This window comes from Spermophilus citellus (assembly GCF_964194105.1).
Source record: "Spermophilus citellus genome assembly, chromosome: 3".
NCBI lineage: Eukaryota > Metazoa > Chordata > Mammalia > Rodentia > Sciuridae > Spermophilus > Spermophilus citellus.
The window spans coordinates 75,073,981-75,302,126 of NC_138184.1; the positions used below are offsets into that span (position 1 = coordinate 75,073,981).

Sequence of the window (228,146 nt, forward strand, 5' to 3'; positions counted from 1 at the left end):
GAGCGAGACCTAGACGCGGTCTCCTGGGGGGCTAAGGCGCGGGTCTGAAGTAAACGGTCAGGTCGACTCTCAGATCTTCGCTGGGGCTTGGTCCTGCCTCTACTTTGCTTTTCGTTCCGCAGAATGGTGTAGCAAGCTGGGCGGTCCCACCGCACCGGACTGCCGAGAAAGGTACAGGATTAATTTTAGTGCCCCATGGGTAGGAGGTAGCAACTCTGTCTTATAAAGCCCTTCGTGTCTGAGGATTTCTAACTCCCTAGGCCCAGAGTCTTGGGAGTCCTGGCCGTAACTAACTGGGCATTGCGACTTCGTTCGCGCCAAAGGTCAAGTGATGGGCAATAGAAACCTGCGATCACACATACCTTAGTGGAGTCAGTACTGTAAAATGAGGGGTCCCTGGGCAGGACACCCTCTCTGGACGCTGGATTCCCCTTCAGCTCTACTTTCTGTAGTAGTGTGCCAGTGTGGGTACTTTGCACGGGTGAGGTGCTTTAGACTTAAGCTAAGATGGTAAGCTTGAGCCAGGAAATAGTCCTCTTCTCAGCTCTTTTGATTAGGACATCAAAGCCAACTTCCTTCTGGCAGGCACCATGGTGATGAAACCAGTCTGCTTAAACCCTGGTTTAACCACTTGGAAACCATGTGACCTCAGGAAAGTTTTTCAGTCACTTGAGGCTTCTGCTGGTTTGTCTGTAAAATAGGAAAGCAATGACTACCTTGCAGAATTGTTTAAGATAAGGGTTGGGAGTTTCTAGCAATCAAGGAATGCAAATCAAAACTACATTAAAATTTCATCTCACTCCAGTCAGAATGGTGAGTATCAAAAATACAAATAAGGGCCTGGGGTTGTGGCTCAGCAGTAGAGCACTCGCCTAGCACAGGCAATGTGTTGGGTTCTATCCTTAGCACCACATAAAAATAAAAAAATAAAGGTATTGAGTCCAACTACAACTAAAAAAAAATTTAAGAAATAATACAAATAATAAGTATTTATTATTTGTGAGGATGTAGGGGAAAAGGTACACTCATACATGTTGGTGGGAGTGCAAATTAGTGCAGCCACTCTGGAAAGCAGTATGGAGATTCCTTAAAAAAAAAAAAAAACTGGGAATAAGGGCTGGGGTTGTAGCTCAGTGGTAGAGCACTTGCCTCAAACTCATGAGGCCCTGGGTTCAATCCTCAGCACCACATTAAATAAATAGATAAAAATAACGATATTGTGTCTATCTACAACTAAAAAAATATTTTTAAAAAACTGGAATAAAACTACCACATGACCCAGCTATCCCACTCCTTGGTATATATCTAAGAGATCTAAAATTTGCATGCTATAGAGATATAGCCACATCAATGTTTATAGCAGTACAATTCACCAATAGCCAAGCTATGGAACCAGGCTAGGTGCTCAACAACAGATGAATTAATAAAGAAAATGTGGAGCTGGTGTTGTGGCTCAGTGGTAGAGCGCTTGCCTCTCATGTGTGAGGCACTGGGTTTGATTCTCAGCACCACATAAAAATAAATAATAAATAAGTAAGGTAAAAAAATGTAGATGTGTCCATATACAATTTAAAATATTTTTTTAAATGTAGTATACATAATGGCATTTTACTCAACCATAAAGAAGAATGAAATTATGTCATTTGCTTGTAAATGGATGGAACTAGAGAACATTATACAAGTGAAGTAAGCCAGACTCAAAAAGTCAGGCATTGAATGTTTTCTCTCATATGTAGAAGCTAGACCAAAATAAAGGGGAGAATAGGAGAATCTCATGAAAATAAAAGAGAGGTCAGTGGAATAGAGAAAATGGATTGAGGGGGAGGGATGAGAGATGGGAAAAGAGAAGAACTGTGGAATGAATCTAACTAAATTTTCCTATGTACATATATGAATATATCACAGTGAATTTCACCTTTATTTATATTGATAATGTACTAATATTAAAAAACTATAAATAAATAGAAGAAATATCAGTAGAGGAAAGGGAACAGGGAGGGAGAAGGGGAGGGAAAGAAGTACTGGGGATTGAACTAGAGTAAATTATATTCTATGCTTGTATAATTATGTTAAAATGAACCCTAATATTATATATATCTATAATGAACTAATGAAAAAAGGGTTCGGGTGTACCCCAGTGTTAGAGCTCTTTTTAGTTTGATCTTCAACACCATACACACACACACACACACACACACACACACACAAGAAACAACTCCACAACTTGAGACTTAAGTTTTTTGTTTGTTTGATTGTCCTGGGGAATATAACCCAGGGGCAATTTACCAATTTATCACCAAGATACATCCCCAGCCCTTTTTATTTTTTATATTGCAACAGGGATTTTCTAAGTTGCTTAGAGCCTCACTAAACCGGTGAGGCTGGCCTTGAACTTGAAAGCCTCCTTCCTCAGCCTTCTGAGCTGCTGAGATTATAGGCCCCCACATCAGGCAAGATGAGACTTGATGACTAGACAGGGTCATTGCCCCCTGTTAGCCTGAAGCAGCCATAGAAGATGGATCTTCATCACTCAGCAAGTCTTAATATTAAGGAAGCAAAGTATGGGGGGAGATAAGATAGAGATTTAGGATCAACTTACTGAGTTTTAAAGGAAATACCCATGAGCTATTGAGATACAAAAAGTGTTTGGGAACAATTGTAATTCCTAAACAACATGCCTTGGTTCTACCCTTGTAAAAAAATGAGATGTTTAATTTTGATCATTGTTTTGATGTTAGCTGACAGTTTCCAGTATCTGATGAAGGGAGCTGCCTTTTCAAAATGCAAACTCAGGCTGGGCATCCCAACAACTTGGGGGGAGGCAGGAGGCTCGTAAGTTCAAAGCTAGTCTCAGCAACTTAGTGAGACCCTAAGCAATTTACTGAAACCCTATCTCTAAATAAATAAATAGGACTGGGATGTTGCTCAATGGTTAGGTACCCCCGGGTTAAATACCCAGTACTTAAATTTTTTTTTTTTTAAAAAGCAAACTTGGAGGATTTTTCTGCAAGTAAGGCATTGTCATCAGAGTAATATAAAGATAGTACTTCTTATCCAAGAAGTACCTTTTCTTCAAGATTTAAAGTAGAGACAAACTTGTAAATACAGTTTTCCCTCCATATTTGCAGGTTCTGCAACTGCAGATTCAACCAATCTTGGATCAAAAAAAATTTTTTTAATTATGTCTATCTTCCTGGATGCAGTGGCACATACCTGTAATCCCAGTGGCTCAGGAGGCAGAGGTAGGAGGATCATGAATTCAAATCCAATTTCAGCAATTTATCGAGACCCTAAGCAACTTACTTAGCAAGAGCCTGTCTCAAAATAAACTACAAAAAGGGTTGGGGATGTGGCTCAGTGGGTAAGTAATCCTGGGTTCAGTCCCCAATACCACATACACACACAGACACACACACACACACACATACACACACAAAGAAAAAAAACTGTTCTGAATATGTACATTTTTTTCTTGTTGTTATTCCCTAAACAATAGAGTATAATAATTATTTATATATCATTTCTATTAGATTAGGTATTACAAGTTATCTTGAAATGATTTAAAGTATATTGGAGATATTGTTCTAAGTAAATGAACCTCTGAGGAACTGCCAACATGCTTTCTATTCACTAACCTTGCTCCGGATCTGGAGAGCCATACTTCTTTTCAAGCTAAGTTTTGGAGGTTGTGATTATTTCCTTGTTTGTACATGAATTTGTCTAACCTTTTTATTGTTATTGTTGTTCTTTTGTTTGTGTCAGTGGATTTCCTGGAGAAACCAGCACATACCCATTGTACTTCAATTTTTGCCAGTAGTCCTAAGTAGAATATTTTAAAATATATTGCAAAGTAGATGTTGACTCCCTTATGCTGCATGCTTTAAGCTATTTTGTCCAGTATAGTAACCACTAACCACATATTGCTATTAAGTCCATTTTAAGGACTAGTCCAAATTGACATATGCTGCAACCATAAAATATACACTGCATATCAAAGACTTAAGAAAGAATGTAAAAAGAATTTACAAAAAAAATGTAAACAATCTTGATAATGACTTTTATATTGACAACATATTGGAATGATAATATTTGGGGTACCTTCAGTTAAATAAAATACACCATGAAATTTTTGAAAATTAAAGCATATGGGAGAATATTTTTAGCTGACATGTAAATACTACACCATTGTACTCTTTTTTTTTTTAGTTGTAGATGGACACAATATTTTGTTTATTTAGTTTTTTTTAAATGTGATACTGGGGATTGAACCTAGTACCTCATACATGCATGCTAGGCAAGCACCCTACCATTGAGCCACAACTCCAGCCCAATACTACACCATTTTATATAAGGAACTTGAGCAGCCCAGATTTTGGTATCCTCAGGGATCCTGAGGATACTGATTCCAGGATCAGTCTTCTGAGGATACCTACTGTATTTGTAAACAAAGCAGATTTAAACAATGTGATATAAAAAAATATACAATATACTATGGAACATAAAGGAAGGGTCACTTCCAGCCTAGAAAGGTCTCATGGAAGAGGCTTCATTGCCAAATCAAAATGCCTCAAGCTGAACTTGAAACCCCTTCTCCAGACTTCTTTTATCTTTTGTACTGTATTCCTTCTTTCAGAAATGGCTTCCTCATCCATTCAAGTTCCAAGCCTTTGGGAGTCACCTGAATCTCCTCTATGTTCTTTCTTTCCCCATACAATCAAATTGTATTAAATTTATCTCCTGGATTTTGTTCAAATCCTTCTTCCTCCTACCTCATACCTGCAATTATGTCATCTTTTGCTTTGATCATTGCCAGTCTTCTAACTTGTCTCTCCACCTCCGTGCTTAGTTGTCTAAAGCTAATGTCTTGTCAGCCTTTGTACCCTCTCATTCAGCATCTCCCTCCCTGGAATCACCTCCATCCTCCATTTTTGTAAGCTGTTACTCATTCTCCAAGATACAGTTGAAACATCACCTCCTGTATAAAGTCTTCCCTAACTGACCCAGAAAAATTGGCCCTTTATAGATAACCTCTCTTAATACATTTATCAAACACTATTGTATTTCATTAATTATATTTAATCAAACACTATTGTATGTAATTATCTGGAACTGGATCTGATTATACTTCTGTATCTATAGCACTTTGGCACTAAATAATTGATTGTTGAAGGAATTAATTTTGATGGGATCAAGGACAAATTCATATAAAGTACAAATTAAAATTTTGTAAAAGGACAAATTTATTAAGGTGGTGACATTTGAGCAGGACATTCAAGCAGGAATAGAAACTATTATTACCAGCTAAATTGCTTATTCCATCTTAATTAAATTGCTTAATCCATCAAGGATTGTTCAGTGACATTTCATTCACACTAGGTCATTATAAACCAGTGTTTCACAAATATAAAACATGAGAATAAAAAAAGTTATATTAAAATTTTTTTATTTGCCTATTTTGTTTTTCACTCTGAATGATAACAGAATACCTCACTAGATCCCTATATGATAATCATTTAAAAGGACTTCAGATTCTGCCTACTTGCTTTCTCATATATTCAGGCAAAAACCTAAAGTTATAACTGTATGCAAGTATACTACAGTGAGGGATTCTTCCTTGCTTTGAAGAACAACTTTGTGACAACATTGGTGTAGTTTAATGATGTGTAGTCCATAATTTGGTAAAAATATAAAAATATGTGCAAGAAAGATAGACCATATCCAATCTCAACATGCTGGTTATATCTGGAGAGGGAGGCAAAGGAATGGGATAGCGGTATGAGCGTCATCTGATGTTATACTGTGTTTTTGTTTTGTTTTGTTTTTGAGATGGAGTCTTGTTATGTTGTCAAGGATGATCTCAAACTCATAGGCTCAAATGATCTTTCTGCCTCAATCTCCCAAGCAGCAAGGACTATATATATATATATATATATATATATATATGCCATTATGCCCAACTGATGTACAATGTTTTAATTATTTTTAAAGAGATCTAAATCATGACAATATTAATATTAAAAATCTGGATGTTTGCTTTTTCCTATGCTTTTGTTTATGTTTGAAGTATTTTTAAAACATTTTTTTATAGATTAAAAAAAAGTTTTGTATTAGGAGTCCAGAAACCTGCAGTTCAGTCTGTATTTTACTGTAACCTCAATTTTCCTCAGGTAAGAAAGGCATGGGTGGGGAGAGGACTGGGAAGATAGTAGATACAGATTATCTAAGGCTTTGCCTAATTCTTAGAAAAAAGTAATTCTGACAATCTGATCATATATAAATTCCTCTACTTGTATTTTTTTTTACTTTTTTTATTGTTGGTTGTTCAAAACATTACATAGTTCTTGATATATCATATTTCACACTTTGATTCAAGTGGGTTATGAACTCCCATTTTTACCCCGTATACAGATTGCAGAATCACATCAGTTACACGTCCATTGATTTACATATTGCCATACTAGTGTCTGTTATATTCTGCTGCCTTTCCTATCCTCTACTATCCCCCCTCCCCTCCCCTCCCCTCCCCTCTTCTCTCTCTACCCCCTCTACTGTAATTCATTTCTCCCCCTTGTATTATTTTTCCCTTTCCCCTCACTTCCTCTTGTATGTAATTTTGTATAACCCTGAGGGTCTCCTTCCATTTCCATGCAATTTCCCTTCTCTCTCCCTTTCCCTCCCACCTCTCATCCCTGTTTAATGTTAATCTTCTTCTCATGCTCTTCGTCCCTATTCTGTTCTTAGTTACTCTCCTTATATCAAAGAAGACATTTGGCATTTGATTTTTTTTAAAGAGAATTTTAATATTTATTTTTTAGTTTTCGGCAGACACAGCATCTTTGTTTGTATGTGGTGCTGAGGATCGAACCCGGGCCACACGCATGCCAGGCGAGCGCGCTACCGCTTGAGCCACATCCCCAGCCCCCTTGGCATTTGTTTTTTAGGGATTGGCTAGCTTCACTTACCATAATGCCATCCATTTCCCTCCAAATTCTATGATTTTGTCATTTTTTAATGCAGAGTAATACTCCATTGTGTATAAATGCCACATTTTTTTTATCCATTCGTCTATTGAAGGGCATCTAGGTTGGTTCCACAGTCTTGCTACTGTGAATTGTGCTGCTATGAACATCGATGTAGCAGTGTCCCGGTAGCATGCTCTTTTTAGGTCTTTAGGGAATAGACCGAGAAGGGGAATAGCTGGGTCAAATGGTGGTTCCATTCCCATCTTTCCAAGAAATCTCCATACTGCTTTCCAAATTGGCTGCACCAATTTGCAGTCCCACCAACAATGAACAAGTGTACCCTTTTCCCCACATCCTCGCCAGCACTTGTTGTTGTTTGACTTCCTAATGGCTGCCAATCTTACTGGAGTGAGATGGTATCTTAGGGTGGTTTTGATTTGCATTTCTCTGACTGCTAGAGATGGTGAGCATTTTTTCATGTACTTGTTGATTGATTGTATGTCCTCCTCTGAGAAGTGTCTGTTCAGGTCCTTGGCCCATTTGTTGATTGGGTTATTTGTTATCTTATTGTCTAGTTTTTTGAGTTCTTTGTATACTCTGGATATTAGGGCTCTATCTGAAGTGTGAGGAGTAAAGATTTGTTCCCAGGATGTAGGCTCCCTATTTACCTCTCTTATTGTTTCTTTTGCTGAGAAAAAACTTTTTAGTTTGAGTAAGTCCCATTTGTTGATTCTAGTTATTAACTCTTGTGCTATGGGTGTCCTATTGAGGAATTTGGAGCCCGACCCCACAGTATGTAGATCGTAGCCAACTTTTTTTTTTTCAAACGCCGTGTCTCTGATTTGATATCAAGCTCCTTGATCCATTTTGAGTTAACTTTTGTGCATGGCGAGAGAAAGGGATTCAGTTTCATTTTGTTGCATATGGATTTCCAGTTTTCCCAGCACCATTTGTTGAAGATGCTATCCTTCCTCCATTGCATGCTTTTAGCCCTTTATCAAATATAAGATAGTTGTAGTTTTGTGGATTGGTTTCTGTGTCCTCTATTCTGTACCATTGGTCCACCCGCCTGTTTTGGTACCAATACCATGCTGTTTTTGTTACTATTGCTCTGTAGTATAGTTTGAAGTCTGGTATCACTATACCACCTGATTCGCACTTCCTGCTTAGCATTGTTTTTGCTATTCTGGGTCTTTTATTTTTCCATATGAATTTCATGATTGCTTTCTCTATTTCTACAAGAAATGCCATTGGGATTCTGATTGGCATTGCATTAAACCTATAGAGAACTTTTGGTAATATCACCATTTTGATGATGTTAGTTCTGTCTATCCATGAACAGGGTATATTTTTCCATCTTCTAAGATCTTCTTCTATTTCTCTCTTTAGGGATCTGTAGTTTTCATTGTATAAGTCTTTCACCTCTTTTGTTAGGTTGATTCCCAAGTATTTTATTTTTTTTGAGGATATTGTGAATGGAATGGTTGTCCTCATTTCCATTTCAGAGGATTTGTCGCTGACATACAGGAATACCTTTGATTTATGCGTGTTGATTTTATATCCTGCCACTTTGCTGAATTCATTTATTAGCTCTAATAGTTTCTTTGTAGACCCTTTTGGGTCTGCTAGGTATAGAATCATGTCATCTGTAAATAGTGATAATTTAAGTTCTTCTTTTCCTATTTTTATGCCTTTAATTTCTTTCGTCTGTCTAATTGCTCTGGCCAGTGTTTCGAGAACTATGTTGAACAGAAGTGGTGAGAGAGGGCATCCCTGTCTTGTTCCAGATTTTAGAGGGAATGCCTTCAATTTTTCTCCATTCAGAATGATGCTAGCCTGAGGCTTAGCATAGATTGTTTTTACAATGTTGAGGTATGTTCCTGTTATCCCTAGTTTTTCTAGAGTTTTGAACATAAAGAGATGCTGTACTTTGTCGAATGCTTTTTCCGCATCTATCGAGATGATCATATGGTTCTTATTTTTAAGTCTATTGATGTGGTGAATAACATTTATTGATTTCCGTATATTGAACCAGCCTTGCATCCCAGGGATGAATCCTACTTGATCATGGTGCACAAATTTTTTGATGTTTTTGAATCCGATTCGCCAGAATTTTATTGAGGATTTTTGCATCTATGTTCATTAGAGATATTGGTCTGTAGTTTTCTTTCTTTGAAGTGTCTTTGTCTGGTTTAGGAATCAGGGTGATGTTGGCCTCATAGAATGAATTTGGAAGTTCTCCCTCTTTTTCTATTTCCTGAAATAGCTTGAAAAGTATTGGTATTAGTTCCTCTTTAAAGGTTTTGTAAAACTCTGCTGTATACCCATCCGGTCCTGGGCTTTTCTTAGTTGGTAGTCTTTTGATGGTTTCTTCTATTTCCTCAATTGATATTGGTCTGTTTAGGTTGTCTATATCCTCCTGACTCAATCTGGGCAGATCATATGACTTAAGAAATTTATCAATGCCTTCACTATCTTCTATTTTATTGGAGTATAAGGATTCAAAATAATTTCTGATTATCTTCTGTATTTCTGAAGTGTCTGTTGTGATATTGCCTTTTTCATCCCGTATGCTAGTAATTTGAGTTCTCTCTCTTCTTCTCTTCGTTAGCATGGCTAAGGGTCTGTCGATTTTATTTATTTTTTCAAAGAACCAACTTTTAGTTTTGTCAATTTTTTCAATTGTTTCTTTTGTTTCGATTTCATTAATTTCAGCTCTGATTTTAATTATTTCTTGCCTTCTACTTCTTTTGCTGTTGTTTTGCTCTTCTTTTTCTAAGATTTTGAGATGAAGTATGAGATCATTTATTTGTTGTTTTTTTTCTTTTTTTAAGGAATGAACTCCAAGAAATGAATTTTCCTCTTAGAACTGCTTTCAATGTGTCCCATAGATTCCGATATGTTGTGTCTGTGTTTTCATTTATCTCTAAGAATTTTTTGATTTCCTCCTTGATGTCTTCTATAACCCATTGATCATTCAGTAACCTATTGTTTTTTTTTTAAAGAGAGAGTGAGAGAGTGGAGAGAGAGAGAGAGAGAGAGAGAGAGAGAGAGAGAGAATTTTTAATATTTATTTTTTAGTTCTCGGCGGACACAACATCTTTGTTGGTATGTGGTGCTGAGGATCGAACCCGGGCCGCACGCATGCCAGGCGAGCACGCTACCGCTTGAGCCACATCCCCAGCCCCCTATTGTTCATTCTCTAAGTGATGCATGATTTTTCCTTCCTTCTTTTATCGTTGATTTTCAGTTTCATTCCATTTTGTTTGGAAGATCTGTCCAGTGGTGAGAGAGGTGTGTTAAAGTCTCCCATGATCATTGTATGGTGGTCTATTAGACTCTTGAACTTGAGAAGAGTTTGCTTGATGAACATAGCTGCACCATTGTTTGGGGCATATATATTTATGATTGTTATGTCTTGTTGGTGTATGGTTCCCTTAAGCAGTATGTAGTGTCCCTCTTTATCCCTTTTGATTAACTTTGGCTTGAAATCTATTTTATTTGATATGAGTATGGACACTCCTGCTTGTTTCCGAAGTCCATATGAGTGATATGATTTTTCCCAACCTTTCACCTTCAGTCTATGTATGTCTTTTCCTATCAAATGCGTCTCCTGTAGGCAGCATATTGTTGGGTCTAGTTTTGTGATCCATTCTACTAGCCTGTGTCTCTTAATTGGTGAGTTTAAGCCATTAACATTTAGGGTTATTACTGAGATATGGATTGTTCTTCCAGCCATATTTGTTTATTTATGTTACTAAACATGGATTGTTTTCCTCTTTGATTATTTTCCCCCCTTTACTGTCCTACCTCCCACTGTTGGTTTTCATTGTTATTTTCCATTTCCTCTTCCTGAAATGTTTTGCCAAGGATGTTTTGAAGAGATGGTTTTCTAGCTGCAAATTCTTTTAACTTTTGTTTATCGTGGAAGGTTTTAATTTCATCTTCCATCCTGAAGCTTAATTTCGCTGGATACACGATTCTTGGTTGGAACCCATTTTCTTTCAGTGTTTGAAATATGTTATTCCAGCATCTTCTAGCTTTCAGAGTCTGTGTTGAAAGATCAGCTGTTATCCTGATTGGTTTACCCCTAAATGTAATCTGCTTCCTTTCTCTTGTAGCTTTTAAAATTCTCTCCTTATTCTGTATGCTGGGCATCTTCATTATAATGTGTCTAGGTGTGGATCTCTTATGATTTTGCACATTCGGCGTCCTGTATGCTTCCAGGATTTGGGATTCTGTCTCATTCTTCAAGTCTGGGAAGTTTTCTCATATTATTTCATTGAATAGATTGCTCATTCCTTTGTTTTGGACCTCTATACCTTCCTGTATCCCAATGACTCTTAAGTTTGGTCTCTTTATATTATCCCATATCTCTTGGATGTTCTGCTCATGGTTCCTTAACAGTCTTGCTGAGCTGTCTATGTTCTTTTCAAGTTGAAATACTTTGTCTTCATTGTCTGATGTTCTATCTTCTAAGTGTTCTACTCTGCTGGTAGTATTCTCAATTGAGTTTTTAAGTTGGTTTATTGCTTCCTGCATTTCTAGGATTTCTGTTTGTTTGTTTTTTATAACCTCTATCTCCCTGTATAGTTGATCTTTTGCTTCTTGGATTTGTTTATTTAATACATTGTCGAAGTGATCTTTCATTGTCTGATTTTGCTGTCTAATGTCTTCCTTGAGACTCCAGATCATCTGAAGCATGTATATCTTGAATTCTTTATCTTGACATTCCATCTGCTGCAGCTATTACCTCTTCTAAAGTTGAGTTGACTTGCATTGCTTGTGGTTCTTTCTTTCCTTGTCTTTTCATACTGTTCGTGTTTCTTTCTGCTTGGTGAAACTGTATTTATATTGCTCTTGTATAGTTGAAAAGTCTCCCTTGCAGGGGCGGGCAGCGGCTGTGCTCCTTCTCCAATTGGGGTGATCTGTCTACCACGCTGGCGGGCCGCTGGGTCTGTTCTGCAGGTCGGTCGCAGGTCTGCCTACCTTGCAGGCCTGGGCAGCGGCTCTGCTCTGCCCCTACTCCAATTGGGATGACGTGACTACCACGCTGGCGGGCTGCTGGGCCTGTACAGGGTGCGGGCGGCGGCTCTGCTCTGCCCCTACTTTAATTGGGGTGACGTGTCTACCATGCCAGCAGGCCGCTGGGCTTGTTCCGCCGGTCGGTTACAGGCCTGCCTACCTTGTGGGCGCGGGTGGCGGCTCTGCTCTGCCCCTACTCCAATTGGGGTGATGTGGCTACCATGCCAGTGGGTCATTGGGCCTGTTCCGGATGCAGGTGGCGGCTCTGCTCGGCCCCTACTCCAAATGGGGTGACGTGACTGCCACACTGGCGGGTCGCTGGGCCTGTTCCGGATGCGGGCGGCGGCTCTGCTCGGCCCCTACTCCAGTTGGGGTGATGTGATACCACGCCGGCGGGTCACTGGGCCTGTTCCGGGCGCGGGCGGTGGCTCTGCTCGGCCCCTACTCCAGTTGGGGTGACGTGATACCACGCCTGCGGGTCTCTGGGCCTGTTCCGGGTGCGGGCAGCAGCTCTGCTCCGCCCCTACTCCAATTGGAGTGACGTGTGTTCCACGCTGGCAGGCCGCTGGGCCTGTTCCGCCGGTCGGTCGCAGGTCTGCCTACCTTGCGGGCTTGGGCGGCGGCTCTGCTCTGCCCCTACTCCAATTGGGGTGACGTTGCTACCATGCCGGCGGGTCATTGGGCCTGTTCCGGGGCGCGGGCGGCGGCTCTGCTCGGCCCCTACTCCAGTTGGGGTGACATGATACCACGCCGGTGGGTTGCTGGGCCTGTTCCAGGCGCGGGCGGCGGCTCTGCTCTGCCCCTCTGGCCTCCACAGTATTCAGCAGGACCTGGACCGAGAAGCAGTTTCCGCGGGTTCTTTAGCCCTGGGCCAGAGCAGTTCCTGGCTCGGTGTATGTTCTGATAGGAGCAGGCGCCAAGAAGCAGTTTCCGCCGGTTCTTTAGCACTGAGCCTGAGTAATTTGTCTGCGAGATGCAGGCGAATGGCAGCCTGAAATTACCTGTTCTATAGCTGAATGAGCTGTGATGAGTCGAAAACAGGGATTGTGACGTCAGCTCTCCAAGATGGTGGCCACTGGCTTCCTCTGTGGTCTGACCGGTGTGGAGAAGCGAATTGGACCGCTTCCTTCCCCCGTCTCAAACCCAGAATTCAGCACTGAGTACAGTGATTGCACAGCTGGCAGGAGCCCACAGAATCCGCAGCGCTGTATCTTTGCGTTGCTATCTCGTCATTTCCCAGCGCAGACTCTAGCTGCGGGGCGTTTTGTAGAATAAGCACTGTGACCCTCTGTGCTGACAAATCGCTCGCGTTTGAGCCCCCGTAGCTGATCCTCGTGCGATGAAAATCCTTCCTCTAGGTTTTGGAGCACCCCAATTTTTCTGGAAATTCCTAACAAGATAGCTTTTAGCGATTCTAACTCGTCATTCTCCCGCACAGTGACGCGGTACACGGGAGTGATGCACTCCCTTCGCCGCCATCTTCCCCTTCCCCTACTTATATGTTTATTTGTGACAAAAAGAGTTTCAATATAGAGGCTGATTCTATGGAAAAAGCTAATTTGTTAAAAAGTGTATTAGTGTCTGGCTTTTAGGTGTTACTTTTAAATTTGCAATGTGTTAATTTTAATCCTTGGGAAAGATATTTAAGGTTCTGTGGGTTTTGCTCATTAGCATTTGAAGGACTAAAATTTTGTGATGATTATTGATGAGCAAGCCACCATGACAGAGATGTCACCTATCCTCTTTTCTCCTGTGAGCCAGCTTACAAAGATTTTGCATCTTCTTGTCCTATTTGATCCTCTCAATAATACTGTGAGGGAAGGGTCAGGAGTTCTTAGTATTTGTCAGATTTCCTAGTTAAACATGACAGTTACTGGAAATGAAAATGTAAGAGCCAATATTTCACTTAGAGTCACGGGGAAGAAGAGCTGAGGTGATCCAATTTCTAAGCAACTAAGGCCCAGTTTCTGGGCTAATTTGTTCCTGTGTGGTGTTTCTGAGGTCAGAAACCACCGTTCTTTCACTGCTATGGTCTATTTCATTGTTGTTATTATTATCTTTATGTAGACTTAAGTGTCTCACATGAAAATGTTTTGGAATAGAGCACCCAAGCTTACTGAGAATGCACTTTGTAGCAGAGCAGGCTATATCAGGGATAACTGTGACATGTGAGTTTCTTTGTCTCCCTTTTAGCAGTATGAACTATTTGTTCATTGTTTTTGCGTTGGGTGTCTTGTTTCTTTCCTCATGATAAGCCCCGCAAAACCTTCTTTACTCTCAATAAACTTAGTTTTTCTTTAAAAAAATTATTATTAAGGTTTTATTTTATTTTTTAAAATTTTTAGTTGTAATTGGACACAATACCCTTATTTATTTATTTATTTTTATGTGGTGCTGAGGATCGAACCCAGGACCCTGACACACTAGGCAAGTGCTCTACCGCTGAGTTACAACCCCAGCCCCAAGGTTTTATTTTTAATTGACAAAGAATAAGCATATATTTATGAGGTACAATGAGACGTTTCAATAATATGTATTCTGTAGTGATCGAGTATATCCATCATCTCAAATACTTACCATTTCTTTGTGGTATGAATATTGAAAATCCTCTCTTTTGGTTATTCCGAATTTTGAAATGCACTATTTTTAACTATATCAATACACATCCATAATCTTTCCTAGTGTTAGATGATCTACACTAAAATGCATGGACCAACTCCATTTTATTTAGTAGGAGACTCTTAAAGATCTTACAGGAAGAACCACTGATGTTGAAATGTCAGGCATGAGAAAAGGCCCTGAGAGAAATATTTAAGTCAGGAGACCCTCTCATCCCACAGATAACATCATTCAAAGCCTATTTTCCCCTGGAATTTGGTAGGTCTGATGCATCTTATGCATTCCAGCTGCTACTGTCCTTGTACAGGCTCTCATCATTTCATAGAGTACTTCAATGAACTCAGTCTTCCAGCCTTTCAACTTCGAATTCACCCTTGACCTTAGTTCCCATGATGATCTAATCGTTTAGGCAAAAGTTGAACATGACATGGCATAAGGCCCTCTTGTTTGGCTCATCTTAGGCTGTGCCTCTTCCTCACCCCATACTTCGGGCTCCAGAATTGTCAAATTACTTCTGGTTGCATGAACACTCCAAACCTCTATCTTTACTCAGCTCCTTCTTTACCTAGATATTTCCTAATCAAACCCTAAGATTCCAGTGTCTTTTCTTCAGTAAAGCCTTCCTGGTTCTGTAAGAAATGCTCAGGTTTCCACCTCTGTGTTGCCAAAGCACTCTGTGCGGTTAATATTCAATCTGTCGAGTTTCTTAAGAACAGAAGTACAGCATGTCTTTGAATCTACAGTGCTTTGCATCTCACTGGTGCTCAATATGTGACAGTTGAATCAAATTGAATACCATATCAGTATATGTAAATGTTTATGTAGTCATTTGCCAGATCCTTTTTACATATATTAACTCAGAAGCTTATTTAGCCTGCTTTTAAAAAGACTACTCTTAGATGTGGCAGACTTATAATCCTTTCCTTTCAACAAGACTTTCAGCTGTCTTTGCACTCTGGATATCTATGACACAAGTAATCTTAAGTCCATGAGTGGTTTTAACAATAAGAGATATTGTGGAGCAGGGTCCACGTGCTTGGGCTGCTTCATGTAGTACAACAGTGTTTACTGGGAAGTTGCTGATTCAGTATCTCATAGTTTAACCCTTTTTGATTAGCTTCCTAGTCTTGGATGAGGAGTTTGGTGGGATCTTTAACCATGACATTCCTGAGTTACAGAGAGTATATATCAGACCTGGTTTTCAGAAATGTTCTTGCTATAGAAACAACTACCTGCTTGTATTTTAAGAAATAGTAGTCTAAGAGAAAGAACATTGGACTAGATATATAAATATAGGTTCTAACCCTAGTTTTGCTATTAGATAACTGCATCTTCAAGTAAATTATTTGATATCTCTTTTAATCACTAAATTAAAGGTATTAAATTTTCTCATAAATCTATAATTTTATGAATGGTAGAATGTGAGGCCTTTTTAAAAAATCTGGATAGTAAGGGCAAGAATAGCACATGTTGCCTATCACCTAGAGAAGAACCTTGGATATTAGTATTTAAAGGCCAAGGACTGGCCAAGACTGACTTGTATTAGAATGCCACAGGAACAGTAAGAACTGGACTGGGCTGGATATCCAAGGGCTAGGGATTAGCCTTCATTACACCCATTTTAAGCTGCATAACCATAGACAAATTACAGTTTTTCTGGGTCTCAATTTCTTTATCTAAAAATGAGGATAATAATACCTACCCCTCTTTTTTTTGATTTGAAAGACTCAAACAAGTTGAAAAATCTGAAAATCTTTATAGTCTCTCTGTATTATTTTTAGTTGAGAAAAAGGCATTTGGATATAATTCTTCCATGGAAAATTATACATATGCCATCCTGAATGTACTGGATGCTTGTCTTTGAGTTACTTTTCCCATAGCGATAATGGCTTTGCATTGAATCATTTATAGTCTTTCTACCAGTTCTTCAGGTGATAAATAGCATGTATTTGAAACATGTATTTAAGACCATGAAATAAAGCAAAGCTAACTAAGCTGAAATGTAGTTCACAACTTATCAATAATTTGTCTGTAGTTACTTGGGCTAGCAAACTGCACATAGGCTTGTGTATCATCAGACATGCAAAATCCCAGGTTAAATTTTTGGGCCCCAAATTTCATAAAGTATCAATGTGATAAATAGACCTTTCTTTCTAACTCCTTTGCCCCCTAAAACAATTGCATCTGTGTGAAATGGACTTAATAGCAATGTGTGTGGCATTTAGAAGTATTTTGTTGCCCGTAAGCTCAATGCAAGTCAACAGGTGTTGTGACTGTCTAAAAAAAGCTCATACTGTCTTAAGTGGCATTATGAGACGTATAACATCCAAAACATTAGGGAGATGACTGCCTTTACTCTGCTGTATTTTGACCAGTGCACACCTGAAGTTTATCTAGCTCTGGATTAGATACAGAGCATGCATGTGTATTAACTTGCATATGAAAATAAGAAGGAGAGATGATGCTGGAGAGAACATCTACCAAAACAAGAAGACTTGAAGGTATCAAGACCATTTATCTAGCAAAACGAAGCAAATGAATATCCTAAGGAGGATATTGTCACTTATGAAGAAGGTCATATAAGATTATTTATTCCATGTGACCTGAAGGAGAGGAGCCAGTCAATGGTAAAAACTAAAGGAGGTACATTTCAGTTCAATATAGTTATTTCTAATAGATGATGTCAAAAGATGAACTAGGGGCTAGAATTGTGGCTCAGTGATAGAGCACCTGCCTAGTATGTGTGAGGCCCTGGGTTTGAGTCTCAGCACCATATATAAATAAAATAAAGGTCCATTTACAACTAAAATAAGTGTATATATATATTTTTTTTTAAAAAAAATGAATTAGGCAGTCTGCAGGCAATGAGTTCTTAGTTTTTCAGGGTATTCAAGTCTGGTCCAGATGACCACTTGGTGGGAGTATTGTAGAAAAAAGTCAATTATAAGATGGGTACTTGAACTAGAGAGGCCATGGTTTGTGTGTATTGCTATATCATGAACCAAGAAAAGTACAGAATATCAATTCCAAAGGGTCATAAACAGACCATAGAACAATAAAAAGACAGTTGGTATCTGAAGAAGAGGAAAAATCAAAAGGGTGATCTTACTGAAGAACTAAATAATAGGAAGATGATTATTATTAATAATTTTATTTATATTATTATTTTAAGTATGTCTGGTTCAGTTGGGTTTAATGGAAAAGGATCACTTTATTATAAGAGTGTGTGAACCCTAGATTCTGGGACCAGCTGGTGACAGGAGTTCCAGTTCCAGAATTGGTATAAAACAACTATTTCATGGTTGCAAAAAGCAATTTCAACTTAGAAGTACTTATATTGGGGCTCAGTTATAAGACCAAAACATTGTATGAAGGTCAGGACGCCAAGAAGGTACATAGCCTAGGGGTGAATCAAGTATATAGATAGAATGAGATATTTGTTAAACTAGACCAAATATGCTTATACTTGGTACTTTACATTGGATAATTGGCACCCTGAAATCCTTTACACTGTATTCTGAGAGGCCATACTATGTGCGTATGATCACATAGATGGTTTACATATCGTAATAACTTGCCAGATTCTATGCCCTACTAAAGACCTTATGCCAGCAAGTTCAACCCTACCTTGAGCACTAACCAGTTAGTCCTGCCCGTAGTCCCAGAATCTAAATCCTGCTTCAGATCTCAACTTTGTTGCTGTCCCTGTCTAAATTAATATTCCAAATCTAATAACTAGTCTACCATGTTTGAAACAACAAAACAGTTCAATAATTGAAACTCTATTTTGTTTCTTTAAATCCAAATCTCTTTCTGATATCCCAGCCCCTTTTAAATTTAGCATTGTTAAAGCCTCACCCTGGACACTGAACCCTGCTATCTCTTACTAGACTTTGTAACATAGACTGCTTCCTAGACTGCCACTGCTAAATCCCAGAGCCCCAGAGCCTCACTTTTGGGTCTCCATGAGTGCTGCCGTTGTAGGCTTCAATTCTCTGAGAATCGCACCCCTCCATCACCAGAATGCTCTGTTATCTAAGGAGCAAACTGATTTTGGCCTGTGTCCAGAGTGATCCAATCTAAACTCAGCCTCTATAGTCACTGACCAAAAGGAGCTTCCTCAGTCTGGTACTGTGTAATCTTCTAGATTTGGAGGCCATGTTCTTGGGCAACATAGCTCCATATCTGTTAACTATGAATTTTCTTGTCCAGATTCTGTGGAATTAGTTTTACTAGCTCATAGCAAGCTGCACAATTAGTTTCCTAAGAGTCTTATAGCCTTTCAACAATTGTTCTCTTTCCTGGTTAGTTATTTTTTAAATTTATTTTTAGTTGTAGTTGGACACAATACCTTTATTTTATTATTTATTTATTGTTTTATGTGGTGCTGAGGATCAAACCCAGGGCCTACATGCTAGGTGAATGTTCTACCTTTGAGCCAATACCCCAGCCCTTACTGGTCAGATTTATAAGCACACATTGAATGAACCAACCTTGTGCCAGGTATGGGGTCAAAGGTGAGTAAATCATAAGGTGCTTGTTTTCATATCATAACAATAATGGCTTATAATTCTTGAACACCTGCTACATGCCAGGCACTGTGTTAGGTACTGTGTGATGCCTATAGGGGACAGACTTTATAGGGAATGAGAGGTATGTCACCTAGGCCTATAGGTGACAGGCAGGATTGAGGATGGAAAGTTATAGATACAACACATAGCTGGTGTTTAATAAACATTAGCTGTGCTTACTGTGTTGGGCAGTAACATTACCAAAAGTGCCATGCAGGTCTAGAGGTGAGAGAACAAACAGAGGGATGTATGGACAGTACCAGAAGGTCAATCCAGGAAGAGGAAAAAGCAAGACTGCAAGCAGGAAAAAAAAGACAACCATTAACCGAGTAGCCAACCTTTTGGGAACACAAGAGTAGATAAAGGCTCACAATGGAACAATGTATGGGAAGCAGATCTAGAGAGTTTTAGAGAGGGGTATGCTAAAGGAAGACTCTAGCCATGAAATCATATTCACAGGAGAAAATGATTGCATGATTTTGTAAAAACCGGAAGGATAAGATACAAGACTGAAAGTTATTCAATTAAAGGAAGGAAGATTGCAGACTGCTTAGTCACCTGCAGAGAGAGTGTAGAGCTTACAAAATGAGAGGAGATGATTACATCACTTAAGTGAACATTGATCAACGTACTTGGCAGGACAAGTAGAAATGTTTTTCTTTTAAATAATTCAAACCATTAGACTTCAAACCCAGTTAAGATGGTATAAGAGTCTGATACATATAAATGCTTATAGCACTTCAGGGGTGAATGAGTAGAATTCAAAGGAGGAATAAGTAAAACTTACTGTGTTCAACTAACAGTGCATGAATAAAGTCTCCAGTGGCAAATCACAATAGCCATCATTCAAAGGTATTGTATAAGGGAAAAGAAATACTGTTTGCTGGTTATCCTGTATTATAACATACTTAAGCCACATTATGGTATTGAAAGCAAAGGAAGGCAAGCCTGATGATCCAAAGACATTTCTCTTTCTGATATTCCATTTTTCTAAGGCAGGTTTAACTTAAAATGATAGATTTTCATGATAGGTTGTTCACATTTCCCTCAATATTTTCCTGAGTTAATCAGTACAAAAAATGGCAGGGAAACAAAATTAAAAGAATATTAAAGTTATAGGCATATAGTATGGGATTTCATAGTAATGTTACTATTTAATAACTTTTCCATTCATTGGGAAATAGCATTTTATTTTATCAGAAGTAGCATGGTACAGTAGGAAAATTTTAAGTTTTTAAAGTTCAATTCTGTAATGTGTTGACTTTATAACCCTGATCAAGTTACTTAACTCTTCTGGACCTTCCTTTTATTCTATTTTTTTTTTTTTAATTTGCACGCATGTGTGCATGCATGTGTGTTACTGAAGATAGAACCTAGGGCCTAGTGCATGCTGAGCAGGCACTTATCACTAAGCTGCATCTACAGCCCCTTTCTCTCCTCCTCCTCCTCCTCCTCCTCCCCTCTTCTTCTCTTCTCTCCTCTCCTCTCCTCTCCTCCCCTCTTCTTCTCCTCTCCTCTCCTCCCCTCCCCTCTTCTCCTCCTCCTCCTCCTCCTCCTCCTCTCCTCTCCTCTTCTCCTCTCTTTTCTCTCTCTCTCTCTCTCTCTCTCTCTCTCTCTCTCTCTCTCTCACAGGGCATTGAACCCAGGGCCTTGTGCATGTGAGGAAAGCACTCTATCAACTGAGCTATATCCCCAGCCCTCCCTTTCTCTTTTTTGAGCACAGATGTACTTTTGAAAAAACTTTGTTTTTGAAAAAAACAAAAAGTTAAATCAGAGCTAAGTTAATGTGTGATGGGGTTGGAGATGTTTAAGAAGTATGACTATAAAGTGCTACTGTATTGCTAAGCTATGATGTTTTGATTTAATGAATTCAAGATATATCTGGCCTGCAGTGGGTTTATCAGGGCACAGCCCCACCATAGATCAAAGAGCATCTGAGATTGGCTTTCTTATTTGGATTGTAGATGAACTCTGAAAGCAACTCAACATAAGTTCCAGAAGAGTGTAAATCAACAAGGCATTTTTTGGGATCAGTTGTGGATAGATACATTCTTATATGTTTAAACTTCAGCTTCATTTCTTTATAAATCACATCTCATTTCCGTGAAAAGTCTGATGCAAATAAGAATTAATAATAGATACCAGCAGGGAATGAGGAGAGAATAAAACTATAGAAAATGGCATAGAGCCTAATTAAAGTATTTTAAAATTCTTTATATACAACTCAAGTATTGGATATTAGAAATTTAAAAAGTCTAATTTCTGAATCTTACTATATTATGGATTATTTTTCCAGAAATAGAGTAGTTCATCTTCAACTCAGTATACCTTAAAATGAACTTATTTTCCTCCTACTAAGTTCTTACTTTAAGCCTGTCACTATCCTTCCTCTTGTGAGCCTCTATTCTGCCTCTTCTCACTGCATCCACCATCCTTACCTTCCTCACTGCATCTTGCCTATATTGTTGTATTTGCTATGAAGCTAATTTATCCTATCTCAGTGTTTTTGTCTTCCAGTAGAGACTTTTCAAATTAATTTTCCTCCTATAAGACTCTCATCTTATATATGTTACAGTTCCCGACGTACTGATTTATTTATTTATTGTCATAAACACTTACCAATAAATTTGTGTACCTGTGTATTCATTTGTGTACCTGTCTCTCTTGTCAGCTTTTGAATTATTTAAAAGCAGTGGATATTGTTTTCTGTGCCGGTAGTGCTTAGTGAAAGGCATTACACATAACTGTGTGACTCTAGTAAGTTATTTAATGATTCTATGCCACAATTTTCATATCTGTAAGAATGTATGGGGTTAATAGTACAGATTGAACATCTGTTTTGTTTTGTTTTGTTTTGTTCTTCAGTACTGAAAATCGAACCCAGGGCTTCAAACATGGTAGGCAAGCCATCTACCACTGAGCTACCTCAGATCCAGGTTGAATACTCTTTATCTAGAATTTTGAAATTCAAAATGATATAGTAATGATGCTCAAAAAGTTTTGTATTTTGTAGCATTTTGGATTTCATATTTTTGACTACAAATATTCAAAAAAGAAACCTAAACTCTGAAATACTTCTAGTCCCAAGCATGTTGAAAAAGGGATACTCAATCTGTGTTTATTTCAAAGGCCCACAGAGTTAAGAGAGTACATGTGGGTATCTTAAGTTAGTTTTTGTATAATTATAGTTTTACATATTACAGTTTTTGTATTATATTTTGTATATTTTAGCTTTAAAAAAGTTCTGTTTAAAAGTTATTTCTATATAAGGTATGTTGACACCAAATTCACATCTTCATACGTGTATTTTATATAATGATAATCATGTACGTAAGAAATTTTTTAAAAAGTTATTTCTAAAAGTTACTGCTTTCTTATTTTAAGAAACTATTTTTTTTCTGACTTTCGAGAGTCTCTGTTATCTGACCTCACCTCAACCCTTCTGGGTAAATCCCCTTGTTCTCTAACATAATATCCTATACCCACCAGGCCAGGCTTCCATTCTTCTTAGGCTAATACAAGTGCACTGTATTTTTTACCTTACTATTTCCATCCTGGAGCATCCTGCCTTTTATATTCTGCACCCACAAATTCCACCCATACTTTGGGATCATGATTAGGTCTTCTCCATGGTGTCCTCAACAACAGTTCCATCTTATGCTTACCTCTCTCTTTTCCGAGATACTCTGGCATTTAATCTGGTCTCTGTTTAGGTATGTAACATTTTTGTGTGTGTTTATCTTGTCTCCAACAAGAGTGTAAATTCCCAGAGGACAGGGACTATCCTGTGTTTCTTCCATATTATATTTCTTTCATATTCTCTACTATATATGGCATAGTTATGGATTTTTATTCAATTCTTTAATAATGCATTTCTTTTTTTAAACAATATTTATTTTGTAGTTGTAGTTGGACACAATACCTTTATTTTAATGTGGTGCTGAGGATCGAACCCAGGTCCTCGCACATGCTAGGCGAGTGCTCTAACACTGAGCCACAACTCCAACCCCTAATATGTATTTCTTAATGAATATTTAATTAATGTTTAATAGTAGGCAATTAAATACAATAATTAATAAGACAAGGTCATCTAATTTTGAGGTATGTCCATTCTAATGGAGAACTAAAGCTATAAGCATTCAGAATTCTGTGTAGTCAGTGCTATGGAAGATTTTACAGCAAATGATTAATATACTCAAATTTATTTTATTTTTTTAATATTTGGGTTTTTTAGTTGTAGTTGGACACTTATTTAAATGTAAGGGCACTTATTTATTTTTATGTGTTGCTGAGGATCTAGCCTAGGGTTTCACACATGCGAGGCAAGCACTCTACTGCTGAGCCACATCCCCAGCCCTCAAATTTATTAATTAGATAAATATGAGTTCTGAGTAGAGGATGATCAGGGCAAATGACCTAAAGTAAGGGTTTCTAGCATGTAGCAGTAGCCAAGACAAGATGTGATGAGAGCCTGAACTACAATACTTAGAAACAGAGGAATGGATGAAAGAGCCACTGGGAATAAAAATAAAAGGGATTCTAACCATGGAATATAAAGTATAAGAGACAAAGACTTTCAAGATGATTTGGACTTCTTGTTTGAGCATTGGCTTAATGGTAAGATCAATGAAGAAGGTGGGAAAAAAAGCAAATTTGGATATTGAAATGCCATAGGACTTCCAAAGACAGATTGCTATGTATAGCTGGAAATTCTGGTCTGTGGTTTAAGGATAGGAATTTGGACTAGAAATACAGGGAAAACTGGAAATTTTAGCAACTAGTGGCTGTTTAAGCCATGGGTGTAGAAGCAATTCCCCAGAGACAGGATATGAAAAGAGAGAAAGTATCTGAAACAGAAATGTTCAGAGAAGTTAAAGGAGATACAGGAATGATCAGGTAGGTACCCAAGGCAGCAGTCAATGCTACCGTGAGACCAATAATAATTATGTATTGAATCCAGCATTTTGGAAAGTACTGAAATGGGCTAATGTGGCCCCTAGTAGTTGTACAGTAAATAGTGGTCAAAATTAATTGAATAGGAGACAAAGAAGGGTCAACAGAGAGAGAAACTTTCAGTAAAATTGAAATATCAGAAAGGAGAAAGACAAGATCATTGTTTGAACATGAGATAGGGCTTTTTAAAAAAGCCAGAAAAACTTTTGATTGTTTCTATAAAGGGGGGCAGTGTTTTGTGTGTTAGAGCTATTGTCTATTGTGTGATATACTAACCTCTTTATACATTTTACACTGAATTGTCACAATCCCCAAGGGTCTCCTATCCACTTGACATGAAGCTCAATGTGGTTAACTTGCCCAGAGGATCATTTGTTTGACTTACAAATGTTACCAGGTTTGTCAGCTCTAAGTGTCGCCAGTTAGTGTCACCAGCTCAGCCTTGGATTCTTTTGCTCAATTCAAGATAGAAATCACAAAGAATCAAGAAAGCAACACCATCCCAACAAAGCTTTATTGGGGTCTATAATCAAGCATTAGAGAGAGACAGTACATGGGATAGGTTCTCCATACTGCTCCCTGAGACGAAAAGCGTAGGTGCACACAGGCACACAGTCATTTGTTGTACATGATCCCAAGATTTCTGCACAAGTCTTGTCAGTTCTTTGCTTTTGGCACCAGGGTTTTCACATAACATGGCCATCTGCTCATGTGTGTTGGGTCTGTCTGAGCTTGACTTGCAAAATATGACGGAGGAACTCACTACAACCACCTCAGGAAGGCCATGTATTAGTCAAGTTCAGGCGTATTGCAAGTACAGGAGTGGGGTGGGGTGTTGCAGAAAGACGTAGGTAGGTGAGGAGTCAGCTGCTCCTGAACCTGATCGTTGGTGGAAACTTTTTTTTTTTTAAATCTTCGTTAGACTGGAAACCTTGGTGGGGGAATTAGGGCCCTCCCTGCTATTTCACAGAGCAAACTCTTTCCACCACACATAGCAATTTGCATGCACATACTCATCCCTAATCCATCACCAAAAAAAGGGGGATAATTTTTTGGTCCAGATAATAGATGGGAGCCAGAAATTTAGTGTGTCCAAGTTCACTGTGGAAACACTACCTGGGAAGAATAAGGATGATGTGCCCACAATAGCAAGCAGAATATATGAAGAACCTGCACACAACAAGGCCCAAAGATAGAAACACAGGAGCTAAGAGCCTTAGCTAGTCATCTCCTAAGAGGGAGGGTAGGGCAGGTTATCATGAGGAAATCAGGAAACACTTCTTAGATTATTAACAATTAGAAATCATAGCTGAATGTCAGTTTTAAAAATAGTTGGGTTAAAGAACAGTTTTTAAAAAATTCTACCTTCTTAAAGATTTAAAAAAAAAATTATGAAAGTGGTGGTAAGAAGGAACCAGGTTTTAAAAAAAAAAAACCCTAACAAGAGATAGAGAGCAACCCACTTAAAAAGTGGCAAAGGATCCAAAGAAGAACCTCACCAAAGAAGATATAGAGATGGCAAAGAGGCAAATGAAAACACTTTCAACATCATACATCATTAGGGAATTGCAAATTAGAATGAGAAATGACTACATGCCTAGTAGAATGACCAAAATCCACACCCTGACACCACCTAATGCAGACAAGAATGCGGAAATGACAGAAATTCCCATTCATTGCTGGAGAGAAGGCCAAAGAGGAGATACTTTGGAAAAAAAAATTGGCACTTTTTTATAAAACTAAACTGCTTTTGCCATGTGATCCAACAGTCATGGTACTTGGTATTTACCCAGTTGAAAACTTACGTTTACAGAAACCTGCACATGGATGTTTATGGCAGCATTATTTACAGGTGCCAAATCTTGAAAACATCAAAATGTCCTTCAATAGGTAAATGAATAAACTGGCACACCCATACAATAGCATATTATTCAATGCTAAAACAAATGAGCTGTTCATCCATGAAAAGATGTGGAGGAACCTTAAATCCCTATTACTAAGTAAAAAAAATCCAACATGAGCCAAGTGTGGTGGTGCACGCCTATAATCAGAAGGCTGAGGCAGGAGTATCACAAGTTCAAAGCCAGCCTCAGCAATTTAGTGAGGCTCTAAGCAATTTAATGAGACCCCATTTCAAAATAAAACTTTCAAAAAGGGCTGGAGATGTGTCTCAGAGGTTAACTTCCCTGTTTTTTTTTTTTTTAAGCCCAATGTAAATGCTACATGTTGAATGGTTCCAATTATATGACATTTTGGAAAATGCAAAGTTATGGAGACAATAAAAAGATCAGAGGTTGCCAGAGGCTTGGGAGAAGGGAGGAATAAATAGGTGGAGCAGACAGGATATTTAGGGTCATAAAATTATTCCATATGATACTATAATAGATAGATATATGTCACTTTACATTTGTCAAAACTTATAGAATGTACCTAGAATACCTAGAGTGAACCCATTATCACTTTGAATGATAATGAAGTGTCCATATTGGTTCATTAATTATAACATTCCTGTTCTGCTGGATGTTGGTTGTGGGGGAGGTTGTGCATGTATGAAGGCAGAGGGTATATGGGATGTCTCTGTGCTGTCCACTCAATTTTTCTGTGAACCTAAAATGCTCTAAAAGTCTATAATAAGAAAAGGGGTCAGGGGAGGGGGTGCCTGGGTGTGGTGGCACACGCCTGTAATCCCAGTGGCTTGGGAGGCTAAGGCAGGAGGATCGTGAGTTCAAAGCCAGCCTTAGTAAAAAGCGAGGCGCTAAGCCTCAAAATAAAATACAAAATAAGGCTGGGGATGTGGCTCAGTGGTGCCCCTGATTTCAATCCCTGGTAGCCAACCATACCCCCCCCCAAAAAGAAAACGGGGAAGAATTGGAAAATCAATATATTGTAGGAAAGCTATATGAAAATATTTTATGTTTATATAAATAGGAATTCCGTCCCCTAAAGAATAAGGGATATGGTATTTTTAAAAATACTCCAACTCCATATTCTCAAGACGATGCAGAAACCTGAGGCATTCTGACACAGTAGAGAAAGCACTGAACTGTGGAGTGAGAGTCCTTCTTCAAATCCTGGCTCTGTCACTAGGTAATTCCCATTGTCTCACTAGGTCTGTTTTCTCAGCTGCAAAATCTAGGGGGTGACCTGTGATATCCAAAGTTAACTTTGAGTTTGGAAAATCTGTGTCCACATTTGCATATCGTATGACATAGTGCTTAGGAACACAGGCTCTGGAGCTAGAATTCTTAGGTTAAATCTCAGCACCTCACACCCAAGCTATGAGCAAGTTAATAGTCTCTCTATTAGTCTCCCTGGCCCTTGATTTCCTCATCTGGGATAATAATGTAAATACTCCACTAGGTGATTGTGTCGGTTCAAATAAAAGTGCTGGATACAGTAAATAATGGATAAATATAAACTATTATAATTACAAATGGTAGATGCTATTATTCTGATAGCCTTTTGCCACTATCGAGAACATGCAACTCTATACCTGTACGTGATTGAAAGAAACAGAAGGTAAATGGAATTAACCAATTGGAGTTTGCCAGGTTCCCCTTTTGGGAAAGGAATGAAAGGAATCTTCAAAGATCTGAGTGGTCAGGACCTCTGGGTTGTGATTCAGCTACAGTCAACTGTCAAATTTTCCCACAGCTCAGTGGAAAGTCACTGGAAACTCCATGAAAACAGTGCCAGTCCTCCTTCAGTGTTTCTCTGCCGGGATGCACCACTGACTCTGGAGGTCTGACTTATTGGTGTCCTGGCAGGGGACAGGGATCTAAGCAAGACTGGTAAATTTTTCCAACCAAAATACTTAAGTGTCTACAACTGCTTTTGCTATACAATGATACTGCAAGACTCGAACTTGCAAAGCATCAAAGATGAAAAGTTTGGAGTCCAGATTGTCTGTGATATCTGAAGTACCTTTGAATGGAAAAATCTGTCTGCATTTGTATTTAGTATGACATGGTGGTTTTAGGCAGGAATGATGATACAGTAATGATCGTAGGTTATTTCAGAATTCAGAATCCCAAGTGTCAACCCCATAGGCTGCTCCATGCCTTTCTCTCTGGGTGAAGTTCAAAACATGATGCCAACTGGGGTTATGGCTCAATAGTAGAGCTTTTGCCTAGCATTCTTGAGGCCTAGAGTTTGATTTCTAGTACTGGGGATGGGGGTGGGAGGAGAAGAACAGAGATGCTCCTTGCTAGATAGTGTGTAAGTGACAGTAACTAAGATTTTAAAGTTTTCTCAAATGACTCCAGCAGGCATTTCATCTGTCAATGGTAATTGTCCCCAGTTTAAACAGATATTCTTAGGGAACTTTCTCAAACTTGAATTCAAGATCCCTTTTTATCAATCTGATTCAATGTTCCTAATTTTTCCTCTTACAAATTAAGCAGTTAGCTGTACACCTTGATGTTTAAGTATCTGAGTGGTGATCAGAGCCAAAGCTTCTTCTACTTCTTATGTTCCCCTGTCAAGAGTAGAGATGGCATGGTCTAAAGCTGGTCTGGATTTTCCCTTTCAATGAAGTCTGCTCACTACAAAACTTGGATACTGGATGGCATTCACCAGACATTGGTCATTAGAACACACATTTTTTCTTTTTAAAAGTCGTATACATACATTTGTATATTTTTAATTGACACATCAAACATTTATCATTTCTTTTTTTTAAATTTTTTTAATATTTATTTATTTTTTAGTTTTCGGCGGACACAACATCTTTGTTTGTATGTGGTGCTGAGGATCCAACCCGGGCCGCACGCATGCCAGGCGAGCGAGCTACCGCTTGAGCCACATCCCTAGCCCACATTTATCATTTCTTTGTGGTGAAAATATTTAAATCCTTTCTTTTAGTTTTTTGAAATATACAGTGTGTATATATATATATATATATATATATATATATATATAAAATATAAAATCACTTTACTGTATAATAGAACAACAAATTAATTTCTCCTAACTATAATTTAGGACCCATTCAATAACCTTTCCCCACTCCACTTAACCTCATTTTCCCCTTCCTCTGTTGTTACAGTTTGGATGTGAAGTGTTCCCCAAAAACTCACATGTAAGACAATGCAAGAAGATTCAAACTTGAATTCAAGAGAAAGCCTTAATCCAATCAGTGTAATAATCTCCTGATAGGATTAACCGTGGGTGACTGAAAACAGGTAGGATGTGGCTGGAGGAAGTGAGTCTCTGGAGGTGTGCTTTTGGGATACATATTTTGTATCTGACAAGTAGAGTCCCTCTCTCCCTCTCTGCTTCCTAATCATGATGTGAGCTGCTTCCTTGCGTCACACTCTTCTGCCATATTTTCAGCCTCACCTCGAGCCCTGAGGAATGAAGCCGGCCTTCTGTGGACTAAGACTTCTGAAACCGTGAGCCCTAAGATAAACTTTTCCTCCTTTAAAATGGTTTTGGTCAGATCTTTTAGTCACAGCAGCAAAAAAGTTGAGCAAAATATCTGATAATCATTATTCTATTCTCAACTTCTATGAGATCAATCAATTTAGATTTTAATTATGAGTAAAGAGCATCTGAGTTTTGCTTTTCTGTGCCTGACTTATTTAACTTAACATAATAACCTCCAGTTCCATTCATGTTGTCACAATTGAAAGGATTTCATTTTATTTATGGCTGAATAATATTACCCACACATACATATATACACCATATTTTCTTTATTCATCATTGATAGGTGCTTAGGTTGTTTAAATTTTTTGGTTATTGTGAATAGTGCTGCAATAAACATGGGAGTACAGATGTCTCTTCATACTGAGTATATTTCCTTTGGCTATATACCTAGTAGTGGGCTTACTGGATCATATGGTAATTCTATTTTTAATTTTTTTTTTTTTTTTAAAGAGAGAGTGAGAGAGGAGAGAGTTAGGAGAGAGAGAGAGAGAGAGAGAGAATTTTTAATATTTATTTTTTAGTTCTCGGCGGACACAACATCTTTGTTGGTATGTGGTGCTGAGGATCGAACCCGGGCCGCACGCATGCCAGGCGAGCGCGCTACCGCTTGAGCCACATCCCCAGCCCTATTTTTAATTTTTTTCAAAGAACTTCCGTACTGTTTTCATAGTCACTGAACAAATTTACATTCCCATCGATGGTATGTGTAAAGGTTCCCTTTTCTCTACATCCTCACCAGCACTTTTAAGACTGAAGTCTTTAATCCATTTTGAGTTGATTTTTGTATGTGGTGAGAGCTAAGGGTCTAGTTTCATTCTTTCTCATGTAGATATCCAACATCTACATGAGGAATACACTTTTGTTGAAGATCATTTGGCTATAGATGCACATAATACCTTTCCTCGATAGCATTTTAGTGCATTTAGGTCTTGGTGCATCCATTGAATTTCTGCCATTGGTGGCACGACTTTCCTGAATACTTTTTATTTTAAAGGAAGAAGGCTTCATATTTATTTGTTTGTTCATTGTGGTATTGGAGGTCAAACCCAGGGCCTCTCACATGCTAGGTAAGTGCTCTACAGAATCACATCCGCAGACCTTTTTTATTTTTTATTTTGAAACAGTGAATCTCTAAGTTGCCGAGGCTGTCCTTGAACTTGTGATCCTCCTGCCTCAGCATCCTGAGCAGTTGGGATTATAGGTGTGAGCCACTACTCCCAGCTATTAGTGTATTTTTTTTTTTTTTGTCTTTAGGTTGGGTTTTCTTTTTGCAAAAAAAAATCTATTCCATGGTACTTGAAATGCTGTATGATATTCAGCATTTTTTTTTAGCTAAATTGAGATCCAGAAAAGGTCATTGATTTCCCTCAGTTCATACAGGCACTTATTAACAGAGGTCAAGCCTCAAATGTGTTCCATACTGAACATATTAAGCCAGAAAGTGTCTTCTTTTTAAAAATATCTATTTCCAAAGAAGGGGTTAGGAGAAATAGAGGCTGTGATACTCTCATTGAAGGAAGGATAAGACCAAAGGAAGGGTAGAACCCAGGTCAGGAAAGGGCTCTGTATAGGCAGAAGACCCAAAGATACAGTAGGTATCTCACATTGGACAGGAAAAGGAGGTGCCACGGGGTAAGAAAAAGACAGAGATACCACACCACCACCACTACCACATACTTGGCTTACTTGAAAAATCTCACTCAGCCAAACAGATACAAGTGTCCCTTCAGATCTTATTATTTCTACAGCTGTGACTTAAGTGCTGCTTATCTTTCCTCCAGGGGATTCCTTGGAATGAAACCAATGGGAGTCCAGGCTTTGGGAGAGTCTCATTAGAGCAGATGGGCCAGCAGCAGCCAGAAAGCTTGTTGCCTTTGGCTGAGAGCACCATCCTGGAAGTGAACATCTTGTGAGTAAACCCCAGCAGGCTCAGCCTTCGGCCTGAGTGAAGTGGCCTGCTTTCTCCTTGAAGAAGGACCTTGTGTTCTCCCACTTTTCCCCTCCCTTCTTGCACATGTTGAAAATACCACTTCTGAGAGCACTCTTCAACTGAAAACCATGTTGACCATGAGCAGCCCTGGGAGATGGCTTCTTATTGCTTTAGGTCTCTTGGTATATGGAAGTGCATGGCCTGGAGGGCCAGAAGGCCTGAGTTCTGGTTGCTACACAACTACAAATTTTCTCTGGGACCCTGTTTCCTTGGGACCAAATTGTTCCTCTGTGGGCCACAGCTTCCTCAGCTGTAAGGTTGTTTATAATAAGAATAGCTGCCAATTATGAAATGCTCACTATGTATAAGACATTATCTCATTGAATTCTTTCAACAGTCCTATGACATTTGTCCTATTATTGTCTTACTTTACAAATAAGGAAACTGAGGCTTAGCATTTTCATACCCTAATCACCCTTTTTAAATTGCCAACTGTGTCTAGGCATAGTGGCCTGTGCCTGTAGTCTCAGATACTTGGGAAGCTGAGGCAGGAAGATGGCTTGAGCCCAGGAGTTTGAGATCAACCTGGGCAACATAGGAAGGTCACATCTTAAAAAAATCCCTACCCCTGGCCAACACTCTTTCTCTGCTTTATTTTAGCTATACCATTTAATACCACCTGAAATGCCACATAGTTTATTTTTGTGTTTGTCCTTACCCGTATAAGACTGTAAACTCCATTAGGAAATGGATTTTGTCTTTTTGTTATTGTTATTATTGTTCATTTGCTGTGTCCCCAGGGCCTAGAATTATGCCTGGAACGCTGTAAACATTCAAATATTGGTTGAACGAAAAACTCATCAAATGAATTCTTGATAGGATTGTAAATTGGCATAGACTCTAAGGAAGTCAGTTTAGCAATAATAACATTTAACATACACTAACCTTTTGACCCCACAACACCAGAATTATTTTATTCTATACATAATATGTTCATGAATGTGCCTATGACCATAAGTGCAAGGATGTTTACCGCAACAGTTTCCTACAAAGACTAGAAACAATCAATATGTTCATTAATAAGGGAGCTAATTAAATAAATGGATAAGTTCCTACAGTAGATTCTGTGTAGAGGTAGAAAAGGATGAAGTAATCTGCATGCACTGATACACAACAACCTAAGAAATATTTTAAGTAAAAAGGCAGAGCAAAAAAACAGTATATTACTTCCTTCCATTTGTATTAAAAGGTAGGAGAGATCTTAAGAAACACTTGTTTATGCCTAGACTATTTCCAGAAGACAAAAAAAATTTGCCTTGAAGAAGGGGACCAGAAAATCTAGGCATGGGTAGTGAATAAACTCCTATTAAAATATACTTCACAAGCCAGGCATTGTGGTGCAACACCTGTAATCTCAGCAGCTGGAGAGATTGAGGCAGGAGGATCTCGAGTTCAAAGTCAGCCTCAGCAACCACGAGGTGCTAAGCAACTCAGTGTGACCCTGCCTCTAAATAAAATACAAAATAGTGTTGGGGATGTGGCTCAGTGATTAAGTGTCCCTGAGTTCAATTCCTGGTACAAAACAAACATATATATATATATATTATCATATATATATATATATATATATATATATATATATATATATATATTATCAAAGTTTTCCATTTTAACCCTTTTTAAATGTATACTTAAATGGCATTAATTATATTAATTATATTTACAATATTGTGCAAACAGTCACAAATGTGTATACATGTATTTATTTCACAAACTATGCAATTGACCTTTTTTTTTTTTTTTTTTTTTTTGGTGCTGAGGATTGAAACCAGAGCATTGTGCATGCTAGGCAAGCACTCTACCAACTGAGCTATATCCCCAACCCTGCAATTGACCTTTTTAAAATGTACAATTCAATAGTTTTTGGTATGTCAGATTAACTTTTGAAGATTATGTTAAAAATGTATATGTAATAAAGTTTCCTATTTTAACCCTTTTTAAGTGTGCACTTAAATGGCATTAATTATATTCATAATATTGTGCTAACAGTCATAATTTTCTTTTTTTTAATATTTACTTTTTAGTTGTAGTTGGACACAACACCTTTCTTTCTTTTTTTTTTTTTTAAAGAGAGAGTGAGAGAGGAGAGAGAGAGAGAGAATTTTTAATATTTATTTTTTAGTTCTCGGCGGACACAACATCCCTGTTTGTATGTGGTGCTGAGGATCGAACCCGGGCCGCACGCATGCCAGGCGAGCACGCTACCGCTTGAGCCACATCCCCAGCCCCACAACAACACCTTTATTTCACTTGTTTATTTTTTTATGTGAACCCCAGGGTCTTGCACGTTCGAGGCGAGCACTCTACCGCTGAGCCACAACCCCAGACCCAACAGTCACAATTTTCTAAAACCTATTTACCATCTCAAACAGAAACTTTTATAACCATTATAATGTGGTTTTCTGTGGTCTTTGATTTTTTTAAAGAATATGCATATGTATTACTTTTTATTTTAAAAATTAACTTATAAAATAAAGTATATCAGGTTTAGAAAACTTAATATCCCACAGTCATATTCCACAGTAGCAACCATCAATTTTATGATAAAAAATATTAAAAAGTCTTTCAAATAATTAAGTTTTAGCCATCCTTCTGGGTACTCTAAGAGACCTTGGATATCATCTCACTTGTTCATTCTACAAGTGAGATAACAGATTCATAGGTGAGGTGGCTGCCCCAAGTCAAAGCCCATTAGGAGCAGTCCTCCTAATCCAAGGGACAGTATTCAAACTAGGTCACACAAGAGATCTTCTGCTCTTTGACAGAAAGTGGGGCTTAAATCTTAACTGCCCCAACAGAGTACTTAGGGTCTCTCATTTTGGATATCTCTTATATGTCCCAAATACCAATACTATCTAGTAATAGGGAATGGGGCCATTGCCCCGTTGTTTCGGTTTATCTAAAACTATGCAGCAAACCTTCAGGACCTATCTCAATTTCTGTTTCTTAGAAAATATTTTTAGTTGCCCTACTGCATCCAAATCTCCACTTAATTCTTAACTTAAATTATTATTTGAAACATACAATTAGCAATCAGAGAATGGTGTGAAACATTTTATAGCTATATCAATTTGTGAGTCCCTTCTACCCACTGGTGTAAACTCCAGGAAGACAGGAATTGAGTGGTTGATTTTTGCAGGAGGTTCCCAGTAGATGATTGTGGGTGGATTGGATTAAGCTGTGCCAATCTGAAAAGAAAAGAGAAGAAAATCTGATTTTATTTTATTGGTACCAGGAATTGAACCCAGGGGCACTTCCACATCCCCTGGCCCCTTTTTTAAATTTTTAATTTTATTAGAGATAGCATCTCTTTTATTTAGAGTTGCTTAGGGCCTCACTAAGTTGCTAAGGCTGGCTTTGAATTTGTGATCCTCCTGCTTTAGCCTCCTTATCTGCTGGGATTACAAGCATGCACCACCTCGCCCAACAGAAAACCTGATTTTAGATGGGAGCTCTTCAGAGCGTTTCTCTGTGCCTCCCAGTAGAGCTGTCTGTTGGCTCACGGAGCACTGGAATCGATGGAGATTATGGCTATCTCATGTTTGCTGAGAACTAAGTGTGATCTTTCCCTTATTGAACTTACCGTGGCATTAATTACACCTTCAATTGGGTGATTGTTTGATTATAACTTATCTTTCTTTCTCCCTTCCACCCCTAACAAACTGGAAATTCCATGAGAACATGGACCACATCTGGTTTGACTCACCATTGAGTGAGTCTCTAACACCATGCCTGACACATAGAAAGTGCTCAGGAAATATTTGTTAAAGGACTGGATGAATGACTGTAACCATCTTATTTTATAGATGAGGAAGCAGAGGCCCAAAGAGATCATGCTCACTAGTGGTAGAGCTGGGGTGAGAAGGCAGGTCTCCTTCTTCCCTGGCCGGCCAGCCAGCATCCTACGCCTCTGTGTCCTCTCAGTGTTGGAGTTGGAAAGACCTTGGAGTCTAGTTCACTCCTTTAATTTTATAAACGAGAAACTGAGGCCCAGAGGGAAGAAAGACTAACCCAAGATCACAGAAAGAGGCCCTGGCTGAGCCAAGCCTGGTACCTAGGTCTTCTGACTCCCAAGCCAGTGCTCTTTCTTTGTAAAAGAGAAGAAAAAACAAAGCTGCCTTGGGCTTCTTGCCAGGCCCCTGCAGGAGGTCACATAGCCTAGCAGCTCTCAGAGTTCCTTGTCTATTCTTAGCCTGAACTCTTTGTGACTCTGTTCTTCAGCAGTCTTTTTTTCCTCCTTTTTCCTTTGCATTTGGTTTGTTGTGTATATGTGGTATGTGTTTTAAATAAAGGGTGCTACGTGTAGGAAACCGGCTTCAGCACAGTCCTGCGAGACCAAGGCCCTGAAAAGAAAAAAACTTGAGAGAAAGGGCCCTGAGAAAACAATCAGCTTCCCTTCCTCCAAAGTGACCCCCGTGTCCTAGAGCTGCCCTCTCTGCTGCCTATCACCACTGCCAACCCAAGGCTAAACCCTTCACACAATAAGGAGGAAATCGCCAGAAAGAATTTGCAAAGAGGATTGCTGTTAGTATTGGCCACTGCTGTTTTGATGCAGACTGAAAATCAGCTTTTCCCAAGCTGTCGATCTTGTATCACTCACTTCAGTTGCCCACTTACAAGTCATTCACCAGCTACCCAATATGAATAAAAAGCCCCTTTCTACCATTCTGATCTCTCAAAGCCTGCCTCTTTTTCTGCTTGCTCAGATATCTACCCCTGAACAGGAACACAAAAAAATTTAAGCTGCTACTGAAACACAGAGGATGGAAGGAAACTGATGCTGCCAATGTGCCAAATGACCAACGGGAAGAATGTCTGTTATCAAGTTCAAATGAGGCCTAAGTTGCTCTGGGCAAGGCTCAGTCAAGGAAAATTCAGGGGAGTGGTTTGAACTAAGTTTTGTGTATTGGGTATATATTGCTGTGTAACATATTACCCCATGTTGGGTATTGGTTGTCTATTGCATAATAAATTACTTGGATTAAGTGGCTTAGAGAATAAACATGTATTGTCCAACAGTTTATATGGGTTAAGAATCCAGGTATAGCTTAGCTGAGTGCCTCTGGGTCAAGGTCTCTCATGAGGTTGCAGTCAAACTCTTAGCCTAGTCAGGAGCAGTGGCACACGCCTGTATCTCATTAGCTTGGGTGGCTGAGGCAGGAGGATCATGAGTTCAAAGCCAGCCTAAAAGTTCATCCTGGATTGAGGGGAATCCAATTTCAAGCTCACTGAAGTAGTCTTTGACAGGCCTGCTGCAGGACTCTCCACTGGGCTTCTTTAAGACTTAATGACGGCCTTCCCAGGTGGCAGAAATTTAAGAAAGAGTTAAGAGTGCCCCAGATGGAAACCACAGTCCTTTTGCAACCTAATCTCAGAAGTGACATCCTATCAGTTTCACTATATATGCCATTCCTGATTTACAATTTTTTTTTCAGCTTTATAATGGTGCAAAAACACATCCAAACAACCATTCTGTTTTTCACCTTCAGTATAGTTACTCTATATATTACAGGAGATATTCAATACTTTATTGTGTTACATGATTTTATTGTAGTTACATGATTTTACCCAACTGTGGGCTAATGGAAAACATTTAAGGTAGCCTAGGCTAAGCTACGATGTTAGGTAAGTTAGGTGTTTTAAATGTATTTTATCTTAATGATATTTCCCATTGACAATAGGTTTATTGGTATCTTCATTGTAAGTTGAGGAACATCTGTATGTTTCTCATCAGAAGTAAGTCACTAGGTTCAATCTATCTACAATGATGTGAATACCAAGAGGCAATCATTGAGTGCCATCTTAGAAGCTGCCTACCACACCGTGCAGGATGTTAGGATTTAAATAAGGTACAGGAAGCATTCTGGGTAGGCAATAGAAGTTAGAAAGGTTGGACTGTGTAAGGCAAGTGTATTAGTCTGCTGGGGCCACCATAATGAAATACCACAAAACAGATGGCTTAAATAGCAAAAATGTATTTCTCACAGTTCTGAAGCTGGAAGTCCAAGCAGGTTTGGTTTCTTCTGAGTTCTCTCTCCTTGGTGTGCCAGTGACTGTCTTCTCACTATGTCCTCAAATATCCTTTTCTCAGGGCTGGGATTATGGCTCAGCAGTAGAGCGCTTGCCTAGCATGTGCGGGCCCTGGGTTCCTATCCTCAGCACCACATAAAAATAAATGAATGGAATAAAGGTATTGTGTCCAACTACAACTAAAAAAATAACTATTAAAAAATATATATCCTTTTCTCTGTACATCCCTGGGGTCTCTTCCTCTTCTTATAAGGACATAGTCCTATTGGATCTGGGCCCCACCCTTTTAATCTTTTTTTTTTAGAGAGAGAGAGAATTTTTTAATACTTATTTTTTAGTTTTCGGTGGACACAACATCATTATTTTTTTTTTATGTGGTGCTGAGGATCGAACCCAGCGCCCCGCACATGCCAGGCGAGCAGGTTACCGCTTGAGCCACATCCCCAGCTCCCCTTTTAATCTTATTTAACCTTAATTACCTCTTTAAAGGTCCTATCTTTGAAATACAGTCACTCTGGGAGTTAGGGCTTCAACATAGGAATTTGGGTGGGTGAGGGGTAACTCACAATTCATTCCATAACAATGGCAAGGTTTATTCTAATAAACCTTGAAGTGTGCCTCTTTGTCCCCTCATTTATACTGTTATAAAGGAATGATAATTCCCCATTTGTGGAGATGGTGATTAATGATTCTTAAAAATTCTTCATATCACAGTCTCACATGACATTACAACTGCCTCCACGTTAGCACATGGAATGTTATTAACTCTCCTCTACAGATGAAGAAACAGACCAGGAGGGTTACCATGTTCTCCCAGTCACCTAGTGGAATCTGGCTTCTGGCTCTCAAGCTGTCCCTCTCATGCTTAGCCTTGGTGTTACCTGCCCTTGACTACTTAGGACTGGCCCTGGCAGTATGCCCATCTAGATTCTTCTTCCTTCTGCCTTAATTTATCAAAACTTAACACTCTTCAAGGTATTTCATTTGATTTTCAAAGTGACAACTACCTGGTTGGACCAACTGTTATTAACAAGCTATGTTAATTAAGTAGTGAGCAAGATATCCATACCACATCTAACTTTAATTCTAATAAAACTACATAAAATAGATGCCATTACTATCTGTTTTCTAGAAAAGAAAGTAGAAATTCGGTAGCTAGCCCAGGGTCACACAGGTAGGGAGCAGAGGTGAGACCTGAACCCAGATACTGTGTACACTTTTTACTGTGTCCTGCTCCCCTGCTAAATGTCACTAGTTATTTCAGAATTCTTTGATGCCCTGAAGTTCTTTACATATTCAAAGATGTGGGTCTTTCCTTCCCAGTCTTTGACTTACTATCAATTGATCTCCCACAGTGTTGGAACTTGAGTTTCAGTTCCATTCCTGCTTAGCTCTGATGACTAAAAACACATTCCCCCCCCCCCCAACTCACTATGCTTTTGTTTGTTCACCTGTGAAATTAAAGTATTGACTGGCAAGCCAGACATGGTGGTGCATACCTGTAATCCCAGCAACCTGGGAGGCTGGAGAAGGAGGTTTGCAAAGTTTGGGGCTAGCCTCAGCAACTTAATGAGACCCTAAGCAATTTAGAGAGACTGTCTCAAAATAAAAAGGGCTAAGGTTGTAACTCAGTGGTATAGTGCCTGAGTTCAATCCCTGGTACCACAAAAGAAATAAAGATGCATTGACTCAGCTGATTTTCCAGGATTAAGAGTCTAATAAACTGATGTTACCTCCCAAGCATTCTTTTAAGAAATACTGAACACTTGCTATGTGTTAGGCAAGGTACTGGTGACAGAGCAATGAACAAGACAGACAAGGTCTCTGCCCTCAGGGCTCTTACTTTCTCACATGACAGGAAAGACCTTCCACAGCATCTAGTCAAGTCTTTTTACCAAAGTGAAAAGTGAGCCTTGAGGATGAGTGACTTATCCAGAGTCACAAGCTAGAAGTGGCAGAGAAGGGATCTGGGACACTGGGTGTTTTTATTCCCTGCAGGGTGCCTTTCATTGCTAGTTTGAGGTGTTTTTCTTCCACACTACACCTTGTATCATGAGTTCTCCTGGTATGTGGTTTGTCTCCTCTTGCTAATAAGACTGGTCTCAGAGCAGAGATCTGACATCTGGCACTGCATTCTGTTGCTGCTCCTACTGGCGTTAGCTGACAAAAAAACGCACTCTCAGAAGCCACCCTCATGGAGTTACCACTTTAACCTGCCGAAGCAGGAACTCCAGTCTCCACTGAGATTTTACATACCACAGTACAAAGTCGGACACCCGGGGCACTAGCCAGCCCATTGGCAGCTCTGCTCTGCCCCAGGACCTCCTTCTCATTCTTTTCATGCTGCTGGGGCCACAGTCTGTTGTCCCTATGGGACCCTGTGCTTTTCTGTGCCCCTCACTACAAGTCTACCTTTTACTGTTCTTCAGATTAGAACCTGAAGCCGACGGCTGTAGATTAGGCCTGCTCAGCTTTTCTACTACTTGACAACTTGCCTGTGAAGCCTTCACTCCTTGAATCTGGTTTCTTGAGTTGAGACAACAGACAACTAAGTGACTTCCTGAGACAGTAGTCAGCAGTGTGGAATCAGCCCTGTGCTGCTTCCCAAATGGAAGAGCCTTCATGCATGTATTTGTACGTGACCCACGGCCACTCATAAAACCCAAGCACTAGCAGGTGGGCGCCCACATGGGGAGCACCTGTTTGTGTGCTGGCATTAACTTATTCGTTTCATTGCCCTTCATCACACCCATGTTTTTAATTTTAAATTTTACCAAAGTTATACAGGCAGCTGGTTTAAAAAGTGAACTAGTCCTACAGGGTTGTTAAGACAAAGAGAGGTCCTCAGCCTCTCTCTCTCTCTACCCGCCCCCCCAACCCCATTTCCCTTTCCCTAGAGGAACCACTTTCAACTTGTTTAATTCTTTTGGAATTTACTTATCTCTAAATGACATGTTTATAGCATTACTTCCTGATTTTTTTCAGTTTAGGCGTTATCTGTGGACTTCCCACTATGGGAGATGAGGAATTAGCTCTTTTTTTTTTTTTCTACTAGCCCCCTCTACACATATATACCCTCCTTGTGTCACAATACTCCCAGTAGAGTTATAGTTTAATTTTTGGTCGATCGATATAGTGTTTGTTATTATGACAACGTAAATGTCAGTTGGCAGCTAAGCTGCATAGTCAACTGTGATTGCTTTTCCTTTCTAAACATATCTTTTTGTTTTGATTATCTTGTTTTTCCATGCACTTATGTTTCTAAGGTCTTATCACTAATTGCTCTTATCACCTAAATTCTGCCAGCTATCTAGATCTCCTCTCACTGTGTTCTTGGGATGGTTCCTTAGAGCCTGCTCTGGGAGTCTGCTGCGTGCTGCTGTCCTGGAACCTCCTATTACACTCGTCAGGGGGGACTCCCTTGCCTCTTTCCTGAGTTGAATCGCCTGTTTCCCAGATCCCATGTCTCCATCCCATTTTGTGCTGTATCCCCTTCCTTCTTTTTGATGACACAAGACCTCCTGGAGTTTCCTAGGAGTACATGGAAGATAAATTTGCCAACATCTTACATGTCTGAACTGCATGTGGTGGCACACACCTGTAATCCCAGCTACTTGGGAGATTGAGGTGGGAAGATCACAATTTTGAGGCCAGCCTAGACAACACGGTGAGACCCCATCTCAGGAAAAAAAAAAAGTCTTGCATGTCTGAAAATGCCTACTACTTGATTAAGAGTAAAACTCCAGGGCTATGGATGTAGCTTAGTGGGTAAAGTGCTTGCCTAGCATGTGTGAAGTCCTGGGTTCAATTCTCAGCCCTACAAAAGAAAAAAACAATGTAGAATTCTAGGTAAGAACTCCATTTATACGCCTCAGAATTTTGTTAGTATAGTCCTCTGTTGTCCAGATTCCACTGGTACTATTGAAGAACATGAAGCCAATCGGATTCCTAACCATAAGGGACTTTACAGGATTTCTTTATCTTCAACATTAAGAAATTTCACAATGACATATGCATTGTGCTGGCCACTGAGTGGCTTTTTCATTCTAAAAACTTGTCCTTTGATTCTGGAATGTTCTCTTGAATTATTTCATTTCATTTGCTGTATTTCTAAAATTCCCAGTATTCAGAAGTTGGGATGAATTTCTCCTCCGTTCCTTTCTTATTCTACTTTCTGGAAATTTTCCTCAATCTATCTTCTAATCCTTCCAATAAATATTTTATTTCTGATGTCATATTTTTTCTTCCCAAGAGTTTCCACCGTAGATTTTGCTCTTGGAAAAAAAATTATTTTAGTGGAGTTTTAGATAGAGTGAAATTAGAAGCATATGTTTAGCCTACTATGTTCACCCAGTATCTCTATATGCACTAGTTACTTAATAATTTTGATTGCTACAGTTTGGATTTGGAATGTCCCCCAGAAGCTTATTTGTTAAAGGCTTGGTCCCCAGCCTGTGGCATTACTGGGAGATGGCAAGCCTTTAAGAGGTGGGCCCTACTGTAATCATTGGTGTCATGCCCTTGAAGGGGAGTGTGGGATCCTGGTTTCTTCCATTTTCTCTTTTGCTTCTGAGCCATGTGGTGAACAGGCTTCTTCTGCTATATACATTCATCATGGTGTACTGTGCATCATAGGTCCAAAGCGGTGAGGCCAATCCATCTTTTTGAAACCTTTGAAACTGTGACCTCTTTAGAGGTTGGTTATCTCAGATGATTTGTTACAGTAACAGAAATCTGACTAACACACTGACTTTAAATCAAACCCCTTAAGTTTTCATAATGATTTCCTATCAGTTAACATATTTATTTGGTTCTCCTAGCCTATTTATCTTGGGATCTTCTTGTTCAACCCTATTATCTTACAGAGAGATAAGCTTATTCTCATAAAGGTGAAGTGCCATCTCAAAAAATACTTATTTCTGCCAAAACCTGGCAGAAAGGTTAGGCCTGTGAGATTATTTGACAGACCTGTAGTGTAATAGTTTTCACTCTTTTTAAAACAAACTGTTATTGAGATATAACTGACTGTTATAGTTGAGATTTTAAATGTCCCCTAAAGGTGCATACATTAAAGACTTGGCCACCAGCCTGTGGTACTACTGGGAGGTGGTGGAACTTTTAGGAGAGAAAGCTAGTGGAAGGAAGTTAGGGATCTCTCCTTGAAGGGGATATTGGGATCCTGGTCCCTTCCTCTATTTCCCAGCTGCCGTGAGGTGAGCAGCCTCTTCCATCACTCGCTCCTCTCATGATATACTGCACTGCCACAGGCTCAAAGCAGCATGGCCAAGTGACCATGGACTGAAACTTCTGAAACCAGGAACAAAAATGAACTTTTCCTCCTGATTTATCTTAGGTATTTGTCACTGTGGTAGAAATCTGACACAGTGATATATAGTAAACTGCACATATTTAAAGTGTGTGACTCGAAATGTTTTGACACATATATACTCTTTTTACAACCATCATCTTAATCAAGATTTTGATCATCCCCAAAGTTCCCTCATGTGCCCCTTGATAATTCTACCTTCCTTCCTCCTACCAAACCAGCCCAGGCAACCACTAATTTGCTTTCTGTCACTATAGATTTTATTTGCATTTGCTACCTATAAATAGAATCAGGCAGAATGATCTCTTTTTCTGTTTTTTTTTTTTTTTTTTAACATGTAGCTTCTCTGGGTGCTTTGGAAGCCATACCTGCCTGTCCAGGTAGAAAGGCTATCCCAGTGACACCCTAGTCCTTTTTATTTTTTATTTTGAGACAGGGTCTCACTAAGTTACTGAATCTGGCCTCAAGCCTGGCAATCCTCTTGCCCCAGCCTCTCAAGTTGCGGAGATTATAGGTGTGCATCACCACACCAGCTTCCCATCTTCTTTCTTCAATTTTCTCATCTTCTCCCTATTTGAGCCTCCTCTCAGTAAAGGATCAATTTATGGTATTTGCACTGAGGTGACTGATGATGATTTTATGTGTCACTTTTGCAGTTTTACAGAGATAAAAACCCCACATTTGGCTCAAGTCAAAGAAATAAAGTTCCAGTTATAGATTTCCAAGCATGAGTAGATAAGTTTGGAAGCCTTTTGGACAAGGGCCCCCCTGAACCTCTAGAAGCATACTTTGAATCATAGAGTTAGACTGACGCTGTCTGCAGACAGGCAGAATGAAATGAAATCCCCTTTGGTCCCATTCAGAATTTTGATTTCCTGAAATGTCAGCCATTTGAGAGCTAAGAAAAGAACTTGCTGGCCTTCCTTCCTTTTAGTCTATTTGGCAGAGAAAACAATCCTGTGTAGATAAAAGTTCACTCAGGAAGGCAGGACCTCCTGTGTTTAGTCCTTATGTCCTTGGTCTAGGTGAAAGGAGGCCCTCAGAGGTAGTCCCAGGCTACTGGACTGAAGTTCAAGTTGGCTGTGACCCAAGGGCCACAGGCAGGAGAGCACAGCAGATGAGGCAGGCTCAAGAGGTACCTGGCCTATCTTATTTCTCTTCTTACCCATTTTCACATTCATTCTTCTTAACACCACCTTGAAGCAGGAGAATGGGAAATATTTCTCAGTTTTAAAAATGAGAGGTAGCAGAACCCGCTCAACATCAAAGCCTTTCTCAGCCTTAGCCCTGTCCATGGGGTTTCAGGCCACCAACTTACCCATGTCAAGGAACATGGTGGTATAAAACCTCTGGGCTGCATCTAGGAATCAGGGCAGCAAGGAGCCTCCAGATGCACACATTCCCTTCCATTGTTCCTCCACTACCCCATGTGACCCATCCCCTAGTTTACTATTGTTCTCCAGGGGCCTGCTTGAGAATGGAGAGTCTGGAGGGAGAGGGCAACTGGGTCACAATAGTTTGGAGGAAGGGACCCATCAGACGTTTGTGAGCGAGAGGAGCTGCTTGGCACAGAGCTGCCAGGTAAGAAGGAAGATGAACAGGCAGTCCATTTGGCTAAGTTCAGCACTCATGGAAAGATGGGCCTGGCATAGTATAGCTCTCCACAGTCTTTGTAGGTCCTGAATAACAAGACACCAAACAGTAGGGAGAGGAGGTTGAACAGAAAGCGGGAAAGATGTAGTGAAGGATAAACCAGGGGCAAGGGCATCAGGAAGAGATTTTATTGACAAACTTGGTTAACTTTAGTATTTTGTTAAGGATGGTCAACACCACCTCCAGGAACCCCAGGCTGCTTGCTTGTCCTCTCCTCCTATGCCAGAGAACACAGTGACACCCAAGCAGGAAAGAGAATCAGAGCTTTCAGAGTTCGGCTTCCAGTATGAGGCCAGCACCCCTGCTCCCAACCATCAATCATGCTTCCATATCTTCAACAGCAAAACTCTCAAAATCAAATTTATTTACAAATTGAATATCTTTTAGGAAAAGGTCAGACATTTCCCCATCCTCAGAATACTAAAAAGGTAACAATTTCTCATGTATTTAACACATTACTAGTTTATTACCCTTTATTTTATCAGGTTCATGAGCTCAGGCAGTAGCCAGGCAGACAGGAATTACTGGCATTTTTACAGATAAGGAAACTGAGGCACAGAGGATTTGACTTATTCCAAGCCACCGGGAGATTTAGTGATAAAGCCAGATCTGAGCATTTCACAAGCTAGAAGTCACTGTAAAATCTAAGACCAGAGCTGTTCGGTCTATTTGAGGGATAGCATCCCAAGGCTGGGAGGTAGGATCCATCCTGTGGCCTTGCGTGGTACCAGGGAGTCAGAAGACCAGGGCTCTAGTTCTTACTGCCACACATTTGCTATGTGAACCTAGCAGGACTCAATGTTTCTGGGTCTTGTTTTTCCTCATTTGTGACATCAGAATTAAAAAAGACCCAGGGATGTTTTAGGAGAAAGTGACATTTAAATTATATCATTAAAAATTGTTGGGCTAGTTGAGGACGGGGGTGCATGCCTATAATCCCCACTTCTCTGCAGGCTGAGGCAGGAGGATCACAAGTTTAAGGCCATCCTGGAAAACTTAATAATACCCTGTCTCAAAATAAAAAGGGTTGGGTAGGTGGCCCAATGATAGAGTGCTTGCCTAGCATGCATGAGGCTCTGGGTTCAATCCCCAGTACTGGCAAAAAAGAATAGTTGGGCTAAAAGTGAGGGGAAGGACACGAATACTAGCACAAAAGTAGAAAATCAAGGCATAATCTGAAAATAGAAAAATTTAACTTGACTTGTAGAACAAGTATTGACATATCAAGTTCATTCATTGAAGGAGCAAACCACTCTAAAAAAATTTTAAAAAGTGGGGCCAGAATTATGGCTCAGTGATAAAGTCCTTGCCTGGTAATATGAGGCACTGGGTTTGATCCTCAGCATCACATAAAAATAAAAAAAAAATAAGGGGCTGGGGCTAAAGCTCAGTGGTAGAGCGCTTACACCTCACATGTGAGGCACTGAGTTTGATCCTCAGCACCCATAAAAATATAAAGATATTGTGCTCATCTAAAACTAAAAAATATTTTTTAAAAAATAAATAAAAATAAAACAAAGAATTTGTGTACATCAACAACTAAAAAATATTTTTTAAAATACTAAAATGTTGCTTTAGCTTTTTTAGAATTTCAGTAAGCACAATGAAAATCCTTGTGCCTGGTTTTTAAAATATGTGTATGATTTGATTGAAGTTTGAGGCCTAGAAATGGAAAATGTCAAGTCATAGGTATCAATCTTCAACTTTAGTAGTGTTGTTGGTAACTAGCTGGCTGTAAAATGTATTTTACTTTTTTAGATTTTTTTTTTTTTAGTTGTAGAGGGACACAATACCTTTATTTTGTTTATTTTTATGTGGTATTGAGAATCAAACTCAGTGCTTCACATATACTAGGCAAGCAAGCGCTCTACTGAGCTACAACCCAGCCCCCATGAAATATATTTTAATTTGCATTTCCCTAGTTACAAGTGAGATTGCTTTTATTTTCATATTTTATTGATCATTTTAGTTTTTTTCTTCTAAAGTGTCTGATTGTCTCTTCACCTATTTATTTAATAGGTTGTTTCCTTTCTTGGAATTCTACTTATGGTTGCTAATCCCTTATTTATTATGTACCTTGAAGATAGATTCTCCAGGTCTATGTCTTGTTTTTGCATGTTCTTTATATAGTTTTATGTTGGAAAAAAAATCTGTCTTATTCAGAGATCATATAGATTTTTTTTAAAGAATTCATCTAAGACAGGGTCTCTGAAGTGCTGAGGGTCTTATTAAATTGCTGAGGCTGGCCACAAATTTGCAATCCTTCTTTGGTCTCCCAAAATATTGGGATTGCAATCATGCACCAGTGTGCCTGGTTAATACTTGTTTTTTCAAGTGTTAATTTTTTTTTGTTTCACCTTTACTTTGTTCCCAGTTTTGCTTTTCTGTATAGAAACCCCATTATCTCAGAACCCTTTAATAAACACTCCATCCTTTTTCTGTGGTTTATCACATGGTCTTTACTACATACCAAGTTCCCATACACAGACAGGTTTTCTTCTGACTTTTCTATCTTACTCACTTAGTCTATCTGCCTGTTCCTATACCGCACTGTTGTAATAAAATAGACTTTATACTTTAGAGATCCATTAGGTCAAATCTTCACCTTCTTCAAAAGGAAAAAAAATATTATGGTTCTTTTTGACTTTTTTTCTCTTCAAATGATTTTTAGAATCCAAATTATCAAATTTCATGAAAGATTTCACTTCATTTCCAGATTGATTTGGAGATAATTGCTGGTTTTACAGTATCAGCTCTTTCTATGTATGAACATGCATATCTCTTCATTTATTTGAGTCTTCTGTGTGTGTGTGTAGAACTGGGGTGGGGGGTCAAACTAGGGCCTATCATGCACCTGCTCAACCACTGTGCTGCACCCCCAGTAAAATTGTTGGTGTGCGTGTGTGTGTGTCTATTAGATCTGTTTCTAGATCCCTTCTGGTTTTATTGCTATTATAAATTATATATTTTAAGTTACTTCTTATAATAGTTTTTGCTGATCAGCAGGAATGCTGTTGATTTTTTTATGTTTATCTAATGTTCAACAGCATTTATGAACTCTCATTAGTTCCAATACTTCAAAGCAATATTTTGGATTTTTCTATATAGGCACTTAATTCACCTGCAGGTAATGTCACTTTATTTCCTTTCAGTCTTGTATATTTTGTTTTTCACATCTTATTGTAATCTTAGGACCTTTAGTACTGTATTGAATAGGATTATGAATTTGATCTGGACTAGAAAGAGAAGGTTTCTAATATTTCACCACTGAATGTGATGTTTGCTATGGGTTTTAAAAAAAATATCCTTTATTGGATTAAGAAAATTCCCATATAGGGGCTACGGTTGTGGCTCTGTGGTAGAGTGCTCATCTAGCACATGTGAGGCTCTGGGTTCGATCCTCACTCAACACCACATAAAAATAAAATAAAGGTATTATGTCCACCCACAACTAAAAAATGTTATAAAAATGTCCTTACATTTCTTATTTTAAATATTTTTTTAGTTATAGTTGGACACAACACCTTTATTTTTTATTTGTTTATTTTTATGTGGTGCTGGGGATTGAACCCAGTGCCTCATGCATGCTAGGTAAGCACTCTACCACGGTGCCACAAGCCCAGCCCCAATGCCTTTACATTTCTATTTGCTAAGAGTTTTTATTTTGACTGGGTATTGAATGTTTTATCAAATGCACTTTCTATATCCATTGAACTGTTCCTGTAGTGTGATTTAATTTATTAACATGAATGACATTGATTGATTATCTAATGCCAAGCCATCCTTGCATTTCTGGAATAAACCTTAGCGGGTCATATCTATATTATTTTTTTTCTACATTGCTACATATAGCTTGCTAATACTGAGTATTTTATATATATCTTCATGGATAAACTTGGCTTCTATTTTTCCTTTTTTCTTTTCTTATAGTATATGCAAATGCAAATATAAAAATTTTATAAGAATCAGAGTCATTAGAATTAGAAGAGCATTAAAGAGCATCCAGTCTATCTCGTCATTTTACATTGGAAGAAATTGGAACACACCAAAAGAAACTCACCTTTCTAAAAATCACACAAAGTTAGGCACAGTTAAAGTACTAAAGTACTTTGCAAAGCACTTTTAAACTTTAAGTTACTTTCCCATTCACAATCTTATTTTATCTCTATTAGTAAACAGACCTTACTTATACAGTAAGGAAGGTACTGTATATTGCCTTCATTTTATGGATGCCCTAACTAAGACCCAGAGAGCTTATGTCATGAATTATGTGACCCAGCCAGGGTAGGACTAGAAAGCAGGTTTTTGAATTCTAGACCACCTCCTCCCTGAAAAAACTTATTTTGTTCTCTGCCCAACCTCACTGACAGATTCACATATCAGCCTGAAATAGAAGCCCCTTGAACCATGGATTCAAAATTGTTATTTTATGAGTCCAGCAATATTTTCATAGGCATGTCAGAGTCCCTGGTGGCTGGTACACCCTTAACGCCAGGATAAGTCCATGATCTCTCTCTGGTGCAGAAATGGGTCCAGGGTCCCTAACTATAATCTTTTTGTTAACAGAGTCCAAATGCAAGGTCTGTAATGACCTGTCCTCAACATGCCCACAGAAAGGGGCTCCAGTTTTCTTCCACCCTTCCCCCACTCTCGGGCCTCTTCCACACCTCCCCCATATCTCTCAGCAAGCTGCTTCCTGCACCAGTGCTCTTGTTTTGCTTGTGCTATTTGTGTCTGCTTCTAACAGCTGGCCCCAGCCTGGCAGCCCCTAGCTCTGAGGATTATCCAATTATCCCATTAGCCCAGCATGTCCTTCCTTCCTCCAGAGCTATTAGCTCCCTGATCTCTCTCTCTCTCTCTCTTCCCTTCCAGGGCTTGTCCATAACCTTCCTTGCTCCTTCCCTAGCCAGGCTAGAGGTGGGTCAGTCCTCAGTCATAGACACTCAGAAAGTAGGAGAGCTGGAAGGGACTTATGTGTCTATGCATTAACTTTATTATTTTGCAGAGAAGGAAACACCCACCATACCCTAAATCACATAACAAGTTTGTGACAGCAAAAACTAAAACCCGAGTTTCTCAGCTTCATGGTGAGGCTTTCTCACCACACCCAAACAGCTTGCCTTATCAAGTGTTTACTAGATTTAACCCTGGAAGGAAGAAGATAAAATCCCCAACCCACTCTCTGGGGTTGAAATTAGAATTTATGGTCTAGGTAGGGAAATAAAACACACAGTGATGAAAGTTGTAACTTAGCAGCAGAAGAGATGTTTCTGGAAGCAGGTAACAAACTTCCAGCATAGGTTCAGGCATGAGTGCTAAGAGAAGAGGCTTTCAGCAAAGGGTTCAGAGGGCTCCTCCATGGTTATGGATGCTTCAGTAAGGCTCAGGGAGGTGGGAGGATCAAAGACAAGTTTGCAAGCAAAGCTGTAGCTCCCTGAATGGCTGTACCAAAAAAAAAAAAAAAAAAGTAAACTCGATCTGAAACATATTAGGGTCCACTACACATTCTAAAGCAAAAGAGGGACACAGTCAAAGCTGTTTTTTCGGGACAATTCATCTGACTCGCCAGAGCTGAATAAATGGTGGTAAAATAGAGGTCAGTTTGGAGCTGATAAAGATATAGAGGATGAGGCCTTGACTAAGACTGTGACTTTGGGTTTGGGAGTTACCAAGGAGAAGGGAGGGTGGAAGAGATTCCAAAGATGACTGAAAAGAAAAATTATCAGGATGCAATAGATTGGATTGGGGGGTGATAAGGAAAGGAGAGTTCCCATCAACAGGATGTGGGAAGTGAGGAATGGCGGCGGGCTGTATGGGGCAGGATGGAGGAGGCTGTACTTTCTTTGCCACTCATTGGGCGAGAGCATTTTGAGGATTATCCAATTATCTGTTTAACTCTGTGCTTCATGAGACCTTCTCCCTCCTGTGTCCCAGACGCAGGCTCCTCTGCCAGATCACTGTGCTGCTCCTACCAGCCAGAAAGGGGCTTCACTTGGGGCTGGAACTGCTGACACACACAGGTAGAGTTTCAGGTCTTGGGGTATATTCTTTTTTTTTTTTTTTTTTAAAGAGAGAGTGAGAGAGAGAGAAGGAGAGAGAGATAGAATTTTTTTTTAATATTTATTTTTAGTTTTCGGCGGACACAACATCTTTGTTTGTATGTGGTGCTGAGGATCGAACCAGGGCCGCACGCATGCCAGGCGAGCGTGCTACTGCTTGAGCTACATCCCCAGCCCCTTGGGGTATATTCTATTGATATAGGACTCTGGGCCTTTTCGATTCTTTTCTGTCCACAGAAGTTTATCACCTGCCACCTATACTCATAAACTTGATTCTAGGAGTGACTTTTAAAAAAATATTCTTTGTCATTCCCTCCTTCTAATCCTGTCTTATTATAATCGCATGCCCGCTTTGGGCTTCCAAGAACAGAAAACTGACAATTTTGGCTCCAAAAGATGAGCCATCCTTACTGATCTTGTGCCCTTAAGGTAAAGAGAAGGCTCCTCAAGGGGCCCACAAGGGAGCTGAGTCTCTTCTAGGCCACTGAGCACTTGAATGCCCTTGGAGCACACTAAGGATTCAACCTTGAAGCTCAAATTATTGCATTCTGGTGGCCTCTGATGGAACTAGTAATTCAGCCAGAGTGTCTGTGAGTCCTAGAACTCATATAGATTTGCCCTTACCAAGCTTATGCAATAGCCCATGGCAAGGTGGGTCCATCTTCTGGCGTGTTCACCTGCTGCCATAGTTCTGTCCAAGTCTTCTCCAACCTCTCTTCCTCCAACCATTTTCAGTTTCCAAACTCTCCCTGTCTTGATCACCTTCCTTTGTTAATTTTGTTAGTTATAATTATGAGGTTATCATCTTGTAGCAGGCATGTTTCTGACAATAGTATATTTTGTGTTGCTATAAGAAAATACCTGAAACTGGATACTTTATAAATACAGAGGTTTATTTGGCTCATGAGTCTGGCAGCTGGAAGGTCCAAACAGCATTGTACTAGCATCCTAGCTAGGACCACCCTTGGCTATATCACAATATGGCAGAAAAGCAACAGGGGAAATGACCACATGCAAGAGAGCCAAGCATGTGGGGTAGCCTTGTTTATAACTCTCATAAGAACTAATACAGTCACTTGAGACCTGCAATAATAATTTCCAAAGGTGGTGCCTCCATGACCTAGTTATCGCCCACTATGTCCCAACATACTGGAGATCAAGCAGATGAACCCTTTGGGGAACAAACTCAAACTATATCCAAACCATAGCATTCCTATATGGTGTTTCAGTTTGTTTATGGATTGGGTACGTGAGGTGTTGAGAACTGAGCACAGATCTCCTGTCTTGAGTGGGCACCTGACAGGCCCCTTTTGTCTGGGTGACATTTTGTGGACTGGGACGTGAAGGCAGCTCTCAAGCTGCAGTTGCTTCTTTTCTAGGATGTCCCCTGGAATTAGCCATTGCTGAACTTGGTAACTGAAATGTCTGCCATGTTGTTTTGACATGAACTGCTGGTAGCCAGGTCTCTTTCCTCCTACCTCCCCGCCACATTTGCCTTTTCAGACTCATGCTGGGGTTCTGAGGTCATTTAGAATCCTGATTGTCAGTCTGGACATTTACTATATCTCTTCTCTGTTCACTTTTTCCATAAACCCAAACTTCTCTAATTTCTAGACTTTCATTTACAGATGGAAAAGTATGGAGTCAAACCTAGGAAAATGATCCATAATCACTTGTCGCTGGCCTAAGTCATCTGCCAATTCCACAGCTACTTCCCAGCCCCCAGAGACCACAGGCTTCCAGGTGCTGACTTCAACTCACACTTGCCATGTTCCTTCATTTGGCAGTGGCTGGGCAGTCTCAGTGGGCAGAGTATAGAAAGTAGGTCAGCAGCCTTCCTTTCCCCTGTATTTCTTTCTTTCCAGTTTCCTTTTCACCGTCTGACGTCAAGAACCCTGGCAGTATTGGTTCACTGCTCTCTTGTGTTTCCTGAATTGAGACTGGATTAGTTGTTATAATAAATAATAATAATCTTGGGCATTTCTATTACAATATGCCTTTCAGTGAACTTTCACACTTATTATCCTGTTTCATCTAAAAAGCAGGCATAGAAGCTCGGAAGGACTAGCCCACAGTCAAGAAAAAGTCAATAGTGAGGTGAGGGTTTGAACCCTCTTCAATTCTCCATTCGGATCTTAGTGGTTGGAAGAAGCAGGCAATGGGATTCTTTGGCATTTCTGAACAAGTCAGAAGAGAGAAGCAAGATGAAATCCCAAGAGATGGCCTGGGGAGGTAACAACAGGACACCTGGCCTGGTCTCTCCAGGTCCCTTAAAAATTGAAAGCAACAGCACAGTTGTGACATTTGGTTCTGGGATTAAAGTTTCTTAAGAGAAAACTCAATTTCTGAAGCTGTCATCTACCTTGAACAATTAAAAAAAATCTCTGAATCTATACCAGGTTCTCCCCTCCTCGCTCCCCTTTCCAATCCAACTAAAAAAATGTGAGTGGGTTGAAAAAGAACAGAAAAGAAAGATCAAAACTGTGACAACCCTCTGACAACATTTTAACTTGAAAATTGCCTCCAAATGGATGGCATAATTCTGTGTAGGCAGATGTAAATCAGGCTCAGATTTACTCAAAACCTCCACATTCTTATTTCCTAACCAATAACTTGAAGAGACAGGGCCATAGAGCTGACCGCAGATGGCCTTGGTAAGGCCAACTTAACCTGGTCCCCTTGGTGAAGGCCACCTGAATGTCCAGTGGATGTAACCTTTTCCTTTTCTGAACTTTCAAACTTGTGTCCCCCTCATGTTCCTCACCAAACCACATCTTGCTTATTTTCCTAAGTCAGTTTTTGGCTCCTTCGGCATACCCCTATCCCAAGGCTTAGCATGAATCAGCAGGTGCTCATTAGGTGGTTGGGAAAGGAACCTACAGAAGACAATCAGGGAACCAGGCTCAGGCCTTAATCAGCCCTCTGTAGGGCTTTTCTGATCATTAAGTGTTGGTCCAGATAGCTAATTCTGCAGAATCTCTCCAAAACCTCAAAGACACTTGTTTGGACAAGGCAAAGAAATGTGGATGGTTCCATTCAAGTCCTTCTCTCTGGCAGAAAAAAAAAAAATCCCTTCCTCAGAGGACTTTGGGTCAGATGTACCTGTCACCTGCCCGCCTCAAGCTCACTCCCCTACCTGGCCTCTCTGCACCAGACCCTCTCTAAGACTGATAGTCGGAGGGTAGAGCCGGCTGAGCTGAACTTCCTTCTCTGGAGAAAGAAAGGGGGGAGCCAGAGCATCTAAAAAAGTACTTCCCACACCTAGGCTTTAATTTCTGTGTCCGTCCCTCTCCTTTGAGTCTGTGTGAGTCGTTCAACGTTCTCCTGTACCCTCCCCTGGCTCTGCAGCCTGACAGGGGCTATCTTCAAGAGTGACAGTTATTGCTAATGATGAGTGACAGCAGCAGGGAGGGCCACCTGGACAGAAAAGGGACTGGTGTAGAGAGGAGGAAGAGTTGGTAACCTTACAACTTTATAGAGCAGATCAGGGCTAGGAAGGGGAACCTCTCACCTCACAGCACACGGGGTCTCCCCAAGTTCTGTCACCTCTAAGGTAACCTCCTATCAGCAGAGGGTGGCAGCACTCATCCAGCTGGGAGTTCAGGGACAGGGACCCACTAAGCTAAGAGCTATAGCAGTGGCTTGGCCAGAGGACTCCACAGTATGACAGGACAGGAGTGGCATTCTCTGAAGGTTGCTATCCTGACCTATGTTTCTGTGGCTCCAGGAACAGGGCAGGCTGCAGTCTAATTCTCTGAGCAGTTGCCTTCCAAGAACCTCTGGCTTCTTGTGTCCCCACTATAGTTGAAAAGAAGGCCAGCTTCCCATTTCTGCTTTACCAATCCAGTGGGCATCAGCAGCTCATTCCCTGGAGGCCCCTCATCTCTGTCCTGCTATGGTTGATCATTCCATGGTCATCCAATGTGGCTCAACTCAGCTGCCCAAGAAAGGAGGGACCTTGATTCAAATGGATGAGGAAGGGCTTCAGGAGGTGGTTAATGAAGGAGCTGAAGAGGGGCTCCAGAGAGCCTGTCTCAGTGGGGCCAAGACATAGCCTGATCAGGCCTCTGTTCTCAGGCCTCCCTGTGACCCTGACCACACCTGCCCAAGAGAGGGATTGGGGCCACAAAGGATATGGATCTCTGATAAGGTCTGCATGCTTAGGATGGGCCTGAATGGAGCATTTTGTCCACTTAAAGCTCTTTGGGAACAGCAAGGAGAGGGCCCTTGTAGGCTAGCCCAGTATAGCATGGGTAAGAGCAGACCTGCATCTGTACCCCAAGGGCTGGACATCTGCTTGTGTCCTTTATCCATCTTTATGCTTCTCCCATGCTGCTGCTATGGGCACTCCTGTTGAGCTGTTGGTGTGTATGCACGCCTGTATCCTCTCTAGGATCAAAGGAATGGCGCATGCACTAAAGGTCTGCTCACAGTAGGAGCCCATGCAGCCTCGGTGTGGAGATGGGACACTGAGCTCTTTGGGAACCTGAGGAGGCCTGAGCTTTGGAGTTGAGCTGAGCAGGCCCTGAGAGGACTTGAGGCATACCTATATCAGAAGCCTTTTCTAAGCCCTGACCCTCCTCACCCAAAGCCTGTATCTGTGTAGCCCAGCACCTCAGTTCCCAAGAGACCTCTTTCTTCCCTGCTTTTGTGGTTCTCTTTCTGGCCTGTTGTGGACAGGAGTGGACTCCACATTGATATCAGTGCTTCTTAACCCTAGCTGTCCATAAGATTCCCCCAGGGAAAAACTGTGCTTGCATCCCCCTGGACCCTTCAATCCAGAGTCTCTGGCAATGGGCTTGGGCTTTGGTACTGCTTAGAGCTTCCTACGTGGTTTGTACAGCCACTCAAAGAGGATCTTTGATAGAACAGTGAAAGATAGCTAAAAAACTTGGGCTGGGGTTGTGGCTCAGTGGCAGAGTACTTGCCTAGCATGTGTGAGGCGCTGGGTTCAATTCTCAACACCGTGTATCAATAAATAAAATAAAGATCCATTGACAACTAAAAAATATTTTAAAAAGCTTATGTACGCATTGATGTTGTAAAAGTATACAGACAGACACAGGAAGCAAGGTAATAATATCAGGAAGGGTCAGATCCATCGACTGTAGTTATAACGTTCCATTTCTTAAGCAGAGTGGTGGGGACATATTATTTCAGGCTTTTTGGTTTGATTGAAATAGTTCATCATCAATTAATGAAAAAAAAAAGATCATGGGTTTTAAGTTCAGTTTTGCCACTTACTAGCTATGTGACCTGTGGCAAGAACTGGACCTGAGATTGTTAATCATCTGTAAAATGGGGCTCCTAATATTACCCATGAAGTTCTAACACTTCTTTCCTGAGTCCCAGCCTCAGTGAAGTCAAACTGGCCCTCAGAGCTCTTCAGGAAACAATCACAGCTCCCTGCCAATCACAGACAGACTTGATCATTAGAGGAGGACAGCATTGCCCCTTCAGGCAGGGAGCCCCAGAAGCCAGCCTGGGAGTAAGACCTTAGGGTTTCCTTAGAAGGAGAAGGCAATTTAGTTGTAGCCAGATCTGTTCTATTCAGATACTCTGTGGCCTCTCAGCTGAGGAGTAGAGCAGGGGTTGGGAGTCGGGAACATGGCTCTGAGAAGATAACAGAGATTTTCCTCCCAGGGTGTTAGGAAGTTAACAAGGAAGGGAGAAACCAGGTCCCTCACCATGAATGCCTAGGGCTGGAGGGGTCATTGACCCTAGGAAAGAAGTAGTTGGGCAAAGAGACCCTCCTCCCACACTGCCTGCAGGGAATGAGGAGGACTTTTACAGGAATGCAAGTCTGGGAGCCCCTATGGACATTTAGATTCTGGGGCAATCGGGCACTCTGTCACTTGGGAGGACAGGAGCCTGGGGAGGCCCTGAGGGCAGGCGGTGTATCTTCTGTCTGTCTGCACATACACACACACACACTCTCTCACACATAATCACCACACCCATATGTGTTTACCAGGCCTGGCTATGGAGTGGGGAAAGGAACTCAGACACCATTTTCATTGGACAAGCTTAAAACACAATGTGGCTCATTTTTATTTTATCTCAGGAAAAAAAAAAAACTTCCCTTTAGAAGTAAAGGCAGTTAGACAGGGCCACTAATTGGGCAGCTCTGAGCTGCCCAGGCACAGGTCCTTGGCCTGCAAGCCCTGACCTCTCCCCTGGGGCCTGAGTCTATGCCCTGGCACTGTTCCCGTTACAACTGTCTGTCCTCCAGCCCACCTTTGTCACCTCAAGAGTTGGCCCTGGGACTAAGTGCATGGCAGTTTGTGGCAGCAGGAGAGGGCTGCCCAACTCCCTGGGCAAACTCCTGGTGCCAGGTTAGCAGCAGGATGGACAACAGGCCTAGGAGGGAAAGATAATAAAATAGGATTTCCTTGCACGAGATCTTCTGCGCGGGGGGGGGGGGGGGGGGGGGTGTCAACTTCCACCTCTGGTCCAGCAGCTCCCGGAGCCCTAGAAAGTCTGCCAAGGGTGGTGTGTGGCGAAGGCATTCCCCAGCCTCAGGTCACAGCTTCTCTGCAGACAAATTGGGGCTTTTAGATACTTCATGGAGTGGGGGACTGGGCCCTGCCCAGCCAAGATGCTGTTGGTGCTGTGGCCCTGGCCTCGGACAGGGCCTGACAGCATGAAACATCTGCTTCCTTGGACCCTAACCCCTTTTTGCTGGGACTCATGCTGCTCCAGCTTGGGGCTCCCTCCTCTCAGTCCAAAGTGAATCAGACGCCTGATGGGTCTCCCAGCACACTCATTCTTCTCTTCTCCCAATGTGACTGGTCCAGCCAACCAGAAAGATTAAGATTTCCTTCTCTCAGGAAGGGGCAAACTCCATGCACCATCAGGACACTCCTGCTCCGCCCTGGGCCAGGGGGTCCTCTAGGCCAGGGGACTCTGGGCATGCTCCCTTGTGCTCACGGCTAAGGAGCTCCACGTCTGCGAGGCTGGTATCCCCGTGGAACCCTTTGGCATTCCCTCCACTCACCAGCCCCAAGGCATAACCATTGGGCCGCCGCTCAGGATGGGGTGCGTTGCCATTTGCCCACACCCCTGGGGGGTGGCCATTGAGGCGGAGGCTAACCTGCTCTCCCTCTGTGCTATGAGCTGCCAAGGCCCGGGCACTGGAGCCCCCTGCCTTGAAGGGTTCCCGCTGCCTCAAGACATGGCTGCGAATGATCTTGCGGAAGGTCTGGCGGAACTCGCGGATGCGGTAGGCATAGATGAAAGGATTAACAACAGAATTACTGTGGGAGAGGACAATAGCCAGGTACATAAGCCAGGGAGGGGCATGGCTGCACTGGGGGCAGAAAAAGGTAAAGCAGTTGATAATGTGCAGGGGCAGCCAGCAGAGGGCGAAGAGACCCACAATGATGGCCAGTGACTTGGCAGCATGGACTTCCTTCTGCAGTGTGGACCGAGCCCGCTCCCCTGGCAGGGGCTGACTCTCCATCTGCTTCAGCTGTCGCCGGGCCGCCAGGAAGATTCGCAAGTAGATGCCCAGCATGAGCAGCAGGGGCACCAGCACAAAAGCGAAGAAGTTGTAGTATACCATGTAGTTCATGGGCACCACATCCTCAAAGAGACAGGTCACCTGGCCCTCGCCGCAGTCCTGAGAGTGATTCTTGCCCTCCTTTGGCTGACTGCAGTTGTTCCAGCCCAGCATGGGCGTCAGGCCGATTGCAAATGACAGCACCCAGCAGATTGCAATGATGCCCTTGGCCCTCATGCCAGTCACCAAGCCATTGTACCTGGAGAAAGGAGACCAGGGTCAGAGGTTTGAGAAACCAAGGCTAGATAGGGCTAAGAGTCAAGAAACCCAGAAAGGCACCCTGCTTGGTCTCCCACTCCACTGCTTTCTGGCCAGCTGTAAGGCCTTGGACCAATTGCTTCCTGCCTCCTAGTCTTAGTATCCTCTTCTGTTAAGTGAGATCCATTGGGTCTTGCCTTTTGTGAGCTGCTAGGAGGTCATGAAAGAGCAGACACAGTGGAAACAGAAACCACTGTATAAACGTTCATGATGATTATTAGTCTTAGGCATAATTCTGAGACTTAAATTGAGTTTGGTTTGAGGAAATTAATAAGTGATTTGTGGGGGAGGGGAAGAAGTAGCACTTCTATGTTGGTTGATCTTGGTTCAAGGGACGACACACTTCCCTTTCGAGTGGGATGGGTCTGGAAGGTGGGCTCATTGAGGACAGAACCAGCCAGACGAGGCCTGAAGATGATCTAAGCATCTTGTACTCCATTGTTCTTTCTTTACCATTTGACTTGGGTCTCCAGAGGCCCCCCACATGAGACTGCCCAAGATAGTTAGGAAGAATGGGGGTTTCAAGCCAAATGAGACACCATCTCCCATCCAAATCCACCTACCACCCTCTGGAGAGAAATGAGATAGTGTCTTCACATTTACATGGCAATCTTAATATCCTGGAGGAAATATGTGTAGGAAGTACTGAGGTCCAGAGAAGGACAGTAATCTCTGTAAAGTTACTCAGTGTTCCTAAGAGCCAGACAGATATCCAAGCCTGCTAATTCCCAGTCCCAGAATCGGGGAATGGCTTGATTTACTGCCAGGAAAGAGACCCCTATCCCACAGGAAAGGTAGCAGCAATTTACCTATCAAATGTGTACTCAAAATTTAAAAAATCCTCACTGATTGAGAAAGGCAACCTTAGTGACCTCTGAGGGTTGACCTTCTGCTTAGCAATTTTGATTCTGGCAAAACCAGACAACCCTCCCCTCCCCTCTGTCTGGTGGAAGCCCTATCCATCAAGTTCAGACTAGGTATCTTCTCCAAGAAGCTTCCTGCCTCATCTGGGCTTCCAAAGCTGGGATACCCCTGGAGACAGTGCTGTCCTGCATCCTGATCTGTATTGCCTCTCTGGCATGGGAGCACAGAGTAGATGCCAAGGAAAATGTGCTCTATTTAATTCCAGAGTTGGAAACATACGCAGAAAGGTTGTAGCTCATGGGTGGCAAACATAGGTGCCTCTAGATAATAAACCATCAAGGCAGGCTGGTGGGCATTTACACTGTCTCTGCTGCCATATAAAATGTGTTAGAAGGCTTGCCTGGCATGTGGGAGGCCTTGGGTTCAATCCCCAGCACAATAACAACATGTGCACCCAGTGTGGTCAGAGCTGAAGAGGGGCAGGAAAGCTGATATTCTGGGCAGATGCTCCCAACTTTTAATTTTTGCTAAATTCAAATTAAGAAAAATCAAAACCCCAAAATTAGTGGCTTCTGATCTCTTATCTAGTCCAACCCCCTTATTTCACAGGTGGGGAAACTGAGTTCCAAAGAAGGGAATGGATTTGCCCTAGACATTGCAGAGGCCCAGAGGCAACTCAGGCCCAAGTATGTTTGTCAGTTCTGAATGTTTTATGGCAATTCTCTTTTTTTAAATATTTATTCATAATACCTTTATTTCACTCATTTATTTTTTATGTGGTGCTGAGGATCGAACCCAGGGTCCCGCGCATGCAAGACGAACGCTCTACTGCTGAGCCACAACCCCAGCCCCTATGGCAATTCTCTTATTCTGTACTTTTGGAGGTGCTGGGAATTGAATCCAGGATCCTGTGTATGCAGACAAGTGCTCTACTGCTAAGCTACCCCCTCCCCCAGCCCTGTCCATTCAGAATCCAAAACAGGCGTGCCAACAGGCCTCTGCAGGATTAGGGTCACGGATTTGATCATTTCTGCCAAGCAACAGAGCCGGCACTCCTTGTCTCCTGTTCCGGAAACTCATACACAAAAGTTATATACCCCCCAATTAATACTCACATAGCACTTCCTCTGTGCCAGGCTCTGTACTTTACATTACTACTTCATATAACCTCACTGAACGGGAGGCGACATTAATGATGATATTGTTCCTGAGAGAAGTACATCTCTCCCTGGGTTCTAGCCTTGGTACATTCCTATAAATAAGCAATGTTGTGTCACTTTGACTTTCTGAGCCTCAGTTTCCTCATTTGTGAAATAGAACTACAAATCTGGACTTGTTCAGCACTGCCTCCATAAGGGCAGAATGCTGAATCAGTGAGTGGAAAATCCAAGAAGGCCAACTGTAGCTTGGGGTAGGTCCAAGCCTGTGAGCTGAGCCGTTCATAGGAGAAATGGGCTGCCTTGGGCAGTAGTGAGCTTCTTGTCATTTGAGGCAATCAAGTAGACACAAGCTATTATAGGGATTGTGTAGGATCTCCTAGACCCTGGTGGCCACTTGCTCTAATGGTTTTTCAAGCTCTTCTCCAAGTGGACCTTCATATCTACATTTCTGGGCACTTAGGGGAGTGGAATTGCTGGGGAAGAGAGGGGCTTTATAAGTATTTATTGAATTAATTAATGGGGATATCAGGGCTGAGCCTGAGAGCTCTTGAGAACACAGCATGGAAATCCCTGGTCTATCCAGTTGCGTATTTTTACAGATAAGGGAACCCACAAGGGTTCTTCCGCTGCTCTCTGAAAGAAAGCCCCTTGTGGGGACAGAAACAAAACATGTATGAGTGGTACTCATAGGTGAAGAATGTCTCTGGAAGGATACTCACCAAGGTCTTCTGGGAAGGGTTCTTAGGTGTCAGAGAGCAAGGGGACAACTTTTCACTATATACTTCTTATTTTTAATGTTTGAGCACATGCAAAGATTATTTTTAAAAAACACACACCAAATAGGGCTGGGGTGGTAGCTCAGTGGTACAGAATATGATTAACATAGGTAAGGTCCTAGGATGGGCCCCTGACACTGCCAAAACAAAAACCAAACAACCAACAACAAAAATCCACAACACCAAATAGATTCATTTTGTTGTCCAAAAGTACGCCCCATAAGCTAAGTCCTGAAGCCAGGCATCTGGGGGCCTGGGACAGAATGAGGGTTCAAATGGAATCATGAATGCTCTATGGTCATGCCCAGCAGCATCCCCTGGGCTGCATCTGTAACTAACACAGTCATATCTCAGCCTTCTGGACCCCAGATATGGACTGTTCAGCTGCCCAGTACAATATACAGCCATTCCAGGAAGCCCACATGAGTCATAGGATGCAGGTGCCAGAGACACTGGCAGCCCTCATTTTCAGGTACCCTCTGCATTCCTGTGTCTACCAGCCTGTAGGATGCCCCTCCTGGGGATCATGATTACCCATGTTAGGGGCTTACCCTTTAATCTAAGAACATACTCCATGATTCCAGGTGGAGCTTTATGCACATTTGCACCACATTGAGAAGGTGGATCTTTCTTAAGGTATCCAAAGGGGTCAGTGATTCAAGAATTGAAGAGCCTTTCACTCCAGGGGAAACCCAAACTCCTTCTCTAGGCATGAACAGGCCCGAATCAGCCTCACACCTTGCCTTCCCCCTCAGCTCATCTCCTTCCATCACTCAGCATCAAGGTCACCTCTTCCTGGTCCAGAGTCCACATGCTTATTCATTCCTTAGGGTCTCTGACCAGGCTTTGCCCTCCTCCTGATACACCTACCCCCCAAACACATGCATTGAGCCCCTAAGCATCCTACAAAACCAGTTGGGCAACACTTCTTCCGGGGAACCCTCCCTCCCAATCCTGCCTCTTTATTATTATTCTGTGTATGGTGCTAGGGATCTTGCACATTCTAAGCATGTGCTCTGCCACTGAGCTACACCCACAACCCTCTTGCCCCTTTTGAAGTCAGGGCAACTCACTACTATAGGACTTTAGGCCTTGGCATCAATCCCCAACCTGTATTTTGGCCTGTTCCTCAGGAGTGAGAGTACCCACCAAGAGACTATAGTGTAAAAGTCCCATGAGAAGGGAAACCTGCATCTTTGACCCTGGGATTTCTCTCCTTTGTGGACACTGAGAGCTGTACCTCTACCTCGTGCCCAGTTTCTTTCTCACTGACTAGGCCCTGCCTTACCCCAAAAGTGTCTCTACAATTAGGAGGAGATAATTTGTTCTGAAGCTGAATGTTTTGGGGGGTGGGGGTATACTATGGATTGGACCAGGGGTGCTTAACCATTGAGCCACATCCCCAGCCCTTTTATTATATTTTATTAGAGACAGGGTCTCACTGAGTTGCTTATGGCCTCGCTAAGTTGCTGAGACTGGCTTTGAACTTGTGATCCTTCTGCCTCAGCCTCCTGAGCTGCTGGGATTACAGGCGTGAACCACTTTATCTGGCTGAAACTGAATTCTTTAAAACAAGAAAAATGCCAACTACTTGGGAAATTGAGGCCAGCCTGGATAACTTAGTGAGATACTATCTTTTTATAGATTTATTTTATTCATTTATTTTATGTGATGCTGAGGTTTAAATCCAGGACCTCACAGGTTCTAGGCAAGTGCTCTACCACTGAGCCACAACCCAGCCCATGAAATACTATCTTAAAGTACAAAATAAAGAGGAGGGCTGGGGATGCAGCTCAGAGGTAGAGTACCCCTAGATTTAATCCTCAGTGTAGGGTGTGGGCCTGAGGCTAGGCATCTGTCAGGGACTAGACCTCAGAGAAGCCCTGTGAACCTTGCTGAGTGGAGCAGCAAATGGCATAGACAAGGCTGGATTCCCAGCTGTGAAGGCAACAAAAGAGGAAGGGGGAGACTAAGTCAGGCCGTCCCTCCAGGACCAGCCAAGAGCTCCTGGTATTCAGTTGCCTCCATCCAGTTTCCCCTCATATCCTGTTTGCTCTCAGAAGCCATTAGCCCTCCATGCACCCAGTGGCCAGGGGCCTCCAAGAATAGGAAAGTGAAGGGACCCAAGGGCCAGGATCATTGTGAAGGACACTAGAGTCCTTCCACATCAGAAGACGCACATATGTCTTTCCCTGGCTCTGGCCTCACCATGAGTAATGTGAAGGTCGTAACTTCCACCCAGCCACAATGCTGGGCTGAAAAGGAATAAAGGAGATGCTCTGACAGTGGTCAAACTCTGCCCCAGGACAGGATAACATCATCATCATCCCCACTGACTCCCTGCAGAGGAGAACCAACCTGAGCCTTCTAAACACTCAAATGGTTTCTAATCCAACCGAGCACAAATGGTCTGAGGTAGGGGTGAAACTGAAATCCAGCTCTAGGAGGTCCTGGGAGTCAGGGAAGCTGACTGGGCCAGAGCAGATGCATGGCTCCAAACCTCCAGCAGCTCAAGAAAGAGCTGAATCCCTTGTCACTTCCACCGACCCACTGAACCCCTGCACCTTTTTCTCCTATTACAGATGAGGAAACAGGCCCAGAGGAAAGCATCTGACTTTCCAAACCACATGGTATGTTCCATCCTACTATTTCTTTTGACTCTCAGAAAATAGAGATGGGAAGAAAGACACCAAGGTGGGAAAAACCCTAAGGTTTTTAAATTGAGAACAGCCCTCCTGATCTCTCCCTGGAATGTTGTTGCCCTCTGAATCAGAGAAGAAACTGAAAGCTAGTCTACTGCTTCCCCTTAGCACTCATGCTACCACTGCCTGCATGCAGCCTGGCTCCCTGAGATGGACTCCGGTCCTCTCTTTTCTGGCTCACTTGGTACCCACAAACAGGTTTCTCTGGGGCTTCCCTATTCTGAGCTGTCATTAGACAGCTGCCCTTCCCCCTGGAACAAGGGATAGGAGCTTATCCCACAGACTGTGCCTAGAGTCAGACCACCTCTAACTCAGTTCCCTTTTTAAGGTGGGCCAGGATCCTCTTCTCCTTTGAGAAGTCCCTTGACAAGGGCCTTAGAGTTCCACTCCTTCTTTGGGGCAGCCTGATATGGGTGCTTTCTTCCCTCTTAGGGCTCAAGTTACAGCAGTGGCTACTGGGTACAGCTTCTGGGAGACTGAGCTGCCTGTGACCACTCCCCAAAGACATCTCACAGTAGTGGCAGGCTATGTTTTTTCCCAGGCCTAATCTTAGTTCTGCTACCAACTTTTTGTGTGGTCCTGAAAGAGCTGGCTCCTTTTTCAGAGCCTCATTTTTCCATTCAGATGAAGAGAGGAAGGAAATGACCTTTAAGGGTCCTCTTGGGTTTCACACTCTGAATTTCCATTTGTTCACTGAGCCTGTTCGTCCTCCCTGCTGGGGTACCCTCAGCCCAGAATAGGGAAACGGGGGCTTCCTCAGTTGGTGGGCACTCTACCCGTTTGGGAGATTTTACCATGGGGACAAGTGTACACAGATTCCCAATCATGGAGACCTCCCTCAGGTCCTGCAGCCACCCTGGCTATGGAACCCAGCTCTATGGTGGAGGAGCAAGAAGGTGGAGGAAGAGGACCCTGGGTTCCCCAGAGGATGGACACACATTCTTGCTCTCTATGCTCTAGGTAGGTGAAGTCTACACAAGTAAACTCGGCCTGGGGGAAAGTCTTCGTTTACACAATACTTTGCTGAAGTCACTTTGCAAAAGATTCACCATAAAACCCCCCTCCCACAGCCAGCCCCTTAGTGCATGAGAGTCCTTGGTGACCTGAAGAGCAACATAATTTGCATATAAGTCCAAATGACTCACTGTGGCATTCAGCCAAGTCACTTCCCCTCTCTGGGTCATTCTCCTAATACGCACACTGTGAGGCCAGCCAAGAAGAACTGAGGAAAGGCAATCAGTGGGTGGGTCCTAGCTGAGGTTCTATGGTTTTCCATGGTTCCCCACCCACTCTAGCATCATGCAGGGAGTTTTGCTCTGTTCTGTGAAGAATGGCCCAGGCGTAGCTGAGTGTGGTGCAGGTCCAAGCCACACTCATCTGCCAGCAGCCAAACATGGCTGGCTGCACACAGCCTCAACCATGGGGGGAAAGCCAGATTGGCATACTGGCTGCTCACCCACCAGCCCTGGGCAGCCACAGGCTAAGGCCATAGCCCAGACACTGGGCATAGCCAGTCTTTGTACAGACAAACCCCTGGTCCCCAGCTCACCGAAGTGGGATGCGAATGGCGATGTAGCGGTCAATGGCAATGGCCAGAAGGCTGAAGATAGAGCTCTGTGTGAGGACCAGGAGGAAGCAGGCGAAGAAGAGGCAGCCATGGCAAGCAGCGCAGAACCCAGTGCTGATGGTGATGGCAAATGGGATGGCGAGTACACCAACTGCGATGTCAGCTGCCGCCAGCGATACCACAAAGAAGTTGGTGACGTTCTGCAGGTTGCTGTTGATCCACACGGCCCAGCAGACCAGCACGTTGCCCAGGACAGCCAGCATAGCAATGGCCAGCTCCACTGTGATGTATACTGCGGAGCCCATGGTGGGAGCGGCTGCAGACGGGCAGGCTCAGCAAGGACACGGGCTGGGCCAGCTCACGGTCCATAGCTGCAGCCCAGCCGTCTGCTGCCCAGGCAGAAGGGCCTAGGCCCCAGAGCCTCTTCCTTACAGGATCCAAGAGCGTCCCTGTGGTGGGGGGGTGCTCTCCAAAGGTTTTCTCACAGGTAACTCCAAGTCTTCTCACACCAGGCCCTCTCCAGGGGCTCCAACAGCTGTGTCATGGCTCAATTCGGCTCCAGGGTTCCCAAAGTACCTGCAAAGAAAGTCTGGTAAGCAGCTGGACCACTCTGACCCCTGCTGTTTCAGATTCTGCTCCACCAGTGGGCAAGGTGTCAGCATAAGAATGACCCCCGTGCCCTGTCCAGCCAGCTATGATCACAGGCAGGAGGCAGGAGAGTTGGGCTGGCCTCCATTTCTGGGAAGGATACAGACCCAGAAAGGTCACTGAGCAAAACTACTTTTCCTTGGTCCTGGGAAATTCTTGCCAGGACCCTCATGCAAACCCCTCCCAGGGAAGCATTCTCTTCTCTCAGACTCTGCAGGACAGACACAGAAGGGACTATGGGCAGAACCATAGCTGCACCCCCTGCCAGGACTCTGGCTCACCCCTCTGCACTATCCAAGGCTGCATTTCAGGTGCTGAGGTCATGGCTCTTCCAGGCCGGACTCAGGGCTAAAGATCAGTCCACTTTTTTTTTTTTGGTGTCCCCACTCCCAGGAGCTAAGAATCTATCAAAAAGTTAAGTCTCTAATGTTGCTCCCGATGCTCAGCCTTCTCAAGCCTTCTGTGGCAGCCTGGCCAGTCTCTTGGGTCTCTGCACTCACTGCCAGCTCCACAACCCTCCCTCTTTCCCAGAAAGGTCCTTCTCCCCCATTGGGCTCTCTCAAGCCCACCCACCCTCTCTCGCAGGACTGGCTTTTCAGCCTGCCTCAGCTGGCTCCATCTCCAGCAAGCTCTCCAGGGAACTACCAGTGCCCACCTAAGGGATACCAGCTGCCCCATCGAGGGACAGAGACTCCTGGAGTTCAGAGCTGGAGGGATCTGAGGAGCTGTCTGGTCCTGTCTTCTACTGTCGGCAGTTAAGCCCCCGCACCCTCATAGCAAGCACAAACCTGAACCTGCTGCCTCCTGGTGTCCCTGAGAGCAGGCTGCACATCTGGGTGGGGCAGGCGCTGAGGCTGCTTCCCTTCTCTGAGGGATCCGCCTCCCTTTTCTCCTCCCACACTCCCCCCCCCCCCACCTGCTTCTCTGCCTGACTGACACAGGGAATGACAGACTTAAATCACTCCTGCTGGGGGACCATAGGCAAGAATGTGTTTTTCTCCAAGCATGGTGGTTGCACACCTGTAATCCCAGCCACTCCTACAAGGATGAGGCAGGAGAATCCCAAGTTCAAAACCAGCCTCGGCAACCAGTGAGAGACCCTGTCTCAAAAAATAAAAAAGAGGTCTGGGGCTGGGGCTCAGTTTCAGAGCGCTTGCCTAACATGTGTGAGGCACTGGGTTCAATTCTCCGTACCACATAAAAAATAAATGAATAAAATAAAGGTTCATCAACATCTAAAAAAAAATTTTAAATAAAATAAAAAAGAGGTGGGGATATTGCTCGGTGATTAAGCATCATTCAGTTTAATCACTGGTACCAGAAAAAAAAAAAAAAAAAGAATGGTTTTCCTTTCTGGGCCTCAGGCTCCCCACTCATACAGTGAAGCAGTTGGACCCCAGATGACCTCTAGATGCCACTGCAGCTCTTGCCCAGGAATCTATCAGAAGGAAATAAACAACAGATTTGAAAGTGCTCCCCCAAAGTCAAAATGTCATAGAAACATAGGAATAGTTGACATCCCTAAAGAGTCAACGTCTTTGTCTCCCTAGCAAGCCTGAGCCCAGTCCAAACTCCAGCTGTTCCTCCCTGACCTTGTGAAGTAGTCTCAGTCCAAGTGGACCTCTGCCCACTAAAGTGACTCTCTCTGAGAGCTGATAGCCTCCCAAATCTACTTCCTTCAGTCCTAAATTCTCTACGTCCCAGGGGTGCATAGCAGCAGCTACCATCTGCCTGGGACAAGAGGTCAGAGACTGCCTTTTGGCTTCCTGCACATGGTCCATCTTCCCTCATTTCCTCGAGGATATGAGGGATTGAACAGGTCTGGAGACCCTGGAAAAAGGTCACTCTGGTCCCAGGTCCATTACAAAGGGCTGCCTCACCCCCAAATTGGCCAGGAGGCAATAGAGGACTGAAACAAATGAATCCTAAGTTTCCTTCTAAATGTAATGATGTCACTGCCTCAGACTGGCATTGGCACAGGCACAATCTAAAGCCACATTTGGAAGGGGCATGGTTCCTATACCAAACAGGCCCTTCTATCCCACCAGGAGGCTTGGAATGGACCATATGACACAGAAGAGTCTGGAAACTGGAGGATAAAAAGGCCAAAGACGCCACAGAAAGGGAGGGTCTCAGGCAGTGTGTAGTAGAGGGCTGAGTCTTACTGAGCTTGTGCTCTTCACAGGGCACTTGCCAACCGCCGTTTACAAAGTGTGTCCCTGGCAAATCAAGCCTCTAGGCACCGTCTCTTACCACATACCATGTCCCTCTGTGCTCCTGGCCTGAAATTCACAGTAGTATTTACCGGGAGCACACCTGACCCCCAACAGACCTAGATCCAACAGGTGCTAGGGAAGCTGCTGCCAGTTCAGGGGCTGCCTCCCACCCACGTCCAGTGTGACCTCCCAGGCCCAGGAACAGCAGCAGCAGGTCATTAGCCAATCAGGCTCAGTCAAGCCAGCAAGCCTATGAGGAGCCACTGGTATCCTGCCACTGGTGCCTCCTAGAGGAAGAGGATAACCAGCTCATGCCCCATGGGCCTTCTGAAGGGGAATCTACTGAAGGATGCTACCGCCTCCTACCAATCTGACCAACCAAGGCTGGAAGACTGGCATGGTCCTTGACCATTCTTCAGATTCAAGGGCCCCACCAGGGGCAGACAAGGGCTCCCTAGCCTATCATCCAGAGCTTCACTGACATGTCACATCACCAGTGCCTGAACTGTGGACCATATTGACTCCACTCCAGCCAGAATGCCTGGCTTGGAAGGGGCCTGACCCAGAACTCTGGTGAGACTCTCATGGCAGCCCTGGATACATGCCTGAATTCTCAGGGTCTCTTCTGCGTGAGGTCCCCATGCTGAACAGCATCAGAAGTGGTACCCTTCCTGATTATTCTAAAGTTACATTCCTTTTGTCCAAAGCTCATGGAATGCACTTGACTCTTCTGCCCAGGCCAACCTTAAGTGAGGCTAAAGGTACATCTTGGGCTCCTGCCAGCATGATCAGCATAGGCTCCCTTGTGCATGGCCTGCTGCCCTTCTGCCCCTTTCCTCAAAGGAGCAGGTAGCCTTCCTGCAGGTTCCTCCTGCTGCCACCACCAGCACATCCCTGGTGAGGCTTCTCTGGTCCCAAAGAGAAGTGCATCTGCTAAATTAGAATCCACTCTGGGCTGTTTCTTCCCCAGCCCTGAGTTCGGCAGATCTGTAGAACCAGAGGCATTCCCAGGACAGGGGGCAGGGAGGAGATTGGGAGCCACGTGCTACTGGGAGAACTCTGGGGGGATGATTGGGGTTTGCCCAGCTATACGAGTCAGGAGTGCCCTGACTCATAGCCTTTTTCTGTGGTGTAAATGCTCTTACTAGGGCCAATTTCAAACTACTATTAGGTCACTAACCAGAATAGGGAAGCCATACATACAGCTGGTCACCAGGTGCCAGGCACTACTGAGCCACCAAACCCTGTGCTTTCTGGCTAGGCTACTTGCCAGGACCCTATGCTGGACCCTCTCAAAGAGCTTGTACAGCCTTCCCGGGAGCTTGGAAAATGATGGACATCTGTGTTCTCACCAACCCCACAAACCCCATTTTACAGATAGGACACTAAGGCCCAAAGAGATAAAATGACCTCTCAGCCTTCCCAAGAGCATTAAAAGATGGCTTAGGACGGGGAAGAATGCCATGGAACACAGCAGCTGGAAGATTTCCTGGGCCCTTTGGCTTCCCTCCCTTCTGAAGCCTCCCAGAGCTACAGGAAGGTGGAAGGTCATGGGGAAGGGGTCAGGGTGGGCCAGGATCTGGCAATTTCCTATCCCTCTCTGTTGGTCCTATCTGATTAATCCTTGAGTTATCTGTTGCTAGCCAGGGGGGAAATTAAATATTAATAATGTCATATTTCCTCATGATTATCCCTTGTCGGGATGGGGCAGAGGGCAGACATGGTCCCCAAAAAACTACAGACACATGCTTGATTAGCCTTTAAAGGATACCCTTGAAAGAGCTAGGGATATAGCTCAGTGGTAGAGCGCTTGCCCGGCATGCCGAAGGCCCTGGGTTCAATCTCCAGAACTGCAAAAACAAAATGAAACAAACTCATAGGATTCCCAGCAGTCAGACTCAAAATGCTGCCTTTTCCTGCCTTCTCACCCACACCTACCCAGACCCAGCTGCTTTAATTAAAACTCCATTTAATCAAAACCCATACATCTCCTGGCCCACCTCTTTTGGCTCCTCATACATCACACAAGCAAGGCTCTCTGTACACATACCCAGATGGTGGCTGTACCCCCACAGAGCCTGCTGGATGGAGGTGCCAGCCAGCTTTCAAGCAGTTCCCTGCACACCTGCTCCTGGGTGCGGCCAAGGGCAAGGATCAGAGCACAGCACAGAGACTCTGCCGATTGCAGAGTTTGGGCTCCAGAATCCCAGATTTAGAATCCTCCTTCCACTTTCTAGTAGCAAATGTTTACCAGTTACATACTCTGCAGTGCCACGAGGCATCCCAACTGCTGGACCACAGGAAGCCCTGTGTTACCTGCTGCCAACCTGAGGATTCAGGTACTACAGGCCATTCTCTGTCCCCACGGCCTCAGCTCCCATTTCAGATGAGCTGCAAACCCCAATTTCAAAACACCAAAGGAAATTTAAGACTAAGAAAGATAAACAACCATATCAAAACCATGGAGAGGGAGCCAGGGTTGTGGCTCAATGATAGAGCATTTGCCTAGCATGTATGAGGCACTGGGTTAGATTCTCAGCACCGCATATAAATAAATGAACAAAATAAAGGCCCATCAACGTCTAGAAACAATATTAAAAAAATATGGGGAAATTGGTTCATTGCAGAAGAGAGGAAGGTAATGGAGTAATGTAATAATGATTTTTCAAGACATTTCAGATTCTCAAAGAAACAAAGGAGTAGCATCCATAAACAAGAATGAGAATTTACAAATCCACTGGCAGAAATAAGAATAGGAGACTATGAACAAGAAATAACATAAAATCCCAGACATGAAAAAAAAGGGGACTAAAATAAAGAACACACCAGGTGTGATGGGCTTCAGGAAGGCAGGCTGTTGAAGGGATAGTTGGGGATCAGCAAGATGGAATTCTCACAGAAACCTCATGGAGACAAGGCCTATGAGGAAACAGTAGAGAGACACAGAAGGGAAATTGAGAAGCATCAACATCTGTCTCTCAGGGGCTCAGGAGGAAGATGAAAAGGCAAAACTGAATCACAGCTGGATGGGCAGGCTGACTCCTAGTCTGGACCACAAGCCTTGTGTTGGCCCAGTTGTGACAGCACAAGAGCTTCTCAGAATACCAGGACCCAGGATCCACTGAGCTCCTATTAAATCATAATAGGCAGGTGCCTTTTGTGGCTGCCTGGAACTGAGCAACTACTAGCCTGGGCCTCTCTTCCTTCCCTAGCTCCCTCTGGGGCTGCACAGTGCCTGGCTTCAGATGCCTGGTGCAGGCTGGGCCCCAGGTACCCAGGCAGGTTCCCCGTGGTACATCCTCCCCCACCATCCATGGGTGTGCAACTGCTGCTCTCTGCTTCTGGGGACAGGATGTGGGCAGGAACAGAGAACCAGCTCCCTGTAGCTGGAGGCTGAGGCACTGGGCCCGCCTCTCAGAGCAGCCTCCATACCACCGACCACAGGCCAGCCTTGCCCAGAGGGCCACCCAGCCTACCACAGCTTCCTTCTTCCCAGTGGGGACCCAGAATGGTCCCTGCCATTCCCATATGCCCAAGCCAGAAGCAAGAGAAGTCACTTAACTCATTGCAGGCAGCTTCTCCAGACAACACCCCCTCCAAGGGGCCATGCCTCACAGAGGTGCTAAGAGCCCATTCTGTGGTGTAAGCAGCCTAGGTGGTATCCACACCAACTCTATCATGCACTTCCTGTGCCCTGAGCACCAGGTTTCCCCTCTGTGCTGTGGCTCCTCATATGTGCACAGGCTGTGGTGAGATAGCATCACGTGAAAAACCCACCACATATACCTCCCACAAATGGCAGATGACAGGTGCTGTATTGCCTAAAGAGGGGACACAGGGCTAGGCATGATGGTGCATGCCTGTAATCCCAGCGGCTCAGGAGGCTGAGATAGGAGGATGGTGAGTTCAAAGCCAGCCTCAGTAATGATGAGGCTGCTAAGAAATTCAGTGAGACAATGTCTCCAAATAAAATACAAAATAGGGCTAAGGATGTGGCTCAGTAGTTGAGTGTCCCTGAGTTCAATCCCTCTTACCAAAAAAAGAGGGGACATGGGGGCTTCAGAGCACGCAACCCCAGTGAGCCTGGAGTGGAATGCTGACAGGGGCCCGTTGAAGGGGCAGTGCTTAGTACACTGAGGACAGAGGGATGTGGACCCATGCTGGGGTCTCTAGGACACGGGTGTGATGATGCAGCCCTGGAGGCTGAAGGGAAAGGGCAGCAGGAGCCAGACCAACCTGAACATATCCCACCTGAGCCCTGTCCATTGCTCCTTTGCCCTTTAGTGGCTTCCCCCCAGGCTGACTCACGGCTTACAGAGGCCACTGAGGCTAGGAGCAAAACTCTTGCAGCAGATGAGCAGAAAACTCTCAGCCCTGGGATTCTGGGCAGAGAGCACCAGCCTAAGTCCCAGGAAAGGCATCCCTCATCTCTCCTCCAGGTAACAGATGCTGCTAGAAACAGGCTGGTGGAACAGCAGCATCCCCACAGGTGGGAGCCACAGAAGGGCAGTGCTGTCCCCTGCCCAGCAACTTCAGAAAACAGAAGTCAAGTCCTGCAGGAGTAGGTGTAGGCCCAGAGGGATTCCCAAGGGCTTCTCAGAGGAGAGAACTTTGGAGGGACTTGAAAGACAAAGAGGTAAAAGGAAAGAGGTGGGAGATATTCTATCAAAGAAAACAACCTGTACACAGCTCAGAAGAATATCTGAGAATATCTGAGAAACAACCAAGCTTGAGGTTGTCCCAGCAGCAAGTCCTGCCTTCCCAGCAAGTCTCAGCTCCTTCACAGGCTGGGGTGAGGAGCAGCTGCTTTTTCCTTCCATCAGGATCCTCTCCAGCCCTTGGCAGGATCTCATAGCTTCCAGGCCGCAGGGGCCAGAAGTCTCAGGTGAACGATCAGTCCCATGGAGGCGGGCTCTTCCCTTCATCCCAGTTCCTTTCTCTCCCCTTCTGGATCCAACATGGACCCCAGGGTCCCACCCTGAGACACTGGACTCTCTCTGCTCCCTCCAACCTCCAGACAATTCTCCTTCACTAATTAAGTCTTTCAGGCCAACCTCCACCTTTCTGTAGCCTCCAGTGTGTCCTAGAGTCCAGACCCTTCCCCGGGGAGGGATAGTTGAAACGTCTCCCTTTTGCTGACTCAGCACCTGACTGTGTCAATCTCCTCTCCTTAGTGTCCCCACCATGCACAGCAAAACCACATCTCTCTAATCAGAAAGATAGTAGAATGTATCGGACATTACTTTCCTATGTGCATATATGATGACATGACCAATGTATCTACATCATGTACAACCAGAAGAATGACAAATTATACTCCATAAATGTATAAAATGTCAAAATACATTCTACTGTCATGTATGACTAATGAAAATAAATAAAAAATATCTGTAGGAACAAAACAAAACAAAACAAAACAAAACAAAAAAACCCATCTCTCCGCCCTTCTCGCCTGTGCTGATCCATTTCTGCCATCCTTCCCTCTGCTCTCTCACACTCACAATCCTCAGAGCTTGGCTTGACAAGACAGATCTCAAAGATGTTGATTCCAGCTCATCTGTGGTGAGATGGCTCAGGATCAGGCAGGTTAGAAGGTGGGAAGAGTCACTGTGGGATTTCACTTTTGAGAGTCACCAAGGGGTTGTGGTACCACTCACAGACCCTGAACTTTGCAGGACCCGATACCCTGAAACCACATGCTTGCTCTCAAGCCAACTCTTATCCACACCTACCTCTACCCACAGTGATCTCTTGTGGAGTCTCGTGACACTCCCTACAGGGTTTTCCAGCTTAAGTTACAGTCCCCTGACTTGTCCTCTGGTGTGTTCTGACTTCACCCCAGCTCCAGCCAATGCATGTCTCATTTCTTCTCCAGCAGAGCCCCATTGTTAGGAACACTGTCCTTGCTCTACAGATGAGAAAATGGATTCCCAGGGCAGTGACCTTTCCAAGGCCACCAAGTTAGTGAGTCAAGGAGGCAAGATCAAAACCCAGTTTAGGGCATCAAAATCTGGTCCTGTGGCTGGAGTTGTGGCTAAGTGGTAGAGTGCTCGCCTAGCACATGCAAGGCCCTGGGTTCGATCCTTGGCACCACAAAAATAAATAAATAAATAAATAAAATAAAGATATTGTGTCCAATTACAAGTAAAAAATAAATATTAAAAAAAATCTGGTCCATTGGTCACTCTTAAGACCAACTGTTGCCCTCTTTGGCATCAGCCAAATCCTGTCTTCTATCAAAGGTGTGGGCTGCCCTCAGCCTCCTTCAGGCTATAAGAATGGAGTCCTGGAATCTGTTTATTAGCACTGAGGGGTTGTGAATGGAGGGTCACTGGCTAAGATTTTCCCAAGGAGCACTAGATTCTGGGAGACTGTAAAAGGCAAGAGCCAAGTTTTGAAGTGCTGACACTATAGCTAGGGGACAAGTACATGAGGAGCTCCTACCACAGATATGCTGGGTCTCAGGATGGGGACCAGCCCACCAAGACAAAGCCTTGGTGCCCCACCCAAGACCTTCAGGACCAAGGCGGCAGCTCTCTGACTCCACCACACACTCCCTGGACCACTGTGTTCCAGAGAGCTTTCTTTCCTCAGGGGCAGGACATCCTGGCTGGGCATGGAGGTGGCATGAAGTTTTCTGGAAGATACAGAGTCTAGGAGTCCTGGGCAGCAGAGGCAGAGCACAGGGCACCAACACCAGGGAAGGCTTGGGCTCCAGGTTTGTGGAGAGTCCAGACTCTGGGGTCAGGAGGTGGGATGCAGGCTTTGGGTGGGGAAGGAGAGTGGGCAAAGGGGGCCAGTAACCCTTCACAAGAGCCAAAACACCGGGGACACCACTGGCTTTCCCTCCCGCGGCGATCCGGCCTCCCGCATCTACCACCCCGGAAAACTCGGTCTTTCCTTCCAGACGGGGAAATTAAGGTCTAGAGCCATGAACGCGAGGATCTCTGCTCCTCTGGTTCACGTTCCCCTCCTCGAGCTCCTGGGCTGTCCTGGGCCAAATCCCTCGGGAGCCGCCACCATTCCCGCCATTCCTACCTTCGCTGAGGGCAGCGGGGCACTCTGCCAGCATTGGTCCGAGGCTCGCGCCCACTCCGAGTCCTCCGGCCTCTCCTGGGTCCCCTGAGCCCGGTTCCCGCCACCACTGTCCACTGGGTGCGTTCGTGCTCTCCCCACCGCGTTTCGAACTGCCCTTTTTCGCCGGGCCCCAGACGTTCGGGATGCTGTCTTTGCTCGCCCGATGCCCACCGCGGAGTACCAGTGCCCGCCCGGACTCTCCACCTGTTAAAGTCCTCTCTGGTCCCTGGGAGTCCGCCCCGTCTCTCTCAGTCCGAACCTCGGCGCCCTCAGCCCAGCTCCAGGTCTGACGCTCCTGGTAGGGTCATCGCAACGCGGTGGGTCGGCCCTCGGCGCCCAGACAAACCGACGGCTGCTCCCCGCCCATTGCCGGCGAGTCCAGACGCCTGCTCCGTACCCCGCCGCTCCAGTCGCCGCACCCTAGCGCCCCTTCCCTTCCCCGCCTACCCCTGCGCACCTTCCGGTCGCTTTGGGGAGGCCAAGAGGATCCGCACACCACACCGGCCCCCTTCCGGGCTTAGGACGTGACCTTGCTGGAAGAGTCCCTGCACGGATCATTCCCGTGGCCGCCGCGGGGCAGGGCTCGGACCCGGGCGCTAGCGAACTCTCTCTTGAGACGTGGGAAGAGAGGGTCCCAGCGACGAGTATCCTGAACATAGCAGGGTCGCGACCCGGGCTGCCCAGCTCTCCTGGCCAGCAGCCTCCGATGGCCCCACCCTGCAGCTGCCCGCCCTGGACCCCCGGAACCCCGGCCCTGGTACCCCAGCTGACCTGCAGCTCGCGCACCGGCTCCCGCTGTCTTCACGGCCGCTCGGGCTCCGGCTCCAGCCGCGTCGCTCACGGGCGTCCCCTGCAGGCGGCTTCTAGACCCATGCTGCCCCCGCCCCGCCCCGCCGCGTGGGGAAACTAAGGCCCAGAGGCTCACTGGGGCCCCAAGGTGATGCCCCTGGCAGAGCCGGGCCGCAACGTACTTGGAACGCGCTGCATGCCCCGCCGGGGCTCCCCAGCGTGACCCTCATAGGCTCACACCTCCTCCCGCACCACACACCCTTCCCCACAGGAGAGTCCTTCTTCCAGCCCTGTGAAGTTCTACGGGGTACCACTGGCATTCCTTCTTCTCCAAGAAGCCCCAGGGCCGCCTCTGCCGCGGCTCTGTGTTCCTTTATCATCAGAGCTGGGCTGCCTTGGTACCCCATGTCACTCCCTCTGCCTCTCCTTAACCCAGACTTTGGGCCAGAGTCCCTCGTGTTCTTACAGCACCTGGCGCGGGATAGGGATCAAACTCCTTGTATGTCTTCTCCACTCCCCACTTTTCCAACTACAAAGGGAAGTGGGAGTCACATCTGCACCACAGACTTGGGACCTCGGACCCTGGCCTGGGAATTCCCTCTTCTTTCTGCCCTTGTTCTGGATGCTCGGAATTGAGAATGACCTCATGTCCACCCCAGATGGGCCTGCAAGGGGTTCCACCTTTGATTCTTGCTTGGGTGGATTTGGACTAATCTCAATTTTGTTCACAGAACAAACCCCTCAGACATCCAGGACTTCAGTGGCTAAGGTTTTTTCCAGAACCCTTGTCTTCTAGACCCTCCTGAGACCAGTGGGGTTTTGGCTAAAGGCTCAGGATGGAGAAGCTTGCTCAGGGCCAGTCTAGACCCCAGGACTGAGGCCAGGATGGAGGAAAGACCTCTCAGGAAGCAGCCCTCTGTCCCAACTGCAGGGAAGAGAAGGTGGGTGGGAATTGGGTATGCCAACACCTGTCTAGTACAGGAAGACAGAGAAGCCTGAAGAAGCCTGAGGCAGTGACGTTGATTTTGGCTTATTTCTGAGGACAAAGCCTGGCCTCCTGTTCCTATTTTACTTGCCCAGGCCCCTAGTTCTGTGTTCACTAATGTCCAGGGATACCCTCGAGATCTCTAAGCAGAGGAGGGCAGGTTGAGATGGGCAGGGACCTGGCCATACTGGAGTTAAATCCAAGACCCCTGAGGGGTAAGGCCTCATGAAACCCTGGGGACACTGCTGATTTCTGCCTTCACCTCTTTCCAACCTCACAGTTGGCCTTATTGAGTTTTCACCCCCAACCCCTGTCCCCTAGGTGTGGCCTTTGCTAAGTCTGCCCCTCTCCTCCTAGGGCCCTTGGTTTCTTTAGTAAAGGAATCCCCCACCCTAACTACTACCACCAGGTGGGGACACTCTCCCTTGGACCAGCTGCTGTGTCTGCTTAGGCACTGTAGCATTCCTATTTGTTTCTACCCTGCCACTCCCTGGAGCTGAGCTAGCATCATCGCATCATGGGGCACTAAATGCTAAGGGAGCTGCCCAGGCAGGGGATCTTCCCCCCAGGCCCTGGGCTCCCTACCCTTGTTTTTCTGGGCTTCCCCCATGAGGTAGAAGTCCTACCACAGTGGGGACACTCTTTTGCACTCCTGTTGGAACAATATTCATTCAAATACTCAACAAACGTTCAAAGAATACTCTGTCTTGAGAGTTGCTCCAAAGGGGCTATGATGCCTCATGAGGCAGCCAATTCTGGAGGGCTCTCTTGCTCCCTGGTCCTTGGTGTGGACCTCAGTGTTCTCTGCTGTTCCCATTCTGGGACCCAGCAACCTTCTGCTGGACTTCTCCACATGTGGTCTGGCCTTGTGCACTGTGGCAATGCCTCCTTCAGGGAGAGAGGACTTCACATCTACTGTCCTCAGGGTCACAGAATCAAAGCTCTTCTAATTCACCCCTAAGGTTTGGCAGGCAGTGACCCTATCACTGAGCGTTGGTGCCCAGAAGTGGGCATGCTGTGTACTGGAGCTGGAGTGGTCAGCAGGGCTTGGCTGGGCTCCAGCTCCAGAGCAAACTCCACAGGCCCCAGACCCCCATGAAAAGCCAGTGCCAAGAAGGCTGTGAGGGGCCAGCCTTGGCCAGGTCCCAGTCCTGGCCAGTTAAGGAGAGAAGGAGCACCACTCCATGGTCTTGTGCATCCATCAGGAACCCTGACCAGGTCTCCAGTGAAGCTGTTGCCCAGAGACAGCACATTCTGACCCATGCAGTTCAGTGGTGGGAGGGGTGGCAGGAAGGAGGGCTGTTCATACTTTGCTTGTCCCACAGGTTCATAGGACTCTTCCTCCTCTGTTGCTGCTATGCCTCCTACACAAGGCCCCCTACTGGTCTTAACTAGCCGGTCCTTGCTAGTTGTAAGAGCTTTCTTTGGGTGCACCAAGCACTACAGGGGCCTGAGCCTGGGCCTGGGCCATCCCAGGGGAGCTCTAAGAACAAGTGGAACTTAACTTCAAGTGTAGCTGCTCCCCTTAGTGGGTACAGGAATGCCCCTAGTGGCTCCCAGCTTCTATCTCTGGGCCTTGATTTCCCTGCCCAGTCCCAGGCAGGCTTTGAAGGCTATACACACCCGCCCTTCCTTCCGTCCAGTCCTGGACTCCTCAGGCCAGATGGTGGGGCAGCTGGGCCCTCTCCTGCTCCAGAATTCCGTTCTCAGACTACCCACCCCCACAGCCCTTTGTTCCTGCCCAGGATGCACCTGGGTGGCCTCTGGCCCTCATTGTTTGCTCTGGGACCAGCAGAGCCACATCAGGGAGCAAGACAGACCAGGACCAGAACCACGCACCAAGTAAGTAGCACACTGGGCCAGGGTCCCTGGGAATCAATCAAGCCACCCCAGAGTGTTCACCCAACTTTTCCTCCTGTGATCAGGGGAACTCACAGGGCTTCAGTATATCCTCAGTGTGAAGGAAATCCTGAAAAGACAGTCATATCAGAAGAAACAATCCCAGTCACCTGAACCCTCGGCGGATCCAGAGGCAAAACCTGCCACCATCCTCCAACTCGGCCGCATGGGAAGATTCTGTCTCATGTCTGCTTCTGACCACTGCGGGACAAAGAGCAATCCACCAGCTGATTTGTGCATTAGTGAAGATGGGAAACAGGTCCTAAAGGGAATGGAGCCCTGTTCTGGCTCCAGTGAGAGGTAACAGCATCCTGCAACCCTTCATGCCAGGGCTTTTCACTCATTACCCCCAGATAGTCCTATACCACCTCACTGTTCTTCCTACACCCTCAACCCTTGAGACCTACCAAGTCTTCCTCTTCCATGTTAGAGATGATGCCTGACAAGAGGGTCCCTTCTTGGGGTCACCACTTCATAGAGGTGGAAACCCGACCAGCACTGGTGCCCAACTTGGGGAGGACACTATGTGCAGACTCCTGCTCAGTGCCTATCTCATACAGTAGACTCCTTGATGGGACATGGCACTGCAGTCTCTGCAGAGCATATCTGCTTCCTGCTGGATGGGTGTCTGTCCCCAGGCATTCTGGTTCTTTCTAGAAGTCAGAGGCCTCCTAGGGATAAGGATCCATCCTTCCAAGCTCTGCTCTGGGTCTGGTGTTTTAAGTCAGGTGGTCAGTTGGTTTTCCATACACCTTTGACCTGCCCTCATGCCCTTTATTCTCTTCTCCTCTGGAAAATTGGCACCCTCTTCTCCTGTACCCTCCCATGTTAGTTCTGGCCTGTGGGGGTCAGAGCTCTGAATACCAGCAACTCAGGATCCATTCTTCACCCAACACAGAACACCGGGCAATGTTTGCACGTTGAGACCCATTATGTCTGGACCTAAGACAACCTGAAATAATCCAAGCCACTGAGACTGTGAGAAGTATTGGTCTCTGATGGTATGGTTGGAGTTGACCATTGGATGCCACCAGGGCCCATGGTGCAGTCATCTGGGTCTAGGATCTTAGCCTCTCAAGTCTGTGGATGGAAAGGCCTTTCTGGATCTCTCCACTCTCAGTAGAACCCGTTTTCTTCTTCCCAGCCATCAAAACTTCCCCTCAAAGAGGCTCTGGAACTTTCTCTAAGTCAAGGTGGAAGTGATGCTTCCCCAGTGGTGCAGCCCTGAGGCAGGCAGTATGAGCCTTGGCCTGGCCCTACAGGTACCAGGTAAATAAACTGGGCTATAAAAGGAGCACTTGGGGGTCAGGCTCAGGGTCTGGGTAAGGTATTCCTCCTCTCTGGAGGGGGGAAGCAGCTGTGGGGAAGCATGCTTCCCCACCCCGCCCCAGCACAGGTCCAGGTGGGTGGGTCAGCTCTTCCCAATGTGCAGGTGGTAGCCACATGGACTTCTTTGCATGTGACAATGTGCAAGGGGACAAGACATTATTGCTGGACTGATTTCAGAGGGTTCAAAATCATTGCATACAAGATACAGAGGGGGCTGGGGATGCAGCTTAGAGGTAAGAGCACTTGTTTAGTATGTATAAGATCCCTGGTGGTTCCATCCCCATAGAGAAGGGGTGGGGGAGAAAGAGACGCTTAATTGCAGGTAGTATCTCCCCCCCGCCTTACCTTTTCTCTGTACTTTTATACACTCCAAAAATCATCTAGAAGATACATTTCTAAAAGACAACCTTTTGGGAACTCCTGATGGCATGTGTCTGGGCTATGCTTGGGGCCTCCATTCTCAGGTATTGGGGGGGGGGGCTTCTGTTGTTTCTGGGGTCTTAGCATGTCACAGAACTTGAGTGTCCCAGGGCAGGCTGGAACCTCTGGGTACATCTGCCCCTTCCCTCCTGGGGTTTCAAAGGTTCAGAGACCACATGGCAAGGGACTAGAGGAGGTGCACCCAAGTTCCCCACCATAGCTAGGTTCTTCTCACATGAAGATTGAGTCTGTAGAGCCACTGGGAGAAGCTGAAGGCTAGATACTGAGGTAACTTCTCAGGAGGCAGCAACCAGAGTTTGTGTGACTCAGGGGCAGGAGAGAGAGAAGGCAAGCTAGAAAAGTTCAAACTGGACATGTTTTAACAATTTAATACATTCAAGAATATTTACTAGAATAAAATAACCAAGTATCATTCATCAGTCAGCAGAAGCCTGTGATCCAAAGAAGTAGAAAGGTAAACTGGCCCTTTTGCAGTAAAGCTTGTGCTTGAAGGGAGAAGAGGCAAAGTGACTTCCTGGAAGCTTCATAGCAGGTACCCCTGGAATAAGAGCACCTCCAAATATAACTTTTAAAAAACAAAACAAAATCTGATAGTGTTATAAGGGTCCTGCTAGAAGAGGCAAAAAACAATGCTTCTGGACCACCTGGGCCCTTACACTAATGTGGGCAGCTGACTTTCCCAGGGAATGGGGGGTTGGAGGTGAGCCTCCAAACAGGTGGATCTTCCCTAAGCCTACCCTCTGCTCCTGCTGCTGGTCCTTGAATTCCAGAACAGACATGCTATCTACATGGACACAGCCCATTGGCAGTGGCCACCTTTCCCCAAAACCTTCTTCCAGAAGACTCTGACAACCTCCACTTGAGAATGAGCTGCTAAGGCTGGACTCATGCAGTCAGCATGGGACAAAGTTGGGAACTGCAGACCTAGGAAAGTCTTCTCATTCATAGGACAAAACAGCTCACCCTCCATGATACAATAAATTAACAAAAACATGACCACAGATCAGACACCCTAGATGCAGACAGTGAACTTGAGAGCAAATGGGAGCAGGGGCAGCAACTCAGAAAAATTAAGTTGAGAGACAATTAGAAATGATGATTCTCACACTCACAACTGCCTGTCAGCAGAGCAACAAGGACAGGAATAAGAATAGAACTCAGCCAGAGTTCTGAGCCAGGTGCCTTGAGGGTCTTCTGGCATGCTCTGAGACTTGATGGTGCTCACTTGGCCTCTCTTTTAGCTGAAAATGGGCTCAGAGCCCTCAGTCAGGGGCAGCAGTCTGACCTGCCAGGTTAGGACACTTCAGGGCAGACAGTTATCTATCTACTTGTGTTTTTAATAACCACTTTTCTAGGCTCCACAGATGCCTCAAACTCCTAGTCTAGAGCATCTTACTTGAATGTAGACCCTTTGCCCACAGCTGGCTGTACCTGCAGTAGGGCTCCAGGGTACATCTTCTGTGCATCTGGTCAATGGGGCTGCCACCCTGCCTCCAGTGGTAGCCAGTCCTCCTCATGGTGCCTTGCAGGTGCCCAACAGATGTATTTTGGAAGTTAAGACAGTTCTTGACATTGTCTAAACTAAGGGCTACTGTGTCAGGCACACATGAGATGTGGGCTCCAAAATAGTTAAAGTCATCGATGGACCACTTCTAAGTAAGGCTGTGGTTCAAACAGCATAGAACCAGCACCTGGGGAAGGAGGGCACAGCTGTGTGGCATCTCCTCGCCGAATCCCTGCTGCCATCTGCCCTGGCCATGGAGGACACGGTTGCCCTGACGAAGGGAGAGGTAAGGCACTCTTATATTCCTGCCCACGAGGCGGATGTCTTGGCAAATCAGTGGTGATTTAAAATTACACTGTCTGGACTCCTTATGTTGTGTCCTTTTTTTTCTCCTGCTACTTCTTACTTCACTCCTTGCTCTCACCATGCCAATGTCCAAATTTTGTGTTTAATTCCTATGCTTACTAAAACAACTTAACTTTGGTACTAACAGATTAGGAGCTATTTTTCACAATATTGTTCATAATAAAACAAAAATTTTAACTAGGATAACTTTTTATAACCAGTCCTTTCATTCAGAAACCTGAAGCCAGAGCTGGGGCTGGAGGCAGATGGCCAGTGAGCCAAGAGCCCTGCCTGCTTTCTGCCAACAGAAGCCCAGTGGCAGCAGACATACCCGGCTGTGGTCCTGTGGGCTGTGCTATGCTTCTTGACACTCTGTTAACTCAAGTTAAAAACTCCTAAACCACTGCAACCAGGACAGCACTGTGGAAGGGGTTGCTGTCCCATTTCTGTAGTGATGCTAGAAACCAGGCCATGTAAAGGGCCATAGCTGGATCCACCCCAGCCCTAGGGAGCAGACACCTGCCAGGTATCCTCTTTCCTCCTGGTTCACACCATCAATGGAACCCACATGGGCGACAGTCAAGAAGTTCTGTAGCTAAAGCTTTCACCAACTCCTGGGAGTCCCCCATAGTTCAATTCCTTTTCCCAAGTCTGGGTAGAGACAAGCCTCTTTGTTTTTACACCCTAGGGCACTTGATGGAGTTTGATGTTTTCTTCAGAAGAAAGTCAGCTTTTGTGTTGCGTGTTGTGCCCATAGCAAAGGCCATATGGAAGAGCCCAGTTCTTCACTGTGGGCCATATGGCCTGAGTTCTCTGGACACAGAGTACTGGGCTGAGGCTCACACATTGCAGGGCAGCCCAGAGTCGCTGAAAGCTTTGGGGGTGCATAGCTAATGGTGTTGGTGTTGTTTGGTGACTGTTGAGGTCCCCAGCCAGTGGCAGCTTCTACTGGTATGCTCAGGTTTCAAAGTACTTGTAGATCGCAGTCACGTACAGCATCACATTTTGCCAATCTGGCCTTTCAGTCCGTACCATCTCATTAATGTCCTGAAAGTAAGAAGAGGCTTAAGTTAGGATTGCAGGTTACCTCCTGTCCCATCCCAACAGGTTCCTTATCACACTGATAGTAGAGGATTTTTAGTCTAAGCCTGATTACACAATTCAGAGGCCTGGCTCAGGACACCTCCTCCATTTCTTTCAAGTGCAATGGGAGGCATCTTCTCCCAGGGTATCAGTATCATCCTCAAACTGCCTGCTCCTACACAAGCCTACCCCAGAGCCATATGCAGGGTTGTTTCCCTACTCCCTGCCACAGCTTCCAAGGCTGGAAGGGTTTCATTTGGTTTGGGGGATCTCTGATGCCCCGCTACCTGCCTCTCTTCTGAGGCCACTCCCCATGGGACACTTCTGAGAACCCTGTTTGGCTTCAGGCACTGGCTTGGGAGGGCTTCCTATTTCAGGGGCTACCAGTAGCAACACTGATGACCTTCACCATGGGCAAGTCAGAAATCATCAAAGATACTATTCTTTTTTAAAGTTTAATTTTTATTTTTTAGTTATACGTGGACACAATATCTTCATTTTTTTTTTATGTGGTGATGAGGATGGAACCCAGTGCCTCATGCATGGTAGGCAAGCGCTCTATCTCTGAGCCACAACCCCAGCCCTTCAAAGACAATATTCTTTAGCTGCATTCTATATATTAGCAGTGACTTGTGAGACGGGAATTGACTGTATAAGGAAAATGAAATGGGGACTCATGGCCCGACAGCTCCCTGTCCCAGTATCTCAGGAGCTGTAACTCACTCACTGCTGCTGAAGAGCAAGGGTAGCAAGTCTGAGGACCATTCTACAGACAAGGAGCCCAGAACATGCTGCTGAGCACACAGGGTTGGGAGGGCCATCCTGTATATCTCAGTATAGAAAACAGAAGGCTGTTTACTCAATGCAAGGTTCCTTTCTCTTTTTTTTTTTTTGCGATAGAGTCTTGATCAACCCAAGTTGATCTCAAATTTGTGGGCTCAAGCAAACCTAAGCCTCCTAAGAAGCTGGAACTATATCTGTGTGCCACCTTGATAATATATTTGTGGCGAGAATACTCTATAGTGTAAATATGAGTATAAAAACTTCTGTAAGGTGTATGCAGCTGTTTTTATTCTTTTTTTTTTTTTTGCGGGGTGTGGGGTGGTACCAGGTATTGAACTCGGGGGCATTCAACCACTGAGCCACGTCCCCAGCCCCATTTTTCATTTTTATTTAGAGACAGCGCCTGGCCATTTCTGAGGCTGGCTTTGAACTTGCAATCCTCCTATCTCAGTCTCTAAACTGTAATTCCAAACTGTAATCTGGGATTACATTATTAAAATAGCACCTGGCAGCTATTTTAAATTAGGGTTATTATGGGTACTCAGGGATGGGGAGGTGGCCCTGGAGGACTGCAGAGGAATGTGGGGGTCCCAGGAACTTTCTGTGATAGCCCCATGAGGCCTGAGTTACACACTGTGGTCTATGCCATGGTGAAGTAATCCATTTATATAGTAAAAGAATCCCTAGCAGTAAAAGCCCTGCTTTACATTTAGACATAGTATTTTCTTTCTTTTATTTATTTATTTATTTATTTATTTTTTTGGTATCAGGGATTGAACCCAGGGGCGCTTAACCAGAGCCACATCCCAGCCCTTTTTATTTTTTAGAGACAGTATCTCACTAAGTTGCTTAGGGCCTTGCTAAGTTGCAGAAGCTGGCTTTGAACTTGCAATCCTCCTGCCTCGGCCTCCTGAGCTGTTGGGATTACAGGAATGCACCAGCATGCCTAGCTTGACATAGTATTTTCTCCCAGAACATTGTGTGACAAGACTCCTAACAGAATCATGTCTGTTTTGAGGTCCAGCAAAGGCTGGGAAGAAGCCTGAGAGGGACCCAAGGCCACATAGTTTTCTATACCTGTTTCTCTCATGGTGGGAGGCAGTTTCTCACAGCCCTTGTGAGGAAGTACAGGCAGCATTCCTCAGCCTCTAAAGCTATCTTCCTGGACTCAAGATGTACCCTCCCTCTCCCTCTAGATCAACAAAAGGCACATACTTGTATAAGATGTCTTTGACAGGGACACTTATAAACATGTGACTTTTTTTTTCTGAACCCCAGTATCTTGTTAAGGAAAAGGCAACAATAAGTAACCATTCTCTGTGAGGCCTAAGGTGCCACAGGCAGCAGTAAGAACCCATATTAGTACCTCACCCAGATGGGACCCTATCTTGCCCGCAAGACTCTCATGCAGCCACATCTCCTAGTGACAACACTCTTCCTAACCAAGAGGGCCTGTCTGTGACTTCTCAGTAGGGACAGGGGCTCACCAGTGTGGATTTGATGCCAACACTTTCAGCTGCCTGGAAGGCCAGTGTGAAGTTCCTTTTCTGTAAAAGAAATCATATTGCTGTAGTGTTCAGACAACATAAGGAGAAAAGTAATGTGAGGGACAGACACTCACCTCTGTCTGGGACTAAAACAAACCCATACTGGGACTCTGAGGACTCCCAAGTCTGTACCAAGGACCTCATGGATGCCTCTTGTGAGTCCTGCTCATCCTCCTCTCTACACAGCCAAGGAGCTGTCCACATACTTTCTTTCCTCACTCAGGAAGATCTACTTTTGACACACAGACCCTGAGCTGCCTAGATATGTACCCCAAAATACCTATTAAAAGGTGTTTTGATCTTCCTTTTGGGATCTTCAAAGGTTTTCTTCAGAGCTGGGGGCTGCTATGAGAGAGATGGGGGACCAAGGCAGGGGTTCTTGACCTATCCCCTGACCCTGAGGAGGTTGATGGATGGGATGTCTTAAATGATGAACTGGGACTGTACAGAACTGCAGAAAGGGCCATGTCCTGAGATGACAAGAAGTTGGTCTGTTCTGGGTGGTACTGCCCTGACTGCTCATGCCTCAAACAGCCCTTCCTATCCATTTCTTGAAGCCCCTGATCCTAAATGATGCTCCTATTAGAGAGATCATCACATGCAGAATTGTGAACTGACCAAATGTTTCATGTGGTGGGTCAGGAACTGGCTCTCTGAGCACAAATGACCAATCTCAGATGAGACTGAATCAGAAAGTGACTGTCCTAGGCCAGCACTGTTGTGTGTGACCCAGTGATGGAAGGAGCCAACCATTCTGTGGCCTGCCTTACCTTATCTTGGCTGTTCAGTTCTTGATATGGAATGTGGGCTGGAAGATATGTATGCAGGAGTGCGCAGAAGGCTAGCCCATCGTTCCAGCTGCTACTGAAGTTTGTAATATCGATATTCTAAGTGAAAAGAAGAAAATCACGTAAATGACACATGTTGTGATCCTCCCAGGAGGTGCTTGGGAGATTGGAGAAGCCTCTGATGTCACATGGCTTCCAAAACATAAAAGGCAGGGTGAGCTCTGGAGAATGTTAGGGGCCACATCCCAAGACCCACCTTACTGTTTATGACTGGACATTTTATAAATGCCTCTATCCCTGCCCCTCACATGGTCACATGATTTATAAGCAGCTCCATATAACCGAGACGCCTCCAGGCAGCTAAGGTTGGTCTCTCCAGTGCCTGAATATGGTGACAGTACAGACTGCAGGATGTGGGTGATGACCAACAAGGCTTAAAGCATCATTTACTAAAATGTAACTCATTCCCCATTGTTTGCTAAAGCACTTAAAAGAAACTCCAAGTCAGTGTGCATCTCAGAATATGCACACACAAGAATACTGTCTTGAGGTGCTGACTTCCACAACCGGGCTGGGTTTCAGTGCCACATTGCATTGGTGATCACTATAGTTTCCACTCTCACATGCCCACAGTTGAAAAAATAATTTTAACACTGGACTGTGTACTTTCCTTGCTGCTTGAAAACCGCCTTGCCTTTCTTTTAAGGGGCCCTTACTGTATGTCTAAATGAAATGTATTTGCAACTACACAAGACACATATTCAGAGTGTTTATTAAAGTGTAGCTAACTGGTATATAGTCTTTTTTATCTTTAATTTTTTTTTTGACGGACACAATACTTTTATTTTATTTATTTATTTTTATGTCGTGCTGAGGATCCAACCGAGTGCCTCACATGTCAATACACAAGTGCTCTACCGCTGAGCTACAACCCCAGCCCTGGTATGCAGTCTTTACCCTTATTTTTAAGAATCCTTTTGAAGATAAAACTACACATTTAAATTTTGATAATTCACATATTACATAAATGTCACAGAGGAAAAAAAAATCTCCCAATACCTCCTCATTTCACATCTCACTTGTTTATTTCTTTCTCTAGGGATTGAACCCACGGATACTCAAATCACTGAGTATCCCAGCCCCCCCCCTTTTTTTTTTGCAGGGGAGGGTGGTGCTGGGTACTGGGGATTGAACTCAGGGGCACTCAACTACTGAGCCATATCCCCAGCCCTATTTTGTATTTTATTTAGAGTCAGGGTCACTGAGTTGCTTAGTGCCTTGCTGTTGCTGAGGTTAGCTTTGAACTCACTATCCTCCTGCCTCAGCCTCCTGAGCCACTGGGATTACACGTTTGAGCCACTACACCTAGCATCCCCAGCCCTTTTTATGTTTTATTTTAAGACATGGTCTCACTGAGTTGCCCAGGATGGCCTTAAACTTGCAATCTTGCTGCCTGAGTTTCCCTAGTAGCTGGAATTTACAGGAGTGTCCCTGGCTCTCACTGTTTATTTCATGCCACCTTCCACTGCATTGACAGTCAGTTTCATAGGTTAACAGGAAACCCAACTTTTATTATTTAAGGTAAACCACCCAGCCCTTGAGTAGCATTTCTTATTCCTCCCAGGAATAAGTGAACCACACAATAATACCAACACTATTCATAACTGTGCAAAAAATTTTACAAAACACCTCTTTACAAACTGATAGGTCCTCATGCCAAGAGGGGAACACAAGGCTCAGAAACAGGTAGGGCTTACAGGGAATGATGCACAGAGCTATGAGGATATGTCTATGCAGCCAGTGAGGGTCAGGTCAGGCTGGGCAGTTTCTGAGGAAATCGGCTTCATCTAGCCTTACATATGGAGGTGATTCCCTCACAGAGCATCCTGAGCTTCACCATCAAAGCCTATTTTCTCAACCATGACTGCATGTGTGCAGAATCCAGCCCTTTGGCAGCTGCTGCTCCAAGCACAAGTGTTTGGAAGAACAGCAGTCCTGAGAGCTATTTCATAGGTTGCTTCCCCTTATTAACGTGACCATCAGAATGCTTCCAATTTCTCTATCTGAACAAGAGATGTTGATCAATATCAATTGCTGTGAGGAAAGAGGTCACAACAAAGCACAGAAGGATGGAAACCTGCCAAAAGCTAGAAGGAAAGGTGGCATAAGCTAGCAATGGCTGGGGTGCTACATATGACTCAGGTATCACTTGTCCAGTCTGGTGACATCAGCTATGTCAAAACACTTGGGCCTGGTCAGAATCCTGCCTGTCTCAGTGCTGTGGTCCTCAGCTTTCCCAGTCGCTCTCCATCAGAGTCTCTACTCTGATCTTTTTTTTTTTTTCTACTCTGATCTTAAAAGTCACTATTCCCTGAGGCATTCTGGTGATGTCGTGGAAGCACCTCAAAATAAATGATGCTTCACAGTTACTGCCAATTTAAGAAGACTCCAGACAGAGAGACAGTAGACGGGCACATATGCACACACATGGCTACCCCTCTTATCACATCTGAATCTCAGGAAGTAACCAGCTAGGGCAACCAGCTCCATCTGGAAGGAAACTACAACCTGTGAGAGGCGATCTGTCAAAGGTGCTCCACAGGCAGCAGGGAAGGCAGGGATAGAAATCCTTGCCCTAAGCATAAGCATCCTGTGATCAGTATTTCTAATTCTCATAGTTACCCCACAAATCTTTGTTTGTTTGTTTTGCAGTGATGGGACTGGAACCCAGGGTCTCATGCATGCTAGGCAAGTGCGCTTACACAACCAGCTTACCCTAAAGCAGTCTTAATAAAGGTTAGGCTCAGGGAAGCCCAGACATTTACCCAGGCTGCAGATGGTCTGGTACAACTAGCACAGAAGGGATATCCTGCTTTCCCACAGATGTCTAAGTAAGATCTCCTAACGCTCTGAGGAAAGTGCAACATTTCTGAAATAAGTGAACACTTGGATGCAGAGAAGAGGCAAGAATGAAGTATGCAAGACAAATGAACAATGGGCCAGGACTGACTGGCAACATGATCTGCAGGGGCCACAGCAAAATAAAAATGCAAGGCCCCTTGTTCAGAAAGCAAAGGAAAAAGTCCATTAAAGGTACTGAAAAAAAGTTTCAAAGCCCTTTCCTACTCCTCCTAGGACTCCAACTGGTACTTGTGACTAAATTGTTGATGAAAAAGCCAAGGACATTGGCCTTGTCCTGTAAAGAGTGTGGCAGGAAGCTTTTAATAACATGTGAGGCTCCCTGTGAGGCCAATGGCAGCAACTCACTCGAGGTCACATTCACTTCTGGAGGAAGACAGATCTCCTCTTCCTGCCACAACTGCCCTTTCTGCTCCCTGAAATAGGCTGTCCAGCAGGGTGGTGGACATGTCTGGCCTCACTGTTAACCTCACAGCAAAGGCTCTTGTGCCCTGCCTACCAGGCTGTGGGAACCTGGGCCTTCTATCTCACTTTCTCCAGACACATCCAACCCCAGTGGGGAAGGAGCTACAGTTCAGGTACCCATTCCACCTGGAATCTGCAGGAAGAAATTTGTCCAGGACATGCCACAGCCACCTGTACCAGGAGGAAGTCAGGCCCCTAGGGTTTGAGGTGAAGGGCAGCTAACAATTGTCTCTTACAACATTTCAGATCAAAAGAAAGCCCAAACTTAGGCAGTTGCCACATCCCTTACCCTCTGGGGCTGGAGAAGAGCCAGGCCAGGCTGCCTGCTTATGGCACTGCTAAGAGGGCTGGGGATTTGGGGGCTGGGGATTCTGAGGTCATTAAGAAGCAACCCACTGGCACCTTTGCCTCTTAGTCCCACCCAAAGGCTCTGTGGGGAAGAAGACAGCAAGGTCTTGAACAGGGGTGTTCCTTGGAAGTAGGGGAAACCTGCTCCCAATCCTACCAGTTATGTCGTTGTTTTCAATGTTCAGAGCTAATGAAACTAAAGAAATAACAACTGACTATACAAAGGTCTGCAAAGAATGAAGCTGTTTCTCTGAGGCTGAAAAGCACAGTGCTGGGAAAGACAGAGAGGAAGATGGGAACTCCTACCCTTCCTCTGTGGAGCTCTCCAGAGTGTGACCATCATGGTACAGTAACACAATGACAGGATTAGCAAGTATCTTGGAGAAGAAATATACTAAAAGGTACAAAATCATGCTGAGTTATCAGAGAAACAGCTTTTCTCTTCCTACCCAATGAAGACCTGCCTGGGTGGGGGATGGTAGCAGGAATGGGTGCCAAGATCCTGAGGCTCTAATCATACTTTTTCAGGTAGTCACCAGAACCAGCCTCTGGCCATTCCCTCATGCCTTTTCTCCTGACCTGGATCTCACAGGATAGTCTGGGAGCAGCCTGATGTTCCACCCCTGCCAGCAAGAATTCAGGGCTAAACTTCCTGTTGTTTTCTGAATAAGGGACAATATCAGAGTGCAGTTAGGTGAATTTTCCTTGGAACTGCTGGTCTTTGCAAAGTGTCCTCCACCTCTACCCATCAGGGCCAAATAAAGTGAAAGCCTGGATTTTCTTGACAACTGAAAAAAGCTCAAGGTTTTGTGCCTTGGGAAAAACAGTTAAGCATCAGTAATGAAGCTTGTAGGGTGTGGGCCAGGCCTAACACATGATTCTGGCTCAGTCTTGGGCTTCTATAAAGTAGAAGTATACAAATGCTGACCCACACAGATGATGGGTCATTAATCCCCTAGGAAACTGCTGTGCTTTACACATGTAAGAAGTCTTTTTGGTTTTGTGTTCTTATTGTAGACAAGGCAGGTGCTATGAAGCAGACAGTACCAACCCCATCCAGACACTACAAGCAATAGCATCACTGGATGCCCTAACCTGCTTTCCCTTCCTGGAGCCTTGCTTGTCCCCAATGTATAATGAACCCTACAAATCTCCACTTTTCTTCACATGAAAATATGGAGCATAATCATTGGCCTTTTGGAATGTGGTTCTCTTCCTTTACTCTTTCTTTTTCTGAGGTTTGGATGAGGAACTGAGATAACTATCCAAAATCCTAACAGCTAAAATACTGATTCAACATTAATTGGAAGGAAACTTGTTCTACAACAATTTGTTTCAAAGCAATTCAAGTGCCATGAGGCAGAGCTTGCCTACTGTGGTAGGACTGAAGGGACAGCACCATGTGGAACTGTCTTTTATAGGCCTGCAAAGGTTTTGTGGGATCAGAATAAAAACAGAAGAGTGTAGGTTCCAGAGCTGTGTTCTTCCATTAATGGCAAAGACCTTCACCTCAAAGAGGAGGAGGCAGCAACATCCTCAGTCTGTGGCATAAGCATATACTTGCATGTGAATGTTGCCACAGCCATGCTCTTGGGAACTGATGGGGGGAAAAAAGGAAGCTGAGTGTTCTGGGCAAAGGACTGAGGACAGACTGTTCTTTATGAGGATTCATTTGTCCATTTGGTGAATCCTCACCTGAGCCCAGGCCCTGGATCATATCTTGGCTTTCTGTTCTTTTAGAACAGAATTGGATAGGTGGACCTGACACAGTTCAGAGTGGGAGGAAGGCTTCAAATTTAAGTGTGGTTAAACTGGGATCAGAAAAACAGAAGCAAGGGAAGAGTGCTGAGGAGCATTCAGGTCAGCTAGGGAAAGGAGCAGGTGCTATAGAGATGCTTGGGAGCTGTTATGGTTTGAATGTGTGTCCCCCCAAAGCTCACATGTGAGACAGTGCAAGAAGGTTCAGAGAAGAAATGATTGGGTTATAAGAGTCTTAACCCAATCAGTGATTTAATCCCGTAACAGGGATTAACTGGTAACTGAAGTGGTAATGAATAGCTGGAGGAGATGGGAATTGGGGCATGGCTTTGGGTATATATTTGTATTTGGCGAGTGGATTCTCTTTTTGCTTCCTGACACCATGATGTGAGCTGCTTCCCTCTGCCACCCTCTCCTGCCATGATGTTCTGTCTCACCTCAAGCCCAGGGCCTCCAAGGAATGGAGCCGGCCTTCTATGGACTAAGACCTCTGAAACCATGAGCTCTCAAACTTTTCCTCCTCTATAGTTTTTCTGGTCTAGTCTTTTAGTCACAGCATTGAAAAAGCTGACTAAAACAGGAACTAAAGCAAATAGACTTGGTGAGAGACTGGGCATGTGTAGAGAGGGCTGTAGTGCCAAGGATGATCCTTGGCTTTATGGGCAGAACTGAATGCCCATGATGACTTTCACTGAGGCAGAGCTCACTAGAGGTTGGGTGTCAAGTAGATGAGGAAGTAATATTTTGGATGGAGACACCCAAAGAGGGCCCACTAGCACTGACACTAGGGTGTGAGGCTCATGAGAGGCAATGAGGAGAGAAAGACAACGTGATATCATTAGTGCCACAGGTAGAATCATTTAGGAATGGTGCAGAAGGCAGTAAGATGCAAGGAAGCTTTGGAATTCTCCCAAGTAATGGCCACACCCCAGAGAACAGCTTTTAAAAGGACACAAAGGAAGGCCACAGAGCAGGGAGAGGCACCAGAAGGCAAAGGAAGAGAGTATTTAAAGGACAAGGTTGGGGGTGCAGCTCAGTGGTAGAGCATTTGCCTGGCATGTGCCAGGTCCTGAGTTTGATTCCCAGAACCACACAATAAATAAATAAATAAATAAATAAATAAATAAATAAATAAATAAGAGAGAAAGAGACAGAGAAGGGAGCAGTCGATGCCACGGTGCTGCTGAGAGGCCAAGAGGACTTTATAAAAATTATCTCCTGAGGTTAGGAACATTTGGGCCTCCATTAGTCACAATGAGCAATGGCCCATTAAAGGAAAAAGAGCCACAAAGATTTTCAGAAGCCAGAGCAATACAAAGGTGAATGACCTATAATAGTGCTACAACTTCCACAAACACCTTTTTGTCAATGTGTTTATTTCACAAAGGTTGTCTAGAAATGGGATTTCAATTTTTAAAAAGTGGCCTTTTGTCCTCTCTTCCTGCAAGTGGTGATCTGTCAAAAAGATTCACCAAACTCATGGCTCAAAACCCCACAAAATCATGTAAATCAAGAGGTTCAAATCATGCAAATCAAGAGGTTCAAATCTGAAGTAGTAATGAGTAGCTGGAGGAGATGGGAATTGGGGCATGGCTTTGGGTATATATTTGTATCTGGTGAGTAGATTCTCTTTCTGCTTCTCGACACCACGATGTGAGCTGCTTCCCTCTGCCATCTTCTCCCGCCATGATGTTCTGTCTCACCTCAAGCCCAGGGCCTCCAAGGAATGGAGCCGGCCTTCTATGGACTAAGACCTCTGAAACCATGAGCTCTCAAACTTTTCCTCCTCTATAGTTTTTCTGGTCTAAACTTTAGTCACAGCATTGAAAAAGCTGACTAAAACAGGAACTAAAGCAAATAGACTTGGTGAGAGAAATGAAAATGCCCAGGCCATAAAATGTACACACACCTGAAAAGTCACCAAGTCTCTGAAAGATGTCACTTTATTCAAGAAGCAACATGCAGGGCTAGGGTTGTGGCACTTGTCTAGTACGTGTGAGGCACTGAGTTCAATCCTCAACACCATATAAATAAACAAATTAATTAATTTAAATAAAGATATGTGTTCATCTACAACCAAAAAACATTAAGAAAAAGAAGCAGCAGCAGCAGTGGCAGTGGTGGCGGCAGCAGCAGCAGCAACGTGTGCCATTCCAGTGTCGTAATGGTAGGTGGTATGTGTTCACAGGTCAAATAGTGGGCTGGATGCAAGGTTGGTGGCTCAAAGAGTGTTAATTCTTTTTAAATATATTTTTTATACCTTTATTTATTTGTTTTTATGTGGTGCTGAGGATCGAACCCAGGGCCTTGCATGTGCTAGGCGAGTGCTCTGCCGCTGAGCCACAATCTCGGCTATATATGTATATATATATTTTTTAGTTGTTGATATACCTTTATTTTTTTTATTTATTTATACGTGGTGCTGAGACTCTAACTCAGTGCCTCATACATACCAGGCAAGTGCGCTACCACTGAGCCCCAGCCCCAGACCAAGAGTGCTAAATTTTTACTTAAAAAATGCAGAGTAATGCTGACCTGAAGGGTTTAGATGTAGACTCTCTGGCCACTAAACACATCTAGGTGAATAAAGCACCCAAAGATGTGCTGCCACACTCACAGAGCTTATGGTCAAACTAACCATACAATGAGCATCCATGCTACACTGAGCAATCCTTACTAAAAGGAGCATACTGTTCCTCAACCAGAAGAGGAGGCTGCACTAAAGAAAAAGATAAAACAGAAAAAAACAAGCACTTATGGCACAGGAATAAATTCAGCATAAAATAAATGCAAATGAAAAGTAAAAGAAAAAAAGTGCCCTTATGTCCTTGGTGTGGGCTGTGGGCATAAGGCAAGTTCTTATCTTCTAGGGGTTTCCCTCCTTTGAAAGACTGCTTATTTGCTGTAGATTAACAAAGTGGATGTAGCACCAAGGGCTCCAAGTCTGACTTCTACATGGCCAGCTACTGGGACAGGCCAACAGATCTCTTCAAAATAAACTCTTTATTTGAGCCAAACCAAATTTTATTGGAGGGGAAAATGCACACTAATAGACAGACTTTCTATTGTTCAGTATTTGCTGGCAATGGTACCAATTTCTCTAAGAAGGAAACAATTTTCTTTTTAAAATAAAGACACAGGAAACACACTAGTAATTAGAATGCAAGTTTTTCTTAGTGATAAATTAACATTGTGCATTTCGTTTTCAGGTCAATTTAGGGCTTTTCTACTCTATGTGCTGGTTCTGTCTCGATCATCTGATGTGACCAAAAACAAGAGCTGTTGCGCAACACAACAAATGTTCCAAAAAGACTCTGCAGGGGGCTAGAGCACTTGCCTCGCATGTGTGAGGTGCAGGGTTCCATCCTTTACACCACATAAAAATAAACATATAAAACAAAGGCATGTTGTCCAACTACAACTACCAAAAAAAAAAAAAAAAAAATTAAAAGGAAAAAAAAAAGACTCTGTAGGGACTCAACTAGGAAGCTCTGCCCATTTTCTCCTAAGGGCTCATATTGGTTTTTCCATTCAGGAAACATGGACTACAATGTGACAGGGACAGCTGTGGCCTGTTTCATGGTATATCCAGTGTCTTTTCCATTCTCCTAAAGTTACATTTTTTAAGATTGTGACATCCTTGGCTGGATGGTATCTCAGTTTCCCCTCAAGACCTCTTGGTGTGGGCCAGAACATCTCCCACTCTACCCAGCTCCTCTAATTTTTCAGGGGAAGCATCCTCTGTCTGGCCTTCAGGTGGGCCCTATCTTCATTCTGCAGTATGCACTGAGAGTTGTGGGATGGCATACGAAAGCCAAGAAATAACACAAATCTTCACAAAATAGAGTAGTAAAAAGCATGTCACAAAACATCTCAAAATGTTTCAATGTGTCTGAAGTTTATTTAAGGGCCATAAAATACAACCCCAAATAATACCACATGCTCTTTAAATAGCTATTAAGGTTCTGATCTATTTAAGGAAATGCCATTTTTATGGGCACAAGGCAGGAAGCCAAAGGGCATGATTCATCTTTCATCATCCATTTCCTCATGCCCATCAGGGCTGCGGACAGCGGAGTCCTCCCAAGAACTACCTTCATGCTACTGAGCATGAAGGAAACCTGCTTGGGGTCACAGGCTGACCTTCAGGAGCAGGAGTTACTAACCAAATCCCCAGGCCATAGGGCAGGGTCCAGAGGGTGTTTGTGGGCCCTGAGTGAGGAAGGAGGGGCACCTTTTGTGTGCGTGGTATGATGTGGGGGATGTCATGTCTAAAAGAGAGAAAAAAAACAACAGAGATGGTTTTTTATCTATTCTGTCAGTGTTGTTAAAACACAGAAGACTTAGAGGTTCTGGAAGGGATAAAGGGGACCCTACAGAGTGTGACCACGCTATCTCCTTACTGAAGTTGAGCCAAGCTCTGCTCCAGGTCAGGGGAGGGGTGCATCACCAAGTGTAGGTGTTGGCATCTCCATGGCAGAGAGGAGAAGGAAGAAGTCAGGGCAGCCAGGCAGTGAGCCTCCCATAGGGTCTTGTGCCTTATTGTAGGAGCTTCGATAAGGACCCTCAGTTCTCCTAGTGTGCCACAATCACCTGGCAAATGTTTTCAGGTTTTCCTATGCTCAGCTCTACCTCAGAGAGTCTGACACAACTGGCTAGAGTGGGTCTGGGTATCTTTTTTTTTTTTTTTTAAAAAAGCTCTCCCTCCAGATGACCTGTTTGTGTACCCAGAAAAGGACCACTGATCCAAACCCCAAGGGTGGCTGCTTATTATAATTTTTCGATCTAATATCCATGTTTTGAGGGAAAGAAAATTAGGCATTCCACTGGGTGTGTGTGGTGGGTAACAATTCTGGAGCTAGGTGGTAGTGATGTAATTGTAAGACTTAAAAATGGTAAATTTTGCTAAATGTATTTTTTTTTAACCACAGTTAAAAGTTTGGCAGATGTTCTGAATAACTTACACCCAATAACTACACCAGGTAGATCTCTTAAGAAACTAACCTATTCTGGAAGTTTATTGAGAAGTTACACTGCTTAAATTCAGAGGATTCACAAAGGGGTTTTATTGGAAATGTATTATAGCCCTACTTTAAAAAAGTTATTAAGCTGTAGCTTCCTTCACCATTAGGAAAAATAGAACCTCTGGTAACTCAGAAGGAACCTGATACATCATCCCCTGCGAACCACTGTTCCAAAGCCCAAGGGAGTTTGTCCCTTTGAGAGAAGCAGCAGTCCTATTTAACCACAACAATGTTGCCCAACTGGCTCAAAGCAGCAAGCAACTTCTAGAATATAACTTCTAATACATTGAAGCATCACAAAAACAAAACCTAAGGTATAATAATATGTTTTGGGGTTAATGTGCTATAACTTTTTTTTAGTAAAATGAATCTCTTTGGAGGTGACAGTTCAGAAAATGTCACCCTAAAAAATAGGTGACCTCTTGTTTCCCACAAACCTCTCCAAAGGCAGAGCTGACATTTCATGGAGAAGCATACAGGAACCGTGATATCAGCTTTCTGGGAATTCAGGAAACTGCTCCCAGGAAGAGACGGGTGTCTGGAAAGAGCCTATGGCTGGGTCACCACTGATTAATGAACTTGGGGCATGTTGTGAGCCATTTTATTAGATGCTTAGGAATTGGTTCTGTTGTTCCCAGTTAACATTTCCACAGATTTAGTTTAGCTCTGGCAGGGGTTATTACTAAGTAAAATGTAATTTTGACTACACAGGACACTTATAGTGACCCTCAATCAACATTTTCCATGGTGTGTGCTCTGGGGAAAGGCTTGGGCCAAGAAGAAAGACAGGCAGAGGGTGAGGAAGTCATGGCCTGTCCTAACCACCAACAGCTTTTCGATCTATTATGCATGTTGTGAGGGAAAGAAAATTAGGCATTCCAAAACATCCTTGGAGGACTTCTTTAGTTTATTTTCAGAACAAGGGTCACAAATTTTGTGTTCAGACTTAAGACAGAGATGTGAAACTGGGTGGTGAGGACCCTCCAGGCTTCCCAAATGCAACCAGCCATAGCTTACAAAGAAACCTTTTCAAATGCCTTTTCAAAGAAGGTTCTTCAGTTCATGCTATATAACATTCTGGTTACAGGAAGCTGCTCTTTACTTCAAAGGCTGACTGCTGTCCACTAAACTTGTAATAAATTTTTCATATGAATTTGAATCTACTTCTCTATAGATCACTGAAACACAAAAGGTGAGGTAGGAGGGCCATCAGTTTCTAATTCCCATAGACTGGGCCTTGAATGTTGATACCACTGCCTAAACTAGTTACAGGTCCTTGAACATACCATTTTAACTCATATGAGCCCACTTTTCTCAAGTGCAACAAATGGAAAAAAATAATCAATTATGAGCATTTAATAAGATGACCTCTACAATGTGCACACAGCTTCTCTGGCCAGAGCTCAACACATTCTGTCTTTTCTATTCTTCCCAATATAGTGTCGATTCCACTTTCTAAAATACAGGACAAGCGTGAAACACAAGATGCTTCCCCCTACCCCAGGAAAGGTCTATGAGTATTGAAGTCAGTCAAGCTCATACCCCAAGTGAACAGTCCCAAACTTCAAGATACCCTGCCATTTGGCCAGAGATGAAGACTGGATGTCTCTGGGAATAAATATAGCATGCACTGCAATGATATGTATTTACATAACTGTTTCTCCTTTAGGCTTTTCAGGGATGGGCTTAAATCTTTTTTTTTTTTTTTTAATTTTTTGGCCTATATCTCTACTCCTTTCTCTTTTTAAAATTTTCAGATGGGGTCTTGCTAAACTGCCCAGGCTGGCCACAAACTTGCAATCCTCCTGCCTCAGTCTCCCAAGTCACTGGGGTTATAAGTGTGCACCACTGTACCCAGCAAGGGTAGGCTTAATTTTGACCAAGGGCTGAACAGAAAGACTGGTACATTCCTAAGGTACTTAGCAGAGATTTGCTGAACAACATGCTGGTATTAAAAACTCTAAGTAGAAGAAAGTCAGAAACAAAATCCAAAGAATCTGAAAGTTTCAATATATAGAGAGGCTGATTATCCAAAGACCACAGCATACTAATTAATTCCCAGAAAGGGTGGGACCATTGCATTGATGGTAAAACTCAATGTATGTTTTGAATGCATAATTATTTTCTTGGTACTCACAACTTAGAGGAGGCTCGCCTGCCCATATCACCCCCCAAAGACAACATGGAGTCTTGATGTCTGTTCTTCTTAGTCATGGCACTTCCCATTTCTGAAATTATAGGTGATGCATTCAGGCATTCAGGCCATCCAAGTACAGGCAGCCTGGATGTGAAATGTCCATGGTCTTGCTGGAGTTCAGGGAGGAAATGATCTCAGGAAAGAGACCCTCAACTTAGCATGCTAACCTTACAATGAACCTATTTGATTGCTTACAGAAGGAACTGAATTAATAGTCTCTTAAATCTGTTTATGTATTAGTTTCTATACCCACCAGGTACCATTTTGGCAGACAGAAAATGGCAAAATCTCTTAAAAAAAAAAAAAAAAAGGTATCACACCTCTGGTAGCCTCTTAGCCAAGAGCCCCAGACTCCCAGACTGAATGGTTTACTTACCTTTCCTTTAGTGCAACAAATGATTAAAAGAAACCAAAAAACATTTTACTTTAGATCAAATATAACAAGATATCTACCATGGGAAGAATATGACCAACAGAGCTGGTCCCAGGGCCCAGAGAGAAGTCAGTACTCTGCTGTGGTGGCCCTGTATGTGGCACTTTGCTCCTAACCTCATACATTGCTTTTCTTATTGTGTTATACATATGAGTTGGTTTCCAGCTTTTCTTGCTGTTTTTTTTTTTTTTTTTTTTTTTTTTGGGTACAAAACACAGGATGCAGCAAAATAGAGTTGAAGACCACATAGTAATAGCAGAAGTATAAAGGCCATGCAAAACTGGAATTCTACATGGGGCAAAAATGAGTGTTTGAAATGATAAATAAGTTATTAAAAAAAGGTTAGATTATACCCAGAAAAAGGACTAATTTTTAAAGGCCTGGAAACAACATGCTTCAGTAATAATTTTGAAAGTTCCAAGAGGGGTGGGAGGGAAAGGGCGGGAAAGGGCAGGGGATTAGCAAGGATGGTGGAATGTGATAGACATCATCATCCAAAGTACAGGTATGAAGACACAAATTGGTGTCAACATACTTTATATACAACCAGAGATATGAAAAATTGTGCTGTGTACATGTAATAAGAATTGTAATGCATTCTGCTGTCATTTATTTTTTTAAATCAATTATAAAAAAAACAAAGGACAAAGGTCATGCTCTGAAATGTATGCTATGCCTCCTTGTATTTAATTATTTTTCTAGTTGTCACATTTAAACTTATATATTTTGTAATGGGTTTAGAGCAAAAGAAAAATTTTTCGCAAGTTGAAATGCTTGAAGTAGTCAGCATTATAAAGATGAATCTACTGAGTGAGCCTCGCAAAAGGCACAAACTTGAGGAATCACTGTGTGACTTGACATCAAAGACAAGAGCAGCATCTTGCCCTCGTTGACAATTAAAGGTCTAACACCTAGTCCAACAAGGTCATAGTCTTTGGTTTTTCTCATTTACTTTTCTCTCAAGAGTGCTCAAATGAAAGGCCTGGTGCATTATAACAGGAATCCAAAAATCCATTTATCTGCAATCCAGCAAAATGTCTCTTACATAAATCTGCTGCTCTTTTTCTTCTGTCCTTTCTAGACAAGCCATCATGGATCCTGATGAAATAACCCTCTCTTGGGAAAGATGTCACTACAAGTAGGAAAGCAGAATGGTATGGCTGCTTTAAAGGACAATTTGCAGCTTTTTAAAATGTTAAACCTACACCTACCACATAATTCAGTCATTCCACTTTCCAGATACACCTTTAGATATGCAATAGACTGGGGCTGGAGTTGTGGCTCAGTGGCAGAGTGCTTGCCCCTCATGTGTGAGGCCCTGGGTTCAATCCTCAGCACCACATAATAAATAAACACAAAGATATTTTTAAAAAAGCATTTTAAAAGAATTTTTAATACTTAAAAAAAAGATATGCAATAGACTGACTGTTCCTGTCCACTGCACCTCCCTGGCAAATTCATATATTGAAGTCCTACCCTCCAAACTGATGGTACTAGGAGATGATTAGGTCATGATAGTGAACCCCCATGAATGGTATTAGTGCCCTTATGAAAAGCATCCCAAGGTGGGTGTGGTAGTGCACACCTAGAGTCCCACCTACTTGGGAGGTTAAGGTGGAAGGATTACTTGAGCCCACATATGAAAAAGAAAATGGGAGGGATCCCAGTCAGCTCTCTCATTCTCTTTTTTCTACCACATGAAGATAACAGAATGGCAGTCTGTAATCCTGGGACAGCTCTCATGAGAATCTGACCATCTGACAACCTGATCTCAGACTCCCAGTCTCCAGGAAGTATGAGAAATAAATTTATTTTGTTTATAAACCATCTAGTCTATAGTACTTTGTTACAGCAGCCCAAACTAACAAAGATATGCAATAAACACCTATACATCAAGGTTCATAGTTTTACTTAAAGTAAGCAATAACTGGAAATAATCTGTCCATCAATAGGTGAACAATCTAATTGCAGTACACACACACACACACACACACACACACACACACTCAGAGGGAAAAAAAAAAGGAAATGAACTATTGACATGCATCTCAAAATAATTATACTAAGAGAAAAGAGCCAGAGCTTCCTAAGTTGGACATGTTGTGATTTCCACTTAACAAAATTATAAAAAGGACATAAAAAAGTTAATCAGTAGGCTGATCAGGAGGATTACAAGTTTGAAGCCACTTAGCAAAACTTTACCTCAAAATAAAATAAAAAGGGCTGGGCATGTAGCTAAGTGGTAGAGTGCTCCTGGGTTAGGGTTAGGGGTTAGGGTTAGGGTTAAGGTTGGGTTAGGGGTTAGGGTTAGGGTTGGGTTAGGGTTAGGGTTATCCCCAGTACTGCAGAAAGAAAAGAGTACAAATAATACATAGAGAAAGCAGATCCATGATTGCACAGGGAGGAGGGGTGAGAGGCAAGACGAAGAGAGTAAAGGGGGCATGAAGAAACTTCTGTGGTGATAAGTCTCACAGGTATATAATTGTCAGAAGTTATCAAATTATAAACTTTAAATATATGCAGTTTGTTATAAGTCAAATATACCTCAACACATCTCTGTTTTTTAAAAAAAGTATTCAAAGGCCACAAAGATTTAGCTTATCACATAAACTCTCATTATCTTCAAGCTTTTTACTTATTTTCAGAGTATATAGCACAGGTTTAAATCACAGTAGGAACAAATACACTCCTCTGATGAAAAGGCTATGTTTGATGGAAGACATCCTGAGTGGCCACTGAAAAGCAAGGGTGTTCTAGGACTCAAGCTATATCTTAGATAGATTTGCTGTGAAGTCCTGCAGATGCAAACACACCCAGATTGAATGATGTAGAACGTCTCCCCAGACTGTCACTTATTTTCACCTCATATTGCTTAGTCTCTGCAGATTCCCTATTCTTTTTTTTTTTTAAAGAGAGAGTGAGAGAGGAGAGAGAGAGAGAGAGAGAGAGAGAGAGAGAGAGAGAGAGAGAGAGAGAGAGGAGAGAGAGAATTTTTAATATTTATTTTTTAGTTCTTGGCGGACACAACATCTTTGTTGGTATGTGGTGCTGAGGATTGAACCCGGGCCGCACGCATGCCAGGCGAGCGCGCTACCGCTTGAGCCACATCCCCAGCCCCAGATTCCCTATTCTTGTGAAGCAAAGCTTCTTTAAAAAAGCCGTCTAAGGCTGTTATCAGGCCACTGTTGCGTTGTTACATTCTCTAATCACTTACATAAGAGACAATGGTCACTGGGGGCAGACTGAATTTTCTAAAAATGGCCACAGCAATACTCTGGCTCCGCATTTTCTTCAGAATCCTGCTACACCCCATTAAGAGGTAGCACCTATTTCCTTTCCCCGTATAACTAGGCAGGTTTTTGTGACCAAATGATGGGGTGTGGCAGAAGAGACATGCATGGCTTCCAGGACTAGATCACAACAGGCCAGGTGGCTTTTGGCTGTTTCTAAGGACACTGCTTTTGAATGCAGCCACATGTAAGAGGGTCTGTATGTAGATTTTCCAATCACAGTCCCAGAGAAAGTCTCAGTCAACAGTGACCATCAACCACCAGCCATTACAGAGGGAGTCAAATGACTCCAGTCCTCAAGCAGCATTAAGCTGTCTTAGAAGAAGCTGAATGGAGGAGAGATGAGATACCCACACAACAACCCACACAAACTGTAGACTCATGATCTAACTAGAAGACGGCACTATTTGAAGCTACTAAGTTTTACGTGGTGCTTGCAGATAAGCAGATTGAATTTTCTAAAAATGGCCACCGCAATACTTTTACATTTTCTTCAGATCTAAAGAGCCCATTCAGAAAGGAAACTAGTTTCTTTCCCTCTCCTGACAGTGTCTAATGGATAATTACCCTTTCCATAATTATTTATCAGGAGGCAGCAGTATGGCATCTCTATAAATAACCTGCTTCTACAAATTGAGAGATCACCCTAAATTGCCAGGATGACCTCAGGCTAAACTCATTTATGAAAATCCAGAGCAATCATATATATAATGAAATCAGCCTGTCAAACTTCAACATCTTTCTAGACGCCACATTGTTATGTTGACATCCCATTCAAAAAGGGTAAAGACACATGAAGAAAGTGATTTTTTTCATAATGTAAGGAAGTAAAGGACTATGTGCATTATTTGCAGTGAGATATGAAAAAGATTATTTGACCCAGACAATTAAATGATTCTGCTTTTAGCAAAATAGTTAATCAGCTCTTGAAAATGTTACTTATCTGATATCTGTTTCTCAGTATTACTCATAATATAAATACCTATTTATGGAAACTTACTGAAGAGTCAAGGACACTGCTGGGAAAGTGGGCAAGCTCAGTAGAAGGAACCTGAGGCTGGGAGTTTGGAGATGCAATTGTTTGGTCTCAAACAAACATGTCACCACTATGATCTGCAGGTCCCTTACCGGTAAAATGAATACCCCAGTTTCATGATTTCTAGGGCTTGTTTCAAATCTGACTTCCTGCAACTTCTGAGAATAGATTTGTAGGTGTTATTTCAGCGCATTACATTTTAGATAAGAAAATGTACCCTGAAATAATTATTTTAAAGTTAACCAAAAGCACTGGCAAACCATTTTACTACTATATTCAGCAGGTTTTCTCAATGTCATCAGTGGAAGTTACATGGAGACAGAATGCAGAGAAAATGAAAAGAACTTTGTGCTTAAGAGGAAGACAAGCACCTAGGACTCCATTCAAACTCCTCAGGCCCCTTCTTTCCTCTGCAACTTCCAGGAGCCCAGACTCTTGAAGTCATGATATTTATATCTACACAACTACTCTTGCTGTGTCCAGACTAGGCCTCTGCCATGCAGCCAGAAGGGAACAATTACTAAACTGTTTTCCAATATTTACAGGCCCTGAATATAGCTCTGAAAGATGCTCAGAATAAGGAAAGTGAAAATTGGCACGTAAACACTTGTACATGTAATCTCTCCATTCCTTTACCTATGCTGAGAAATCTAATTTTTGTTAGCCAAGGAGGAATAAAATTTGACTGAGTAGTCTCATCCCCTGCACTCCCAAAACACCGATCAAACTAACTTATGTTGATGGCACTAAGCAATTAATTTTAAAAATTACAGTTTGACATTTCTGGAAATAGATGTTAACAGTTGCTGTCAAAATCATATTTAAACAAAATGCAGTAAGTACATTTGCTTCTGGGAAAACTTTGTTTCCCAGCTGCTATGTTTGGCATTAAAAGGAATCCCCTGAAAACAGGAAACAGCTCTTTCACTCCACTGTGACCGAGAAGCCACCATCTAACCTCTGCTGAGTATAAAGAACACAAGCCGGGGAAGAGCCTTGAGATTTGAGCTTTCTATTCCCTGGTGGCTGCTTGGAGAAATGCGAAGTTCTTGCCCAACCTCTGTGAGCTTTCTGGATGAAGATGTCTTATCATCAGAAAAGTAAATGATTGAACTCTCACAGTTTTTTTATCACTTCACTGTGGAGAGCTTTTGAGTTTGCACAGTTCACATAAAGAATGGGTGGGACTACAAAGCTGGCCATTCTTTCTCCCCTTTGTTCAAGTATTTTTAACCCCTAGAACATAGTGATATTTACAAACAATAAGATCTTTCTGTATACTTAGTTTCCTTGCAAAGTGACAATGTAGAATGAAAAGGATTTAGACTTTCAACCTAGATTTGATTCAGAGCAAAACCCTTATCTACTGCCTGTACCTTCTTCATTTTTTTTTTTTTTTAACTCTGGGAAGTCATTCCTATGACCTAAGATTCCAGTTATAGAAGAGGAAATTAAACCAATCTATGCTTTGACTGTCAGGAATTCCTAATGCATGATTTTAACTGTTTTCTGTCTATAGGCAGAACTCCCAGCTTCCCCTAACCTTTTTCATTACACCTTCCTCTACTGTAATCCTAACTAATCATGGAGAGAGAAGGATAGGAAGGTGGAAAGGGGAGAGTGCAAAAAAAAAAAAAAAAAAAAATCAGGGGAGGAGTGGCATTCTGTACTGTCTTTCTGAGAGACACTCACGTCCTCTTTAAAAGAGGCCAGGGATGAGGAGGAACAGCACTGGACATATAAGGGAAAAAGAAGGCTTCTCTGTTCCCTTATTTCTTCCAGTACTCAGTGACCAGAAGAATAAGAATCTGAGTTTTGGGGGCCATCTCTTTAGGTTAGGGAAGTTACCTATACACTAAAAACCACTCAATCCACAGAATCAAAATGCTGGGAGTGAGCAGTGGCCTAAAGGAGTATGGCTAGCACCAAGAGCAATCTCATGCATGGGTTAGGCAGGTAGCAAGTATCACTCTGAACACTTCATACAATTTATGAAAAGAACTTCCTCTTCTGTTTGTTTACAGTCTATCATCACAAAGGAAGATGTGAAGGACTGAGCTATTTTTATCTGTCCACTAGTTCTCACTTGAATGCCTCTTTAAATCACGGGAACACAAACTTTTGAGAGAATAAAGTAAGTGTCCACCTTAGATTCTGCTTAGTCAAAGAGAGTGGGAGAAAAAGAAAAGAACCCCAGATGAAGCATGGTAGGAAACTTCTGGCTACAGTGCAGCAAAGAGGTAAACAAATCCTTTCCCTAAAAAACAAACATATAACTGGACAAAACTGTCAGAAATAACCATGTTAGGGTAGTGGAAATCAATCAAGGACAAACAACAAAATAAGAAGCATTTTTATGAAAAGGGTCTAAAATGTGCCACCCCCCTTGTCTGAAGCTGCTCTTATCTCTTTCCTTAAATCTTAAAAAATATATAAAGTAATAAATTTTAATACTTAACCTTTTTTGTCTGTAAAACAAATAAATGTAATCTATATGATGATAACAGTACAAAAGGAAGAAGTAGGAAATGGATTTAACTGATATTTATAGAACATTTTTTCAGTAACAATAGAATAAGCATTATTTCATTCATTTGGGAAAATAAGAGACCCAGAATAGCCAGAGCAATCCTTAATAAGAAGAGTGAAGCAGGAGGTATCACAATGCCAGAAATTAAACTATACTACAAAGCTACAATAACAAAAACGGCATGGTATCAGCACCAAAATAGACTGTAGACCAATGGTACAGAATAGAAGATACAGAGACAAACCTATGTAAATACAGTTACCTCATAACAGACAAAGGTGCCAAAAACATACATTGAAGAAAAGATAGCCTTTTCAACAAATGGTGCTGGAAAAACTGGAAACACACATGCAGCAAAATAAAATTAAATTCTTCTCTCTATATACAAAACTCAACTCAAAGTGGATCAAGGACCTAGGAATTAGATCAGAGACCCTGCACCTAATAGAAGAAAAAGTAGGCCCCAATTTTTACCACGTCCACCTAGGACCTGACTTCCTTAACAAGACTCCTAAAGCAAAAGAAATAAAATCAAGAATCAATAAATGGGATGGATTCAAACTAAAAAGCTGCTTCTCAGCAAAGGAAACAATCAATAATGTGAAGAGAGAGTCTACAGAGTGGGAGAAAAATCTTTACCACACGCACATCAGATACAGCAATAATCTCCAGGATATATAAAAAATTTAACACCAAGAAAACAAATAACCCAATCAATAAATGGGCTAATGAACTGAACAGACACTTCTCATAAGAAGACATACAATCAATTAATAGATATATGAAAAATGTTCAACATCTCTAGTAATTAGAGAAATGCAAATCAAAACTCCTCTAAGATTTCATCTCATTCCAGTCAGAATGGCAGTTATCAGGAATATAAGCAACAATAAATGTTGGCGAGGATGTGGGAGAAAAGGTACACTCATACATTGCTGGTGGGACTGCTAATTGGTGCAACCAATGTGGAAAGCAGTATAAAGATTCCTTAGAAAACTTGGAATGGAACCACCATTTGACCCAGCTACCCCACTCCTCAGTCTATACTTAAGGACTTAAAATCAGCATATTTCAGTTGACACAGACACATCAATATTTATAGCAGCAGAAGTCACAATAACTAACTTGTGAAACCAACCTAGATGCCCTTCAATAGATGAATGGATAAAGAAACTGTGGTATATATACACACAATGGCATATTACTCAGCATTAAAACAGAATAAAACTCTGGCATTTGCCAGTAAACGGATGGAATTGGAAAATATTATGCTAAGTGAAATAAGCCAATCCCAAAAAACCAAAGGCAAATGTTTTCTCTGATATATAGATGCTGAATCATAATGGGGGGTGGGGCAGGGGAAGAATGGAGAAACTTTGGATTGGGCAGATGGGAGTAAGGGAATGGGGATAGAAAAGATGTATGATTGCACAAATGGTGTGACTCTACATTATATACAACCAGAGAAATGAAAAGTTGTGTTCCATTTGTGTACAAAGTGCATTCTGCTGTCATGTATAACTAATTAGAACAAATTTTTAAAAAATATTATTTCAAACTGCACATGAAATATTACAAAGATAGACAATTTTCTTAGTCTCAAAATGAGTCTCAAGCAATTTAAAAGATTCAAGTCATAGAAAGTATGTTTTCTGAGCACAATGGAATTAAATTAGAAATCAACAACAAAAAAAATCTAGAAAATCCTTGAGTAATTAGAAATAATATTCTTTGAAATAATCGATGATCAAAAAATCAAAAGGAAAATTAGAGAGTATTTTGAATAAAAATAAAAATACCACATATAAAATTCGTGGAATGCCAACAAAGCAATAAAGAAGAAAAGCTTCAAACCAACACAACAATTTTACCTTAAGAAACTAAAGAAGAGCAAAGAAAAGTCAAAGTAAGCAGAAAGAATAAAATAATAAAGATTAGAACAGGAATCAATGAAACAGAAAACCAAAATAACAGAACATAAAACCATTCATTGATTCTTTAAGACAATTAAATTTAGTTTTAGATAGATAAATTTGGAGAGAAAAAAAAGAGAATATGCAAATTATAACATCAGGAATGAGAGGAACAACACTATAGATCCTACAGATAAAAATATTATGGACAGTAGTATGAATCAGATATAACTTTCCTATGTTAATATATGAATAGCATCACCAATGAAACACCACATCATGCAAAACCACAAGGAATCCTAATAAGTCATACTCCATGTATGTATGACATGTCAAAATACACCCTAATATCATATATATGAAGGAAGGAAGGAAGGAAGGAAGGAAGGAAGGAAGGAAGGAAGGAAGGAAGGAAGGAAGGAAGGAAGGAAATTATGAAAAGGTCCTGGGTTTGATTCCCAGCACTACAAAACAAAACAAAATGAATCAAAACAGTACCGTCTTTAATCCCAGATGGTATAATGTGAAGTGTCACCTCACATACACTGGGAGAGCTAGAATCAAAGACAGATAAGTTTTGGTGAAGATATGGACAAATTAGAACCCTTTTTCATTTTTGGTGGGACTATAAAATGGCATGGCTGCTTGGGTAAACAGTTTAGCAGCTCCTGCAAGAGTTAAACATAATTACCATATGACATAGAATTTCTACTTCTAGGTATATACACAAGAGAAAGGAAAACATCCACATAAAAATATATATACAAATGTTCAATATAGCATTATTCTTAATAGCCCAAAATGGAAACAGTCCAAATGATATAAACCAGTGAACAAAATGTAATAGATAGCCATACAATAACATATTATTCAACCATAAAAAGGAATGAAGCACTGACAACCTACATGGAAGAATCATGAAAACATGCTAAGTCAAAGAATGCAGTCACAAAAGACCACAAAAGAGGACTGGGGATGTAGCTCAGTGGTAGAGTACCTGCATGTACAAGGCCTTGAGTTCAATCCCCATGTACCACTAAACAAACAAACAAAAAGCTCCCATAAATATTGAGTTTACATGAAATATTCAAGACAGGTAAATCTATGGGGGTTGCTGGGGGCTGGAGAGTGTTGGGGGAGAATAAAGTATGCTACTAAGGAATATGAGGTAAGGGGGCAAAAATACTGTAAGATTGATTGTGATGATGGTTACACAATTCTGTGCACATCATAAAAAAACACTGGAATGGCCAATGTAACTTGATGAATTGTTTAGTCTGTGATTTTCCCCTGCAGTACTGCGGATTGAACCTAGGGCTTTGTACATGGTAGGCAACTGCTCGTTCACTAAACTATCTCCCTAGCCCTTTTAAAAATTTTTATTTTAAAATAGGGTCTAACAAAGTTGCCCAGGCTAGTTGCCAAATCTAGAATTTGGATTCCTCTTGCCTTTAGCCTCCAAAGTAGCTGGGAATACAGGCATGGGTCAAAGTGCCTAAGAGGATGCAAATTTTATCTTAAAGTTGTTTAAGCCACATAAGGGCACATCTAAGCCCTCAAAAATCAACTCTCTGGGCTGGGGTTGTAGCTCAGTGGTAGAGCACTTGTCTCATATGTGTGAGACACTGGGTACAATTCTCAGCACCACATAAAAATAAATAAAGACACTGTGACCATCTACAACTAAAAAAAAATTTTTAAAAAACAAAAAGAAAATCAACTCTCTGAGATTATATAGTTATCTTTATATATAAGTATGTGTAATTAGCCCACAAAAATGTCAGTGTCTCACCAGGAGCGGTGTTGCATGCCTATAATCCCAGCGGCTCTGGAGGCTGAGACAGGAGGATCTCAAGTTCAAAGCCAGCCTCAGCAAAGGCAAGGAGCTCAGCAACTCAGTGAGACCCTGTCTCTAAATAAAATAAAAAATAGGGCTGGGGATGTGGCTCAGTGGTTGAGTGCCCCTGAGTTTGACCTCTGGTACCTGCCCCTCCCCCCAAAAAGTCAATTGTCTCAATCCCTGAAACCTAAGAGTATGTTTAGCTTAAATGGCAAAACTAACTTTGCAGATGTGATTAAGAATTTTAAGGGCTGGGGATGTGGCTCGAGCGGTAGCGCGCTCGCCTGGCATGCGTGCGGCCCGGGTTCGATCCTCAGCACCACATACAAAGATGTTGTATCCGCCGAAAACTAAAAAATAAATATTAAAAAAAAAAGAATTTTAAGAATAGGGAAAAGATCCTGGATTATCCAAGCTAACTACATGAGTCCTTAAAAGCCAATAACCTTTAGGGCTGGGGTTGTGGCTCAGTGGTAGAACACTCGCCTCGCACGTGCGAGACCCTGGGTTCGATCTTCAGCACCACATAAAAATAAATAAGTGAAATAAAGGTATTGTATCCAACTACAACTAAAAATAAATATTTTTTAAAAAGCCAATAACCTGTGATCAGAGTGATAAAATGTAAGAAGGACTGGATCAGTTACTGCTGGCCTTGCAGATGGAGGAAGGGACCATGAGTCAAGGAACATTGGGTAAGTGGGAAAAGGCAACAGAACAGATTCTCCTTTGAAACCTCCAGAAAGAAACTCGGCTCTGACACCTTGACTTTAGTCTAGTAAGACCTGTGTTACAGCTTCTAATCCACAGAACTTTAAGATAATAAATTCATATTATTTGAATTCACTAAGTTTGAGACAATTTGTCACAATAACAGAAGACTAATACAGTATACTATAAATTATTCATTTTACATAGAAAAGGAAATGAAGTCTAATGAATTGTAGTAAATGGAGAAGTCTTAAAGATCAGAAACATGTGACAAAAAAATCCTCAAAACCACAGATAACTGAGGCAACATTACTGACCACACCAAACAAAAATTTTTTTCCTTGACTTTTGTTGAAGTATATATGAAGTACCTAAATTTGCAAAGTAGCTAAAAGAATCTTCACAAAATGAATACATTATGTATTCCCCAGATTAAGATACAGAATATTATCAGAATCCCAGAAAATGTTCCTTCATCCTTTAAAGGTAACATTATTCTGACATTATTTCTGTTTTTTCTTTTGAGACAGGTTCTCATTATGCTGATCAAAGTGGGCTTGAGCAATCCTCCTGCCTTTGCCTGGACTACAGGTGTTACCATCACACTAGGCTGACAAATCTTAATAGATTAATCCTTTGAGCTTTATTTAAATTGAACCATATCATTTGTACTCTGGTACATAGGGCTGCTTCTGTTCAGTGTTGCATGTGTTAGATTCCTTCACACTACTGTATATTGTAATAATTTGTTCTTTTTGTTTCTATCAAGTACCCTAATACCACAATTTATCCATTTACCTCTTGATGAATATTTGGGTTGTTCCCCACTTTTGACTCTGATGAAAAATGATCTCATACATGTCTTCAGGTAAATATGCATTTCTCATGGGTATGTACCTGAAAGTGGAACTGTTTGCACATAGCTCATGTGAGGATTCAACTTCAGTAGGTACTGCCAAAGTTTTCTAAACTGGCTAGGGCATTTTACCATTCGTATCAGCAGTTTGCAATTGTTCTGCTTCTGAGTCAACACTTGGTATTATCTGCCTTGGTATTATAAATGCTTAGTATTATCAGTCTTTTAAATTGGGCATTCTGAACTGGGTGTGGTGGCGCATGCCTATAATCCCCGTAGCTTGGAAGGCTGAGGTAGGAGGATTTCAAGTTCAAAGCCAGCCTCAGTAACTTAGTGAGGTCCTAAGCAACTAGGTGAGACCCTGCCTCTAAATAAAATATAAAAAGGGCTGGGGATATGGCTCAGTGGTTAAGTGTCCCTGGGTTCAATTCCTGGTACTCATCCCCCCAGAAACAAAAGTTTAAATTAGGCATTCTGTATTGATTAGTATTAGTAATACTGTTGATGCTGTAATAGTTTCTCATTGTGGTTTTAATTTGTATTTCCCTGATAATTAATGATGTTGAGTACTTTTTCAGCTATTCATTAGCCTTTAGATATACTTGTTTAAATGAAATACTCATGAAGTGTTCTTACTGAGTAATGTATACCCTCCAACTTTGTTTTCCACAATTGCCTTAGTTATACAGCCTTGTGTATTTCCATATAATTTAAAATTAACTTGTCAATTTCAATTAGAAAAAGAAAACTAATAATATTCTTTTTTTAAATATTTATTTTTTAGTTGTACACAATACCTTTATTTTGTTTATTTATTTTTATGTGGTGTTGAGGATAGAACCCAGGGCCCCACGAATGCTAGGCGAGCGCTCTACTACTGAGCCACAACCCCCGCCTCATGAAAACTGATAATATTCTGATTGGGTATGTTTATCTGTATTTCCAATCAATGAATTTGGCATGTCATGCCATTTACTCAGTCTGCTTTAATTTTTTACAATGACAGTTTATGTTTTTCTTTGTTATATAAATTTTTCATTAGCATTCTTAAGTATTTTATTTTTTAATGTGCTAATGAAATTTAGTCTTTAAAATTTTATTAAGTTGTTTGCTATTAATTCTAATAATTTACCTACAGCTTTGTTAGGATTCTCTACATAATAATGATGTCTGCAAATAAAGAATTTCTTTCTTTCTCTCTCTCTCTCCCTTCTCCCTTTCTTTCTCATCATTGTATCTTTTATTTCTCTTCCTGCCTTACTTCCCTGGGTAAGAGTTTCAATATAATTTTGAATAGATGTAATGACAGCAGTCTTGTCTCATTCCTCATCTCTGGAAGAAACCTTTTAATATTCATCAGCTTTTTATGTATAATTATAATTCACCAGTAAAAAAAAAAAACAAAACTATTACATGTAAATGAATAGAAGGAAGACCAGAAATGTGGAGGAAAGTAACAGGGGGAGGGAGGAGGAGAGGCAAAGAGTAAGTATTAGGGAATGAATGGGAGCAAAGTATGTTATGCACATGGCACAATGAACCTGGCATCATGTATAATTATACTGAACTAAATAAAGACATTTTAAAAATAAAAAGAAGCCAGGCATTGTGATGCACACAGCCAGCCTCAGCAACTTAGGGAGATCCTGTCTCAAAAATTAAAAGGGCTAGGAATATAGCTCATTGGTTAAGGGTTCCTGGGTTCAATCCCTGGTACCAAAGATAAAATAAATAATGAAAAAGAAAATTAAAACCTAAAAAAAAAAGCAATTTTTGAAGAAGGCACCACTAAGCTTAATGTCCACTAATTTTTTTTTGAGAGAGAGAGAGAGAGAGAGAGAATTTTTTAATATTTATTTTTCAGTGGATACAACATCTTTATTTTATTTCTATGTGGTGCTGAGGATCGAATCCAGTGCCCCGTGCATGCCAGGCGAGCACATTACCACGTGAGCCACATCCCCAGCCCTAAAATTTGTTTTTTAAAGATAATCTTTATTAAAACAAGGAAATTACCTGCTATTCCTAGTTTGTTAGAAACTTGGTATGTTGTTGTTTTAATATTGAACATTAATAATTTTTAAATTATTAATGTTCAATATTAAATTTTTGTCAATGTTAATTTTTGTCAAATGCTTTTTCTCCAACTACCTATAGATGTTTTTCCTCCCTTCATTTTGAGAATTTAAAGGATTTTAAACCATCTAAATTTTTTGAGGTCAATGGGAAGGAATGTGTGATCTAGAGTGTTTTATAGCTGTCAGAATGAATTAGTTAAGAGCATCTTCTCTAGCTCTACTAAATTTCTGAGAGAAGTGTTAGAATTTCTAAATATGCATGTCTATTTCTTGTCTTTGCTATGACAGTTTTGCTTTATGTTTTATGGGGCTATGTTATTTGGTGAATATGAATTTATGACAAGCTATAAGTGCCTATAAAGTCTTATTGGTCAGTATAAGATTTCCAAGTCTTGTTTTCCAAGACTGCCTTGATTATTGTTATTGTTTTGATTATTTTATCGCTATGAAATATTCATTTTTATCTCTAGTAACATTTTCTTTTTTTGTTGCTGCTGCTGTTGTTATTCTGGGAACTGAACCCAGGGGCACTCTACCACTAAACTACATCCCCATCCCTTTTTATTTTTTGAGATAGTTTCAGTAAGTCACATCAACCTTGTGATCCTTCTGTCTCAGCTTCCTGAGTGGCTGGGATTACAGGCATGTGCCACCACATGCGGCTCTAGTGATAAGTCTTTCTGTGAAATATTTGTTCTCTGGACATTAGTATAGCTCCCCCAGCCTTCTTTTGGTTTGTGTTTGCACAGTATATATTTTCCCACTTTCATACTTTCAGTTTTTCCATTTCAAATCAGTGTCTTGTATGCAAAACATGGTTGGGTTTGTTTTTTGTTTGTGTTTTTTTTTCTTTTTTATTGGTGCATTATAATTATACATAACAGTGGGATTTGTTATAATATATTCATACATGCACACAATAAGGCAATATAATTTGATCAACTTCATGCCCCAGTAACTCCCCTTGCCACCCCCTCCCTCCCCCTGATCCTCTTCTTCTATTCTACTGGTCTCCCTTCTATTCTTTTGTAATTTGTTCTAATTAGTTATATAAGACAATGAATGCATTTTGACACACTGTACACAAATGGAACACAACTTCTCATTCCTCTGGCAGTACATGGTACAGAGTCACATCAGTAATGTAATCATACCATATACATAGGATAATGTCTGTCTCATTCTACCATCTTTCCCATCCCCACAGCCCCACCCCCCTCACTACCCTCTGCACAATGCAAAATTCCTTCATTCTTCCCAGGCCCCCATTCCACTATGGATCAGTACCCACTTATCAGAGAAAATACTACACCTTCGTTTTTTTGGGATTGGCTTATTTCACTTAGCATGATGTTCTCTAGTTCTATCCATTTACCTGCAAATGCCAATATTTAATTTTTCTTTAAAGCTGAGTGATATTTGTATTTTCAATGAGATAGAGTCTCATTGAGTTTCTTAGTGCCTTGCTAAATTGCTGAGGCTGGCTTTGAACTCAGCAATCCTCCTGCCTCAACCTCCCGAGCCATGGGATTATAGGTGTGCGCCACTGTGCCCAGTCCATTTCAAGTTTTCTGAGGAATCTCCATACTTTTTTCCAAAGTGGTGAGTTTGTTGTTTTTAATCTAAAAATCTTTGTCTTTTAACTGAAATATTCAGTCCACTCATGTGCAATCTTAACATATTTGGGTTTCAATCTACAATATCTTTATTTCTTTGTTCCTTTTTCTTATGGTTTAGATATGAGGTATCCCCCAAAAGCTCATGTGTGAGACAATGCAAGAATTTTTAGAGATGAAATGATTAGATAATGAGGTATGGCCTAATCAGTGAATTAGTCCACTGATATGGGTTAACTGGGTGGTTAACTACAGGCAGGCAGGGTACTGCTGGAGGAGACAGATCATGGCGGGAGCATGCCTTTGGGTTTTTATTTTGCTCCTTGGTGAGCAGAACCCTCTCTCTGCTTCTTCATTGCCATGTCTTGAATTGCTTTCCTCTACCATGCCCTTCTGCCATGGGCCCAGAGCTATGGAGCTGGATGTCTGTCTATGGACTAAGACCTCTGAAACCATGAACCAAAATAAATTTTTCCTCCTCTATGTTTTCTTTGTCACATCTTTTGGTCACAGAGACGAAAAGGCAGACTAAAATACTTTTCTTTCCTTTCCTGCCTTCTTTGGGATTAGTCAAGTATTACTGATATTCCCTTTCCTGTTGCTGTTAGCCTCTTTCCATACTTTTGTTTTTTGGTTTTGGGGACCAGGGATTGAACCCAGGGGAAACTGACCACTGAGCCACATCCCCAGCCCTAGTTAGCATTTTATTTAGAGACGGGTTCTCACTGAGTTGCTTAGCTCCTTACTTTTGCTGAGGCTGTCTTTGATCTCATGACCTCTTGCCTCAGCCTCTTGAGCAGCTGCGATTACAGGCATGTGTCACTGCACCTGGCCTAGCCTCTTTCTATTACTTTATTCTTGGTTTAGTAGTCACCAGTATATAATTCTCTAGCATCCACATTTAAGAAAAGTATAAAGATAATATTAATTTACCTTAAAACGTTAGAAATATGAATATTTCAACAGGCAGTTACTATCTTTAAAATGAGATATTTTACATTTTCCCCCTATAAATCTTCAAATTTAGATATACATTTTACAATCATGCATATCTCAACTTGAACAAGCCACATTTTTTTCTTTTTCTTTTTGGGTGCTGGGAATTGAACTCAGGGCTTTGTGTATACTAAGCATACAATCTACTACTGAGTCACACCCCCAAAAGTGCCTAGACAAGTCACATTTTAAGTGATCAATAATCACATGCATCCAATGGTGACAATCAGATAGTGCAACCCTAGAGATTTATAGTGTGTAACCCTTACATTATTAAAATCATTTCATAGCTTTCTAGACAATTCGAAGATCTTACAATATGTTAATTATATGTATTGTCCCCTTCCCAACCTTCTGAGAAATTCTGTCTTACATTTTAAAGTTACCTACATCATTAAACAAGACTTCTTTTGGGGTGGGAGGCGGGGGGGGGGGGATTGAACCCAGAGGCACTTAAACACCGAGCCATATCCCCAACCCTTTTTATTTTGAGACAGGGTCTTGCTTAGTTGCTTGGGGCCTAAATTTTAGGGCCTAAACTGCTCAGGCTGGCCTTGAACTTATCATTCTCCTGCCTCAGTCTTCTGAGCTGCTAGGATTAACAGGTGTTTACAACCACACCTGGCTAAACACATTTTGATTGTACTGCAGTCAATAATCATTCATGTGTGTGTGTATACACACACAAATATTTTTAGTTATAGATAGACAAAATACTTTTTTAATTTATTTTTTATGTGGTACTAAGGATCAAACCCAGTGCCTCACATGTGCTAGGCAAATGCTCTACCACTGAGCCACAACTCCAGACCAATAATCATTTATAATGACTGGCCCATATATTTACTTCATTCATTGGTTTTATTCCTTTTTTTGTGTTGGGGGGAGGGGGTGGTAACCAGGGATTAAACCCAGGGGTACCTAACTACTGAGTCACATCCCCAGCCCTTTTTGAACTTTTATTTAGAGACCAGGTTTCACTGAGTTGCTTAGGGCTTCACTAAATTGCTGAGGCTGCCTTTGTACTTATGATCCTTTTGCCTCAGCCTCCCAAGCCACTAGGATTACAGGTATGCGCCAATGGACCCGGCTCATTTTATTCTTTCTTCAAGTTTTGCTTTGTTTTTTTATTTTTTAATTTTTTTTCAAGCTTTGTTTTGCTATGCAATTATTTTCTTTCTCTTAGAATTTCCTATAATTTTTCTTTCAGAATGGGCTTGCTGGTGACAAACATTATTTCTGTTGATTTGTTGATAAATCAGCTGCCAATTTATTATTCATCTGAAACTACTATCTTTTTCCCTCTAGCAATTTTAAGATTCTCTCATTGTCTTTGATTTTTAGCACTTTTATTATAACATTCCGAAGCCCATCTTCTGTCCTTCTAGTACTTCAGTTACACATGTACAAAGGATTCTGCTGTATCTTATACATCCACTAGATTCTTATGTATTTTTCATTCTTTCATTTCTCAATGCTTTATTATGGACAATTTTTACTCATCATTCTTTCTAATTCACAAATATTTTCTGTGTTTAGTGTGCCATTAAATATACATATTGGAGTTCTCAATTCAAGCTTCTTTATTTTTTAGTTCTAAAATCTCCATTTGATTCCACTAAACAGATCCTAATTATCTGCTAAAACTTACTTTTTTTGAACATATGAATCAGTTATTTTAAAGGCCTAACAGTCTCAGTATCTACATCAAGACTACCAAAAGTTATTTTCCTATTACTCATTATTTCTCTAGCTTTTGTCATTTGACACTGTTTACTGGCATGTCTGGTATTTCTTTCTTTTTTAAATTTTTTTTTTTAAAGTTGATGGACCTTTTTTAATTCATTTCTTTATATGTGGTACTGAGAATCGAACCCAGTGCCTCACACATGCTAGGCAAGCGCTCTACCACTGAGCCATAACCCCAGCCCCATGTCTGGTATTTCTGATGGAATGTGAGATACAAAGAATACAAGGAGTTAGACTGGTGTCTTCTCCTTCCAGTGAGGTTCTAAGTTTCTAATATGGCAGGCTGATCACCTTTATCCAACAGGTGAGAGTTCTGAATCTGAATTTCAAACTGAAAACTTCCTTTATTTGCAGCATGAAGTCCCTTTGAACTCTCAAGTGAAAATAGTGTTTTCCAGAGTTGTTGTTCTTTGATCAGCCTTGACATCTAATTTTTGGCACCAGGTACAGTGAGAACAAAAGCTCTGCTTAAATTTTTGGTCTCTTGGCTTTCTACTGAATTTCTCTTTCTGCCCCACACATCTTAGCATATGAAAAATCCTTTGACAGCAAAGATAAGTCAAATGTGGAGTTCACTACCCTCAGGTTGTCTTTCGCCTGGGCTAAATCTTAGTGCACTGAATTCAAATTTTAGACACCTTGTTCAGAGATTCTAAAACAAACACTGGACCTCTGCTTTTTGTATGCCAGGAGTTGGTAAATACCTCAAGGGGAAAAACAGGGATAAATATGAGGCTCGACTCAATATGTTTTTTCTCTATAATTCTGGCTCCTGCAAAATTTGTCCTGGTTGCCTTGGTTAGTCTCCAATGCCTTTGGAGATATTTATTCTTTGTAATTTAAACAGTTTTTACAGTAGTCTTAGCAAAGATCTGGACTGATATTCTATCATAACCATGAACAGAAGTCTATATTGACTTTTAATTACTGATGTGTATTTTACTGACTACCCCATAAGCTTCCTGACTACTTTTATACCCTAATTTCTGTTTGAACACTCAGCATATTATCTGGAACAGAGCTTACTCTGTAATTAACAAATTAACTTTTATATTAGGTAAAAAATGCTCAAATGCAAGAAAAGCATTGTAGACAAAAAGATGACTTCTAAACCATGAAGCCCATCAATTCTTCTAATTTCACTAATCTCCACCAAGAAAAGGCCAATCTTTCCCTTTTTGGCCCATGCACTTAATGAAGCACATCCCTCAATAAAACTGCATTCTCAATGCTTATCTGAGATTAAATTACCTCAGGCAGTGCTAAAATCTTTTGTTCATTTATTAAAACTATTTTGTACTAGATTAAGTGATTTAATTATCCTTTGGATTTAACTAATCCATTTCTAGGTCTGGCATTTTATCAGAAAAAATAAAATTTTTCATTCAAAATGATGCTTTCTCAAATTAACCTTTAGAGGCTTCTTGATTGTCTGAGTTAGGTGTTTCTAGAACAAGAAAGAATGCTATAATAGAGGCTATTAAGTATAAAACTCAAAACCAAAGAAAAGTTTACTGAAAATATAGATTATTTTCTGTATTACCCACTTGTTTGCTTTTGCATTATTAATCTTATACCATCAACCTCTAATCAAACAGCTAAAAGTATTAAAAGTGGTTTCCTCTGGGAAGCAATTTCAGAGGTAAGGAAATAGGACAGTAGATTGCCAATTCTCACAATGGCATTTGAGAATTTATTAGAGTGAATTCCATACTTAAATTAAAATTTAAAACATAATTGTGTACAAACTGAGGCAGTGATTAAAAAAAAAAAAAGATTCAACCCTTGAAGCTATAGTTCTGGAAGCTGATTATGTAATGCCCTGAACTCAAAATGTAGATGGACTCACAATGTAGATTTGAGGCAGTCATTTATCCTTGTGGGGGTTTCTGCCCCACATTTGTAAATGTGACAATAAATCAGAACATCAAGGCCCTTTCAACACTAATATTCTAGTATTCCTAAAACATCAGTGATTAATAAATGGCAGTACACAATTTATAAGAAAGATGTATTTGTTAGATAAAAGGCAAACTCACAAGGGCTTGTTTTGTAATGGATGGTTAATGAAATTACAGTGATCAGCACAGCAATTTTAGGATGACTCTTAAAAGAGTTAGTCAAAGAAGATATGGGTATTAGGGAATCTATCTCTGTTGATTAGACAGCTTCTTTGACATAAAACATGCATGGTCCAAACATTAATGATATATTTGAGGCCTGTGAGAGCAGTGTGTGCTAAGTGTCACGTAACAGCTTTTGCTCCACTGAGCTAGACAAGTGTCAAAACTTGCCCTTTCCTGCAGACTGTGAGTAGATAGAGACCAAAGGCCTGAACCTAAACTGCTGGCGTCTAAGGATGGGTATGCTCATCTGTTTTTACAGCTAGACAGAAAAATGGCTCTGGCACTTCTTATTTGGCTCTTGACAGATTAAGAGCTCTAGAAGATCTGTCTTCTAGTTTAAAAAGATTATGTAAATCAGAATGTCCAATTTTAAATTATAGACCCTGAAATTAAAAAGCAAAACAAAATGGCATTGTATCTACTTTGAAAGGATAAGAACAGATATGTTTTACAAGAAATCAAGTTAATTTCCTCTCAAAAAAAAGCCCCAAACCACCATTTGACCCAGCTATCTCACTCCTTGGTTTATACCCAAAGGACTTAAAATCAGCATACTACAGTGATGTAGCCACATCAAAGTTTGTAGCAGCTCAACTCACAATAGCTAAACTATGGAATCAACCTAGGTACCCTTCAACAGATGATTGAATAAAGAAAATGTGGTATATATACACAATGGAATATGACTCAGCCTTAAAGAAGAATAAAATTATGACATTTGCTGGATGGATGGAGCTGGAGAATATCATGCATGCTAAGCGAAGTAAGCCAATCCCTAAAACCAAAGGCCAAATGTTTTCTGATAGGCGGATGCTAATTCACAATAAGGTGGGGTAGAAAGAATAGAGGTACTTTAGGTTAGACAAAGGGGAGTGAAGGGAGGAAAGGAGGTGTAAGGGTAGGAAGGATAGTAGAATTAATCAGACATTATTACCCTATGTGCATATATGATTACATGACCGTATAATTCTACATCATATACAACCAGAAGAATGAGAATTTACACTCCATTTGTGTATGATGTGTCAAAATGCATTTACTGGCATATATAACTAATTAGAACAAATTTTTAAAAAGTCAAATAAACACACACACATTTTTTATTATCATTATTATTATAGAAGTGTCCACAGGAAGTATGAGGGGAGCTGGGTTTGTAGGAAAGATTGCCCAATGTACACAAAGATTTTTCTTTTTGTGCAGTTAAGCATCATATTTTCTCTTGCATTGCAAGTATGAAGCAAATGAAGGAAACTTAAAATTATTAATTAAAATAATTGGTTTGTGTGTACATATTTTTCAACCTAATATAATGTAAGTATCTCAAAATTACAGAATCAGAATTTAAATTGGAAGGAACCAAGGGACATTAGTTAAATCATTGATTTAATGTTAGAATTATCTCTACTTAATACTCAACTTGATTCATGGCAAAGTTCTATGGTAATACTGGGGCAGTACTTTAAAAATTACATGTATAGAGAGCTGGGGTTGTAATAGAGTGCTTGCCTAGCATGTGTGAGACACTGGGTTCCATCCCAAGCACCACATTAAAAAACCCAAATAAACAAAATAAAGATATTGTGCCCATCTATAACTAAAATATTTTTTAACAATTACGTATAAATACTTAATTTAGCATGATCTAGGAATCACTTGGGGTGCTTATAAAAACACAGATTTCAGGGCCTAACTTTATACCTCTCAAATCATAAATCTTTAGGAATGGTTCTTGGGATTCTACAACACTCATCCTACAATCTTTCAAGGTTTTACAAACAAATTTAAGAAGCACTATTCTAAAATGAACTTCCAAAGTATCCTATTACCTTTTGGTATATAGGTTCAGACAGCTACTCAGCTTTGCCACATGCCAAGCCTTATGGTAGATGCCAGGCAGACAAAGACCTTTCTGAGGAGCTGACCATTTAAAAAGGAAGATAGGTATATGCAAATTGACAACTTCAAGACCCTTGTGATAGATCCTGTGGGATTTGGGACCATAGGTAAAGTGGGTTATAAAAGAATATGCCCTGCAATATAAAAACACTCTACCCTGGACTGAGTTCAAGGAAGAACCTGGCTCTATGAGGCAAGTGAGGGCAATATATGAAGGATGAAGCTTTGTGGGACTGGAGTGGGGGCAAAAACAATTCTGCAGAGACATTGACTTTTAAGTTAAAGAACAGATACTACTCTGATGGGAGGGGTGGAGTGAAACATCAAGCCAGGGGAATAGGGGCTTTCTCAAGAATGAGGAATCAGTAACCCTATTTAGAGGCCAGATCACTCATAAGGGGTCTTGATCTTCATATGAAGGAGCTCAAACTTTAACCAAATGGCAATGGGGAAACAAATGGATCAACTTAAATAGAAATAATAATTTTAAAGACATTTGGCAGCTCAGTGGTAGGGTGCATGAGTACCTGGGTTCAGTCCCCCTAATATGACCCCCAAAAAAGGTATTTTTGGCAGCAGGCTAGAAGACAGGATGACAAAATTACATATATATGTCCATGTAAAAGCTTGTACACAAAAGTTCATAGCAGCAATACACATATAAAATCCAAAAAGGAAAACAAAAAAATGCAATCCAAATGCTTATCAACTGAAGAATAGAATGGATTATTTATCCATTGTGGTCTATCCATACAACAGGATATTATTTAGCCATAAAAAAGAATAAAGCACTGATGGATGCTACTACGGATGAATCCAGTCACAAAGGGCCATATACTATATTGTGTGATTCCAAGTTCATGAAATGTCCATAATAAGTAAATCTATGGAGATAGAAAAAAGACTAGGGCAAAGAGAAAATGACCACTTGGGAGATGAGGCAGGAGGATCTCAAGTTTGAGGCCAGCGAGGGCAACTTGGCATGACCTTAGCACCAACAACAAAAGGGGTTGGAGATGTAGTTCAGTGGTAGAGTGCTTGTCTAGCATATGCATATTTTAAAACTGATAGTGGTATATACTAAATATACTAAAAAGTGAATGAAATGTACATTTTAATGGATAAATTCTATCTTATGTTGTTTACCTCAAAAAATGCTACCAAGAAAAAAACTGACTATGCAATATTTATGCTTCAGATTTCAGTTCTAGACTAAACCTGTAGCCACCAACACTGATGTTCTTGCCACTTCGCAAAGCTGAGAGTATAAGTTTCATACCTGTACTCAATTTTGGTATATGGAAGTATTTTAGGGTAGAGTTTTGGGTCTGGCTTCTTTTATTTAGCTTTTCATAGATACATTTTTATCCCACTGAGAAAATTCTTCTTTTATTCTTAGTTTGTTTGGTATTTTTACTATGAATAGCTGTAGAACTTTGCCAAATGCTTTTTCTACTCTATTGAAATAATCACGTGGGGTTTCCCTGCTTTAATCTAATAATATGGTGTATTACAATGATAATCTTAAATGTTGAACCGATCTTGCATTTCTGCGATAAATCTCACTTGGTCATGGTAAAAAAAATTTTTTTTGATATATTATCATTATTTCATTGAGAGCTTCTGCATAAGGAATACTGATCTGTAGTTTTCTTTTCTGTATGGTGCTGGCGACTGAATTCGTGGCCTTGCACTGTAATTTTCTTCTTTTTATTTTTTAGTAGCTGAGTATGGACAGTATGCTTTTATTTTATTTGTTTACTTTTATGAGGTGCTAAGGATTAAACTCAGTGCCCCACACATGCTAGGGCAAGCACTCTGCCACTGAGCCCCAGCCCCAGCACTACATTGTAATTTTCTTACGTCTCTTGTCTGGTTTTAGTTATCAGTGTATATTGACCTTACAGAATGAGTTAGGATGTGATCTTCTCTTTGATTTTTAAAAATTTGGGAAGGACTGGTGCTAAATATTGTTTAAATATTTGGAAGAATTAACTAGTGAAGCCACCTGGTAGGCTTTTTTTTTTTTTTGCTGAAAACTTGTTGATTACTAATCCAACCTCTTTATAGTTGTTAATTTGTCTACTTAGATTTTATTTACTCTTAGTTTTGACAGTTGGTGAATTTCTGGTAATTAGTACATATCATCTAGATTATCCTACTTGTAGGCATACAATTTTTCACAGCATTCCCTTTTAATCCTTTTTATTTTTGTACGGTCATGATTACTGTCTCCCCTTTTATTTATTTATTTTTGGGGAGTCACTCCAGATAAAGTTTGTCAATTTGTTAATCTTTTTTAAGAACTAACTTTTTTTTGCCCCACAAATCTTTGTTGTTTTTCTTCTTTTTTTTTTTTTGTTCTAGTATTTTCTTCCTCCAGCTTGTTTTGGATTTTGTTTGCTCTTCTTTTTCTACTTTCTTAAGTTGGAAAGTTAAGTAACTGCTTTAAGATCTTTCTTCTTATTTAAGGTAAGGGTTCAAGACATTACATGATAATTTTTTAGGAATTGCCATATTATTTCCCATAGCAGTTTTTTCATTTTACATTCTGCCATCAAGGCACATAAGGCTACCTCTTCCTCCACATCTTACTAATATTATTAACCTCCTTTTAGCGAATAGAAGTTGCAGATATGTAAAATGTTAGTTGCTCCTCAATAATTATTATGACTTTTCTTTATGCCCACTATAATACACTTGGCTCTTACTCCTCAGTGAGCTGAAGATGACTGTTTAAAGTTATGTAAAATTTGTCCAAAAGGAACCTTCTAATGGCAGATCTTATTAATCTGTTCATCTACTACTTTATTACCTCTTTTGTAGAAACATTTTCTGAAAATGTTGCAGTTAGCTCCTTTTTGTTATTTTGTTGAGATGAAGGCTGATGTGATAAAACCAAGAACACAGAATTCTGATTACCTTCTTGTGTTCACTTCTGCACATTTGTACCAAATATGATAGAATATCAGCTGCAAGCTGGGAAAAGTCTCTGTAACTAAAATCCTTTGTGAGGATACTTGGAATCTAAATTATGTTTTTTAGCAATATAAGGAATACATTTTAGAAATTTTCATTTTATATGGAATTAGAGCTTGCTCTCCAAAGTGGTATTTAATATCACTTACAACTTGAATAAAACACTGAAAGAAATAGAGACAGACAGAAGGGGAGGAAATGGCAGGATATTACAATAGTTCAGATGTGAAATGATGAAAGCACAAAGCACAATGGGAATGGGTAAATGCCATAAAAAATAAGTAAGAGAGATAAGCATGATAATTATATATTCATTTTAAGTGAAATAAGTAATTTTTACTCTTAGTCCAGAAGATATTCTCAACAAAAGCATTTAAATTGGCCTTATAAAAGTACTAGAATAGCTAAATAAAATAGAAAGAATGGCTACTCTAGAAAGGTTAGAAACTTATTCCATCCAAATAATACTCTGCCAAGTTTAGATTGGACTTGAGAATGTATTCTTGAAATTCAGAATAAGACTCATTTTGGATGGCTATATGAAACAAGTTATGACAGTCTGGCACTTGGTTCAGCAATTGCTCATGCAGGACAAAAACCAAAAACAAAAACCATATGATTACCTGATAGCCTTCCGTTTTCTTCTGACACCACTTCAACAAGGCATTCCTCTTTGATCCTCCATATTCTCTTGCCAATGCTGAGAGAGGGTCCTTCCTTTCTTCCCTGATAAGTGAAAATAAGAAACCCAAAATTTCATTATTATTTATTTGAGCACCAGAATAACAAAACAACATTAGTTTGCATTTTTGAACTGGATAAATGAACACATTGAGCAATACATCAATATTTCAACAGCAAAACATGTTTTTTCATTTCTTTGATTTTTATATCAATTTTTAGTTTGGTCCCACACAGACCCACAGCTGTCAGGAGTTTCTGCTTTCTGAAGGCTGGGACTCTACTCATCCCTCCAGCAAAGACTCGGTAGCAAATGAATTCACAATAGCAGGGATATATTCCAGGATGCTCAGAGGAGTGGGGGAAACATCTTGATTCTGCAGCATCTAAAATTGTCCAGGCTGTCTTTCATTCAGTATTTTAACCATTCATTTTTATGCTTTGGTTTATTTTACTCCATTTTTGTTTCTAAACTTTTATGTCCTTAATCATCTCATCGTTTTTTAAAAAATCACTTACTATAAATACAAAAGGCAAGCCTAAGCAAGGTGGAGGTTTCTAAGAGATAGCTCCAGCCTTCACAGAGCTTACAACTGAGGTAAGCAGATAGGATAAAAGATGGCAATAAACATTACAAACATTTATCACTTCCATAAAATATCTCAGGTGTGTTTACTGCCATGTTGCATTTTTTTTCTTGTTTTATTTTTTTTTGTTTTGTTTTGTTTTTGTTCGTTTGTTTTGAGATGATGTCAGGTTACGTTGTCCAGACTGGTCTCAAACTCTTGGGCTCAAATGATCCTTCTGTAGTATACAGGTTTGCACCACCACACTCGGCAAGTTGTATACTCTTTATTGTCTGTAGACAATTACCATTCTGTGTTGCATAGAAAATTTAACTTTCCTATGAACTCATTCAATGTCACCTTATAGAGAAAATGCATTCAATGTCACCTTACAGAACATCACTGTGCCAGTGCTAGGCAACTAATGGTGAACACAGAGTCCCTGCCACTTCAAGAAACTTGAGCTTACTATACAATGCACATATTATAGAAACTCACAGGGAAAATTCAATGGCTGGGATTGGGGATATAAGCTTGGTGGTAGAGCTCTTCCCTAGCACGCATAAGGCCCTGAGTTTGATTCCCAGCAACCCTCGCCCCCCCACCCCCCCTCCCCCGGCCAAAAAAAAAGCAGTGGCTTTATTTAATTCATTTAAAGAAATTCTTGTAAGGCACATTTGGCATTGTTAATTGCTTTGTAGGTACAATAAATATCTTGCCCCAGCCTAGATGATGAAATAAAAAAGGTTCTGTAATCACCCCTGGTGATGGGACTGGGGAGGCATATAACCCTATTCTATACCAAATTCTTCCTTGTAGTAGCTATTCTAGAAGTAGAACAGAATACTAAGGAATATCTGGAAAAAGAGGGCTTTGTAACATACTCTTTAACAAGTAGCCTGTTCTTAAAAGATTGATCAATTTTTCTATGATTTAAGCAAAGACTCTAGCCAAATGCCCCAGGAATTCAGTACCCGAATAATGTTAGCATTATTCAGCACTTTTATCCTGTCAGCATTTATCTTTTATCGTATGTTGCAAAATCAAAGAGGACATGTTTAGAATTGAAGCTCTTCCAAAAGAAAGGTGCATTGAAATAGTACCAATTTTTATTTACTTTAGAACCAAAAGTAAAACACCAAGGTTTTATTCAATGCACAGTTAGATTGCTGCCATAAATATAGACACTTATGTTTGTGTGCCAGCCCACTAGATTCCTGATTTGGTTTAAAAGATTCAAAGAAGTCTATATAATATCTGCCGCAGTCTTGGCTGGGCACAGAATCACGAGCCACCACACAGCTTTGTAGATTCAAACAGCAATTCTTTATTCCCGAACTCACACCGGCCTCCACACACGTTCTGGGGCAATCCCAGTTCTGCTACCACCCAATTCACCTCCTCCACGAGGCTTTCTTCCCAAAAATGCTCTCTGAATCTCACGAGAACTCAATGGCAGCTCAGGCAGGAGGAACGCCCTAATTCCAGCAGCAATAATCCTCAACATCGAACTTCCCTAAAATCCAAGGTCTTAAACTGGGAACGCCCTTAACCCAAGGAGCGGGATACTTCCTCAAACTGCAGAACACACCCTAATCCTGGATCCTCCCTGGTCGTTGAGCAGGGTCACCTTTCTCAAACACACATGCAAGGTCAACAGCGAAATCATTAACATGGGGTACGCTAGCAAGGAAATTTTGATGCGTCATTTCTACTTGGTAATGGCCCTCAGCAAATATCAATGAACATAGGGAAAGAAAATAAAATTAAAAGATGTAATCTAGGCACGGTAGCACATGTCTGTAATCTCAACAATTTGGGAGGCTGAGGCAGAAGGACTGCAAGTTTTGTTTTTTTTTTTTTCCCTTTTTGGTACTAGGGATTGAACTCAGGGGCACTCAATCACTGAACAACATCCCCAGCCCTATTTTGTATTTTATTTAGAGACAGGTCTCATTGAGTTGCTTAGTGCCTCGTCATTGCTGAGGCTGGCCTTGAACTCAGGATTCTCCTACCTCAGTTTCCCAAACCGGTGGGATTATAGGTGTGTGTTACTACTCACCAAGTCCTAGAATTGCAAGTTTGAGGCTAGTTTCAGCAATTTAGTAAGGCCCTATCTTAAAATAAAAAGGGCTGGGGATAGAGCTCAGTGGTAGAGTGTCCTGGGCTCCATTCCCAATATCAATCAATCAATCAATCAATATTACAATAAATATGGAAAGCTTACTCTGGATAACATGGTTGAAGTAAACTTTATTTTAGAAACAGCTTAAAAAACATCAGAGTAAATTCTGTGGACATTAGGAGAAGCTGCAGAAAAGAACCTCCTGAAGCTAGAGGGCTAGCTCTTGTCACTTCTTCAATCTAAGTAAGATGAGGAAACTAAGGCCAGAAAAAACTTAAAGCCTTGCAAAGAGCACAGTTTGTAAGTGGGGAATCCAACAGAAGTGGCTGTTGTTTGTTCCAAGCCCCGGTTCCCTCTGCACAAGCACAGTGAGAGTGCCCATAACTTAGGACACAAAGCGAAAGCACTGAAAGTCACTTCCCTGCATAGCCAGGGTGCCCTGAGCTTCTTCTTCATCACTGCACTGCCTATTTGCTTGTAAGATGCAGGGCTTATGGGACCACTTTTCTCAGAGATTGGCCCCCCTTGGAGGTATGGCTTTAAAAGTAAGCTCATAACTAGAGTCTGAGAGGCTAAATACTGCATTTTATCCTTAACCCTGTAAATTAATATGCAGCTAAATTCCTCAAACCCTTTCCTTTTCCTCTGCCGATTCTTGATACTTGTCAACAGTTTTTCCTCATTCCTCTGAACAACGTGTGCTCAATTTCTGACATTTATCTTTTTCCTCTAAGGTCTTACTACCTCTTAGGCCAAGGAGACATCAAACATAAGCAAACTAAGAAAACAATATAAACTTGCATATTCACGTATTGCCTATCAACTACTTAGCATCATGCTTCCTGATTTCCATCTAAACAATTACAGCCACCTCTGGCATCTCCCATTTTTGCATTTCTTTGAAAAAATCTGTTGCTGAGGTCATCTTTCCCTTTGAAAAAACTCCTGGGGCCTAACCTTCTCTTCAGCAATTTTCCACTGTTGTCTCTGTTGCTAAGACTTAATGACTGTGTCCTGCAATACTACAATATCCTTTTAGCTATTTTCCCTTTTATCCAGAATAAAAGAATCCTTTAATCACCTTCTCACACAAATTAACTTACCCTGCTTTATAGCTTCTACTATATCAAAAAGTGACTCAATTTAACTTTAAAGAGGTTCCTCTATCACCTGGCCATACCCTAGTTATTCAATCTTTTTTTCTATTACCCCATGATATGGTTGGGATACTTTACTCTGGTCTTTTGTATCAATCAGTACCCTAAATCTGTTTGCCTGACTTCCTTATTCATCCCTTTGGTATATTCACTCAAGTTACTCAACTTACCAATAATGTCCCAACTCTAACCTTCAAAGCCCCACCCAAATTCTACCCTTCTATGAAGCCTTCTCTAACACTACCAAGGTTCAAATTTCAAAAGGCAGGTTGAACATTCCTTATCTGAAATACTTGAGGCCAAAATATTTCAGATTTCAGAGTTTTTAGATTATGGAATATTTGCATAAAGGCTCAACCTTGAGCATCTCTAATCCCAAAATCCAAACTCCAAAACTTTTGGGGCATGATGTCAGTACTCAAAAAGTTTTGCATTTCAGATTTCAGACTAGGGATGCTCAACCTGTACCTACTTTTGCACTCAATCATTCTCTATTTAAAAAGAAAAACAAAGGGCTGGGGATGTGGCTCAAGCGGTAGCGCACTCGCCTGGCATACGTGCGGCCCGGGTTCAATCCTCAGCACCACATACAAAACAAAGATGTTGTGTCTGCCGAAAACTAAAAAATAAATATTAAAAAAATTCTCTCTCTCTCTCTCTCTCAAAAAAAAAAAAAAAAAAAATTAAAAAAAAAAAAACAGAACAAATTCAGGTGCTCAGATGGCATTATTTTATAAGCTGATCTGAAAGGCCAGGAAAGGTACACATGAAATGTACCAACACTAACTATTCTCTACCTTATCCGACTGCGGGTCGTGGGGGTCACAGATGCAGTAGGAGAAGAGGACAGGGACAGCTGTGGTGACGTTGTTCCCATAGCCATAAGAGAGGCTGGTGATGCTCCCTCAGGTGCAGAAATGTCCCGTTTCATTTCTTCACTACTTCTTCGAGATACTGAGTATGAGAAACAGTAATTAAGCATATTAGAGCAAAAACATTTTAGATTGTATTCTTGAGATTTTTGCTTTGAAGAGTCCAAAAAGAACAGATACTACTTTATCTTATTGATTTTTTTAATTTTTTATTTTAAAAAAATCTGTGAAAAGCATAGTAGTTGAAATATGTATGGAATCCCATTTTCCCTGGACAAGAAGTATCTTACTATTGCTCTACTAAGCAAGTATCATAGTGAGTACCATATATAGTCAGCTTAATTACAAATATAATTAAAAAACCAGAGCAATACTTGCAACTACTCAATCCTGCCCAATACCCAGGATGTATGAAAATCAATACATTCTTTCTGAACTTAGCCAAAAACACTATTAAGAGGACAGAAAGGAAAGATGCTTGTTTATAAGACTATATGTAATTCTAGGTCAGGCCCAATTAAAAAAAAAAAAAAAACCAATGAGACAAACAGAAAACCAAAAGGTATTGAGTAAATTACTGAGAAATGGCCACAATCTTCTGAAAAGTCCTATTTTGAGAGTCTGACATAGTAAGGCACTGCACCTTGTTAGAATTATGAAAGTTCTGGGGATTGTGAAGTGGAAGCAGCCCTTTGGCTTCTGATACAGCTGCAACAAAAGCCACTGTCTACCAGGGTGGCACTGGGCACAACACTGGCACTGCTGGATGCTGAGGATACCAGGCTGAGCACAGTGACAAGGGAAGCACCCAAGTCCCTGACCTCAGACAGTCCTCTTTAACCTCAGAAGAGGATGGGGCCACAAGAGCCATTAACTGTAACATTCCTGAGCTAATTTTAATGCAACCAATGTTATATAACAGTCATATTTTCCTCACAATTTGTAAAAACTGTCCTTCTTTTATTAGATAACACTTTTATTGATGATTTTAAGATACCACAGCAGCATATAATTCTGCATTAATAAAGCTATCCTCTTAAACATCCGAAGGGGACAGATGCTTTCTACTATTATATGATTTTAGAATAAAATGCTTATATATTTCTGGCATAATATTATAATTACTCATTTTCCCCCAGCTCTTTTTATGTCTTAAACCAGTAGCTTCTTTTAAGTGGTATGCTAGGAAACCGAAAGAGAAAACCTCTCAAAATTTTCCATAAAATAGAGAAAACAGATTGTGAAAGAATCTGAAGAATTCTGTTATAAGAAAAACATACAGAAAAAGGCCTTGGGATAGTAATATTAGCTGATCACAGAACTTTCCTACTAGTTTAACAACTTAGCTATGGTATAATGAGAACTATACAAAGTCCTGATCCACATGTCATATTAAGAGGAAGGGAGGGGCTGTGAGTCAGTAGTAAAGCACCTGCCTCACACATGTGAGGTACTGGGTTCCATCCTCAGCACCACATAAAGAAAATAAATAAAGTAAGATATTGTGTCCATCTACAACTAAAAAAATATTTAAAAAAAAAAGAGGGAGGAAGGGAAGAAGGAAGCTGTACAAAGCTCACTTCATATACAAGGAGGGCATTAACTGTACTGAGGCAGAGTTATAGGAATTTCTTCTTTTATGGTCCCATTTATAGTCAAGCTATTAAGTGTTAAGGCCATGAGGAAAAATAATATAAACAATTGATAAACGGGAGAGTTAGGTTCAGATGACAAATAAAGACCATCAAATTCATCATTATATGATGGTTTTACCACACTGGAAAGCTTAGCTTCCAAAAAAAATTTTGGTGTACTTTGAACTCTAGCAACTCTACATGAAGCTATATTTTCAACATGTCATCTATTATACTATTAAATACTTCTGGGGAAGTCTTTTAAAAGAAAAATCAGATAAAAGTCATTACCCGAAATAGTCTTGGCACTTTCCATGGCGGGTACTCTTGGTAAAGAAGCAGGTCGGCTGGTTGAAGATGTTCTTAATAGATGTTCTGTAAAAGGGGAAAGGATCACAATAAACAAATCTGATGCTGAACATTGAAGTAATATAGGTATAAGGAAGAGTTTTAGTTCATTCTTCTTCCTAATCCAAAGCACTCCAACAATCTAAAATGTAGATAGGGAACATGGTAAATCATTAATTTCAATATTTTATTTCTAGGGATGAGCTCTCTATATAGATGAATGTTTCTAAGTCCTTGTCATTTACCTTTTCAATGCAATTCAACAAAAATTTAGATATTCCCTATCAGATCTAGGTCTAAGGCACAAACTTAATAAAATCTTGCCCTATGTGCCTATGATTAGTAGGGACACTATGTATATACACTATATGTATAGCCATAGACAAGTCTGGATAGGATAATCAGAATATCAGGATGGTAACGTGCTGTCAAACCACAGAGGGAAAAGCCATTCCTTTTGTTTTTAGCAGCAGAGAAGGCTTCAAAACATAATGGCATTAAGCTGGGCCTTATTAGTTGAGAAGGTTGGGGGACTATATTTCATCCAGATAAAAATCAGAGCAAAGGTATAAGTTAGAGAAAAAGCAAGCATCAATCAGAATCCTGAACCTTGTCAACAGTTGGCATTTATCCTTACAGGAAGAACATACTATGCACAAAGTCTGACAGACAAAACAAAGTTAGTAGAACACGGAAATAGCAGGAACAGAAATCAACATTTTAAATTTAATCAAAACTTCCATTCTACAATTTTGAAACTAGGGGATTATTTCCCTAAAAATCTTAGTCTTCCAAAGAACAACACAGAAAATTAAGAAAGTGAAAACAAAGATCAAAAAGACAAATAGGGGTTGGGGTTATGGCTCAGCAGTAGAGCACTCGCCCTGGGTTCGATCCTCAGCATCACATATAAATAAATAAAATAAAGTTGTTGTGTCCAACTACAACTACAAAAAATAAATATATATATTTTAAAAAGACAGATAAATTGTATGCCTGTGTACTTGGGAGACTGAGGCAGGAGGATTGCAAATTCAAGGCCAGTCTGGGCAATTTAGTGAGATCCTGTCTCAAAACAAAAAAATAAAAAGAGCTGGAGATGTAGCTTAGTGGTAGAGAGCCCTTCCGCTCGCTCACAGACAAACCAAAAACCTAGGTCATTATCCACATGGAAAGTGTGTCTAAGTTGCCTTATTCAATCTTTTCTCTTTTACTATATACTTTAAAGGCACATGATTGGGAACATGTTCACAAAATTTATTGTTGATATCTGTATCCAATGTCTAATTCTAGTTCAGTCTTTTTTTACTGCACATCTGCTAAGGATCCATCCATGTCTGTTTCAATTTGGCAGATAGTCCCTGCCATAGTCCAACAGCTAAACTTTCTAAAAATGTACTGGAAGTCCAAACAGGTTATTCTTGTGGTAGAGCTGGGGTATAGCTCAGTGGTTGAGCAGATGCTTAGCACACATGAGGCTCTGGGTTCCAAACCTAGTACATAGTCCCCCAAAACTACCTGAAACTTGCAACAGTCACAAAACAGTCTGTTGCCATTTATTTCATGAAGTATTTTCACTGAGAATCAAAGCTGCCCAGAGGCACTTGTCACAGTAAGAACACAGGACCATTTACTTCTGCAGTGAACAGGCTGGTTTCTGTCTTCATGTCAAACTGTCAGTTTAGCTCTCTTCAGGAAATAAGATTAGTGCATTACATTTTACAGTAATAGATTCTATTCTATTGCCTTATGGAACTATTCTTATCTTAACTCATTTATTAAACAAAAATCATTTGGGTGTCCACTATTTTCCAGGCACTGGACTGAGTACAAAGGTCAGAGAAAGGAAGAAAGGAAATAAGAAACTTGCCTTCTTGAACTTAAGTCTACAGATGAAGCCAGACATCTAACAATTCATGAGGGATTTTAGGAACCCAGTGGATGACACAACTAGTCTTCAGGGAAGGTCCCGAAAGGCCTGCTCAGGAAATGACAGTGAAGTTGAAACCGGAAGGATAATTAATTGCATTTATAAAGGCAAAGGAGAGCTTGGAAGGGAAAGTGTTCCCAATTTACATGTTAAGCAAGATGGTGATGTTCTGAAGCCATGGGGAAGAACAGAGCAAGGTGAGGCTGCAAAGGCAATGGAAAGTCAAGCAGGTGAACTACGCGGAGTTTGGAGGAGACAATGAAGGTTTTATCAGGTTAGCAATGTTCTGGCTGCAGTGTATTAAAGAGGTTCATGCCAGATAATGTGTTAGATGGTACAGAAAACAGATGACAATGACTTGGACTTGGGTGACACAAGTGAAGATGTAAGGTGAACAGATTAAAGAATTCTTTTAAAAGGTAGCAACAACAGACTTGCTATCTGAGTGGATGTGGAGGTAGGGAGGATGATGTTACTATACTAAGAAAAGATAGAAGTATTTTGGAAAAAGTAGAGGCAAACATGCTGCATTTGAGAACCTCTGAGATCTATAAGGAGAGATAAGGAGTCGGCAACCAGAGCAAGAGTTCCTAAGAAAAAAGTCTGAAGTAAATGTATAATATTGGAAATTATTAGCTAATAGCTGTTGAAGAGGGAGTGTACTTGGAGACACAGGGGTCAAAGGTAACCTTGGTGACAGCAATTGGTGGAGACGGAAGATTAGCATGTGTTGAAGACTGAGTAGCAGATAGGAAAGATGTGATAAATTGTGCAAGTGTAAGGGAGAAGGTATAATAGTGGATGACAAGAGGCAGATTTGGAGGTGGGGGGGAGACAAGGGATTGAACTCAGGGGCACTAGACCACTGAGCCACATCCCCAGCCCTACTTCGTATTAAACTCAGAGACAGGGTCTCACTGAGTTGCTTAGCACCTCACTTTTGCAGATGCTGGCTTTGAACTAGCAATTCTCTGGCCTCAGCCTCCTGAGCTGCTGGGATTATAGGCGTTTGACACCGCACGCAGCTACAGATTTTTTTTTTTTTAATATAGAAAAAATGTGAACATTTTAATATGATGATAGCAAGGAGCCTGTTAAGATGGAAGATATAGAAGAAGGAAATAATCAATAATAGCATGCGCTAACAGCATCTCAGAAAACCCAAGGGCGTAACCAGAGATATATTCTGTTTACTTCCAACAGACAGCTGGAGATAATATGAGTGGATAAGTCTGCTATTTAATTCTTATTTTAGAAATCATAGGAATAAATAGGTACAGTTGTCCCTTCCCTGTGTGTCAAGTCAAATTTATAGGGAAAATTATCAGGTTTAAAATAGGAGTCTTTGCCACACGAAGTGGCACACGCCTGTAATCCCAGCTACTCAGGAGCTAGGGCAGGAGGATCACAAACTCAAAGTCTGCCTGGACAATTTAGTGAGACTGTTGTTTTTTTTTTTTTTTTTTAATATTTATTTATTTTTTTTAGTTTTCAGCGGGCACAACATCTTTGTTTGTATGTGGTGCTGAGGATCGAACCCGGGCCGCACGCATGCCAGGCGAGCGCACTACCGCTTGAGCCACATCCCCAGCCCCTAGTGAGACTGTTAATAAAATAAAATGGCTGGGATGTAGTTTAGGGGCCCAATGCTCATGGGTTCAATCGCCAATACTCCCTGTCCCCAAAAAAGAGGTGCATTTGTCTAATTTTTAAAGTTAAACAAACATAGGAGTCTGGATATCTAACTTCTATATATAGAGGAGGAATTCCAATTGGAACAATGGTCCTGCAGAAAACTGTAAAATCTTGAAAAACTATGAAAATCAATTGTTTAAAAGCACCAAAGAGAAACTAAAAGTAGACAGAAAATGAAGGAAGTATACACATGGAAGAAGGAAAATGCAGTGGATGAGTTCACTAATTTTATTTTTTAATTTTAATCTGTTTTTTTCATAAATGTAGGCTCCAGCTGAGGTCAACTGGGACAGATAATATTTGGTTAAAAGTCACAGTCTTATTACCTTGAAGAGAACATAAAACCATAGCTGCTGAAAAGTTGTTGGAAAGTGAAAGGTGGAGGAACTACCAGAAAATAACAAAAAAAGAGGCCAAATTTTGTTTGTAAACTCTGCTTCAATCTCTCATTGACCTCTGAAATCCACATGTATTCATACTTTGAAGAGTTATATCAAGGGCAAAAAACTAGAGAGGTATTTCGATTACAGGAGAGAATTTGGAGTTTTTGCTAAAATAAAAACCAATATGCTACATAGGACTGTAATACAATCAAGAATATCTATAATGTATGATTTATAATTGCCTAGGATAGAATCTAAAATTGCAAGATACACAAAGATAAAGGAAAAAAAGATCTACACTTAAAAGACATAGAAGTCTATCTGAAGATGGCCTAAATGTAAGTATTAGCAGAAAAGAATTTAGAGCAGCTATTATAAATGTGATCAAGGTTATAAAGGGAAATATGTTCCCAATGAATGAACAAGTAGGAAATTGTTAGCTGAAAGAGTTCCAAGAATACTAGATAGACTTTCCCCTGGACACAATGCAAGGGGCAGGATAAAGCTGAAATTGGACAAGACATTAAAAACAAAACAAAATAACAACAACAAATCCCTCTGGAAACCCAGTTCCCATTCTAAACATAAAATATTACTAGAAGAACTGGAAGCCTATTCTACACCAAGGGTAATCACAGCAACAACAAATCTCTAACCCAGTTTAGCTCCTGAGTAAACTACCTCAAACTCACACAGTAAAAGACCTAGCAAAAGGAAAAAAAAAATTCTATTCTAAGACATAAAGCCAATCTACTTTTTATGTAAGATGTCCAATTTTCAATAAAACATTGTAAAAATACAAAAAGTAAGGAAAAAAGCCATATTTTGGATATTTCCAACTCATTACTCCAAGACACAACATAATATAAAAATTAAAAAGTACTCAAATATGGCACAGATGCTGTAACTATCTGTGTTAGAGCATTTAAAGTAATTTTCTGTCTAATAGAAAAGGCAGAAAATATGCAAAGTCAGTTAGGATTCCACATTTGGTTTCTCTGCCAAAATTAGACAAAACTGTGAAAACCATGTTTCTTTTTCCAGTTCTCAGCTGAAGGTAATTTTGTGCCCTCCCCCGCAATACGGAGATATTGCCCCAGCTGGGACCATGGGGATGATACTGGTATCCTAATGGGTACTTACTCCCAATTGGACAGAGGCCAAGGATACTACTAAACATACTACAATGTACAAAACAACTTCCCACAACCAAGATTTGTGAAGCCCAAAATGTCAATAAGGCCAATGCTGATGAACCTTAACCTAAAGTAATCATTAACAAAAAGTTATTAAAGGATATAAATAAAGAAATAGGACAGGTCAAATAGAAGCATTTATCAAGATGGTAGATTTTAGTCCAACCATATTAACAATTCTATTAAAAGGTGAAGAGTCTAAATGCACCATTAAGACAGATTGTCAGAATAAATTAAAAAGACCCAACTATAAACTACCTATTAAAAAAAACCAATTTAAACAATAAAACAGATAAGTTAAAAGCAAAAGGAAGGGAAAAGATATGCCATGCAAGCACCAACCAAAAGAAAGCTGGAAAAAGAGTCACAAGTCAGAGGTTAGTATCAGTATAAATAATGACAACACTCAGACTAATCAACTGCCTAGAGTATCTATTTAAGTATCACTTAAACAACAGAGATATATTCTGAGAGGTGGGTTGTTAGGCAAATTTCTTCTATTGTACAAATATGCTTACATAAACATGGATGATATAGCTTACTATGCTCCTGGGCTCTATGACACTGCTACTGTTGTACATGTGGTCTATAGTTGACTGAAGCGTCATTACAGATCTGAGCTGATGAGAGGTGAAAATAACACTACACTGGTACTGGGGCTATCTCTGGCTCTTCAACCACTTCTATCAGCCAACTGAGATTACTGCTTAATATTCTATACCACATAAGATCACTGTGCAAATGAGGACAGTAAAGACCTTTTCAACTGTTTGTATCAGCAACCTCTGCTACATAGTAGCAGATCTATGCTTTTCTGTTTAAGTCATAAATGCTAATTCATACACTATTCACAAATTACTGAGGTGACACCACTCATGACCCTAGCCATTTGATTAGTCCGTGTATAACAAGGTTTCTCTGGTCTGAAACATTTTCTTGAAAATGACATACAGGCATGGTGATTAAAAAAAAAAATAAAACTATCAATACTTAATCAGAAAAAATCAAAATTCTCTAATTAAGCAGAGCCGAACACAGTGGTGCATGCCTGTAATTCCAGTGGCTTGGGGGAAGAGGGGGACTAAGTCAGGAGGATCACGAGTTCATAGCCAACCTCAGCAATGGCGAGGCGCTAAGCTACTCAGTGAGACCCGGTCTCTAAACAAAATACAAAATAGGACTGGGGATGTGGCTCAGTGGTCAATGAGTGCCCCTGAGTTCAATCCCCAGTACCTGTGCCCCACACACACCAAAAAATGGGTAAGTGGAATAAGAGACAGCACCTTTTAAAATTTTAGTAATGAAATCACTGAAACTTTTAAAGTTACAGCCTATGTAACTTTACAGACTATGTTTTTTTTTTTTTTTTAAATGTACACCAAGATAAACAAGACAATCAAGGAAGAAAAGCAGTTCAAGACAGAACACGGAATCCTACTATCTTATCATAGTACGGATAACCACAGTGCTTTTTTATGGCTAAGAATCACTTGCTAATTTTCAGTTTTGTAAGTGGTTACTTTCTCGAATCACTATTTAAGATAAAAGATCACTGTATTGACAACTTCCCAGGTAAAAATTCCCTTGCCTGCTATATTTACAATATTCCAACTAAGCCCCATGAAAACATTTTAAGAAGCTGGAGTGGAGAATGAGACCAACATTAACACAAACAGCATAATAAAATGAGAGTCTAGAATTTCAAGGCATTTAGTCTGTCTTTGATAACTTTGCCCCACACTCATTCCCCACTCACAAAAGCCAAGGTAACAGAAATAACTAAATGGCTGTAATTTTTTTTTTGCCCAGTTTCCCAAGTTTATCACTCTGGGTGCTTATGAAAATGGGATTTCCAACCTCCCTTTCTTTAAAGAGTCTATAATGTAAAAGAAAACCTAGGATCCCATTATTTAAGAAGTGGCTCAGGTAAGTTTGAGAAACACTGCTGGAACCATCCCTCATAAAAATCACCCTGCTGTGGCCAACCAAGATGGGCTGGGAACACAGCAGTGAGAGTAGAGAAGGCAATTAGGGCTGGCTACAGCCTGGGCTCACAATGTTAGTAAAGTCCTGAGTCATTTCTCATCATCCTCTTCAGAGGCCAGCTGGGAGGCCAGACTTGATACTCTCTTATGTCTGAGGATTATCCAAAGCCCTCCAGATGGGGGCTTTTTCAGGTTAGTACCACACAGCTGTGGCCAAGCTAGAATCAGGGCTCCAGGGCAATGGCACAGTGTTACACATACTCTCAGAGGCCATGGCGTGCCTGGCTTTTGGCTCTAACCATTACTGGCATTCACTGCAGATCAAAAGGCTGATTTTAGGGGTTAGAAACATGGCATGGTGGTGGAGCTCTTGCCTGGTTCGTGTGAGGCACTGGGTTCGATCCTCAGCACCACACAAAATAAATAAAGGTATTGTGTTTATCTACAATTTAAAAAAGTGTGTGTGTGTTTGTATATATATATCTGATTTGATTAACAAAATCAGGACATATTTCCTTGAGGCAGAGTGGGAATGCTCTTGAGCCACTGGTTTCCACCTCTGACTTCAATACATACAGTTTTTTGAAGAGGCCCAGGACACAACTCTTATGGATGCTTTCTCTGGGCTATTTGCTGGCAGCAAGCAAAAATCTGTAAAACTCAGCTGCTGAAAATCTTTTATTTGTAGATTATTATGACCCACTACTCTCAGTCATTTGTACTACTAATTGAAAGTTCGTAATATTGCAATAAAACCAAACAGTGGATATTTACTGTGGGTTTTTGTGCTAAGCACTTTATAAGGCTTTAGCTTTTCTTTCATTCACTTATCTCACAATTGTTTATCAAGAGCCTAGGACTTTTACAGGTGTTGAGGACACTTCAGTGATCAAAACAGACAAATCCTACCACACAGAACTATGATCTAGTGGAATGAAATACAATAAAAGGTACAGAGCATGTGGATGTTAAAAGGGAACAAGTGATAAAGAGAACAAGCAGGGTACAGGCATGTGGAAGAAAGGTGCCATCTAGACATATTAACAACTTTACCTTTGGAACGCAGGGCCTCCCTGAGGAGGAACAACTTGAGTGAAGCCTTGAAGTCGAGTTGGAAGGGACATCAAAACATTCAGGCAGCATCCCAGCAAGAGAAGAGCCAGGAAGGTTTCTAAGTTAGGAGTATTCCTAACTGCCCACAGAAGCAAGGATGCCCATATGTCTAGGCAGAGTGAGTGAGAGGGAAAGAAATGAAGCCAGAAAGGCAACTGAGGACAGACTGGAGACATAAATATGACAGTATTTTAAGTAGCTAGCACTTAAAGCCATGACAGAGGAGACAATAGCAAAGAGAATGTGTACAGATAAGGAATAAAAGCCTAGGACATGAGCTCTGGGCCATGCAACTATTTATAATTCAAGGAAAAAAGAGAAGTTAGCATAGAAGATGGAGAAAGAGTGGCCTAGGAGAGAGGATGAGATATAAGGTGTGGTGTCAGTGAAACCAAAAAGAATGTTCCAGAAAAGGGAGCACTCAACAGTACCAAATGCTGCTGGCAGACTAAGATAAAGAGCTGACTGGGTAATAACGGAGTGGTCACTGAAAACCTCAACATCAGCAGCATCAGTGGAGTATAAGGGTGAAAGTCTGATGACAGGGAGAAAAACTTAAGCAACCTGTGAGGTAGGTATTCATCACTGCTTCTCATTCACAGATGAGGGTACAGCATTAAGAGGTCAAAGGCCAGGCCATGGTGAGGCCAATGATTCTGTGCTACACAAATATAAATCTTTTGAGGATCCACTGCGAGGTGGTATGTCAAGAAAGAAGAGTGTTCAGATAAAGGGGACTTGAAACCTTCTACTATCTGTCCCCTGAGCAAGAGGATTTCTTAAGGGGAGGAAAAAAAAGCTCAGGTCACAATTAATCAAATGAACCAGAAGCCAATAAGCAGGGATAGAAAGCAAGACTTTGTGCAGGAAAAGGGGCAGCAGCACCATCTTGTGCTCCACTGTCTTCCAATATGTGCAAAATCAGCTTATTCAAACACTCAAGACTGATAGGTATGGGGGTCCATTCAATCACCAAACTCAACTCTTTAGGCACTGGTGCTACATGGAGCTCAAGGAGACAGTCCTCTCAGCTCTTTAACTGAATGTGTTTCACAATCCTGCTGATTTCTCATTGACACTTGTTGATACCTTATAGTTTCACCCACACAGCCTAAATTTCACAACCTGGAAAATTCACGGTGCATGAATATCACTGGCCTGGAGCATGTTCGGAGAAGCTCTTGGGCCCTGAGTGACATGAACACCTGGGAGCTGCGCTAAACCCACCCCAAATGAAGTGCCATGCCCTGATGTTACCTTTCCTTGGTACATGAACAAGCAGTGTGAATAAGAAAAGGAGTTCAAACTATAAAAGGAGGGAAACAGGTTCAAGTGAGGACTCTACCATAAAGATCTGTGTGAGAACAGGCAAGTCCTTTCCAACGGGCTCCAAAGAGTTGCTGAACTTAATCCTCTAAAACCTCAGCTTCAATATGCAGCATGGAGATGGAAAATGGGCTCAGAGTGAGGCTTCCAGGACTACTCTTCATTAACCAAGTTATTTACCTTATTCAGGCCTCATTTTTAGTGCCTATTAAATGGGAATGACAATAATACATATCCCATGAAGAACTGTGAAAACAGTGCCTAGTAATAGTGTGCATTCTCCATCACCTATTATAATGTAACAACAAAGTTATTGTGAAATCTGCATCTATTAATAACTCATTTCCCCCACTTGTAATAAGGAAACTTCTGATAAAAATGTATACCAGATTTGCTAATATCAAGAGCAAAGAAAAAAATAAGTTAGCCAAAGCAGCCATTAGAATCCAAAAATTAACCAAAAACACAAATTAAATACTGTAATATATTATATGTACCTTGAACAGGGATTTCCCCATAGTTTGGTCTCTTATCTGACAAAGATGTCAGGGGCTTAGATGTTGAAATTGGTCCACTTATGGAATGTCTCTGAAATCATAAGATAAACAGTAATGTTGAATAAATAAAAAACAATAAAAATTAGGCAAATGTAGCCTGAAAATCACAAAGAAAATAAATGTCTTGGAGAGCAAATAAATAGTTATGAATTTGTATAATTCCTTCCATACCGCTATAGTAAGGTATAACACACACACACACACACACACACTAGAAGCATATTATATAATCAACAGACTTTTTAAAAAAAAATAAAACTATTATACTTATAGATTTACCAGCAATTATAAGAAGTAGTATTGAAAAATCTGTATATTCTTCCTACAGTTTCCCTTATGGTAAAACTTTGTAAATGCATAGACTATCATAACCAGAATACTGACAAAGTCAAGAAACAGAACATCTCTATCCACACAATGATACTTCCTGTGGCCCTTTTACAGTCAACACCTAACTCTTTCCTCCCTGAACCCACACCACTGACCCCTCATAACCACTGTTATTCTGGTCATGATTTCATTATTTTGATTAAAAAGAATTTGTGAAATATCATATACCAATTCATTAAATGCAAAAATATGTTCCAAACAAAAATATAGATGCGTTCGTGTTATACTTTTGTTAATTTAGCCATGTCCTGGTTCCAAACAGATCAATTCTATCACTCACTTGCTAACCCTACAACTGCCCCAAAAGAGCCTGTTACCTTAATTTAGCACTACTGCAAACAGCTTTGTCACTGGCTTCCTCATTTCCAGATTTATGCATACACAAGCAGCCAGAGAGAGCCATATAAACATTTAAACCTATAGAATATTTAATATTTTATCTGTGCTTTTTCTCATGTTTTATTCCATTGGCTTTTCCCCCAGACCTTCTTTACCAAGCTACTCATTTCATACTCCCAGCAGAAATGTGAAAGAAGCTCAGCGTTTCCACATCTTGACCACATTTGATATTGTTAACCTTCTTAATTTTAGCCATTCTTAATGATTTAGTTTGGGATTCCCAGTGTAGATTTAATTTCCATTAAATGTACTAATGATGTTGAACATCTTTCATGTGAATATTAAGGTCATTTGTATATCTTCTCTTGGGAAAGGTTTTTTCAAATTTTTGCTCATTACTTATCGGATACAAATCTTTTATCAGAAAAATGTAATATCAATATACTCTCCCCAGACCAGCACTTGTTTTTGCATTTTCTTTTTTTTTTTTAATATTTATTTTTTAGTTTTCGGTGGGCACAACATCTTTATTTTATTTTTATGTGGTGCTCGCCCACACATTCCAGGCTAGCACACTACCACTTGAGCCACATCCCTAGCCTGTGTTTTTGCATTTTATTAATGCCTTTCAGACAATTTAAATTCTGATGCCTAATTTATCAAATTGCTTTCATGGTTCATGCTTTTCTGTGTTCTAAACAAGAAATCTTTGTATTCTCAAAGGTCATGAAGATTCTCTCTAATGTTCTCATCTAGAAGTTTAATAGAGTTAGTTTGTATATTTTGGTCTACAATAAATTTCATTTTGTCCATATGGATATCTGTTCCAGAATCCTTTGTTGAAAAGAATCTTCCCTTGTACCAAATTACTTTGGCACTTTTGTTGAAAACCAACTAATCTACTTCTGGACTCTACTAATCTCTGATCTAATGTCTTCACTGCACAATGACAGTATCACACTGTATTGATCGCATAACTATAGAGTAAGTGTTGAAATCAGGTAGTGCAATTCCTCCAAATTTGTCCCTTCTCTCATGCTTTGCACATGCAAGGCCCTTTGATTTCCATGTGATTTATTTAAATCTTGTCAATTTGTACCAAAAAACGCTAAGATTTTAATTGAGATTGACTCAATCTATAGACCAATTTGAAGAATATAAGACATTAATGATATTGAGTTTTCCAATCATAAATGCAATACATTTGTTACTTCTTTAATTTCCCTCAGCAATATTTTACAGTTTTCACTGGAGGGTCTTGTACATATTTCATTAAATTGACTGCTAAATATTTCAGTTTTCAATTGTTTTTGCTAGCATATAGATAATACAAGGGCTGGGGGTATAGCTAAGTGGTACAGCATTCAGGCAAAAACTCAGAAGGATGCCTATGCAGATTTCTGAGCCCTTGCTGCATTAGCTCCCTCCTCCCAGGAAAATTCTAGCAATCTCATTCTCCTTGATCATTGATTTATCTCTCCTCAGATTCAATTGGATACCCTTTTCCATTTCTCATCAGTTCATCTTCCCCACACCACCAACTATCTAGAAATTACTTACATGAAAAGAATGTGAGCCATAGCAGGACTTTCCTTGTTTTTCACCTTTCTTTCCAGGGATCATAATCCTTAGTGCTTTTTATACAATGTTTGAAAGTAACTACTTCCTATATTTTGTCCTACTTTCTAGTTTTATGTACTAATAGCTTTTGTTAGTCCCTCATGGCCAGAAGTAGCACTCTACCAGGGAGTTTTGAAAAACTAAAAATCCCAATCTTCGGCTTCATTACCCCAGAGATTTCTGGTTCACTAACTAAAGCCTGGGAATCTGTGTGTTTAAAACTCTTCATGTGGTTTTTATATACAGTTAGGTTTGAGATGCACTGTGCTAACTAATCATGAACTAAAAAAAGCTTGTGGGTGTAGCTTGTAATTATTAGCTTTTTATAAGCTACAAAAATGAGAGTTTTTACTTCTTATTTTAAAAAAATTTAGAGAATGATGCCTTGGACATTGAACTTCAACTGAAAAAAACTATTTTGAGAAACTTCATCTTATTTTACTATATTTGGCACCTTTACTTTGCTTTTACTGATTTCTTCAGGCTTTTAAAACAAGTTTGATTTGTGGAGCATATTAAATCTGCAGGTGAAATATGGAATTCCCCTTGGATTCCTTTTACATCAAGACATGACATCTTGTACATACATGCAAATGCAAAGCCACTGATTTGCAACATCACAAATGCCTAAACTTTACAAAAATTAAAAAAAAAATTAAAATTAAAAGTCCACTCATAAAACCCATGGCCAATTGTTAACACAGCACTAAAGTCTCAACTCAAAAAGAAAAAAGCTTCCAAGCCCTATTATTTTAGGGAACAGATGTGGCCAAAACTACCCCGTATCACAGGATAACAGATTTAAAGCAATTTTTTCTTTGGCTGCTCTCACCTATGTGGAAATACTCCACCTCAGCCACTTTCTGAAAGTGAACAGATAAAGAGCACAGTGAGAGGGTCTCTTCATAGAGAACAGTCACCTGCCCTGTTTCTGGTCTGTTTTTCCACAATGGCAAGAAAGAGCAACTTCTGAAACTTGCTTATAATGGATCAGCAATGTCCTTGTGCTACACTGTGATACACTGGTCTTCAATGAATCATACTTCTCTGAACTCATGCCTGGCACAGACCCTTCTCACTCTGAATCCGAGTTGGCCCTGTGATCTGTTTGGACCAAAAAAACAGGCTAGAAGTGGTACTGTCCAAGCTTCATGCCAAGGTCTTCAAAGGCTTTTTGCCAACTTCCACTTTTACCTTCCTGGAGCTGGAGAGAATCATATTGCTGAATGGGCCTGAGAAGAAAGATCACGTGGAGACAGCAGTCCAGTGCCCTCCTGAGTCCAACCCACACTCTGGCTCAGTGAATCTGCAGGAGTAAGCCCAGGTACAGCCAGGAAAGAACTGCCTCATCAACTCAGAAAAATGTGAAAAATAGTAAACTACCATTTTAAGTCACTAGGTTTTTAAGTGATTTTTTTCCTGCAGCACAGGCTTACACATGCCAACTGCATGCTCAAAGAGACATCTTAGTTTCCCAGAAGAATAACATAATTCACATATATACATAATTTATCTTACTCAAGGATGTTCATAGTATTTAGAAAACAGATCCCAAATACATCCTTCTGAGCAGTCAGATGCCCACCTGACACATGTGTGTATGACTCTGAAGAAAAGGATTTAGCTTTCAGATTCTGAAGCCCCCAGAAACTTGAGTGGTCCCAGGCACTTACCTGCATAGGGGATACAGCTGCTGCAGGAGGGGTTTTCATAGGACTCGGACTCAGAGGTGTTCGAGGAATTGCAGCTGCAGCAGGGCTTGGTACTACAAAAACAACAAACAAACAATAAATAACAGAAATCACAGTGCCACAGAAGCTTTCTTAACTGGTCCCCATTTAAGGATTCACCAGATTAACCAAAGCTCTCAAATTCCACTGGAAACAGTCTTAGCTGATGCCTGACCTATGCTGAACACTCACAACAGTCTCTCAGGAGACAGGTGCTTTTACCACCAGTGAATTGTTTGCTTCCCTAGGCCAATAATTTTATTTTTGCTGTTTAATTATATCAAGTGGCCAAAGTATTCCATTTACCAATGAAATCCAAGTACAAAAACAAACCCACGAGAGGCTGATGTGCTTACCTAGCATATATAAGGCTCTGGGTTCAATGCTCAGCATTGCAAATAAAAGAAAATAAAACCAAAGAGGATATTACCTGTAAAATGCTTCAGATAAGAGGACTGGAATGTAATGGACATTCACCAACTGCACATTAAACAAATGGATGAAGAACCTCTATTCATCCTGCCTCACTTCCTCCTACAGAACTTATCACTCCACTTCACGTGTATTTTCTGATTTGCATTTAACACAAAGATGTATGATTATCTGTTTACATAATCTTCCTCTCTTAGCTACTCACAGCAGCTTATTTTTTCTAATTCATTCATTAATTAATTTCTAGACACTTGGACTTAGCACAAATTCTGATAAAGTCTGCATAAAATTGGTTTTTCATTTGAAACTGCATTAAATTCAAAATGAGAAATGCAAACTGAACCCAGGCATATCACTAGAAATGGAGAAAAGCACACTAAGTAAAGCATGCAGGTGTTCTTTTTTTAACTGAGACAAAATTTGCACAACATGAATTTAACCATTTTTAAATGTACAATTCAGTAACTTTTAGCGCATTCACAATATTGTACAACCATCACCTCTACCTAGCTCCAAAATATTTCATCACCTCAAAAGTAACTACTTATTCTCCCCTTCCACCCTTTCACTCTTGTAGAAATAAGCAGCCCCAATCTGCTTATCTCTACAAACTGACCTATTCTGCATATTTCATGTAAATGTAATCTTACAATAAGTGGCCTGTTGTATCTGGCTTTTTCACTTTAGCATAATGTTGTAAAGATATATCTATATTGTAGAATGTAACAGTACTTCATTCCTTCTTAGAGTTGTCTAATACTCCATTGTATGAAAAAATCACATTTTGTTTATCTATTCATTCAAGTCACGAACACTTGGGTTGTTTCGCTCTCTTGGCTATTGTGGTTAGCACTGCTGTGAACATTTATATACAAGTATTTGTCTAAATACTTACTTTCAATTCTTTTATAACTAGGAGTACAAATGCTGGGCTATTTAGATTAATTTTATTATAAAATATTTGTTAAAGATCAGTATAAGAGCATATATATCTTTTTTTTTTTTTTTTTTTTTTTTTTTGCATTGAAGTCTGTTTTGTTAGCCAGGCACAGTAGCACACACCTATAATCCCAGTGGCTCAGGAGGCTGAGGCAGGAAGATTGTGAGTTCAAAGCCAGCCTCAGCAATTTAACAAGGCCCTAAGAAACTCAGTGAGACCCTGTCTCTAAATAAAATACAAAAAAGGGCTGGGGATGTGCCTCAGTAGTTAAGTGCTCCTGAGTTCAATCTTCAATACAAAAAAAAAAAAAGGCTTTTTGTGTTGATATTGTGAATAGTTGCATAATTTAGTGTACATGCCATTATCATTTTATTTTAAAATAATGTATTTTTTAAAAGTTCTCTTCATCTTATTCCATTATATTAATCAGAGGTAGATACTAATAGCTGTTCTGAAGACCTCTTTCTTTACTTTAAATACAAATACATATAACCATCTATGCTTTAAAAAAACAAAATAACATGGGGCTGGGGTTGTGGCTCAGCAGTGGAGTGCTCGCCTATCATGTGCGAAGCCCTGGGTTCGACCTCAACATCAAATATAAATAAAAGTGTCGTTCCAAAAAAAATAACACACTGGTCTGCAACTTGTTATAAAGAATCGCAGGTATATTTTAACATTAGTACTTCAAGATCCACCTCATACTTATTAAAAGAACCCAACTTATTTCTGAACCTTAACTGTGGTATGGTTGGGGTGTAAGGGTAGGGGAAGCACTTGGGTTGTTTCAGATCTCTTGGCTATTGTGGATAGCCCATTTGAGGGAAGAAATGGGCAGAGGTGGACCCTTGCAGGCATTCTGAGATCTTAACTTCATTCCAACTATAATAAGGAAATTACACAATTTTAGGTAGGAAAAAAAAACTACCATGAAATAGAATGGGAAATTATGATCACTAAAATTAGTAATTGATGGTCATTTGAACTAAAGATTGTGCCACTAGAAATGAAGAAAAGCACACTAAGTAAAAGTGGAGACCCATGTTGGAGGCTGGATCAAGACTTGCTAAGGTGTAGTGGCACATGCTTGTAATCCCAGAATTACAAGGCTGGAGGATTGCAAGTTTGAGGTTAACCTAGGCAACTTAACAGACACCCCATTTAAAAAAAATAACTGGGGAGCTGCAGCTGTGGCTTGGCATGTGTGAGGTGCTGGGTTCAATTCTCAGCACCACATATAAATAAATTTTAAAAATAAAGGTCTAGGGGCTGGGGTTGTGGCTCAGCGGTAGAGCACTTGCCTTGAATGTGTGAGACCTCAGCATCACATAAAAATAAATAAGTGAAATAAAGGTACTGTGTCCAACTACAACTAAAAAATAAATTAAAAAAAATAATAAAGGTCTATCAACAATTAAAAAAATATTTTTTAAAAAACTGGGGATATAGCTATGAGCACTTGCCTAAAATATATGAGACCCTGAGTTCAATCCTCAGTATTGCCAACCCCACCCTATTCTGCCACCCAAAAGGAGACCTGCTAAGACTGGATTAGATGTGGGGGTGGGAAAGAAGAATTTAAGGAAGATTCCCAGATACTTGTTCAAAAACTGGGTGGAATGGTGCTGCTATTTCATGGAGCAAAGGTTTAATTCTGAACATACAAATATCTGGAGAGGGGCTGGGGTTGTGGCTCAGTGGTAGAGCGCTTACCTAGCATGTGTGAGACACTGGGTTCAATTCTCAGCACAACATATAAATAAATATATATAACATATATAACATTTATATAACATATATAAATATGTAACATATAAATAAATAAACATAAAGCTCTATCAAAAACTGAAAAAAAAATTTTAGGAGACATCCAAGTGCCAATGTCAAGTGAGCATTTGGATATACAACAAGAAATCAAAGGAAGGGAAACAGCTAACATAAGGCATCTGGACATTTTAGGCATTAAGAGGATAATTGAGTCACAGGAACATGTGGTCCACCTGGGGAAAAAGGACATACATCTTTGCATAAATAAGGGATGAGTTGGATACCAAGATTTCTAAAGCAAAAGACTCCAAACTCCCTATGAAAAGTCACCTTATATTAACTCATTGATACTACTTGAAATTTGATTAGACTGAGAGTAGAATGGTAAAGAATATCAAATAACAGCAGAGAACACTGGATAAGTAAATAGAACCTCTGCCCCTGGCACAATAAATATGAAATTAATTACCTTGAGATGCACTGTCAAAGGACTTGATAAGGGTTTTTACTGTAGGAGTTGGCTCTGAGGAAGTTGAGGACCTTCTACTCAGTCCCATCCCCTGCCTTAAGGCTGCCAAATCTCTTTCAACAGCATTCATGTAGTTGTAAACCCGGCCTCGCTCCTCCTCTTGCCTAAAAATAATATGGAAATACAGCATTTGCACATATGTATGAGAAAATACACATTTTTCCCTCTCCCAACTGAAAGCATTAAAAGACATTAGTTTTGTTTTGTTTCAACTGTATCGGTTAAGCAAAGTAGATTATCTGGTCTAATATTCTCATTTGCTTGACAAATGCCCGGAAATGATATTAAAATTTTCATATCAAGTTATCCTAAGCAAGTTAAATTACCATCAAATTCCATTTTCATGTAAGTAAGTGTCAGGTGAGGGCATCAGTAATCAATTAGCAGTAAAATGGGAGGCAGACTACCCACAGCCTGACTCAGATCTAGGAATCTCTGGTTCTCTGCTGCTAGGAATGCCTGGCCCTTCTCAGAAGTCTGGGAATTTGCCAGCACATGTAGATAATTTAGGCTGGCTCTAGCTTAAAATGCTGTGTTTGAACATGGAATTGCAAAGAAATAAAACCAAAGCCCATGTTCTGAAAGAACAGAACAGACCTACAAATAGAATTTCTACAGAAGGGGAGGAAAAAAAAAAAAAAAAAAGCCCAGGCCCATATTAGTAACCTGAGTCCTCTAGTGTGATGTATTCCTGAATCATCAGAAAAATCAATGCTATTTCCTTTCTGGTCCTCTTAATTCACTGAGCTGACTAACACACATTTTCATCTGGAATGAGATTGCAATTGCAGAATTTGCACATGTCATAAAACTATCAAGTACACTAATTGGGACAAAAATCAAATCAGTTTTTTGGAAAATTGTCTGTGTTGGTCATCTGGCTCTCTGGAAGTTTGAGGTTTTTTTTTTGTTTTGTTTTGTTTTTGCCTCAAGATGTACCAGAGGTATATGTGTAGCTACTTATCATGATTAGAAGCTTCAATAATCCATAATAATGATAATAATTTTTTGGCCTGAGAACCCCTTTCCGCTCCTAAAAATAATTGAGGACCCCCAAAAGCTTTTGTTTATGTAAGTTACTTCCATTAAATCAATTAAAATAGAAAGCATATAAAATACATAATTAATCTAAGCCAAATATGTGGCATACACTCATTATCCCAGCTACTCAGGAGGCTGAGGCAGGAGGACCTCAAAGCCAACTTGGGCAACTTCACAAGACTGTCTCTCCAGTCACACAAAATAAACATAAAAGTAAACCCTGGACTAATTAACATGATACAAAAATCATAATGAAAAATAACTATATTTCTAAAGACAAAATAATTAATAAGAGTAGCAGTGTTTTATATTTTAAATATCTAATATCTAGCTTAGAAGATAGCTAGATTTTCATTTCTTCCATATTCAATCTATTGACATATGAAAAAAATGAAGGGGGCTGGGGATGTGGCTCAAGCAGTAGCGTGCTCGCCTGGCATGCGAGCGGCCCGGGTTCGATCCTCAGCACCACGTACAAACAAAGATGTTGTGTCCGCCAAAAACTAAAAAATAAATATTAAAAATTCTCTCTCTCTCTCTTTAAAAAAAAAAAGAAAAAGAAAAAAATGAAGATCTTTAACAGATAATGTGGTTAAAAAAGAATATTTAAAAACCCTTTTTAGATAACTGTGGTTATTCTTTGATACTAAACTAAAATGCAACAATTGATAGTTACTTAAAAGTTGACTGTGAAATGTGGGTGTAACTCAATATTAGAGCATTTGCCTAGCATGAAGGAAGCCCTAGGTTTGATACCTAGAAATACAACACACACACACACACACACACAGTTCATTGTGGAATTTTAAACCATATGAAATTTTCCAGTTTTGTCCATTATGACCCACTGGTCTGTCATGTTCTTTGAAAGAATCTTTTTACCCATCCGTGATCCTAAAACAATATATATGACATAAGGAAAATACTGGCACATTGTATTATAAAGATTCTCCCAATGCTTGCCTTTATACAATATCATCAATGATCTCACTCAAAACAAACGAACAAACAAAAAACTCTTTAAATATGGGAAGCCACCATATTTACAATGGCAAACAAAATTTTCCCAAGACCTTAACACTCATTTGTTTTTGTTTTTTTTTTAAATGTTCTTTTAGTTGTAGATGAACACACAGTATCTTTATTTATTTTTTATGTGGTGCTAAGGATCGAACCCAGGGCCGCACACATGTGAGGCGAACGCTCTACCGCTGAGCCACAACCCCAGCCCCTTAACACTCATTTGAAGCCCGTATGTATCAGTGGCAACAAATACGGTCAGTTGTTTTCCTTTAAAGGAAACACCCACCAAATATCAAAATCTGAATACCTATAGTTTTTCTGTTAGTCAACCTCAAGTAAAAATGGTGCTACATTAGGCTGGGGATGTGGCTCAAGCGGTAGCACGCTCACCTGGCATGCGTGCAGCCCGGGTTCGATCCGCAGCACCACATACCAACAAAGATGTTGTGTCTGCCGTAAAAAATAAATATTAAAATTCTCTCTCTCTCTCTCTCTCTCTCTCTCCTCTCTTCTCTCTCTTAAAAAAAAAAAATGGTGCTACATTAAGGAAAGAACGTAGTTTAAACTAAAATGACCATATAATGCTCTCCTCAAGGCAATCTCATACTGGGGTACACACAGATAAAGTAGAAGTGTTTTATTGATACTTCCCATCTTGTTACACAGGTTAAAACTAGGGTAACTCAAGGACTGATATTTAGTAAAATTAAAAATTTACTCCTTCAGGAAGGACAACTTGAAGTTAAACCTGCATTGTGCTTTGTTTAGGGCTTTTTTCCTTTTTTTTTTTTTCCTTTTTAAATGTCAGTGTGATGCTGACAAGTTCAATGACTAGGAGTACAATTTGGTGCCAAGGCCTTGATTTATCAAGTTTATGTCTGCTTTTCATTATCAGTGTAAAAGTCAGCACAGTGAAAAAGGTCAACAACCTGTTAGTAGTATTATTATGAAAATGATACTTAATGAAAATGTATTCAGGCATCTCAGGAGTCTACACTCACTCTGAGAACCCCTGCTCTATAATATGCCTCTTTCAGGAGATACTTATTGAACAATATATATTGCATATATGTCATAAATATGATGAGCTTTGGAGAACCAAGAGAGTGATCCTTTAAGGCCAGGTGCTGTGGTGCACACCTGTAATCTCAGTGACTTGGGAGATCCCAAGTTCAAAGCCAGCCTCAACACCTTAGCAAGATCATGTCTCAAAATAAATATATGAGTGCGGGGGGTGGGGGTGGGGCAATCCCTGGTACCAAGGGGAAGAAGGAAAAAAAAAAAAAAGAATGATCCTTTAAGAGCAGAATTTCAGGGCTGGGGCTGTAGCTCATTGGTAGAGCACTTGCCTAACATAGTTAAGGACCTGGGTTTGAACCTCACCACTGTCAAAATCATCATCATCATCATCATCATCATCATCATCTGCAGTCACTCAGGATAACCTTGAATGAGGCATTTCTGATAATGCTGTTCCTTTAACAGCATATGGAAGGAAAAAAAGCAATGCAATACAAGTTTTATACCAGTGGAGAAACCATATCCAATGCTTCATTTCAAACTGTTTAAGCCAGTGAAAGATTCTTAAAAATACTTGTCTTTGGGCGATACACTAGGACTAGGTAATAATAAAATAACATAGATTTCCAAAAATATGCTGTTTTTAAAAAATTATTTTCCTATAAAAATCATTCAAAATAAGTAATAAATTTTAAACAATAATCTCACATACAAAATTATTATCCCCCCACTCAGGTGGAATCTTACTGCAGAGCTCAGAGCACATCACAGATGCTACCTCATCCAATAATTTTTATAGGTTTCCAATGATCCATGTTTGTTGCATGGAGGAAAAACAACATTACTATGGACATTCATGCAGTTACAGAAAAGAACAAGTGAAAATTCCTCGAGTGAGTGATAGAAACTTACTTTGCATTCTTTACTTGGGTTTCCAAAAATACTAGCTGAAGAGGCTGTAGCTCATTGCCCTGAGCACTTTGCAGGCATTATCTCATTTACTCATTACATCAATACTGCAAAGCAGAATACTGCCACCATTTTAAAGATAAAAAAACTAAGGCTAAGCAAAGTTGAGGTGGCTGATCAAGATCATAGCTAGTTAAGAGGCAGAACTCATCAGGAACCTAGTCTATCTAGTCACAAGACTATAGTCTGAAGAAAAATAACAGGGCCAGATCATGGGATTAGGGAAAAGAAGAATTATATTGTACCCTAAGTTGACACAACTATGGAAGTCACTGATTATTGATCAACACAGACAACAACACTGAAAGATTCATATAAACTGTTATTTTACAGGTATCATAAATAAGGGACCAGAAAAATTAACTTCCATTAGATCTAAACTCAATAGTGTCAACTCTCATGTTCTTTCCATAATACCATGTCACAAAATTGGGATTTAGGGCTGGGACTGTGGCTCATTAGTAGTGCGTTGCCTGGCATGTGTGAGGCACTGGGTTTAATTCTCCGCATCACACATAAATAAATTAAATAAAGGTCTGTCAACATCTTTAAAAAAAAAAAACTGGGATTTAAATGTTCTTTCTACTGAAACATAGAACACAACAGTTTTCTCAGAACATACTTGCGTGACTTTATTTCCTCCAATTCTTTTGTGAGTTTCTCATTTTTTTCTTGAGCCTCATGTAACCGGCGCTTCAGATCACCAATCTCCTCTTGGGCTTCAGATTTAATGTCATTTGCAATGACTACTGCGGTCTGGAGATCAGCTTGAAACTGCCGCCATTCTGCAGATTCTTCCTATATTAAAAACACTAAATTTTTATTTCCAAAAGAGAGCAATGAAGATTTATTTAAAAGCAATAATATTTGTTTATGATTAAATTGTTATTGTGCACTGTACTCCCAGATGATGATTCATTTTTTTTAATCATGGAGAATTGCTATTACCTATTTCTAACAGGCAATGCAACTATTATTAGAGAATTTGTTCTTAATGAGGGAAAAGATTTTCCAGCGGCTCTGTCTACTGATGCATCAAGCACTCAGAGTGTTCAATAAATATTAATAATAATAATATCAAGTCTCCCTTCCTCTGGCAAGTTTCAAAGCAAGTCTTATGAAAAATAAACATCATCCAGAATTTAGAGCTTTACCTCTGGAAAGCTTAAGAAGGTATATAAATGGTATGTGAACTATACAGTGAAAAACTATAAATATCCTTACATCAAAAACTAATAGAAAAAAATCAAAAGTAAAGGAAAAGGAAGAGGAAGCCAGAAGAACAACACTGAACTCAATATAGGCAGACAAAATTATACAAAGAGGCAGTAAGGAACTGGATGGTCAGTTGCTTCCCACAGTCATGGAGGATGTGGGTGTGGCTGGGTGGGGAAGTATCCCTGGGATGTCACCTCCACCAGAGCCACAGCTGGGCCACACCCAAGCCCTCTCATCTCCAAAGCAATTTTCTGACATTATGCAAGTAGCTTGAGCAACTGTGGCATGACCCAAACTCTGATAAGCATTCTCTCCACTCTCCACATCTCAGTAGCAGTGCTATTAGCAAGTTCATCAAACCCATAAATACAGAAAACTCATGAAAAAATAGCCTAATTTGGGCCACTTTATAATCAAAATATAACACATTTCCTAAATCCATCTTCCTAAAATTACCATCCACAAATCACTAGTACATTATTCTACTCCAAATCTAGCACCAATCCCAATTTGAAAGGATGGCATTTGCTTTCTGTCCAAAGCCCAATGGGCCCAATATCACCACTGTATCAAAAACTTAGTGAGGTGATAATGTGGTCAAATTTTAAAAGCTCTGTTTTCTAAAAGATGATATTTTTTTCCTTTTTTTTTTTTTTTTTTCAGTACTAGAGATTGAACCCAGGGGTGTTCTACTACTGAGCTACATCTCCAGTCCTTTTTATTTTTAATCTTGAGATAGGGTCTTGTTAAGTTACTCAGGCTGGCCTCAAACTTGTGATCCTCCTGCATCAGCCTCTCAAGTCACTAGGATTACAGGCATGTGCCACCACACCTGGCCATCTAAGAAGATAATTAATACATGAAGACTTATCCTACCCTAAGTCTCCTATGGAGTGTCTTGATTTCTCTTTCCATGTCATGTTTTTGGTCCTGGAGTTTTTTAACTGTATCTGAAAAAAAACCCACAAAAGTTGAAATACTGTTAGAGCTGTGTTCAAAAAGAATAATATAAATTATATTCAAAAAAAGTTATCTTGTCCAAAAGACTATTTTTAATACAAAATTTTAAAACAAACAAAACAGTGTCCTAAGTATTAACCAATAATACTTTCTAAGGTATATATCAAGTTAAAATTACAGTTTCTGGATCACTTCCTTCCTAAGTGTTTTAATTCTAAAACTTTTTAAAAAGTTCACTGAAATCATGTACATTGTTGGCATATAATCAATCAAAACAACACTGGCTGCTATTAAAATGTTAACATTTAAAATATGCAAATGTAACTTCCTTTACACATTGGAATAAATTCCAGAAGAATAAATCAGTAAAATTACTTAAGTAACAAATTACATAATCCCTAGCAAGCTTCAATTTATTTATTTGTTCTTTTTAGATATACATGATAAAGTATATTTTGACATATTATACATACATGGAGTATAACTTATTCTAATTAGGATCCCATTCTTGTGATTGTACATGATGTGGAGCTTATTGCTGGTGTATTCATATATGAACATAGGAAAATTGTGTCTGCTTCATTCTACTATCTTTTCTATTCCTATCCCCTCTACCTTCCCTGCATTCCCCTTTGGCTGATCCAATGAACTTCTATTCTTTTCGCCCCTACTCTTATTGTGTGTCAGCATCCACATATTAGGGAGAACATTAGGCTTTTGGGTTTTGGGGATTGGTTTTCTTCACTTAGCATGATAGTCTCTGGTTCCATTCATTTACTGGGAAAATTCGATAATTTCTTTCTCTTTAAGGCTGAGTAATATTCCATTGTGTCTATAATCCACATTTTCTTTATCCATTCATCTGTGGAAGGGCATCTAGGTTGGTTCCATAGCTTATCTATTGTGAATTGAGCTGTTATAAAACATTGATGTGGCTGCATCTCTGTAGAATGTTGATTTTAAATCCTTTGGGAATATACAGAAGAATGGAAAAACTGGGTCAAATGGTGGTTCCATTCCTAGTTTTTTGAAGAATCTTCATACTGCTTTCCAGAGTGGCTATACCAATTTGCAGTTCCACCTGCAATGTACAAGTGTACCTTTTTTCCCACATCCTCACCAACATTTATCGTTATTTGTATTCTTGATAATTGCCATTCTGACTAAAGTGAGATGGAATCTCAGTGTAGTTTTAATGGTAGGCCTTTAAAATGAAATAAATATATAAATGTGGAATGGTAGCAATAAAAAAAAAGCAATAGTGAAATCATTACCTAGGATTTTTAAAAAATTAATATTCTATTGATAGAACTACTGATTTTCAGGGTCATTATAGCTGTAGACATTGGTGCTCTGAGTAAATAACATTCTATCCCATTCCTTACACTTAGGAACAGACATAGAAAAATCCTGGCATATAATAATAATAATAAAATCTTCCTCCAGCTAACAAATTACAGCTTTTAATTAATTCCTAAATGAGAATGCTGATGTTTTTTCTTAGATGGCTCATCATATTCCTCATCCCAGTTCTAAGAACTTGCTCTTCTGAGATCTCTGTGACACTATGTCTTTTACTTAATGTTGGTACATTTGTGTCCTTCCTTCCTTTCTTCTTCCTCCCTTCCTTTTTTTCTTCCTTTCCTTTCTTTTTCTCTCTCTCTCTCTCTTTTTTTTTTTTGGTGGCACTGGGAATTGAATTCAGGCCATGTGCACGTTAGGCAAGAGTTATACCACAAGCCCTCATATAAGTACTCTACCACTGAGCTACATCCTCAGCCCTGCTATTTTTAAAATGGCATGAATTCATTTCAGTAACAACATGAAAGATTAGAATATTTATAATACTTACATGTGTAACTATTATTATTATAAATATACAAAATGCTATATTTTTTAAAGTTGGATAAAATGTGGGGAAAAAATCAGGCCAAACATTTTGGTAACCAATAGTCAACATCCTCCTTTCTCTACTCCAAAATTATTTAACAAAGTCAAGGCCTATGAAATGAAGTGTTTAAAATTTAGTCATTAATACAGCATCTCATAAGTACCAACTTTGTATCAGGCTTTTTTTTTCCTAGGTGCTTAAGACATAAAGGAAAAGCTAAATAATCCCCATGTTCTTAGAGACAGAAAGGTCAATCTTATGTTAAGCTAGGAAAGGAAGATAATTTATATGCAAAGGATTAAATGTCTCATGTGTCAACTACTTCAAACCTCATTTAACCTAAAAACTGAGGTTCAAACAAGCCATCCAGTCTGGTTAATGGTAAAGTGGACACCACTGTGAGTACACATGTTCATTACTCCATTTTCTTCCACCAGAAGTAAGGACTCTGAAACCAGCAAGGGAATTTAAGGCTCCTTGTGACCTACCCATGGATGATTTCAGGATTTAGGTGATAGTATCAGACACAGATAAACAGACTAAAGAAAGAAGCTGAAAACACTAGAGTTATGCCTTTCATTTACACTATATCCATTTATATGCAAGAGATACTTTATAATTAAGACAGACAAGCAAACAAAAAATGTTACAAGTATAATTTCTCTTGAAATTTGCTAAAAATTGTTTTCCTTTTTTGATGGTCAGAAAGGACACACATACTTATATTTAAACATAATTCACAGAAGATAAATGATAGCAATTCTTACTACAGCTCATTTTTAACATCTAGCAACTTGATCACAGGTTACATTTTAAGGAACATGACCATCTTAGATCATAAAATTCCAATTTCTTTCTTCTGTTCTTACCCATTTCTCTTTACCAACCTCTACAGTTGTGGCCACAAAATTCACATTCTTACAAGGACATTCTTCTTCTGCTGGTATTACATGTTTATTATTTACACATTTCATTAATTCCTCTTAAATAGAAGAAAAGCTGGCAGCCAGCTGACATATTTAGACAGAATAAAGTGCATTAAGAGTGTCTCTGGGGAATTTGATTTAAACTTTATGATCATGTTTGTATTTTCCTTTGAAAAATATAAAGTATTAGAAATGACAATACACTTTTTCTCCCTGGAAACAAAGGAATTCATGCTAAAGTTCTTATCTTTTTAAAAAAATATTTTTAGTTGTAGATGGAAATAATAATTTATTTATTTATTTATTAATTAATGTGGTGCTGGGGATCAAACTCATCGCCTCACACGTGCTAGGCAATCCCTCTACCACAGAGCCACAAGTTCTTTTCTTTAAGATTTCTTAGCAAAACTAACCTCTAGCATGATAAATGGTCACCCAAGAAGGCAACATTATTTCAACTAGAGAACATCTCCATGCAGTTTTTTTCCTCTTCAAGTTTCCCTAGCGTGAGGACACTGCCATCTACTGTCTTTAATACAAAAGCAACATTTAGTTCTAACAAATAACATAACTATTAAAATCTCCCTGTTTTAAAACTATAAATTACATCAATTTTTATTATGCTATTTTTATTTTAAAAATCAGGTAAATTGCTATTTTCATGATTAGGCCTATTTGTTCTGAACAATTCTGGCCACTGACCTGCCAGCTTAATAAGGGGTTCATAATCTTTTCACCACCAAGGATTTGTCATCTCAGACAAATCAAGAGTAATTCACACTGCTCCAGTTATACACTCATCAATCATGCAGATGTTACCAGGAAGCTACCTTAGGCACAGCCTCATCCTGCAATTCTTGGGGACATAAAATAATCAAAGTCTATAAGCAACCTTTTGTGCCCTCCAAATCCCTAGAAAACTCTCAGAGTACTGGCACCAGTGCTTAGTCGGTCTTACACCTGGTTAACACCTCCCACTGAACTCCCGGTATGAATTTTAGAGAAAAGGAAAGGACAAACGTAACCAGTCTGATAAAAAGACCAGGGCCACAGCTTTATCTCCAACCCAATATTTCTAATGTGGGAAGAAGAGACAGATAAGTTTCAAATGAATTATATATTATTTTTATTTTTCCCCCTTCCCAAAGTGCATGAAGCTTTGATTTTAGAAGTTACACATATACAATAAAAAGTACAGAAAAGAATAGCAAAATAAAATTGCCCATTATTTGCATTTGGCATATATCCTTCCAGACTGCATTTTTGTGTGGATGGTATTTTTTTAAAGAAAAATGGAATTTTAGTATTTATATTGCCTCATAAGCCTTTGTATTTAGCAGCAGATAATGGACACCTTTATCAATAAATCCAGAACTGCAGCACAATTTGTATGATCACATAGCATTCCATCAATTAAACATGATTTCTTTTAGCAATCTCCTATTAACAGACAGTTTAATAGATTCAGGGTTTTTTTTTTTAAGTTATAAATACAGTGAAAGTCTTTATATAATTGCTCAGATAGTATCTGAAGGGGAAGAAGTAATGAAAGGCCATTTGAAACTACCAACATGATCTGAATTGGTCCATTTGAAGATTCTAGTTCAAACACACATTACCTTTTTTTTTTTTTTTTTGAGAAGATACGAGTTATTTAATTTATTATATTATAGAATACACTGAAATCAGCATTTTTAAAGGGATACTATTATATCTGGCTACCATTTTGGTGTAATGCTACATACTAAACTTTTATTGGCTTTTAATGATAAAAGCAGCATACACAACTCTCCTATGGCTGGCTTTTTTCATCTTAAGACATTTCCCCATGCTTGTACCCAAAAATTTGCCTCATCTGTCTTCAATGATAAAAGTGAAAGCCACAGTAGAGATGCATTGTGTACATGGTTTATTAACTAGATTGCAACTGTTGAAAATACGCGTTTCCAAATTTTGTGATAATAAGCAACACTGCAGCAAGCATCTATATCCACATAAACATATCTTTAAATTTGTAAGAGTGTTTATGAAGGGAAGTTTCTAGAAATAGGTTACTATGTAAGTGTACTATTAACATTTTGATCAATACTCTAAAAAAGCAATCATAATTCTTCCAAAGACACAGGAAAGAATCCTTTCCTTTTCCTTTTGCATGTTATCTGCTAAATGAAAACTGGCATCTTGTTTTTACTTTGTATTTCTTTGCTTTTTAAAAAAAGTTATGCATTTTTACTGACTTATTTATTCATAAACTTTACTTAATGAATTGTCCTATTGATACGTTGATTCTCTTGATACATTTGCTGAAATACATTTCTGTCAATGTTGTTTATTTATAGTACGTATGTGGAACTGAAAATTGCAATTACACAGGGTCAAATATGAGACCTTTTTTTATGTCTTCTAGGTACTCTGTCATGTTTAGAAAGGCCCTTCCCACCAAAGAATTAGAGGGCTTTCTTCCTCCAGTTTCTTCTACTATCCTTAGCCAGCCCTTGCTTACCACTTAGCAAAAGTGCTCAAGTAAAAGAAACCAAGATCTGTGTTAGACATGAGGGTACAGCCCCCATCTCAGGAACTACGAGGGTAGAAAAAATGTTTATACTTAACTCCAACTATGTAAAGAGTATTAGTATGCAAATAGTAAGTGGCTGATAAGTTACCCTGACAATATATAGCCTGACCTGAGATCTCAATGCCACTCTTCTTTTTTTTTTTAATTTTTTTTTATAGGAACTCCTTTATTTTTTTTTTTTTTTTAAAGAGAGAGTGAGAGAGGAGAGAGAGAGAGAGAGAATTTTCAATATTTATTTTTTAGTTCTCGGCGGACACAACATCTTTGTTGGTATGTGGTGCTGAGGATCGAACCCAGGCCGCACGCATGCCAGGCGAGCGCGCTACCGCTTGAGCCACATCCCCAGCCCAATGCCACTCTTCTTGAAGATGTCAGTTATCTTTGTTTTCCTGAATTGGGGATAAAGTAATTGACTTTATTCTTTGGGCTCAGCTGATCATCATCATCTTCTTTTTTTTAATTTTTTTTTTTTAGTTGTAGATGGACACAATGCCTTTATTTTATTTATTTATTTTTATGTGGTGCTGAAGATTGAACTTAGTGCTTCACACACACAAGGCAAGCGCTCTGCGACTAAGCCACAATCCCAGCCCTCAGCTGATCTCTTTAGTCAGCTTTTCCTCTTAAGACATTAAAATGTCTAATAAGTTCTGGTTGGTACTTATAAAAAATAGTGACTTCTGGGCTGGGGTTGTGGCTCAGCAGTAGAGCACCTGTCTAGCATGTTCGAGGCCATGGGTTCAATCCTCACCACCACATAAAAATAAACAAAATAAAAGTATTGTGTACAACTATGTAAAAAAAAAACAGTGACTTCTGCATGTATTTTAATGACTGTGGGAGTCACTGCTCTACCCATAGTCCTCTGCCTCTAATATAGCAACTGGCTAAACACTATGCTGACGACACATGGTTCCCTTCAGGATGTACAAGAGGGATTCAGGTGCTCCAATCAAGATGCTGACTGGTGGATCCATTTCACTGCTGAACCAAACTGCCTTTCCCTTTGTGTGGTTTTCTACTCAAGACCAGACAGCTTGCATTTACTTCAGACACCAGTTCACTTCTCTCTGACGCCAAAGTCATGCTTGGAGCCCCGGACCCCCTATTCGCCCACATACAGAAAAGAGTTTGAACCTGGCAGCAGGCAGGGGGCAAATAAGCCTGTATCCTATGGGGGCAGGTACAAGGTTCTAGTACTCCTTTAGCACCACAGCCTGTTCCTACTGCTCTTCCAATCCCTACTGTCCCTGAGTTGGTAGTGTTAATGCCCCCATTTGCTAAGAACATCATTACTCAAAGCATCAGTGTTCTCCTGGGTGGTAAATTTTTCTTTTCTGTTTGATTTCTCCATGTCCCCAATTCTATCTGCTTTTTATATTCCAGAAATTACTCAAAATCACTCAAAATTTCCTCCCATATCATAGGACTTCAGGAGAAAAAGGAAGTATATGTGTGATCTTATGTCATCATCTTGAATTGGAAGTCTTATTTTTACATAAGATCTTTCCAGCTCAAAGTAAAAGTTCTTTGATAGTAAATCCAAGAAATAGTGACAAACACCAAAGGCCAGGTCTATGTAGTGTGATGCTAATAAGATCTGGAACTCTTAAGTATATGTCTCCAAGCACATGTGTTGTACTATCTGATATTAACTCACAAATCATTAATTTGTTCTACTCATTTTCTAGTCCTTTTTATCCCTATCCCTTAGATTGGAAAATGTCTACTGATGTGCTATCAAGTTCACTGACTCCTCCCTACCCCTAATTTATTTAAATGATTCAGTAAAATTTTCATTTCTATAGTTTTTATTTCTCTACTGAGATGTGCCATTTGCTCATGCTTTACAAGCATATTTTTCTCTACATTCTAGAGTATAATAGCTGTTTTAAAATCCTGTCATCTAATTCTAAAATCAGGAATTAATCTTGGAGTAACTAAAGAGTGACTACTAATATACAGGGTTTACTTTTGGGATGATAAAAAATTCTAAAACTACTTTGTGGTAATGTTGTTAAAACATTCCACAGAAGAAAATCTTGATTTCTCAAGTAATACTATTCCCTGTCATTAAGTTGTTATATGACGTGCTGACTTAAATCTATCCCAAATGAGGAATTCTCAAGAAAAAAGGAATGACCTCCCATAAATCTACAGAGATCTAACAAAAAATGTAATATGTGAAATTTGGTTAGATCCTGGTTCCTATATTTTAAAAAAGAACTATAAAAAGACAAATTGAGGGGGGAGTGGAGCTGGGACTCAGCAGTAGCACACTTGCCTAGCATGTGTGAGGCACTGGGTTCAGTTCTCAGCACCGCGTATAAATAAATAAAAAATAAAGGTCTATCAACAAATTAAAAAAAAAAGACAAAATGAGAACAGCTGGAGAAATCTAAACAATCTAACTAAGGGATTATGGCTTTGCACATGCTAGGCAAGTACTCTATTACTGAGTTATGCCCCCAGACCAATAATTTTTTAAATTTTTTTCAAGGAATTACAAGTCAAAATATTTAGGAGTTAAGAGTCATGAGGTCTACTACTTATGGCCAAATAGTTCAGTTAAACATACACACACACTCAAAAGGCAAGCATTGCAAAATGTTAACAATGGTCAAGTATAGACAACAAATAGTAATTATACTATTCTATCGATATCCATACATATAGTAACTGATTCTGTGGCTCAATAGACTTTTAGTCAAGCCTGTAGTGATCATTCAATATTTATACATACTTGAACTTTCCATCTCAAGAAGTGGGAAGAGTAGCTATATAGTTAAAAAACATATTCTGGATTTTCAGTCATTTTCTAATGAAAATACAAATAATGTAACAAATTATAAAGTTTTATCTTAGAATTTTAATGATCTAACATTTTTCTAGCCACTGCTCCAACTACCACAAGGTGTCACTCTTTCCACAAATGAAAGACTGCAAGAGAAAAGGTATTTATTAATACTAATATACTAAATGGACAGTGCACTGAACTTCCATATTAATCTAAAAAATTTAAAGCCTTTTATAAGTTGAATTGGATAAGTCCTGTCAAGTCAAAATACAAACTAAATATAAATGCTAGACTAAAAGGTTCTTTAAACTGTTAAGATAGGCCTGCAGTTACAGCTCAGTGGTAGAATGTTTGCCTAGCATGTGTGAGGCACTGGGTTTGATCCTCAGCACCACACAAAAAAATAAATAAGGGGCTGGAGATATAGCTGTTGGCAGAATGCCTGCCTGGTATGCACAAGGCCCGGGTTCAATCCCAAGCACCACCAATCAATCAATCAATGAACAAACAAATAAATAAATGTATAAAAAATACAATAACCTTTTTTTTTTTTAAGTTTATCTTAATGATTCTGTTTCCTCAGTATACAGAGCCTCAGAATGTTCCAAAAAACCTTGGAGTCAATCTACAGATGCTAGATCAACTAACCAGAGTTTAGAACTTCCAGAGGCTACTTTGAGGGATTATAACAAATGACTTATTCTGCCTTGGCAACAGATCAAACTGCCCTACCTATGCATCCACGCTACAGGGGAATCTGACTCAATCTGTATTAGCCAGTTGGTACTGTCAAGGAATGATAAACTGGCAGAACTCAAAAGAGCAGTAATGTGCACCAAAAGTTTAAAAAGTCCTAACTAATGCATCCAAGAAAGATTACTTCCATTCTCCTTGTCCATCCCCATCTAGATAATAAAAAAAATGTATTAAAGGGGCTGGGGTTGTGGCTCAGTGGTAGAGATTTGCCTAGTATATGTGAAGCACTGGGTTTGATCCTCAGTACCACATATAAGACAGGCCTGTAAGATAGGGCCTGCAGTTACAGCTCAGTGGTAGAACTTTGTTTACCTACAACTAAAAATATATATATTTTTTTAAAAAGTGAGTTACAATTTAAAATTTGTGGGGCTGGGGTTGTGGCTCAGTGGCAGAGCACTTGCCTCACACATGTGAGGCACTGGGTTCGATCCTCAGCACCACATAAAAATGAATAAACAAAATAAAGATTGCATCATCCATCTATAATTAAAAATATTTAAAAAAATTTTTGTTAATATTTGATGCTCTAGATAAAGTACATATAAGAATTTTTTAAATGTATGATTATTTGGAAATTATTTGGAAATAATTTCAAACTTAGAAAAGATTGCATAAATAGTATAAGGAACAGCTATATATACCCATTTACTCAGATCTGCCTATTGTTAACAGTGTATCCATTTGTTTATTGTCATCTCTTTATCTCTGTATCTAACTATCCATATATTCCTTAAATTTTTTCTGGAAACACTTGGGATATACATCATGGCTCTTTACCCCTAAATATTCAGTATGTACTCCCTAAGAACAGGGATAATTTCTTACATAAATGCATGTAGTACAGTTATTGACTTCATAAATTTATATCAATATAATACCTTTATCTAATCTATTATCTATAATACAATTTAATTTTTTTTTTAGTCGAAGATGGACAGAATACCCTTATTTTATATATTTATTTTTATGTGGTGCTGAGGATCGAACCCAGTGCCCCACACATGCTAGGAAAGTGCTCTACGACTGAGCTACAACCCCAGCCCTACAATCCAATTTTTTGATAATGACCTTTATGATATTTCCCGGCTACAGTACTGAACCTATCTCAACACAAGTATTACCTTTAGCTGTCATGTCTCCTTACCACATGTCTCCAACATTGGCATTTCTGAGGGCAAAGTGTTGCCCAATTTTTTACTCTGTATAATTTCTGTTTTTTTCCCTTACTTGAAACTAATAAACAGTCCATAGGAAAATGTTTTAAGTTAAGATCGTGTAAATATCTGACTCCTCACCAACATTTCTAAACAGAAATACTCTATGCTATTTTTGCAGCATTTTGGCAAGTCTAAAATAATTAGAAAATAAAAAGTTTTAAAAAGTTAAAAATTAAAACCCTAGTTTCAATTCTACCACATTATAAAGTCTTCAAGGTTAATATGAAAATCAGACAAATAAGAAAAACCTGTGCCTTTCACTTTTAAGATTATGGAAGATCAATATTTTTCTTCTCACTATACTTGCATCATTAAAAGTAAGTAACAAATGACTTTCCTTAATTGGGTACAATTTTAAAGTAATGCTACCACTGAACAGTTTTTCTTTAGGAATAAAACATCAATACAAACTAACATGTGAACTATAACTATAGGCCTATTTATGCAATCCAACTATGCTGCAAATCAGAATTATTAATTTTTACTACTACATGCAAATATATGTAAAAACACTAAAAGAAATTAAAAGTTCTCTCATCACTTACTCTCTAAATCAGAAATAATGAGGTTGTCATGAAGTTTCACAGCTCGATGTTGTTCTACTTCATCTTCAAGTTCAAAGATGGTTTCTTTCATGTCGCTCCGTTCTGTCTCTTTTTCCTCCAGTTCTGACCTTAATTTTTCTAATGTCATATTTAAATCTTCAATTTGTTTCTTAGCTTCTTCTTGGAAGGCTCGGTATTCATCTTCTACCTATAGAAAATTAAAAACCAGTTTAGAAAAGCAAAGTTTTTCTAAGATAAACTTTAGAACTTAAGTACACACCATTTCAAATGAAAGCTCAGTGTAACATGTTATATATAAACTAAAAAAATCTATAAAAACCATTAAAAAATGTGAGGGGCTGGAACTGTAGCTCAGTGGTACAGTATCTGCCTTACACATGGAGGCACTGCGTTCGATTCTCAGCACCACATTAAAAAAAATAATAAGTAAATAAAGATATTGTGTCCATCTACAACTTAAAAAAAAAATTTTTATTACTCCACAATACAAAATTTTACATGTTTTAAAGCATAAAGTGTTGCAATATTGCCAAAAGAAATTATACTGATGTATCACAAACTTAAACAGGTTACTTAAGAGGAAATTATAAATAAATTTTCCCTTCTTTGAAGTTTGGGCCAAATGCATATATGTGATTAATGATTAACATGCTTTCTTGGGCTGGAGTTGTAACCCAGTGGTAGAGCGCTTGCCTAGCACATGTGAAGTACTGGGTTTGAACCTCAGCACCACATACATAGATACATAAATAAAATAAAGGTATTGTGTCCATCTACAACTAAAAATATTTTTTTAAATGTTCTCCTGAAAAACTGATTTGTGACCAAATCAAACAGAACATGAAAATAATTTTTTTTTCAAATAAATGAATCATGGTGGCATGCATCTATATACCCAGATATGTTGGAGACAAATTCAGAAGGATCACAAATTTGAGGACAGTGTGGGCAACTCAGAGACCCTATCTCAAAAAAAAAAAAAAAAAAAGGCTGGGGATACAGTTCAGTGGTACAGCCACCTGGGTTCCATCCTTTAAAAAAAAAAAAAAAAGGCAATTGATCAATCAATCAAATAGTGCCTTTACTGAAGTATTAGTTCATAGTGTCCCCTCAACATACATGCTCCAAGAAATAACACACATCTTCTAAATTGTATCTCTGAAAGTGATCATTTTAAAAATTAAAGTTATTAAAGTTTTAGCCAAAGATTTACTAATACTTTTCCCTTTAAAAATCATTTCACTTGGGCTGGGGTTGTGGCTCAGTGGTAGAGCACTTGCCTAGCATTATGTGAGGCACTGGGTTCAATTCTCAGCATTTCGTGTAAATAAATAAGTAAAATAAAGACCCATCAACCACTAATAAAGTTTTTTTTTAAATCATTTCACTTAAACAAAAAAATAAATAAATAAAATGTGAGACAGGATAACTAGATAACCCCATGCAGCAACCACATTGGATAGAGCCTTGGCCAAAATATTAGCGACTCAGGGTAGCAGTTCTGACTGAGCCCTCATTATTATACTGCATGACTGTAAAATAGGGAGGTTGGGTGGATAATCTCTAAGGTCTCTACCAGCATTATATCCTAGCCTCCAAGAAATAGAAGCCCCTATAATCTACAAATACTTTAAATTCACAACAAAACTATTTGAAAAATTATAATTATAACAGGATAAGAAATGGCAGGCACTGCTGATCCTATAGACTAAAATACTGTGCTCTATCTATCTTATGCCAAAGTATATTAGAGATGAAGAAGTAGAATTCCATGACAGGCCTCATAGGCATACCCACAACTAAGCACAAATTCTGGTGTTATTAACTCTAGCCCCATCCTTTCACAGGAAGGAAAATAGTAGTGAAATGCAAGTGGAAATGACATTATTAAAAAAAAAAAAAAACTTTTCATGCTATTCTAAGAAAACCATTCTCAAGCTTTAAAAAAAATACCTTAAAGAAAAACTAACGACACATTAAATAAGTGCTCCTGGCTCTCAATAAGTATGTTGTGTAAACTGTATAATGTTGATCCAAAACATTTTTATTTACTTAAACAATACCTTAGCAATAGTGTCCTGCAATCTATTAGCATCATTTCGGGTATGAGCCAGATCTTCCTGTAGGCTACTAGCCAAAGTCTCTGCTTTTTCTTTGTCCAGTCTAACACTCTCCAGGAGATCCTGAATATCAGATTTATCTCCAGAGTTATGGATAGAATATAGCTCAGCCACTTTCTGCTTTTCATTCTCTAGCTGGGCTTTCAGGCGATTCATCTCTATCTGGTCACTAGCCACTGTGGCTTTGTACTCCTCTAATGTGGCTGCCAAGGCTGCCTTGCCCTTCTGCTCAGATTCAATAATTCGCTCCATGTGGTGACTACGTTCTTTGAGTGCACCTATCATTTCTTGAGCTTCCTTGTTATCCTGTTCTGCCATTTTCAAAGTATTACTTAAATGCTGCTGAACACCTAGAAGCTGTTCTCGTTCAAAACGGGCATTCTCAGCTAAATCCATATAACGTTGTTCTAACTCCATATAACGTCCACTTTTTACATCTTCATCTATAACATAAGAAATGTGATGCTCATCTAGAAGGGAACGAAAATATTCAATCTGTCGACTAAAGTGTTCTAACTTATCACTTTGTTGACATAAGGATTCCATAAGAATGACTTTTTCCTCCCCAAGCCTTTCATTTTCACTATTCAGTTCTTGGGTAATCTGCTGTAAATCAGCTAGTTCTTGCAGAGTTGCTTGAAGTTCCTCGCTCGTACTGTGCTGGTTCTCTTCCATCTGGTGTATTCGTTCTGTCAAGCAAGCAACAGACACCTCACTTGCATTCCCACTGCTCCCTTTCCGAGAGCGCTCTATGCTGGGGATGCCCTCTGACTCTGAAGATGACGGTGCATCCAGAGCATCATCGCTTGAAGTGAGGGGTTGGTAAACCTCACTGCATTCACTGTCTAGGTTGTCCATAGAGTTACTATGCTGATGGTCCATGAGCGTATTTTCATCCTGACTCAAGAGATCCTCCACTGACCCAGGGGCAGAGCCTTCCACTGAAGAAGTCAGAGTTCCTCCTCCATCACTCTGGTTACCAGTGGCAATTTCTGGGCTCAGGGACTGATAGCCAAATAATTTTTCGGAATTGTCTAACCTCTGCTCTAAGGAAAAGCCCAATGCATTCAACCTGTCCTTTAACATTCTGTTTTCATTTTTCAGCTGGTTGAGTTCTTCACGGATGGCAGTATTCTGTTCCTGCAACTGCAATAAAGTAGACTCCACATCAGTAGGCTGGTGAGCAATAATTGTTTCCTTCTCCTCAGATTTTTCATCGCCCTCAAAATGATCTTCATTAATGCCCAGCTGAGCACGCATGTCTCGAAGTTCATTTCTTAAATGTAAAATTTCCACATCTTTGGTCTTTGCCAGTGCGAGGAGATCTTTCACTTTGGCTTCCAAAGCAGCTTTGTCACTGATCTGATTGTCCGATTTAGACTTGCTCATTCGAACATCACATTCAGCAGTAATGCGACTGCGGGAACGTTTAGCCAAAGCCACATCATTAGCTCCCTGACCCGCAGAAGGTAGTTTTTTGCTCTGGTTTAGCCGAGTACGTTCACGTAATCTTTCTCTAGTAGAACTAGATTCTTTACTACCTGCAGAAGTGCTCCGCTTGGATGAAGTTGTGCCTGCATGTTTAAAACAAAGAATTTAAGGCAAAAATATTAACCAAAAAAAGCATATAATTCCTGCCCCAGGTCTAATAAGATGGAAGCAAGGGATCTACACTTAATTTGAACATACATTAATCTTGACTTATAGTCTCTTTAAGATCCGGTTTCCTCAAAATCAGAAACTTGTTCATCTTTCTGTGAGCAATGACAAAGAAGTTTTATAATTTTATACTTTAAAAGGATAAATTTTATGGAATGTAAATTATCTCAATAAAGCTGCTACCTAATAAAGATGCACACATTAACTCAAATCCCAAAGCAGAGATTTAAACAGTGGGCCAGGGGCAAGTATTTTAGGGAAAGTTAGATGAAGGTATTCTATGATTAGTCAGTCAAGTAGCAAACTAACTACAGAAATAGGATAGCAAGAAGGGAAAGACGGCTTTAGGATAAACAAAAAACCTAGGCAATAACTACAAAAATGATGACTAAAGTAAATACAAAAGGTTTCACATCATTGAATGCCACATAAACAGTAACAAAAATCATGACAATAGCTAGCACATATCATGCACAATAACAATTCAGAGTGTGCTGGGGATACAGTTCAGAGGTAGAGTGTTTACTTAACATACACAAGGTCCTGGGTCCAATTCCCAGCACAATATACATACAAAAGGAAAAAAAAAAACCTACCACCTCACAAACATAAATTTAAATAAGCCTCGTTACTCTGAGGTTGATGCTATTATCACCCCATTTTACATTTTAATAAAAAGTCAGACTCAGAGATTTTAAAGAATTTACCCCACAGGTGATAACTGAACCAAGATGCAAAACCAGGCAGTTTGGCTGCAGAACCTGCAACTTCACAGTTGGCTATATTACTTCTCATAGTAAAATAATGATGTGTTAATGTTAAATGATGATGATGCATTAATCAAACCTGCTACAAATCACACTCTTTTTACTAGGCCTGGTGGTACAAGCCTGTAATCCCAGCAGCTTGGGAGACTAAACCAGGAGGATCCCAAGTTCAAGGCTACCCTCAGCAACCTAATGAGAATGTCTCAAAATAAAAAAATAATAATAATTTTTAAAAGGGGTGGGGATGTAGCTCAGTGGTAGAGCATCACTAGGTTCAATATCTAATATCAAAAAAATAAATACACAATCACTCTTTTTTTGTGGGGGTGTGGGGGACCAGGGATTGAACTCAGTGAGCCACATCCCCAGCCCTATTTTGTACTTTTTTTAAAAAATATTTTTTTTTTAGTTGTTGATGGACTTTATTTTATTTATTTAAATATGGTGCTGAGAATCAAACTCACTGCCTCACACATGCTAGGCAAGTGCCCTATCACTGAGCTACAACCCCAGCCCCCCTATTTTGTATTCTATTTAGAGACAGGGTCTCACAGAGTTGCTTAGCACCTTGCTTTTGCTGAGGCTGGCTTTGAACTCCTGATTCTCCTGCCTCAGCCTCCTGAGCCACTGGGATTACAGGTATACACCACCTGTCTGGCCAAACTCTTTCTTAACTACTAAAATTTTAAACCTCTGAAAGCAATCAACATGATCATTTAATTAAAAAAAAATATGTTTAAATATCTATAAACACCTAAGTAATAGGATATTCCTTACTCTTAAAAATAAAACCTAGATCTAATCTATGTATTTCTAAAGAACCTTCATATGTTGGTCACCGAGATTATAGACATAACAGGGATGAGTGATCTCTGTGATATAGGCAGATGGCCACTAATTTTGCCTTGACCAGATACAGAGGAGGAGAGGGAATTCAAGCTGGCCATGAAACCGACAAAGATAAGAAAGTATAAGCAAGCATGCACACCAAAAGGTAAGTTGACACAGTTAACAGAACCTAACTGTGGTATATGAATGCATATACCAACTACAGAGCCCTGAACCAGGCAGAATTCAGTGAGTCACCACAAGTCAACATTCTTGAGCAGGGAATAAACATAAGGGAAAAAGTTTTTTTGTGCTATCTACAACAAATAAGGAAGAAAGAACAGTAGAAGACAGATGTGGGAAGATAAAGTAGTAAAAGTAAAGGGGGCCTACACTAGGGGGGCAGCAGTAAGAATGAGACAGGACAATAAATCTGTGACAGATTTTGAAGGCAGAGTGACAGGATTAGGAGAAACAAGTATAAATGGAGACCCAAAGAGGAAACGGACGGCTTAACTTTTCTCCAACATTAATTCTTGTTCCATTTTCTTTTTCTTTTTTTTATATTTATGTTTTAGTTGGTCACAATATCTTTATTTATTTATTTGTATGTGGTGCTGAGGATCGAACCCAGGGCCTCGCACGTGCTAGGCGACCACTCTACCGCTGAGCCACAACCCAGCCCCAATTTTTGTTCCATTTTCTATAAATGGTACCATTGTCCTTCTTATCTAAACCAAAAGCCTCGCCAAAAAAACAAAGATGTGAATGGCTGAAAAATGAAAGTAAAGGAGCCCAGAATGAAAACAAGGATTGACAATGTCCCCCAAATGAAAAGAGAAGTAAAGAGGAGAGAAGAAAATGCGGAACAAGAACAAGAGAAATTCCCCTCCTGGGATTACAGTAATGAGCGTTACAGCAGAACAGTCTGAACTAGAACTGGCACACTGAAATCAAACAGCCTTAGGGAAGTCTCTGGGAATAGGTAAAGGCAGAGCAGATAAAGAATTAAGAGTACTGCTAAGGGTACACTGTGCCACCCCCTACCACCATCACTGCAAATTTATATATTGAAGCCCTAATGCCTAGAACCTCAGAATGCAACTGCATTTGCAGACAGGATAAGTGAGTTAGTTAAAGAAGTAATAAAGTTAGGATAAGACTGTTACAGAGGGCCCTAAACCAGTATGTCTGATGTCTTGTAGAAGGTATTCGGACACAGGCAAAGGGCCGGCCACATGGGAACATAATGAAAAATCAGTCATCTGCAAGCTAAGGAGAGAGACCCCAGGAAAACCAAACCTGCTAACACCTTGATCTTCAGATTTCAGAATTGTAAGAAAATAAATTTCTGGTCTGGGCACAGTGATACACACCTGTAACACCAACAGCTTGGGAGGCTGAGGCAGGAAGACTGCAAATTCAAGACCAGTCTCAGCAACTTAGTTAGGCCCTAAGCAACTTAGAGAGGACCTGTCTCTAATAAAATATTAAAAAAAGGGCTGGGGATGTGGCTTAGTTATTAAACATCCCTGGGTTCAATCCCCAATACCAAAGAAAATAAATTTCTGTTGTGTAAGCAAATCAGTCTATGGTACTTTGTTATGGTGGCCCTAGACAGATGTACAAACCCATATTAGGGCCACTATTCCAGGGAGGCGATAACTGAATCCTGAGGTCAGGTGATAATGGTCAGAAAAATGTAAAACCTCTGGAATCTCTCTCAATACAATTCTAAAGGTTAGAAATGGGAAAAGACACAAATAATCAATAGAGTATTTAATTTACTGTTTCTTTTTTACCATAAAAGCTAGAGTACTAAATGTAGTGATGACCCCAGCGTAAAAGACCAAAAGTTCAGTGTTGCTCCACCACCAAGTCTGCAACAAAGGCCCAGTACAAAATGGGTCCCCAGTAAACATTCATTGAGTAAATTAATGCATGGCCTTTGGCAAGATACTTAAACTTAGCTTAAGTATAGCTTTCTTGTCTCTAAAAATGAAGATAATAACAGTCTTTTTTTCATAGGGCTGCAGTTAAGGATAAAATGAACTAATGCCTATAAAAAGTAAGGACTGAAATATTCCATCTTGTTAATCATACCACAGCACTATTAAAATGAACGGTGGGGTGTTATCTGTGATGAAAGAAACAACCTGCAGAAGGTCAAATCGAATGAATGAGGGGAAACAGTAAACCTGGGCTAGGAAAGTCTAACACATACAACAGTGGATAACAGCCTAAGTGATGTCATGATGACAGAAGAGGTTCTGGGGTAATTTTTGCCAACTTACTTTTATAAACTTTACTACAATCATATGATCTTATGGAAGCCTTGAAGGTTTTTGTTTTCTGAGTATAAAAAGCAAAATATAATAGCATTCTTCCTTAAACTGTAGAATGAGTAAATTTATCAATTCTAGCAAATATAAAAACAGCTGCCATTTAATTTGAATGATCAATCTAGGTACTAATCAATAAAGGCTTACATCACAGAATGATGGACAATAAGTCAATCATACCACAACTCATAAAAGAGTCTCTTTTTTTAAAAATATTTTTAGTAGTAGATGGATACAATACCTTTATTTATTTATTTATTTTTATGTGGTGCTGAGGATCAAACCCAGTGCCTCACATGTGCCAGGCAAGAGCTCTACCACTGTGTCACAACCCAAGCCCCAGGAGTCTTGCTTTTGTTTATTTATTTTTTAAAAAGGAATCTGAATCTGTCCTATCAGGGCTCTAGGTCTAATGCCACTTACAGTGAATACAGAGGACAAAGGGTAATACTCAAGGACATCATGAGAATGTTCTGATATCAAAATTTTGATATTAGGAAATACTACAGGTCAAAAGTCAGTTTCTATAAAAATTAAACTGCAAAAAAAGGGGGGGTTAACCTATAGATTTAAAAAAGCAGACTTAAGACACACATCAGCCAATTACTGTATATGGCCCTTAAGTGAATCCTGTCACGAATAAAAACAGTTTTAAAAAAAATTTAGAGAAAAAAAAAAAAATTTAGAGGTGAAAATCTAGCATTTACTAACTTATGATTTAAAGAATAATTAATAATTATTTTAAGAAATGATAATGGTATTGTGATTGTTTTTAAAAGAATCTTTATCTTTCAAAAATAATTAAATTTTATGGATGAAATTATATCATGTCTGGAAATAACTTCAAATTTTATTATTAAGGATTAGGAATGTAGTGCTTGCTTAGCATAAGCAAGGCTCTGAGTTCAATCCCCATCACTAAAAATAAATAAATAAAATAAGTGGGAAGGATGGTTATTAAGGACCTAAGAATGGTTATGAATTGATAAAGATAATGAGTACAACATGTCTACTTTTGCATATGTTTGAAATTTTTCTCTTTTCTTTTTAATTGTTTCGTAATTAGATGGAATGCCCCAAACAATAACGCACACTATGCCTACTCAAACAAAAGGCAATCAATATCTCAAACTGGAGGGAAAGGGGAAATACTGGGGAATGATACTAGCCAAATTATATTGTTATGCTGGATGTATGTATGAGTATGTAACAACAAATCCCACCATTATGTACAACTATAATATACCAATAAAAAAATGGGAAAAAATCCACACTGAATGCCATACCTGTGCTAATCTTGGACTTGTTCTCCACAGTGGTCATGGCAGGGGCAGATGCTGAAGGTGCTGCAGATGGGCAGGTACTTTTCTTTCCTTTAACACCATTAGTCACTGTTACCCCTCCAGCCATTCCAGCTAAAAGGTCATCACTACTCTTGGTCTAGAAGCAACAGAAAATAAAAACTAGATGAAGCAAGACTAAATATTTCAAGATTAAACAAAGTTCTTTACTTTTATACTGATTTTAAGAGCTATATAAAGACGTTCATTCATTTTGTAAGCATACTGTGCTATAGAAACAAAATCTTTTTATGGTTTCTAAACAATCATACAGTTTTAAGACACTAAAATCATAACATGTAATCAAAGATTTTATGGATGCCTGCTGTGCACCCACATATACCAGATTCAGTGAGGGCTGGGAAGAAGTAAAGACATCATCCTTGTTACTGTCATCTGGGACATGACTCATAAAGAGGAATCTTCTCAGTGAAACCACATGGGCATCTCAAGACAGTTCTATACTGCCACAGAAAGTGCCACCTTGAAATTTCTAGGGATCATTGAGAGGCAAATAATCTTCACTACTCTAAAGTGACTCACTGAAAATAATTTCTAAAAGAAATTATTCCTAAATTTATCTTTATTATGTAGTTCTCTAAGAGTCAAACTTATATCAAAATTAAAAGAAAAACATTGAAGGGGCTGAGTTGTGGCTCAGTGGCACTGGGTTCGAGCCTCATAACTGCATAAAAATAAATAAAATAAAGATATTGTATCAACCTAGAATGAAAAAAATATTTTAAAAAACATTGAAAGGACATCCTCTGTTTAAGCCTGGGTAATATATCAATTAAAATTAGAAACTTCTTTGTTAAAGCAAGGGTTAGCTTGTCTCAATGATTACATCCCTTGAGAGACCACTTGTGACATTTCTTCATCTTTTATAAAGATGACTAAAAGTAACACTATGAATAATGGAACAGGCTTTAAAATTTTTATTTTAAAAAAATAGTGAAGAAATTTGTTTTTATTTCTCCTATAAATGAGAGAAAACACAGGAGTTAAAAAGCTGAAGAATAAAGAAAACCTACTTTTTTCCCTTTATCAAGACAGGGTCTCACTACGTTGCCCAGGTGGGCCTACATTCATGATCCTTCTGCCTCAGCCTCCCAAGGATCTGGGATTATAGGCACGCGCCATTGCACCTGGCTAGAAAAACTACATTTAATAAAACTACATTTAAATAAAGTACTGGAAAACTTTTCCTCTTTAAGGTGAAGGTACAAGTTGGCCAAGTAATTTATACTGTCTTAATCTATACACAGCCATGCTCTCTTAGTTAGATAATGATAAGTTCATTTCTACAAATTAAAATGGTTCACAAGTAACTAATTTCTAAAGTCTCTTTCAGTTCTAAATGTCAGTGACTCCATATGGAAATTTCGGTTTTCAGCACTCACTTATGGAAATTATAATACAGTACCATTAATTTGGTCAAAATATCTTATTTAAAAAGAGGCAGAGGGGTTGGTAGAGTAACTCAGTGGTATAGCACTATTCTAGAATGCTCAAGGGCCTGGGTTGATTCCAGGCTGGGTGCAGTGGCACATGCCTGTAATCCCAGCAGCTCCGTCCATTAAGAAACTAATTTACAAAAAAATAAAATAAGGCAGAAAAGGCATCAATGTTTTCAAAAAATTAAATAGAATTAAATTGTGGGAATTTAGGGTTGTCACATTATAAAAAATCTAGAACATCTAGAATAAAAAGGAAAGAGGACATTGCATTGTTTATTCTACAAGAATTGTTCCTGCTAAAGAAAACTGGCCATCAACTAATATGCCAAAAAATTCAAATGGAGTCCCCTTTCTTGTCAATACACCTTCATCCATTAGCCAGTATATGAATTCAACATAAATCATTTTCTGTTGTTGTTAATTAAATTTATCTTTCAACTAATTTTTCTTCTTCCTTAAGTTAAATTTTCCTTTTGTAATAATTAATTTGAAAACACTTATGTGGAAAAATGGCTTAAACGTCACACTTCTCTGGTTACAATTTGGCTTTGGGCAATGGCAAGGTTAAACATACCGTGGGGCACCAAATCACAAACTCTAATAGTAATTCAGATCTCATAGTACTGGCAAAAGTAAACCAGTAAAACAAGGTAAAGAGCCAAGGGTAGGGGACGTAGTACTTGCCTAACATGTGTGAGTTCAATTCTAGTACCCCACACATACATACACATACAAAAAGAGTCCATTAAGAAACTAATTTACGGGGCTGGGGATGTGGCTCAAGCCGTAGCGCGCTCGCCTGGCATGCGTGCGGCCCGGGTTCGATCCTCAGCACCACATACAAACAAAGATGTTGTGTCCGCCGAAAACTAAAAAAAAATAAATATTAAAAAAATTCTCTCTCCCCTCCCTCCCTCCCCCCTCCCTCCCTCACCCCTCCCTCCCCCCTCCCTCCCCCCCTTTAAAAAAAAAAAAAAAAAGAAACTAATTTACAAAAAAAATAGAAACTAATTTACAGCCAGGGGTATGGCTGCAATGGATCTGTGGATTGCAAGTTCTACGCCAGCCTCAGCAACTCAGTGAGAGCCTGTCTTGAAAATTAAAAAGAAATAGGGATATAGCTCAGTGGTAAAGTGTCCCTGAATTTAATCCCAAGTACAAAAAAAAAAAAGAATGAAACATTATTTACAGCCAAAGAAGCAGCGCAGAAAACATGGGTTTTCCAGTAAATGGTGCTAGATCCAGTGCATATTTTTTAAAAAGGTCTATTTCACACCATATCAAAAATAAAGTCCAAGATCTTCTACATGACTCAAAATCCTGAATTACAAATAACTGATCAATATGAACACATAAAAATTAAAAATCTTAAAACAAATTTTTAATTTAAAAAAGTTTTAAAAACCCTTGGCATGTCAAAAAAGAAACCAAAAAATAAAAAAAAATTAAATAAAACATAAAAACTGGGGATTAAGGTATCATTTGTCATCTATCAGATTGGCAAAATGAAAAGTATAAAAACACACTCTTTTGGGAATAAAGTAGAAAAAAAGGTACACTTTTAAACTGCAGGTGGGAACCACCTTGATGTAAAAACTACACATGCATACACATTTTGCCTAGTAATCGCACATACAGAGTTTTAACCTGAAGTTATACCTCAATAATACAAAATATATATATGCACAAGGTTATTCATTATAGTGTTGTTTCTGGTTGCAAAAGATTGGTATACCTTACGAGCCTATATACAGTAAAGTGCATGTAGTATACTTTAGTGACCAAAATGAAGTACTAAACAGCTAGAGAAAAAGAATAGAATTAGCTGGGTGCAGTGGCACATGCCTGTAATCCCAGCAGCTCAGGAGGCTAAGACAGGAGAATTGAGAGCTCAAAGCCAGCTTCAGCAAAAGCAAGGGACTTAAGCAACTCAGGAAGACCTGAAAGGAAAATAAAAAGAGAAACAGAAAAAAGAGAAACAGAGACAAGATGCAGAGGCCAGAAAAGAAGTGGCTCCTTGTCCAAGGGGCCGTATTTATTTATACCAATAGGTTACATTAGGTCATTAATAGCATAACTATATTATTGTTTCAATTACATTCCACAGTTACAATATGCAATGTCAGGAGCTTTGTGCAGCTCTCAAGAAAGTCCATTGTCTAAAGTTACTGTTAGATGGGCAGATCCAGAAGCACCAGGGCTTAGTGAAATGTTGTAGTTATCTAGCAAGCAAGTTCCTTTACTCCTAGGAGCTATGTGCCTGCAATCGAGGTTGAATGAGGCTCTAGCACAGAGGCTTCTCAAGCAGGGCACTGCCATACCAGTTAGATATTGCACATATATTTAGTTATTTTACTAGATCCTAGGAGAGACTGCAGGGCATTCTAAGGGTGAGAAACAGAGCCCCTGTTGCCTGCCTCCCCAGGAATTTGTTCACCAGGGGACTGCTTCCCTGTACATTTCCACAGTCAGAATCACTACAGGAAAGAGGACATTGCATTGTTTATTCTACAAAAATAAAATACAAAATAGGGCTGGGGATGTGGCTCAGTGGTAGAGTGCCCCTGAGTACAATCCCTGGTACCAAAAAAAAAAAAAAAAAAGGCAAGATTGCTTAAATTGGTATAGAGACTTTTCTAGAATATACTAAGTGAAAATAAGCGAATTACAAAAAAACTAAATAAGTATGTATCTGTATTTATGTAAAAAATAACACTGTAAGGATAAATGGAAACCAAACTGTTTATCTCCAGGGAGCAAGAACAGAGCAAGACAAAATGGAGAGTGGCACACCCCTACAATCCCAGAGGCTCAGGAGAATTGTTGAGAGCCACAGCTGAAGGGGCCCCAGCAAACTTCCAGCTGCCAGTTGATGATTGGCTCACAGCGGCCCCAGCAAACTTCTAGCTGCCAACTGATTGGCTCCTCTGTGGTAATGCTCATTGGGCTGTTTCCCCGCCCTGTCAGACCACGGAGCTGCTCATTGGGGGACTTTTTTTGGTCTGCCCACACGACCCAGCCAATCAGCCTCAAGAGCAGGAGGAGTGAGGGAGGTTGAGAGGCTTGTGGGAAGCCTGTGGTGGCAGTTGGGCTCTGAAGGTTTTTCCTGAGGAGGTGTTTTGTTTGGCTGTGTGTGGTTCTAAAAATAAAGTTCATTTCTTTTGACAAGTGGCTCCTGAATTGTGCCCAGCCAGACTGCGGCAGAGAATTGCCAGTTCAAAGCCAGCCTCAGCAATTGCAAGGCGCTAAGCAACTCAGTGAGACCCTGTCTCTAAATAAAATACAAAATTGGACTGGGGATGTGGCTCAGTGGCCAAGTGCCCCTGAGTTCAGTCCCCAGTACCAAAAAAGAGAAGGAATGGAGGAAGAAAGAGGCACTTGTCTGAATACATCTTCCCATGTAGTTCTGAAACTATGTTAGTGCTTCATTTACTCAAAATAAATCATTTAAAGTAACATCGGCAGAGGGCTAAAACAGAATATGGGAGAAACAAGTGGCACTAAGTATATTTCAAATTAATTACAGAACCCAAGAATCTTCTGAACACAGCATTGTTTTTAAAATATTCTTTTTTTAGTTATACATGGGCACGATATCTTTATTCTATTTATTTTTATGTGGTGCTGAGGATCGAACCCAGTGCCTCACATATGTGAGGCAAGTGCTCTACCACTGAGCCACAACCCCAGGTCATGAACACAGCATTTTGATCATGAATCTTCAAACTCTCAAGCCAAAACCTAAAAAGTATAAATGAATTTTTTAAAACCACTGAGCAACATCCCCAGCCCTTTTTATTCTTTTATTTTGAGACATAGTCTTACTAAATTGCTGAGGCTGGTCTTGAATTTGTAATTCTCCTACCTTAGCCTCTCAAGTCCCTGGGATTATAGGTATGTGCCACAGCATCAGGCATGGATAAATGAATACTGAACTTTTGTTGATAGAATCGGTTTTTTCATGGTATGGAACAGCAGTTCCAAAATTATTTTCTGTACATTCTAGGATTAAGAATTTAAGTATGTATATTGTAGATAACAGAAAAGATTATTGTGACTCAAGTCCTTGGAAGTGGAAGTATAAGTATGAACTAATACATTTTAAAAGAAAAATACAAAAATTTGTGTGTGTGTGTGTGTGTTCGTTTCCCAAAAGTAATGAGCACATCTAACTTTCAGATCTTGGTTTTTATGTTCTATCTCCCACTAAAAGGAACAAGGCCTCTTTTTAAGAAATGGTTGATTCTAAGCCTGGGGCTGGAAAAGTACAAAACTTTCTGTGCCAGAAACTGAGAAAGGATTCAAAGAATAATAGGAACATGTCAAAAGGATGCTTGAACCAACATGAAGCCACTCCCACTGGATAAGTCAGGGACAATGTGAGCATCAAAATAATTATTTTAACAACAATTTATGACTGAGTCCACCATGAATCCTCACTAATACAAATTAACACAAAAGTACGGGGTGGCTGGGGGGTAAATTCCTCCTTAGAATGGAAAGCCAGCTACTTAATGTTTAAGGAATAATGGAGTTAGAAAATTATGATTTGGCAAAAATCATAGTAATAATTGATTCTGTAAAGAATTATCCCAAAATGCTAAAAATAGGGTAAAAGCATAGTGAAAAAGAAAATACACAGTCTCAAAACAAAACATAGTAGTCCAACAGGTGAGAAACCTACACTATATTATCTATCTTAATCAATGCAAGCAAATATTCCCAGTAATGGAACAGACCAAAGCTACTTGCTCTCAGAAATGCTACACCAAGGACACCTCACTTCTGTGGTATTTCAGGCAAAAACTTGATTAAAAGGAAATAGTGACATACCCAACTGAGAGGCAGTCTACCAAAGAGCTAGTCTGTACTCTTTAAAAATTCCTGAACTGAGGAACCATTTCAAACTCCTAAATATAATACATGATCTTGAACTGGATCCTGGACCAAAAAAAAAAAAAATTTTTTTTTTTCCTTTTTCCAATAATGAATGATAGCAGAATTGATGAAATTTAATACATTAGATTCTAGCATTTTATCGATGTTAATTTCTTGATTTTATAATTAACTATAGCTACATAAAACAATGTCCTTGTTTTTTAAGAAATATACTCTAAAATATTTAGCAGTAAAGAACCATCAGGTCGGGGCTGGGGATGTGGCTCAAGCGGTAGTGCGCTTGCCTGGCATGCGTTCGGCCCGGGTTTGATCCTCAGATCCTCAGCACCACATACAAAGATGTTGTGTCCACCGAAAACTAAAAAATAAATATTAAAAAAATTCTCTCTTTAAAAAAAAAAAAACCATCAGGTCTACTATTTACACTCAGTTTTTAAAAAATATAAATTGTGTGTGTACATGTATGTATATGTATGTAGAGGAAAACATGTAATCATGATAAAAGATTAACATGTAGGGAATCTTGGTAAAGGATATTACTGGGGAACCAGGTATGGTGGTACATGACTACAGTGCCAGCTACTAGAAAAGGAACAGGAGGATGGCCTAAGCCTGGAAATTTTAGGTCAGCCTGGGAAACAAGGTAAAACCCTATCTCTTTAAAAAACAAAAGAAAAAGAGATATGAAAATGTGCTCAATCACAATGTAATAATGTAAATGAAAATTAAAGCTACTGTCACTTTGCAATGATTCATTAAGCTCAATACCTATGCTTTGTAAACTTTGTATGTAAGCTATGAAGCAACAAAAAAGTAAAAACAGCTCTGTACTTTCCAGCTTGTATTTTTCACTAAGTTACTGGTAGATTTGCTGGGGTTTTTTCCTTATTTCTTTTAGTTTTGCTACAAGATTCTATAAATACATGTGCATTCCTATACATAAACACTCCCCATCAGCAACAATCCAAAACCATGAAATTGATGATGGAACATTTTTAGCCTACTTTTTAATAACAGATGCAAATTGCAAATCATTTGTTAAAAATATTTCAGATAAAAATAATGAAATACTACAATCGAAAAACACATACTTCTCAAGGTCAAGACTTAAGTTTCTCAGTCTATATCTTTAGCTCAAATTTAGTTTTCATCGAGCTTTACCTTTCAAATTTAAGAGACGGATTGTTCAGATGGTTAACAATAAGCCATACCTTTAGCCCTAATAACTTTTATACTACAAGATTATGATCATAAAAAAATAAAATCACAAATAGTCATTGAAAGTTACCAATTACTTAGATTGTGACTGAAGCTTATTAATTCACATTTATCAATTTTTAGGAAAAAATATTCTCCAGAATAAAGAAAAAGTTTATTACTTCTATAAGAACTAACCATCAACTCCTGACTAGTATACAAAAACCCTGAAAGGTACAGAGGTTTGGAGACTACCTCAACATGGAAAAGAATCCTCTTTACTGGCTATGACAAAGAATTAAACCAGATGTCACCGCTCCTGAAAAGAGTGAGTACAACCTGCCCAAAACTCAACGTGAACAGCAGCAGTACTTCATTTTATACTTACAAAAGCCTTAATCATTAGTGAGGTCTTCTGGATCAAGTGTCCTTTCTCTTCTCAACTAGTTCTAGCTTCAAACAACATTTGAAATAAAACAAGTGGAAAAATGCATATTGTAAGAAAGAGATTGTGAGAATATTGAGCAGTGACAGATACATAAGTTTGGGTGTCTACACATGAATAGATGAGTGTGTGTACAAGGTGTCTAAATAATTAAAAGCTAAACACTGGTTAATCATCAATATTCCATCATAGTTATAGGAATTCATGCTGTGAGTGGCAGCATGTGCCAAGAAAAGATGAAATAAGAAAACTCAGAAAAATAAAATAACACTCAAATATGAAAAGTCTCAAAGTACCCTGTCCTTTTTTTGTAGTGCTAGGTAATCAATCCTGGGACTTCAAACATGCTCAATTAGCACTTTAGAACTGATCTACACCCACAGGCCCTCAAAGCCCATGAATGTTTTCAATTTTTCTGTTCATTTTCATAATTTTCTTCTTTCCTTCTGTCTCTTCTTACTTCAATTTCTAATCAATGACTTCCCCCACCCTCTTTTTAAGATGAAAATAATTGCTCCAATCCCTGGCAAAGTGTTTCGAAATAATTTTACTTCTCACCTGACCTTTCCCACTAACTACACCACACACACACACACACACACACACACACATACACACATACCCCTACTTACACAAACCTGCCAAAGTAGCAGAGCCAAAGGTATGAACAGCAGGCATGTACTGGCAAGAGCAGGTATACATTCTGCTTTATAATGGAAACATACTCACTGTTTAAGACCAAACTACCAGCAACTCCAGATCCACACCTCAGAAGAGATACCATGCCTGCTCAGTGCACAGTCCATAGTAAATCTTCAAAGACACTGCTTGCCACAGATGAAGAGGCCACAGAAGGAAGGCAGCAATGCACATTCAATGCCAACATTTCAACCTGTTCTTCCAGTCACATAAATAACAGGTCACTCAGTCACACAGGTACTCACTCCACTTTGAAGATAGTCCCAGTAACTGAGTAACTAGTTACATCAGAAATGCCACATATCTTACAAAAAAGAGTGGTGGCACTGCTACCAAGGAAATATTTCTGGATGTTGATTCAGCTAACAGAAATAGGGCAAAGGTCTATTCCTGGAACCATCCTTCAGGCCATATGATAACTACCAGCAATTCATCAGGACTACAGCAAGAAGAAAATCTGGGGGCTTCTTTAAACCTATAGAATTAGTCTAGGTTCATTTGCAACAATCTTTCTTTTTTTTCTTTTTAAGGCAGCAAAATACAATAGACACTAGTATGGCAGTATGTATAAACGAGGATGTGTAACCAATGTGAATCTGCAATCTGTATATGTGGTAAAAATGGGAGTTCATAACCCACTTGAATCAAATGTATGAAATATGATATGTCAAGAGCATTGTAATGTTTTGAACAACCAATTAAAAAAAAAAAAAACAGGCTGGGGATAAGCTCACAGATAGCATGTTCCCAGTACAAAAAAAAAAAAAAAAGAAAAGAAAAAGAAATTTTTTTCACCTTTATTCTATTTATTTATTTTTATGTGGTGCTGAGTATCGAACCCAGGGCCCTCACACTTGCTAGACAAGTGTTCTCCCACTGAACTACAGTCTCAGCCCAGTTGCAACAATCTTGGAACAGAAAAACCAGCATTTCCTGCTAGATCTTTCAACACATATAAGGAAGTTCCTCATGAGCTATTCCTCTGAGGTGCTTCTTAAAATAATTAATCCATAATCTATCCAGTCTCTGACCAAACAAAAGACTTTTAAATGGATCATGTTTCTGGTCATGCTTGGTTTTTTTCCCTATCAGACTAGCAGAAACCCCCTTCTGGCTTTCTGCATACAGGCAAAATTTCTACCCCAAACTCAACAACACTAAAATTTAAAAATGAACAACAGAACAAATTAATTTTTGAGATAGCTAGAATACTGTGGATTTCTGTGCAATAATGTCAAAGACTGGACCAGCAAGTAAGTGTCACGGAGCAAGCTTATCCCTTGGATGGCCCAAATAACATCGACACTAAGAACACCCCATGAGAAAACTCCTCAATTCTGGACTAGAGAAAAGTTCCTAGATCTAACCAATAAAAATGCTACTGCCTGGGATGTGTAGCGCAGTGGTAGAGTGCTTGCCTAATATGCACAAGGCCCTGGGTTCAATCCCTAGCACCACAAGGGGTGAGGGGGAGCTCTACTAAGCACTGCCTTGTGCCAAGCTCTGGGCCATCCACATTCATACATCCCTCATTTAATGATGACCACAGTCCTATGAAACAGGTACTAAGCCCAGGTCTATTTTTCCCAACACCCATGGTCTAATTACTATGCTATACGAAAAAAAAGAAAAATTATTCTGGTCAAAGGAAACTAATTATGCTCTTACTAAATTAAAATCCCCAATTTTAACTAGGGTTAATACTAGATCAGATGGAAATACCAGAGAAAAAGAACATTTTATGCTGTGTAAAGGGGCTAAGAACTCCTGTCTAGGGGTCACGGGAATGCTATAACTAGTCATGCTTTAAGATTTGGTTTACACATTCTATTCACAAAACCTTCCCAGGCAAGAAACAATATCTTCCTACTTGAAATTATTACTATTTCCCTAGGACATATGACATTTTCCACTCATTTCAGTTATTCATATTTGTACCTTACCTCCATCCTTTACTTCACAAGCTCCCTGAAGGCTGACTTTACTCCCAACTCACACGAGCACAACACCCTGCACAAGGCACCCTCAATTATTATTTATTTTTTAGTTGTCAATGGACATACATTTATTTATTTGTTTGTTTGTTTATTTATTTTTAGTTGTAGTTGGGCCCAATACCTTTATTTATTTATTTTTATGTGGTGCTGAGGATCAAACCCAGGGCCTAGCACATGCTAGGCAAGCACTCTAATGCTGAGCCACAACCCCAGCCATATTTTATTTATTTATATGTGATGCTGAGAATCGAACCCAATGCCTAGCACAAGCTAGGCAAGTGCTCTACCACTGAGCCACAACCCCAGCCCTGACCCTCAATTATTTGTTTCACACTATTATTTAGATCATTCATAAAACCAAAACACCAATTAAGGCCAGCTACTATAAGCTCTCTTCAAAGGCTGTGTGTTCTGAGTGCCAGGAAAGGACAACTCCTAAATAACATGCATTTAATAAATCCAAGGTAATATTAAAATATATCCCTCCTAAAATCCATGAGAATACCTTTGAGAGTGATGCTGCTGTTCCAGATTTTACAAGTTTGCCTCCTGTAGATGCTGAAGAGCTGTTTTCAGACTTAATTTTTTCTACTGTTTGTGTTTTACTTGTTCCAGACGGTTTAGGCACTGAGCCAACACTCCTGCTTGCTTTCTTCATTCTGGGATGCCTCTCCGTGATGCATTTACAATCAAATCTGCAGAAAGAAATGGCATAATGGCATTACACTGAGAAAACTAGAAGAGAGCTCTTTAAGTTTTTGTTTTTAAAGAAATTTACCACGTGATAAGTAAGATTGTAAATGTTGAAAAATTCTTAGATTTGCTTATCAGAATGAGTCCTATTTTCAAGGCTTCCTCTGTGAATATTACTTTTTGTTGCTGTTGTTGTTTTGGTATTGGGGATTGAACGCAGGGTACTTTACCACTGAGCTACATCCCTGGCCCTTTTCTATTTTTTAATTTTGAGTTAGGGTTTCACTAAGTTGCTAAGGCTGGCCTTGAACTTGGAATTGTCCTGCATCTGCCTTACAAGTAATTGGAATTATAGGCATGCACCACCATGCCTGGCTTGACTACTACTAATTTTAAATTATTTAGTGGATTCTAGTTCATTCAGTAAAAAGAATATCCTATTATATGCAGTGCTGACGTACAAATTGTCTTCAGCATTTAACAAAGCAGTAATCATCGTTTTTAAATTTTTTTTTAGTTTATGAACCTTTATTTTATTCATTTATTTATATGAATTGCTGAGATTGGAACCCAATGTCTTACCCATATGAGGCAAGCGCTCTACCACTTAGACATAATCCCAGCCTAGCAATAATCATCTTGGCATTTGGGAATTAGCTATTCTGTGGGAGTGATCATACTTTTCAAATTATCTAGCAAAATTCTAATTTCAGATATTTGCTGTGATATTCCCATATCAGCCAGCAGAATATCCCAGAAATCCCAACATTCAGAATCTAAATACATTCGCCAGCATACCTTTTTTTATTAAGAGGCAGCACAGAAATTCTTTACCAAAGCATTAGCCTCAATTATTGGTTCAGGAAATAAGGCCATTTTACTTATCTGTATGGCATATGATAACAATTCTTCCACGTAAGTGGTATATAAATGATCACAGCTAAGAGGACTTGGAATAACACAGGGAGCACACAAAACTAAAGCCAAATTTAAGTCCTTAAATACACATTTGTTAACTGAGCTAGAAGAACAGTCTGTATAATAACATCACATTATGAAAAATACCTTGCCTGGATCATTTTAGACAGGGTAATATAATTAACAAAATGAAAGACTATTTTGAACATGAGGTGATTTCATGTACCATGATGACTCTAAGAAACCATATTGAGCACAAAAAGAGGTTGGTCTGTTTTATGAACACTCAAACAGAGCAGCATTTTGGAAAAGAAAAGGCTCATTTCAATAGCCTTACTGAATGTTTTACCTATACTGTGCTCCAATGCCCTAGGTTTACCTGGCTTGACATGACACAACACAACTGGGACGGTGGCCAGAACGGAAAGACAGGGTCAAGGAGCCTCTGTTCAACCCTTGACATAAGGCTTTGGAGCAAAAAGAATGTACCAAAACACAGCAAAACCTCAGAGACTCTTCTTTAGCTCTTCCCCAACTGCCTAGGCAAGCACTCTACCACTGAGCCACAACCCCAGCCTCACAACTTATCCACTCTTTGATATTTTTTTAAATATTTTTTTAGTTGTAGTTGGATATAATACCTTTATTTTATTTATTTATTTTTATGTGGTGCTGAGGATTGAACCCAGCGCCTCACACATGCTAGGCGAACACTCTACTGCTGAGCCACAACCCCAGCCCAACGTATCCACTTTTAACCAACTCTTTTGCTCTCTCTCTCCTTTCCCATTTGAATAATACGCCCAGAGTAAGGGCAGTCTACATCTATGTCCTACATGTTCCCAGACCATACTAAAAATTAATGGCTAAAATAGATTCAAGGAGTTTCCCACAAGAGGTATAATGTAGTTATATTGATCCCTGCCAACCAACAATTTGTGTTTTTCTTACCCATAAAATAAAATTACATAGACTGGATCTACTCACTAACTCAAGATACTGTAGAAAAGTCAAATCAAGTGGGGTTTTGGCTCAGTGGTAGCGCGCTTGCCTAGCATGCATGATGCACTGGGTTCGATTCTCACCACCACATAAAAATAAATAAAAAATAAAGGTCCATTGACAACTAAAAAATACTTAAAAACAGAAAGTCAAATCAAGTTCTAAAAACTTTTCCTTCAACTACCCACTCTTAAGCTTCTCCTACATCTTTCTTTGCCTTATATATGGTTCTTAGAAATTTCCTTCTTTCCTCCAAATTCAATGCTGCATTCCTTTCTACTACACCTGTCAGATTCTCTACCATTCTGTGACTACTCTTTCAGCCCTGTAAAACTAACATTTTCTAGACCAACATTATCTAACAGAACTCACTTCGATAATGATAATATTTTAAGTATCTAACTGTACTAACAGGGTAGCCACTAGGGGACACTTAATGGCAACTAAGCATTCTAAAAAGTGGCTAGTGTAACTGAGGGACTGAATTTTAAATTTTTCTTAATTTAAATTTAAAGTTGCATGCAGCTGGTGGCTACTACATTGAACAATACAACAGAGTGCCTTTCCTGCTGCTGTCACTGTCCCAAAATTAAAACTTAACTACCACTTCACACTCACCAGAATGGCTGTCCCAAAATTAAAACTTAACTACCACTTCACACTCACCAGAATGGCTATAATCAAAAAGATAAACACTAACAAATTTTAGAAAGTACATACAATAACTAGAATCCCTATACACTGCTGGTGGGAATGAGAATGGCATTTCGGCTTTGGAAAACAGTATGGCATTTCGTCAAATGGCAGCTACCATATGACCTCAACAACTCTACTCCTAAATGTACACCATGAAAAATGAAAATATTTGTCCACTCAAAAACTTATGCACACACACTAAAAAACACTTATGCACAAATGGTCATAGGGACATTATTTATCATAGCTCCAAAATGGAAACGACCCAAACAGTCTCCCCTGAATTCTCCCAAATAAACTACAATAGAACTCCTTGTTAACATTTAAATTATTTTTTAATAATTGGCATATATTTGTTACTTAATTAGACACATATATTTACATGCTTTCTGCATACTAAATAACTTTGCTTTAATTCCAAGTGTCCATCAACTTATAAATAAGCAAAACAAAGTATATCCACCCAATGGCCACAAACAAAATGTAATGAATCCATCTAATTCCCATTCCATGCCAATAGAATATTATTGGGCAATAAAAAGGAATGAAGTACAAATACATGTTACAACACAGATAAATCTTGAAAACATACTAGACAAAAGCCAGATGTAAGGGATCACATATTTTATAATTCAATTTATATCAATTATTTAGAATAGGCAAACACATACAATTAAAAGTAGATTAACAACTGCCAGGGGTTAGGTGTAGGGAAACAGAAACTGACTGCTAATGAATATAAGATTTCTTTTGGGGGATGACACAAAGTCCTAAAATTAGATTGTGGCAATACTTATATAACTCTGTGAATAAACTAAAAAACACTAAAATTTTACACTTTAAACAAGTAAACTGTTGACAAATGAATTATATATTAATAAAGCTGTAATTAAGAAGAAAACTAATAAATAACACTGAACAAGGATTTCTGGAAAACAAATCCCAACACTATGAAACACTCTATGAGGAGGACTATGGTTTTGCAAGATCTTAGATGAAACAAAAAGCACAGTAGAAAAGTCAAAGATAGGCATTCAAGCTCTCGTTCGCCTGCTTCTCGCAGCCAAACCGCTATGACTCAGCACTAACGATCCTGCCGAAACAACTGGTCAGCCCTTCTGATCCTACGGAAGTAAATGTCAACCGAGCCTGCATAGGCAGTGGCCACAGGATTGAAACAGAGCTTGGGAGAGACAGTCAGGACCCACCCGTTGCATTGGTGACCCGGCAAAGGGAACGAACTGTCACCATTTGCATGACGTCACCAAAACGCGTCGGAAAAGATAAATTCATTGAAACCAGCGGCAACAGGTGTGTAATCCCCTAGCCTTCCCTCTCCACACATCGGGGAAACCTTAAGGTCCCCTCCCCCCTCCCAGCTCTCCCATGAGCTCGATAGCCAGACTAAGGGAATCAGGAGTGGCGTGGGACTCGCAGCACGGTACTCCGGGCTACCGCTCCCACCAGTGCTGACAACTGAGGTCCCTTGCACCAGCTACCAGGGGCGTGGCTACCGGAGAGCAAGCAAATTCGCTGGGGGTTCTCAGCCCCAAGCTCTACAAACTTAGAGTCCGAGAGAATGGCAAACAGGGAGAGTGTACCCAGGCGGTCATGAAAACAGAGCTCCCAGCAGCAGACCTGGCGTGTAGCCAATATTGTGGTGAGCGTCACCAGTGAGTGGGGCCTGGCTTGAGGAAAAGAGGGGAAGTGTCTAGACACAAGAAAAGGCCCTAGGCACCCAGGATTGGAGACCCGCCCAGTCTGGGAGGAAGAGCTGCTGCACAGTGATTGGTTCCCGCCTATTGAGAGGAGAAGCTTGGCCCAGTGGGCACAGCTCCACCTACTGGAAGAGAAGTTAATCAAACTCTAAGACAGCATTTATTAATTTTTTTTTAATTTGGGTTTTTTTTCATTTTCATTTTTTTGTTGTTGTTTTGTAAATATTTTTTAATTCTTTTTAATTTTTAATTTTTTATTATTTTATTTTATTTTTTAATTTTAATTTTCATTTTTTATTATTATTTGTCTTTTCATTTCTTTTCAATTCTCTTATTCCCCCTTCCTTGAATTCTATCTGCTTACTCTCATTCTCTTTAGTGACTTCTTCCCTTCCCTTCTAATACCTTTTCTCCCAAGCATCAAATAAATTTATAGGAGTAAACAGGAACTCAGCAGTCAAACAGAACAAGAAGTAACATGAGCAGCATGAAAAAGCAAGGAAGAAAAGGAGTACAAACAATGCAGGACAGCCTAAATATTCAGGAGGACCTAGAGCCATCAGAAAAATGGTCATATAGGAACTCAAGGAATACCTTATACAGATGGAATGGAACCTTAAAGAGGATATGAGACAGCAAATTCAAACAGTGAAAGAATATATTGAAAATGAATTACATAAACAGATAAAAGAAGAAGTTAAGCATCCTTATCAGGAGATAGAGATTATTAAAAAATCAAACAATAATTCTAGAAATGAAAGAAACTATAAACCAAATTAAAAACTCAAATGAGAGTATCACTAACAGAGTGGAGCAAGTGGAAGCCAGAACGTCAGATAATGAAAACAAAATATTTCATCTTGAAAAGAGTCTAGCCAACTCAGAAAGCCTGGTTAAAAATCACGAGAAAAACATCCAAGAGATATGGGATAACATAAAAAAACCAAATTTAAGAGTCATCGGGATAGAGGAAGGCACAGAGATTCAAACCAAGGGAATGAGTAACCTGCTGCATAAAATAACAACAGAAAACTTTCCAGAAATAAAAAAGAAAACGAATGTACAAATTGTAGATGCATACAGGACACCAAGCACACAATATCACAGTAGACCAACGCCAAGACACACTGTTATGAAGATATCCAATATACACAACAAAGAGAAAATATTAAAAGCTACAAGAGAAAGGAGGCAAATTACATTCAGGGGTAAACCAATAAGGTTAACAACGGATTTTTTATCACAGACACTGAAAGCGAGAAGATCCTGGAACAACGTATTTCAAAAACTGAAAGACAATGGATGCCAACCAAGAATTCTGTATCCAGCAAAATTAAGCTTCAGGTATGACAACGAAATAAAACTCTTTCAGGATAAACAAAAGCTAAAAGAATTTGCAGCCAGAAAACCAGCATTGCAAAGCGTCTTGAGCAAAACACTACGCGAGGAAGAAATGCAAAACAATAACCAAAACCATCAGCGGGAAGTGCCTCGGTAAAGACAGAGGACGGGGGGAAAGCTAATCATGGAGAAACAAACTAAATTAGAAAAAAAAAGATAAATAATCAAACATGGCAGGAAGTACAAACCATATATCAATAGTAACTCTAAACGTTAATGGCTTAAACTCTCCAATAAAGCGACATAGGCTGGTAACATGGATTAAAAAAACAAATCCAACAATATGCTGCCTCCAGGAGACACATCTGATTGGAAAAGACATACACAGGCTCAAGGTGAAAGGTTGGGAAAAAATATACCACGCACACGGTCCTCGTAAGCAAGCAGGGGTGGCCATCCTCATATCGAATAAAAACGACTTCAACACTAAGTTAACCAAAAGGAATAAGGAAGGACATTATATACTGTTAAAAGGAACCATTCACCAACAAGACGTAACAATTATCAATATTTATGCACCAAATAATGGTGCTGCGACATTCATAAAACAAATTCTCCTCAAGTTCAAGAATTAAATAGACCACAACACAATAATTATGGGTGACTTCAACACACCTCTCTCACCATTGGACAGATCCTCCAAACAAAACTTGAATAAAGAAACTATAGAACTCAATATCACAATCAATAACCTAGACTTAACTGACATATATAGAATATATCAACCATCATCAAGTGGATATACTTTTTTTCTCAGCAGCACATGGATCCTTCTCAAAAATAGGCCATGTATTATGCCATAGGGCAACCCTCAGTAAATATAAAGGGTGGAAATAATACCATGCATTTTATCTGACCATAATGGAATGAAACTGGAAATCAATGATAAAAGAAAAAGGAAAATCCTACATCACATGGAAAATGAACAATAGGTTACTGAATGATCAATGGGTTACAGAAGACATAAAGGAGGAAATCAAAAAATTCTTAGAGATAAATGAAAATACAGACACAACGTATCGGAATCTATGGGACACAATGAAAGCAGTTTTAAGAGGGAAATTCATCGTCTGGAGGTCATTCCTCAATAAAAGGAAAAACCAACAAATAAATGAGCTCACACTTCATCTCAAAGCCCTAGAAAAGGAAGAGCAAAACAACAGCAAATGTAGCAGAAGGCAAGAAATAATTAAAATCAGAGCGGAAATCAACGAAATAGAAACAAAAGAAACTATTGAAAAAATTGACAAAACTAAAAGTTGGTTCTTTGAAAAAATAAATAAGATCGACAGACCCTTAGCCATGCTAACGAAGAGAAGAAGAGAGAGAACTCAAATTACTAACATACGGGATGAAAAAGGCAATATCACAACAGATGCTACAGAAATACAGAAGACAATTAGAAATTATTTTGAAAACCTATATTCCAATAAAATAGAAGATAGTGAAGACATCGATAAATTCCTTAAGTCATATGATTTGCCCAGACTGAGTCAGGAGGATACACACAATTTGAACAGACCAATATCAATGGATGAAACAGAAGAAGCAATCAAAAGACTAACAAGAAAAGCCCAGGACCGGATGGGTATACAGCAGAGTTTTACAAAACCTTTAAAGAAGAATTAATACCAATACTTTTCAAGTTATTTCAGGAAATAGAAAAAGAGGGAGCTCTTCCAAATTCATTCTATGAGGCCAACATCACCCTGATTCCGAAACCAGACAAAGACACCTCAAAGAAAGAAAACTACAGACCAATATCTCTGATGAACCTAGATAAAAAATCCTCAATAAAATTCTGGCGAATCGGATACAAAGGCACATCAAAAAAAACTGTACACCATGATCAAGTGGGATTCATCCCTGGGATGCAAGGATGGTTCAATATACGGAAATCAATAAATGTTATTCACCACATCAATAGACTCAAAGATAAGAACCATATGATCATCTCGATAGACGCAGAAAAAGCATTCGACAAAGTACAGCATCCCTTTATGTTCAAAACATTAGAAAAACTAGGGATAACAGGAACTTACCTCGACATTGTAAAAGCTATCTATGCTAAGCCTCAGGCTAGCATCATTCTGAATGGAGAAAAATTGAAGGCATTCCCTCTAAAATCTGGAACAAGACAGGGATGCCCTCTATCACCACTTCTATTCAATATAGTTCTCGAAACACTGGCCAGAGCAATTAGACAGACGAAAGAAATTAAAGGCATAAAAATAGGAAAAGAAGAACTTAAATTATCACTATTTGTGGATGACATGATTCTATACCTAGAAGACCCAAAAGGGTCTACAAAAAAACTATTAGAACTAATAAATGAATTCAGCAAAGTGGCAGGATATAAAATCAACACGCATAAATCAAAGGCATTTCTGTATATCAGCGACAAAACTTCTGAAACGGAAATGAGGAAAAACACTCCATTCACAATATCTTCAAAAAAAATAAAATACGTGGGAATCAACCTAACAAAAGAGGTGAAAGACTTATACAATGAAAACTACAGAATCCTAAAGAGAGAAGTAGAAGAAGATCTTAGAAGATGGAAAAATATACCCTGTTCATGGATAGGCAGAACTAACATCATCAAAATGGCGATATTACCAAAAGTTCTCTATAGGTTTAATGCAATGCCAATCAAAATCCCAACGGCATTTCTTGTAGAAATAGATAAAGCAATCATGAAATTCATATGGAAAAATAAAAGACCCAGAATAGCAAAAGCAATTCTAAGCAGGAAGTGTGAATCAGGCAGTATAGCGATACCAGATTTCAAACTATATTACAGAGCAATAGTAACAAAAACAGCATGGTACTGGTACCAAAACAGGCAGGTGGACCAATGGTACAGAATAGAGGACACAGAAACCAATCCACAAAGTTACAACTATCTTATATTTGATAAAGGGGCTAAAAGCATGCAATGGAGGAAGGATAACATCTTCAACAAATGGTGTTGGGAAAACTGGAAATCCATATGCAACAAAATGAACCTGAATCCCCTCCTCTCGCCATGCACAAAAGTTAACTCAAAATGGATCAAGGAGCTTGATATCAAATCAGAGACTCTGCGTCTGATAGAAGAAAAAGCTGGCTCCGATCTACATATTGTGGGGTCGGGCTCCAAATTCCTCAATAGGACACCCATAGCTCAAGAGTTAATAACAAGAATCAACAAATGGGACTTACTTAAACTGAAAAGTTTTTTCTCAGCAAGAGAAACAATAAGAGAGGTAAATAGGGAGCCTACATCATGGGGACAAATTTTTACTCCTCACACTTCAGATAGAGCCCTAATTTCCAGAGTATACAAAGAACTCAAAAAATTAGACAATAAGATAACAAATAACCCAATCAACAAATGGGCCAAGGACCTGAACAGACACTTCTCAGAGGAGGACATACAATCAATCAACAAGTACATGAAAAAATGCTCACCATCGCTAGCAGTCAGAGAAATGCAAATCAAAACCACCCTAAGATACCATCTCACTCCAGTAAGATTGGCAGCCATTCTGAAGTCAAACAACAACAAGTGCTGGTGAGGATGTGGGGAAAAGGGTACTCTTGTACACTGCTGGTGGGACTGCAAATTGGTGCGGCCAATTTGGAAAGCAGTATGGAGATTCCTGGGAAAGCTGGGAATGGAACCACCATTTGACCCAGCTATTGCCCTTCTTGGACTATTCCCTGAAGACCTTAAAAGAGCGTACTACAGGGATACTGCCACATCGATGTTCATAGCAGCACAATTCACAATAGCTAGACTGTGGAACCAACCCAGATGCCCTTCAATAGATGAATGGATAAAAAAAAATGTGGCATTTATACACCATGGACTATTACGCAGCACTAAAAAATGACAAAATCATGGAATTTGCAGGGAAATGGATGGTACTAGAGCAGATTATGCTTAGTGAAGCTAGCCAATCCCTAAAAAACAAATACCAAATGTCTTCTTTGATATAATGAGAGCAACTAAGAACAGAGCAGGGAGGAAGATCAGGAAGAAAAGATTAACATTAAACAGAGACATGAGGTGGGAGGGAAAGGGAGAGAAAAGGGAAACTGCATGGAAATGAAGGGAGACCCTCACTGCTATGCAAAATTACATATAAGAGGTTGTGAGGGGAATGGGAAAATAAACAAGGAGAGAAATGAATTACAGTAGATGAGGTAGAGAGAGAAGATGGGAGGGGAGAGGAGGGGGGATAGTAGAGGATAGGAAAGGTAGCAGAATACAACAGTCACTAATATGGCATTATGTAAAAATGTGGATGTGTAACCGACGTGATTCTGCAATCTGCATTTGGGGTAAAAATTGGGAGTTCATAACCCACTTGAATCTAATGTATGAAATATGATATGTCAAGAGCTTTGTAATGTTGTGAACAACCAATAAAAAAAATAAAATAAAATAATAAAAAAGAAAAAAAAAAAAGAAAAGTCAAAGATACTGAGATGTAGACTATTCTAGGAGGCTGACAGCTTGAGGTATTTTAGACCAGTGGTATTCACCTGCATCTGACTCAAAATCCCCTTTCTTTAATAACTATATAATGTCAGGTGGTGCATGCCAGCAACTATAATCCCAGCAACTTGGGAGAATCACAAGTTCAAGGCCAGTCTCAGTAACTCAATGAGACCTTGTCTCAAAATAAAAAGGATTGGGGGTATAGCTTAGTGCCAAAGCACCTCTACGTTCATTCCCTAGTATCATGATCAATCAATCAAGCAATAAAAAAATCATGTAAAACACACCTTTACTATCCTGACAAAATTCAGAGACAACCTATTAAATACATATTTTTAAATATATCTATAGAACAAAGAAGCTAAAAATAAAATTCATAACAAAAATAATTTGTGTGTGTGTGTGTGTGTGTGTGTGTATACCAGGAATTTAACCTAGAGATGCTGAACCACTGAACAACCATCCTAGCCCACTCTTTATTCTTTTTATTTTGAGACAGGGTCTTGCTAAGCTGCTTAGGGTCTCACTAAATTGCTGAGTCTGGCTTTGAACTTGCGATCCTCTTCCCTCATCCTCCCAAATCATATGAATTTCAATATGTAGATTTTCAGAGAAGGCTATATACTAAGAATAAAAGAGTCAGAAATCTATAGCTCTAAACTGAATCATTGTGAATTTGGCAGCTATAAATAATCTTGATTTGGGCATGTGGTAGTAGTAACTCAGATACCACACTATCATCATGAATGCCATCAATATTTTTCTAAAAAGATGACCCACTCTAATGTGATAATTGTTATGTCAATTAGACTAAGCCAAAGAATGCCCAGCCATTTGGTCAAACACTATTCTGGGTATGTCTGTGAATGTATCATTGGATGAAATTAATACTTTAATGGGTTGATGGGATAAAACAAATTAACCTCCCTAATGTGGGGGTTAGAGGACCCAATCAACCGAAGACCAGCATAGCACCGAAAGGCTGAATAAGGTTCTGTCAGCTTTCAGATTAAAACTTATACCATTAGGTCCCCTGGTTCTTAGGTCTGGGAACCCAAACTAGAACACCACCATCAATTCTCCTAGGTCTCTAGTTTGTCAACTGCAGATCTTGGGACTTTCTTTATTCTCTGTCATGACATGAGCCAATTCCTTAAAATAAATATCAAATATATATATATTTGAAAAGGGTGTTGCAAGACCCTTACCTAGAGCCCTCTGGGTATATGAGAGATTTCAGAGTGGAAACAAAGGACCAGAACAGTTCACAGTACTTCTAGTGCCTAAACACTGAAAACAGGAGTATGGTAAAAGTTACTATTCTCTACCACGCGGCCTGCGCAGTGGTTTCATTAATGAGGTTCTAGGCATTAAGTTAGTTAGAAGAGATCAAAATAAACACATAAGCCAGTACCTTATTTTATATTGCTAGGTCCGAGACGGCTCGCCTCCCTGGTTCCCGCCTCTAGCCGCCCAGCAGGGCAGCGAGGATTACTCTGGGCTAGCAGGAGAGAGAGAGAGCGAACACGCCGGGGAGTAGCCTTTTATTTGGGGGACAAGAAATTCAGGGGAGAATTCCATCCAATGAAGGTTGAGGGGGGGCTGCACTCCAAGGTCAGGGTCAGTGATTGGGTCTCCGGGGTCAGTGGTCAGGCACACCCCCACACGGATGGGCTCTCTCATCAGGAAAGGGTCGGGATAACTCCGACACAGCCAGAGCGCCTCAGGCCCTTAACGGGAGTCACCCAATCACGTGTCAGAATGGCTCCCCACACTATTCCCCTTCCCCAACCTTCCTGAAGGATGCCGTCAACCACCATCAACCACCTCCAGTTTATAGCCAAATCACAGTCTGAAAGGAATAAAAAGCAGTTTTCCTCACAAAAACACTGTGAATCCTGTTTCCATGTCCTAGGAATAATCTCACTCTATGATAATCCATCAAATATGTCACATGTAATTGTCAAATAATTTTTAAAAAAATCTTAAAAACAGATGCAGTGTTCTCAAAATTAGAGAGAAAGCCATAGGCTTTCTAGGGCCATCCTCAAGCCTCTTCCAAGCAGAGGATAGCAGATACCATGTCCTGTGCAGTACCTAGTACAGGTTACTGAATCCTCACAATAGCCCATTCTTGTGGGAATGTATAAATGAAGAAATTAAGCATCAGGTAAGAAGCTCTCCTAGGTCAATTATTCAGAAGTGACAGTAGACTAAATCCAAATCCCAGTCCCTCTCTGCTGCTTCATAAGGCCTCAATTGTACCCATACAAGAGCACTTCCTTAGGAATATGCAACCTTTGATCTCAATGACTATTAGACAAGATATAAAAAAAACTCTAACAACACTAAAACTATACTGCTCAATCTGCTTCATCTAGATTTATCCACTTACTCTATGGGTTAGTACTGGATTCATTTTGGGGAAAGAGAATTGAAACTTGAGCCTCATGCCTGTTAAACACTACTCTTTCACTGATTTACAGCCCAGCCCATTACTGATATTCTTTTTTAAAAAATATCTTTATTTTTTATTTATTTATTTTTTGTTGTTGTAGTTGGACACAACACCTCCATTCCATTCATTTATTTTTATGTGGTGCTAAGGATCGAACCCAGTGCCTCACGCACACAAGGAAAGCGCTCTACCACTGAGCTACAACCCCAGCAGAATTACTGGTATTCTTAACCAAAATTTTTCAATTAGAAATACTGATTGCCATTTGTTTTGTTTTGTTTAATTTGGATACTCAAGACTGAAACCAATTTTGAGACAGATCTCACTAAGATCTAACTAAGTTAGGGTCTTGCTAAGGCTGGCTTTGAACTTGCGTCTTCCTGTCTGAGCCTCCCTAGCCATTGGGATCACAGGCATATGCCACTGTGCCTGGCCTATTACCATATTATTTAATATAAAATCTTTCTTTTATAGAGCAAACAATTTATTGTCAGGTCTAAACCAGTATGTATGAAGTTATAGCTATAAATGTAAATTTCTTAGCTAAAACCATATTAATTTATGGATACTACTTTTTTATTTACAATAGCATGTTAGGCAAGGGTGGAGACACAAACTGCTTGCAATATAGAAATAAACCCTGCATTTTAGAAGGCTGCAGTCTGGGTGGCCAAACACTCACCAGGATGTCTTAGTGCTCACCAGCAACTCAGGACAGGATTTACAGCTCCGGGAGCCCTGCCTAACCCTAATGACACATCTGAAGCCACACAGGAAGTTCCAGAGTTTCCTTTCCATCTACCAAGAGATATTATGATTAAAACCTACCTGGGAAACAAAACAGGGCCTTCTCTTGCCTTCACATATGTTAGTAAAATACATCTTAAAAATCAAACCACAAGGCTGGGGTTGTAGCTCAGTGGTGAAGCACTTGCCTAGCATGTGTGAGGCACTGAGGTTCGATCCTCAGCACCACATAAAATAAATAAATAAATACAATAAAAGTATTGTGTCCATCTATAACTAAAAAAAGTTTTAAAAAAAAAACAAAACACAGGGCTGGGGATGTGGCTCAAGCGGTAGCACGCTCACCTGGCACGCGTGCGGCCCGGGTTCGATCCTCAGCACCACATACAAACAAAGATGTTGTGTCCGCCGAGAACTAAAATAAAATAAATATTTTTTAAAAAAATTCTCTCTCTCTCTCTTAAAAAAAAAAAAACACAGACTTCTTATATATAAAAATGTCTTATAGGATACCCACATGCAATGTCAGTGACAAAAAAAATAAGTTAAAAGCATCTACTGTTAGAGAAACCTTACTAGTAAAAAAAATTAGAAGTCATTACTAATATTCAACACTTATTTTGTGCTAAGGTAAATCCAACCCAATTCTTTTCTTTTTTTAAATTTTTTTTTAGTTGTAGTTGGACACAACACCTTCATTTTATTTATTTTTATGTGGTGCTGAGGATTAAACCCAGTGCCTCGCACATGTTAGGCAAGCACTTTACCACTGAGCCACAATCCTAGCCCCCCAACCCAATTCTTATTTATTTTTTGTAATTTTTGCAACACTAAGCTTAAACTCACGGGTGCTCTACCAACAGCTATATCCCCAGTCCTTTTTATTGTTTGAGACAGGGTCTTGCTGCCTCAGCCTCCCAGGTTGCTGGAATTATAGTGAATGTGCCACTGCACCCAGTCCCAAACATCAATTCTATGGGAACTAGTCAGAAAGAAAATAAACATATGGGCATTTAAAGTTGACTAGTTCTAGATAGCTGCCTCTCAGTACTCATGGGGGATTGGTCGAGGGCCCTACTGTGAACAACAACATCTATAGATGCTCAAATCCCTTACCTATAAAGAAGTAGTACTGCTTGGCAGGCTGAGGGAGGAGGATGCAAGTTTGAGGACAGTCTCAGCAACTTAGCGAGGTCCTAAGCAACTTAGTGAGACCTTGTCTTAAAACAAAAAATAAAAAGGGCTGGGAATGTAGATCAGGGATAAAGTGCCTCTGGGTTCAATCCCCACTACACACACACATTCTCCCCTGTATTTTAAATCATGTCTAGATTATTTACAATACCAAATCCAGTGTAAATGCTATGTAAATAGTTATTATACTATATTGTTTAGAAACCAATGACAAGAAAAAAACCAGTACATGTTCAGAACAGATACAATTTTTGAAGGAGGGGAATATTTTCAATCTGAGATTATAGAACCCACAGATACCAAGTGTGGGGAGTGCCTCCTTTAAGGAGCTTACGGTCTAGAAGAAAAAAATCGAACATGTAAATAAACTGAACAGGTCCTCATCTTTTATAATTCTATTAATGCCCCCCCAAAAAAAAGACAAGGTAAATATATAGAGAGGGTATAATGTCCAGAGAAAGATCTAGTCCCTAGTTCTGCCTTTGGAGGAATAGGGATATAAATACACATCAAGTGTGTGAGAAAGCATGGGTTCAACTAAAGAACTCTAAAGACTTGGATATGGCTAGAATACAGATACATCAAAACAAAGGACCAATGGACAAGGGCCTAGAGGGCCATTCAGATCCTGGACTTTATCTAACACAGGACAGTGAGCCACAAAGAGATTAAAGGTAGGGTGGTCAGATCTGTAGTTCCTAAAGATTAACCTGGGGTTGCTATGGCAGATAAATTGAAGGGGCATAGAATGGAAAATGGCAAGGTAAAAGGAAATGAGAATAAGTGCCTCCTTTCCCATAACATTCCTTTTCTGCCTCACTACACTCAAAAGTACCATTCTTGCTTCACAGTTCTCCCAGCATCTAAAGACTGTCATGGTGCTTCCCTAAGTGGGACCTTCTCCCTATTCACTATTACAAATTCCATAGCCACTCTTCCTGGCTCCCTGCACCATGGGTGTCTATCAGCAACACAGCAGGCAGGCACTTTGGAGCAGGGCACAGGTACTAGACAGATCTGGTCTGGGAAACTCAAAGTATAGCTTGACTATTAGTTCCCTCAATCCAGACACTGGGGTCTCTTAGTCTTAAAAAAAACAAACAAACACACACACACAAAAAAAGTCTACTTTTCAAGACACTATCAGAGGTTCACACTGAGTTCATAGTAACCTAATACTTTGAAGTCTCTGTCCAAAAAACTGTTGCTAAGCTGCTTTCATTTTTCCCCCTAACTTTTTATTATGAAACTTTTAAAACACATAGAAATGTTAGGGAAAAAAAAAACTGCACAGCAGGGCTGTGGTTGTGGCTCAGTGGTAGAGAGTGCTTGCCTAGCATGCATGAGGACCTGGGCTCAATCCTCAGCACCACACTAAAAAATAAATAAATAAAGATATTATATCCACCTAAACCTAAAAAATAAACATCAAAAAAAAAAAAAAAAAAAAAACTTTGGGGACTGGAGTTGTGGCTCAGCGGTGGAACGCTTGCCTAGCATGTGCTTAAGCCCTGGGTTCAATCCTCAGCACCACACTAAAAAATAAATAAATAAAAATAAATGTATTGTGTTCAACAACAACTAAAAAAATAAGTATTAAAAAAACTTTTAAAAAATGCACAGCAAACAACATTCCACTTTTCTTTTTATAGATGTGCAATTTGTATTCTGAAAAAACTGATGCCTTTATCTGTTAATATTTCATATGGTCAGATTCGGCTCAAAGTTCCAAACTTTGGGAGACTTTCATACTTACTTGAAATCTATAAGCCTCCCTCCCAACAAGTGCTGACTTCAAACTACTCAGTATCCTCTTCTAAAATAAAAAGGAAGTAGAAGATTCTACTTCTGTATCTATACCCCAGGGCAAGTTACTTAACCTTTCTGAAATCTCAGTTTCCTTATACATAAAATGGGGGCTGGTAACACTACATACCTTACAAGGATGCTGAGAGGATTAAATGGAATAATGAACCTATTAGTGGGGTGGCAGCCCACAGTAAAGACAAGATAAATGTGAGTTATCATAATTTATAGAACACAGTGCATGCCCCGAGTATGACTAATGCCTTATTAAAATAAAAACAGCAACTCAAAAGACACTTTGTCAGAGAAACCCTTTACAAGGAATGACTAAAAGATTATTTTACTTGCTGCTTTCATTAAATTACATACCATGGCACATAGATGTCAACAAACACTAGTTTCTAGTTCTTTCCCACTGAAAATTACATATCAAGAAATACCAAAAATAGGGGCTGGGGATGTGGCTCAAGCGGTAGCGCGCTCGCCTGGCATGTGTGTGGCCCGGGTTCGATCCTCAGCACCACATACAAACAAAGATGTTGTGTCCGCCGAAAACTAGAAATAAATATTAAAAATTCTCTCTCTCTCTCTCTCTCTCCTTCTCTCTCTAAAAAAAAAAAGAAAGAAAGAAAGAAATACCAAAAATATATGGTAGGGAGTTCACAAGAATGATAACCAAGAGACCCAGGTCTGGAACCATCTAACCTTGAGCAAATCACCCTGACTCTAAGAGTCTTGTTTATAAAATGAGGAGGATGAACTGAAAATTAACCTACCTACCTTCCTTTCTTTCTTTTTTTTTTTTTTTTTTTTTTTTTGTTCGTTGTTGTTGTTGTTGTTGTACTGGGGATTTAACCCAGGGGCACTATACCACTAGCCTAAATCCCAAACTCTTTTTATTTTTTATTTGAGACCAGTCTCACTGAGCTGTTTAGGGTCATGCTAAATTGCTGAGGCTGGCCTCCAGAGCCTTTGGAACTACAGGCATGCACCACTGGGTCTGGCAGATTAGTATCTTTCTTTCAGAATCCCAAAAATTCTATTTCATGATTTGTACCTTCAGAACCAGGGACCAAAACCTTTCAAAGGAAGAAATTGCTTATTAGTTGTGGCTTTTTTATGCCTATCAATATTTTAGTGGACACTAAAAATATACAAAGGTTTTTGACCTAAGCAATCTAAGTACATTTATCTCTTATTTCACAAATTCTATATCTAAAATATAGGGATATCATTAAAATTGTAAATCAAGAACAGATTCCAAACTGGGCCTGGTGGTGGGAATCACAGGGGAGAGCAGGGTATGTGCCTATAATCCCAGCTCATGGAGAAACCGAAGCAGGAGGACTGCGAGTTCAAGGCCAGCCTGTGTAACTTAGATTCTGTCTCAAAATAAAAAATAAAATGGGCTAGGTATGTAGCTCAGTGGCAAAGTACACCTAAATTCAATTCCCAGTACAACACACACAAAAATAAATAAATAAATAAACAAATAAATAAATAAATAAAATCCTTATTATTTATTAAATAAATAAATAAGGCAGGGGAGAGAGAAAGAACAGATTTAAACACAAAGGAAAATAAATTAGTCAAGGGGAAACTGTAACTCCTGAAAGGAAGTACAGGGGAGAGTAACACAATGTTAAAGAAATCAAAACCAACACCAGTCTGATAAAATCACGTGTCCCACCAAAAAAAAAATTTTTTAAAGAAACCCAGTAAAAATGTTTTAATTAAGAAAATCATTATGCAATGGACTGATCCTAAATTGAATTCTTCAATATACACAGGTTTTTAATCTTTCTTATCATGAATTATAGCTCACATTCAGAAAGTGCATTTAAGGTACACATTTTAAAGGTAGACTTTGAATGTGATTCCAATTAGAAGTCAAGGACTAACACTCAGAGGAAAATCTGACCCTTGTCATGTCAAAAAACTACACATGTACAAGTAGGCATGTATTCAAGGTGCCTGAAACAGACAGGAATAAGAAAAGCAAAGATAAGATTACTTCAGGCATGTGGTTCTCTGCTTAGTCTGAATCCATAGGCAAAGTCCAATACTCAAAAAACTTCAATGTTTATTAAAATACATAATTTAAAAATATGGATTTTTCTTATTTTTTAAATTTTTATATTTATTTATTCTAATTTGTTACATATGGCAGCAGAATGCATTTCAAGTCACAGTACACATATAGAGCACAATTTTTTATATCTCTGGTTGTACACAAAGTAGAGTGATTTTTCTTGTTTTTTAAAGACAGCTTTTATTATATATCTCAATGACTCAGAAGGCTGAGGTAAGAGGATTCCAAGTTCAAGGCCAGCATCAGCAACTTAGTGAGACCTTCAGTAAATTAGTAAGACCCTGTCTCAAAATAAATAAAGAGCTGGGCACAGCGGCACACACCTGTAATCTTAGCAGCTCAGGAGGCTGAGACAGGAGAATCCTGAGTTCAAAGCCAGCCTTAGCAATGGCAAGGCACTAAGCAACTCAGTGAGACCCTGTCTCTAAATAGAATATAAAATAGGGCTGGGGATGTGGCTCAGTGGTTGAGTGCCCCTGAGTTCAATCCCCAGTACAAAAGAAATAATAAAAATAAATAAATAAACAAACTTGCTTCCTGAAAATTAAAAATAAATAAATAAAAAGGACTAAGGATGTAGCTCAATGGTAAAACCCCTGGGTTCAATCCCCAGTACCAGAAAATAAAAATAAAAAACTGGGGTATGATTATTATCAACTTAACATTTAATGCATTTAATATCGTTCTTGAAAATTATGACCTAGGGGCTGGGGCTGGGGCTCACGTGTGAGGCGCGCTGGATTCGATCCTCAGCACCACATAAAACTAAATAAATAAAATAAAGATATTGTGTTCAACTACAACTAAATATATAGATAGATAGATAGATAGATTATAAAAAAAAGAAAATTATGACCAAGTGAGAAAAGATGACCTTCATTTTACATCTACCTCTCCTCTGCTTTCACCTCTAGCCTAGAAAATGAAGAAACTTTTCTACTGTCCTTTCCCTACACCAGGGGTGCACTCCCCTTTAAAAGCCTCAGGGCCATAAAAGAAAGAAAAGGCAACAGCTCTCCCACTTCTTACCCTTCCCCTCACAGGTCCTCCCTTTCTGCCTGGCCAAACAGTGAGGGGGGAGTGGAGGTGAATCCCCTGGGGAAAGGCTGTGCTCATCACCATTCCCGTGGTCTTTTTAGTCAGCAGCAAGGAGGTGATGGTGAATTGGACCAAAGCTGCCCCAACGAGGGACAGCATCCAAGTCAGGGACAGCATCCAAGTCAGACTGCAACGGAGTGACAGAAAAACTGAGTAGGTAAGAAAGGACAAAGAACACTTCAAAAATTGGGCTTTGTAGCCAATGTGGTGGCACATGCCTGTAATCCCAGTGGCTCAGGAGGCTAAGACAGGAGGATAGTGAGTTCAAAGCCAGCCTCAGCAATGGTGAGGTGCTTAGCAACTCAGAACCTGTCTCTAAATAAAACACAAAATAGGGCTGGGGATATGGCTCAGTGGTCAAGTGCCCTCGAGTTCAATCCCCAGTACCCCCCCCAAAAAAAAATTGGGCTTTGTGAAACAGTGAGTCAGCCAGTAATGAGGAGAAGGCCAAGACACTACTGATGTTGCTGTTGTGGTAAATACATGGGCAAGCTGCCTGAAGAACCAGCTGCCAATGAAAAAGGTCCTTGCTGCACAAATGCTATCACCATGGTCATGGTCACTAGGAGCTGGAAAGGAGGAAGACACCATGTTTAGAGTAAAGAAACCATATTACCTAAAGTCTAAGCTCTTTCCACTAAGCTACAACTACCAATAGATAAGTTGCTAGAAAAAAAAATGAGTTAATTATCAGAAATATCAACTCAAAATGGCATGGTGATGCATGCCTGTAATCTCAGCTGATCTGGAGGTTGAGGAAGAAGGGACTCAAATTCGAGGCCAGTCTCAGCAACTTAAGACTGTCTCAAAATAAAATAAAAAAGGCTGAGAGATGCAGCTTAGTGGTAGAGCACTTGCCTAGCTGTGTAAGGCCCTAGGCTCACTTCCGAATACTCAAAGAGAAGAGGGAAGGGAAGCAGAAGGGGAGAAGAAGCCACTAAAACCACTTGTTTTAGCCACAGAAAAGCCCACTTATACTGATTTATGATTTATCTCTGTTATTCTATTATAACATTTAACACAAGGAAGTACTCAGAAACAAGCTCCCTGTTTTTTTCAAACTCAGAACCATATTTTTCTTCTTAATGTTTTCCAAAGAGTAAAAGAATTAAACTTATCTTACATCAAGACCTCTCAGATCCATTTCTAGAGATTCCTCTGACTCCCCCACTCCCCCTCTTTTGTGTTTTTTTTTTTAAATCTCTTTTTAATTCAAGTTGCTGAAAAGGCCGTTAATATACTGATGATACTTAACATTCCAGACAAGTGACAAGGCTAGAAAAGGACAGCCTAAAAGAATTTCTGGCTGCAGTACACAAATTATTTTTCCAGATTTAGTCCAAAACAAATTGTTTTCCAAAGTTCAAACTGCCAGAATGCAAAAAATTTTGAATCTCCTCTAGCCATTCCTTACAAAAGAAAATGTTATTATTAAGGACCCCTTTGAACCATGGCTTTATGCTCAGACTTTTGGCAGGCAGTTACAAACTCGATAAAATTAACTGATGGCCATGTTTTAATTAAAAACATCATGATATGGTTGTACATTTACAACAAACTCTGATCCAAAATGAAAATGAAATTTCTTCTGCATTTTACAAATGATTCAAATATAACAACATAAAAAATGTCTTTTTAAAAAACTTAAAATTTTAGATTTGGGAATCTGTTTTAACAATGGCACAAAGAAAGTTTTTCTAAACTAAGTTAAAAATAGCTTAGTATCACACTTTTTTTCTTTTTGTACCAGGGATTGACCCCAGGGGTGCTTAACCACTGAGCCACATCTTCAGATGTTTTTAATTTTTTAAGACAGACAGGGTCTCACTAAATTGCTGAGACTGGCTTTGAACTTGTGATCCTCCTGCCTTGGCCTCCTGAGCAGGTGGGATTACAAGCATGTACCACCATACCCAGAAAGTGTTAAAATAAATCAGAATTCAAATTCAGTTTAGCAAAAATGTCCAACAAGCATTTTACCACCTAAGTTTAAAGAAAATGAATTTTTTAAAATGCAAAAGAAAATGAGTAAAAAATGCCATGAAGTTCTTTTCCTTTTTTTCTACTTAGAGTATACAGCAGTGGTACTCAAGAAGGGAAGGGGTGGGCTGGGGTTGTGGCTCAGAGGTAGAGCACTCGCCTACAATGCATGAGACACTGGGTTCAATCCTCAGCACCACATAAAAATAAAATATTGTGTCCACCTATAACTAAAAAAATAAATATTAAAAAAAAGAAGGGACGGGGCAATTTTGCACAATAGGTAACATTTGGTACAGTCAGTGGACATTTTTGGTTGTCACACCTGGGGAAAGGGGGGACTATTGGCAGTGTTAAAGAGGCCAAGGATGCAGCTAAACATTCTGCAGTAAAGTCCCCCACAAAAAAAGAATTATACAACCTAAAGTAATAGTGTTAGCTAGGCATAACTAAATGGCAGGGTTACATGCTTAGTATGCTCAAGGTCCTATGTTCAATCTACAGCAGACAGACAGAAAAGACAGAAAGCGAGCCAGCCAACCAGCCAAGGCCCAGAAACCTGGAATAAGGTAACTGGTATAACTGGAGAGAAAGGTTCACCATACCATAGAAAGGGTCTTTTTTGCACAATCTATTGAATTGGGAAAGCCACAGCTTGAGCATCTTACAAGTAGAAAGCCATGGGAAAATCTATGCACAGGGCCCATGATTCCCTCAGATTCCCAACCTCATTTCCTAGGAAAGGACAGACAGCTAAAGGGCTCTCTTTGACCTCCAGAATGAAATCTGAGAAGGAACCACAGGGCCACATTGCTTATCTGAACCCACTTCTGGAATCACCAGCTGACCTGGCACACTAACAGCCCCAAAGTCAAAATCCACTCACTGTTCTCCTGTTTTCTGAAACCTCACCGGCAAGAGGGAAGGAAAAGAAACTAAACCCCAAGGGCTTACTTTATGCTGATCATTGTCCTGGGGATTCCATTCACATCATTTCACCCAGTCCTGCATTCAGTCCTCCATCATCCTAGGAGATGGGCTTATTATCAGGCACACTGGAAAAGGGTGAACTGGAAGTTTCCACAACGGGCAAATGCTAGTGCAGTTGTTTGTACAGGTCTATATTCAAAAGCCACACCTATTCCCCACAGCTCAGTCACTCCAAGTTTTCTTCCACCATCTGAAGGTGTGGCCTGTGCTATGAGACTACAGAGGGCCTTGATACACTGTATTTTCAGAAACATTTGGTTACTGTGAAGACAACTCTTGGTAATTGCAAGAAGTCCATTACCTGGCAGCAGTCCTCCTCCTTGTCCCCACTATCCCTACAACACTATCCTAGACTTTCTGTGTCACAGAAGAGGTCCAGCTGGACAACTACTACAGCCTCTTGATGCTATCCCTGCCTTCAGTCCTTCAGCACCAAAACTATTTATCCACACTCTAAAGTATGTATTCCACCATGCTGTACTCCTGCTGGATAACACCTCACTCCCCAAGGTCAAGCACCTTAGGGAGCACCTAAATCCCTCACACTCTGCCTCCCCCAACTCATTTCCCAATTCACAAAGGCATCACTGCCTACTTTCATTTTTCACCTTTGCTCCTACAGTTCCCTTTTCCTGAAAGTCCCTTACCATCTTCCTGCCAGAGAAATAACTGCTTACATCAAGATTCAGCTCAAATGCCATCTGCTTCCTGACACTTTTCTGGCTCTCTAGACAGTTGGCTCCTCCTCCCTCTCTGGCACACTTCTGCCACAGCACTCCCCTCACTTCATTGTACTCTGGCAATATTTAGGATATACCCTAAAAAAGCCTTCATTGTCTATCTGAAATTCAAACCTCATTGGACATCCTGTGTTTTACCTGGCAACCCTCAACAGGGAAGAAAAGAATAGCACTGGTAGAGGAGAAGCCAGAAACAACACAGAGTGAGCAAGAAAGATGAGAAGTTTTCAGCCTTAAGCAGTAAGAATATTAAATATTCAGCCCAAATCTCCCTTCTGGACAGCCAGTCCTCTACAATACCATCTAACCTACAATTTCAAAGCCACCCTTTGGGCCTCCTCCAAGCACACTAAGCTCAGAGCAGTAGGTCTGTTTATCTTACCTTAAACCTGTTCCTCTAACTTCTGTATTATTCCCCTAACCACAATGTCCCTCTTTCCTCTTTCAAAGCCAGTCTCAAAAGACAAACCCTCCTTCTCCTCACCATTTTCCATCCCATGCCACCTCAAAGTACAGCTGAAAGGATCTATGTCTCCCAACACCCACAACTGCCCCTGGTCCCCTCTTCTCATGAAACCCCAATACTTGGATCTAACTCTTCTAGCACTGGACAATAGATCCTTAGGTAGCAATTGGGTGTTGACATTTCCCACAGCCCTCTTTGAGAACGCACAGGCCCTATATAGGAGGCAAGTAGGGCAAGGGCCTTAAAGATATTACTCAATAACTATATGGAGACACACAAAATCAAAAACACACAAAATCAAAGCTATGATGTGAAGAACCCATATTACTGCTAAAAAATACATGCATGTCAGAAGTAAATCCTAGCTCTTATGAGACAGGTAAGTTAATCAACCACCATATAGTTCACTGCCTGTCACAAGACATCCTATAACTGAGTCTAGAACTACTCATTTTTTAGAGGCAGGATGAAGACATCAGGAGGGAAAAATGGGAAATCTCTTCCTTCTGAATTCAAAGTGTCATGATCCACACTTCCTTGTTAAAATGCTGAAACACAACCATATAACTTAATTACACTGATTTTACTATTACTAATTTAGGGTAAGCTTTACTATATGTAAGTTTTCCTGTGTGTCTTTACTGGATGAACAATGTATTATTGCAAGTTCAAGCAATGCAGCTCAATTACCTGTCAGAGTTTCAATATAATATAACCAATCAGGTATTAAAACAAAAGAATATGTAAAATAAACATTTATTCCCAATGCTTCATTCTAACTTGACAAAAATAGTATTTCTGAACAACATTACGCTATGTAAGCAACCTTGAATTTCAGTAAAATGATAGTAACAGCAGATAGTAAGAACAGACTACCATACAAATTTCACAGCAGTCCACCCCCAATTTATCAGATGGGAGCCTTCAAAATCTCTACATTCAAAACTATTTCCTAGACAGGCATCATGGGGCACTCCTGTAGTCCCAGCACTCAGCACTCAAGTCTGAAGTAGGAAGTCTTGAGTCCAAGACCAGTAAGGGAAAAAAAAAAAAAAACTTTTTTGTAGGTTGAAAACATTATCCCCCCCACCCCATCCCAAAATTACCAAAACCCTACACACATAAACATGCCCCTGGGAGTGTTACGTATTCAATCTGATGTACTGAATAAATGAGTAATTTCACTATTTTAGCTTAAAAACAGCAACTCAAAGAACTTCAAAACACAAAGTCAAGAGTTTCTTCAAGAGAAGACTGGCAGCGTTATTCTAAGTCATATCACACAATGTACAGCCCGTGACACAAGGGAGACCTTCCAGTAACAGCAGCCTGCAATGATGGCTGTAAGTACTTCTGAATTCACATATCTTGTGAAAAGAACTAAGTTACAACTGGGCAGAATTTGCATTCAAATGCCAGAACTCTGCTGACTAGTTATGTGGCTCTGGGCCACATACATATTATTCATCGCCAAATTTCAACTCTCTCATCCGTAAGTGAAAAGTAAGAAATACTACATAGGATGCTACAAGAACCACATCAAACAATGCAAGTGAACTAACAAGGAAAACCTCAGTGCATGCACATAAGTCCAATAAACATTCATCTCCTTTCCTCCTTGCTATAACCAGCAAGGCAAGTTTCTCTTTATCCTAAACTTATTTCTTACTACTTCTATGTCCTCCTGGAACTAGCAAAAACTTTCCTCTCCTTTCTACTCCCTGACTTACACAGAGAAGCTTCAGGGATTCTTCCAGGCAACTAAAAAATTCATGACTCCACTCTCAGTGTGTGCCACCTCTCCCGATCCTCACCACCACAGCTTTGTTTGCTACTGCAGTCTAATGCAATACAACCATCTCTTGCCATCCTTTACCATCTTCACCTGGTCAGCTCCAGGCGTCTATCTATCTATCCCTTTCTATTCCTGTCCACTCCCTCCACCCTGCTTGACTCACTCCACTGGCCTTTGATAATACTTCCCTGACACAGTTTTCTCTTTCTGATCCTTTCTGCAGTATTTCAAACTGTCCCTCTTGAACAAGACCTTGTTTTGGAGGGGAGGGGGGGGTACCAGGGACTGAACTCAAGGGCACTCGACCACTGAACCACATCCCCAGCCCTATTTTGTATTTTATTTAGAGACAGGGTCTCACGGAGTTACTTAGCGCCTCGCTTTTAATGAGGCTGTCTTTGAACTTGTAATCCTCCTGTCTCAGCCTTCTGAGCCACTGGGATTATAGGCACGCACCACTGCACCCAGAGAACTATTGCTTTTTTAAGATGGAATAATGGTACTGTCATTGTGTTTTATTTAAAAGATTCTTGGTTAATTTAATTAGAAAATAAAGGAAGGATCTCTGAAAAATTCTAAAATCCTTGGAAACTAATTTACTTCTAAGGAATCCAGGAGTCAAAGAAGAAATCAAACAGGAAATTAGACAGACATGGTGGCAGGTACCTCTAATCTCGGTGCTCAGAAAGCTAAGGTAGGAGGATGGGTTGAGCTCAGGAGCTTGAGGCCATCCTAGGCAACACAGTGAGAACCTTGTACCCAAAAAGACCAATGAGCCAACCAACCAACATTAAACAAACCAACCAACCAGGGGGCACCAGAATGCATTTTGAATGGAATGAAAATGAAAAAAAATGGCATATCAAAATTTGTGGGAGTATTAAAGCACTTATACTATAAAAAGAAATATCTCAAAGCAGTATCTCTGTTTTTACTTCAAGAAAAAAGAAAAAGCAATGAAACTCAAAGCAAGCCCAAGAAAGGAAATGACCAATAAGTAAAAACTGATGACAGAAAAGGGAAAAGTAGAAATCAATGAAACCACAAGTGGGTTCTTTGAGAAGATAAAAGTGCTAAATCTCTACCCATACTCACCAGAAGAAAAAGACTCATTTACCAGCATTAGGAATTAGAGGAGTGATAACACTACAGATTCTATAGCTATTAAAGGACAATAAGGAGCCAGACGTGGTGGTGCAGGCCTGTAACCCAGCAGCTCTGGAGGCTGAGCAAGGAGGATCACGAGTTCAAAGCCAGCCTCAGCAACATCAGGGTGCTAAGCAACTCAATGAGACCCTATTTCTAAGTAAAACACAAAACAGAGTTGGGGATGTGGCTCAGTGGTTGAGTGCCCCTGAATTTAATCCCCAGTCTCAGTCTATTTTGTACTGCTACAACAGAATACCACACACTAGAAAATTTATAAATAGAAGCTACTTGGCACATGGTTCTGGAGGCTGGGAAGTCCACAAGTGAGCTGAGGGGTGTGTCTAGCAAGGGCTTTTATGCTGCATCATCCCTTGGTACAAAGTGGAAGGGCAAGACAGTTCAAGAGATCAAGATGCTGAACTACCAGCATCAAACACTTCTATCAGCACTCATCTATTCATGAGGTTGGAACCTTCCATGATCCAACACCACCCAGAGGCCTCACCTCCCAATAATGCTGCTTTGAAATCATGATCCTCTTGCCTCAGCCTCCTGAACCGCTGGAATTACAGGCATGCACCATCATGCCTGGCTAATATTCTCTCCCTGATACATTTCGTTTCTTACATGACTAGACTAATAGTTTTTCAAATCTTTTTATCCTGCTTCCTTTTAATTATTAACTCCATCTTTAAATAATTTCTCCTTTCGTTTTACTGTTAAGTGGCCTTTTCTGTAGTTTCCAATCTTTTATTCCTCTGTTCCATTCAAGACCTCATCAGAATGGTCTTTACTATAGATACCTCTACCAACATCTTGATCATGACCATTTAAGTAATCCCTAAGACTTCGGCTCTCCCTACTGCTCCTGTCATCTTCTGCATCTCCATCAGAATTTCCCCCAGTGCTCCATTCATAGGAATCTAGGCTTTCTGTAGCCTATTCTCCAAATTCTTTTAATCTCTACTCATTACCAGTTCCAAAACTGCTTCCACATTTTCAGATATTTGTAATAGCAACAGTATCACTTCTGTTCTATCAAATTCTATCAAATTTCTGTCTTAAATCTGTTTTATGCTGCTCTGACAGAACACTTAGACTGGATTATGTATAAACTAAAGAAATGTATTTCGCACATGGCTATGGAGGATGGGAAGTCCAAGATCAAGGGGCCACATCCAACAAAGGCCTTTGTGTTGCATCAATCCACCGTGGAAGGTGGAAGGGCAAGAAGATTGGGAAAGAGCAAGAGCTTATACTCACATCCTCAAGCCCTTTTATAACTGGCATTAATCCATTTGTGAGAGTGATGCTCTCAGGACCCAAATGCCACCCAAAATCCTCACCTCTCAACATTGTTACATTGGGAATTAAGTTTCCAAGGCAAATGCCACCCAAAATCCTCACTTCCCAACATTGTTACATTGGGAATTAAGTTTCCAAGGCATTCAAACTATATAGCAAACTTGCAGAAAAATGAAAAGAATAATTCCAGATTATCTTATAACATTATCATTACTCTGCTACCAAAATCTGATAGACACTACAAACTACAAATCAGTATCTCAAATGAAAATAAATGCAAAAAATTCTAAACAAAAATATAGCAAATGGGGGGCTGAGGGTATAGATCAGTGGCAGAATGCCTGCCTATCAACTACAAAGTCCTGGGTTTCCCTCACATTGCAAATAAAAATAATAATAAAAGTACATATAGAGAGAATGAGCACACACATGCATACGTAAACAAGCTGACTCCAACAATCTAGAAAAAGGATAATACATCAAGAGCATGTAATGTCTATCCCATGAAACAAGTCTTAAAAAGAAATCTAGCTCACTATATTCCAAACTAAAAAAGAAAAGCTATATGATTATCTCTATAGAAACAGAAACAGTACTAAATAAAATTTAACATCATTGCTGATTTTAAAAAAACACATAAATTGGAGCTCAGTGGCAGAGCATTTGCCTAGCACTTGTGAAGTATTGGGTTCAATCCTTAGCACCACATAAAAATAAAGAAAGGCATGCTGTCCATCTACAACTATAAAAATAAAAGAACATAAATCAATAGAAGGGAATCTCCTCAACTTGATAAACAGTATCTAGGAAACATCCATAGCCAATATCATCCTGAATGGCATAAAATGAAATTTTTTCAGTTGGTCGCGGTTGCATAAGCCTGTAATCCCAGTGCCTTGGGAGGCTGAGACAGGAGGAGGCTCAAAATCAGCCTCAGCAACTTAGCAAGAGACCCTGTCTCTAAATAAAAATATTTTTAAAAGGGCTGGGGATGTGGCTCAGTGGTTAAGTGCCCCTGGGTTCAATCCCCAATACCAAAAGAAAAGCAGAAAAAAATATAAAGCATCTGAAATAGGGATTAAGAAATAAAATTGTCTTTATCAACAAACAACACTGACAGAATGTGCAATGGAATCTGCTACTAAAACTAATAATTACAGCATGGTTTCAGAATACAATATTGGTATACAAAAAATCAACTGTGTTTCTAAATATTAGCAAAGAAAATTGGAGATTGAAATTTTTAAAAATCCTCTTCTCATTAACATCAAAACACATAAAATACTAAGGATAAATCTGACCCTGAAAAAGTAAAAGATATGGACAGGCACAGTAGCACACACTTGTAATCCTAGCAACTCCAGAGGCTAATGCAGGAGGATCACAAGTTGGAGGCCAGACTGGGTAACTTAGCAAGAAAGAACCTGTTTCAAAAATAAAAATTAAAAAAGGACTGGGGATACAGCTCAGAGGTAGACTTCCAGGACCCACCTTCAGTATCTACCTCCCCCCCAAAATCTGTACACACTGAAAACTACAAAATAATACAGAGGAAAATTAAGAAACTAAATAACCTGAAAAACAGACTATGTTCATGGGCCAAAATATCGAATATTGTTAAGAAGTCAATTCTCCCCAAATTATCTATATATTCAACATAATTTCAATTAAAATTCTAGTAGACTTTTTGGTAGAACATGGACATTTTGATTCTAAAATTCACACTGGGATTGAGGGAGAAGCCCAGTGGTAGAACGTATATTTAGCATGCATGAGCCTTGGGTTCAATTTCCAGCACCACAAAAATAATAAAAGAAAATCGCAAAACTTAAAAGGTCTAGTATTGATCACTGGTGCTTAATCACATTATTCTACTTGTATATTCATGAGATTTTCCATTGTAAAAAAATTTTTTAAATAAATACTAAGATGAGATCAGGCACACACATAAATATAAAATATACTTCCCTTAAATTTTTCATTACATCACAAAAATGGATTCCTTTTTCATGCTTCCTTAAGTGTGACCCAGGGACCTGGGTTCCCAGGCCCTCTAACCAATCCTCTGTTTTCTGTTCTTCTATGATCTGTAACAGGAGTCAGCAAGCCACAGTCCACAGGCCAAATTTGGACCATCACTTATTCTGGATAGTTCATAAACTAAGATTATGTTTTGTACTATTGAGTGGTGGGAGGGGAAATCATGAGAATACTTCATGACATGAAAAAACTATATAAAATTAGACAATTTGTTGAAATCCAGTCACATTCATTTACCTATTATCTGTGGCTACTTTTGAGCTATAATGACAAAGTTGATTAGTTGCAAAAGAGACATAGGCCTGCAATAACTAAAAAAAAAAAGTTACTATCTGGTTCTTTATGAAAAAGGTGGTTGATCCCTACTCTATCATATGCCTTCCCTTCCCTCAGCTAACCGTTCCCTCAACTCTGGAATACCCATTATTATCTCACCATTGTTCAAGTCCAAGCTACTCCTAAAACCTCCTAATTCCCTTCCTCCCCCTTTCCAAACCTCACCTATAATCAGTAGCTTATGTGAAAAGTAGTTAAGCAAAACAATATTTATTACTCAGTCTACTGAGGCCTTGAAGACGCCTATTCTTAGATACAAGAAGGGGTTGATGGCCTCCTATTCATTTCTAATATTTCAAAGCAGGCTGGCAGGCCTAGCAGTTGGGAAGGAGAAAGCACACTATATAGACACAGCACTGAGAAAATTCCTTAAGTAAACCCTCAGAGTAATGTGTTAGCACCCCTGTCTACAATGCCATCAGTTACATTTACTACCAATAAAGTCAAAATTAGAAGAATGCATCTCCAGATACCAAGACAGCATTAATTAAGAAAAAAAATGAGGAAGAAAAAGATGATTAGGAGCTGAAGGAAAAGAAGAAAACCTGTCACTCCAACAGTTCAGATTTGTCCCAATGTGTGGTTCATGGAAAACTGCAGCGACACTAGCAAGTAAGGGAACAATCCCATCACAGGAAGGCCAAGGCAGAAACAGCCCATTAAGAAGGGGCAATGCAGAGTTTCAATAGAAGCCTCTCCAGGTGTCTGAAAGTTCCTAGAGTTGGCACACAAAACAAGATGGCCAATCTGCCAAGCCTAAAACTCAGGGATCATTACCATCCCTGCATGCCATTTGGAAGTGAATAATAACGTAGTATAAAACCTAGAATGCACCTCTGTAACTGAAGTTATATATAGGAAACCCTAAGCTTTTGAGGATACATGGTATTTTCATCTCTCCAATTTAAAAAGGCAACTGAGAGAGGAAGTGGATTTTTGAAGTGAGAAGATACCCCTGAAAGTCAGGATTTGATCTTTTTGTCCAAGAGTTCCTAGGAAGAAGCTGGATTTGTGAAAGAAGGACTATATTCAAAACCTATCTCTCTGAAGCCATGAGGAAGTGTAGGCTGACCATAAATCTACTGTGTCCTCAAAGTATAGCAAGCTGCTCTAAGAGAATTAGTCCTGAGTTGAAATAAATCACTTGACTTACACTGTCTGGATCATGGCAGACAGGGTTCTAGACAGACTGTGTTCCTCAGAGGATCTGGAGAGGTACCGTATGCAATTCCAGAACAAGACTGCAAGGAGAGACTCTAATAAACCAGCTTGATTTACTATCATTTTATTGTTTTTACAAAATGGAAGAAATAGAATATTTCAAATGTGAGAAAAATGAACCAATTTTTAGAAGTATCTTCTCAATAACAAGATATTTTTAATATATATTAAAATGATTAATATATAAATACAACATATATTTTTATATATAATATTATATTAATCCATACATATATGTTATAGATAGTCATAATACTTTTATTTTATTTGTTTTTATTTTTACGTGCTGCTAAGGATCGAACCCAGTGCCTCACACATGCTAGGCAAGTGCTCAACCACTGAGTCACAATCCCAGCCCCAACAAGATATTTCAACATAGTAAAAAACACACCTCTACATGGCTTAAAGGAAAGAAGGCAGGAAACTAATTAGGGAAGAAGTCAGTCAAGGAAAGATGTAGAGGGAGGAGGCAAAGAAAAAGGAGCAAAGGAGGTAACTGGACTTTGGTAGTATCAAGATTAATCTGTCATTTACCTTAGGGGACCCCATAGCTTTTGCTACTAGGTGGTAACTCCGGAGAGCAGCCCTTCAATTCCTGGGCAGTTTTCAATACTGAGAATAAACAACTGCACAACTTTAAGGTACCATCTACCACAGAACCTTCCAAAGCAACAAAAACAAACCCACTCCTGTTTCCCTGTGAAAGCTCTTCAAACATTTGAATTCACAAAAGAGCTTGTCTTCTGCTTTCCAAAGTAAATAGCAGTAGTTCCTCCAAACAGAGGATGAGTACATCCTGCTTGAAAGGCAGTGTGTTAAGGTAAAAAGGACATAGAATTTTTAGTCAGAAACCTGGGCTCAAGTCCAAACTTGGTCTCTTGTTAGTTCTATATTCTTAACCTCTTTTCCTCACTTTCAGAATAAGAAAAATAAGAGTTATGCTAACTACCTCAAGATTTGTTGCAAGACGACCACACTTAATGAAAAGTACACATGAAATGTATGCTTTTTCCTACGCTGCTATAGATATTCATTAGATCCTATATTATTGTCAACATAAAATTTCCAAACCTTATGAATTAAATTAGTTTTATAAATAAAGTTTGGGAACCCAACCCACCTAAGTATTTATGTGAAAATTACTGAGTTTGGAAAAGGAGCATCAGAAGCAAAGTCAAGAAAGGCACTAGTAAAAATCCTAGTGTGGCTAGACAGCATCTTAGTGAACATTAATATTACACACTAGACCTTCAGAAATACTATTTGAACATATACTTGCAAGTTGCATTTTGGCTTTGATTCTTAATTTAAAAACAAGTGAAGTTGTTCCTCGCTGAAATGCCAAAAAACTTGTCTTGCAAAATAGTATTTCATTCATTATAACAATGGTCTTTTTTTAGAAGCAAAGTATTTTTCTTCTTTATTCTGTCTTCCCTAGGTCATATGTATAATAGAAAAACTTGAAATTGTCTTCACTGTCCAAATACTTCAAACCTTAAAAAAAAAAAAAAAAAAAGGTTTACAAGCATAGGTATACAAGAGGAAGCAATTTGTACCACATGCATATTCCTTTCAGAGCTGGAAGCAAAGATGATGCCCACTTGGTTTTTGGATGATAAAACAAACATTAGAGACAAAGTTCCCTCCTTCAGGAAACAAGATTGAATCAGTCAACTAAACCACAGGAGCTGGGGTTGTGGCTCAGTGGTAGAGTGCTTGCCTAGCATGTGTGAGGCACTGGGTTTGATTCTCAGCACCGCATATAAATAAATGAACAAAATAAAAGGCCCGTCAACATCTAAAAAAAAAAAAAATGAACTTTGAAGGTTGATGTGCACAACTAGTAGGTATCTCAAGGCAGGCAACTGGGCAACTGTAACTGGAGTGAAAATTTCCTTAAGGGCAGGGACTAAGTGGTCATCCACTTCCTCTATAACAATCAGACTCAACAACTTTACATCAAGTCACTTATTCTGCAACATACGATGGTGTCACCATCCATTGGTGGTAGCAGACAAGACACATTGTGCCAAATCCTAGATGTACAGGGTGCTAGAGGAGTCTTCGGGAGGCTAGAGTAGCCAGAAAACATTCCAGGCAAGGTCATATTTAATTGAGTTTTGAAGTGATGATCCAATGAGTGAAAACACATTCCAGCAGAGGGAGGCAAAGAGACTGGAGAGATATCAAGAGACCAAGAGTTGTTCACATCTGAATAAAGTACATAAACAGAGGGAAGAGGAAGAAAGTAAGCTGGGGGCAAAATCCAGTGATGAAGTGTTCTCCACACCAAGCTGAGGCCTTATTATGAATGTAGTAGGAGCAGGAGAAAGTTTTCAAATGGAAGAATAACTGAACAAATCAATAGTCTGGAAAGACAGGTATGAGCCAAACTGGATTTAACCAAAAAATAAAGAACTATAAGGAAGAGATGGGAAGAGGTCAGGAAAAACAATGTAAAAAGATCTTCATTCACTTCTCTCATGGTTAGGAGTTATCTTTACAATGTTACCAAATTATCCTTTGAATATGGAGAACTTAGATAGTTAAAAGCAGTCAGTCCTCAGAAGGCAAAAATCAGTGTAATGAAGAATTTGAGATTATATTATTCATTTTAATTCAAGACATATTCAATGTACATTTCGAATACATTCTATTCCATTGCAGGTTTTTGTTTTTTTTAAAGAATATGTCTAACTCTAAATCTTATTTGGGATTAGGAGCAGACAACCATGAATTTTAAAGATTTCACAAACACAGAGATCATCTGTTACATTCACTTTAGAATAGATCTCTCCCCTTCAGTATTCCCTCCACAACCAAAAATTTTCCCCCACCTCCCAACCCCCTCTACCCCCCACCTCACCCAAGGCACAGTCAGAGGTTAATTTAGGAAAGCAGATATGGAGAATGGAGGCAATCTCAAGAGAGAGACCTTTGAAGGTAAAAATAAGGAATACACATATCAGGGAGAATGTGGGCTATCTCCAGAGGGAGACATCCTGCCCAAAATACTTTAAGCATTTTTTTTTTTTTAATCTTTCATTGGCAGTGCTGAAGATCAAACCCTGAGCCTTAGGCAAACTAGACTAGTGCTCTACCACTGAGCAACACCCCAACCCAAGCCTAATTTCTTTTTTCCTTATTTCTTCCTCCTGCCTTAGCTTCCCAAATTGCTGGGATTACAAGCATGCGCCACAGTGCCTGGCCCAAGCCTAATTTCTTTATGGTCATATTGTTTCAGAGCAAAAGACTGATTTCTGAACGCAGTGCCAGGGGTGGTGGCACCCATCTGTAATTCCACTGATTCAGGAGGCTGAGGCAGAAAAATCGCAAGTTCAAAACCAGTTTCTGCAATTTAATGAGGCCCTCACAATTTAGAGAAACCCTGTCTCAAAATAAAAAACAAAAAAGGACTGGGGATGTGGTTCAGTAGTTAAAAGTGCCCCTGGATTGAATCCTTGCTACCAAAAAAAAAAAAAAAAAAAAAAAAAAAGAATGGAGAAACCCCATGGAACTTCATACCATGCAGCAGCTAGTCTATTCACTGGGAACAATTCGAACCATCAAGAATTTCCCTACCTAGGCTTTTTTGTTGGCATACCCGGGAGGTGGGCAGGGAGGATGTGACATTTATTCAGTAGGATAGGACTAGAATGATCAAAACAGGAACATCTTTAATGCTGGGCAATTTTAATATCATCTGTGGACTGTGACAAATGATCACTTTTTTTTTTTTTTTTTTTGTAATACGGTTGAACCCAGGGGAGTTTTACCACAGGGCACACTCCACCACTGAGTTACATCCCCACTCTTTTACCCTTTTCATTGAGTCAGGGTCTAGCTAAGTTGCTGAGGGTCTTTGCTAAATTGCCCAGACAGGCCTCGAACGTGCAACCCAACTGCCCCAGCCTCCCACCTCAGCTTCCCAAATCACTGGGATTATAGGCATGCGCTACTGCACCAGGCCTCATATATACATTTTAAAAAGAAAAAATATATATATTTGAATCTTACCAGTAATAACCTCAAGAAATATTTTCCTAACTGTCCAACAGTAGCAGAACAACAGATTCTAGGTACTCTTTTATTTCTTTGGGGTTCTTGTTTGCTTTAGGCTCTTTATTTCTAAAAAAAAAAAAAAAAAAAATCACAATAACCCATTCTGTATTTGCCGTTTTCAATTACCATAATTACTATTTAGTATAATATCTTTCCAGAAAAGATGCTTAATTTTATTTATTTATTTATTTTTTGGGGGGGGAATGGGATCTCGATCATTGCTCAGGTTGGCCTCAAACTCAGATGAAAGCAATTTTCCCACTTCAGCCTTCAGAGTAGCTGGGTCTTTAAGCAAACACCAATTTTCCCAGGTGGGTGCTCAATTTTCTTTTTTTTTTTAGTTGTCAATGGACCTTTATTTTTTTATTTTTATGTGGTGCTGAGAATCAAACCCAGTGCTTCACACATGCTAGGCAAGTGCTCTACCAGAGCCACAATCCCAGGCCTGGATGTTCAATTTTAACACCAAGAAACCAGGTCTTTTTTTTTTCTCTTATTCTTTTTGAAATGAGTCTTTTGAGTAATCAGCTTTATGAAAAATTCCTAATAGTGTCCTTCTTTTCCTTCATACACTAAGGGTCTCTCAACATTCCACTCAAGGAGTCTGACTCCAGAGTCTCTTAGATTCATTCTCATCTACTTTACATAACTTGTAACCAGCTCCTCACCTCACATCTTTGTGGAATGGGTTAGAAGACCCAGTTCTATCCCTGGCTGAAGATGACTCTGTAGACAAGGACCAGGTAAATGTTAAAACTGGCGCTTCAGACTCCTTTCTTTTTCTGCCTAACCTTACAGATAGGGAGATGAAGGTCCAGGAAGGAAAGTTTCTTGCCCAAAGTCATAAAACAAAGAAGAGAATCTCTCCAATCTCCTGACATTGTCATTGTTTCTTTACTGAATTGAGCAGTCTGCATATCTAACACCATGAGCAAGTTAGCCATATGATTTAAATATGTAGATGGTTGGTTACATGCAAATCTTTTTTTTTTTTTTTGCATGGCAAATCTTATGCATTAAGAAAAGCCAACACTGACAGTAATTTTGAACACCTACCCAATACTTTCAAATGAGTCATCTGATCAAATGTACAGTGTCCAGTCAGTTATAAAGAGAACCTTTGCTCCAGAGAAATCATGTGTCAAGACAAAACACTGAAAATAAACATTCTAAAAGTTCAAATCTGAACTGGAAATTCTGATACAAACTTCACCTTAGTTATAACCACTAGGATTACTCATCATTCACTATGATACTGTAACTTGACACTCAAATTATCCAAACTGTTACTAAGGCACACAGTGATAAAGCTTTTCTATGGCACAATAAAAATTTTTTTTCATTGAAAATGAATGTCAAGGAAATCCCTCCATACCTGGGATATACACAGGCAAGCACTATGCAAGCATTCTCCAGCTATCTCAAGCTCCTGAGTCTTAAGAAACTCTGCTTTGGGTACACTCTAAATCAAAAGAGAAAAGGACACATTTCTATGGAAATAATTATTGGCTCAGCCATTTCTTTATAGAAAAAAAATTTTATTCAAAGCAATAGTCTACTTGTTCTTTCATTATATCCCTTTCTGTATTGGTTTGGCTACTTTATAACATATATATATTACTTTTATATCTTATTTTTAATTATTTTTTTTAAATGACAATCATCCCTCAGTATCCACAGGGGATTGGTTAGAGGATCCCTGTGAAAACCAAAATCTGTGGATGCTCAAGTCACTTACATAAAATGGCCAAATATATGCTTACAACCTACCCACATCCTCCAGTATACTTTAAATCACCTTTAGATTACTTATACTAATTAATACAACAAAAATGCTACATAAGTAGTTGTTTCAGTATATAGTTTAGGCAACAATGACAAGGAAAAAAAATTTGTACATGTTCAGTACAGATGAAATATTTTTTTCAAAATTTTTCCATTCCTGATTTGTTGAAGGAATGACTGAATAGTCTCTTTGGTGTCTCCTACACTGGCAAAATTAGTCACATCTCAAGTCTTTAGAAATGACTACTAGTCTGTGAAGCCTGTAACTCTAATTTTATCTCAAGATTCATCCTTCTTAGTGACAGCAAATGTTGCTGAATTCTGCAACATTTAAAGGTTCCTGTATTTGTTGTAAACAAGAAACATTACCAATGCTTGAGATACTCTTTTCAACAAAATCATTTTTCCCCTGTACTCAAACTAGGCAGCGAACTTATGGAAATTTTACCTGGCTCCTCTTATACTATAAGATAAATTATGAAGGACATAAACAAATAAAGGTTTCCTGTATTTGAATGATCACAGGAATTCTACTTTGACCTGTGAACAGGCTAAACCTACCTGGAAACTGATTGATTTCCTAGTCATCTCCAGGGTAGCTGCCCAAGAGTGAATTATGATGTTTCAAACTTATCCACTTAACTAAGACAATTAACCATCTTGCTAGAAATGCAAATTTTACTCAGCAATACACCGGATTATTCATGTCTGATCCGACGCAATTAACCAAGTCTCAAGAATAAAAGACATTAAGCCAGTATGGAGCTGACCTCCCAGCCGAAGGGGACACCGCCCCAACAGAACCAACGCCCGCAGCAAGCCTGGGGTTCGAGGCTCCCAGCCCTTGCTCCCTGCGCTGGGTCTTCAGGATCCTGAAACAATGCTATCCCAGCCCAAGACAAGGTGCCAGGGTGACCAGACAGTGATTCCAGTATATCCTGGAGCATGCACAGAGCAAAAAGCGAGAGCAGCACCCATCCTCTCGTCTCAGAGGCGACGCGCTCCGAGGACCCAAAACCAGCTGAGACCCCACACCAGCCAGGACGCCCTAAAGACCCGAGGGTCCACGGCACCGGATGCGGGTCAGGCCAGGAGCAGGGAAAGGAACCGCGCAGGCGCGCGACGGGTTGGGGGGGCCCACGAGGGGGACGGCGCAGGCGCGAGGCCCGCCGGGGTCTGCGGGGCCGCCTGGGCCAGGCCGCGCGGGCGGCTTTGAGCTCTTGGACTGACCCGCCGGCGCACGCTGTGAGGGGACCTGTCCTGGCTCTTACCGCGCGGCACCGCCTTACTCGCTCCCTGGCTCCGGGCTGGGGCCGGGCGGCGAGCTCGCCCGGTGGCGCGGCCCCTGATCCGTTGAGTCCGGCCTCAGGGCAGCAGCCAACCCCGCGGCGCCGCTCGCCCGGCCCGCCCTCGGCCCGTCCTCGGCCCGCCCCTTCTCCGCCCCTTCTCCGCCCCTCACGGCCACCACCGCGGCCTGCGCAGACGCCGTACTGATCCCGTCCACGCCCCACCACCGCGCAGGCGCCAGTTGCCCCGCCCACTCGCATCCATCTCGTCCCTAGGTAGCGCAGGCGCACTGCCCGTCGGCCATCATAAAATTAACTGCCGTTCCATTCATTACCCACTCGTTAACTCTCAAACTGGGTATTTCCCGGGCAGGTGGACCAGTAGGTTCCTCTGGGTGCTTCTGGGTGATGCGTGCAGAGTTCGCTAATCCAAGAGACTTTTCTCAGAAAATAAGTCCATCCTTCGTGCAGTAGAAATTTACAGTGTGCCAAGGACTGTGCTAGGTACGAGTCACAAATCTTTTGCCCAAAGCCTACCCACTTGGCGCCACTGGTACATCAGGGAACACACAAAAAACAAGTCAACAACAATACTAAAAATAGGTTAAGCGGCCTGGGGTTATGGCTTAGTTACCTAGCACATGTGAGGCGCTGGGTTCGATACTCGGCACCAAAAGTATAAATAAATAAAGGTATTGTGGGGCTGGGGTTGTATCTCAGAGGTAGAGCGCTTGCCTAGCGTGCAAGAGGCACTGGGTTCGACCTCAGCACCACATAAATATAAAATAAAGATATTGTGTCCAAATGACTGAAAAAAAAAATTTTTTTAAACTGAAAATAAAAGATAGGCTAAATGTACTTTATCAAGGAAAGGCAGTTCTAATACGTCCCACGTGGACCTATTGCAAGAAGTTTTTTCCTTTGATAGTTAGAACCACAATAGGTT

At 40.1% G+C, this 228,146-nt stretch overlaps 2 protein-coding genes across 16 annotated transcripts; both read right to left on the reverse strand.

Annotated features, from left to right (window-relative positions):
- Positions 1-55,634: 55,634 nt before the first annotated feature.
- Positions 55,635-76,464, reverse strand: ADORA2A (adenosine A2a receptor). Of its 9 annotated transcripts, none has more exons than XM_081284698.1 (5): positions 76,219-76,238; positions 71,197-71,289; positions 70,142-70,220; positions 65,489-66,082; positions 55,635-58,378 (listed from the first exon to the last, which is right to left on the reverse strand). In XM_081284698.1, the coding sequence occupies exons 4-5, from the start codon at positions 65,809-65,811 to the stop codon at positions 57,472-57,474; spliced, it is 1,230 nt and encodes a 409-aa protein (XP_081140824.1). In that variant the 5' UTR covers positions 65,812-66,082; positions 70,142-70,220; positions 71,197-71,289; positions 76,219-76,238; the 3' UTR covers positions 55,635-57,471. The 9 variants fall into 9 exon arrangements, with proteins under 9 accessions (XP_081140824.1, XP_081140822.1, XP_081140823.1 ...); XM_081284696.1 differs by lacking the exons at positions 71,197-71,289; positions 76,219-76,238 and adding exons at positions 67,175-67,254; positions 75,409-75,882; XM_081284697.1 differs by lacking the exon at positions 76,219-76,238 and adding an exon at positions 75,409-75,882.
- A 4,778-nt stretch (positions 76,465-81,242) lies between these two features.
- SPECC1L (sperm antigen with calponin homology and coiled-coil domains 1 like) lies at positions 81,243-227,342 on the reverse strand. Of its 7 annotated transcripts, none has more exons than XM_081287186.1 (17): positions 227,186-227,339; positions 225,505-225,591; positions 188,239-188,428; positions 176,983-177,136; positions 170,044-171,674; positions 167,960-168,167; positions 157,166-157,239; positions 155,694-155,869; positions 150,959-151,122; positions 147,294-147,385; positions 143,212-143,302; positions 133,030-133,113; positions 131,030-131,186; positions 126,327-126,429; positions 86,923-87,039; positions 86,093-86,152; positions 81,243-83,786 (listed from the first exon to the last, which is right to left on the reverse strand). In XM_081287186.1, the coding sequence occupies exons 3-17, from the start codon at positions 188,389-188,391 to the stop codon at positions 83,697-83,699; spliced, it is 3,354 nt and encodes a 1,117-aa protein (XP_081143312.1). In that variant the 5' UTR covers positions 188,392-188,428; positions 225,505-225,591; positions 227,186-227,339; the 3' UTR covers positions 81,243-83,696. The 7 variants fall into 7 exon arrangements, with proteins under 7 accessions (XP_081143312.1, XP_081143313.1, XP_081143310.1 ...); XM_081287187.1 differs by lacking the exon at positions 227,186-227,339 and adding an exon at positions 226,476-226,665; XM_081287184.1 differs by lacking the exon at positions 225,505-225,591 and having other exon boundaries at positions 227,186-227,342.
- Between the last annotated feature and the right edge of the window lie 804 nt (positions 227,343-228,146).

Bases quoted from the DNA above. Each gene is read 5' to 3' on its own strand.
- ADORA2A (XM_081284699.1), bottom strand. From the start codon at position 65,811: ATGGGCTCCGCAGTATACATCACAGTGGAGCTGGCCATTGCTATGCTG. The intron at 58,379-65,488 runs GTGAGCTGGGGA...TCCTTTCTCCAG, and splicing joins GCCATTCGCATCCCACTTCG to GTACAATGGCTTGGTGACTG.
- SPECC1L (XM_081287184.1), bottom strand. From the start codon at position 188,391: ATGAAGAAAGCAAGCAGGAGTGTTGGCTCAGTGCCTAAACCGTCTGGA. The intron at 131,187-133,029 runs GTAATGACTTTT...TCTCATACTCAG, and splicing joins AAGTGCCAAGACTATTTCGG to TATCTCGAAGAAGTAGTGAA. The intron at 83,787-86,092 runs GTGAGCCCCTGT...TCTTACTTTCAG, and splicing joins TTGGCATCAAATCCACACTG to GACATTAATGAGATGGTACG.